This window comes from Aquarana catesbeiana, linkage group LG01 (genome assembly GCF_042186555.1).
Source record: "Aquarana catesbeiana isolate 2022-GZ linkage group LG01, ASM4218655v1, whole genome shotgun sequence".
Taxonomy (NCBI): Eukaryota; Metazoa; Chordata; class Amphibia; order Anura; family Ranidae; genus Aquarana; species Aquarana catesbeiana.
The window spans coordinates 259,293,905-259,582,262 of NC_133324.1; positions in this window are offsets into that span (position 1 = coordinate 259,293,905).

The following is a 288,358-nucleotide window of genomic DNA, read 5'->3' on the forward strand; positions in this document are numbered from 1 at the left end:
ATTGTCAACTGACTGATGTTCAGTAGTATACGTTGTATATGAATGTAATCTTGAGCATACTCTCAGGTATTTTTTTCCCCTTCTCTATTTTGTACTACTGATGTACCCTTTGTTGTGAAAACTCAATAAACTTTATTAGAAAATATACAGTAGAGAGAGGTAGGGGGGCTGCCAGTGCTAGACTGCTCCCCTAAAATGCTTGTTGTTTGGCTGTGTTTGGCCTCAATACTTTTTGGGTCTCAGACCTTAAACAAGCATGCTATATATAAATCTCCCACTGGTACAACCTGTGTTGCAGGCCATCCCTGCTGCTGCTCCAATCTCTGTGCAGGCACCCGCCTCGAGTATTACCTCTATAAGAGGGATGTCTGGTTCCACTTCGCTTCCCCAGCGATTTGGGGGTGATCCAAACCAATGCAGAGGGTTTTGTTATATCTATGCTTTCTGAGAGAGCCTTGGCCTGGGCAAACCCTCTATGGGAGACGCAAACACCTGCTGTCTTGAGTTACCCTGAGTTTGTGGCTTCCTTTAACCTCCCTGGTGATATGATTATTTCATATTTTTGATGCTGAATGTGGTACAATTATTTTGCATGGAAATTTGGTGTTTTATATTATAGGCCTGTAATTCTTAGGAATAACTCACTTAAATCTGTCCAAACCAGAGTCTAGTAGACATCTCGGGTATGATAAAGTTTGAAACACGAAATCATAAATTATAATATAATAAATAACTATAAATAATTATACCAAATAATTATATAATGTTAATAAAAAATATTCAATAATGTAATCAAATCAAAAATATTAAAATTTCCTCAGTTGCAGAATTGTCACTGTCATTACTTTTCAGTGTTTGATGACGGATTTCCCACAAATCACTATCGCTCAATTCTGCAAGTGATTCTAATTTATTATCGCTGTTTTCTAGCTGGTCTAAAACCCCTTTGTATGTAAAGGGACGGTTTTGGTTGCTATGGACAATCTCCAGTTTCCAGGCAGAAAGAACAGTTTTTATAATATAAAGCTGCATGCAGGGCACTGGAGAAACCAAAAGGGACAAAAGGGAGGTGAAATAATTTCATACAGCAATGTAATCTGTAAGATTACAGTGTACTGTATGTATTGTGTGTGTTTCACTTTTTAAATTTGGCGTGCATTCTCCATCCCCGTGCATTGCAACGCTCGCAGGGAACGGAGCCCAGCTCCATGATGAATTGAGCGGAGGACGAGCCACTCACAATGCGGGGAGACATCGCAGGATCCAGGGGACAAGGTAAGTAAGCTCTTTCTGGATCCTGCGATGCAATCCAGAGTCTAGCTCGGGGTTACCGCTTTTGGTTCTGAAATTCCACCCCGAGCCAGACTCGGGAATACCGCCAGGGAGGTTAAAAGGGTATTTGATGTTCCTGCACTCTCCGCTTCTGCTGCCAAGTGCCTCATGTCCATCAAACAGAGTACGAGAACTGTTGCTGATTATACCATTGAATTCTGTACTCTGGTAGCAGAGGTTGCTTGGAACAATGAGGCTCTCGTGGCTGTTTTTTCTCATGGTCTCTCGGATACCATCAAGGATGAGATAGCAGCCCGAGATATACCCAATGAGCTGGAGAAGTTGATGACGTTTGCCATCCTTATTGATTCCAGACTCAAAACATAAAAAAATACAGTATTCAATATAACTTTGCAATGTATACACATTTCCCAATGTTTTATCCAATGATTTATCCCTTTAACCAGTTACCAACCGGCCCATAGCCGAATGACGGCTGCAGGGCGGTTGGATAACTCTGGGAGGACGTGCTATGACGTCCTCCCAGAATTTCCCTCTCGCGCGCCCCCTGGGGCGCGCACCCGAACACATCCGTGACCGCCGGGTCCAGAGGACCCGGCGCATCACGGATCCCGGTAAATGGCCGCTTATCGTGGCCGTTTACCATGTGATCACGCCGTCAAATGACGGCACAATCACATGTAAACAGACCGGCGTCATCTGATGACGCCGGTTCCTCTCCTCCCCTCCTGTGTACCGATCGGTACACAGTGAGCGGGGAGGGGGATGGATGGATGTCTGCAGCGCTGTGGGCTGTATGTATAGTGCCCACAGCGCTGCACAGAGACATCCATCCATCCATCCATCCATGCTCAGCCATCCCTCACTACTATGCAATGCTGTGCAATACTCTGCAATACCCCCACAATACTCTGCAATACCCCACAATACTCTGCAATGCTGTGCAATACTCTGCAATACCCCCACAATACTCTGCAATACCCCCACAATACTCTGCAATACCCCCACAATACTCTGCAATGCTGTGCAATACTCTGCAATGCCCCCACAATACTCTGCAATGCTGTGCAATACTCTGCAATGCTGTGCAATACTCTGCAATGCTGTGCAATACTCTGCAATACCCCCACAATACTCTGCAATGCTGTGCAATACTCTGCAATGCTGTGCAATACTCTGCAATGCCCCCACAATACTCTGCAATGCTGTGCAATACTCTGCAATGCCCCCACAATACTCTGCAATGCTGTGCAATACTCTGCAATGCCCCCACAATACTCTGCAATGCTGTGCAATACTCTGCAATGCCCCCACAATACTCTGCAATGCCCCCACCATACTCTGCAATGCCCCCCGCCATACTCTGCAATGCCCCCCGCCATAATCTGCCATGCCCCCGCCATACCCCGCCATACTCCGCAATACCCCGCCATACTCCGCCATACCCCGCCATACCCCGCAATACCCCGCAATACTTTGCCATACCCCGCCCTACTCCGCAATACCCCGCCATACCCCGCCATACCCTGCCATGCTGAGCCATGCTCAGCTGTACTCGCCCTCTGTATGTGGCCAGGCTGTGGAAGTCTCACACATGTGGTATCGCCGTACTCAGGAGGAGCAGGAGAATCTATTTTGGGGTGTCATTTTTGGAATGTACATGTTATGTGGTAGAAATATTGTATAAATGGACAACTTTGTGTTAAAAAAAAAAAAAAAGCGTTTTAACCACTTCCCGCCCGCCGGCCGTCATACAACATCCTTGACTTTGTGCGGGGATATCTGAATGATGGTTGCAGCTACAGGCATCATTCAGATATCAGCTTTTTCAGCCGGTGATTCCCTACACCATGAGAATGATCATAGCAGCTGTTCCACTGCTTGATCGTTCTTACGGGAGGCGAGAGGGGATGTCCCCCCCTCCCGCGCTTCTACCGACTCACCGATACGATCGAAGCCAGGATCTTTTTTTTTTTTTTTTTTTTAATTTCAGGCTTCCCAGCCTAGAGGTGAGATGTGGGGTCTTATTGACCCCATATCTCACTGTAAAGAGGACCTGTCATGCCATATTCCTATTACAAGGATGTTTATATTCCTTGTAATAGGAATAAAAGTGGTCAAAATTTTTTTTTTTTTTGGAAAAAAGCATCAAACTAAAATAAATAAAGTAAAATGAACAATAAAAAAAAAAAAAAATTTTTAAAGCGCCCCTGTCCCTGTGTGCTCGCATGCAGAAGCGAACGCATACGTAAGTCCCGCCCACATATGAAAACGGTGTTCAAACCACACATGTGAGGTATCGCTGCGATCGGTAGAGCAAGAGCAATAATTTTGGCCCTAGACCTCCTCTGTAACTCAAAACATGTAACCAGTAAAAAATTTTAAAGCGTCGCCTATGGGGATTTTTGAGTAGCAAAGTTTGGTGCCATTCCACAAGCGCGTGCAATTTTGAAAGGTGACATGTTGGGTATCTATTTACTCGGCGTAACTTCATCTTTCACATTATGCAAAAACATTAGGCTAACTTTACTGTTTTGGTTTTTGTAAAGCACAAAACAGTTTTTTTTCCAAAAAAAACACGTTAAAAAAATTGCTGCGCAAATACCGTGCGAGATAAAAAGTTGCAACAACAGCCATTGTATTCTCTAGGGTCTTTGCTAAAAAAACATATATAATGTTTTGGGGTTCTATGTAATTTTCTAGCTAATAAATGATGATTTTTACATGTAGGAGAGAAATGTCAGAATTGGCCTGGGTGCTCCAGAACGCCTGAAGGTGCTCCCCTGCATGTTGGGCCTCTGTATGTGGCCACGCTGTGTAAAAGTCTCACACATGTGGTATCGCCGTACTCGGGAGTAATAGTAGAATGTGTTTTGGGGTGTAATTTGTGGTATGCATATGCGGTGTGTGAGAAATAACCTGCTAATATGACAATTTTGTGGGAAAAAAAAAAAGTAAAAAAAAAACCTTGATTTTGCAAAGAATTGTGGGAAAAAAATGACAACTTCAAAAAACTCACCATGCATCTTTCTAAATACCTTGGAATGTCTTCTTTCCAAAAAGGGGTCATTTGGGGGGTATTTGTACTTTTCTGGAATGTTAGGGTCTCAAGAAATTCAGGTGTGATCAATTTTCATATATTCGCACCATAGCTTTTGGACTCCATAACTTTCACAAAGACCAAATAATATCCACCGATTTGGGTTAATTTTACCAAAGATATGTAGCGGTATAAATTTTGGCCAAAATATATGAAGAAAAATTACTAATTTGCAAAATATTATAACAGAAATGAAGAAAAATGTATTTTTTTACAGATTTTTCTGTCTTTTTTCTTTTACGGCGCAAAAAATAAAGAACCCAGCGGTGATTAAATACCACCAAAAGAAAGCTCCATTTGTGTGAAAAAAAGGACAAAAATTTCATATAGATACAGTGTTGCATGACTGAGTAATTGTCATTCAAAATGTGCGAGCACCAAAAGCTGAAAATTGGTCTGGTTAGGAAGGGGGTTTAAGTGCCCAGTTGTCAAGTGGTTAAAATTGCTCCAAAGTACAGAGACATGCAGTGGTGGCCCCACTCATTAGGGGCGCCGCCTCCCTAATCCATGCACCCGGCCCCTGATCTCCATGCAGGGTGTAGGACACATGGATTTCAATGGGGTTTTGTTTCTTTTTTGAAGCACGTGATTAGAGCCTGAGGCTCTAATTGGCTTAAAATTAATTAGCAAATTAAATTAGCAAATTAATATTCGCTACTGTCTTCCTGCATCTCCTCCCAGCCAATAGGGAAGCAGGTCCTGAGACCCAATTGGCCGGGAGTCGGGTCGGAGCTTGGCCACGAGTCAGTATGGCTGCTTGACCAGGGAGCTCCAGCGGGGATCAGCGACCAGCAACTGTGCCAGTAGAGAGCAGACAGCCCGCACTGTGTGCTCTAAGGGCTGAGATGACAGGGAGCTCAACTTCCTGCCATTCAGCTAACTCTGTACAGCCCAAACGGCTCACAGGAGCCGGCAGCACGGTGGCCTCAGAAGTAGAGGCCAAACGGGACATGGAGAACACTCCCTCTCCACAGCAGGGGCCAGTGAGTAAAAAAAACAAATGCCTGATGCTGGGGACTCAGAGGCAGACTTTCCCCTGGAACTACACGAGCAGGGGGGGGGAGTTTGCTGCCCACTAAAAAAATGGAGCACTAGATGCCATGGAAGACATGCCTACTTAGCTGTCAAAAATCCAGTGTGCCCCTAGCTTCCTGTAATGAGCTGACAACATTGGGCATCTGCTGCACTGAAATCTGTCAATGTAATCAGTTTTGCCTGCTGAACTACAGAACTCTCCCTATCCCCCGCCCCTCTCTGTCCCATTCAACATTTATACATTGGTTTAAGTGATATTAAAGGCTTTATTTTTATTTTTTAAATAACAAACATATTATACTCACCTGCTCTGTGCAGTGGTTTTGCACAGAGCAGCCCTGATCCTCCTCAGGAACCTCCCATGGATGCGGATCGTCCGAAGAACGAAGCGGGGAAGAAGAAGCCGGAGGAAGATGCGGACGAGAAGATCGAAGGAAGAAGCAGAGGATCGGAGGAAGAAGAGGAAGAAGCGGGGGAAGAACAAGATGGAGGAAGAAAACCGAATGAAGACCAGAAGAAGATGGAAGAAGAAGCGGGGAAAGAAGAAGACATTAATAAAGGAATTGTCAAAACCGTTTCTTGTCTTTCTTAACATTTTTGACACTTTTTTTGTGAAATGGTAGGGTTTTGTACCCCATTACCATTTCACATGGGGGAGCGGGATCTGGGGGTCCCCTTGTTAAAGGGGGCTTTCAGATTCCAATAAGTCCCCGCCCGCAGACCCCCACAACCACCGGGCAAGGGTTATGGGGATGAGGCCCTTGTCCCCATCAACATGGGGACATCCTCCCCATGTTGAGGGCATGTGGCCTGGTACGGTTCAGGGGGGAGCTCTCTCGCCCCCCCTCTTTTCCTGCGGGCCGGCCAGGTTGCGTGCTCGGATAAGGGTCTGGTATGGATTTTTAGGGGGACCCCCACGCCATTTTTTTTAAAAATGTTGGCGCGGGGTTCCCCTTAATATCCATACCAGACCTGAAGGGCTTGGTATGGAATTTGGGGGGACCCCCACGCCATTTTTTTTTTTTACATTTTGGTTCGGGGTTCTCCTTAATATTCATACCAGACCCAAAGGGCCTGGTAATGCACTGTGGGGGAATCCCAAGCTGTTTTTTTCAATTACTTTTATGAGTATTGCAGAAACCCAACAATTCATTATAGCTGCCGACGCTACCGCTAGTACTTTTAAATGACTTTCTTTTCCTTTAGAAATGTAATTTTGCTCTCGAAATGTTGTAAACACGGGAAACATGCGCCACTTTACAGGCATACTATAGACACCTCCCAGGTACAAAATTTAAATGAATATTTCACTTTTATTGTTTCACTTTAAGCATTATTAAAATCACTGCTCCCGGAAAAACGGCTGTTTTTGAAACTTTTTTTTTGCATTGATACATGTCCCCTGGGGCAGGACCCAGGTCCCCAAACACTTTTTATGACAATAGCTTGCATATTAACCTTTAAAATTAGCACTTTTGATTTCTTTCATAGGTTCTTAAAGGGTGTTCCGTGGCTTTCGAATTTGCCGCGAACACCCCAAATTGTTCGCTTTTCGGGCGAACAGCCAATGTTCGAGTCAAACTCATGTTCGACCCGAACAGACAGCCCATCCCTACTGAAGACAAGGGACTTTCAGGGACATCCAAGTCATGGACAATGCCATAATGGATAAAACAATAATAGAAAACATGCTGGCAGGTATATAAACAGAAAAAAGCTGCTGGGAAAAAATAGTCAGGCAAACTATGAAACAATGTGGTAATTGTGTAAATTGCTGCGCTAAGATATGATTATATGCAGGGTGACTCAATTAAAGTGAAATATACCATATAAAATATGAAAAGAAAATGCATATGCATATGAAAGTGAAAAAAAAGTCCAGATTAGGTCTTCCAAAACACTGCAGTGACACTTTGCAGAAAGGCGGTGTTCAATCTACTTGACAATCACCATGTCAGCCTTCACCATCCACAAGCAATGGACTCTTACCAGAACACGAGCCAAATCAATCACAAAATTCCACATAATATCAAAATTGAAGAATCCACATAGAGTAAAACTGTCTAAAAGGTTTTTATTGCACTTCAAAGTATGACTACTACTCACATGGATAAAAATAATACATGCTTTGTATGCATGACGTTCCCAAGATGTATGATAGAGGTTCCAAAGAATGCTTTATAAAAATTACCGGTCCAAGTAGGCGTGGCGACGTCATGTGCGTTAGCTAATCCCAACGTCAAATGTGACATCATCTGGGCATAAACACCTTTTGTTCCAAATTCAATTGTTCAAAACTGTCCATTCTTGCCTGTTGTTAAGGAATAATTTCTGTAGTGGAATGTAAAGACATGACCTCCTCTGGGGCACACAATTAGCACAGCTCTGTGTACACTTTTCAGCTCTGTTCAGTTACCATGACGAGTCTTTATCAGAAGTGTCTGTAGATGCCCCACAGACATTAGATCAGTGGTGGTCAACTTACTTAAACTAGGGGACCTCAAATATGCTCCTCAACATCGCACAATTTCCACACCTAATATTCAGTGCTCCAGGAAGCTGTCAGAGACTACAGATATTCAGCATGAGAAGGTGATGGTTAGAGACAACAGACAAACTATTAAACATGAGATGGCTAGAGACCGAAAACATGTTATAAATGTTGTCTGTGATGGGGACATGGTTTGTTAGACATAGACTGGAGACAAATCTTTTTATGAAGAGGGCAGAGACAGTTAACCCTCAGCACCGCATCCCATATATAGAATACACAAAGAACGGGAATTGGGGCAAAATTACCCCAGGGACTTTAAAGGTGCTTGAAGTTAAAAGTAAATAGGGATAAAGAAATGTATGCAACGTCTTAACTACATAAAACAATCTTTTATTGATTCAATTTTAATACAAAATATCAAAAGGTTAAAAAACCAATCTCTCAATCTGAAAGATCCAATTTTGACAGAGGCAATGGAAAAAAACACTTAGTAAATACCACTTGACATGTTTCGCTCATTTGTGAGCTTCATCAGGAGTTTTGGTACATATGTGGTATACAAGCCAATTTAAGAAAAATGAAGATAGATAACGTATTGGTTGTAGATACAGGAACACAATAGATCGCATTCGCAAAACTGAATAGGTCTCCACTGTCTGGATTTCCCAGGCGTTATGGTCACAGAGGGGCTACGTGTAGAGTATATAGCCAAAGGCTTATGTTGAATCAAGAGTACATTGTTGGGGGCTAATAAAGCCTTGTAACAAAGATCAAATGAAGCAACTGCTTTAGGGTCTCCAACAGGTGACACTCAGCACTAGCCCATGAACTAAAAAGCGGAAGATCCGAAATAGTGCAACAAAAGTATGCTGGATTGGTGAATGGACGGGCATGCAGGGAAGGGGAGAGAGACACAGAGCCTCACCTTTACACCGAGAAGCCTTTGGCTATATACTCTACACGTAGCCCCTCTGTGACCATAACGCCTGGGAAATCCAGACAGTGGAGACCTATTCAGTTTTGCGAATGCAATCTATTGTGTTCCTGTATCTACAACCAATACGTTATCTATCTTAATTTTTCTGAAATTGGCTTGTATACCACATATGTACCAAAACTCCTGATGAAGCTCACAAATTACCGAAACATGTCGAGTGATATTTCCTAAGTTATTTTTTCCATTGCCTCTGTCAAAATTGGATCTTTCAGATCGAGAGATTGTTTTTTTAACCTTTTGATATTATGTATTAAAATTGAATCAATAAAAGATTGTTTTATGTAGTTAAGACGTTGCATACATTTCTTTATCCCTATTTACTTTTAACTTCAAGCACCTTTAAAGTCCCTGGGGTAATTTTGCCCCAATTCCCGTTCTTTGTATAGACTGGAGACACATTACATGAGACTGCAAAAGATCACTGCTTTTTTTCTGCATAATCTGTTTTTATTATTTTCAAACATATATTTTACAGAGAAAAAAGGTGGGATGCAGCAATAAAAAAAGAGCCAGTGACATAAAATTGTATTCAAAAGTGTCTTGTAAACAATCATTTACACCATATGATGTCGTTTATACAGAGGTAATAAACAGTATATCATAGACCTTCAATCATATAGAATTTCTGTTAACTAAAGTGCCTAAGAGTCAGAAAAGACATCAGTGGATGTCCTCCTTATAGCAGTGTATAATATGCCATGGAAATCACATATCTAATGCCGGCGCTTTATCAGAAAGCAGAGAAAGAAAAAATAGGAAAAAATACAACAAAAATCAAAAAGAAAAAAAAAGGGCAAATAAAAACAAAGTCTGCAAAGAACCAGACAACATTATATTTTAATCCACATGACCTAAAATCTAGAATGACTAGGTATCTCAAGCTGCTTCTTTCAAGCATGTGCTTGGAAAGTAATTCTAATTTTAAACAGCATATGGGGACCTCAATGCCACCAAATCGTTGCTAGAGGAAGTGTGAGCCTCAGTGTCATTTACAAACTTGTAAATTTCAAAAGAATAGTACATCCACCCCGACCATATGTCCCCAAATTTGTACTGTTTTTCTATGACCCTATAAAGTCTCCATTATGTTATTAACCTCCTGTTTCCATTCTCTAATCATGAGACAACATTCCCTTTGCCAGAACTAGGGAATTAAACGTTTCGCTGCATTTAGGTGTGGTATGACACTGTTTTTGTAAGCTTTCATGGTTGAGGGTACAATGTGAAATAGGTAATGCAAGGGTGTGAACTGGATAGGCCTAAGCATAGTTTTTTTAATTCAAGGGGGAATAGCTTCCCAAAACCTTTGGATCTTTGGGCAACAGACCAACAGAGGTATAAAAAGGAACTGGCTTGGGGACATCTCAGCCGGATGGAGGAGCTCACGTCTAGGAAGATTTTTGACAGCTTCCCAGGGGTCCTAGACCAGTGGGACAAAAAATTATAACACATTTCCTGCATTTTGGAACAGCTTGAGAAGACGTGTGTCAACTGAAGGCTTCTCTGTACCTGAGCCTGGGGTGAATTCCAGTCCCAGTTCCACCTCCCACTCTCTCTCATGAAGTATGGGGTTTGTTGAGAGCATTGTGACAGTAAAAGCTTATAAATGGAGGATAAAGGTGGCACGACTGTTGATCCACCGCACACAAGGATTCAAATTTTATCATGGAAGTTACCAGACAGAGCCTTGGGGTCAATTTAGTTAAGAATCTGTTGGTGGCACCATTGGTCCATAGGAAAAGCCCCGAATTGCTGACATAGTTGGTCTAACAGAAGCAGATGACCAGAATGTCATCGCTATATGTGTGCCAGCCCAGGTCTTGAAAAAACCGATGTCTTCTCCATGCTGAAACAATGGGTATCCAGCCAAAGGAGCCAGAGGGGACATGCAATAAGATTAGTCATGTGATGTATTCATCCTGTCCCATATCTTAAGAGTAGCTAACACAAATGGTGACGTCCAGCTAGAGAAACTGTGTCGAGCCGCTGAAAGCCAGGATGCTCCAGCCAGGTTGTGGCCTGCTATGGTCTTTTCCAGAGATACCCAAACTTTATCCTTTGGATGGTGGCACCAACTGAGGATATGCACCAGTGTCATAGCCATATAAATTCATTTAGGGAGGCCTAGGCCACCATCAATTTTGTGTCTGCATAGGATGGAGTAAGCCAGACAAGGCTGTTTTCCCTGCCATATAAAGGTCATGATCAATCTGCGAAATTGTCTGAAAAAACTGGGGGACAGTTTGCGGCAAATATAAGATTTGTGGTAGAATATTCATTTTGATAACATTTATATGGCCCAATCACTAAACTTGCAGGTTGTTCCAACTCTCCAGGTTTTTCCCCACCCTATGCAGCAAGGGTTCATAATTACTAGAATACAGGAGCTTTGGGTCTGCTGAGATAAACGTTCCCAAGTATGAGAGTGTATGCACCTTCCACACAAATGGAAAAGTGAATTTTAGTCTGATCATCAGGTCGGGGGGATGATCACTGGAAGAATCTCTGATTTAGGGACATTAATGCGAAAATTGGAGAGGTAACCAAACTGCCGTAGTTCCGACATCAAAATTGTTAACATAATGGCTGGATTGTTTACGTAAAAAATTATTTCATCCACATATGCAGACAATTGTTCCCGAGAACCTGTGTGGACATTCTTGACATCAGCATTCACTCTAATTTTAGGTAGAATAGATTCCAGTACTAGTGCGAACAACAGGGGGATAAAGGAGTCCCCTGTCTGGTACCATTATGAATAGGGAAGGAACGAGAGAGAATGCCATTTACTTTAACCCTAGCTGTAAAGTGCTAGAATCCACCCTGGCATCTTCTGTTCCAATCCTAGCCTCCGCAGTGTCTCCTCTAGGAAAAGATAGTCCACCCTGTAAAAGGCCTTCTTAGCGTCGTCAAACAGAGGGACTTCTCTGGGCCTTAGCACGTCCAGTGCAAAATAATAAGAGCACGGTAGTGTTGTCTTTTGGTTCCCTGCCTAAGATAAAACTGATTTGATCAGGGTGGTTTATGGAGAGAATGTGCTCCTAAAATCTGGAGGCCAGAAGTTTAGAGAAGATTTTAACATTGGTATTTAGAAGTGATATGGGCCTGTAGCTCTGGCACTTGTGGTCTTTCCTTGGTTTGGGAAGTATTACAATATGTGCCATCAAAAAAAACACTGCTTTTACTGCCCCTTTACAAATCAATGCTTCCACCATTGTGCACCCTATAGTCCCTTTAAAATACTTGTGCCACAGTTGGTATTTTTTAAGACGATTCCGTACAAAAAAAAAGAGGAAAGGGATGACATCATATAAAGCTAGTGTGAAAGAATAAATTAAATAGTTTAAGTATTTTAATTAATGTGATACTTTTTTTTTTGTTATAAATAACAAGCATGTCATACTTACCTACCCTGTGCAGTGGATTTGCAGATCAGCCCGGATCCTCCTCTTCTCGGGTCCCTCTTCGGTGCTTCTGGCCCCTCCCTCCTGCCAAGTGCCCCCCCAGAAAGAAGTTTGCTATGGGGGCATCCCAGCCAAACCGCAGCTTGTGTCCATTCAGACATGAAGCCGTGGCATGGCCCAGCCCCCTCTCTCTCCTAATTGGCTCACTGACTTTGATTGACAGCAGCAGGAGCCAATAGCACTTCGCTGCTCTCTTAGCCAGTGAGGAGGGAGAGTCCCAGACAGCCAAGTCTCTCATGCAATATTGATGGATTGAGGGGGACTCAGGTAAATATTGGGGGGCTGAAGGGGGCTGCTGCACACAGAAGGCTTTTTATCTTAATGCATATAATGCATTAAGATAAAAAGCCTTCTGCCTTTATAACCACTTTAAGTCTCAAGTCTTTCACTTGAGTATCTACTTAGGTAATGAAGATATAGGGGCCCTGAGAGATACACAGTAAACTCCTAAGGGCAGCATGTGGCACGTTGAGTACCAAGGCAATAGATCATTAGCCGATCTTGCTGAAAATGTCCACTATTTGAAACTGTCATCTAATGTAAAGTGAATCTGACGGGTCCATCATTCAAACATTGCTGGTGAAGTCCGAGAACTTTGTAGTGCTTCCAAGTACCTGAGCTTGTTGTCTAATCAGTTCCACTGTTTTTGGGGAGGACCCTGGGTGCAAGGCCCAGGCTAACAAAATGCTTAACTGATCAGGAAATTGAGAATAATTCCCACCCATTCCTATAGGTAGCCCAGCTGCCAACTAAAGGAGTTCTGCTGACCTTACTGCCGCTAAATAACAGGCAGTGGCTTTGTATCGTCAGCTTGCAACAGGAAGGGATGCTGCTGGTAGGATCTTCTGATAAGAAACTTTGCAGAAGATTTACAAAAAAAAATTGCCTGACAAACTATAAGGTAAGGATGCTAACCATACTAGATTTAGGCTTTACATAAACTTTGGACTGGGAATGCATCCTTTACCGTTATCCACAAAGGATTGGTGAATGCGACGGTCCAAGGAAACGGCTACAAAATAGCATTACTGTCAGGAACATGGTACCAGCCAGCTGGGTAGGATTTGCTGATTGGCTAATGTGCATGTGCATGGGCATAAGCATAGAAGACAGATTGCTTGTTTGCCCCCACGTATGAACGCACGCAAGTGTGCACAACTGACAGGTGGACTATTTAAACCTTAATTTTGCCTCTGGTCTTGTCCTGTATGGTCTTCAGCTTTGTCCCCGTGATCCATTTTTGATGTGCATCCATGATCCTGTTACCGGCCCGGCTTATGCTCTGACCTTGCTCTTGGATTATCCTTACCTACTCATGTTTGCCGTCTGCCTCCACTATCGACTCCAGCCTGGACTACTCAACGCACTTCTGCCTAATGATTCTGTACCTCCCTGCATGATTGTTGCCGACCTCTGCTTGTTCCTGACTCAAATTCTGTGTACATACCAGTGCTACCACAGTACATCACCAGTTGTACCTCTGCTCATCAGATATCAGTGCTCTCAAGTTACTGCTTATAGCGACTACACCTTGGCATTTGTGCCTTTCTTTGACCCCTACAGTCCCTGTCTCATTATCCAGGGGTGCTCATACTGAAACTGTTCAAGAGACCACCATCATCATCTCAGGCTCTGAATACATGCATGTGACAATTGTGGTGGTATAGAACCCCAAATACATATACATAATTTGACACCCACCACTTTCAACCTATTCTGGAGATGTGGTTCAAATTTAGGTACCTGCCTTCATGTGTGGTGGACTTGTCTGAATCTCCAGCCTTTCTGGTCAGAAGTTTACAGAATTATTTCTTAAGTTAAAACTTATACCTTAAACTTCACTCCTACCCAATTTCTCTTGCATCATGCCACTCTTACCCCAAAAAAACTTACTTGAAGTCTTTAGTGATGCACTTAGTGAACACTGCTACGTTCTGTGTCCACGTACACTGGGGCTTACACCAAGCAAGCACCCACCATTCAGAAATGGTTTGGCAGATTCCACAAAATTGCAGAAATGGAAGAGCTGATTGCGATTTCACGTGACGCTCCCTTGAAATACATGAAAACCTAGCATTGTTGACTAGAATATACCTGACTTATTGTAAATCCTTCTAAATCGTCTTCTTCCTTTGAGCTTTCCTATTTAAATTGTATCGTGATACATTTTGATTGTTGGTGATGCTGTGTAAGTACAGCATATTTCTGTACTCCTTTCAAAAACTAAATAAAGCCCTTAAGGACCAAAAAAACCCTAAAAAAACTTTAGGCCCCACACACACCTTATTTTTATTGAAAATGGTCTTATTAGAGACATCTGAACTGTTACTTCATTGTTCCTTTTTTAAAGCCTATGTAAAGGCTGAACTATCTAATTTTAAGGTATTATTGATTTAAAGAAAGATGCAGGTGTTTGAAGTTATAACAAGGAATCTACATTAGTACTGTCAGTTCATATGTCTTATTGTTCCTCATTGGTTAATTTTAATCTGCCTGCTCCCCCCAGCTAGCGGTTGGATTGGGAAAAGTCATTCAATGCCTACAGATATCTCTAGATTTCAGCTGTCTGGTCTACAAAGCTCTAATTTCCAAATGGTTGCACATTATAGCTATCAGCCAAAATTTCAAAGATATAGCATTTGCAGTGTTCAGTGCTGAATTCCTTCTTAGTCAACATAGGCCATAGCCTAGGGCAGCAGAGCTCTCAGGAGCAGCACACAGACACCCACAGGCCCACGCACCATGTCTTGTGTATAATAGGTTTCAAACCACCTCCCTAACTTTCCTCCAGGTGCAGGGGTTTGCGATGGGGACTTCCTGTGCCCCATCGTATGCCAACCTGTACCTGGGGGAATGGGAGGCCATGCTGGAGCAGTCTGAATTCACACGACCGTACATGGATAATATAGTCCTGTGGCGTCGCTACATTGACCACATGCTGATTGTTTGGGATGGGACCCCAGATGAACTTCAGAGATTTCTGCAGGAACTCAATAAGAATTCCTTTAATCTGACCTTTACTATGACGTTCCAGGAATGTGACATTACCTTTCTGGACGTTACAATTCATAAACAACATGATGGCTCACTCCTCAGTTCATTATTCCGGAAACCAACTTCCGGCAATTCCATTTTGCACGCCTCCAGCTTCCACCCCAAACCCCTTATTCAATCAATTCCCTACAGTCAGTACCTGCGTGTCAGACGCAACTGCACCAGTGATGAAGTCTTTAAATGGGAGGCCGATTCGCTGATGGAGAGGCTGCTGACGCGCGGGTACTCTAAAAAATGCCTGAAGAGGGCGTACAAACGTGCTTGTCTGAAGACAAGACATGAACTTGTCTTCAGTACTGAAACAAATAGGAAAAAAACTAATCCTATTCGGATAATCACTAAGTTTTCAAACCAACATAAAACTGTCAAAAACATCATTGAACGTTATTGGCACGTCTTAAAATTAGACCCTACCATTGGTCCTTTCATACAAGACAAACCGTCCTTAACTTTCAAACGTGCCAGGTCCATTAAAGACAATCTAGTATCTAGCGAATATGTGGGGGGCGGGGTAGGAAAACGGGACCCTTGTAAACGCTTGGGAACCTTCCGATGCGGAGGGTGCTCATATTGCCAATTTATGAACACCAAATCAGACATCAAACTACCTGATGGTAGCAAATACACACCGAAACACTTTGCTAACTGCAAAACAATCGGTGTAGTGTATCTACTTATGTGCGACTGCGCATGCTATTACGTTGGCAAAACGAACCAGGAGTTTTGGCGGAGAGCTTACCGCCATATAATCTCTATGAAAACGTGCAATCCCAGTTTACCACTGGGCAGACACGTCTCCACTTTCCATTCTGGGATATTCCCCAAACTGTCTTTCCTGATTTTGGACCGCGTCCACCCAGGCTTACGTGGGGGGGACTGGAACAAAGTCCTGCTTCAAAAAGAACAAAAGTGGATTTTTCGTCTCCAGGCCACTAAGGCACCAGGCTTAAATGATACCACCTCTTTTAGACCCTTCCTTGAGGGTTTCACTTCAGGGGGGTCAGAGTGGGAACCCCCCGGTGCTAATACCCTCCTCTTTCTGTAGCATTAAAAGCATTTAGACTAATGGGACTAGTCATTAGCCATCTGCGGTCAAATAAGGACGGGGGCACTAGATATGAGCAAAGGACTTTTGTTGTTTCCCTTCCCCATTTATGGCTTTATAAGAATATATTGTTTATATGGATTGTTTTTGCCAACATGTCGGTATTTGTATCCACTTTTCAAAACATTTCTACCCTCTTCCCCTCCGCAGTAATACTTTTAGCCAACTTGTCTGCCTGTTTCCTCTTTTTGCCCTTTCTATTCTTTCCATATCCTTATATGACCATCTGTGGGCTAGACATCGTATGCATCAGTTTCATTTCAGGGGTTGAGTGTCTGTGCCGCCGGGGCTCGGGATCGGCGGCGTTATGATCTGGGGGAGTCGTGTGAGTAGGCGCTCGGATCCGACACTCGGCGCACGGGGGCCAGGCTGCCACTTTCAGTCTGGCAATGCTTGGCCACTCCCACACGATCGTCCATGACAGGGATATGTTTATCCTGTTGTCATGGCGATCCGCGCGCCGCGGGTGCCTGACGCGGACGTCAGTCCCCTCCCAGCACGGGTCCTCCTCCCCCTCCAGGATGCGATGCACTCCGCTCTTGGATTGGACCTGTGTGTGGGGCGGGGGGGCTGGTCTGCGCGCCGGGGACTCGGAGGGCGGCCCCTCCTGTCAGTGATGACGCTGCTCCCTGTGGAGTCAGCTGTCACTAATGTACTAATCATTAACAGCACTATTTAAGCTGCACACGAAGCTGCCAGCTCACTTGCTGGGGAGACACTGAATTGAATGTGCAGTTGCTGCTGATCGTGTAAGGTAAAGAAACTTAGTCCCTTCCATACTCACTTAAGATGTATTTTGAATGCTACTTGGAGCTGCAGGATGTATATACATCTTGAGCATAATCACTGTCCCTGTAGTTGTTTTTGTTTTTTTTTGACAAATCATGTGCTCTTTAATTTATGTGGGAGCCTGCATTTGTCACTTATGCTCTCCCTTTTCTTACTGTAGCCGCTTACCATAGGAGCTTCACTGTTATCTCCTCTTGGATTACGGCTCACTAGCTACCATAGACAACACTATAGGTATGCTCATTGGATTTTTGCAGACATTTGCATACTAAGTGACTAACACCTAACTTAGCAATACTCTTCATCATGCTGCTCTTTTTTCTCTCTGTCTTCAGTCCCATAACATCTTTATAACTTCAATTACCCGGGTTGCTATCAGCTGATGGTTATCCATCCGTTGGAGCCAGAGTAGAGAACTCTATTCTTCATACAACAATAGGTATGTATTAGTAAACACCCACCAGAGCCCTTTTGTTTTAAATTTTAATTTTTAATTTCACCATTAGAGGGGATGCCCAATAAACTATGAGGACATATCCCACTGGGACAATCCTTCTTTATACACATCATGTTTAACTTATAGCTAATAAGATGATTTACTATTTAGCTGACGGACGTGACGCCCTTTGTGTCCGGTCTCGATCTGCTGACGATCTCTGTCTCGTGGTGGTGGCGCCGATATTCGGTTCTGGACCCCGGTGGCTAACTATTTTATCCTTCCCCCTCTCCTGAATCGGATGCCATGTGATGTTGACCCTATAACATTATGGTTAGAATTCGTGTTTGTCATCATTTCACAATATCTTTATTACGTAAATAGTTGTATATATGCATTATTTTTGATATATAACATGTTCTGTTGTGTGTCTCTTTTTGTTTCTTTTCTTTTTTACAAAAATGTTCCTCAGACGGATATACACCTCACCCCCAGCCCCTGAAGAAGAGGTTGCAATCATTATAAAATACCTCGAAACGCGTTGGGCCTGCACTGTCAATAGCTCCTTGCTCAAACAGCCTCCAAGGGTTAAGTGTAGTTCCGTCAATCTGTTTTGTATACCTTTGGTTGTATTATTGTTATTTGTACATTCTGGCATCCGCAATATTTGTCGGTATCTGTGATCCCTATTTAGTATGTGCTATGCTTTTAATCTTTTGATATAATAAAAATTGGACATTTTTTTATATACTTTTTGTCATACTTCTTGGAGACCTCACCCCTTTTAAAATCCCAACTAAGAGGAAAAAACTTTTTCTATTTGTATATGAACACAGGGATGTGGGGGTTGGGTGTCTCCTTCCACCAAGTCCGTGTCACCACCCATTGTTCTATGTAATTTCTGGGTAGAAGATACCCCTTCCTCGCCTTCGGTGACAAGTACTTCTTGGAAATAAACTATTGTACTGTTTAATACTTTTTTGAACACTATAGATAAGGTCTGTTGATTTTTATTTAATTCTCAATCATGACAAACTATGCTAGCTCCAATTGGGACTCTACGATGTCAGGACTCTATAGGAACTTTGTACAAAAAGAACAGAGAGACACTGAATTGTCATCTGTGTTCTCGAATCTCAGAAAGGTCTTAGAGAAAAAATCTTCTTATCATTGGCATATCCATTCTTTCAAGCAATATATTAGGAATGAGATGAACCCTCTTGGTTTACGCGTTCAAATTTTTCCCACCCTTGAAGACATGAGTGTCAACTTCAAACAAGAATGGGAAAAAAATCTTTCAAAATGCTCAGCAGGTATGATGTCTCTATTAATAGATGAATACCAATGTAAATTGATCGATATAGAGAAAGAATTGGAACGTTTGAACAAACAACTAACAGGTTTCAAGGATCATGCCTTGTTCGAACAATATGACAAAAACCTGAATGAGCATCTTGAACATTACAATAAAGAGATCCTAATTAAGAAGGACAAAAAGTTTTTTAGAGACAGCATGGCCTTTTAGGAGCCCAAGGCATATAACTGGAAAACTGCAACCAGTAATAGAAATACAAACCGTCATGTTAATAATGCTGATATGCTCTCTGAAACTTCGTCCATGTCTTCCTTTTCATCCAAGGGCTCCTTCAGGCGGAAATTATCGCGAAAAACCAAGAGGAACTCTCAAGGCAATGGGTCACATGAAAAGAAACCCAAAAAACGCATCACTGATCCCAATACGAGCACCGGTATTCCTATCTCGCACGTGGTGTCAGGTAAAACAGGTGGTGATGGGTTTTCTGCACCGATATCTACAGAGACGAATATTCCTCAGACTGATCGGTCAGCCAGGGGAATCCAACAACCGCGTACACTACAGGATAATTTTTTAGTCAATCCAACAGACAATACAGTAATGTGAATTCCCCTATCTCTCAGACGGGGGTATTCTCATCGACTGAAAGCCATGACCTCAACGTAGTAAATCTCTCTTCAAATATGTTGAATGAGGCCGAACTATCTGTCCTGACCCGTGGTCTAAGTTTTTGCCCGGACCAGGATCTGGATAAATTTGAGGTGACAAAAGATATCCAACTATTTGCACGTAAACTTATCCTGAAACAATTATATTCGAAGGAAGCACCAAAGGAACCCGTCTTTAAATCACAAGAGTTGACTGCACTAGACAATTTAATATCACTGCTAGAAGAGAACGAGCCACCCGATCTGATTGACCAGATTGACCTGGAGCATCTGCTTGGCCGATTCGATCAATCCGATCTTCCTCAATCTTCCACTAAGTCATTTAAGAAAAAATCAGACAAATTCCCTGCTCTCAGCACTAACTCTAATGTACTGGCCTTCGTAAAACTAACATGTAATGAAATTCGGAAGATTAAAATTTGTTCCAAAAAACAACCCAATCTCAGTACAGATGAACGCAGGGCCCTTAAAGAACTAGCCTCCAACCCAAATATTACTATAAAACCTTCGGACAAGGGGGGCAACATAGTCATTTTGGATAACGAGCAATATGTTGCAATTTGCAACAAAATACTTTCCAATCAACAATGGTACTCCAAAATTTCATCCAATAAAATTGATAAATTCAATAAAAAATTCTATAGATTGGTAGATGAAGCGTATGCCGCCGGCATACTCAACAAATCTGAACATGACTTTGTTAGAATCAATCAGCCCCGCACTCCAACATTTTATGCCCTTCCAAAACTTCATAAAGACCTACGCAAACCATCGGGACGACCAATTATTTCCGGTAACGGTTCTCTAACCGAGAATTTAAGCCAATTGATAGATGGTCATCTACGACCATATGTATTAAATATACCCAGTTATACTAGGGATACTTTGCATCTCTTGCAAACTATAGATAACATTCGGGTCCCACCCAAGTCATTATTGGTAGCGCTAGACGTGGAAGCTCTTTATAATTCGATTCCCCACGACAAGGGGCTTGCGTGCATTCGGCATGTGCTTTCACATGATAGCCAGATTGACATGAGGAAGAAGCATTTTTTGATTGATGCCCTGGACTTTGTCTTAAACCACAACTATTTTGCGTTCAACGGCAGTTTTTTCCTCCAGGTGCAGGGGGTTGCGATGGGGACTTCCTGTGCCCCATCGTATGCCAACCTGTACCTGGGGGAATGGGAGGCCATGCTGGAGCAGTCTGAATTCACACGACCGTACATGGATAATATAGTCCTGTGGCGTCGCTACATTGACGACTTGCTGATTGTTTGGGATGGGACCCCAGATGAACTTCAGAGATTTCTGCAGGAACTCAATAAGAATTCCTTTAATCTGACCTTTACTATGACGTTCCAGGAATGTGACATTACCTTTCTGGACGTTACAATTCATAAACAACATGATGGCTCACTCCTCAGTTCATTATTCTGGAAACCAACTTCCGGCAAATTCCATTTTGCACGCCTCCAGCTTCCACCCCAAACCCCTTATTCAATCAATTCCCTACAGTCAGTACCTGCGTGTCAGACGCAACTGCACCAGTGATGAAGTCTTTAAATGGGAGGCCGATTCGCTGATGGAGAGGCTGCTGACGCGCGGGTACTCTAAAAAATGCCTGAAGAGGGCGTACAAACGTGCTTGTCTGAAGACAAGACATGAACTTGTCTTCAGTACTGAAACAAATAGGAAAAAAACTAATCCTATTCGGATAATCACTACGTTTTCAAACCAACATAAAACTGTCAAAAACATCATTGAACGTTATTGGCACGTCTTAAAATTAGACCCTACCATTGGTCCTTTCATACAAGACAAACCATCCTTCACTTTCAAACGTGCCAGGTCCATTAAAGACCATCTAGTATCTAGCGAATATGTGGGGGGCGGGGTAGGAAAACGGGACCCTTGTAAACGCTTGGGAACCTTCCGATGCGGAGGGTGCTCATATTGCCAATTTATGAACACCAAATCAGACATCAAACTACCTGATGGCAGCAAATACACGCCGAAACACTTTGCTAACTGCAAAACAATCGGTGTAGTGTATCTACTTATGTGCGACTGCGCATGCTATTACGTTGGCAAAACGAACCAGGAGTTTTGGCGGAGAGCTTACCGCCATATAATCTCTATGAAAACGTGCAATCCCAGTTTACCACTGGGCAGACACGTCTCCACTTTCCATTCTGGGATATTCCCCAAACTGTCTTTCCTGATTTTGGTCCGCGTCCACCCAGGCTTACGTGGGGGGGACTGGAACAAAGTCCTGCTTCAAAAAGAACAAAAGTGGATTTTTCGTCTCCAGGCCACTAAGGCACCAGGCTTAAATGATACCACCTCTTTTAGACCCTTCCTTGAGGGTTTCACTTCAGGGGGGTCAGAGTGGGAACCCCCCGGTGCTAATACCCTCCTCTTTCTGTAGCATTAAAAGCATTTAGACTAATGGGACTAGTCATTAGCCATCTGCGGTCAAATAAGGACGGGGGCACTAGATATGAGCAAAGGACTTTTGTTGTTTCCCTTCCCCATTTATGGCTTTATAAGAATATATTGTTTATATGGATTGTTTTTGCCAACATGTCGGTATTTGTATCCACTTTTCAAAACATTTCTACCCTCTTCCCCTCCGCAGTAATACTTTTAGCCAACTTGTCTGCCTGTTTCCTCTTTTTGCCCTTTCTATTCTTTCCATATCCTTATATGACCATCTGTGGGCTAGACATCGTATGCATCAGTTTCATTTCAGGGGTTGAGTGTCTGTGCCGCCGGGGCTCGGGATCGGCGGCGTTATGATCCGGGGGAGCCGTGTGAGTAGGCGCTCGGATCCGACACTCGGCGCACGGGGGCCAGGCTGCCACTTTCAGTCTGGCAATGCTTGGCCACTCCCACACGATCGTCCATGACAGGGATATGTTTATCCTGTTGTCATGGCGATCCGCACGCCGCGGGTGCCTGACGCGGACGTCAGTCCCCTCCCAGCACGGGTCCTCCTCTCCCTCCAGGATGCGATGCACTCCGCTCTTGAATTGGACCCGTGTGTGGGGCGGGGGGGCTGGTCTGCGCGCCGGGGACTCGGAGGGCGGCCCCTCCTGTCAGTGATGACGCTGCTCCCTGTGGAGTCAGCTGTCACTAATGTACTAATCATTAACAGCACTATTTAAGCTGCACACGAAGCTGCCAGCTCACTTGCTGGGGAGACACTGAATTGAATGTGCAGTTGCTGCTGATCGTGTAAGGTAAAGAAACTTAGTCCCTTCCATACTCACTTAAGATGTATTTTGAATGCTACTTGGAGCTGCAGGATGTATATACATCTTGAGCATAATCACTGTCCCTGTAGTTGTTTTTTTTTTTTTTTTTTTTTTTTTGACAAATCATGTGCTATTTAATTTATGTGGGAGCCTGCATTTGTCACTTATGCTCTCCCTTTTCTTACTGTAGCCGCTTACCATAGGAGCTCCACTGTTATCTCCTCTTGGATTACGGCTCACTAGCTACCATAGACAACACTATAGGTATGCTCATTGGATTTTTGCAGACATTTGCATACTAAGTGACTAACACCTAACTTAGCAATACTCTTCATCATGCTGCTCTTTTTTCTCTCTGTCTTCAGTCCCATAACATCTTTATAACTTCAATTACCCGGGTTGCTATCAGCTGATGGTTATCCATCCGTTGGAGCCAGAGTAGAGAACTCTATTCTTCATACAACAATAGGTATGTATTAGTAAACACCCACCAGAGCCCTTTTGTTTTAAATTTTAATTTTTAATTTCACCATTAGAGGGGATGCCCAATAAACTATGAGGACATATCCCCCTGGGACAATCCTTCTTTATACACATCATGTTTAACTTATAGCTAATAAGATGATTTACTATTCAGCTGACGGACGTGACGCCCTTTGTGTCCGGTCTCGATCTGCTGACGATCTCGGTCTCGTGGTGGTGGCGCCGATATTCGGTTCTGGACCCCGGTGGCTAACTATTTTATCCTTCCCCCTCTCCTGAATCGGATGCCATGTGATGTTGACCCTATAACATTATGGTTAGAATTCGTGTTTGTCATCATTTCACAATATCTTTATTACGTAAATAGTTGTATATATGCATTATTTTTGATATATAACATGTTCTGTTGTGTGTCTCTTTTTGTTTCTTTTCTTTTTTTACAAAAATGTTCCTCAGACGGATATACACCTCACCCCCAGCCCCTGAAGAAGAGGTTGCAATCATTATAAAATACCTCGAAACGCGTTGGGCCTGCACTGTCAATAGCTCCTTGCTCAAACAGCCTCCAAGGGTTAAGTGTAGTTCCGTCAATCTGTTTTGTATACCTTTGGTTGTATTATTGTTATTTGTACATTCTGGCATCCACAATATTTGTCGGTATCTGTGATCCCTATTTAGTATATGCTATGCTTTTAATCTTTTGATATAATAAAAATTGGACATTTTTTTATATACTTTTTGTCATACTTCTTGGAGACCTCACCCCTTTTAAAATCCCAACTAACAGGAAAAAACTTTTTCTATTTGTATATGAACACAGGGATGTGGGGGTTGGGTGTCTCCTTCCACCAAGTCCGTGTCACCACCCATTGTTCTATAACTGCCAGAGCAATGCAGCTGGGTCCTAAATAGTTTGTATATCTGTATTGGTGTACTTCTACTCTATGTACTTACATGTTATCCTCACTGAAATTATATTCCTATGTCCAAATTACTAGCAATGTAGGGTGGCAGTTTGTCCTACTCTTTCATTGATTCTAAGGAGTTGATTTACTAAAGGCAGTTGCGCTCTGTAAGAGCTTGTCCCAAATCTGTGTTCATTATCATACAATGTAAGAAGCCTTACCTTTAAACCCTTTGTTAGGACCAGGGCTTTTTTTCAGCCGAAACTCTGGCAGCCTGCCATTTCCCGGTAGGCTGCCTGCCCTGGGGCCACTTTAATCTATGCTGTGGCTGCAGCGCTTCTCCTGCCTACTTGTAACACACAGACCGGCGAGAGACCGCTGTGTCACGGAGCTCAGTGTTAAATGTTTGGCCGTGCTATGACAAAAGTCCCGCCCCCCGCCCACCTCCTAGACCAGCTCGTGTGATAGATGCAGTGTTCTGTCTATCACTCAAGCTGGTATAGGAGGAGGGCGGGACTTTTGTCACAGTTCGGCCGAACATTTAACACTGAGCTCCGTGACACAGTAGGAGCAGGAGAGGCCCACTGTGCGTAATGCACACACTGACTGGTGAGGCTACATTGTTTGGCACAGTAAGGCGGCAACGATGGTGAGGGAGGCTGCAATGATGGGAGGGAGGCTGAAATGAGGGCACAGTAAGGTGGCAATGATGGTGAGGGAGGCTGAAATGAGGGCACAGTAAGGCGGCAATGATGGTGAGGCTGCAATGAGTGCACGGTAAGGCTGCAATGAGGGCACGGTAAGGCTGCAATGATGGGCATGGTGAGGCGGCAATGATGGGCAAGGTGAGGTGGCAATGATGGGCACGATGAGGATGCAATGATGGGCACGGTGAGGCTACAATGATGGGCATGTGAGGCTGCAATGATGGGCATGGTGAGGCTGCAATGATGGGCACAGTGAGGCGGCAATGATGGGCACAGTAAGGCTGCAATGATGGTGAGGCTGCAATGAGGGCACAGTGAGGCTGCAATGAGGGCACGGTAAGGCAGCACTAATGGGCACAGTAAGGCAGCAATGATGGGCACAATGAGGCGGCAATGATGGGTAAGGTGAGGCTGCAATGATAGGCACGGTGAGGCTGCAATGATGGGCATGTGAGGCTTCAATGATGGGCACAGTGAGGCTGCAATGATGGGCACAGTGAGGCTGCATGGATGGGCACAGTGAGGCTACATGGATGGGCACAGTGAGGCTGCATTTGATGGGCACTGGTGAGGCTACATTGATCTCTTGAATCATGTCCCCATCTCCTAAATCATGTCTACATTCTCTTAACATCTTTAGTATCATGTCCTCAGTCTCTTACCATCTCCTGTACCATGCCCGCAGCCTCTGACATCTCCTGTACCATTCCCGCAGCCTCTGACATCTTGACATCTCCTGTATTATGCCCACAGCCTCTGACCATCTCCTGTAATATGCCCGCAGCCTCTAACCATCTCTTGTATCATGTCCGCAACCTCTGACCATCTCTTGTCTTATATCATGTCTGCAGTCTCTGATGGAGTCTGGAGAGGAGTTAAGAATGCGTTCACCGCCAGGAAGGGGGTCATGGGAAAAGGCAGACATGTGTGGATTGTGGAGAGGAGACTATAGGAAAACCAGAACCACCAAGCTGGAGCCAACTGACTGATCCCTGCAAGGTGCACCAGAGAGGAGGTCAGTGACAGCGCTGCCATGCCAGTCTGAGGGAAGGGGCATTGATGTAAGGGGGCACTGATATAAAGGTTTCCCTCCTATATCAGTAACCCACCCCACCTAACCTTAGTGTATTTTTTCTGTGGAAGGTGGTCTCTGGTCACCAGAGTCCCCCCCCCCCCCCCCCCCACATTCCCAGAGTCCCAGGTGTCCCCCTTGATGATGGCTCCACTTATACAACTTTTAGCTGAAATTTGCTGTTTTATATATATATCCCTAGCCCTATGTGCTTTCATATCTGTCTTATCTTATCTGTCCTTTTTATGAACAAGAAAATAATGATGTTATGCTATTGGGCTGGTATAATAATGCTATGGGGCTGGTATGAAATTATTTCCAGGGCTGGTTTTTATTCCCAGTCCGGTCCTGCCAGCCTGTCATTTGATACTGAAGCCAGTAGAGGAAGTTTTCTGCACAGCGCACTTCTTCTACTGGCTTCTCTGTGCTAGTGCTGCACAATTAGGGCTGCTGCCCTCGATCACTGTGAGGTCCCATGTCCCATCCTTCAGCTGCTGCAGTGATCTGTGCATTGTGGAGGTTCAAGAGAGACAATATGCCTTAACCAGGAGGCTATGTCACTCTTTGGCCCTCCACAATCGCCAGCAGCTCCGTCACTATGTGGCTCTGGAGAGGTACTAACGTAGCCTTAGGAGGCAACTGGAGGCTACTCGGTACCTTGGTGACCAGATGGCTGGCATTAATATGTCCCTACAGCGACTGGTTACCAGGTTGGGGGAGAATATATTTTTATAATTTTTTTTTTTATTTTATGTTTTGTTTATGGTAAAAATAAAAAAAAATTTGTTCAGAAATAATTGTTTTGAGTTTTGCTTTCCTTGTTGGACTAGTTCATTTTAAACATCACATGAATCTATTCTATTTATTGTTACTAAGTTACTAGAGGCCTTATAATTGTAGTTTTTCTACATTTAACCATCAGGCTGAATTTAGAAAATTTAAGAGATTTCTCTCTACACTATTTCAATGTGCAAAGGTTAATCCCATGTATTGTGTCCAGTCACGCCGTTCAGCTTTCCCACCACCAGAATACACAGCAGATAGTTACAGCAGGGGTTAACCATAACCACCATACAGTCCTCAACAGTTCACAGGACATAGGTTGCAGGCTTGCTTGCAATCATGAGGGCAACAGTTAACCGGACAGAGGTTCACAGGTTAAGGCAATCACAACGGGCAACAGTTCAAAGGGCAGTCATCATTTCCAGGGCTTGAGTAACATGGCAGCAGGGTAGATTACTCACACTGGTGACTTCGGACAATTGCAGATGTTCATGAAACAGGCGGAGGATCAGAGAGGGCCCTGGTGTCCCCAGGGTCAGAGATGGCAAATGGGAGGGGTCCTGGGCATCTGGATGCAGCTCAGCAGTGCCAGTGACCAACTAATCTATCTTGCATAGAATCACGTTTCCAACTGTATGCTTCTTTGTGCTATGTTGTGTTGGTAACATATTCTGATCCTTGAGTTGACAGTCTCTCCATCAAGAGGAACTGTCATGCTATTGAGGTCATCTTTAATCATTGTCTCTTATTTCCAGACCATTATACAAAAATGGTTAAATTAGCACATGTTGCTATTTGTATTTACAAAGACAGCAACATGTGAGCAGTAGTGCCACGTCAAGGCTTTAACCCTTGCTACTGTCCATTCACACAACATTCATTCATGCAATCACGCATACTCTAGTCACTCTACACAACATTCATTACAAAAAAGGGTGATGGAAGGAATAAAGGGAAACATTTGAATTGTTTAAAACAATATAATTCTATTTAAATCTTGGGGTCACACAAAAGACAAGTAGACAACTGCTATTGTGTCAAGTGGTAAGAAAATTAAAAAAAAATATTTTTCTCAACATTTGGATGGTTCCTCTGAGTCCCATCTATCTTCACATGGTAACAATGATTCAGGTCTCACAAGTTAAGGGTAGGGTAACCCAGCTTGGGGAGGTTAAATTTGAGGAAAGTTATTTGTTCCATCAAATGGGGTGTTAGTTGTGCACGTTGTGGATTAAGGATATTCCCAGTAATAGAGAAAACTCTCTCACTTTGCACAGTGGTTGGAGGACAGGATAGTAGTTGCTGGGCAACCAGGCAAAGACCAGGCCACAAACTTTTCTTACCATCCCAATAGGTCAAAGGGTCCTCTGTAGGAAGCAAAGGTCACTCGGTTGTTTTTGAGTGATGGTGCCAGGCCTTGGAATAGCAGACATGGCAGGTGAATCTTCCAAACCAGCCTCATCCGGCATACATCTCTGTTGCTGCAAATTACACGCCCTTTCAATCAGTTTTTCTTTCCAGTAGGAGAGGCTGTTGTTTCTGAGTGTCAGTTTACCTTTGATCCTGGGATCACACAGGCAAGCCAGCATGAGTTCAGGGCTTTTAGCCAATCTTTTAAGTTATCTTGTAGCTTTCTGATGAAAGACGCTACATCAGCATGAAGTGGGCTGCCACAAACAGGCTCACTGTTTTCTAGGAACGATTCCATCTTATCTATGAGATAGGTAAACAAGGGTATGACCTGTCCTAGGCTGGCATTGCTCTGACTCAAGTTTTCCGTCACATTCCGAAAGGGTTTTAAAACATAAACGAGCTGCCCAATTATACACCAGTCATCACGTCCCAGTGTGGAATCAATCCCAATGCTGTGGTGGGATGATAGATTGTGGATGGCTGTCTTTTGCTCCAAAATGCATTCCAGCATTTCCAGGGTATAGTTCCACCGAGTGCTGACATCTTGTTTCAGGCGATGTATGGGGAGCCCTGATTGTTCTTGCTCCTCCCTCAACAGTTGACTAGCCCCTACACTGCGGTGGAAATGCCCTGCAATCTTTCTGCAAAGGTCCAAGATTTGAGCAATCTTGTTGTTTTTCTCCAGTGGGATTCACCCTTGACCACTAAATGCAGTGTGTGTGCAGAACAGCGCACACCGACAAAAGATCCATCTTGGAACTCTTTAACCATGTTTGAACCTCTGTCTGTCACAATGAACCCAACAGAGACATTGGTGACTGCCCGCTCTCCAAACCAATTGGCCAACATCGATCTAATTGCTTGCAATATGTTGGCAGAGCTGTGTTTATCATCACGGACTTCTGTGTGGAGCAGGAAAGCTTGATAACCCTGCTGGTCTTGCGCTGCAGACCTGCTTCCTGATGAAGTTTGAACTCTTATGCCCCGTACACACGGTCGGACTTTGTTCGGACATTCCGACAACAAAATCCTCGGATTTTTTCCGACGGATGTTGGCTCAAACTTGTTTTGCCTACACACGGTCGCACAAAGTTGTCGGAATTTCCGATCGCCAAGAACGCGGTGACGTCAAGCACGTACGACGAGACTAGAAAAGGCCAGTTCAGAACCAAGCGCGGCACCCTTTGGGCTCCTTTTGCTAATCTCGTGTTAGTAAAAGTTTGGTGAGAGACGATTCGTGCTTTTTCAGACTCGTGGCTTTCAGATCGTTTTCTGACGTTCAGTTTGTGCTTGTGGGTTTGTATCTGCTCTTCAGTGCGTGCAGTCAGTTCGTATTGGAGTTTTCTGTGCGATCTTGTCCGCTCGTTGCTGTTTTTCAGGTCGCTCTTCACAGGCCTTGCTGTTCTTCAGTGCGTTCTGTTACTTCGTTCTGAGCAGCCGACCGTTTTGTAGCCATGTTTCGTATGCGTACTCCTCGTAGAGTTCGTGCTGTGCGGGGGCTTGGTGTTGGGGTCCTGACCTTGACACAAGTCCAGTCCATGAACAGGGTGGGGAGGAGTTCATGGACCAAGAATTGGTTGCTTCAGCGTGACCAGTTCTGTCATATGCCTTTGCTCCGTGAGATCCGTGAGAATAATCCTGATGATTTCAGGAACTTTCTCAGGATGATGGACCCCGTATTTCACCGTTTGTTGGCTTCGCTGACCCCCTATATCAGCAGGCAGGATACCTGCATGAGGCAAGCCATCACTCCGGAGCAGAGGCTGGTCGCTACCTTGCGGTATTTGGCCACAGGGAGAAGTCTGCAGGACTTGAAGTTCTCGACAGGCATCTCCCCCCAGGCTCTGGGGATCATTATCCCAGAGACCTGTTCTGCCATCATACAGGTCCTACAGAAGGAGTATATGAAGGTAAGATTTTTATCCTTTTAGATCACATTTTATTGTATTGAATGTTTGATAATATATTGTATTTCTTTCCTCATTCCATAATTACCATGATTGTAATATGCTGTGAATGTCCCCTTTGTTCTCATGCATGCTGGATTTTTATGTAATTATTATTTTAGGTCCTTCATACATATTTGCCCTTCAATAACCTCCCCAGCATGGTGTCTCCTGCCCTATATTCACCTCATGTAGTCACTTAACAATGTATTTTAGCAGCTCCATAGTAGTGCTTTACCCCAAACACCCCCTAAAATGTTTTGAAATGTTATTTTTGATTTAAATTCAGGCAGAGTGGCAGAGGCTTTTTTTTGTGGTGTCCCCAAATTTTTTGTAACCCTCCCTCCCCCAACTGCTAAGTCAGCTGATCCCAATTCTCTATCTTCAATCATCTATCTGCTGACTTTGCCAAACCCATACACACTATACCCATCTCTTTAGTGCTCAGATTTATGGATGAATTCCACAAAGCATGTAGTGCAAGGGCCTGCCTGTATACTTTCCAATGGTACTGTTTAAAGTTCTTGTATCCTATTATGATCTTGATAGGTAATAGCAGAATGTCCAAATGTGCTCAAATGTGTACAGTGTGTATTTATATCTTTGTATTATGACACTTCTTACCTGTCCAGTGGGCTGCCAATAGTGTAACTAAGGAGGGGCTGTTCCAAGTAATACCCTGTATTTAGGCATTCATCTCTCAATGAAGTGAAGAGGGTTACCTGTCCAAGAGTTCCCCCCCCTATAATGTTAGAAATGGCCCATGAGAGGGGGGGAGGGGGAATATGATAGGTGTACCTTATACTTTGTTGTTGTTAAATTCCCCTTAATAAATGCTATCTGGAGGTTGACCCATAATGTTTGTGTCTAATCTGCTTGCCAGGTTTCTGTGAAAAAATAGTAATGTTTATTGTTTTTTCCTCAACAGTTTCCTTCCACGCCACAGGAATGGCAGACTGTGGCCTCCCACTTTGCCCAGCGGTGGGACTTTCCTAACTGCGGAGGGGCAATTGATGGGAAACACGTCCACATCGTCCCACCACCCAACTCGGGGTCGTACTATTATAATTACAAGGGGTTTAATAGTATAGTGATGTTGGCGGTGGTGTCGGCTAATTACGACTTCTTGTATGTGGACGTGGGGAAGAATGGCCGGATGTCCGATGGTGGAGTCATCGCCCAGACGGAGTTCTACAGGCGTCTCCAGAATGGCAGCTTGGACTTGCCACCTCCAGAGGACAATGTTGAAGGTCTCCCATTTGTGTTCGTTGCTGATGAAGCATTTGCGCTGGGGGACCACCTGATGCGGCCATTCCCGATGAGGACCCTCACCCCGGAACAGAGGGTTTTTAATTACCGGCTGGCCAGAGCCCGAAGAGTGGTGGAGTACACATTTGGAATCCTGGCCAGCCGGTTCCGATTATTTATGACACCCATCCATATGGCGGAGTATAAACTGAACCATATAATACTTGCCTGCTGTGTTCTCCATAATTTTCTACAAAAACATTCAGCCAACTATGCTGGCTCAGTTGGGCCTGAGGCCGGAATCCCAAATACATCAACAATGACGGCACTTGAAAGCGGCCGTCCTGGCTTGCCCTCCCTGAATGCCCGTGATGTCCGGTTACGATACCTGGAGTTCTTTGCGGGTAGGGGGGCTATCAATATGCCAGACAATCTGTGACACCTTTTTCAAATAAACAACCAAAAGAAATTCTTGGTGGACATTTACTGCTTGTGTTTGTTTTAGCTGACCCTGACAGAAATGTGTTGAGTGCAGAAAATGTCGTGATTGGGTAACCTTATAAAAAACAGTGTTGGCTGGTACTTCCTAAATGCAAAAACACATTTCACTACAAGTGCACTTGCAACTGCACTGAACCTGCACTTGTAGTGCAAAGAGGATTTGCCCTTAGGAAATAACCCCCATTTGTGCATAAAACAACAATTACATCACCCCAAAAGTGTGGTAGTGTTGAGACAATAATCCACACATTCTTGAGTAAGGCACTTTTTTATAGCTGCACAATCACATGCGCATTTACCAAAGGTTTTTAAAACAAACCAACATGTTTGTTGTATAACAATGTTTGCAGTAGCATTATGAAAAATCAAAATATCCATTTCAGATAAAACAGGCCTGTGTAAAACCAACAAGAAAGCCAAAAAACTTGAACTTACAAAGTTCACATTAGGTAAAACCTGAAGGCTAGATCAGACATCAGTATTTAGGAACTGGGTTTGATCTAGCGTTCAGATGGGGGGAAATCACCCCTGGAAAAGCCAAATTTGGAAGATGCACACCAATTTACGAATGGCAACATGTGCTATCTGCCATCAGGGGGGATCAAGGGACGTGTTTTGGGGGAGAAAGCCCTTCCTCAATGCGACTTTATAATTGAGGAAGGTGTTGCACCCCCAAAACGCGTCCATTGATCTCCCGTGATGGCAGATAGCACATGTTGGCACACTGTGTGCATCCTCCAAATTTGGCTTTTCTAAACCTTTTAAACATTTTTTGAAGATTGGACCACATTAATAAAACAGGTGATTTTGTGGGGTTTAAATTCGCCCCAAAACATCAATGATGTTATTATTTTTTTTAATAACATCACTGATTTGGTTCTGGATGTTTTGCAATTGGAGATTACACCCCATGATCTCCCCGATAAGTATCTGGGCACTTTCTGAAGTAAAGCGTTCAGGATCCCTCACATCACGATCACCTAAAAAGAGATAAAGAACAAAAAAAAGGTCTCAAAAATCTGCCACCATCCATCTCTTTTACCTGAGCCTGTGGTCGCAGACACTCACCTGTTGTGGTGCCAATCTCCACCACGTCTTCTTCTTCCTCCTGCTCTTCTTCTTCGTTTGGGGGTATTTCACCTTCTTCCATAGGTGGGGGGTCTGTGGTCTCCTCGGATGAGGGGTGTCCTCCGAGTCTTTTCTCCCCTATGTAAAACAAAAATGGTATAATTAGCACACAGATATTTGAGGTCAGAACTATAAAGATGAAACATTGCTTGGAAGTGGGGTACAATTGTCTATTTTAGCAGAGTTCCAAGATGTATATTTTTTTTATTGCCCTTTGTCAAGCTGCAATACTTTACCTGTTTAGTACAAGCTTCACAGATGTAGCCCCCCCCTATAGTATACACTGGAGCACCTGTGTGCCCCCCCTAATAAAAATGGTGTTCTTGTGTCCCACACTAGTGCTCCAGTGTCCAGATGTGAAAACAGCTGCTCAGTGTCCTCTCTTTACACACAATCTAGTTGTCATTTCATTCTAGTAACAAACCCATCTACACAAACAAATCTTTGTCATCCAAGTAGGCCCCAAAAAATGTGTGAAAATGCATATGGCCTAAACAATGGTGTTCTAGAGGCCGAAATAAAAATGTTTGATACGAACGAATAATGGGCCCATGAACATTAAAGTTGCCCTTTTAAACGTTACAATTAATAAAAGCATATGGAGCAGAACGAACGTAATAAAGACAGAAAGAATAGGAACACAGCACAACTACTTACTTTTTTGCAGCACTCTCCGGATCTTTCGGTACTGCTCTGGCTCTCTCAACTTCAGGTCCGACCACCGCTTCCTGAGCTGATCTTTAGACCTTCGTACCCCGAAATTCCGCTCTAGACTCCTGACCACTTTACCAATGATTTTTGCCTTTCGGATGTTGGGGTGGGGGTAAGGCCCATATTTTCCGTCATAGTCGGACTTCCTCATGATGTGTACCATCTCCAACATCTCCCCAAACGACATATTTGTGGCCTTAAAACGTCTCCTTCTGGATCGGGACGTGCCTGGATCCGGCCTTTCCTCCTCCTCCTCCTCGTTGCTATAATTAGCCCGCACCTGCTGTAACTCTGCCATCATGCTCTTCACCCACTGCGCCGAACGAAAAGGGGCGGGGAATACACTAGAAAGAACGTCAGGGGCGGGCGGAGTTACACGCATGCGCAGTGTGTATAAAGCATAACACGCGTGCGTATTACGTACGATCTGTGAGCGGAGGAAGGAGCATTGGACGCGCCGATCGTAAGAACGAAGGTAAGAGACAAACTTGTGCCTATACTGCTTCTAGATTGAGGCCTATATTGTAACAAGATTAGGAGAGTTTTGTCTGACATTAGGCTTTGTCTTGTGTTGTGTCTTGCAGTGAACATGGATATCTTAATGAGAGATACTGACTTCATGTCACTATTCATTGATATGCTAAGTGAGCTGCCCTGTCTGTGGGAGATTACCCACCCCCATTTCAAGAACCAAGCAAAGAGGAAGGCAGCACTGGAGCAATTGTGTGAAATTGTGAAGCAGGTGATCCCCACGGCAGACATCACTTATTTAAAGATTTTCATTGGTGGCCTGAGGAGCACATATCTGAGGGAGCGCAATAAAGTCCTGGATTCACAGAGATCCGGAGCAGCAGGTGACATCTATGTCCCCAGGATGTTGTACTACGACAGGCTGCACTTTCTGGCAGGCCAGACTGAACCCAGGTCATCCCTCTCCAGTCTTCCTTCCACGCTTCCTTCCCCCCTGGCTGAGGCTTCTGACGCCCAACCTGGGCCTTCCAGGCCGCATGTGGAGGAGCCCAGATTGAGCCAGGTATAGCATTTCTCTAAATATTTCTGCTTGTCCAATCAATGATGTTAACTAGATGTTAGTTGGGAGTACTAATTTAGGATTGTGATTGATGAGGCAAAACATTACAACTATGTCCCTTTTTCATACACAGGGAAGTCTCAGCCAGGAGGTGGCCGGGCCGAGCCGGCTGGCTGATATCAAGGTCGCTCCACCCCCTCTGAAAAAAAAAAAGTGGCAGTAGGACGAGTGCCCTAGAGGAGGCGGCTATCAGATTCTTTTGGAGGGCTACAGAGATCCTGGGAGCACCCCACACCAGGCAGGAGAATATTGTTGCCTTCATAGCATATAAAATGCAGAGGATGGAGGAGGGCCAAAAAGCCATGTGTGAGGCCCTCATATCAGAGGCTCTGGAGAAAGGTATGAGGGGCCAAATTACACCTCACACACAGCTTTGGGATGGTCCTCCTCCTCCTCCCTCTCCTCCAGGTCCTCCCAGTCCTCCTCCAGGTCCTCCCAGTCCTCCTCCAGGTCCCCCCAGTCCTCCTCCTCCTCCAGGTCCTACTCCTCCTCCTGCCACATCTCCAACTGCACAGCCACAGCCCGGAAGGAAGTGTGAAAGGAAGACCAGACAGTGAGGACCCTGGATCCAGTCTGGTCGGCCAAAAAATGCAGCCTCTTGTGGTACCACAGCCTGGGGACACAGATGTCATCTGCTGCTATCCAAGTCTCTGTGAATCCCGGACCAGACTGCCCTCCCTTACATATGGACTCCTCAGGCCACCAGTTTTGATGTTTAAGAATTGATGTCTGCCGTGGGGGTCCCAGGCTTCGCTAATTTCTCCTGTTGATCCAGTGTTGCCTTCCTCTTTGTTTGGTTCTGATCCCTTAATAAAGGATTTTTGTTTTGAATTATACTCTCCTATGTGTTTTACTTCAAAAAGGACAGTTTGTTTGTGAGGATTCAGGTACATTTCTAATATACAATGTGAAATGAACAAGGGACACCAACAACAAACAATCTCCTTGAGGTTAAATAATAAAAGATATCAATGGTGTTGGGGTAACTTGCCACACAAAACACACACAAAAATATTCTTGAGTAAAAATAAAAATAACATTGAACAAAGATCAGCCTTGGAAAAAATCCAAACATTAAAGAAAAAAAAAGGCTTAAAAACAAAATAAAAAAAACATAAAAAATATAAAACTGTCAGATGTGACAACTAATAACAATATATTGAGGGAATCCCACTAAAAAAACACAAATAAAAGTTTGTGAGAAGTGTGTGTGAATATGAGCAGCAAAACTACTTAATTCTTGTCACATTATAAAGAAGAAGAGAGTGCGCTGTATTAAACCATTTTTTACATTGCAGCGTGACGAAAGTGCTGTATCCATTGCGAACGCTAAGTTTACCAGAACGAGCTGTCCCGTCTTGGAATTTCTTCTGAGCATGCGTGGCACTTTGTGCGTCGGAACAGGCCACACACGGTCGGAATTGACGCGATCGGATTTTGTTGTCGGAAAATTTTATCTCCTGCTGTCCAACTTTGTGTGTCGGAAAATCCGATGGAAAATGTCCGATGGCGCCCACACACGGTCGGAATTTCCGACAACACGCTCCGATCGGACATTGTCCATCGGAAAATCCGACTGTGTGTACGGGGCATTACACTAGTGCCCTAGTGCCACCACCAACAGGCACAGTGGCCTGCCACCAGTGTGCAGTCAAAGACAGAAAAGTGTGTTGACTGCTGGGAGCTGTCCACAAATCAGTGGTCAAATGAATTGTCTGACCCTCGGCTTTGGCCATTTTTTCCTTCAATGATGCAATGCACGAATAGTATAGTGCTGGAATAATCTTTCTGCTGAAAGTTGTTCGTGCAGGAACAACGTATCGTGGAGTAAGGGCATGCATGAGCTGTTTAAACAGCTCCCCTTCAATCATGCAAAAAGAGGCTCCTCCAACAGCAATAAATTGGCCAGTGAGGCGGGTGATCTTGTTGGCCTGCTGTTTTGACATGCCCTTGGAACTAAAGCCAACAAAACTATCTAGGGTAGGCTGATGATGTCCTTGGGAGGATGAGGAGCCTGATTGGGCCTGCAGTGGAACTACTGCACGTGGACTGTTTGTCTTAATTGAACCCTCTCTATTGCCTCCTGTGCTCTGAGTAAGTGGTGTGGTTGAGGAGGTAGCACCAGTACAGTCAGAGTCCGTTATGCTACTTCCTGCGCTACCATCTTCTTTTTATGCCTCTGCCCACAGTAAAGTATAGTGGTGGTAATTTTTAAGGTGTAGGTTCATACCAGCATTGGTTAAATGACCTAACTTTTTACCCCTAATCACTTGCTTACCACACAATTTACACTTTGCAAAGAACCCGCCTTCCAATGTTTGAAAGTATTTCCAAACATTGCTGCGGCGGGATGCAGCCCCTTGACCCTGTTGATCTCTATTTAGGGTTGATATAGCTGCAGCAGGTAGCACACCAGTGGTGGAAGCTGTTGCCACTACAGTTACACTTGGTGAACTAGAACTAGTGCTGCTAATGGCAGGGGTGCTGGGGACTGGGAGGTCGGTGATATCATCACAGGATTCTTCCTCCATAATAACAGAGGGAGAAGGGGTGTTAGCAGCAGATGAAAAAAGTGGACTGCTACCTGTCCTACTCCTCACAGAATATCCCTCTTGCACTTTCTCTAGGTCAAACTGTAAGTCCTGTGGGCTAAGAGTGTATAAAACGTCTGCAGTGGTTGGGGAAAGAGGAGCATCACATTCAAAATAATTTTCTTCTTGGGCCAATGAAAAAAAGCCTCACACTCTGTCCCTGCTGCTGTCTCCCTCAATTGCTTCTTTGGGGAGCTGGGCAGTGGCACTGGCAGTGTGATTGGTGGTGGTGAGTGTTAAGGCAACTCCACTTTACTAGGTTTCTTGCCTATTCCATAAAAATAAGCAGCCATGACACCTGTAGAAGTAGAAGGAGTCGCTGCACTGGCAGTGGAAGCGGCAGCAGATATTGGTGGTCTGGCAGGAAAACAAACATTAGAACTGGTGATGGTGGAACTAGCTTTGCTGGTGGCACTGGTGGTGACACCCACTGTTGTGGACAGCATGTTTGTGGTGGCAGAAGTGTCAGAGGCACTAGAAGCAGAGACCTTGCCACTTTTTTTAGCAAGGCGTCCACTGCGACCGCGACCACGACCACTACCTACCTCTACCTGCCTTCACGTTTCCGTTAGAATGGTACATTGCTGACTTGCTGTTGCTGTATAGTTCAGAAAATTGGACTGGTGATAGTCACTGATCAGACAGGTAACAAGATAGGTTATATAGAATCTCAATCTATAATATAGAATCTATATAAACCCCTCCCCCTCCACAACACGGGCAGCCTCTGAGGCTATCACAACACTAGCAGCAACACTAGTATCACTAGTATCTATCTATCAAGTTCACAACACTAACACAATAGCAGCAGATTATTGTGAAAAAGTTAAGTTGAACTGTAGCTTGCTTCACTATTGTTCTGCTGCTGTGCTTATGCTCAATTGACAAATAACAAAGTGTGACTGACAAAGTGACAAACAGACCAGCTAAGATTGACTGTCTTCTGAAATGATTCAGCGTGTGTGTGTGTCTCTCTCTGCTAGCAAATCGTAAGTGAAAGTAAGTTGGCTGTACGTGCGTGGTTCTAGCTATTTTACTGCCCCTCCTCTTTGGTTACAATCGGCTAATAACATTCATCATCATCATTATTCCTATTTTACTTCCCCCACCCAATTCCAGCAGCAATCTTTTCTCTCTATGTCGAATCTTTTCTCTCTATGTCGAATCTTTTCTCTCTATGTCGAATCTTTTAGAATAATCTTGGACTAGTATGGATGGACTATAGAGTTAAGGTTAGGTGCATTCGACCACAGGTTCGATAGACACAGATTGTTATTGTTAGCGTCATGTCGAATCTCCTATCTATATCAAACTGTTGTCGCAACGAAAACAGTCGGATCTTTCGTTTTTCGAATTCTGCGCTTTCGTTATCGTTTGTTAAAACGATAACGAAAATACCTGAAATTAGGACAAAAAATGCATTCGAACGAAAACGAATGCACATGTCTAGTGAGCCATAGTAACCTTCCCTATGCAATAGTTTGGGTTCATTGAATCCCATGGGCATTCAGGCAGGGCATGGGCGGCTTTTGATTGCAAGTACATGTAGACTGAATTTCCATCTTTGACGCTATAATCTGTTTAAAATTTCTTTTTTTTTCTGTGAAACTGCAGAGATATTACAGGAAGGGAAGATGGAATCTATGTAAATAGATTCAAACACTCCACATGAAATGACTTGTTTAATATTGATTTGTTACTTGTTTTAGAATACTTTTGCTATTACCATGACAATGAAGATGAATTTTGAAGTGGTCTGCAATTCTGATCATTCAATCCGTTACTGAGAAGGGAAAAAAAAAAAAAATCACTGAATACATTATGACATTTTCAGACAGCCTTTAGCTATACCCAATGCAACTACTTGTATATACTTTAGAATGTTGATTATCATTAAATATAAGCTGAGAATATCTCACATGAAAGGATGGATAAAGAATGCCTGAGTGTATATTGTAAGGCTTACTTTACCATACAGTTTCTTCTAATCAGCAGTACGTAATTAATGGCAGAAGTGTAATCTTGTGCCATAAGTGAAGAGCTCAGTCAATTCACCATATTTACACTAAATGTAAAGGCATACTGTTGTTCCTGCTGTGCCAAGCACAATCGTTTAGAACTGGTATTCCTAATCAGGGTTCCGCCAGAGGTTCTAGGGGTTCCTTGACCTGTGGCTGATTGACCTCCCATCTAGTGTTACGAGCATAATTCCAGGACCAACGCCACTTGGCAGAGCACCATGGCACCAATGATCTTATTAGCTGTCTATATAATGGACATCCTTCCCACTGGCCCCCAATGAAGGGACATTCTTCACACTGACCAGTTGAATTCAATTTAGCTGGTGTTCCCTGAGGGCTATGTCAAGGGTACCTCTGGGGTTAAAAGCTTGAGAAAGGCTGATCTAGAAGAGGTCATCAAAGAAATCTGGTTTGTGGTTGTCCTGTGTTAGATTGCAATTTAAGTGTCTCTGGACACAAAATTTCATAAAGTTTTGGGGAGCTTTTGTGACTGTCTGATTGAAAAAGTACATTCCACATTGTGGCTGCAGTGCAGCACAAGAAAAATCCTGAAGGCATAAGTGAGAAATGTCAAGTAGTGCTACAGGGATAAAGCAGAATTGGAATTGGTCAGAGGGAATAAACAGAAGGAGGAAGATATAAAAATATATTATTAAACCATGCAACAGAAATGATAAAAACAAACAAACAAAAAAATAGTTATACTTGCAACATTAGCAATTACACTGTATATGTTAGATAAATATTTTATATATTATGTCATTTTTAATAACATGCTAGCAAAGGCTTTCATGCAAGGATGTGTTTTTTACCCTATAGATGCAAACTATATTCTACTAGCATTGCTTTTTTCATGCTCTGGAGGATTCTAGAGAATGCGCTGGGAGTAGCTTAATCAATACAGCAATACAGAATGAATTTAACTCCTATGGTTCCTGAAAGCCTGGCATAGTTAGTACATAGTTGAAAATTATAGTGGTTAAAAGTTGCTACAAGTTTCTTTGGAACACAATCCAAAAATAATCACAAAATGTTTCATTATTTTCATTACTACTACTATTCTGCTCCCATTTCTGCTCCAATAGTCTAGATTGGAGCAGAAGTTCAACCCCCCCCCCCACCACCACCACCCGTCACAGGTCCTAGAAGACTGCAAAACCATTCACATTGCACAGCATGGTTCGTGCATGCGCAGTGGGCACCCAGCTGTGACAGCTTGTGGGTGCCCACAGTTAAGATGCCGGCGCCGGGGACAGAAGACTGGAGGTGAAAACGGTTGGGATGAGCACAGAGCAGCATCATAGCAGAGGTGAGTGTCTGTTTATTAAAAGTCAGCAGTTACAGTTTTTGTAGCTGATGGCTTTTAATTTTTACACAGGAGACTGGAGCTCCTCTTTAAATCAATCCCTTTGTCTCTTTTGAGCCCCTTGGATCCGAGGCCCAGGCTGTGCAGGTGCTTTGGCTCATTTGGATTATTTGATAGTGTAGGAAAATACAATGTCGAGGGTAATGAATATTTATTTTCCGCTGGCCAATCAATGAGCGATTTATGCCAGTGATGTTGGCTGGGGAAGGATTTAAAGCATGACTAAAGGTGTATGTGTTGCACAGAGTGGAAAGGAATTAAAGCACCTGTCAGGTTTTATTGCTGTTTGTGTCCCCATTAGAGAGATTCACCCTCTCTGTTTGCCCTGTTTATTGTTATCATTATCAGCGACAGTCCCCAGAACAGTAATAGAGGGGAATCTACCAATGGTAACACTAGTTCTAGTGACTAGTGGCGGCAGGTGCTCACAATTTTTAGGGGGGCGCAAACAAACTGAAAAATTCTGAAAAAAAACATCAATTGCAGCCTCACTGTGCCAATCAAACGCAGCCACTGTGCCATCAAACGCAGCCACTATGCCATACGCCATCAAACGCAGCCACCGTGCCATCAAACACAGCCACTGTGCCCATCAAACGCTGCCACTTTGCCCATCAAACGCTTTCACTGTGCCATCAAATGCTGCCACTGTCCCATCAAATGCTCCCACTGTGCCATCAAATGCTGCCAGTGTGCCCATCAAATGCTCCCACTGTGCCCATTGAATGCTACCACTGCCCCCCCCCCGCCCGCCGTCTGCCTGGCACTTACCCTGTCTCGGTGAGGCAGCGGGTGACGGTGGCTGGTGGGGTCCTCCATGCTCCTTCATGTCCTCAATGTCTTCTCCTGTTCTCTCCTACAATTGGACACCTGATAGGCGTCCAATCACAGCGCCTGTTGTTTCAGCCAATCGGGTGACGGGTAACAGACCTGAGCACCTGATTGGCGGAGAGGCAGTTCAGTGTTAGGAAAACAAATATTCATTTGCTTTTCTAACACAGCTGGGTGAACTGTGAGCGCCAAGCATGGTGCTCGCTGTTTAACTTTTTTGACGCCTATTATGGCTCTAATCAGGTGCTTCAAAAACACCCCCCACCACTGTAATTCAGGTGCCCGGCACCCGAAAGAGGTTGGGCGCCTGAATATCGGGTAGCAGCGGCGGCCATGGATAGATTCATGCAATGCATGAATCTATCTATTGGTGATAGAGGGGGTGGCTGGAGAGAGGGGGTGGCCCTTATGGACGCACCGCCACTGCTAGTGACCCTGGTGACAACCAGGGATTCCCTCACCTTGGAGGGATTTTTTTCACTTCCTGTTTTGGCTACAGGATGAGAAGTAAAGAGGAATTTCCCCAGTGGGGCACAGATGTCAAAAAAGAAGACTAACAAGAGTTAGAACTATTCCTTAAGCCGCATACACACAATCGGATTTTCCGACAGGAAATGTGTGATGACAAGCTGTTGGCGGAAAATCCGACCATTTGTATGCTCCATCGGACAATTGTTGTCGGATTTTCCGTGGACAAATGTTGGATGGTAGGCTTTAAAATTTTCCGCAGACAAATGTCTGTTGTCAGATTTTCTGAGTGTGTGTACACAAGTCTGTCGGACAAAAGTCCAAAGTACAAACACGCATGCTCAGAAGCAAGGACAAGCCAAAAGCAGTCAGTCTTGTAAACTAGTGTTTGTAATGGAGAATTAACATTCGTGATGTGGCAAATTATGAAATCTCGAAATGCAGCGCATATTCTCTTCTTCTTTAATGGGACAGTAATGAAGCTGCCTTGCTGGTGATACTGAACTGATGGAGTTATTGCAACCGAAATTTTAAAGGCTTTTTTTTCTAGTGATATCAAGAATAATATTCCTTTTTTTTTTTTTTTGGTGCAAGTTACCACAACACCATTATCCCGTAGTTTGTAAGATCAAAGATACAACTATGTTTGTGTCCCTTGTTAATTTTACATTGTATTTTTTAAAATGTAACTGCCTACTCCAAAACTGTCAAATGAAGTAAAACACATAGCCAAGTATTATTCTCCACAATTTTTTTATTGTGCTTTAAAAAAATAAAACAACTAAAATAAGACATGCTATCTGCCAATAGAAATTAACCAAAAAGTGCATTCTATGCATCCAAAAATATAGATAATATAACAAATCAAATCATTATTATTCAACCAAAAAATACAATAAAAGCCTCATGCATGTGTCCTGCTTCTTAATAAAGGGGATCAACAATGCCAAGAGTTGGTGAAAGCAGGGGTCCGTCATCCAGCAATAATTCCGAAAATCATCTGGATTATTCTCCTGGAGCTCCCGCAGCAAAGGCATATGACATATTTGGTCACGATTAATAAAGCAACCAATTTTTGGTCCAAGAGCTTCTCCTCCTCCTGTTCCTGGACTGGACTTGGGTCAAAGCAATAACTCCAAGGCTAATAATAAATAACACATTATCTCCTCATTCCGCAACATGTCTGGCTGACTAACGGCCGTTTAGAAATTAACTGAAAAGCACAAAATGAAAAGCGCAAACTGAAAATCGCAAAATGAAAAGCTTGAATCAACACTCACCAAACTTCTACTAACATGAAATTAGCAGAATGAGCCCAAAGGGTGGCGCTAAAGATCTGAAAAACCACAACGTACGTCACTACATTTGTGTTTGTTGGCCAACAATTCCTTGCTGTTTGTATGCAAGACAAAATCCAGGCACATGCCTTCAGACAAAAGTCCAAGGTTTTGTTTGCGGAAAATCCGATCGTGTGTACGAGGCTTTACTCTATCCAAAATGAAATCTACTAAAATAGATCTACTTGGGGAGACCTTCTAGAAACTCTTGCCTGGCTAAGCAAGCTGAAGAAGAGTTTTGTCTATTTATTTGCCAATCTTGGCTTAAAATGTGGGGTTCAACTTAAAGGTCCACTCCTAGCTTGTGAGAGGAGCTGAAGATACTTAAAGGAGCTGTACCCCCATCTCTGGAAGGGTGAGGATGGGCCCCTATGGAGCATATGGCTGCTACGTCCCTAATCGTGTATAAGACAAAAGTTTTTCTTTAGCGCAGCAACAAGATTTTTGTCATAAAATCACATATTTTTTGTACAAATGTAAAAACATATACAGTGCTGTGAAAAGTACTTACCCCTTTCCTATATTTTTTAGTTTTTTTGCATATTTCGCATACTTAAATGATTCAGATCAGCAAACTAATTTTAATAATACACAAAGTTAATCCGAGTAAATCCAAGATGCAGTTTTTAAATTATTATTTCATTTATTAAGGGAAATAAGCTGTTCAAACCTAGCTAGCCCTATGTTGAATGAAGACCTGTTGAATGAAGAAATCACATAAATAGAAGCTGTCTGACAAAGTAAAGCACGCTAACAGATCACAAAAGGCCACACATCATGCCACAATCTAAAAAAAACATGAACAGATTAGAAACAAACATGTATCTGTCTAGGAAGAGTTTCAAAGCCATTTCTAAGGCTTTGGAACTCCAGTGAAACCATCATTTAAAAACTGCATTTTGTGTTTTCTTGGGTTATCTTTGTGTAATAATAAAATTTGTTTGATGATCTGAGTGCTAAAATTTCCCCACTCGATTGAAAATATGTTTTTGGTTGTGTCACCCTTGTACAGATTTGCCATTAACTCTTGTTCATGCAGGAAGTGAGGAGAACTCTCCCTAAAAGGGTTACAAACAGCAATAAAACTTGATCGAGACTCTAACCCTTTTCCACAGTATCCAGAAAAGAACAAAAACATTTGCCTGATGTCAGGCTTTTAAACGCAGGCTGAATGTTTTTTTACCTTCGTGTATTCTATGTATAAAGGTAAAAAAACCTGGGCTGCTCCCCCTACAGCCCTCCCTTATACTCACTTGAGCCCACACTCGATCCAGTGATGTACACAGTAGCCTCTGCTGTCCCAGGTCTCTCTCTCCTCATTGGCTGAGATAGAGCAGCAGGAGCCATGGGCCATTGTCAATCACAGCCAGTAAGCCAATGAGGAGAGAGCAGGGGGGCAGGGCCAAGCCATGGTTCTGTGAGATTGATTTACCAAAAGCAAAATAGGTTGTGCTCTTTGCAAAGTGCAGTTGCCCCAGAGCTTAATAAATGATATTAATTTATAAATAATAAATGGTAAATAAATAATAAATAATAAGAAGAAGCTCTGCTGACTTCCATCATCCAATTAATGTGCAAGCAAAAATGCTTCTTTTTTTTTTTTTTTCCTTGCATGTGATTGTGTATTCTTTGCAAAGTTAAGCTTTACCTCATTTTGTAAGCTCTGAAGCAACTGCACTTGCAGAGTGCAAGTGCAATTTGCAAAGTGCACAGCCTATTTGCCTTTGGAAATCAAGCCCTATGTGTCTTATGGACTCATAGAGAGGGGCTCGGGAGCAAGCACGCACTAGTGCCCCCATAGCAAGCAGCTTGCTATTTTGGGCACTGGTCAAGGGGAGGAGCCAGGAGCTCCAGCAGGGGACCGGCAGGGCTTTTTTCTCAAACAATAGGTGGTGGAACGTAACCACGGCCCCACAAAACCCCTCCCCCTACACACACCCTCCAAATCACATCAAATAGTGTGTGTGTGTTTAGTCAAATTTCATGAAAACAGTAGGAGGGTCTTAAAGGGGCATTAAATACTAGGATTGCATTACATATAGAGTGCAGAGCTGTCACTTGTAAACACAGAAACCAGACTTCTGTGTTTACAAGTGATTGTGGTGAGCAGGCACCAAAGGGTCTAAGCCAGAGGTGGTGGAACTGAGTTCCACCAAGTTCCCCCTGAAAAAAAGCCATGGGGACCGGATAAGAAGATGATTGGGGCTTCCCTGTGCAAAGCCATTACACAGAGCAGGTAAGAACAGTATAACATGTTCGTTATTAAAAAAAAATAAAAATAACTTTTAGAATCACTTAATTGCCTGTTTTGTTTCATTTACTGACTTTTGTGTTAGGCTTTCTATATTTCCTGGTACTTCTTCCCTGGTTGTCCTGTTTTTGTTGTTGCATCCTTCATTTTCTTCTGCTCTTTTCATGTTTTGTAATCTCATACAGTCCATCACCTTTCCCACGGGGTTCCTGATGGACAGTCAAAAGTAAGAAAACAACAAGCCAAGTAGATTTGAGAGGTCTGTGGCATATTAAAGCATGGGTTGCATGCTCTGTCGTGCATTAGAGTGTTGCCAAATATGACACTTTTAAACAAATTTCAGAAACAAGAGAACACCTTGATGCCTTAGGTGTGGTAACTTAAACAAATGACTCATACAGTTAGGAAAAACATTTTCTTTGGTGGTAGCAGAAATATATTTTACATATTACAACAGTGGCTGTATGTCCATAAGGGCGCACGGGAGCAGCCCCCTCTCTCCTGCCACCCCCTCCAGCACCAATAGATAGATTCATGCATTGCATGAATCTATCTATGGCTGCTGCTGCCACCCCCTATTCAGGTGCCTGAATTACAGCGGCGGGGGGGGGGGGTGTTGTTTTTGAAGCACCTGATTCGAGCCATATTCACTAATAGGCGTCAAGAAAGGACCTGCGAGCGCCATGCTGGGCGCTCGCAGGTCACTCAGCTGTGTTAGAAAAGCCAATCAGGTGCTCGGATCTGTTACCCGTCATCTGATTAGCTGAAACGACAGGCGCTGTGATTGGATGCCTATCAGGCGTCCAATCATAGCAGAGGATGGTAAGAGAGGATGGGAGAAGACATCGAGGAGCATCGAGGAGCTGTCCCACCGAGACAGGGTACAGTAAGTGCAGATGGCGAGCAGGGGGCACACTGGCAGCATTTGATATGGCACAGTGGGAGCATTTGATGGGGTACAGTGGGAGCATTTGATGGGGCATAGTGGGAGCATTTGATGGGGCATAGTGGGAGCATTTGATGGGGCATAGTGGGGGCATTTGATATGGCACAGTGGGAGCATTTGATATGGCACAGTGGGAGCATTTGATGGGGCATAGTGGGAGCATTTGATATGGCACAGTGGGAGCATTTGATATGGCACAGTGGGAGCATTTGATGGGGCATAGTGGGAGCATTTGATGGGGCACAGTGGGAGCATTTGATGGGGCACAGTGGGAGCATTTGATATGGCACAGTGGGAGCATTTCATATGGCACAGTGGGAGCATTTCATATGGCACAGTGGCTGCGTTTGATGGCACAGTGGTGACAATTGATGGGCACAGTGGCTGCGTTTTGATAGGCACAGTGGTGGCAACTGATAGGCACAGTGGCTGCGTTTGATGGCACAGTGGCTGCGATTGATGGGCACAGTGGTTTTGCTTGATGGCACAGTGGTGGCAATTGATGGCACAGTGGCTGCGATTGATGGTACAGTGAGGCAATTGATGGGTTTTTTTTCAGAATTTTTCAGTTTGTTTGCGCCCCCCCCAAAAAATTTTGAGCACCAGCCGCCACTGTATTACAATCTTACAACAGAAATGTGTTGCAGTAAAATCACAATTACAGCTTTAAGAACTGCCAGGTCAGGATCACTTGTTAGCAGACTTATGCAACAATCTGAATATTCAGTCTTTAAATTTCCCCTGAAAATGAACTGTTGGCAGGTTCAGTTTTTAGGCATAAGAGACTTGAAGTCTATTCTGGTAAAAACTGCTTTAACTGACTAATAGCATTTATTTATTTATTTATTTTGTACACTGCCAGAGTGATGGGACAGTGTACACCAACAGGCATTCACAAGAGTTACTTCAATTTCTTCCTGTCTGGAATAAGCAGTGGAGAAGGTAGCAGAAGTACTAATGAAGCTATGGCAGGAAGCAGGGACCTGTGCCAAGAAGAAGGTCAAACTACGAGATAACATTGCTTTAATCTTCAAGTGTGCTATGCATACTTGCACATATGGCACGTGCATAGCTCTCAACTGTCCCTGATGTTGAGGGACTGTCGCTAATTTGGAACAGAGTCCCTCTGTCCCTCTTTCCTCCTTTGTCCCTCATTTTGGTCTGATCTATATAGTTGTATATAAAATGCACTTTTTAATCTTTCAAAAAGTGTTTCCCAGTGCTAAACCTTTCATCCAATTTATAAATTGCTGCATTTGTAAATTTCAAAAGCCAGAATAAAGGAATAGTAGTGGTGGAAAAAAAAAAAGCACTTGTGGGTTTAAAGTGGAGTTCCACCCACTTTTACAACTCTTCAGCATCCCTCACTAAACTGTGCACTGTAAACAAATTGGATATTTTTTTATTTTTTTTCTCAGCACCTACTGTATATCTGCTGTGTTCATTTTTCACTTCCTCCTCCCTGGCCGCGGCCCATCACATCATTTCCTGTTTGCAATGCCTTCTGGGAAGGGGTGGCAACTTCCTCTGAAACTGCCATTGCTATGGAAACCTGACCTGAAACCTATTACACTGCTTGTACTGCACTGAGCATGTAGGGCGGCAACTTCCTCTGAAACTGCCGTTGCTATGGAACCCTGACCTGAAACCTATTACACTGCTTGTGCTGCACTGAGCATGTGCGAGATCTGCAAGGATGAGATCCAGGAAGAAATACAGTCTGGCTTCAGATGCCCACACTTAAGATGGCCACGGCCTGCTGTAAGTTTATAAAATAACAAACTACTGCTATAAACTAACAAAACGGCCCTTAATTTACAGACTAACTTTACTAGAATACATTAAGCTTGTATATTATAGGGGTATTTTTATTTAAAAAGTATAATTTCGGCCGGAACACCACTTTAACTAATCATTTTTTTAATAACAATTCTCCTTTAAGGGGGCGTGACAGGGGGGATGTCCTATGCCTACATACTTATGCTAATATGTGTCTCAAAAAGTTGGGAGGTATGCAAGTGCATCTGGGGATCCATGGTGTCTCAGTTCCACTTTAAATTTGCAGAAATGTAGGGCTTATTTATGAAAAATGTATATTTCCCCATCTTTGATCATTCTTGGGGTTTTGTACTGTGTTCTCAGTAGGGAAATATGGAAATAGAGTCAGAACTTTCCCGGCCCTTTCAGCTCCATGCACTTTCTTATTGGTCAGTGAAGCATCCCATCATAGCAATAGGGCAATAGGTATGTGTAGAAGGTGAGACTACCTGTTGTAGCTTTTCTTGATTAGAACATCTCAGAAGTCTGGCTTTTTTCACAAGCAACAAGGGGGTTGTAAAAACAGGCAGCTGAGCCACAGAGCCATATCTAAATTCTAATATTACTATTAAATCTAATATTACACCTGGGCAGGGACTGTACAAGTATCATGCCCATTATGCTTTGTTTCGCTGCCATAGCAATTTTAACTTGGCTGGCAAACTTTGACAGGTGGCACTGCCTGTCAAACTCTCCCATTGAAGTCAAGGAGAATGCACTGCAACCACAAGTCAAATGCTTTACTCATGGTTACCGTGCATTTTTTTTCAAACAAGACATTGAGGAGATGGTAGGATTGCCTCCTAAACACCTGTTAGCCACTACTATACTGTCCCCTGAAAAGTGTAGCATGGGGACTGTAGACTGCTGCGAGTATGTTACCATTCACCATTTCGGATGGATGTCATATGACACTGTGGCACAATCTGTCACCTGCTGCGTCCACCGGACATAGCAGATGACTGATCGGTGTATCGATGTGACTAATCACAGCAGATCACATGGCAATTGTGTACTATTGCCATCACATGCCATCTATTGTGTACTATTGTGTTTATCTCTGTGATTCAACAAAAGATTACAGCGCACACATACAAAAATGACATTTAACTCTTTAAATCTTTGTTTGTTTGGATTCTGTCCAAATCCCTTTGGGCTGGAGCACCCCATCCCCCCCATCATTGCCCCTTAATAGTGTCCAACTGTGGTATAGGAGGAGTCCTTTAGTTCTCCCATGTAGAGGAGTGTATTTCTCCCATGGTTCAGAGAAACAGGATCTTCCATTCTGTGGATAGCGTAGGACGCACTGATAATGGGGTCTGCCCCAGATTACCTCATTTTAGGACAAAACACGTTGGGTGGACAGGACGTGCTGACGTAATCGCGTTTGATCCTCTGAGCGAACGGGCGTTCACAAGCTGGCCGGCTATCCATGCTGTTTTAAATTCCATTTGTTGTAAGTGGTTTTTCTACTTTTTTATTGAATGTATATATCAGTATTACACTATGGGAAGCTCCCTTTCTTTTACTTTTGGGTGATACCTGATGTCCGTTCGTGAGCTTTCTCTAGTACACCATCATTGGTTAATTGGCTGCCCCTTGCTCCTGTGTCTGACGCCTTTTGAGCTGCTGCCCCGGATTCCTTTGGACAGAGGCCCTGGCTGGGTGTATAGCCGTAAGCTCTTGTTACTTGCCTTCCGGTTAGCGCGCAATGTATTCTATGTTTGACACTTATTGGTGGTGGAAGACTGCACATCTTTATTCATCAACCCATTCAAGTTGTTTGTTCATTATTTAGGAATATATGGCCATTTTTTGACACACGCATATTATAGTCACACTTTTATTGTTGGGACTTTTTATTTCACGTCTTGGGACATTCATCAGTATTTTTGTTTCTTAGTTTTTTAATTGCCATATGTGTGTTCACATGTGTACTTAGCAATATTTCTATACAGTATCTGTATTTTTTATTCTTCTCATGGAGTAGAATTTGGCTTTGAGTTAAGATTTAATTGGATATTGTATAGCCAAATCATGCAAGGAAGTGCTAATCTGTAATTATGCATATATAATGCAAAGATGGTGCAATACCAAGTCACTACGCACACTGTATGTTTCTTCCTTGAGGTGTACAATGTAAAGGAATGTATTTGGAAAATCAATTTTCACCATAGTTAAAATTTACTTTACTAACCAACTGTTTAAAAAAGCTATTTACTTGATTAGTTCTACTTTTTCAATTGCTTACGTATCGGCTTTAGTCAATGATTGCTTACATTATGCTAGAGTTTCATCCATGTTGCCAAAAAAGACGTCAGCAGATTTTTACATTATCTAAAGTCTGATGTCTTTTGAAAGTGCATGCCAAGTGAGCAACTTCAAAAGTTATCATAGGCTTCCATCTAGTGGCAAACTAATATATTGCATCTTTGTTCATTCCATCATTCCATGCAATGTATAAAATAAGTTACTGCTCACAAAATGAATTTTTTTAAAGTAAATTATTTTGGAAGAAATAACCACAGGAACCTCTATAGGACATTCTATAATAATACACTTGAAAATACAGCATGGCTAACTAAGTGATGCTGGTCATGTCAAACAGCAGAGACCATATTTTCCCTATTACTTTACTAGTGTACAGTCCATATCAAGTTTAACTGCAGAAAAATAACCTTTAAAAAACAACACTTACTATTTCTGTGGTCAATATATCTTTATTGGAGAGGAATGAATGGCATTTCAAAAATAGCATGGAGATCATTCCATCTCTGATTGCCAAGTTCCAGTTTGAGTAGAAAAAAATAGCTCTGCTCTCACAATGTAGCAAGAACTCCCTGCAGGAGATGGATGGGAATGCAGTGATCCCCCCCCCCCACACACACACACGCGGGACGGGAATGATCTGAGGCCCCCTTACCATAGGAAGGAGGCAGATCAGGCAGACATGGATCCAGGCTGCAGCTCCTCATTCCAGGGCCATTGCTTCTCCTCCAATCAGGAAGACTCCCTGGCCAATTGGGTCTCAGGAACTGCTTCCTGATTGGCTGGGAGGAGAAGACAATAGCAAATATTACTTTGCTATTGTCACAAGTGGCTGAATGCATTGATTTCAATTTTTTTTGTTTGTTTTTTAATCACATGATTAGAGCCGGAGGCCTTAATTGGCTTCAAAAATGGGTGGGCTCGGGGCGCCCCGAGCCCACCCTTTTTTGAAGCGAATTAGAGCCTCAGGCTCTAATCATGTGCTTAAAAAAAACATTGAAATCCATGCATCCAGCGCCCCGCATGTAGATTAGGGGGCTGGACCATAGGCATCCACAAGGGGGGCAAGTGCCCCCTTGGAAGCAGGTGCACTGCACCCAGGTGCCGCAAGCTGAGGCAGAGGAGGGGCACCTAAGCTGTCAGTGCTGCCCCTTGGGGTGAAATGATTGTACCGGGGGGGGGCAGACTGCTGTTTCCTCCCATGTCATGTGCAGTGCAGTGACCACCAAGTGCATTGAAGTGACCACCATGTGATGTATTGTGCCCACCATGTGCAATGCAGTGCCCACCATGTGATGTACTGTAACTGTGCCCACCATGAGATATACTGTGCCCACCATGTGATGTATTGTGCCCACCATGTGATGCACTGTAACTGTGCCCACCATGTGATGTACTGTGCCCACTATGTGATCTACTGTATCTGTGCCCACCATGTGATGTACTACTCCGCCATGCACCTTGATAGAGATATAGAGTAATATTCCCCTCCTCTTCCCTGTGTATATTCTATATAATGGCTCCGTATGGTCCCTTCAGTGTAGTCTGCTTGAGAAAGGAGCATGGCTTCTTGCCGTAATACCCGCAGCACGCATGCTCACGAAATGTGTCGCATAGCGTCTGACGTCATCCTCAATTGCCATCCTTCTTATTGCACCTCACACCTCACTTTGAGTCTCCCCACCGCAGCTGGCTTTCCTACATCTGCGGTGGCTTCAGTGAAGACAGCGTTCACCTGTGAAGGACCTAGGAAGCAGGATCGTCACCATTTGGACTTACCCTTTGCTGGGACTGATGTGCTTTTTACTTACCACTCAACTGTGAGTTGCCAATCAAATGTATTATTAAAAGTTTTTTTAAAAACGTCTACACTTAGAGGCGCCTCTTTCTTTGTTTTTTGCAGTTTGTTTGGAACCTGGTTTCTGTTCCTATGTGACTGCTTTGGACTTTTTACTCCCCATTCACTACTAAATACTTACATGGACTAACACAGACTGTGTGCTCTACAACATCAGATTTTAAATTGTATTTGGGATATTGATGGTTCTAAGCTTTTGCGCCTTTACTTGTATTGATGTACTGTGCCCACATGTGGTGTAGTGTGCCCACTGTGTAATGTGCTGTGCCCACCATATAATGCGGAGTGGTGTGCCTCTGTGTAATGTGCTGTCTCCACCATGTCATCTGCTGTGCTGTACAGTGAGCACCATGTAATGTGGAGTAGTGTGCCCTCTGTGTAATGTGCTGTGCCCATCATGTCATCTGCTGTGCTGTACAGTGCCCACCATGTAATGCGGAGTAGTGTGCCCACTGAGTAATGTGCTGTACCCACCATAGCATCTGCTGTGCCCACCGTGTCATCTGCTGTGCTGTACAGTGCCACCATGTAATGCGGAGTAGTGTGCCCCTTGTGTAATGTGCTGTGCTCACCATGTCATGTGGTGTGGTGTACCCATAGTGTGGCGTGCCCACATGTGATGTGGTGTGCCCACTGTGTAATGTACAGTGCCCACTGTGTAATGTGCTGTACCCACCATGTAATGCGGAGTGGTGAAAAAAAGGTAAGAGTAAGAAGACTAAGTAAAGGGGGATCTATTCTATGGGGAACCTGCCCTGGCCTGCTCTAAAGCAGGATCTATATGGGGGACCCTGGCCTGGCCTGCGCTTTATGTGATGACTAAGCCCCTCCCCTTCATGAAATTGTCGAAAAGGGGCGGAGAATGGGTGACCTTAAAATGATGCCCCCCAGAAAAAAGTTCTGCGGACGCCTATGGGCCTGACGCATGGACGGGGGGGGGGGGGGGGGTGCGGCGCCCGTCGTACGCTCCCTATGGACGGGCTGGCACTGGTTATCACTATGTAATCCAGGAAAATACGCTTTTTCTGAACATGATAAACATTCTGCGCTAAAATCTAACTAACAAATAACTAACTAACTAGGTGAACTACAGCTGTTGAGTTATAGCATAACTAGATATAAAACCACCTGTTGCCAAGGGAAATGGCTAATTTGTAATTGTTAAAGAATATGTTACCTCAACATTTCATATTCCTGATATGTGTCTGTTATACCATTTACTTTTGTTAAAAGGTATCCTGTTCTTTGTATTGCTTTCTTTGTGCGAAATACCTGGTGTTCCTACTAGTCCCTCTGCTTTGCTATTTCAAACTGACTACACTAAGGCAGAGAAGCCCATCCATCCATGTGGTCAGTTTTCTGGCTGTGCTGAGAGAACAGTCTCCCTGTCTTCTAATGATCAGACCTGTGCTGGCTCCTTCCCCCGTACAGCCATTTACTAGTAGGATCAATGTGTAGCGGGCACCTACTAGGTGACCTTTCCTCTAGCTTACAGTTTCAGGTAAAATTTAGGCAGACTTGTACTATCATATCAGGCCTGGCTGTTTATTTTGGGAACTGGGAGTGTCAGTATAGTGTAGGGTGTGGCCACCTGTGCTTGGACCCAGAGATGCCTCCTCTTGCTTCCAATGAAATGATGTTTGGAAGAGAGATTGGACTTGGGATCTGAGTGACAGGCAGCTTGTAGGTGAGTTCTGGCCAATCATTAATTTGTTTGGAAGGAGGCGGGACTCTCATAAAAGCTGGGGTCACATGTCAGGGCTGGAGTTCCGGACAGGGGAGAGATCAGAGAGAGAGCCCCTTGCGGGGAGCAAAGCAGAGCCCCCCTACGGGGAAGGGGGGGACCAGGCCACCTGGAGGAGAGGAGTTAGAGACACCGCACAACATGTAGTTGCTGGTGTCGCTGGACGCCCCCTGCAGGGAGGGGAGAGTACCAGACCGGAGAGGAGGGATGGAGGAACTATCAGGAAGAAGTAGCAACTAAGCGGAAGAAACCTGGGCGATCGACCGTTTGTGAGTGGCACATGGACTGTTGATCAAGTGAGTGAAAGCCCAGGGGAACGGTACTACCAGAGGCTGAGGGATGTTGGTACGCAAGTCAGTGAGACAGGTGGTGATGGCCTGTGACTTTGGGTTCAACAATGCCCCGGGATTCCAATCAGTCAGGCGGGAGGAATTATTCAGATTAATCTCTTCCTTAGCTCAACTTGGAAGTACTGTACATACGGGAAATAGTGGTCAAAAGGCGGCGGTAGAGCTCCGAGCACAAACAGAGATACAGATTGCTTTAAAAAGGTCTACCGGTGAAGAGGTTATTCAGAGTGACTCTTTATCACAACAGCCTATGTATTCTCTAGTAAATCTACCAAAGTCTAAATGTAAAGAATTATTCAGAGTGGCTCTTTGCTATTCGTTTTCATTGTTCTCAAAGACCAGACTACTCCAGTCTTCCCAAAGAGAAGTTATTTAGGGTAACTCTTCATTATCGGCGTTGTTCTAAGACTTTGCATAAGAAGGCAAAGGAAAGATCATGAAGCCGTAGAAGAGCATCTCAGAAAACCCCTTCTCCTATCCCAGTTCATGTTGTGTTAATAAAAGCAAGAGAAAAAGTATTTCTATGGACTGTTTCTATTTCTATGGGCTGCGATGTGCTAGCTTCAACTCTTCTGGGAAGGCCCACCTATAACAGTTTCTCTCTTCTGGGAAGGCTCTCCACAAGGTTTAGGAGTGTGTCTATGGGAATATTTGACCATTCTTCCAGAAGCGCAGTCCAAATCATTTGGTGGAGGGGGGATTATGGTGTGGGGTTGTTTTTCAGGGGTTGGGCTTGGCCCCTTAGTTCCAGTGAAAGAAACTCTTAAGGCATCAGCATACCAAGACATTTTGGACAATTTCATGTTCCCAACTTTGTGGGAACAGTTTGGGGATGGTTCCTTCCTGTTCCAACATGACTGCGCACCAGTGCACAAACAAGGTCCATAAAGACAGTTTATTGAAAAGTAGGAGAAAAAAATATATACAAATATCTAGTGGTTTCATAACAACAGTTTTGAGCTATAATCGTTCATGCCCTTCCTCAGGTAGGAACATATATAAATGGCAAACCATTCTCATTCACAACATATAATCATTTTAAACTGTTAACTAATTAGGCATTTAATCATCAATTATACAAAAAAGAACCGTCTAATTCTAATATGCTTGGTCTCAAAGCGAGGGCTGAGTAAGCTGTATTCACTCTCCACGATCTTAACCACCTCAATACAGGGCACTTTCACCCCCTTCCTGCCCAGGCCATTTTTTACTTTCAATAAGTTTTTATTGTTTTGTACAAGAAATAAAATATCATAAACAGAAAGTCGATCAAGGCAGGGAAGTTACAATGGCATAACAGACAACAGAGGCCTATATAATGCAAAGAGATCATCCACAGAAAAGAGACGGTAAATTTTAACACTCGCAGAGGAACCAATCTAACTAAAGATTATAATGTAGAGATTCTATATGGCTTATAAATGATGTAGTAGTGTGTCTGACTCAATGACAGATTATCCAAGCTCGTGTTATCTTGAGCCAATGATCCTGACTGCCCAATGCCTCTGGGTATCTGGTCCCTGAAAACTATATTAAAGGTGCAGAACTACATGCACTAGAAGATAGTGCACAACTATATATCCAAGAAAGAGAAGTCAGAAGAAATAAAGAGAAGGGAAAGGAAAGGAAAATAGTTATATCAGCCAACCCCACATGACCCCCCCACCCACCACCCCACGACCATGCATGATAAATCAATAAATATCCATAAAGGATGCCCAGGGTTACCAGGTCGCCTCAAACTTTGTAGCAGAGTCCACCAGGGAGCTAACCATTTTTTCTTGTGTCATTATCCAGGAGATGTTTTGTTTGGCAGTGGCCACAGAAAAGTTTGGTTGTTTCCAAGCTCATGCTACGGTCAGTTTTGCTTCCAAAAGAATAAAGGAAATTAGATTCTGGGTAGCTTTATTGGTTTTAGGAGCCCTGCCATTGAGAAGCACTGTTGTGGGGTCTTTGGGGACCTGGCATCCCGTAACTTTGCATATTATGTGTAATATTCTATTCCAGAACCCCCTAATTCTCGGGCAGTCCCACCATTTATGAATTATGGACCCTGAGAGATTACAGCCTCTGAATCATTGGGGAGAGGAGGATGGGAACATTTTGGATAACCTGGTACGTACCAGGTACCACCTTGTTAACACTTTTAAGTTCACTTCCATAAGGACCGGACCCACGCCAGCATATATGATAACTTGGAGCTGTTTGAGGCTAGTGACAGGTATATTGTGGATATGCCCCCCCTCTGCTCTGTGGCTTGACCACACCATAGCTCATAGGCTGTCAACCTCGGGGGTGCAGGTCTGTTTTTCCATTGAGAGTGTAAGAAGTGAGATATTTGCATGAATCTGAACCTCTCAGAGGCAGGCAGTTCCAATTTGCTTTTACAATAGCTGAGTGAGAGTGGGCCCAGGGGGGTAAGGAAATGTCCAATGCGGTATAACCCCTTATCCAACCACCATCTGAAGGCCTTAATGTTCATTCCTGGTGTGAATTTGGGTTATGAAAGATATGTGCTAATGGTTGCATGTCCGAGGTTAAGGGTGGGAGGCCTTTCAAACCCTCCCAGAGGGATATAGAATGAGACAACACGGGGGAAAAAATGGGTGGCCGATCTTTATGAGGGCACCAGAGTAGGAAATCCAGTGTATGTGTGGGGACTGCTTGCCTTTCTATATGCACCCAATCAGGTTTTTCCCGGCGTGTGTAGATTATTGATAATTGTGCTAAGCGTGCCGCTTGGCAGTACCACAATAAATTGGGAACCCCTAACCCTCCCTGTGGTCTCGGTCTGTAAAGTATTCACCTCAAGAGGCAGTGTCCTGAGGAGCCCCATATGAATTTTATTATTTTGCTTTGAAAGATCCGCAGATGTTCTTTTTTGATGGGAATAGGAAGGGCACAAAATAGATAGAGTAGTTTGGGGAGTAGCGTCTTCTTAATTGCGTTGATCCTCCCTAGCTAAGATATGTCATTGAGAGCCCAGCCCTCGAGAACCGCTTCGAGATTTTTATAGAGAGGGGAGAAATTAACCATATAGAGTTGTTCGACTTTTGGGGAGAGGTCCACTCCTAGATTTCTGATGGTAGAGTCACTCCACCCAAATTGAAAAGAGGTTTTAGGATTCTCAGCAATCCTATGTGGGACTGTTTATATTTAAGATTTGGGATTTAGAGAGGTTGACCCGTAACCCTGAAGCCTTGGCAAAATCTGTTAACAGCGCACAAATGTTTGGGAGAGAAGTCGTCGGTGAAGTGACAAATAATAGTAGGTTGTTTGCAAATAGGGCACATTTATGGGTCTGCGGACCACAACTAACCCCTTGAATGTCCTGGTGAGTACGTATGGCTATTGCCAAGGTTTCTATTGCAATTGCAAATATTAAAGGGGACAAGGGACAGCCCTGCCTAGTTCCTCTAGCTATTTTAATAGGCTCCGAGTAATACCCTTGAAGGCAAACTCGGGCTTCCAGAAAGGAGTATAGTGCTGATAAAAGACCCATGAATCTCTGACCAAAGCCCCAGTGACCCATGACATCGAACAGGTATGGCCAGGACACCGAATCAAAAGCTTTTTGGAGATCAGTCGAGAGGAGCAAACCCTCCTGATGTCTCCCTTTGTCCCATTCCATCTGTAGGAGAGAAATTATATCTATCACTCTCCTGATCTGATCCAGGCCCTGTCTACCTGGGATAAAACCTACTTGGTCCTTATGGGCATACAGGCCAATGGACGAAGCCATGCGGTTCGCTAAGATCTTGGTCAGGATTTTCATGTCATTATTGTTTAGAGATATGGGCCTATAGTTCTCCACCTCTCCTCGGTCTTTGTTCGGTTTGGGTATTACCGAGATAAAAGCTGAGTTAAGGTGTTTATCAAAAGGGTGTGAGGTGTGGAGCTAAAATCTGCGCAAACATTTTATAAAACGGCATTGAGAAACCATCCGGGCCGGGGGCAGACCCCTCCTAAGGTTCTTAATGACTAGTAGAACTTCTTCCTCTGATATCGGGGCCTCCATTTTATCTCCGTGTCTAGTTTCCAGGGTTGAAATTGGGAGAGGATCCAAGAACAAAGTCATGTGGGTCATATTACTGTTACCCTCTGCTCTATATAGTTTCTTATAAAAAAGTGTTAAACGTTGCCATAATGCGTTGTGGATTCAAGTATAAGTCCCCCCTGGTAATCAAATCTTAGGTAAAGCTCGCATGCGATGGTGGGGAGATAGTTTAGTGGCTAGCATTGGGCCAATTTTATCCCTTTGGTGATAGAATTTAGCCATGGCCGTGAGAGCCAGGTTGAGGGAGAGGCAATCTGCGTCCAGTTTATCTCTGGGGACTGTTTTGGGATTTCGTTTATGAAGGCGACACAGTAGAAGAAATTATATTTCCAGCCTATCATTGTCAACCATTCTCTCCCTTTTGATCTGTCTGGACATCTGAATTCATTTGCCCCTTATGGTAGCCTTGTGGACGGCCCAGAGCATTTCTGCTGACACCTCCGCCACATTATTAAGAAGGAAATATTCCTTTATAGCTTTCTCAATTTCCAAAACCTTAACTGGGTCTCTGAGGGTAGATTTGTTTATTCTCCAGTGAGGGAGGTTTGGATGATTAAAACTCTTTTTTAGCGTGAGAAGAACTATAGAATGGTCCGACCAAACTGTGTCTCTAATGGACAACTTTACTATGTTTGGGATTATGTATGTGACTAGAAAAATATGGTGGATCCTTGCGTAGGACTGGTGTGGGCACGAAAAGTGTGTGTGTAATCCCTCTTGGTTGGGTTCATCTCTCTCCAAGCATCAGCTAATACATATTGGAATAGTCATTTGGCTATTTTGAGGCTCCATTTAGGAGGATGTGTGAGTTGGGAACCAGGTGGTCTAGACTTATCCAACCCCTGGTCCAGGGCAGTATTCAAGTCCCCCCATATATGACAGTCCCCTCCACCATAGGATCTAGCGTTTTAAGCCTAGCTTGGAAGAAGTCAGCCTGGCCCTGATTGGAAGCATAATATGAGATAAAGGAATACAGTTGATCATCTATTGTCCCCTTCACGAGCACATAATCTGCCCTTGAGGTCTCTGTGTTCTAACTGAGGTGTGAATTTGCAATTATTAGAAATTAGAATAGCTACCCCCTTGGTCTTGTCTTCAGCGTTTGCAAGGAAGAGCATAGTGAATTTGGCATTCAGGAAGATGGGGTTATACCGCTTCAGAAAAGTGTGTCTCCTGAAGGAGAACAATGTCAATTTTTTCGACTGCTAAATATTCCGTTGTCTCACTGGGGAATTCATCCCCTGCGTGTTGTGCGAAGCAACCCTCAGTGGAGGAGGAGAGGGAGTAGTATCGTTCGCCATCGAGCAGAGGGGTAAGGATTTCACCTGATATGCTGTCACTTACTTTTTGGAAGAGCGTGGATCCTAGTTGAAGTCCAATCCAGAAAGGTCTGAAGACCCAATGCGAGATGGCAGGGAAAGGGGGATCCTGGAGGTCGGCCAAAGAAAAAAGAAGGATAGTGCTAGCAAAGTAAAAAGAAAGAGAACAGGTTGGAAAAGACCCCTCGGGGAGCTCCAGTAGGCGGGAAAGGAATATTGTCTCTCCACCCACAAAATCAACAATTGTCTCAGGTCCCACCTAGTGAGTATGGATATTCCATATCCACCAGGTAAGGGGGGCACACAAGCAGGCCACCCTGGCCGCTACCCACCTAGACATATAAACTATTAAAATACTTAGAAATATCTCACACTATTACTGAAAGAGGGAAAGGACGCCACATCAGTATCTAATTATAGGCCGATATCTCTACTGAATGTGGATGTAAAATTATTTGCAAAAAAAAAAAGGGCAAACCATCTTTTACCTTACCTACCCACTCTAATTCAAAAATACCAAGTAGGATTTGTCCCCTGTCAAGCATCTCCGACAGTCTATGGAACAAATCAGTTGTATTTATCACTGTGTCTGAGCTGGAGTGCCCTTGCTGGTGTGGGGAGGCCGAGTAGGCTTCAGCAGATCCCATGGGGGAAAGCATGTAGTCCTCCATAGTGTGCCCTATAAACAGCTCAGTTGAGGCTGGGGAGGATGCCACAGTGTGGCGATTACTCACATTAGGTCCCGGAGAAGCCTGCAAGGGGTCCGTGGTTGCGGGCATAGTGCTTTCCTCCTCCATCTCAGCACATGTTTGTGCCGCCATCTTGGATCTGAGTGGGTTCAAATCTGGGCTGAATCTCGGCCGCAGAACCCTTCTGGCCATGCCCTTGTACATGAAATGTCTCCCGGGGGATTCTCCCAGAGGAATATGTGGCCGTTTACCGTCCCGCGAATCCCAGGCAGCTGTGAGGTGAGCCAATCAGCTGGGATGGTGCAGAGCTCCAGGCTTAGGCGGCCATCTTGGAGTCCTCTGCACATGCACCTCGCCCAGGCCATTTTTTAGCTTTCAGTGCTGTCGCACTTTGAATGACAATTATGCGGTCATGCAACACTGTACCCAAATTCATTTTTTAATGTTTTTCTTCACACAAATAAAGCTTTCTTTTGGTGGTATTTAATCACTGCTGGGATTTTTATTTTTTCCTAAAAAAAAGAAAAAGTCTGAAATTTTTTTCTTATTTTCTGTCAGTAAATTTTGTAAATAAGTAATTTTTCTCCTTCACTGATGTGCTCTGATGAGGCTGCACTGATGGGCACTGATGAGGTGGCTTTTCTGGGCACTAATGAGGCGGCACTGATGAGGATGCACTAATATGCCGCACTGATGGGCACTGATAGGTGGCACTAATATGCGGCATGGATGAGCACTGATAGGTGGCAGTGGTGGGCACTGATGGGCACTGATAGGTGGCACGGATAGGCAGCACTGATGGGTACTAATGGGTGTCGCTGATGGGCACTGATGGGAGGCACTGATGGGCATTGGTGGGCAGCACTGATAACAAGGCATTGGTGGGAGGCACTGACTGGCATCACTTATGGGCACTGATTGGTGGCACTTATGGGCACTGATTGGTGGCACTGATGAGCACTGGTTGGTGGCACTGATGGGGATTTCCTGTAATCAGGGCACTGATGATCAGTGCCCTGATTACCTGTCCAAGTCTTCTCTGCGAGGAGATGCCGCTGATCAGCACTCCTTGCCACACAATCTGTCAGTGGAGGAGAGCCGATTCACGGCACTTCCGTAATTACATGTGACTGGCTGTGTTAGGACACAGCCGATCACATGGTTAAAGAGGTTGGGGTCGCGTCATGTCCAAGCAACACGGCGCAGCCACTATCACCTCAATGCGTGACCCTGCGGGCACGCGATAGCGGCCGTTCTGGGGTGACGTCATATGACGTCCTCCCAGAGCAAGAGCCGCACCATCCCTCCGTCATTTGACGGTGGACTGGAGGAATGCGGTTAAAGAGGTTATTCTGTTTCAAACCCATCGTCAAAAAATATATACATTTGGTTAAAAATCTAATAACCATTTTAATAAATACAGGTACAAAAAAATACATATCTAATAAAAATCTCTATAAAAATTTTGCACAAGAATTGTCATTGAGTTGTCAATCTGAAAAGGATCAAAATTAAATAGTTACAAGCAAATACAGATTTTTTTAATTAAAAAAAGGTGTAAATCAAAGTCGGAATTTAACCCCCCCCCCCCCCCGGGCTGTAATTTGTCCAGACGATGTAATCACTGGACCGCACGTTTCCGTAAATTTAGTTCTCGATTGTGCCCCCTCCTCCCCCACACACACACACAAATTTTAAGAGGGTGAATAGCACCAATAGGTAAAACTAGTTTTCTATGTAAGTAAGCAGGTGGATCCCAAAATAACCACCAAAATCAATATATAATACGAAGGGGTTCCAGCACAGTAATGCCCCGTACACACGGTCAGACATTGATCGGACATTCCGACAACAAAATCCTAGGATTTTTTCCGACAGATGTTGGCTCAAACTTGTCTTACATACACACGGCCACACAAAGTTGTCGGAAAATCCGATCGTTCTGAACGCGGTGACGTAAAACACGTATGTCGGGACTCTAAATGGGGCAGTAGCCAATAGCTTTCATCTCTTTATTTATTCTGAGCATGCGTGGCACTTTGTGCGTCGGATTTGTGTACACACAATCGGAAATTCCGAAAACGGATTTTGTTGTCGGAAAATTTTTTAGCCTGCTCTCAAACTTTGTGTGTCGGAAAATCCGATGGAAAATGTGTGATGGAGCCTACACACGGTCGGAATTTCCGACAACAAGGTCCTATCACACATTTTCCGTCGGAAAATCCAACCGTGTGTACGGGGCATAAGTATACACTTATAGCCAGTAAATTAGCAAGTTACCAACCTGCACCATGCAGTGGAAATAGGAAAGGTCCAAATGGCTTTGTATATACAACACATGAGAAACTGAGTAGGTCTTGCCACTTGTTAACCCTTTTCTTATAGTAAACTATTGCCTTACATGCAGCTGGCTCAGCCTTTCAGCACACCATTGAGAGCCTGAAGCAACCGCTCCTGCTCCATCTCCTGTCCAGTCGGTTCCAGTGAGTGCTGGAGGGGCAGAGCAGCGAGCGATAACTGACAGTCACCGCTCTCTGCAGACAGAGAACTGAGTGACCAGCGTTTGTGTGAATGCTCAGTTCTCAGACTTAGAGCCAACAGCGGACAGCTTGCAGCATTGGTTTGATGCTGCAGCAGGTAGCTAAGTATGTATGGGGTTTTTTTTTCTATATTTTTGCAGCCATTTTGGAATAACATCTACTTTATATTTGTTACAATGCTCTGCCATTGTTCACACAACCTAACAGTCAACCATGACGCCCCCTTATGAGAAACATCTAAAAGGGTAAGGAATCATTTTTAAAAAACATGTTTAGGCATGTTACGTGTGTGAGCATGGTGTTTTCTCAAATTAGACTGTAAAAGTGGAAACTCACTGTAATAACTGTAACTGTAACCCTGTATTGTTTACCTAAACATTAACGCTAAATTAATTCCTAAAGAACCCTAATTTCTTTGTTTTCTGCTGGAACTATTGATAATAAAATAAAGTGCAAAAGTGCTATAAAGTGCATAAATCAATATAATCAAAATATTCAAATGGGAAATATCCAACTAAAGTCCACAGAAAGAAGTCCTATAAAAAATCCAAAGATCCGTTGAGGATAAAGGATTCGTGTAGTATTATTCATGGAGTATTAAACAGAAGAGTCACCAGCGTGTCACTCTCCACACAAAAACAGTTGAAGGCTTACCAGAGAGCCAGCGACCATCCTTACTCAGGGGATCAGACAGCGCTCAATTAGATCTCAGATTGGAGCCTATGCATCCTGTGCATGCTCTCAGCCACAAATGGTGTACAATAGAGAAATCCCAAACAAGCCAGGAAGCAACTTCCAGAAACAGTCTGTAAAACTCAATATCTGTAGTGCATGAAAAACATAAAACATAAAAATACTGTAGAAGCTTCACATTTAATAAAATCATAGTGTACTTACATGAAAACGGCATAAAAAGGCATGTATATACACCTTATCCAGGGTTGATCAGTTTCCCTTGTGTAAGCTGTCCGAACTCCGGTCGCGCATGCGCAGTAGCATGTGTACCTAACTCCTCCCAACACATTTCATCATATGTGACGTCATCAAGGGACTTTAGTTGGATATTTCCCATTTGAATATTTTGGTTATATTGATTTATACACTTTATAGCATTTTTGCACTTTATGGCATCACTAGTGCTGGGAACCCAGGTGTTGCCCCACTGCGATTGCCGGCCCCTGCAGCATTTCTCCCCACCGGCTGGACTCTCACACTAAAGAGCAGGGGAAACTTCCCCTAGGTGCCTCCTTGGCTCTGACATGTCTTATTACAGACCATGAAAGAAGAGCTCCCGCCCTGCATCAAGCCTCGCTGCATCTGAGGTCTGTGTTGGGAGGGGAGATTTGGGGAGATGAGAAATAAAAGGATTTTTGGTGGCTTTGTACAGCTAGGGGACTGGGGAGTGGGGGGGTTGTGCTGGCAGGGAAAAAGGATTTATACTGGAAGGGGGGATGGGGGGCTTGTACTGGAAGGGGAATGTCAGTCCTATCAAGGCTGGAGATTTGATTTGGGTTGGGAGGCGATTTAGGAGGAAAGGGGGAGTCATTTTTGGGCTAAAGTGACCAGTAAAATATACAATTCTGAACTCTGCTTTCTGCACACAACTTAACTCTGCACTCTGTACACTGCACTTCTAAACCCTGCACTCTGTATACTGTGAACTCCTGAACACGGTATGCTGCATACTTCTGAACTCTGCACTCTGTGCACTGAGTACCCCTGAACTGCACACACTGGGCACTTCTGAACCCTGCACTCTATACGTAGTGCACTCCTTAACCCTGCGCTCTGTATGTAGCGCACTTCTGAACCCTGTATTCTGTATGTAGCACACTCCTGACCCCTGTACTTTGTATGTAGCACACTCCTGAACACCCTGCACTCTGTACGTAGCCCTTTTCTGAACCCTGTACTCTGTGCATAGCTCACTCCTGAACCCTGCACTCTGTGTGTAGTGCACTCTTGAACCCTGCTCTCTGTACATAGGGCACTCCTGAACCCTGTGCCCTGTACATATCGCATTTCTGAAACCTGCAGTCTGTATGTACCACATTCCTGGTATATAATGCACCATTTCCTGCCTGCCCAACGTCATATGACGTTGTCGACTTTGAGCAGTGATATCTGAATGATTCCTGCCGCTACAGGCATCATTCAGATATCTTCTTTTTTCAGCCAGCGATTCCCTTTACCATAAGAACAATCATAGTGGCTGTTCAGCCGCTTGATCATTCTTACAAGCAGTGGGAGGGGATGTCCCCCTCCAGCCACCCTCCGGTGCTTCTCCTGGCTCCCCCCTGCGAGCCAGGCTTCCCAGCCTAGAGGTGAGATCTGGGGACTTATTGACCCCAGATCTCACTGTAAAGAGGACCTGTCACGCACTATTCCTATTACAAGGTATGTTTACATTCCTTGTAACAGGAATAAAAGTGATCAAAAAAGGGGGCATGGTTTGACCTCGCAGGAAGATGGCCGCTTGAGACAGGATCTCCCGCCGCTGCAGCTCTTCTCCGCTCTACAGGAAGCCCATATACGCTCAGTCAGCCTTCGAAGTATGGGGACAGCAACTTCTCCGCCTCACGATCCCGCTCTCCCCGCATACAGCAGCGGAGATTGAGCCAAAATATACCAGAGCTGTTCCGGACCCAGAGGCACAACATGGTGGCTTCCTGCCAGGGTCCAACACAGGCCTCAGCCCCACCGCTTTCTGGAGCACCCGGAGCTGCCCTCTCCACACCAGAGCCAGGGGAAAATGCTACCCACCACCAACAGCACCCCAGCCTCTACGATCTTCGAGCGGTGGCGGCAGACATAAAGGACACTCTGTCGGCAGCCATAGCTGACCTGCGCTTATACATCCGCACCATAGCTGACAGAGTGCAGGAAGTGGAGAGGACTTCGGCTCAACATGACACAGTCCTCCGTCGAGTGACCCATAAGGTAGACACGCATACCCTACAACTAAGAGATCTCCAGCGCCACATGGAGGACTTAGATAACAGGGGCAGACGCCACAACCTGCGTGTCTGCGGGCTGCCTGAATCAGTAGAAGCAGAGCAGCTTATAGCAACCATCTCTGGCCTGTTTAACAACCTCCTGGACAGACCGGTGCAAACAGTTGTGGAGATGGAGCTAATCCATCGTGCTCTCAGGCCCAAAGGGAGAAAAACTGACCCCCCCAGAGATGTGGTATGCTGCCTGGTAGACTACAAGTTAAAGAAGGAAATACTCCGCAGAGCGAGAAACAGAATCCACCTTTCACATGGGGGCTCAGACATTCACATATACCAAGACCTCTCCAGTATCACCCTGCAACACAGGAGAGATATACACCAATCCTAAAGCGCCCCTGCCCATTGAATTCAATTGGCATTGCCACCGAAGCGCCTAGGCAGCAGTGCTTTATGGGCGCTTTTAACCCTTTATTCAGCCGCTGGCGGAGGTTAAAAGCGCCCCGCTAGCACCCGAAAAGCGCAGCAAAAACTACGGTAAAGTGCCGCTAAAACTAGCGGCGCTTTACCGCCGACACCCGGGCACTGGTAGTGTGAAAGGGCTCTTAATAGCCATTCAAACTGCTTTGTGTCAACTTGTGTGCATGTTATCAGTCCAAAATCGCCAGGTTATGTAAACTTTCTGTCATGAAGCAAACTTTCTGTGTGAAAAGGCTTCAGTAGAAGAAATTAACAATTTTGCTGTCTAACCTGGAACTAAAACATGGAATATGCAATTGGAAATTGCCCCAAGCGCCTTCTTGGTTGCATTGTATTACCTCTACAGCTAAACAAAAATTGTCTTTTAGTTAGTAAATAGACCAATTCATACTTGGTGCTTTAGGTAAATTACTTTCAGATTTGATAATTATTCGCAAACTAAAGACAAAAGAATCAGGTTTGAAGGCTTTATTGAATCTCTGGGATTATGTTTGACAAGAAAGCAGCTGCTAGCAGAAGCCTACAATCAGATAATATTTGTTTTGTGAAGTGAGGGTGCATATGTTAAATATATTACTTTAATGCTGAACAACACAATAATGATTTTTTTATTTGTTTGTTTATCCATGTTAGGTCAGATTTTCAAAGTTTTTAAGTGAAGACATCACTACTGAGATTTCACAAAGTTTTTAAATGACCAAATCCGATACAGTAAAAGCACCAGAAAACTATGGAAAGGTATAGAACAGGCAGTGCAATGCAAAGCACCAAGTGGTGTCTGTACATACATAAAGGTGATCCCTTTAGCACCCCAAAATCAGGGTCACTGTAATACACTAGTTTCAACACATCCTGATAGTGTCAGAGGCTGGCCCACCAATGGGTTGAACAAAAAAAAAATGATGGATCACCATATCAACACAAAAGATGTGTGATGCAGGGATCTCTCCTGTTGCACTATTTTGACAGTGGGGACTCGCCCCCCCACCCCCATCACAATACATGCAGCCATTGTCTGCACACACTGATTAAATGCTGGTTTTCCAGCATGACTGCTTAACAGAATTCAGTCGTTGACCACTTCAGCTTCGGAAGGTTCACCCCCCTTCCTAACCAGGCCATTTTTGCAATGCGGCACTGCATTGTTTTAACTGACAATTGTGCAGTTGTATGACGTTGTACCCAAATAAAATTGATGTCCTTTTTTTCCCACAAATAGAGCTTTCTTTTGGTGGTATTTGATCACCTCTGCGGTTTTTATTTTTTGCACTAGAAACAAAAAAAGACTGACAATTTTGAAAAAAAAACTTTTTTTTACTTTCTCCTATAAAACATACCCAATAATTAAATGTAAAAAATCTAATATCTTCATCAATTAAGGCTAATATATATTCTGCTACATGTTTTTGGTAAAAAAATCCCAATAAGGGTATATTGATTGGTTTGCGCAAAAGTTATAGCGACTACAAACTATGGGATAGATTTATGGACTTTTTTTTACTAGTAATGGCGGCGATCAGCGATTTTTAGCGGGACTGCGCCATTGCGGCGGACAAATCAGAAACCTGACACTTTTTGGGGACCAGTGACACAATACAGTGATTAGTGCAAAAAAAAAATCCACTGTTACTGTACTAACACTGGCAGGGAAGGAGTTAACATCAGGGGTGATCAAAGGGTTAATGTGTTCCCTGGGAGTGCTTTCTTACTGTGTGGGGGATAGTTTAACTGTAGGAAGACAGATCTGTGTTTCTGCTTAGCAGAAACACAATATCTGTCTTCCTTGCTAGCAGAATGGTGATCTGCCTTGTTTACAAAGGCAGACCGCTGTTCTGCCTTCCTCGGAACATTCACCGGGTTCCGCTAATTGGCTCCCGCTGTGTCTATTTACAGTGGGAGCGGGGCTCCAGTGGCATGCACGTGTGCCCCAGAGTCATACAGTCATGTGATTTTGCGCTTAAGGGCCACCCTGCCGCAGTACATGTATGTGGGGCGGTCTTTATGCGGTTAAACTGGTTTCTGTTAAACAGACAGCAGTGCACATGGACCGAAAGTCGTCCAGTTTGTGCTGAATCAGCCAATTTGTGGTCAGTGTATAGCCTGTTTAAGGCTGATCAAGTTTGCGCTTGCCACTTCAGGTTACACTCCCCTGGTATTTTCTACGCTTTATAAATTGCACTCTTAGGTTTCCGAATTAAATACCCGTCTAGTATATTATGAGTTTAATTTGGCTTTACCTAATTGCCTGCAGCTAGGCAGCAATCACACCCACTTTACAGGCTAAGATTTTAATGCACAGATTTGGAGGCTGCTTTCAGGACACTTTACTTGAAAAAAAACGTTAGTTGCAAACACATGGCACACAGCCCCAGAGTCGTACTTGCACTTTAGAGCAGAGGTGCCAGTCTGGTGCTATGTAGGACAAGGCTAGTAATTCTTATATTGGGGTGGGTATATGCCATTGCCAAACATTTTTATTGATTATACAGCTGTGTTTTTTTTTTAAATCAGATTGTATTTGATAATAAATTATTTCAAAAGTAGAATGCAAAGAAAGTACATAATGAGTATCAAGTAGAGTACTATCTAAATAAAAGTTTAGACAAGGAGAGGGCACATCATATCCATCCACTGGGACCATAAGAATCAAATCTGTGCATAGCATTTTGTAAAACTATGTATGCATCTCGAATTATACATCTGTTATGCTCAGATATATATTCCTCTACAGAGGGTGGATTTGCTGATATCCATTTTAAGGCCTCATTCCCACAGGGTGTTTTTACAGCTGCTTTTACCGGCTTCAGATCGTTTTTTTTGCAGCTTAAAAACACCTCTCTATGTTATTCTACGGCCTTATGCGCATACAGGCTTTTAGAAGCTGTAAGTGGCAAAGGCATTTTCAAGTTGCAAGAAAAAAAACAGGGTCAGCTCTTTCTGAGGACCGGCGTTACAGCTATAAAAACTTCTGACGCTGCTAAAGGCTGCTAAACGTGGCTTAACGCTGGATACAGCGTTAGGCTTTTTTTATTTGACATGTCAAAATCAATGGTTCCCTATGAGAGCCAATGGATTTGATTATAAGTCGCATCCAAGTCGGATCATGATGATCCGACTTGTGGTGCGACTTGTGCTCTGCAGACCTTGAAGGGGAATCCCATGCCAAAATTAAGATCAAGATCCATGCCAGGCCCTTTGAGTCTAGTACGGCTCTTGAAACAACCCAGCACCAAAATGAGTGCCCTAACAAGACCAGACCTGGTATGGATTTTGAGGGGAACCACCGTGCCAAACAAAAAAAAAGGCGTGGTCCACCACCCCCACCCCCAAAATCCATAGCAGACCCTTATCCGAGCATGCAGCCCAGAAGGTCAGGAAAGGGGCCTCTTCCCCACAACACTGGGCAGTGGTTGTGGGGGTCTGCGGGCAGGGGGCTTATCGGAATCCGGAAGCCCCTTTTAACAAGGGGGCCCCCAGATCCCGGCCCCCCACCCTATGTGAATGAGTATGGGGTACATTGTACCCCTACTCATTTACCCAAAAAAGTATAAAAAATAAATAAAAATAATATACAGGTTTTTGACAGACCTTTATTAAAGTAGCTCCAATGTGTCTTCTCCCTCTGGCCTTCTCTCTCTACGTGATGTCTTCATCCTCCGGTTCTACTCCTTCCTCCACTGATGTCTTCTCCCTTGGGTTTCAAGAGCCATACTAGACCCTTATCCGAGCATGCAGCCCGGCAGGTCAGGAAAGGGGGGAGGACTTGCAAGCAACCCCCCCTCCTGGACCATACCAGGCCACACACTCTCAACGTGGGGGGGGACCCCACGCCTTTTTTTTTATTTTGGTGTGGGGTTTCCCTTCAAGATCCTCAGAGTACAAGTTGCACCACAAGTCAAGTCATCATGATCTGACTGAGATGCAACTTCTATTCAAATCAATGGACTGAAAGTCAGATTAGTTAAGACAGCTCTCATAGGGAACCACTGATTTTAAATAGAGGCAGAGAAACGCTGCTAAAAGCTAACACGTCTAAACGCACATTAACGCCAATGCAAAAAGCTATTATAAGCACGTTTTTACAGGCGCTTTTTCCTGACGTTGGTAGTGGCTTTGCAGCTCCTTTTTTCTAACACCCTGTGTACATGAGGTCTTAAATTAGCACCCTGCAAGCAATGAAGAGTAAACTAGAAACTACAGAGATAACAGGTCATACATAACAGAGGAGTCATAATACCCCAGAATACAGGTAAGTGGTTCTACAATTAAAACAGTGCCAAGGAAGCTATTAAGGTTAGAAATCACCCCAACTCAAAACCTTCTCAGATTTGTGGAAGGCCAGAGGAGGTGTGTAAGGTTCCCCTATAGATGACTAAACAAACTACTGCAGGATTCCACGTAGACTTGTGGAGAAATGTGGGAGTGCTATGAACTCTATGGAGGATAATAAGCTTGTGTGTGGCTGATAATGATACCAGCTGGGTAGACTGAAGAATATCATTCCAAATGTCACCTGAAATGGGCCCAGGTCCACCTACAAAGTGATAAAAGCCCAAGTAGGAACTTATTAAGTAGCTGAAAAAACATTTTTTTAGTGTTGTCCACCTCAAACATAGCATTGAAAAATAAAAAAGCTATTTGACCAGAGATGTGTGAACTTGTATACCCAGTGATCCCCAATAGGCTCTTTGCAGCCTCCCAAACCTTGCCTATTAACAGCAATGTGGGTAATTGTGGATGCAGCTTGAAATCGTGTCAGGACCTAGATCATCTGCTGGTGGCACTGTTGTTCTCAGAGTGGAAGGTTGTGGTTCTGATGTCTGACCAGTGGGTGTCTCCCGGCAGCCAGCAGATCCCAGTAATTTGTCATCACCTGATGTTGGCTACTGGAAGGGTATTTAGTCCCTCCTCCGACTTTCCTTCTAGCTTCAGTGTTTTGCCTGATAGCCAGCAGAGGCGGCTCTCTAATTAGGCAAATAAGGCGGTCGCCTAAGGCCTCGCACTCACAGGGGCCTTGCGACTGCCTAATTGAAGAGCCGCCTCTGCTGACAACAATGCCGCTGTGGTGTTAAGCTCTGGCCAGCAGCGGTTAAACATTGCCTGTGAGCTCCATGACCAGGTAGTGGAGAGAGGGGATGAGGCGGGGCCAGCACTGTGTTGTCCGGGGGAGGAGAAGGGGAGGAGATTTCAGCAGCTGGAGCAAAATGTTAGCACAATTCCTGCTGCTCCGGAGAACTAGATCGCACCCCCAGCCATCACCCCCCACCACTGGAGTGCTCAGCAGATCGGTCCCCGCACACCCGGAGGAGGCATCTAGCATGCAGTGGCGAGGAGGGGAAGAGGAGGGTCCAGCAGAGGAGGCCTCATGAGCGCTGTATGGAGCCGATGGAAGGGGAGGTAGGAAAGAAGAGATGTCTGGACAGCCACTCTCTGGGGCTGTCAATCAGTGCAGGGGGGAACCAGGGCTCCAGCTGCAGGGAGAGGCACAGTTACCATGCCACAACCCTTTTCTGCAGCCAGCTACCACCAGCATGAGAGAGCCAGCCCCCCCCCCCCCCAGCATCCCTCAGCCACAGACTGAACTTTATATCCACCCCCTGTCCCAGACCTTCCACTCCACCTCACTCCCTTCCTCCTGATCATCAGCGTCACTAACAATAAGGATGGCTCAGTCCTGTGCTAGTGTGCCCACCTGTGATTGGCAGCCCCTGACCCCTCCCTCCGCCCTGCCCTTACCCCCGCCTATGTAGGGCTCCACTGCGGGGGGGGGGTTGGGAGGTCCCAGTCCAGTGCTGATCCTCAGCCATGGTGGGCCGTGTGCACCGCATCCTGCGCTGGCACTGCCTGCTGATTGGCTTCTCTGCTGCTGCTATCTCCTTCACTGACACAAGCACCGAGATAGAGAGTGCTGACACCAGCACTAAGATAGAGAGAAGTGACACCAGCACCGAGATAGAAAGCACTGACACCAGCACTTTAACCACTTCAATACAGATCACTTACATACCCTTCCTGCCCAGACCAATTTTCAGCTGCCAATTACTCAGTCATGCAACACTGTACCCAAACAAAATTTTTATCATTTTTTTCATACAAATAGAGCTTTCTTTTGGTGGTATTTAACCACTTCAAATGTGTAAAGAGAAAACTAAAGCGCTGATGTGGATACTCTATATATTAGTGAGAAATCACCAAAATGGTGTGAGTTGCAACCAACCTAATAGTGCTGTGACACCGTTACTAAAAGCCAATATCAAATATATATGTATATATATGCGATGCCGTCATATGGGAGGCGGAGTCAGTGACGGCATCGCAAGTGTTCGTCAGCACAGTGGATGCTGTATGAGCGGTGTCTAAGCTCTGACCATTGTATCACAAGCGCTCTAGCTACGATCTAAAATTTGAGTGGAATATATTGATTGTACAGACCCTTATTATTTGAATCATTGCGCAATTATGTTTTTTCTCTGATTTTTACATGTGAATCATCATTTTAACATGTGAATCATCATTTAATTGTGAATCTGAATGGCGTAACAAGCAAGTTTAAAAGGCATTGGATTGGACATTTTGTCGCAGGACTGACCTTGATTAGTATTAGTAGGCAATTAATTATTGCATATTCACTTGTCACTATTTATTTTTAGGGGATATGCGATCCCCATTCTTTGGTGTATTATTTTACATATATTCACTATAGTGATTGTGTAACTTTTATCACCGCATTGTATATTTATTTATCATGTTTTAGGTTTATTATATGCACCAATTCTAATAGGGTGGGAGGTTGAAACGAGCGCACTAACATATATATATATTTGATATTGATTTAACCACTTCAGCCCCAAAAGAATTTACCCCCTTCCTGACCAGAGCACTTTTTGCGATTCGGCACTGCGTTGCTTTAACTGACAATTGCGCAGTCGTGCAATGTGGCTCCCAAACAAAATTGATGTCCTTTTTTTCCCATAAATAGAGCTTTCTTTTGGTGGTATTTGATCACCTCTGCGTTTTTTATTTTTTGCGCTATAAACAAAAAAAGTGACAATTTTGAAAAAAAACGCATTATTTTTTACTTTTTGCTATAATAAATATCCCCCAAAAATATATAAAAATATTTTTTTTTTCCTCAGTTTAGGCCGATACGTATATTTCCACATATTTTTGGTAAAAAAAAATGCAATAAGTGGTTATTGATTGGTTTGTGCAAAAGTTATAGCGTCTACAAAATAGGGGATAGTTTTATGGCATTTTTATTGATATTTTTTTTTTTTTACTAGTAATGGCGGCGATCAGCGATTTTTATGGTGACTGCGACATTATGGCGGACACATCGGACAATTTTGACACATTTTTGGGACCATTGGCATTAATACAGCGATCAATGCTAAAAAATTACATTGATTACTGTAAAAATGTCACCGGCAGTGAAGGGGTTAACCACTAGGTGGTGCTGTAGGGGTTAAGTGTGTCTTAGGGAGTGATTCTAGTGATTCTAACTGTGGGGGGGACGTCTGTGGGTGACACGTCACTGATCACCACTCCCGGTTATAGGGAGCTGTGATCAGTGACAGTGTCATTAGGCAGAATGGGGAGATGCTTGTTTACATTAGCAACTCCCTGTTCTTCCTCACCGTGAGACGATCAGGGGTATCCCCGCGGACATCGAGATCATGGTCATGGAGCTCCCGGCGGGCAGGCGCCCACGAACCGCCTCTTAAAGGGCAACGTACAGGTACGTTAATCTGCCTGTACGTGCCCTTCTGCTGCAGTATATCTGCGTAAGGCAGTCGGTTAATCACCACTGGGTTTTTTATTTTTTGCAACATTGAAAAAAGAGCGAAATTTTTGAAGAAAAAACACTTTGTTTTAGTTTCTATGATAACATTTTGCAAATAAGTCATTTTTGCTCATAAATCTAGGCCAAAATTTATACTGCTACATTGCTTTGGTAAAAAATAACCCAAATTAGTGGATATTATTTAGTCTCTGTGAAAGTTATAGAGTCTACAAGCTATGGTGCAAATCACTTGAAATTGATCAAACCTGATGCACTGATCTCATTTCTTGAGGCCCTGAAATGTCAAGAAAGTACATATACCCCCCAAGTGACCCCTTTTTGAAAAGTAGTCAGTCAAAGTTATTTAGTAAGAGGCATGGTGAGTTTTTTTAGGTTGTAATTTTTTCCCACAATTCTTGAGAAAATTAAGAATTTTTTTTCCACAAAATTGTCATAATAACAAGTTATTTCTCACACACAGCATATGCATACTTCCAATTACACCCCAAAATACATTCTGCTACTCCTTCTGAGTATGGCGATACTGCACGTGTGAGACTTTTACACAGCCAGTCCACATACAGAGGTCAGACATGCAGGGAGCACCGTCAGGCGTTCTAGGAGCATAAATTACACCTCTAATTTCCTAACGACCTATTACACTTTTGAAGGCCCTGGAGCACCAGAACAATGGAATTACCCACAAAATGACCCCATTTTGGAAAACAAACACCCCAACGTCTATTCTTTGAAGCATTATGAGTTTTTTGAACGGTTAATTTTTTTGCACAGGTCTTCAGAAAACATGGAAAGAAAATTCAATTTTTTTTTTACACAAAGTTGTCAATTTATAAGATATTTCTAACTCATAGTATGTATATAGCAAAAATTACACCCCAAAACACATTTTGCTACTCATCCTGAGTATGGCGATACTACATGTGTGAGACTTTTTCACAGCCAGTCCACATACAGAGGCCCAACATTGAAATAGTACCTTCAGGCGTTTCTAGGAGCATAAATTACACATCTCATTTCATTCCTACCTATTACACTTTTGAAGGTCCTTGAGTACCAAGACAGTAGAATTACCCACAAAATGACCCCATTTTGGAAAGCAAAAACCCCAATGTATATTCTATGAGGTATGGGCTGCAGATAGGTACTCGGGTACTCTGATGGGCTGCAGATAGGTACTCGGGTACTCTGATGGACTGGAGACAGGTGCTCGGGTACTCTGATGGGCTGGTGACAGGTACTCGGGTACTCTGATGGCCTGGTGACAGGTACTTGGGTACTCTGATGGCCTGGTGACAGGTACTCGAGTACTATGATGGGCGGTGACAGGTACTCAGATGAACTGTGACAGGTACTCAGGTACTCGGGTACTCAGATGAACTGTGACAGATACTCAGGTATTTGGGTACTCAGATGTACTGTGACAGGTACTCGGGTACTCAGATGAACTGTGACAGGTACTCGGGTACTCAGATGAACTGTGACAGGTACGCGGGTACTCAGATGAACTGTGATAGATGCTCAGATGGGCTGTGACAGGTACTCAGATGGGCTGTGACAGCTACTCAGATGGGCTGTGACAGCTACTCAGATGAACTGTGACAGGTGCTCAGGTACTCGGGTACTCAGATGAACTGTGACAGGTACTCGGGTACTCAGATGAACTGTGACAGGTACTCAGATGGACTTTGACAGGTACTCAGGTGAACTGTGACAGATACTCAGATGGGCTGTGGCAGGTGCTCAGGTACTCAGATTGAACTGTGACAGGTACTCGGGTACTCAGATGAACTGTGTCAGGTACTCGGGGACTCAGATGGACTGTGACAGGTACTCAGGTACTCAGATGAACTGTAACAGGTACTCATTTACTCAGATGGACTGTGACAGGTACTCGGGTACTAAAATGAACTGTGACAGGTACTCAGGTACTCAGATGAACTGTGAAAGGTACTCGGGCACTCATATGGACTGTGACAGGTACTTGGGTACTCATATGGACTGTGACAGGTACTCGGGTACTCATATGGACTGTGACAGGTACTCGGGTACTTTGATGGGTGGTGACAGGTACTTTGATGGCTGGTGACAGGTACATTGATGGGTGGTGACAGGTCCTCTTTATTGGGGGGGCAATCAGTGTGATTGGTGTGCGCTGTAAGCGGTAACGAGATGTTACAGCAATCTCCTTCTCACACACGATCGGTGTGTGAGGAGGAGAACCTGGTAACATCCTGTTACCGCGGTTTGTTGACATTCTGTGACCGGCTGTGATTGAACACAGCCGGTTACGTGGTAAAGAGCCAATTTCATTGGCTCTTTACTGCGATCGGAGTTGGGCTGTGTAAGGGTGAAAAGCCTCATCCCAGATCTAAGCTCTAGGGGCAGGCACGAGCACCGTGCACGTGGACAGTACATGTGACCGGCTGTGATTGGACACAGCCGCTCACGTGGTAAAGAGCCATTTTTTTGGCTCTTTACACGGATCTGGGATGGGCTGTGTCCGAGTGACACGACTCATCCTCGATCGCCGCACTGCGGGCCCCCGGGGGCCCGCAGGAGCAGCGAGAAGACAAGGACGCCATATGACGTCATTTGACGTCATTTGACTATGGCCCGGTATCCCAGTATTGAAGTTGTTAAAGCTCTTACTATATGTAATTTATACAGTTAATTTTTTATCGCTTAAATTATTTTTCCCATTATGGGCATGAGTGGGGCCTCATGTCCAGGTTTTGCCTAAGGCCTCACAAAGTCTAGAGCCGCCTCTGATAGCCAGATTATACTTGCTGACTTTTGCGTGAACCTTGATCCTGGTCCAGATCCTACCCTGTATCTTTGTACCCTGCTGCCTTGTATCTGCTCCCCTTGTTCCCCTTGTTCCTGTGTCTGTATACATTGTATTATAGTTAGTCTGTTACTTCTATTTTTGGTCACTTAGGTTGCTAGTTACTTGGTTTATGGTTCACTTATATCTTCTTGTTTGCTGTGTATTCTGTTTGCTGGTGTTTGAATGTGTTTTGTTTCACTGTTAATAAAATATAGTTTGGTTTAATTTTCCTGAGTGCAGCTACACAGACCTGGTCATCCATGCTGCTAGATACATGCTCTCTGTATCCCTGACAAGTAGGCACGGGTGTCTAGAGCTTGTAGCGGGTTTCTACCTTGGAATAAATGATGAAAAGTTGGAGTTGAGCAGCAATAAAGTAAACCCTTAGGTCCAGGGCTGAAAGACCTCTGGGGGCTACTTTAATCCTCTTTTTCCAAATCAGATCTCTATAGACAGTTTTCAATTTCTTAGAGCAGGGAGAAGTATGGTATTCGGTAAAAAGGTGGAGTTACATATTAGCAATCTCTATAAACTGTGAACAAATTAACAAAGTCAGCTATACAGGTCTAGAAACTATTTTAAGCTGCTGTGCTAAGCAATATTTCCTAATAATTAACATTCTCAACCCTTCAATCTAAATAAAAGCTGTTTGTATTAAATCATTTCCTGACTTGTTAAGCAACAGGAGGTTTGTAGTTTTGCATTTACACTTAGGAAAAAACAATGGAGCATTGAACTAGTGATGTTTTTCATACCTCTCCGCTAGTGGGCAGGAATATAACCACACAGAATCTGTTTATGTTCCTTTACCAGCCACATTCCTTCCTGTGTTAATTAGTTAATAAAATATTTAACTCTTTTAAATGGTATCTTAACTTCATAAATTTGCATTGTTTTGTGTTTGGGGTATCTGTGGCGGTGGCTTGCTTAAAGAAAAGATATGGATTTCACAGCAATTCATTACAATAACCGGTACGTGGGCAGGGGAAACTGGGAACATTTGGCCTGAGAGGCAGACACAGTCAAATATGTCTTTTATGGCAGATATAGATTTCTGTGAGTTAGCTAAATAAAGAGTACTGTGCAAAATTTGTCTTGGATGCAGTGATTGGTGGGCACAGTGAAAGATCATTGTTTACAGTATATAGGACCTAATTTATTGTGACCCACTTTATCACACCTTCCAGCATTAGCTTCCTTTGCAGCTTTCAGCATTTGGTTACATTACATCTCAGATCTAAAAAAGGGAAGTCGGTACTGAAAGGCTTGCTGTGATGTCAGGTCTGAACTAGGAACAGGTAGCTTTATGCCAACAAATGTCGCTCGCTGGAGGTACTGATCTGATCAATATCAGAGCCAGTAGCCCATCATATCTTATTCACCCTGGAGGTGGATGGGGATTAAATGCCCAATTCTTTCCAGTATGTAGGTGTCTGGAGAATCTACCGTGTGCAACTTCCCAAGGTATGTTCCATCTATGAATGGGTTGCCTCAAAGCAAGTAAGGAAACTGAAATTGGCAACATACTAAGACCTCTGACATGCCGAAAGCAGTTAGTGTTGTGTCAAAAAGTCCTGTTTTTAAATATATCTCCTGCTTTTAGTTAAATCATACAATCAGCAAAGATCCATCCACAAACTTACTTCTCTAGGGTGACAACATTTACTTGGTTCAGCTGCAGTGTTGTCACCTGTCCTGTGCGTTCCTGATTTGAACTAAAAGCAGCTACCCTGATGCACAGAGTATTGGCACCTTCTGCTGGGGTCAGTACAACTGCTGCTACAGAGCACACATATCCACAAAAGTTCATAGAAAGAACCTATAGGATATGCACAGCACAGGGACAGAAACATGAGCAAAGTAAGGACACAACTGTATATTTGTAACAAAAATAGAGCAATCCTGTTTTACCTTTTTGGATTTTTAATGAAGGAATACTTTGCCTGCATATTTTTCTAAAAAGAGCATTATTGTTGTATCTATGATATGGCTGTCACAGACATACAGAGATAGTTCTTCTTTCTTTAGCCCGGGTTCACACCACAACGGGCTGCGGATCGCACAGGAGCGCTGTGCGTCCCTGTTCACCGTTTCAGGGACGAATCAGGGCAGATTCTATGCCTGAATTCGGCCCTGAAACGCAGCCAAAGACGCACAGCGTTTTTGTGCAGTGCGCACCGCAGCCGCCCCGGAGATATGTGAACTGGCTCCATAGGGAGCCAGTCACATTCTCCTGCTATGCGAATTAGAGGTGCGGAAACGCACCTCTAATTCGCATAGGTGTGAACCCGGGCTAAATGTTCTACACCATAGCTCTTTTCACACTGGCCATGTCTGTCCCATCATCAGAGGATTCATGAATAGATCCCCTCCTGATTGGAGCAGAATGTACATAGGGTGAGTACATGGATTGAAAACTGGCTACAAGGGCGTGTTCAGAGGGTGGTGATAAATGGGGAGTACTCAGAATGGTCAGGGGTGGGTAGTGGGGTTCCCCAGGGTTCTGTGCTGGGACCAATCCTATTTAATTTGTTCATAAACGACCTAGAGGATGGGATAAACAGTTCAATCTCTGTATTTGCAGACGATACTAAGCTAAGCAGGGCAATAACTTCTCCGCAGGATGTGGAAATCTTGCAAAAAGACCTGAACAAATTAATGGGGTGGGCGACTACATGGCAAATGAGGTTCAATGTAGAAAAATGTAAAATAATGCATTTGGGTGGCAAAAATATGAATGCAATCTATACACTGGGGGGAGAACCTCTGGGGGAATCTAGGATGGAAAAGGACCTGGGGGTCCTAGTGGATGATAGGCTCAGCAATGGCATGCAATGCCAAGCTGCTGCTAATAAAGCAAACAGAATATTGGCATGCATTAAAAGGGGGATCAACTGCAGAGATAAAACAATAATTCTCCCGCTCTACAAGACTCTGGTCCGCCCGCACCTGGAGTATGCTGTCCAGTTCTGGGCACCAGTCCTCAGGAGGGACGTACTGGAAATGGAGCGAGTACAAAGAAGGGCAACAAAGCTAATAAAGGGTCTGGAGGATCTTAGTTATGAGGAAAGGTTGCGAGCACTGAACTTATTCTCTCTGGAGAAGAGACGCTTGAGAGGGGATATGATTTCAATTTACAAATACTGTACTGGTGACCCCACAATAGGGATAAAACTTTTTCGCAGAAGAGAGTTTAATAAGACTCGTGGCCACTCATTACAATTAGAAGAAAAGAGGTTTAACCTTAAACTACGTAGAGGGTTCATTACTGTAAGAGCGGCAAGGATGTGGAATTCCCTTCCACAGGCGGTGGTCTCAGCGGGGAGCATTGATAGCTTCAAGAAACTATTAGATAATCACCTGAATGACCGCAATATACAGGGATATGTAATGTAATACTGACATATAATCACACACACATAGGTTGGACTTGATGGACTTGTGTCTTTTTTCAACCTCACCTACTATGTAACTATGTAACTATGTAATGGAATCCATTTTTGTGACATCCATGCCCTTTTAATTTTTGCTGGAGGAGTTTTGCCTGATCCACATTGGACTATTGGGCAGTCAGATGGAAATAAATTTACCTCTAAATTAGAATACCTCCATTTCATCACGTTTATGTCAGAAGAGTTGGAAATGAATGCTGACCTTTGCCACTTTTTTTTCTGAAGCTCATGGATGATCAGCTCTAGGCCCTATTCAGGCAAAACTGATTGGAAGCTCCTTGTAAGTCTATAGACAGGTGGATGTAAATGGATGCATGTGTGTCCCTTTACACAGAGGCGGCTCTCTAATTAGGCAAATAAGGCGGTCGCCTAAGGCCTCGCACTCACAGGGGCCTTGCGACTGCCTAATTGAAGAGCCGCCTCTGCTGACAACAATGCCGCTGTGGTGTTAAGCTCTGGCCAGCAGCGGTTTAACATTGCCTGTGAGCTCCATGACCAGGTAGTGGAGAGAGGGGATGAGGCGGGGCCAGCACTGTGTTGTCCGGGGGAGGAGAAGGGGAGGAGATTTCAGCAGCTGGAGCAAAATGTTAGCACAATTCCTGCTGCTCCGGAGATCTAGATCGCACCCCCAGCCATCACCCCCCACCACTGGAGTGCTCAGCAGATCGGTCCCCGCACACCCGGAGGAGGCATCTAGCATGCAGTGGCGAGGAGGGGAAGAGGAGGGTCCAGCAGAGGAGGCCTCATGAGCGCTGTATGGAGCCGATGGAAGGGGAGGTAGGAAAGAAGAGATGTCTGGACAGCCACTCTCTGGGGCTGTCAATCAGTGCAGGGGGGAACCAGGGCTCCAGCTGCAGGGAGAGGCACAGTTACCATGCCACAACCCTTTTCTGCAGCCAGCTACCACCAGCATGAGAGAGCCAGCCCCCCCCCCCAGCATCCCTCAGCCACAGACTGAACTTTATATCCACCCCCTGTCCCAGACCTTCCACTCCACCTCACTCCCTTCCTCCTGATCATCAGCGTCACTAACAATAAGGATGGCTCAGTCCTGTGCTAGTGTGCCCACCTGTGATTGGCAGCCCCTGACCCCTCCCTCCGCCCTGCCCTTACCCCCGCCTATGTAGGGCTCCACTGCGGGGGGGGGGGGGGTTGGGAGGTCCCAGTCCAGTGCTGATCCTCAGCCATGGTGGGCCGTGTGCACCGCATCCTGCGCTGGCACTGCCTGCTGATTGGCTTCTCTGCTGCTGCTATCTCCTTCACTGACACAAGCACCGAGATAGAGAGTGCTGACACCAGCACTAAGATAGAGAGAAGTGACACCAGCACCGAGATAGAAAGCACTGACACCAGCACTTTAACCACTTCAATACAGATCACTTACATACCCTTCCTGCCCAGACCAATTTTCAGCTGCCAATTACTCAGTCATGCAGCACTGTACCCAAACAAAATTTTTATCATTTTTTTCATACAAATAGAGCTTTCTTTTGGTGGTATTTAACCACTTCAAATGTGTAAAGAGAAAACTAAAGCGTTGATGTGGATACTCTATATATTAGTGAGAAATCACCAAAATGGTGTGAGTTGCAACCAACCTAATAGTGCTGTGACACCGTTACTAAAAGCCAATATCAAATATATATGTATATATATGCGATGCCGTCATATGGGAGGCGGAGTCAGTGACGGCATCGCAAGTGTTCGTCAGCACAGTGGATGCTGTATGAGCGGTGTCTAAGCTCTGACCATTGTATCACAAGCGCTCTAGCTACGATCTAAAATTTGAGTGGAATATATTGATTGATTGTACAGACCCTTATTATTTGAATCATTGCGCAATTATGTTTCTCTGATTTTTACATGTGAATCATCATTTTAACATGTGAATCATCATTTAATTGTGAATCTGAATGGCGTAACAAGCAAGTTTAAAAGGCATTGGATTGGACATTTTGTCGCAGGACTGACCTTGATTAGTATTAGTAGGCAATTAATTATTGCATATTCACTTGTCACTATTTATTTTTAGGGGATATGCGATCCCCATTCTTTGGTGTATTATTTTACATATATTCACTATAGTGATTGTGTAACTTTTATCACCGCATTGTATATTTATTTATCATGTTTTAGGTTTATTATATGCACCAATTCTAATAGGGTGGGAGGTTGAAACGAGCGCACTAACATATATATATATTTGATATTGATTTAACCACTTCAGCCCCAAAAGAATTTACCCCCTTCCTGACCAGAGCACTTTTTGCGATTCGGCACTGCGTTGCTTTAACTGACAATTGCGCAGTCGTGCAATGTGGCTCCCAAACAAAATTGATGTCGTTTTTTCCCATAAATAGAGCTTTCTTTTGGTGGTATTTGATCACCTCTGCGTTTTTTATTTTTTGCGCTATAAACAAAAAAATAGCGACAATTTTGAAAAAAATGCATTATTTTTTACTTTTTGCTATAATAAATATCCCCCAAAAATATATAAAAACATTTTTTTTTTCCTCAGTTTAGGCCGATACGTATATTTCCACGTATTTTTGGTAAAAAAAAAATGCAATAAGTGGTTATTGATTGGTTTGTGCAAAAGTTATAGCGTCTACAAAATAGGGGATAGTTTTATGGCATTTTTATTGATATTTTTTTTTTTTACTAGTAATGGCGGCGATCAGCGATTTTTATGGTGACTGCGACATTATGGCGGACACATCGGACAATTTTGACACATTTTTGGGACCATTGGCATTAATACAGCGATCAATGCTAAAAAATTACATTGATTACTGTAAAAATGTCACCGGCAGTGAAGGGGTTAACCACTAGGTGGTGCTGTAGGGGTTAAGTGTGTCTTAGGGAGTGATTCTAGTGATTCTAACTGTGGGGGGGACGTCTGTGGGTGACACGTCACTGATCACCGCTCCCGGTTATAGGGAGCTGTGATCAGTGACAGTGTCATTAGGCAGAATGGGGAGATGCTTGTTTACATTAGCAACTCCCTGTTCTTCCTCACCGTGAGACGATCAGGGGTATCCCCGCGGACATCGAGATCATGGTCATGGAGCTCCCGGCGGGCAGGCGCCCACGAACCGCCTCTTAAAGGGCAACGTACAGGTACGTTAATCTGCCTGTACGTGCCCTTCTGCTGCAGTATATCTGCGTAAGGCAGTCGGTTAATCACCACTGGGTTTTTTATTTTTTGCAACATTGAAAAAAGAGCGAAATTTTTGAAGAAAAAACACTTTGTTTTAGTTTCTATGATAACATTTTGCAAATAAGTAATTTTTGCCCATAAATCTAGGCCAAAATTTATACTGCTACATTGCTTTGGTAAAAAATAACCCAAATTAGTGGATATTATTTAGTCTCTGTGAAAGTTATAGAGTCTACAAGCTATGGTGCAAATCACTTGAAATTGATCAAACCTGATGCACTGATCTCATTTCTTGAGGCCCTGAAATGTCAAGAAAGTACATATACACCCCAAATGACCCCTTTTTGAAAAGTAGCCAGTCAAAGTTATTTAGTAAGAGGCATGGTGAGTTTTTTTAGGTTGTAATTTTTTCCCACAATTCTTGAGAAAATTAAGAATTTTTTTTCCACAAAATTGTCATAAGTTATTTCTCACACACAGCATATGCATACTTCCAATTACACCCCAAAATACATTCTGCTACTCCTTCTGAGTATGGCGATACTGCACGTGTGAGACTTTTACACAGCCAGTCCACATACAGAGGTCAGACATGCAGGGACCACCGTCAGGCGTTCTAGGAGCATAAATTACACCTCTAATTTCCTAACGACCTATTACACTTTTGAAGGCCCTTTAGCACCAGAACAATGGAATTACCCACAAAATGACCCCATTTTGGAAAACAAACACCCCAACGTCTATTCTTTGAAGCATTATGAGTTTTTTGAATGGTTAATTTTTTTGCACAGGTCTTCAGAAAACATGGAAAGAAAATTCAATTTTTTTTTTACACAAAGTTGTCAATTTATAAGATATTTCTAACTCATAGTATGTATATAGCAAAAATTACACCCCAAAACACATTTTACTACTCATCCTGAGTATGGCGATACTACATGTGTGAGACTTTTCACAGCCAGTCCACATACAGAGGCCCAACATTGAAATAGTACCTTCAGGCGTTTCTAGGAGCATAAATTACACATCTCATTTCATTCCTACCTATTACACTTTTGAAGGTCCTTGAGTACCAAGACAGTAGAATTACCCACAAAATGACCCCATTTTGGAAAGCAAAAACCCCAATGTATATTCTATGAGGTATGGGCTGCAGATAGGTACTCGGGTACTCTGATGGGCTGCAGATAGGTACTCGGGTACTCTGATGGACTGGAGACAGGTGCTCGGGTACTCTGATGGGCTGGTGACAGGTACTCGGGTACTCTGATGGGCTGGTGACAGGTACTCGGGTACTCTGATGGCCTGGTGACAGGTACTTGGGTACTCTGATGGCCTGGTGACAGGTACTCGAGTACTATGATGGGCGGTGACAGGTACTCAGATGAACTGTGACAGGTACTCAGGTACTCGGGTACTCAGATGAACTGTGACAGATACTCAGGTATTTGGGTACTCAGATGAACTGTGACAGGTACTCGGGTACTCAGATGAACTGTGACAGGTACTCGGGTACTCAGATGAACTGTGACAGGTACTCGGGTACTCAGATGAACTGTGACAGGTACGCGGGTACTCAGATGAACTGTGACAGGTACTCAGATGAACTGTGATAGATGCTCAGATGGGCTGTGACAGGTACTCAGATGGGCTGTGACAGCTACTCAGATGGGCTGTGACAGCTACTCAGATGAACTGTGACAGGTGCTCAGGTACTCGGGTACTCAGATGAACTGTGACAGGTACTCGGGTACTCAGATGAACTGTGACAGGTACTCAGATGGACTGTGACAGGTACTCAGATGGACTTTGACAGGTACTCAGGTGAACTGTGACAGATACTCAGATGGGCTGTGGCAGGTGCTCAGGTACTCAGATTGAACTGTGACAGGTACTCGGGTACTCAGATGAACTGTGACAGGTACTCGGGGACTCAGATGGACTGTGACAGGTACTCGGGGACTCAGATGAACTGTGACAGGTACTCATTTACTCAGATGGACTGTGACAGGTACTCGGGTACTAAAATGAACTGTGACAGGTACTCAGGTACTCAGATGGACTGTGAAAGGTACTCGGGCACTCATATGGACTGTGACAGGTACTTGGGTACTCATATGGACTGTGACAGGTACTCAGGTACTCAGATGAACTGTGACAGGTACTCATTTACTCAGATGGACTGTGACAGGTACTCGGGTACTAAAATGAACTGTGACATGTACTCAGGTACTCAGATGGACTGTGAAAGGTACTCGGGCACTCATATGGACTGTGACAGGTACTTGGGTACTCATATGGACTGTGACAGGTACTCGGGTACTCATATGGACTGTGACAGGTACTCGGGTACTTTGATGGGTGGTGACAGGTACTTTGATGGCTGGTGACAGGTACATTGATGGGTGGTGACAGGTCCTCTTTATTGGGGGGGCAATCAGTGTGATTGGTGTGCGCTGTAAGCGGTAACGAGATGTTACAGCAATCTCCTTCTCACACACGATCGGTGTGTGAGGAGGAGAACCTGGTAACATCCTGTTACCGCGGTTTGTTGACATTCTGTGACCGGCTGTGATTGAACACAGCCGGTTACGTGGTAAAGAGCCAATTTCATTGGCTCTTTACTGCGATCGAAGTTGGGCTGTGTAAGGGTGAAAAGCCTCATCCCAGATCTAAGCTCTACACGTGCTCTAGGGGCAGGCACGAGCACCGTGCACGTGGACAGTACATGTGACCGGCTGTGATTGGACACAGCCGCTCACGTGGTAAAGAGCCATTTTTTTGGCTCTTTACACGGATCTGGGATGGGCTGTGTCCGAGTGACTCGACTCATCCTCGATCGCCGCGCAGCGAGAAGACAAGGGCGCCATATGACGTAATTTGACGTCATTTGACTATGGCCCGGTATCCCAGTATTGAAGTTGTTAAAGCTCTTACTATATGTAATTTATACAGTTAATTTTTTATCGCTTAAATTATTTTTCCCATTATGGGCATGAGTGGGGCCTCATGTCCAGGTTTTGCCTAAGGCCTCACAAAGCCTAGAGCCGCCTCTGCCTTTACATCAACCTGCCTATAGACTTACATGGAGCTTCCAATCAGTTCTGCCTGAAAAGGGCATAAAGCTGATCATCCATGAGCATAGATTGACCTGAAGTGCAATTATAACTGAATCATAAGACAGCTTCTTAGGGACGTGTAATGAACAACCACTTTAGGAGAGCTCCGACAACATGCATCACCATGGAAAGGACTCTATCCTACTGAAATCTTTTCAGTTGAGATCATAATGGGACCTAACTAATATCATCCCATAGACGGTATTGGAGACTTCATCTGACATGCACTGTAGTATAAGGTTACCTAAAACATAAGAAAGTTCTTTTCATCCTTGCGTCCAATTTTTTGGACAAACTTTCCCTTTGACAGGGGAGTAGTTAAAGGGAAGAAGTGGGGGTCCAACCCCATGAGGCTGTAGGAGGATCCAGATTCTGGATCATGCCTGGTCCTTTTTTCTACATGGGCGCCATCACCCTGAGACTTCTGCTGGATGACGCCTCTTATATAGCAGGGCAAAGCTGAATGGGAGAGCCTGGGCACAGTACAGCGTGAGGCTCAGGTGAGCAGGGGGTTGGAAACAAGACCTATGCATAGGGCTGTGCATAGGGCTTGTCCATTGGACTGTTGTATAGGGCTGAGCATATGGTTGTTGCATAGGGGTGAACTATATAAACAAATATACCACACTGTCTAAACACACACAAGCAGCCAGCACAACAGTGTAAAAATAGACAAAAAGAAATATATAGAATGTGCAGCGCTAACAAATGACCAATATCAAAAAGCAAGAAATTGACATGTGAAAAGATATTGATGTTTACAAAAATATTAATATAAATATATTTTGACATATATTCAATAGAAAATAGTGTCCATATATGAGTATAAGGGACCACAGAGAGGTCCTATTGTGTTCCAAAATGTGTAATACAGTCACTAAAATCTTGAGTGTGCATCAAAAAGTAATGTGCATGACGTAAAGAGTCCACCACCAGAACCACCAGTCGCTTACCGGAGAGATTGAACTCATACAGGTGTTACAGGTGTTACCACTGCACAAATACCATGTGACATAAAAAATTGCAATAATCGCCATTTTATTCTTTAGGGCCTCTGCTAAAATATATATATATATATATATATATATATATATATATATATATATATATAATGTTTGGGGGTTCTAAGTAATTGTCTACAGATTTTTACTCGTAAACAAAAATTGTCAGAATAGTCCTGGTCCTTAAGTGGTTAATTTTTCCTGTGTTCAGATATTTTTGTGAGTGACATTTCCATTATTTTTATTTTATTTTCACAACTTTGTCGCTTAGTGCAGGATTATTATAATTTTTTTTAATTGAGGTTTCTTTTATTAATTTTGAAGTCAATAAAAGAAGTTTATTTAAAATGTATGTATTTATGTATATATTACATTTTTTATAATGTACTGTATATTTAGAATCATATTTATATATATATATACATTAAGGAGTTGATTTTCTAAAGGCAAACAGGCTGTTCACTTTGTAAGCAAATTTGCACCAGAGCTTGGTGAATGAGGTGAAGCTCTAACTTCCATCATCTAATCACAATCAAGCAAAAATGCAAATGTTTATTTTCCTTGTACATGAAAGTTCCCCACGAAAGTTCTAATTCCTAGCATAGGTACATTACAATAGGTATGATATTTCCTGACTGAGGGTCACATTAACAGTTTGAATTTAATTTGTTTAGGTAAGAAATGTAAAAAAATTTCTACCCTTTGCCATACCTCCCAACTTTTTGAAATGGGAACGAGGGACACCTATTAGACATAGGACTTACCCCCTGCCACACCCCCTTAACCACCTCCCGCCCTCCATATTGACAAATGATGGGCGCGCAGCGGTCTATTGTTCTGGGATGACGTCATATGTCGTCGTCCCACTTTCACCGCGTTTGCGGGGGTTAGCAGCGCATCGATCGGTGGTGCGCTCTGTTCCTGGCACACGGCTCTCCCTGATCTTGGTAAAGAGCCGATGATGAGGCTCTTTACCCTTGTGATGAGCTGTGTCCAATCACAGCTGATCACATGTAAACAAGGAAATGCAAGTTATCTGCATTCCTTTCCTCACACGATCAGCGGCATTTACTCACATGGGAGATCTGCACAGATAATCAGGTCACTGATTATCAGTGCCGTGATTATCAGTGCAGCCCCAACAGTGCTCAGCTGCGATGCCAGTCGGTGCCCATCAGTGATGCCAGTCAGTGTTGCCTTTAAGTGCTCATCAGTGCCTGCCCATCAGTGCCATCCATCAGTGCCACCAATCAGTGCCCATCAGTGTCACCTATCAGTGACCATCAGTGCTGCATATCTGTGTTGCCTATTAGTGCCTGTCAGTGCTGCATATTAGTGCCTCCTCATCAGTGCCCATCGGTGCAGCCTATCAGTGCCCATCAGTGCAGCCTCATCAGTGCCCATCAGTGCAGCCCCATCAGTGCAGCCTCATCAGTGCCGCCTCATTAGTGCACATCAGTGAAGGAGAAAAATTTTTTATTTACAAGATTTTATAACAGAAACTAAGAAAAATGTTTTGGAGTTTTCAAAAATGTTTGACCCAGTGGTGATTAAATGCCACCAAAAGAAAACTCTATTCTGTCTCAAAAAAATGCCAAAACTTTGTTTGGGTACAGCGTTGCATGACCACGCAATTGTAATGAGAGTGTAACAGCTGAGAATTGGCATGGAAGGGGATAAAAGTGCCCAGTAGGCAAGTAGTTAAATGAGAATTATACAAAAAAGACTAGTTAAACCCACAGGTGTTTTTTTTTTTTTTTTTTTACCACTACCATTCCTTTATACTGGCTTTTGAAATTTACAAGTGCAGCAATTTAGTAATTTGATGAAAGGTTTAGCACTGGAAAACACATTTTGAAAGATAAAAAGTGCATTTTATATACAGCTATATAGATAAGACCAAAATGAGGGACAAATGAGGAGGAAAGAGGGACAGAGGGACTTTGTTCCAAATCAGGGATAGTTGGGAGCTATGCCTTTGCCTTCAATTCTTTTTGTCACTACGGTCAAAAACGATTGTTGTTTTGTCTCCATTAGGAAATTGAACAAATGTTTAAAAAATAAACAAGTTCTAACTGCGTACGGCCAACTTGAGAAGTTATTTCATAGCGCAGGAAAGGAAGTAAGGTGGTTTGCAAAGCTGTAGCCGGTACGACTTCATGTGCTTTAAAGTGATCTGGTTATACTTCCATAACTTCTCTCACTGAATTTGTCACCCAGCCTTTCATCAGCACAGATGGCTGAATATAAAAGTTCAATGTACTGATCCTTTGCTGCCATGAGTAACACACTTTCAGTGCATGTCTAGGCGTCACCTCACTGTTTGCCCTTCTGTAAGCCTTTGATGAGTGACCCTGTTTATGTTCTGCTAAGAGTTCTGAGGATAAGAGACCTGCTATATAAATCAGTCAATAATACTACATCAAAGAACGTACCCGACTAAGGAAAGATGTGGTGTGTGCATGTTGACCCTAGAAGGTTCACAACCATTTTGGTTTCCTACAAATAGAAACAATGTATTTATACATCAACATAAACATTTCTGAGATTTTTGAGGCCAGGAAAGATGAATTCAAATATAATAATTGTTTATTTAGAGGACTCATCTTTGCTTGTTGGGTGACTGTGATTTGAATGCTGCCATTCATCTTCTTTAGCTGCCTGTTATACCTATTATAGCCCCAAGGCTGTTAATATCCTCTTTTCTCAAGGCCTTGAACGTGAACCAGACAATGTTACACCCAGGCACACCTTCTTTTGAGCACTGGCCACTGGTTTTCATTAAGAGAGGGTTGTACTTTAAAGATAAATCAACGTGCACTAGCCCGACAGAGGATTTTTAGGCATCCTATCCCCATGAAACCAAGGAGAAAAATGTATATAGAGACTCAATGCGGCTTTTTAGGTTTCAAGAAAATTTATACAGACTTAAATGGCTAATATATTAGTTGTTTTTTATTTACAACATTTGTTAAAAATATGTTAAAATATTATTATTATTATTATACAGGATTTATATAGCGACGACAGTTTACGCAGCTCACTTACAGTACATTAAACCATATACAAAAAAAATTGCCATTCCTTCCTTGAACAGACTCTGCCCATGTATTACCCATTCCTTCACTTTTAATATTTCAACCAATCCAGAGGGTAGTTTTCATTGGCATTAGAGGGGTAATCTTTTTCTCAATACATTTCGCACTTCTGTTTCTCCAGGAGATCAGGGAAAGACAATTTATTTGAATAATATCCACTATGTTCAATGCAGTGGCGGTGCGTCCATAACGGTGCACGGGCGCCGCCGCCTCTCTCCAGCCACCCCCTCTATCACTAATAGATAGATTCATGCATTGCATGAATCTATCCATGGCCGCCGCTGCCACCCTCTATTCAGGCATCGGTCCCTTTTCGGGCACCAGGCGCCTGAATTACAGAGGCAGGGGGTGTTTTTGAAACACCTGATTAGAGCCATAGGCTTCAATAGGTGTCAAAAAAGGTAAACAGCGAGCTGTGTTAGAAAAGTGAATGAATATTCGCTTTTCTAACACTGAACAGCCTCTCCGCCAATCAGCTGCTCAGGTCTGTTACCCGTCACCTAATTGGCTGAAACGACAGGTGCTGTGAATGGACGCCTATCAGGCATCCAATCATAGGAGAGGACGGGAGGAGAGGACAGGAAAAGATTTTGAGGACATGGAGGAGCATGGAGGACTTCGCCCGCCACTGTCACCCCATAAAGACAGGTTAAGTCCAGGGCAGACGGCGGGCGGGGGGGCCCAGTGGCAGCATTCGATGGGCACAGTGGGAGCATTTGATGGCACAGTGACTGCGTTTGATGGGCACAGTGGCTGTGTTTGATGGGCACAGTGGGGCTGCAATTGATGGGGTTTTTTTTTCAGAATTTTTCAGTTTGTTTGCGCCCCCCAAAAAATTTTGAGCACCAGCTGCCACTGGTTCAGTGGTAGTATAGGCAAACAGAGGCTGACTTTGTGCCCCCAACATGGAAAATAAGCCCACTGGGTGTATTTTCTTAGCATTAGCTGTCCACATGCTTGTTGGCAGGAGCTGCTTTTCAAAAGGAATTCAAATTTATTTTATTTTAGGTAGTTATTTAGCGCTGTCAATTTACGCAGCGCTTTACATATACATTGTACATTCACATCAGTCCCTACCCTCAAGGAGCTTACACTCTAAGGTCCCTAACACACCTTCATACATACTAGGGACAATTTAGACAGGATCCAATTAACCTACCAGCATGTCTTTGGAGTGTGGGAGGAAACCGGAGTACCCGGAGGAAGCCCACACAGGCACAGGGAGAACATGCAAACGCCAGGCAGGTAGTGTTGAGGTTGGGATTCGAACCAGCGACCCTTCTTTCTGCTAGGTGAAAGTGCTACCCACTAAACCACTGTGCCACCAAATTGATTTTTCAATTAATTTCCTTTATGTTTTATACTGCTGGGCTTGTAAATTAAATCACCATCTAACCATAAAGAGAGAGCTGAATGCATCAGTGGAAAGATGCAACCTATTCCCATCTGCAAATCATACATTTTTAAATAAATCTGACCAACACTTTTTTTTTTTTTTTTTTTTTTTTTTTAGTTCTTCTACAAAGCAAACCTAGCCACCAGGTCCAGACAACTGACTATATAAGCTATGTGCACATACCACAGAAAATGGTATTAAACCCAAAAACAAAGATTTATAATATTGCAGCTTACCAATTCTTAGATGTGATGGCTGTGTAATGCCGTGTACACACAAGCAGAATTTCAGACAGAAAGAGTCTGATGGGAGCTTTTCATCGACCGTGTGTATGCCCCATCGGACTTTTTCTGTCGAAAATTCAGACGGACTTAGATAGAGAACATGTTCTATATTTTTCCGACGGAACAGATTACTGTCGGAAAAAACGCTCGTCTGTATGCTGTCCCGACGCACCAAAAACATTGGATGCTCTGAAGCAAGTAAGAGACAGAAGCTATTGGCTACTGGCTATTGAACTTCCATTTTCTAGTCCCGTCATACGTGTTGTACGTCACCGTGTTCTGGACGGTCGGAATTTGGTGTGACTGTGTGTATGCAAGACAGCTTGAGCAGAATTCCGTCAGAACTCCGTTGTAAAAACCTTCAGATTTTATTCCGACGGCAAAACAGGTCGTGTGTACAGGGCATTATTTTTCTTTTTGAGGCTGTTTCCCCTTATATTCACTTGGTGATCCAGCCAGTAGGTCTGTTTTTTTTCAACTTCTATCAACAGACCAGGCTGTCCAGACAAAGTTGCAGATAAAAGGGGGGTGGATTTCACTGGTATAAGCAACCATTTTTTATGAATGAAGTTGTATGTTGTGAGAGAGGCTGCGGATGTCTGTCCTTTTCCATAATTTTCTCCTTGCTAGACATCTTCATGACCCAACAACAACAGCACCCAGTGCTCACCAATTTCTCTCATGCAACATGTCAAAGCCATAGCCCTACTGTGTTATTTTGCAACCTGAATAACAAAAATGTCACATGGAGGCTGAACTGTTGGCTTGGTTCCACCAGAAAATTGGTTGTTCGTATTTCCCTCACCATCTCCAAGTAAGCAACATAGTTGAGGAGAAAGGTGTTTGGGGAGACCCCTGCAAACAGTCTACTTTACTCATGTCTCATATTTAGGAAATGTTAAATATGCTTTATAGTGCCTTCTTCCACTTTGATAGATCACACATCACAAATGGTGGTCGGTACTATGCAAAGAAAGCATGGCCTACCTTTCCAGAGGAAGATTAGGAACTTTACCACCCAAAGAAATGTCACTGTGTACATAACCTGTAGAAGTAATAAAACGTGATCAGTGACTACCAGATGCCTTATCACAACAAAGCAGGGTTCGCAGGCAATGGAACTTTGTCAACAAGTCCCTTTAAAGCCAGCATAAAAAAATGTAGCATCAACAATATCCTATATACTTTTTCATTTTTATGTTATCATCAGCCCTCACCATCCTGGAACAGAAGGGTGAAGAAGCCTGAGCACCTAGACTGAAATGTTGTAGTGATTATAGCAGACCATAATAAAAATTGGTAAGAGTGTCTCCTAGCCCCCAGGTCATTCCTTTCTCTTTGCCGTTTTCACTTTTTTTGGTCTCTTTACCCTTTCTTGTATTTTTGTAGAACTGATAGGTTAGTCCCTTTGCTAGAAGCTGTCCTAGGCCAAAAAGGCAAAACACTCAAAATGATAACAAAACTTTTGTAGCATCGCTGTAGCCATCACCTCTTGTATTGCATTTTTCCAATTAAACCATACAAAAATGTTTTTCTGTGGTATTAAAACAATACTTTTGGAACTATATCTTGGCTTTAAGCTTATACTTTTTTAATGACTTGGCATGAAGCAGTTTTAACATTTATTGCTCAAATATGATGACATGAATGAAATGGAATTAAGATGACTCATTATTGCTTACAACAAGTACAAGAATTTATAAGTAGACAAATGACATAAAGTCTATTTAAAGCATATTGTGTATTGTATGCACCTACTTATTGTTAATCGATGAGCATTAATCTATTACAGAAAGTATAAAATTAATATATTACCAAGGCAGCGCTAAAAATACCAGTATAAATAACATCAAATGAGTGAACATGTAAAACAAAATAAAAATTAAAATCTAATATAATGTCCATTTCAACGTCCATAAAAAATTCTAACAAAAATTCCCACTAATGTGCTTGAATAATTAAATAAACCACTCGATGCTTCACTCCAAATAGGAAATTCAATTTTGCTCCAGACAGAAAAAGTTAGAAAAGTTCCTAAGCACGCTCCTTTGGATGGTACAAACACACCAGAACATAGATGTAATTCGCTTAATCACATAAATTGGATTCCTCCAATCCCCTGGACCCACCAAGCTCCACAGAATACGGGTGTAATGTACTCAATTGCAGGTATTATTCCTCCAATCCTCTGAACACGCCAATCTCCACTCATAGGATTAAAGGAATTATTTGCGTAAAACTACCAAAAATGTTTATTATTAAAAAAAAGATAAAACATAAGAAACGCACTCAAATTGTTTGGTGTCTTGATATTGTCGGCACTAACATACACAGCTTTACAATGTATTGGAATCTTGGATGCTCTGCTTGTCATCTGAGCCAGCCTGTGTTCCATTTCTATGGATGGTGAAATAGACATTATATTTGTCTTATTTTTTTTATTTTGTTTTACATGCTATTTTTAGATTCACTCATTTGATGTTATTTATATTTTTACTGTTTGTTTTTTTTTTTTTATTTTTACACCTAATTCTTTTTGTTTAAGGTAGCAGCTGAAAATGTGTTCACTAAAAGGTTATCACAATTTTTTTGGAGTTTAGCACTGCCTGTTTTAAAAGAATTATAGAAAGTATGTTTTGTAAAGCAAGATAAACATACACAAAGTAAGCAATAAAAATGATGTTGATTCTCTAACTCCATAGGTCATCCGAACATAATTATAAGGCATTACGAGGGAAAGGGGCAGTAATTAGTGATGCCTGTTGAAGTGTGAGAATGTTCCAGTTACCAAACCAAAGTTCAGCAAAGTATGGTTGTCACACTTGGGATAATGGCAACAAGTACTGCACTGGAGAGCGAAAATATATGTTCTGGGTGTCCGTGTCTAAAAACACCTATCTCATAGGGTTGCATGGAGAGAAAAGTAAACAAGAGGATGTCCAGGTCAGCATTATCATCTTTGTGTTATCATCTATGTGTTAACAAGCTGTGCCAGCATGTATATCATTGGTTGCTTGGTACAGCTTGGCTTGCATGTCATGCCACTTGCTTGTTTGCATATTGTGGCCATAAAACAGAGAAAAAAAATTAAAAATGTAGCACATTTTTGAACACTTGGTGTTAACAGTGGAGTGTTTTTTTTGTTCTGAAAATCTAAATAAGGGATTTTAAAGCAACATTCTGCAATATACCTGTGTCAGCTTTCACAAAGCAGAGCGCTACCATTTGCTAAATCCCTGTCCTCTCTCCATCTAGCAATGCTTCATTGTTAATCCTCCTCTGCCAGAACCATCAAAAGCAGTCCCAGAAGCCTTCTTGATATAATGGCCAATATTTTTTAGCTATAGTGCCAGATTGCGTTGTCAAACAAAAGCCATAGCCAGTGATTGGAAAGGATAGTGACAGCTTCTAGCATCTTTGCGTCACTTCCGGTCTGAAGCCGTGGCACGTAAATCGACTTCCTGATTTTAAATGTTTTAAGCACACAGAGAGGATGTGAGTATGTTTACAACCGTGCACATTCAATAAAACTTTTGAAAATTGTATCATGCTATGGGAGCATCTTTTCTCTGCGTGTGGATGAGATGGAGGGGATGAATTTTTAGGAGCAAAGAAAGGAAAGGTATCTAAAAGCGTGGGATCTGAGATTTGCTGCACAGTGGCATACACTGTGAATGTGGAATACCCCTTCGAGGGGTGAATATTTCTGGTGCGTGCAACACCTATAGGGGAGCACCATAAGAAGCACCAGCACAAAGACATACATGCTTTAAGAGCACCTGTCACTTTTTCCAAAAGCCTTTGTGTTTATGTTTTTTTTTTTTTTTTTGTTTTTTCCATCAGAGCACTAGTCACTTTATTTAAGATTGCACAAATGTCACCATATGAATTTAGAAAACTTTATTATTAATTGCTAGCTCACTAGCCAGATTTAAAGCACCAGTCACTTTACATATTTATATATTTTGTACCAAGGAAGGTTTATTTATTTATATACCAGGCAACATTTGGGTTTAAAGCCACTGGTTAGAGTGTGATATTGGAGCACTCAGATTCTTGGTTAAAGGATTGTTTCACTAATAAGAATAGTGCCACACCTACTGCCTTAACTCATTATTTACCATATACTCCACTCTGGTGGTTGTATCAGTAGGAGCAGCAGTTCCATTTACTAACCTACAGTCATATGCGCGGGACCACCTATAACTTCTTTTCCATTATTTGGACTGGCCCATGGTTTCAGTAAATGTAACCAACAACTCCATATCCTTCTTTTTTTTTCTCTGCACTATGGATCATTGGCTTGGACTGTCCTGCCATGTACAAACGATTGGATTTTCCGACGGGAAATGTTGGATGTTAGCTTGTTGGCTGAAAGTCCGATCGTGTGTATGCTCCATCAGACATTTGTTGTTGGACTTTCCGCCAACAAATGTTGGCTAACAGGTTCTCAAATTTTCCGCCAACAAAACTTGTTGGACTTTCTGATCACGTGTACACAAGTCCGTCGCACAAAAGTCCACGCATGCTCGGAATCAAGTATGAGCCGGAAGGGCTCAGTCTTGTAAAATTGGCATTCCTAATGGAGATATCACGTACATCTTGTACATCACTACGTTCATAATTGTTGGCCAACATGTGTGTGACCATTTGTATGCAGGACAAGTTGGAGCCAACACCCTTCGAACAAAAATCCACGGGTTTGTTTCGGAAAGTTCGATCGTGTGTACGGGGCATCCCAGTTTACACTCCTGGATCTCACATGGCCATACTCCTGTGTCGGTAGAAGAAAGAAAATGTTCATAGCGCATGGCAACTTTAACAGAAACAGAGACAGATTTCTGTATAGCTAAAATAGATTGTAGCCTAGAGTAGCAGGGATGTCAGGACCATCACAAAGTCAACCCCATAATGATGCTTATTGTTAGTAACATTCTGGTAAATATTAGAAAGTTACAGATTGGAGCCCTGACAGTCAGTGCTGTCCAATTAATTCCCAATTGTGGCTGTCTCTGCAAAAGTTTTGCATTTTAATTGGTGCGATATTTACCACTAGTACATGGTACCTCATATTACCTCTAGTAATAGTGTTCACCTGCTCTGGATTTGTACACCTAGAACCAAACTGCTAGCAGAATAGGATGATAGATTGACAATTTAGCTAGAACTAGGTGTACCAATTAAAGAAGATTTTTATCCATATGCAAGCACATTCACCCTTCTAAAACTCCTCAAAAATATAAAAATTACTAATCAAAAAAACAAAAACCTTCAAAGCTTAGTCTATGTTGGCTTGGAGTCGCATTCACACACACAGTATACAGTAAAACCTTGGATCATGAGCATAATTCGTTACGGAAAGCATGCTTGTAATCCAAAGAACTTGTATATCAAAGCGAATTTCCCCATAAAAAATAATGGAAACTCAAATGATTCATTCCACAACCATTTATTCAGAAGTCCTTCAGTTTATAGTCCATATAAAAAGATTATAGCAGTGTGATAGGTTGTGTTACCATAAAATGTCCATCCACAAATGGCAGCCTCCACAAGGGAATTAGAAGCAAAATCCAAAAGGAGCTACAGAGGATGGTCTATATGGACAGCTTTACCCCAGAGGCCTGCATACTTACAGTAGATGTGCCTATTTTAATCATCAATAATGTGAGTTGCTAAATGTTGTACATGCATTAAATGTAACCATATTGTGTAACCATATTGCTACAGCGCCTCTCGTCTCTTTTAGGCCCCTTTCACACGGACAGATAGAATGGTGCTTTTAGCTGCGGATTTTCTAATTTTCTACCGCAGCTAAAAGCACACAATGCTTTCCTATTGCCCCATTCACACACTGCGTTTAGCTGCGATTTAGTTACATGCGGTTTGGTGCAGATAGAAAAAATAGAATTGACTGCGTCCAGGAGCAATTTAGCACAGCTATCCGCACATAACTGCAGGTAATTGCAGTGCACTGTGTCAGCTGCAGATAACAGCGCAGAGCTGCTCATCAGGAAAGGAAAAATGTTTTTTCCTTTCCGAATGAGCGACAAGCACGGGGATCCGTCTTGGATCCCCGCCAATGTCCGGCACTGTTTGGTATGAATCTTGAGGGGGAACTCCACGCCAAATTTTAAATAAAAAAACGGCATGGGTTCCCCCTCCAAGAGCATACCAGGCCCTTCGGTCTGGTATGGATTTTAAGGGGAACCCCCTATGCCGAAAAAACGGCATGGGGTCCCCCCCAAAATCCATACCAGACCCTTATCCGAGCACGCAGCCCGGTCGGTCAAGAAAGGGGGTGGGGACGGGCGAGTGCCCCCCCTCCTGAACCATACCAGGCTGCATGCCCTCAACATGGGGGGGTTGGTGCTTTGGGGCAAGGGGGGAGCCCTGCGGGCCCCCCCACCCCAAAGCACCTCGTCCCCATGTTGATGAGGACAAGGGCCTCTTCCCGACAACCCTGGCTGTTGGTTGTCGGGGTCTGCGGGCGGGGGGCTTATCGGAATCCAGGAGCCCCTTTTAATAAGGGGGCCACCAGATCCCGGCCCCCCCCACCCTATGTGAATGAGTATGGGGTACATGGTACCCCTACCCATTCACCTAGGAAAAAAAGCATCAATTAAAAAAAACACAGTAGACAGGTTTTTAAAGTGATTTATTAGGCAGCTCCGGGGTCTTCTTCCGACTTCGGTGGTCTTCTTCCGACTTCGGGGGTCTTCTTCCGACTTCAGTGGTCTTCTCCCTCTCTCCGGTGTCATCTCCGCGCTCTCTGGTTCTTCTCCGGTGCCTTCTTCAGTCTCCCGAGAGGTCTTCTTTCCTCTTCTCTTCCTGAGATGTTGACACGACGCTCCCTCTCGCTGTAATGCCGTGAGCAAGGTCCGCTACCAATTATATAGGCATGGGGCGTGGCCACCGAGTGATGTCACTTATGTCGTCACAGTCCCGGGGCATGATGGCAAGAGGCCCTTGTCCTCATCAACATGGGGACGAGGTGCTTTGGGGTGGGGGGGTGGGGGGGCCCGCAGGGCACCCCCCTTGCCCCAAAGCACCAACCCCCCATGTTAAGGGCTCGGATGAGGGTCTTTTATGGATTTTGGGGGGGGACCCCACACCATAGGGCCTGGTATGCTCTTGGAGGGGAACCCATGCCAGTTTTTTATTTAAAATTTGTCATGGAGTTCCCCCTCAAGATTCATACCAAACAGTGCCGGGCATTGGTGGGGATCCAAGTCGGATCCCCGTTCAATACGAGTCGGTACCCTGTCGGGTTGCTATGGAAATGGCAAACCGCAGCTAAACGCAACCGCAGCTAATCGCACTGTACAAATGCAGTACAAATGCAGCTGATCGCAGTGCCTGGAGTCTTGAATTTCACAGAAAAATAAACATGCTTTTAACTGCGGCAGAATAGCCGTCCGTGTGAAAGGCGCCTTATACTCAGTTGTGACGTGAAGCTAATTGTATATCAAGACATCACTTGTATATCAATTCAAAATTTATGTAAAAACTTTGCTTGTCTTGCAAAACACTCTCAAACCAAGTTACTCTCAAACCAAGGTTTTACTGTATATATTTAACGTTACTAAAGATATATACAGAAAATTGTATTAAAACAACCTGCACAAAACTGTGAAAGATGATTTTAATGCGACAAACTGCTAACAGACATGTAACTAAACTGCTAAATAAACTAACAAATGAAAGTTTCAATTAGTTTTGTCATGAGGAAGAAGGAAAAAAAAAACATTTGAAATGCTAATATATGAAAGGCAATCATTGCATAGTGCAGGAAAAATGATTTTGTGGCACAAAGATTTCATGGGACAAATCTTTAAAACCTGGAGCTGTTCTAGGAAGACAGGGACATTTGGCCAACATTTGGTAGCAAAGGTAAAATTCAAAAACTAGTTGTTTGGAAAATTGTAGCAATAATAAGAGACAAAGAGAGAAAGCTCTGCTCTGTATAAACAACCTAAACAAAAGAGCAGCTGTCAAATCCAAATGTAAAGTATATTTTTTCCAATAATATCCTAAAAACAATTTTGGAAAACAGATATTTGTTTTGGCAATGGAACATAGAGCACGATTTTCCCCTTCTGTCTTTGGTGCCATGGGCCTTTTCCTGATATTCTGGGTAACCAACTACAATAAAATATTGTGTAATGTAACATATTGCAGTTTACTCTTGCACCACTAGGTGGAACTGTATTAAATGATAATTTTGTGCAAAGAAAATATAACATATTAGAGCACAATACATAGCAAATATGACATTGCTTTGTGTTATAACCTTTCATACAGTATGTTTCATGGACAATCCTTAGGTTTATCTTAATTAAATACAGGTAGGTGTAAGTTAGACTTTATTGTCAAGTACAACTGCCCAGGGTATTCTTTTAGCATTTTGCCGAAGTTGCAAATTTAGAACTTTGTCTATTGACACGTCATACATTATGCAATATTTACACAAATGATTTTTATTACATAGTAGATACATTTTATAGGAAATAAAAACCAAGGCATGCATAGAATGGAACGTTGTGGCATATGATGAAACCAGTAGTGCCAGAAGTAAAAGCAATGACATGTTGCTTTGAAGGAAGGCAGATTTCATAAATTACCTATGAGATCTGATAGTGACAAGCTTAGCCCAAGCTCTGACTGGCATATTAAACTGTATCTAAACCCTAAGAGCAAAAAAAAAAAAAAAAAAACACCTCCTTAAGTCTTTAGGAGCAAAGGAGAATACTATAGAGCGGTGATGGCGAACCTTGGCGCCCCAGATGTTTTGGAACTACATTTCCAATGATGCTCATCTATACTGCAGAGTGCATGAGCATTATGGGAGATGTAGTTCCAAAACATCGGATGTTTTGGAACTACATCTCCCATGATGCTCATGCACTCTGCAGTATAGTGCCAAGGTTCGCCGTCACTTGAGCAATAGCTCTGAATTTGCTGGAGTTGCTGACATCACATCCAAGATGGCAGTGCCCAGAAGCAGTCTCAGGCCTTTTGGATGCCTAAGCAAGGAAGACTTTACAGGTAACCACTTCAGCCCCGGAAAGATTTGCCCCCTTCATGACCAGGCCATTTTTTGCGATACGGCACTGCATCAGTTTAACTGACAATTGCGCGATCGTGCAACAATTTACCCAAACAAAATTGACTTCCTTTTTATCCCAGAAATAGAGCTTTCTTTTGGTGGTATTTGATCACCTCTGCGGGTTTTATTTTTTGCGCTATAAACAAACAAAGAGCGTCAATTTTGAAAAAAAAAATGTTTTTTTACTTTTTGTCATAATGCATACCCAAAAAAAATATATACATAAAAAAAAATGTATTCATCAGTTTAGGCCGACATGTATTCTTCTACATATTTTTGGTAAAAAAAATCACAATAGGCGTATATTGATTGGTTTGTGCAAAAGTTATCGCGTCTACAACTATGGGTAAAATGTAGGGACTTTTTTTTTTTAAATTGTTTTTACTAGTACGCCGATTCGTGCAGGAGAGCCGACCTGCCGCAGTATATCTGCGTGAGCTGGTCGGCTAGTGGTTCATTTACATACCTCCCAACTTTTTGAGATGGGGACGAAGCACACCTATAAGCAAAAGTATATAGGCATAGGACACACCCCCTTAAAGGAGAATTAAACAAAAAAAGATTAGTTAAACTTACAAGTGCTTTTTTTTTTTTTTTTTACCACTACTATTTCTTTATATTGGCTTTTGAAATTTACACAGTAAGTTAGAAATTGGATGAAAAGTTTAGCACTGGGAAACACTTTTTGTAAGATAAATAGTGCATTTTATATACAGCTATATAGATAAGACCAAAATGAGGGACAAATGAGGAGAAAAAAGGGACAGAGGTTCCAAATCAGGGACAGTTCCTTGAAATCAGGGACAGTTGGGATCTATGGGTAAATAGCATGCATAAAATGTCCAATGCACATTGTGTAAAATGAATGGTCTGAAGAAAAGGTCCCTTTAAGCCACTCTCTGAAGACATATTTTAAAAAGGTCTATTTGCCATTCTAAAATGTTAATTTTTTCATATACTGTGTAGGCGTTATAAAATTGGAGGTCTGTTTTCATAATACGTTTAGTGTTACCTATGAATCAACACGGGTCATGCTCTGTAACAATCATGACTAACCCCCTCCAGGCGTTGTTTTCAACACACATTGATATGACTCATTTTGTGTCTTTAAAAATGTGTTTTAAGTAGATTGCATCTGTTCAGTATACAGTCTACATTATCTGTACAAACGCTGCACATTTGATAGTTTGCCTGAAAACAGGCAGGCAAAGAACCATCCAACTTTGTCTGTTCAGCTGTTTGTTCTACAGAAGCCGGTCTTATGACCAACTTCTGACGAATGAGCATGATGGAAAACCAGCATCCAACCAGGATCCGACAAGTGCCGGCAGCCAATGGCTGTGAGTGTTGATCAGTGTGTTCAGCCCCCTGTCAGAACGCAAAGGGGAGGGGGGGGGGATCGGCACACGAACATTGCTTGTGTTATTACTGCAATCCCTCAGGTTTTTTTTCTCTTTTTCGGTCAGCCTGCTGAGTTGAACGAATAAAAATTCTAATGTGTGCCCCGCTTAACCCTCCCGCCGTTAAATGACGGCGGGCAGTGCGGCTCTTGTTCTGGGACAACGTCATATGACGCTATCACAGAACAGCCCCTCTTGCATGCCAGCGGGGGTGCGCAGCGCAGCGATCAATTGCTAGGACAAGGCGCGACCCCGATCTCTGTAAAGAGCCGAAGACACGGCTCTTTAACCATGTGATTGACTGTGTAAACACGGAAGTGCCAGTAATCAGCTCTCATCGCCTCACACTGACAGAGTGTGTGGCAAGCAGAGCCGATCAGTGGCATCTCATCGCAGGCGACAGCAAGACAGGTTATCAGGACACTGATCATCAGTGCCCTGATTACAATAAAGCACACCAGTGCCAGCAATCAGTGCCCACCAGTGCCAGCAATCAGTGCCCACCAGTGCCAGCAATCAGTGCCCATTAGTGATACCAGTCGGTGCTGGCTTTCAGTGCCCATCAGTGTCGCTTATCAGTGCTGCCCATCAATGCCCATCAGTGATGTCCATCAATGCCCATCAGTGCCACCCATGAATGCCCATCAGTGCCCACCAGTGCCGCCTATCAGTGCTCATCAGTGCCACCTATCAGTGCCCATAAGTGTAGCATATTAGTGCCTCCTCATCAGTGCTACCTAATCAGTGCCCATAAGTGCCGCCTCATCAGTACCCATAAGTGCCACCTCATCAATGCAGCCTATCAGTGCCCATCAGTGCAGCCTCATCAACGCACATCAGTGAAGGAGAAAAATTACTTAGTTTCTGTCAGTAAATTTTGTAAATAAGAAAAAACATTTTTTTTTCTCAAATTGTCAGGCTTTTTTTTGTAAAAAATAAAAAAAACTGTGGTGATTAAGTACCACCAAAAGAAAGCTCTTATTGTGTGAAGAATAAGATAAAAATGTCATGTGGGTACAGTGTTGCATGACCGCGCAATTGTCATCCAAAAATGGCATGGACAGGAAGGGGTGAAAGTGTCCAGTATTGAGGTAGTTAAAAAGGGACTCTGATCTAAAGGGGGACTTTTATGCCTGATGTATGGAGGGACTCCAATTATTCTGACTCCAATTGTTGTGATAGTGACTATCCCTTCTGAGACTTCTATGTCTGGCCTGAATATAGCAAAGACAATCGCTACCGACAGTCTTTGTCAGATAGGTGAACTCCTCAAACACTTGGCATCTGCAAATGCAATATGGTATGCAGAACATTGAGACATTACAAGATGTGATACAATTGATATTCAAGCATTTAAGGTGGTCAAAATGAGTATTTCCTGGCCCCAACGTGGGTGTCTTGAGGGAGGATTACAGAAACTTACACACAAGGAAAAGGAAATGACTTTTTAAGAAGGTGAAGGAAACAATGAAAATAACATGCAATACAAACAATGGTCACCAGGTGGCAGCATAATCAAAACAATTAACCACCTCAAGGTGGCACTTATACCCCCTTCCTGCCCAGGCCATTTTTCAGCTTTCAGCGCTGTCACACTTTGAATGACAATTGCGCGGTCATGCAACACTGTAACCATGTGAAATTGTTATCATTTTCTTCACACAAATGGAGCTTTCTTTTGGTGGTATTTAATCACTCCCGGGTTTTTTATTTCCCCCCCCCCCCCAAAAAAAAAACAATTTTTCTTAGTTTCTGTGAGTAAATTTTGTAAATAAGTAATTTTTCTCCTTCACTGATGGGCGCTGATGAGGTGGCACTGATGGGCACTGATAGGCTGCACTGATGGTCACTGATGAGGTGGCACTGATGGGCACTGATGAGGTGGCACTGATGGGCACTGATAGGCTGCACTGATGGGCACTGATGAGGTGGCACTTATGGGCACTGATTAGGTGGCACTGATGAGGATGCACGAATATGCCGCACTTATGGGCACTGATAGGTGGCACTGATATGTGGCCTTGATGAGCACAGATAGGCGGCACTGGTGGGCACAGATAGGCGGCACTGGTGGGCACAAATAGGCAGGACTGGTGGGCAGAGATAGGCGGCACGGATAGTCGTCACTGATGGGCACTAATGGGCATTGATGGATGGCATTGATGGGCAGCAGTGATGAGCATTGATGGGCAGCAGTGATGAGCATTGATGGGCAGCAGTGATGGGCATTGATGGGCAGCACTGATAGCCAGCATTGACTGGCATCACTAATGGCCACTGATTGCTGGCACTTGTGGGAACAGATTGGTGGCAATTGTGGGCACTGATTGGCATTGATTGCTGGCAGTGGTGGGCAATCATTGCTGGCACTGGTGGGCACTTAATTGTGCATACCTAGCTGTCCCCTGTGAGGAGATGCCACTGATCGGCTCTCCTCTACTCACACTCTGTCAGTGTGAGGTGAGGAGCGCCGATTACCGGCATCTCCATGTTTACATGTGACACAGCCGATCACATGGTTAAAGAGCCGCGGTCGCTCTTTATCGGCGTCGCGCCATGTCCAAGCAACAGGGCGCATCCGCGATAGTGGTCGTTCCGGGAGGCCATCATATGACTTCCACCCAGAACGAGAGCCGCAAAGCCCAGCTGTCATTTGACGGTGGGCGGGCGGCAAGTGGTTAACCAGAGTACAGCATAGGCTGTATACAAAAAATTATACTGATGGAGGACTCTAATGTAAAAGGAGCCTCTCATACAAGGGGGGTCTCCTCATATGAATGGGGATGTAAAGGTAGCTAACGTATCACTGCCTTGCCGCCTGAAAAGCATATTTAATGGAAAAGCTTAATTTCCTGTAAATAATTGTGCTGAGTATTGTACATGTCTGTTGGACTCGTGCAGGTCATATTTAAAAGTTTAAACAAGTATTTTTTTCTAGAAAATTAATAAATTTGTATTTTTTGCTAGAAAATTATTTAGAACCCCCCAAACATTATACAATTTTTTTTTAGCAGAGACCCTAGAGAATAAAATGGCGATCGTTGTAATATTTTATGTCACACTGTATTTGCGCAGCTGTCTTTCGAAAGCAATTTTTTTGGAATAAATACACTTTTTTAAATAAAAAAAAACAAAACAGTAAAGTTAGCCCAATTTTTTTGTATAATGTAGAATATGATGTTATGCTGAGTAAATAGATACCAAACGTGTCATGCTTTAAAATTGCGCACGCTCGTGTAATTGTGACAAACTATGGTACTTCCAAAATCTCCATAGGTGACGCTTTAAAATTTTAGCAGGTTTTTTTTACAGGTTACCTGTTACAGAGCAGGTCTAGTGCTAGAATTATTGCTCTCACTCTAACGATTGCGGTGATACCTCACATGTGTGGTTAGAACACCATTTACAAATGTGGGTGCGACTTATGTATGCGTTCGCTTCTGTGCGTGAGCATGGAGGGATGGGGCGCTTTATATATTTTTTTTTTCCTTATTTTTTTTACTTTTTATTTTTTTTCTACACTGTCCCTTTATTTTTATTTTTATCACTTTTATTCCTATTACAAGGAATGTAAACATCCCTTGTAATAGAAATAAGCATGGCAGGTCCTCTTTATTGAAAGATCTGGGGTCAAAAAGACCCCAAATCTCTCATTTACCTTTAAAAGCAAAAAAAATTAAGGCCGTGAGGTGGAAGTGACGTTCAACGTCACTCTGGTCCTCCAAGAGTATAGAGTCGAGTGGGGGCCACCTTGCCCTAACTCGACTGCCCATCCCTCCAGCAGATTGGATCATTTCTGCCTTTACCGATCTCTCCGGTAAGTGGGGAAATGACAGGGAAGCGGCGGGGGGGGGGGGGACCTCTCTCGACGCCTCTAAATGTGATCTTGCAGTGAATGCGCCACTGAGACCACTTTTGTTTTGTAGACAATCGCCAACAGAACAAGGGGATACCGGGGTTATGGCAGCTAATTTAGCGTCAAAGTTATGACGTAAATGTACTGTGTGTGGTCGTCAAGTGGTTAAGACCCTTCCACTGTTGGCACAATCTGGCCACACCCAGCAATCTGCACAGTGCATGTTTAGCTTTATGAAGTTAGAAGAAAAGAAGTTTAACCTTAAACTTCGTAGAGGGTTCTTTACGGCGAGGATGTGGAATTCCCTTCCATAGGCGGTGGTCTCAGCGGGGGGGCATTGATAGTTTAAAGAAACTATTAGATAAGCACCTGAACGACCGCAACATACAGGGATATACAATGTAATACTGACATATAATTACACATAGATTGGACTTGATGGACTTGTGTCTTTTTTTAACCTCACCTACTATGTAACTATTTAAGATTTTTTTGTTGGTATGGTGGGGTGTTAAATGATGACCATGTGTAGGTGGCTGCAGTGTGTAGCATGGCTTTCCTTTGTTGCATGTTTACACTGGGGCCAAACTAAAGCCTTGTACACACGATCGGATTTTCCGACAGGAAATGTTCGATGTCAGGCTTTTGGTGGAAAATCTGACCGTGTGTATGCTCCATCGGACAATTGTTGTCGGATTTTCCGAGGACAAATGTTGGATAGCAGGTTTTAACATTTTCAGCGAACAAATGTCTGTTGTCGGATTTTCCGAGCGTGTGTACACAAGTCCGTTGGACAAAAGTCTAAAGTACAAACACGCATGCTAGGAAGCAAGGACGAGCTGGAAGCGGTCGGTCTTGTAAACTAGCATTCGTAATGGAGAATTAACATTCATGACGTGGCAAATTATGAAATCTCCAAATGCAGTGCACATTCTTTTTTTCTTTAATGGGATAATAATGAAGCTGCTTTGCTGGTGATACTGATGGAGTTATTGCAAACAAATGTTCAAAGGCTTTTTTATATTTAGAATAATAATATTATGCTTTTTTTTTTTTGCAAGTTACCACAACACCATTATCCCCTAGTTTTTAAGATCAAAGATACAACTATATTGGTGTCCCTTGTTAATTTTACATTGTATTTTTTAAAGTAACTGCCTACTCCCAAACTTTGAAGTAAAACACAGAGCCAAGTATTATTCTACAAATTTTTTTTATTGTGCATAGAAAAAAGAAAACAAATAAAATTAGACATGCTACCTGCCAATAGAACTTAACCAAAAAGTGCATTCTATGCATCCAAAAATATAGAAAATATCATGTCAAAGCAATAACTCTAAGACCAATTACTTAATAACACGTTATCCCCTCTGATTCGGCAGCATGTCTGGTTGACGAACGGAAACGAAATGAAAAGCACGAAATGAAAAGCGCGAAATGAAAAGCGCCAATCAACACTCACCAAACTTCTACTAACACGAATTTAGCAGAAGGAGCCCAAAGGGTGGTGCTAAAGAGCTGAAAAACATCGTAGTACGTCACTACGTTCGGGATTGTTGGCCAACAATTGTGTGGCCGTGTGTATGCAAGACAAGTTTGGGCCAACGCCCTTTGGACAAAAGTCTGCGGTTTTGTTGGCCAACAATCCGATCGTGTGTACGGGGCTTTACAGTAAGTTCCCTGTGCATAGGTCCACTGCATTCAGAAAATGCCATAGAATAATTTGAAAATATTAAAAAAAAAGCAGCATACCTTTCTTTTAGATGTTCTATTCTGAATCCTCAAGGTAAGATCCTCCAAACTCTCCTTGTTAATGTAAATGAGAGGGCTGAGCAGTTGTGTTTGCCAGGTAGATCTTCATTTTCAGTTGTAACTAGATTTAAAGATCATCTGTTCCTTTTTTTTTTTTTTTTTTTTTAAATTACCGTCAAAGTAAAAGGAGGACCCTCTCCCCCTAAAACAGTATTTTGTAATTATTATTTATTTTTAGTTGTTTGCATTGCTATATGTCCCCCAGGGCAGTGCCCAGCTCTCCCATGCCCTTTGTTTTACAATCCCCTGATTATTAGCCTTAAAAATGTCCAGAACTGATTTTCCAGATTCATCCTCTATAGACTTTGATAGGTTTGGATTTAAGTTTGCAGTTTTTGAGATTTACAATGGGTTCAATGAGCAGTCTAGGAACCGAACTCGAACACATTCTCTCATTCCTAGTAAGAAATTATGTTCCATAGGTGTGCATTTATCCCCTTGTTTTCATTTACGGTGTACCTATTTTAATATCATTTCTGTCCCATTTCAGCAATGTTCCATCCCTTTTTTGTACATGTTGCGTTGAATAAGGTACACCACATCACCGGAGGTGCAGATGTATGATCCTGTATTTTGAGGGTTCCTTTTTGCGTGTGTGTGTGTGACACCTATTAATGGATTGATGTGGCTGCATTTGTTATCCCAGGGTTTTGTTTGCATCTCTGTGTGTGAATGACGTTTCCTGCTGATTAATTTATGTCTGATGTTGGGTGGTTGCCTGAAGGCCAGCTTTTATTTCTGGCTTTTATTAACCCTGGATACAGTATGTGTTGTTTTCCCCAGAGATTGTTGTCTTTGCAGATTCGTTCTTAACATTTTGCTAAACCTTTCCGTATCAATACTGCTTGGATCAAGAAGAAGGAGACACCACAAAAAGCTTGCTCTGAAAACATAACTGTTAGTACAAATTTTGTATTATATTATTTTGTAATATTTAACCACTTAAGGACCGAGCATCTTTTTGAGATGTGTTGTTTACAAGTTAAAAACAGTTTTTTTTGCTATATGGTAAATATCTCCTAAACCGTGCATGTTTAGGAGATGTTTCCAGTACCTACAGATAAGCCTTAATGTAGGCTTACCTGTAGGTAAAAGTGGTGTTTAACCACTTAAGGACGGGGCCTCTTTTTTAGATGTGTTGTTTACATGTTAAAAATATTTTTTTGCTAGAAAATTACTTAGAACCCCCAAACATTATACATTTTTTTTCTAACACCCTAGAGAATAAAATGGCAGTTGTTGCAATACTTTCTGTTGCGCAACGGTCTTACAAGCGAAAAAAAAATACACTTTTTTGAATTAAAAAATAAGACAACATTAAAGTTAGCCCAATTTTTTTTTTTATATTGTGAAAGATAATGTTACGCCGTGTAAATTGATACCCAACATGTCATGCTTCAAAATTGCGCCCGCTCGTGGAATGGGAACAAACTTTTACCCTTAAAAATCTTCATAGGCGACGTTTAAAAAATTCTGCAGGTTACATGTTTTAGGTTACAGAGGAGATCTAGGGCTAGAATTATTGCTCTCACTCTACTGATCGTGGCGATACCTCACATGTGTGGTTTGAACACCGTTTTCATATGCGGGAGCTACTCACGTATGCATTCGCTTCTGCATGGGAGCTCGGCGGGACGGGGAGCGTTTAAAAACATTTTGCTTATTTATTTTACATTTTTTTTTTTTTTTACACTGTTTTAAAAAAAAAAAAAAATGGTGTCACTTTTATTCCTATTACAAAGAACATCCCTTGTAATAGAAAAAAAAGCATGACAGGACCTCTTAAATATGAGATCTGTGGTCAAAAAGACCTCAGATCTCATATTTACACTTAAATGCAATAAAAAAATTGTCATTTAAAAAAATGGGCCTTTAAGAGCTGTGGGCGGAAGTGACATTTTGACGCCCAGACAGGGTGAAGATCCGATTGCCTCCACCGCTGCCGACGAATCAGGTAAGCGGTGGAGGGCACCGGAGAGTGGCGAGAGGGAGAGCCCCTCTCCCGCCGCCAATAAAAGTGATCTCGCAGGGAATGCGCCGCAGAGATCACTCTTATCAGAAACTGGACCGTCGGCTGAGTGCGAGGATACCAGGTTATGGCAGCTAGCTGCTGCCATAACAACGATATCCCCCATCAAAGTTAGGGCGTATATCCGCGTGTGGCAGTCCGGAAGTGGTTAAAAAAATAATAAAAATGTTGTAAAAAAAATAATAAATATCGCGGACAGTTTTTAAAACTATTGCCGACCATCCACAGTTTATATATACCTCATTACTTGTGAGGGCAAGATGGCACCCGCTCCCTTGGAGGAGCGACCTCCGATGTCACTTCTGGTTCCTGAGCTTGAAGAGATGATTTTTTTTATAATAATAATAATAAATATATATATATATATATATATATTTTTTAAATCGCCTCATCCCTCTGTGCTCACGTGCCGAAACAAGCTTCACCCACTGGCCTGCTCGGTCCCTGGCTTGACACACAAGGCTGCTCTGCAAGCGTCACCTCCGCTGTCTGGGTCCCTGGCTTGATACCCACTGAAGTTTCCTGATTCTTCACCATCCCGGTTGGTGAGAATTCTGCTCCAGAACTTTCTTCAGCTACTCACTGTGGTCCCTGGTAATAAGGTGGTTGGTCCCTTAGTGGCGACAGTTTCCCCTCTACCTCCCACCACAGGAAAACCATCAATTCTTGTTGGACTGCAAGCCGCAATCCCAACCCTGCGCTGCTCTCTTGCTTCTGGATAGGCCCTCAGACAGCCTAGTAGCCAGATGTGCCCGGGATAGGCCCAAACTCCAGCCTAGCAGCCCGGGCTATACAACACACATCAACCTAGACAGCACAGAACACTGATCACCTGACTCCACCCAAATATATAGGTTCTCCCAGCACCTAATCTGTCTTTGCTTTGCCCTTCTCTTATCTAATGTCACCAGTAGGGATGAGCTTCGAGTTCGAGTCGAACATGAGTCGAACATCGGCTGTTCGCCAGTTCGCCCAACAGCGAACAATTTGGGGTGTTCGCGGCAAATTCAAATGCTGCGGAACACCCTTTAAAAGTCTATGGGAGAAATCAAAAGTGCTAATTTTAAAGGCTTATATGCATGGTATTGTCATAAAAAGTGTTTGGGGACCTGGGTCCTGCCCCAAGGGACATGGATCAATGCAAAAAAAAGTTTTAAAAACGGGAGCAGTGATTTTAATAATGCTTAAAGTGAAACAATAAAAGTGTAATATCCCTTTAAATTTTGTACCTGGGGGGTGTCTATAGTATGCCTGTAAAGGGGCGCATGTTTCCCGTGTTTAGAACAGTCTGACAGCAAAATGACATTTCAAAGGAAAAAAAGTCATTTAAAACTACTCGCGGCTATTAATGAATTGCCGGTCCGGCAATACACATAAAAGTTCATTGATAAAAACGGCATGGGAATTCCCCACAGGGGAACCCTGAACCAAAATTAAAAAAAAAAAAATGACATGGGGGTCCCCCTAAATTCCATACCAGGGAACCCCGGCCAAATCTAAAAAAAAAAAATGTCGTGGGGTCCCCCTCAAAATCTATACCAGACCCTTCAGGTCTGGTATGGATTTTAAGGGGAACCCCGCGCCAAAATTAAAAAAAAAAAATGGCGTGGGGTCCCCCCAAAAATCCATAGCACGCAACCTGGCAGGCCGCAGGAAAAGAGGGGGGGACGAGACCGTACCGTACCAGGCCACATGCCCTCAACATTGGGAGGGTGCTTTGGGATAGCCCCCCAAAACACCTTGTCCCCATGTTGATGGGGACAAGGGCCTCATCCCCACAACCCTTGCCCGGTGGTTGTGGGGGTCTGCGGATGGGGGCTTATCGGAATCTGGAAGCCCCCTTTAACAAGGGGACCCCCAGATCCCGGCCCTCCCCCCTGCGTGAAATGGCAAGGGGGTACAAAAGTACCCCTACCATTTCACAAAAAAACTGTCAATAATGTTAAAAATGACAAGAGACAGTTTTTGACAATTCCTTTATTTAAAAGCTTCTTCTTTCTTCTATCTTCTTTCTTCTATCTTCCTTCGGTTTCTTCCTCCATCTTCTTCTGGTTCTTCCTCCGTTGTTCTCGTCCAGCATCTTCCTCCGTGGCATCTTCTTATCTTCTTCTCCTCGGCCGCTCCGCATCCATGATGGCATGGAGGGAGGCTCCCACTGTGTGACGCTTCTCTCTTCATCTTCTTCGCTTCATCTTCTTCTCTTCATCTTCTTCTCGGGCCACTCCGCATCCATGATGGCATGGAGGGAGGCTCCTGCTGTGTGACGCTTCTCCTCTTCTGACGGTTCTTAAGTAACGGGGGATGGGGCCACTCAGTGACCCCGCCCCCCTCTGACGCACAGGGACTTGACAGGGACTTCCCTGTGGCATTCCCCGTGACGTCAGAAGGGGACGGGGTTACGTAACGGGTGACCCCGCCCCATCTGACGTCACGGGGAATGCCACAGGGAAGTCCCTGTCAAGTCCCCGTGTGTCAGAGGGGGCAGGGCCTGCCCCCCGTTATTTAAGAACCGTCAGAAGAGGAGAAGCGTCACACAGCGGGAACCTCCCTCCATGCCATCATGGATGCGGAGCAGCCCGAAAAGAAGATGAAGAGAAGAAGATGAAGAGAAGAAGATGAAGAGAAGAAGATGAAGAGAAGAAGATGAAGAGAAAAAGATGAAGAGAGAAGCGTCACACAGCGGAAGCCTCCCTCCATGCCATCATGGATGCGGAGCGGCCCGAGGAGAAAAAGATAAGAAGACGCCGCAGAGGAAGATGCCGGACAAGAACACCGGAGGAAGAACCAGAAGAACCAGAAGAACCAGAAGAAGATGGAGGAAGAAACTGAAGAAAGATAGAAGATAGAAGAAAGAAGATAGAAGAAGGAAGAAGCATTTAAATAAAGGAATTGTCAAAAACTGTCTCTTGTCATTTTTAACATTTTTGACAGTTTTTTTGTGAAATGGTAGGGGTACTTTTGTACCCCCTTGTCATTTCACACAGGGGGGAGAGCTGGGATCTGGGGGTCCCCTTGTTAAAGGGGGCTTCCAGATTACGATAAGCCCCCCCACCCGCAGACCCCCACAACCACTGGGCAAGGGTTGTGGGGACGAGACCCCAAAGCACCCTCCAAATGTTGAGGGCATGTGGCCTGGTACGGTTCAGGAGGGGGGGCCGCTCTCTCGTCCCCCCCCTCTTTTCCTGCGGCCTGCCAGGTTGCGTGCTCGGATAAGGGTCTGGTATGCATTTTTGGGGGGACCCCACTCCTTTTTTTTTTTATTGTGGCGCGGGGTTCCCCTTAAAATCCATACCAGACCTGAAGGGTCTGGTATAGATTTTGAGAGGGACCCCACGCCATTTTTTTTTTATTTTGGCGCGGGGTTCTCCTTAAAATCCATACCAGACCTGCAGGGTCTGGTATAGATTTTGAGGGGGACCCCACGCCATTTTTTTTTTTTTAATTTTGGCCGGGGTTCACCTTAATATCCATACCAGACCTGAAGGGCCTGATATGGAATTTAGGGGGACCCCCCACGTCATTTTTTTTTTTAAATTTTGGTTTGGGGTTCTCCTGTGGGGAATTCCCATGCCGTTTTTATCAATGAACTTTTATGTGTATTGTCGGACTGGCAAATCATTAATAGCCGCGAGTAGTTTTAAATGACTTTTTTTCCTTTGAAATGTCATTTTGCTATCAGACTGTTCTAAACACGGGAAACATGCGCCCCTTTACAGGCATACTATAGACACCCCCCAGGTACAAAATTTAAAGGGATATTACACTTTTATTGTTTCACTTTAAGCATTATTAAAATCACTGCTCCCCCAAAAAACTGCTATTTTTAAAACTTTTTTTTGCATTGATCCATGTCCCCTGGGGCAGGACCCAGGTCCCCAAACACTTTTTATGATAATAACTTGCATATAAGCCTTTAAAATTAGCACTTTTGATTATTCATGTTCGTGTCCCATAGACTTTAATGGTCGAACAAATTTTTTGCCTGTTCGCAAGTTCTGGTGCGAACCGAACAGGGGGGTGCTCGGCTCATCCTTAGTCACCAGGTACCTGGCCACCCAGTGGCAGAAGAGAGAAGTGCAACAATTCTAGACTTAGGGTGAACTCAATTGATCCTTAACAATTAGCCAAGGTAGCTATACCTGGCAGGTAAATTTAGGAGCAACCCTGCCTAAACACCAGGGTGCTACATCTACATTCCTTGTATTAGGAATAAAAGTGATCCAAATTTTTATTTAAAAGGGACAGTGTAAAAATAAAAAGTAAAATAAATAAGAATTTTTCTTTTTAAAGAGCCCGTCCCTCTGTGCTCGTGCGCAAAAGCAAACACATATGTAAGTCATGCTCACATATGTAAACGGTGTTCAAACCACACATGTGAGTTATCAACGCGATCATTAAAGTGAGACCATTAATTATTTTCCAAGACCTCCTTTGTAGCTCAAAACTGGTAACCTGTAGAAATTTTTAAACGTCGCCTATGGAGATTTTTAAGTGCCAAAGTTTGTCGCCATTCCATGAGCGGGCGCAATTTTGAAGCATGACATGTTGGGTATCAATTTACTCAGCATAACATTATCTTTCACAATATAGAAAAAATTGGGCTAACTTTATTGTTTTCTTATGTTTTAATTAAAAAAAGTGTATTTTCTTTTTCCAAACAAATTGCGTTTGTAAGACATCTGCGCAAATACTGTGTGACATAAAGTATTGCAACGTTCTCCATTTTATTCTCTAGGGTGTCTGAAAAAAATATATATAATGTTTGGGGTTCTAAGTAATTTTCTAGCAAAAAAAATGATTTTAACTTGTAAACAATAAGTGTGAAAAGGCACGGTCCTTAAGTGGTTAAACTTGTAAACAAAAAGTTCCACAAAAGGCTTGGTCATCAACTGGTTAACTGTAAGTGCATTAATACAACTACAATCACCTTATTCATGTGGTGAAACAATCTGTACTGTAACCACCAATGGGTCACAGTCCATGTTCTCTCACACACCAAGTATAATTCCAGTTTATTGATTATAACATATCAGTAGAGCACATCTGCTTGTATGAAGTATGCTAACAAGTGCACTTCATTCATCACAGATGTCACATTTCCTTTGATGGTGTGCCGATAGGGCATTAGATGAGTGCTGCTAAGCACAATGTTTTCAAACCTCTTTGTATTCTAAGAACTCCAACTAGCCAAACATTTGTCATGCTAGGTGTTGGACCACATTATTACTTCCTTGCCATGTGTTTTTTTTTTTCCTGTCCTGCTATTAGGGCCGCAGACTGGCTGGTATCTTTTATCAAAGGACTTCTAAACTGAGACAACCGGTTTAAGGGCTTCAATGAGCAACCAGCATCCACCTAATCCTTTTAATTCCCAAGGGAGCCCAACAGATTCCTTTTACAAGTTTGTCTCTGAATTTAATCCAGGTAAACAGCTTAAAACAGCAGGGGTGTCTTTCCTAGTGCAGGTTTATTACTATAAAGCCAGAACAGTACCACCTATAACTGTAGGCTGCAAAGTGCCATTTTCACATCCTTTATTGTAATTTAAACCACACTCTACAGTTATGGAAGAAAAAAAAGAAAAAGAAAAACCCCACATATATATTTTATGATCAATCATGTCAAATTTCAGTAAAGAGCAGTCTATAGTGTTATTTTATATGGCATATGTTTCTAAATGGTGTTACTAAACGGTCATTTAGTCACAGTTTTTAAAGTAAGCCTTCATGGGATATAACATTGGGGAGGACAACGTCGTAAATAAGGCTAATCTGGTGATTTGATTATGTAATCTTTTCATTTGAATCACAATTTGTTTGTGAATGTGGAGACACATTTTTGGATATTCAAAGTCAAGTAATTTAAAGTGATTGTAAGGGTTCCTTTTTTTATTTTTTTAAATAACAAACATGTCATACTTACCTCCACTGTGCAACTCGTTTTGGCCCCAAACCTCGTCTTCTAGGGTCCCCCGGCGGCTCTCGTGGCTCCTCCCCACATCAAATAACCCCCTAGGAGAAGCGCTCTCCCAAGGGGGTTACCTTGCGGGCAGGCTCCTGAGTCCAGCATTGTATGACTCAGCCCCACCCCTCATCATTGCATTTAATTGACAGCAGCGGGAACCAATGGCTGCGCTCAGGGCCGGACTTTCCATTGGGTTTGACGGGGCTCAAGCTCATGGGCCCCGGCCAATAGGGGGCCCCGCCAGCCCCACCCATTCCGAAAGGCACCGAGAGGCCCTGAAAGCTGCCGGGGGCGGCCGAGAGCGGACGAAAACCGGCGAAAGCCGCCGAGAGTGGCCGAAAGCCGGCTCTGTATCTTGGCGCTGCCATTTTTAAACTGAAAGGCTGCAATGACACTGGAGCAAGGCTACACTGACAAGTCTGCAAATGACACTGGGGCAAGGCTACACTGACACTGACAAGGCTACACTGACACTGGGTAAGGCTGCAGATGGACACTGATAAGGCTGCATTGATGGGCATTTAAACGTAAGTTTTTTTCCTTAAACTTCCTGTCTAAAAGTTTTTTTCCCTAAAATTCCCTTCTAAACTTAGGCTGCGTGTTATACGCCGGAACGTGTTATACGCCGATAAATACGGTAATTATCATTTTATCCATTTTTATTGATTTTATTAATCGTGGACCCAGGACGAATACCAGTACAGTATCCCCCACTTATACACTTATATATTATCTTCTTTTGTGAGTAGCCATTTGGCTGTTTTGTCTTGTCCAATTAAACAGAAGTTCTTTAATACTGCACTGAGTCTGGCGCACCTTGTCCTTTTCTGTTTCTGTTATAGAGCTGTGCATATGTATAGAAGGGTAGGGCCCGAAAGTGACTCAAGCCCAGGGGCCCTCACCACCCTAAGTCCTGCCCTGGCTGCACTGCTATCAATCTATCCAATCAAGAGCCAAAAACCCCCGGCAGAGAGACGGTGCGCCCCCGCTGGGTCAAGTTCCAGGGCTCAGGTAAGTAAAATGGGGGGGCTGGGGGGGGCGGTTACTGCCAGGTGTTTTTTCACCTTAATGCTTAGGATGCATTAAGGTGAAAAAACACAAAGGTTTACAACCCCTTTTAAGAATTGAGGCAAGACTGAGCAAGGCTGCACACACACAAATGTAAATTTGAAAAATACAATGCGCTGATAGAGAAATGATTCACAGATGTCTTTAAATGTGTCCGTTTTGTGAATCAGTGCACACAGCTGGGGCTGCGGCTGCGTTAGCGCTAAGGTGGTGCCCGGTTTTGCGGCACTTTAGCGCTGTTTGCGCGGCGCTTTTTGGCCGCTCGTGGGGTTCCTTTAACCTTGAAGAAGGGGTTAAAAATGCCCGTGTTGCGGTGCTTCTGAAGCGCTTTTCAGGCGCTTTGGAATTGCTGCCTATTCTTTTTAATAGGCGGGGCGTTTTGGGGGCACTAAATACAGCGCTCATGAACTGCCCCAAAGATGCTGCTTGCAAGACTTTTCCTAACGTCCCGCAAGCGCACCGCCCCAGTGTGAAAAGACACGCTGAAATGAATGGGAGGCGGTTTTCAGGCACTATTTAGAGGCTATGTCTAGCGCTAAAATGCCTGAAAACCGCCTCAGTGCGAAAGGGGTCTAAAGTAAAATTAATCTCTCACAAAAGAATGCTTAAAGGCTCATTTATAGCAGAAAGTGGACATTGTTGTTATCTCTTTGCTATAAACTGCTAGTTTACTCAAAGTGATTGTAAATGCTCACTTTTTTAAAATTGGGTCACTCGGCGGGGGGGGGGGGGGGACGGGAGCACCAGCGGGGGACCTGAGAAGAGCCCCCTGCTTACTCTGGGGGCACTTGTGCATGCTCACTCCCAAGCAGGTTCTGTGTGTCAATGGACACACAGAGCGCAGCTCAGCCCCATCCTCATTCTCTCCTCACTGGCTATGATTGACAGCAGCACGAGCCAATGGCAAATTATTTTAAATTGGATGTTGAATCACTATATAAATAAATAAAAGCTGATTATTGTAAGTACCCCTTCAAGTAGTAGATGGTTTGTCTCAACCCTGTAACTGCTACAAAACAACAGTCTTACTGGCTAGATCACCAGATGAAGATAAAGGAAAGAAAGCTTAAAAAATAGAAAACAAATGCAGCCATCACATCTAAGAATTGTTAAGCTGCTGTAAAATAAACGTTTGCTTTGGGGTGTAATACTGCTTTACGTGTTTTGGTTTTAGTATTGATAACCTTTAAAGTGGTTGTAAAAGCAGAAGATTTTTCATCTTAAAACCTTTCTATGCATTAAGATAAAAAAACCTTTTGTGTGCAGTAGCCCCACTAATACTTACCTGAGCCCCGTCTCGATCCATCGATGTTGCACAAGAGACTCGGCTGTCTGGGACTCTCCCTCCTGATTGGCTGAGACACACAGCGGGCGCCATTGGCTCCCGCTGCTGTCAATCTAAGTTAATGAGCAAATCAGAGGAGAGAGGGGGCTGCTCTGTGCAAAACCATTGCACAGAGAAGGTAAGTATACCATGTTTGTTATTTTTAAATTAAAAAAAAAAAAAAAAAAAAAAAACAAGATTTTAGTATCACTTTAATCTCACAGTTTATTAACAAGTCCATTTGCACTAGGAGCACAACCCACATCTATTCAGCTTTTTTAAAGTGGGGTCGACTTAACATTGAATAAACATTTGTTCTTCTATGCAAAGTCCAAGCATTGCGGTAATGCAATGTTTAACTTTTTTCTATATTATTATATTATATAAAGGATGTGGTTAATCTTGAGTGTGCATCTGGGTGCAAAGAGCAATAAACCGGGCACAAACACCACTTACCTCCAGGTACAGCTGTTTAAGCAGACCAGGATCAAGGCTACCACTGGTAAGAACTCTGCTGCCTATTCTGATGTCACTCAGTGCCTAAGAAACCCACTGAAAGCAAAGGTGTCTCAGTTAAAGGGGTTGTAAACCTTTGTGTTTTTTCACCTTAATGCATCCTACGCTTTAAGGTAAAAAAACACCTGGCAGTGACCGGCCCCCAGCCCCCCGTTTTACTTACCTGAGCCCTGGAACTTGACCCGGCGGGAACGCACTGTCTCTCTGCCTGGTGTCCTCGGCTCTTGATTGGATAGATTGATAGCAGTGCAGACTTTGGCTCCTGCTACTGTCAATCAAATCCAATGATGCAGGCGCCGGGGGGCGAGGCCGAGTCATACATTTGGCGGCTATGGACGCCAAAAGCTGGACACGGGAGCACGCCCGCAAGATAACCCCATTGGGAGAGCTTCTCCTAGGGGGTTATCTGATGTGGGGAGGAGCTGCAAGAGCCACCGGGGGACCCCAGAGGACGAGGTTCGGGGCCACTCTGTGCAAAACGAGCTGCACAGTGGAGGTATGTATGATATGTTTGTTATTTTAAAAAAACATAAATTAAAATTATTATTTATTTTTATTTATTATGCAGGATTTATATAACGCCGACAGTAAGTGTAAGTGTAAACACAGGCAGGGGAAGTGATGTTATCTCCCCTCATGGAACTCTTTTCGTTCCAGAAAGGAGAGGAGACATCTCACAGTAAGTTTCACCAACACTAAACTAACACCAATACATGTACGTACACTTGTCACCCCCCCCCCCCGATCGCCCCCAGTTAACCCCTTCACTCCCTGTCACGGTGTCACCCAGTTCAGTTGTCAGATTTTTCACTGATCACTGTACTGGTGTCATTTGTGACACTAATCTGTGTTAGGGAAGTTAGTGGTAGGGTACCCCCCTAACAGCCCCTAGACCCCCTAATAAAGGCTTAACCCCTCGGTCACTAGTGATCACTGTATTAGTGTTATGAGTAACGCTGTTAGTTAGTTATTTTTTTTTTTTCGTCAGGGCACCTGCCGTATATTACCTAAATAAAGGTTTATCCCCCTGATCACCCAGTGGGCAGATTTTAGCGTCATTTAGGGTCTGTGTCGCGTCAGATTAGTGCCAGTAGCGCTAACACCCACGCCCGCACCATACACCTCTCTTAGTAGTATAGTGTCTGAACGGACCAGTATCTTTGATCTGATCAGATCTATACTAGCATCCCCGGTAGTTTAGGGTTCCCAAAAACACAGTGTTAGCGAGATCAGCCAAGAAACCTGTGAACGCTAACAAGTTTTTTGGTAGCATTTGAAGCAGTCGCTGACAGTCACATGCTCTTTTTTCCTGTGATTCTCACTAGTTGTAACAGTAAATTTAGAGGCCAAAATGTCCAATTGAAGGTACACTAGTGAAGAGGCCTACACATTTCTGAGCATGACAGATGATAGTGAAGAGGAAGTCACCCATCTGTCAGATTCAGGCTCAGAATATGATCCTGTTGACAGCGGTGGCACCCTGACAGATAGCTCTGACGATGGAGTAGTGGTCCCTGCAAAGGTCAGGAGTACCCAACCCCATTCTTCTGCTGTTTTTGAGGTGGAAGAACCACAGGGCTCTCATATGGAGCAGAGAGCCAGTACTAGTGCCGCTCATCCTTCTGGTGAACTGGCAAGCACCAGCGGCCTAGTACATCCTGGTCGTACATCCAGCACTGCAGTAACACTTGATAATGTGGCAAGTCCCATAAGTGCAGATCAAGCTGGTGAGGTGGCTAGCACAAGTAGTGTCCCACAGCCACCAAGAAGACAAAGACAGGCCCATCAAGCCAATAGTGCCCTTCCTGCTGCATTTGCCAATCCAAATTGGGAGCCCACCACTTCTGCAGTACCCATACTTCCCCCATTCACTGGCCAACCCAGAATTCAGTTGGAAACAGTTGATTTTACTTCCCCTGATTTTTATTCGCTGTTTTTCACGGAAGATTTGTCAGGAACCATGAAATCAGACCGAAGTACAGTTAAATTACACTTGTTTAAAAATAAAAGTAAAAAGAACAAACATAGTCAAAACATAGCCAAAGTTCAGTAACTGGAACAGATAGTCAGCCAAGCCAGAAGTCAGGGATCAAAGTAGTGGAACCGCAAGCAGGATCAAGGGATGTCAGCAAAGCCAGTCTTTAAACAGGAATGCAGAAGATGTTGCTTGTGATGTTGACTAAGGCGAAGGCAGAGCTCCTCTGGACTGGACGGCTTAAGTAGGCAGGACTGACGAGCAGGATATTAACAACAGCTGAGTAACTGTGGAGAGAGATGGGAGCTGGCAATTAGCCGACAGCTGAGCGGCCAGCTCAGAGAAGGAAGGGCTGAGCCCAGCCCTGACAGTACCCCCTCCTCGATGATCCCCCCCCTCGGAGGACCACCAGGCTTGAGGGGAAAACATCTATGGAAACCATGGAGGAGGACAGGGGCATGTACGTCCGAGGATGAGACCCAAGAGCGTTCCTCTGGACTGTACACTTTCCAATAAACCGAGGTGCGAACTTCAGTGAGGGAACACAAAGTCAGAGATTGCGAGATGACAGCCAGACCCTGTCCCCAACCTGGTAGAAAGGCGCAGACAAGCGTCTGTGGTCAGCATGAAGTCTGTGCCTATAATTAGCTTGACGCAAAGCCTCCTGGACTTGCGCTCAAGTGGAACGAAGGCCACGGAGATGCTCCTTTAACGCAGGAATACTCTGCGGAACAAACGAGTAAGGCAACATGGAAGGTTGGAAACCATAGTTCGCCATAAACGGGGACAATCGGGAAGCAGAATTCAAGGCACTGTTGTGAGAAAAATAGGTCTGACTAGTTGTTATGATGATCAGAAATATAGCAATGTAGGAATTGCTCCAAGGATTGATTGGCTCGTTCTGCGGCCCCATTAGACTGCGGGTGATCCGCAGAGGAAAAAGCAAGCTGAATTCACAACTGTGCACAAAAGGCTCACCAGAACCGGGCCACAAACTGACTACCCCTGTCTGAGACAATCACCTTGGGTAGCCCATGTAAGCGAAAGATCTCCCGAGCAAAAGAAGTAGGAAACTTCTTAAGTGGAATACAATGACACATCTTTGAGAACCGGTCAACCACCATAAGGATAACTGTGTTTCCCTGGGAGTTGGGTAACTCCACAATGAAATCCATAGACAGGTGGGTCCAGGGCCTCTCTCCATTGGGTATGGGTTGTAGGAGGCCCACTGGAAGGTGTCACGGAGTCTTACTCTGAGCACACACGGAACAGGTAGCTACGAAGACAGTTACATCAGCATGTAGACTAGGCCACCAGAATTGTTGGGAAATGGCCCAAACGAGTTGATTCTTCCCAGGGTGGCCAGCTGCTTTGGGAGAATGGTAAGTCTGGAGCACGGCAGCAAGGAGACTCCCTGGGACAAAGCAGCATGCACAAGGTTTCTCAGGAGGAGCATGGACCTGAGCAGCAAGAATTTTGTCACCCAAAGGAGAAGTGAGACTGGTGCGAACCGTAGCCAGAATACGATCAAGAGGAATCACAGGAACCAGAACCGACTCCAACATGGAAGTGGAGGAAAATTGTCGTGACAAGGCGTCAGCCCTTACATTCTTAGTACCGGGTAAGAATGAGACAGGGCGTGGCCTACACGACGCCGGAAGTGACGCTTGCGCTCCACCACAGCCTGTACTGCAACCAGGAAGTCAGAGATCGCTGCCTGGAAAGCTGAACCGGCTGAAGCTGACTATGGTGAAGTGCTGTGTCTAATGCTTCCTTTTGATGTGCTCTTTTGATTGCAACAACAATGTACGTATAATGTTTGAAGGGGGGTTTTTGTGTGATGTGAAGGATTTTTAATCAAATAAGCAGGATTACGCTATGTGCGCTTTTCTTTTGTTGTTTGGTGATTTGTAAGCCCTGACCGTCTTGGATTCCTCCGGAGGGTTGCTGACAGTGGCCGGTGGCTTGGATTTCTCCTTTCTTGGATGCTTATTGTTATTAGGCTTTTGGTGAGTTTAACCCCCTGAGGGGAGTGTGTTCTCACAGGGTGGAAATGGATGGATCGGTGGAAGGTGCACACTGAACTTCTACACTTTGATCACCTATGAACACTTTCTGAACCACTGCGCTTACTGCCCTTCTCTCTCAAAGGACTTTTTTTGCATGTGAAGTTGGCCACATTATCCTTTTTAGCTCAACACTAGCGCTGTTTTTAGTGTGTTTTAATGATCATTTTGCTGATTATGGTATGCCACTATTTATGATAAGAATGAGACAATGTAATTGAAACTTGACAAGAAAAGAGCACATCGTGCCCTTCTGGGAGAGAGGCGTTTAGCCTGAGACAAGAATGTGAGATTCTTATGGTCAGTAAGAATGAGAACTGGCACAGTGGTACCTTCGAGGAAATGTCTCCATTCTTTCAGGGAACAGCTCTCTGTCACCATCTCGTAATTGCACTCCGCAGGTGACAATTTCTTGGAAAAGTAGCCACAAGGATGCAGGTAGGACGTTGAGACAGAAGGGCGCTAACACCAGTCTTAGAAGCATCAACTTCAAGGATAAACGGTAACGTAGGATCAGGATGTGCCAACACAGGAGCAGAAACAAAGGCAGCCTTGAGACTCTCAAAGGCCTTAATGGACTCCAGAGACTAACTCTGTGGGTTACCATCCTTTCTGGTCATATCAGAGGCTTGACCAGAGACGAGAAGTTACCAATAAACTTCCGATAATAGTTGGCAAAGCCCAGGAAACACTGCAGAGGACGTAAACCCACGGGTCGGGGCCACTGCAGGACTGCCGAAAGTTTCTCTGGGTCCATCGAAAAACCAGCAGTGGAAATGACATAGCCCAGGAATTTAACCTGTTCACGATGAAACTCGCACTTCTCCAGTTTACAATAGAGGTGGTCTCTCTTCGTTTCTGAAGCACACGACAGACATCTGTGTGGTGGCTCTCCAGGGACTTGGCAAATATGAGGATATCATTGAGATAAACCACCACACATACCTGCAACAAATCTCAGAGGACATCGTTAATAAATTCCTAGAAAACTGCCAGGGCGTTACAAAGGCCAAAAGGCATTACGAGGTACCCATAATGGCCTGTTCTGGTATTAAATGCAGTTTTACACTCATCGCCCTCCTTAATCCTCACGAGATTGTATGCCCCTCTCAAATCAAGCTTCATGAAAATCGTTGCTCCCTTGAGGCGGTCAAATAACTCCGTAATCAACGGAATCGGATAGGCATTCTTAATGGTGAAACAATTGAGACCCCTATAATCAATACAAGGTCTCAGTTCACTACTCTTCTTCTTCACAAAGAAGAAACCAGCACCAGCAGGAGATGAGGATTTGCGAATGAAACCTTGAGGAAGTGCGTCTGCAACATACTCTTCCATGGCCTTATCCTCTAAGACCGACAAAAGGTAAACCCGGTGACGAGGGGATATGGCACCAGGTTGAATGTCAATTGCGCAGTCATATGGCCGGTGTGGAGGCAAACTACCGGCTTGACATTTGTCAAAGACATCACTAAAATCGTGGTACTCCTCTGGCAGGGAGGAGGGTGAGAGGTACGCAGGACCTTGGCTACCTTCTGGAAGTATGTCTCACTGCATTGTGGTGACCAGGAGAGAATCTCAGCACTGAGCCAATCAAAAGAGGGGTTGTGCTTCTGTAACCAAGGATAACCAATAACCAGCGGAAACTTAGGTGAGGAAATAATCCAATTCCAAGTTATCTCATGATGAAGAGCCCCTATGGCCATGGATAATGGAACTGTCTCATGAGTCACATGGGCAGGCAGTAGAGGTCTCCCGTCAAGAGCCTCAATGGCAAGTGGAGTGTCACGCAGCTGCAGTGGAATCAAGTGTTTCGATACAAAGGCAGCATCAATGAACAGGCCTGTAGCTCCAGAGTTGATTAGAGCCTGTATCTCAACGGACAACTCAAGAAAGGGTGACCGAAACCAGGGGCTTATCCTTCTGGATAACTGGGGATGAAACAACGCCACCTAAGGTCTGTCGGTGACAGGACCTCAAGGTTCGGGCGTTCCCTGGATGGGTGGGAGAAGACTTCAAAAAGTGACCTGCCTGGCCACAAAAAAGGCACAATCTCTCCCTCCTCCTAAAGGTTCTCTCATCGCAGAGAGACGCGTGAAACCCAAGTGCATGGGTTCCCCTTCACTGCCCGACTCTGTACCAGGAGGCATAGGAGGTGAGGGAGGCACGGGTGGGACTGCAAAGCTCGGAGACAAACGTACAGGAGGCTTGCGCAAGCACTCCTTAAAAGAGAGTCTTTTTTATCTGAGTCTGGAGTTGAGAATGGCAAACATGATCAACTTCTCCAGCTCAGTGGGTATATCTCGGGCTGCTATCTCATCCTTGATGGTATCCGAGAGATCATGAGAAAAAGCAACCTCTGCTGCCAGAGTACAGAATTCAAGTGCCTTTCGATGGACGTGAGGCACTTGGCAGCAAAAGCGGAGCATGCAGGAACGTCAAATACCCTTTTAAACAAAGCCACAAACTCAGGGTAACTCAAGACAACAGTTTTTTGCATCTCCCATAGAGGGTTTACCCAGGCCAAGGCTCTCTCAGAAAGCAAAGATATCACAAAACCTACTTTGCTTCTGTCCGTGGGAAACACCTGGGGCAGCATCTCAAAGTATATCTCAACCTGGCTGAGAAACCCTCTGCATTGGACTTGATCACCCTCAAATCACTGGGGAAGCAGAGCAGAACAAGATATACCTCTTATAGAGGTAAAACTCGAGGCAGGTGCCTGCACAGAGACTGGAGCAGCAGCAGGGTCGGCCTGCAACATAGGTTGTATCTGGGCGGCCACAGTGGGAGATTTCAGGTGAGCCGTGCAACTCAGTGTTTGTAACGCCATGGCGAACTGATCCATGCGGTGATCCAGTTCATCCAATCTGGAAAAAATATTACCAACAAGTGGATTGACTGCATCTTCTGAATTCATGGCCTTCGCCTACTGTCAGAAACCATGAAATCAGACCGAGACAGAAGTACAGTTGAATCAAACTTGTTTAATAATAAAAGTAAAAAGAACAAACGTAGTCAAAACTTAGCCAAAGTTCAGTAACCGGAACGGATAGTCAGCCAAGCCAGAAGTCAGGGATCAAAGTAGTAGAACAGCAAGCAGGATCCGGAGCCACAAGGGATGTCAGCAAAGCCAGTCTTTAAACAGGAAACAGTCTTTAACCACTTGCATACTGGGCACTTAAACCCCCATCCTGCCCAGACCAATTTTCAGCTTTCAGTGCTCTCACAATTTGAATGACCATTACTCAGTCATGCAACACTGTACCCAAATGATTTTTTTGTCCTTTTTTCATACAAATAGAGCTTTCATTTGGTGGTATTTGATCCCTCTAGGTTTTTTATTTTATGCGCTATAAATGAAAAAAGACCGAAAATTTTGAGAAAAAATGCATTTTTCTTCGTTTCTGTGATAAAATTTTGCAAATTAGCAATTTTTCTTCATAAATGTTGGCCACAGTTTATACTGCTACATATCTGTAAAAAATAACCAAATTAGTGGATATTATGTGGTCTGTGTGAAAGTTATAGAGTCTGCAAGCTATGGTGCAAATCATAAAAAATTGATCACATCTGATGTACTGGCGGCCTATCTCATTTCTTGAGACCCTAACAAGTCAGGAAAGTACAAATGCCCCCCAAATGACCACTTTTTGGAAAGTAGACATTCCAGGGTATTTAGTAAGAGGCATGGTGAGTCATTTTTTTCCCACAATTCTTTGCAAAATTAAGATTTTATTAGATTTTTTATTTTTCTTCACAAAATTGTCATTGTAATAGCTTATTTCTCTCACCTGGAATGTGCATACCAGAAATGACACCCGAAAATACATTCTGCTACTCATCCTGAGTATTACAATACCACATGTGTGGGACTTTTTCACTACCTGGCCACATACAGAGGCCCAACATGCCTTGAGCACCATCAGGTGTTCAAGGAGCATAAATCCCACATCTAATTTGTTGACTACACTACACTACTACACTTTTGAAGGCCCTAGAGCACCAGGACAGTGGAAACGCCAACAAAATTACCCCATTTTGGGAAGCTAGCACCCCAACTTATAATCTTTGAGGCATAATAAGTCCTTTGAACGGTTCATTTTTTTTCCAGAAGTTTTTGGAAAATGTGGGGAAAAAATGAAACCGCATTTTTTTACACAAAGTTGTCCATTTATAAGATATTTCCAACACATAGCATTTACATAGCAAAAATAACACCCCAAAATACATTCTGCTACTCCTCCTGAGTACAACGATACCACATGTTACATGTTACCACTTTTACACAGCCTGGCCACATACAGAGGCCCAACATTGAAGTAGCACCTTCAGGCATTCTAGGAGCATAAATTACACATTTCATTTCTCAACCACCTATTACACTTTTGAAGGCCCTGGAGCACCAGGACAATGGAAACACCCACAAAATTACCCCATTTTGGAAAGATAACACCCCAACGTATAATCTATGAGGCATAATGAGTCTTTTGAACGGTTCTTTTTTTTTTCCAGAAGTTTTTGGAAAATGTGGGGAAAAAATGAAAACGCATTTTTTTTACACAAAGTTGTCCATTTTTAAGATAATTCCAACACATAGCATTTACATAGCAAAAATGACACCCCAAAATACAATCTGCCACTCCTGAGTATAGCGATATCAAACGTGTGAGACTTTTACACAGCCTGGTCACATACAGAGATCCAACATGCAAGGAACACCGTAAGGTGTTCCAGGAACACATAGCATGCACATACCATGAATTACACCCCAAAATACATTATGCTGAGCAAAGGGTAAACAAAAGATTACCTGTGGTTTTAGTAGCGCAGTTGTGCACAGGAGGTTAGCACTGGTCCAGGCAGCAGGCAGGGACTTGGTCAGCAACAGCGAACACAGTTGTTCAGGCAGCAGGCAGGGATACTGTCCATATATAGTACAGGGTCAGTGCAGGCAGAAATATTGTCAGCAGTGCCAAAAATATTGGTCCTGGTAGTAGGCAGGAACATGGTCCATGTGCTGTGGTCAGTGCGACAGGCAGAGGCATGATGGCAGTAAATCCTACAAGCAGCAGGCAGAAGTAGGGCCTCGTTCAGGACAGAATGGGGACAGGGGTAAAGGCTTCTCCCACCCAAGTCTGTTTGAAGCCTCTGTGTCTCCAGACCCTACTCTAGAAATGAGAAAACAAAAAAATTGTTTTCTTCATCCAGAGAAACTATTCTGGAGCCCCTAACATATGTTGAATCCCACTAGTCCAGTTGCAGGGTAGAAGATCAGTCCAAGAGGCAGGCAAATAAAATGGTCAAACAGTCCAAGGTCAGTTCCAGAACAGGCAGAGGTATGTACAGAATCGTTAGGCAGAAGTATGGTTGAATAACAGTCCAGGGTCAGTTCCAGATGAGGCACAGGTATGTACAGAATCAGTAGGCAGGAACATGGTCGAATAACAGTCCAGGGTCAGTTCCAGATCAGGCAGAGGTATGTACAGAATCGGCAGGCAGAAGCGTGGTCGAATAACAAGCCAGGGTCAGATACAGTGCAGGCAGTGGCATAAGGGGTGTGAGGATAAAATGGCATGAACTGAGGTTTACGTTTACCATACGTCACTAATAATTTACTGAAGTATGGTAATGGCGAAAACAGTCACCTATGCAGAGGCCTGGTTGGGAAGGACAATGGGGACAATAATAAGATGTGTCTCTATTGACTCCTCTACTGGTACACCCCCTGAATCTTTTTTGGCGTCTTTGGCCTGTTGGTTTGGGAGGGATTCTATCCAGAAAGTGGCGTTCGGAGAGTCGACTAAGAACATCTGATCGGATGTTTTCTGGTGGGCCGTTCGGGAATATAAGGGTAGTGTAAATTTCCTCCTGGTAGCCAAGGAAGGGTTGGGGGCTTTGGGTGGAGTTGCGGTAAATGATATAGGAATTGTATATGGCCAGTTGAAAAAAATGAATTGCTACTTTTTTATACCAATGGTATGTCCGTCTTGTGGCAAGGTATGGTTCGAGCATTTGGTCGTTGAAGTCAACTCCCCCTATAAACAATTTGTATTCATGGATGCATGTTGGTTTTTGGATGGGGCCAGTCAGTCCTTCTGGGGATTTCCATGTAGGTGTTATTGTGGATCGAAGACAACATGTAGACATCTCTTCTGTCCCTCCACTTCACTGCCAGAATCTCCTTGTTTCACAGACTTATCATCTCTCTTCATCTCAACTTCATATTGACAAGTCTTTGAGGAAAGCCCTTCCGGTTCTTTCTTACTGTGCCACATGCTGGCGTCTTCTTCCGGTGAAGGTTGTGGAGCAGGAGCAGACTTGTTTGGAAGTTGTCTACGTACAACTGGTATCCTTTGTCGAGTAGGGGGTATATGAGGTCCCAAACAACTTTCCCGTTGGATCCCAAGTAGTCGGGGCAATTAGGGGGCTGCAGCTGGGTGTCCTTCCCTTTGTACACTATGAAGGCATATGTGTACCCTGTGGCTCGGTCACATAATTTGTACACCTTCACCCCATAGCAGGCCCATTTGCTGGGGATAAATTGCTTAATTTTAAGCCTACCGCTAAATTTAACAAGGGACTCATCTACACACATGTGTTGGTCCGGGTGAAAACAGCTTGGGGGAATATTTCTAAAAAATAATTTAGTATTGGCCGAATTTTGTAAAGCCTGTCATAATTTGGGTAATTTCGGGGAGGGCACTGGGTATTATCACTGAAATGTAGGAACCTAATGATCATCAGATATCTGGTTCTGGGCATTACCGCGGAGAAGATTAGAATGTGGTGGATAAGGTGGTTTGACCAATAGGAAGGCAATTAATTTTTTTTGGTGAGTCCCATACAAAATGTGAGGCCCAAAAAACCTTCAAATCCTCCAAAGTTAGGTCTCTCCACTCGTAGGGACGGGCATAATAGGATGTTGAATCTTTCAAAATAAATTGCTGTGCATACAGGTTGCACTGGGCTACAATTGACGCTAACGTGTCCTCTGTAAAAATGAAATTAAAAAAATTGACTGGGGAAAAATTCTCCGTGTCCACCTGGACCCTGGCTGGGCAGTGAAAGAGGGAACGTTAGCTTCTCCTGAATTAGGAGGAAGCCACAAGAGGTTCTGAAGGGCATAGGGAAGGCTGGCATGGGTCCTAACCCTTTGGGGCTGAGGTGACACCCCACTGGTACTCGGCCTTTCTTGCCGAGGTACTGCGGTGCTGGTGGATGGCACTACGGTGCTGGTGGATGGCACTGCGGTGCTGGTGGATGCCACTGCCTCCTCACCAGAACGCCTTCGTTTGGCGGGCAGAATATCTTCCTCCTCTGAGTCTGTCAGTGTTCCACTACTGAGGACTGGCTCATAATTTACGTCAGACTAAGAATCCGAATTTGAAAGGGAATCCAAAAAAGAGAGCTCCTCGTTGCTCTCGTCAGCCGTGGAAAGTATTTGGTATGCCTCCTTGGCAGAAAAGCATCTTTTGTACATGGTTGCTGGTGGTGATGAGACTGCACAGGTGTGTGCTAAGCCTGCACTGATGGGCACTAATGAGGCGGCACTAATGAGCACAGATGTGCACTAATGTGCACTGATTGATGGCACAGATGTGCACTGATGAGGCGGCACAGATGGGCACTGATCACACAGATGTGCACTGATGAGGCAGCACAGATGTGCACTGAGGAGGCGGCACAGATCTGCACTGATTGATTGCACAGATGTGCACTAATGGGGAGACACAGATGGACACTGATGAGGTGGCACAGATATGCACTGATAAGGTGGCACAGATGGGCACTGATGAGGCAGCACAAATGGGCACTGATGAAGTAGCACAGATGTGCACCGATTGATTGCACAGATGTGCACTAATGAGGCAGCACAGATTGTCACAGATATGCACTAATGAGGTGGCACTGAGGTGGCACAGATGGGCACTGATGAGGTGGCACAGATGTGCACTGATTGATTGCACAGATGTGCACTAATAAGGCAGCATAGATGGGCACTGATGAGGTGGCGCAGATATGCACTGATGAGGTGGCACAGATGGGCACTGATGAGGCGGCACAGATGGTCACTGATGAGGCAGCACAGATGGGCACTGATGAAGCAGCACAGATGTGCACTGATTGATTGCACAGATGTGCACTAATGAGGTGGCACAGATGAGCACAGATATGCACTGATAAGGTGGCACTGAGGTGGCACAGATGGACACTGATGAGGCGGCACAGATGTGCACTGATTGATTGCACAGATGTGCACTGATGAGGCGGCACAGATGGGCACTGATGAGGTGGCACAGATGGACACTAATGAGGCGGCACAGATGTGCACTGATTGCACAGATGTGCACTGATAAGGCGGCACAGATGGTCACTGATGGCACAGGTGGGCACTGATGGGCACAGGTGGGCACAGCTGGCACAGATGGGCACTAGCCATATATGCTAATTGTCACAGATGGGCACTGATGAGGTGGCACAGATGGGCACCGATGACCCGGCACAGATGGGCACTGATGAGGCTGCACAGATTTGCACTGATTGATTGCACAGATGTGCACTGATGAGGCGGCACAGATGTGCACTGATTGATTGCACAGATGTGCACTGATGAGGTGGCACAGATGGGCACTGATGGCACAGATGGGCACTGATGGCCACAGGTGGGCACAGATGGCACAGATGGGCACTAGCTATAGATGCTAATTGTCACTGTGGTACTCATTGGGCACCGATTGGGCACTGTTTGGGCACACTGTGGTTTTTTTTTACTGTAAAATCACTCACCAATCTTCACAGAAGCTCTCCCTCCTCACCCTTTGTTTCCGTGTGAGGAGGGAGAGCCAGCAATGACAGATGATCTCATATGTTTACATATGAGATCATCTCTCATTGGCCACGCCGATCGAGGCTGTAAACGCCCCTTGTAAACCACTTCAACCAACAGTTTGCAGCCTTTTTTAATCCCAATCAAGTTGTCTGCGTTGATGAGTCCCTGATTAAGTTTTCTGGCCGCTTGTCATTCAAACAGTATCTTCCCAGCAATTGTGCCAGTTATGGGGTCAAGATGTATAAGCTCTGTGACAGGGCAACAGGATATACATATAGTTTTATGGTTTACGAGGGAAGAGATAGTTAAGTAGAGCTGGAGAACTGCCCAGACTACATAGGAAGCGCTAGTAAGATTGTGTGGGACTTGGTGTCACCCTTATTCGGAAAGGGGTACCACTTGTATGTGGACAATTATTACACAAGTGGGCCACTTTTAATCACTTGTTCGATCATGGGATTGGCACATGTGGCACTGTGCGATCTAATCGCCGGGGCTTACCCCAGCAGTTTGTAGATTCCTGTCTTACACTGGGGGAGAGAGCCTGCTTGAGATGTAATAATCTGCTCGCTTTGTGGAGGGATAATAAGAATGTTTTCGTTCTGTCCTCCCTTCACGCAGACCAGACGGTCCAAATTCAAACGGTGACTGGTGTTCTGGAGAAACCCCTCTGTGTCCACGAATACAACCTTAATATGGGTGAGGTGGACCTCAATGACCAGTTGATGGTGCCCTACTTAATTGCCCGTAAGACCAGATGCTTGTACAAAAAAGTGTCTGTATACTTATTCCTATTGGCTCGCCGGAACACTTATGTGCTATACAAAGCTTCAGGACGAACTGGATCCTTCCTTAAATTCCAGGAAGAGATCATCACAGCCCTTCTGTTTCCAGACGGTGCTGTGGCCCAATTTCCCAATGCAAATGCAGTGAGCCGGCTGCATGGGAGGCATTTTCCGTATGTCCTCCCTGGAACCCCTACCAATCGATCACCCCAAAGAAGATGTCGTATTTGTAGCAAGCGCAGATTTAGGCGTGACACCCACTATTGTTGTCCCTCCTGTCCTGACCAACCTGGTCTCTGCATCGGTGAATGTTTCGAATGCTACCACACACTAGTGGAAAATTTGAGTAGGGTACAGCAATGCACAGACTAGGATACACTTTTACAGGGTCTCCAAAGATGCCATTGCATTTTTAGAGACCCAAACCTGGAACCGTTACAGTTACAGTTACAAATAAAAGTGTAAAAAAAAAAAAAAAAAAAAAAGAAAGGAAAAAAATATATAGATATATAAAATAAAAAAGCCAAAAATAGTTGTCGCTTTATTCTTTCTCTATTCTCTCTCTATCGTTCTCTCTCTATTGTTATGCTCTGTTTTACTGTATTTTTTAACTACAATGTTGTATTGTTACTATGTTTTATCATGTTTGCTTTTCAGGTATGTAATTATTTTATACTTTACTTTTTAATGTGTTTTATTGTTAACCATTGTTTTATTTTCAGGTACGCCATTCAGCTGCAGCACTGATTTGTTTATCTTGACAGCAACAACGTTTGCTCTCACGGTACATAAATCAGCGATTCCAACGCTGTAGGAGGTGATTTCACCACTACAGTTAAAAAAAAAAAAAAAAAGAGCATATATGCCAAAGCATGGGGGCAGGGGTGGAGGAGCGATTTGCCCCTAACATTAATGATGGTTTGCCCCCATGCTTCGGCATATATTTTTTACTCTTTTTTTTTGGGCACAGATTGTTGTTTTATTGAATTAATGTTTTATTGTTACCATTGTTTGCTTTTCAGGTACGCCATTCAGCTGCGGCACTGATTTATTTATCTTGACAGCAACAGCGTTTGCTCTCACGATAGGTAAATCAGCGACTCCAGCGCTCTAGGAGGTGATTTCACAACCACAGTTAAAAAAAAAAAAAAAAACGGTGCATGTATGCCCATCATTAGAAGTGGGTGGATGCAGGGTGGTATTCTAATGGTGGGCATACCCACAGATTAATCTCTTTTTTCATGCAGCCCACAGGCTGCATGAAAAAAAATAACATTACAATATATGCCCAACAAGGACTAGCAAAGTATTGGTACGTTGCGGGACTTTGAGTGATTATACCAGAATGATGCCTGCAGGTTGGTTTAGGTATCATCTTGGTATCGTTCTTTTCAGCCAGCAGTCAGCTTTCGTGTAAAAGCAATCCTAGTGGCTAATTAGCCGCTAGATTGCTTTTACAAGCAGTGGCAGGGAATGCCCCCCGCCGTCTTCCATGGTTTTCTCTGGCTCTCCTGTCCCACGGGGGAACCTGAGAATGCAGCCGGTGGTTCTGCCAGCTGACCATAGAGCTGATTGAAGACCAGAACAGCTCCAATCATCTCTATGGCCTAAGAAACCAGAAGCTACAAGCATTTTATGACTTTGGTTTCGCCAGGTATAAACAGCGCCACTGGGAAATTAGGAAAGTATCTTATCACACCGATCTTGATGTGGTTAGATGCTTTGAGGGCAGAAGAAAGATCTAGAGTCTAATAGACCCCAATAAAAAGAGTACCTGTCACTACCTATTGCTATCATAGGGGATATTTACATTCCCTGTGATAACCATTAAAATGATTTAAAAAAAAAATGAAAGGAACAGCGTAAAAATAAAATAAAAAAGCAAAAGACCAATGGGACAGCGGCCTGCATTCTTGGTTCGGCCGCTGTAACATACTTAAAATGATTATACTACCCAAGTTCCTCTATCTATTACAGGCTCTTCCTATACACATACCCGCAATATATTTCAAACAAGTGCACTCAACATTTATAACATTCCTTTGGGCGGGGAAAAAACACAGATTACACAAAAAAACATTATCACTCCCAAAACAACACAGAGGCCTGGCAATGCCAGACATCCGCACCTATTACAACGCGGTACACTTAAGTAGACTTATTGATTGGTGCCGACATAGAGATACCAAAGTTTGGACACAGATAGAACAAACACAAAGTGAAATTCCTCTATATAGGGCACCATGGTGACATGCAGACATGCCATTGGACGTTTAGCGTCAACCACTGATAGGCTGCACCATCAAACTTTGTGCGCAACTCAAGCCTTCCTATCCTCCCGTAATTCGCCTCTACGCCCAATTCTAGGTAACCCTCGATTCATCCCGGGCATGAGAGATATGAAATTCCATGCTCTGAACGAATCGGGATTATACTAAGCCTCTCATTTAAGCACCGCGGGATGCTGAAAAACATTAGCAGAACTTCTAGACTCTACAGGCCAATACAGACTTGACTTCTTGAGAGCCCTACAACTAAACCATTTTCTTAATACCATGACTCCCCCTAGGATTACCGACCAGCCCCTCACGACTCTGGAAGAGCTTTGTACGGAAACGGGAACAATCTTACACACACTTTCCCTCACATACAACTTGCTGATCGCACCACCTGAAGACTATCAGCTCCCATGCCTCGACAAATGGGAAAGGGACCTGAATTGCCATTTTACCAAAACCAAGAAACAACATATTATGACATTCACACACAAATCATCTATTTGCACCAAAATACAAGAGACCAACTATAAAATCCTCACACGTTGGTATAGAACCCCGACTATACTTAACAAATTTTTCCCGACGACATCAGACTTATGCTGGAGATGCCAAGCGGAAAGAGGGACCCTGATACATATCTTCTGGTCCTGCCCACGGATTCAAAACTTCTGACGAGAAGTCCGCCGGATAACACAAAAATTCACAGATCGTACAGTCCCGAATGACCCAGCATATTTCCTCTTACATGCAACTGACACCCCTGCACGCATCTATAAAAAATCGGTAGTGCGTCACTTATTAGTATCCCCCTTAACTGGAAGTCAACCCACCCACCATCTATAGACTTATGGCTTAAAAAAATAGAAGAGATCAACTAAATGGAAGACCTTATTCTAACAAACCAAAATAGACAGGAGACGTATTCCAAGACATGGCAACTATGGAATATGTTCAAATACTCAGAAGAAGGACAAGCACTCAGAGAAACTACTCATAATTCGACCACATAATCCCCCCAATACCAGGTAAATAGTACATTATAGACTGAAGAAATAATATACAATGAATAAATCCTTGTTCTTGAGCCCCCCCCACCCCCTTTCCTTCCCCATTCTCCCCCCTCCCTACTCATATACATAACCCCCCCTCCCCCTTATCTTTCTCTACTTCCTTCTCACTACCCCTTTTTACCACTCTAGGACACTGCTCGCTTTCCACTATGTCTACCCTACTACACTTTTATTCACCCAGAAAAAGAATGGGAGACGGCTCCACCGGGATATAGCACTCTATGCAACCACAATCAGATACAGGAGACAACCCTGTAGAAGTTAAAACATCCTCATCAGAAAGCAGACAGGGAAACCATGCATAGATATAGACAGGAGTCTCATCAATTTTGTCTATTCCAACAGCTTACTGTATAAGAATTTGTTATCATGTAATCAACACCATTTATATGTTGCACCCTGTTACCACATAACCTTTTTTGTGTCTGTAACACTGTCATGTTGACTATATTGTTGTGGCCCTTGTGGACACGTTTCCCGGAATAAATAAACAATTTAAAAAAAAAAAAAAGCAAAAGAAAAAATAATACAAGAAAAAAAAGCACCCCTGAGCCCCCCCCCCGTGCTTGTGCGCAATGGCAAACGCAAGCGTCGTGTCATGTCATATGTAAACAGCAATTGCACCATGCATGTGAGGTATCACCACGAATGTCAGATCGAAGGCAGTAATTTTAGCAGTAGACCTCCCCTGTAAATCTAAAGTGGTAACCTATAAAGGCTTTTAAAGGCTTTTAAAAATGTAGTTTGTCGCTGCTGCACAGTTGTGCGCAATTTTAAAGCATGTCGTGTTTGGTATCTATGTACTCGGCATAAGATCATCTTTTATATTCTACCAAATATTTGGGCAATATAGTGTGTTTTAGTGCATTAGAATTCAAAAAGGTGTTTTTTTTTCCCCAAAAAAATGCATTTGAAAAATCGCTGTGCAAATACTGTGTGAAAAAAAAAAAATTGCAACACCCACCATTTTAATCTTTAGGGCCTTTGCTTTAAATAAAATATATAATGTTTGGGGGTTCAAAGTAATTTTCTAGAAAAAGTATTTTTTCACGTAAATAAAAAGTGTCAGAAAGGGCTTTGACTTCAAGTGGCTAGAAGAGTGGGTGATGTGTGGCATAAGCTTCTAATGTTGTGCATAAAATACCAGCATTTCTAATGGTGTAAAATGGTGATTTCATTTCTCATTAGATATCACAGTCACGGAGGCCCTGAAATGTCAAGATAGCACAAACCCTCCCCCCCAAATGACCCTATTTTGGAAAGTAGACACCCCAAGCTATTTGCTGAGAGGCATGTTGAGTATTTTGCAGCTCTCATTTGTTTTTGAAAATTAACAAAGAAAAGGAAAATATTTTTTATTTTTATTTTTTCAATTTTCAAAACTTTGTGACAAAAAGCGGGATGTGAAAAATACTCAACCTCTCAGCAAATAGCTTGGGGTGTCTACTTTCCAAAATGGGGGGGGGCTGTGCTATCTGGGCATTTCATGGTCTTCGAAACTGTGATAGGTAGTGAGGAGTGAATCAAAAATTTACGCCCTTAGAAAGCCTGAAGGCGGTGATTGGTTTTCGGGGTACTTTACCCGGCTAGACTGCCAAAAAGTCTCACACATGTGCTATCCCCATACTCAGGAGAGAAGCAGCAGAATGTATTTTGGGGTGTAATTTCACATATGCCCATGGCATGTCTGAGCAATATATCATTTTAGTGACAACTTTGTGTAATTTTTTTTTTTTTTTTGCGTCATTTTTCAATCACTTATGAAAAAAAAAAAATATTTAATGTGCTCAACAAGCCTCTCAGCAAATTCCTTGGGGTGTCTACTTTCCAAAATGGTGTCATTTGGGGGGGAGGGGTTGCACTGTCCTGCCATTTTAACACCTCAAGAAATGAGATAGGCAGTCATAAACTAAAAGCTGTGTAAATTCCAGAAAATGTACCCTAGTTTGTAGACCCTATAACTTTTGCGCATAAAAGCCATAAATATACGCTTATTGATTTTTTTTTTTTTACCTGAGACATGTGGCTGAATGCTTTTTGGCCTAAATGTATGACTAAAATTGAATTTATTGGGGGTTTTTTATAACAGAAAGTAGAAAATATCTTTCCTGGTGCCTCCATGGCAGCATACTAGTGATAGAGCTCCGCCTCGACTCCTCCCTTAGGACCAGTGAATAGCATAAATTAAAGACGTAGTCCCTCCCAACATTCTCCTTTTTTTCCTCATACCTCTTGTGCTGGTGAAGAGTAGCAGTATGTCCATACCTCTGCATTCGGCAGCGTCCGCCGGGTTTAGCCTTTCCCGTGCGCAGTCCCTGTTCTTGGGCCGCTCACAGCGCTGATAAGACTGGGAACCCCTCTGTGGATCTGTTGGGGTCTTCTTGCAAAGTTTCCTCACTGGAATGCAGTCTGCCACCATATCCTATGATGAAGGCAAAGGAGTCGCAAAAGGATCAGCTCCATTCTGCCAGGCTTGTGATTTTTCATTTTTGTTTCCATTTTAAAAAAAAAAAAAAAAAAAAGAAAGAGAGTTGCATTTGTATCCCCCCCCCCCCTCTTTCCCTTCTGCATCATTCCTTTTCCTCCCTTTGAAAGAAAATATAAACATAAGAGGCTGTAAGATATTTGTTAATACCTGTAGGTTTGCAGTCTGCTGCTTTAGGAGCGACATCCATTGCCCTGTTACTGTGGGGGCCGTGTTGTGTTTTGTTTTTCTTTTCTTGTAGGCAGCGTGGCTCGGCGTCCCCTTCGTCCTACTGCGCATGCGCAATCCGGGAAGCTAAAACAGCCGTCGCTTGACGAGTGTTTTCTCGGCTTCCCGGCGTCGGCTCTACTGCGCATGCGCGGGCGCATGCGCGGTCTCTCGATGCCGCGGTGGCCATCTTTGTTTCTGGAAAAAGGGCCAATTTTGGCCCTTTTTCCGCTAAAAATTTTTTTAAAAAAAAGGGGGCAGAGTGTCTGGGGGTTCATGGGTCTACCCCACCCACCCTTAGGCTATTTAAGATCGGCCTTGGGGGCTGGTAGTTAGAGTTTCCTCAACTGTGCCCTGCTAAGGTCTCTCTAAGCTGCTCTGTGGTAAGCATTCCAAAAAAAAAAAAAAGTAACAAAGTGGATTATGTGCCTCTTAAAAAAAAAACAAAAAACTTCCTTTTCTTTCCTTACCTCTCCTGCTTTTTTTTTCCGCAGCTGATCCTTATGCCCAACTCCGAAATGAGCCATTTATCTCGCAACAAAGATCCTCACACCTCCGTTAGGTATGGGACCACCTATACGTGAGTATAAAAAAAAAAAAGTGCGCTCGCTGGCCTGACATGATTTTTCCTTAAAATCATAGCCCTGCCCACTCCAAGAGGACCGAAAAATCCTCAAGGCACCGCGATGACGACAGCCCAAGTCACAGATCTCGGTCTTCATGCCACCGGTCCCGCTCGTCAAGACGTGAGTCCCATTCTTCTCGACATAGATCAAGATCCAGAAGACGGGATCGGTCCCCCTCTCCTAGATCCTATAAGAAGAAGAAGTGCTGGACCTGTGGGGCTAGTCCGCTGCCGAACAAAGTAGTCTGCAAGGACTGTTTCGCGGACTATGCGTCCAGCCGCGAGTTAGAAAACCAACAGGTGGTGGACCTGCTCAAAAGAACTATGAAGGATTCCTTCTCTGAGCTTGCGGCCTTGGTTCCTGCCCAGCCAGTCCCGCAGACGTCCCAGGCTCAGGATGTTGAACTTAATCTTCCTGGTCCTTCCGCAGCCAGTACACCTCTACCTCCATCAGGCCCACCGGCCAGAGATTTCCCCACCTGAAGACCTCTCGGGGGATTCGTCAGATGAGTCAGATCCTTCTGGCTTCAGCCATTCATTGGTAAAACCATTTATCCAGGCAGTTAGAGCTGCAATAGCTTGGGAGGATACTGAAGAACCTCCCCAGGAAGCAAAAAGCTACTTCCCATTCCTTAAAAGGAAACAGGCTTTCTTCCCTTTGATGGGAGAAATTAGTCAAGTCATTCAAAGCGAGTGGTCAAGAACTGATAAAAAGCTGTCATTGGGCCGTTTCAATAAATTGTATCCCCTACCGGAGTCGGGAACACAGTCACTGAACTCCATGCCGGTGGTAGACGCATCAGTGGTGCGACTCGCAAAGAATATTACCCTGCCTATGGAAGATTCCGCTTCTTTCAAGGATCCTCTTGACAGAAGAATCGATCTGGACCTCAAGAGGAGCTATTTAGCTGCAGGAGCGGCATGTAAGCCAGCGATCGCCCTCACCTCCATGTCTAATTCCATTAGAGCTTGGACGGATAACATTGAAACAGCTCTACGCCAGGATGTCCCCAAGGAAGACATAATTAAAGCCTTGGAAGAAATTAGATTGTCAGCAGACTTCATTGGACTAGCAGCTATAGACACGATTAGGTGTTCAGCAAGATCTATGCTGCACTCAGTAATGGCGAAAAGGGCCTTTTGGTTAAAACCCTGGACGGCGGATTTGGCTTCCAAGCAAAATTGGTGCAAAATCCCGTTCGACGGGAAGGCATTATTTGGAGACAAGATGGATAAAGCCATATCTAGGTTGTCAGGAGGAAAGTCAGGTATGCTTCCAAAAGACAGAAGGAGGCGAAGATCCAGAGGGGGTTCTTCCAGGTTCCACCTGTCAGACCCTAGAGATTTCAGACACTCAAGACAGTTCAGAGACGGCAGAAGACCCTGGAGGGGCACTCAGGCATCCTTCTTGGGCAGAAAGTCGAAGGCCCCTCCGACTCCACATGAGCAGAAGCAATCCTTTTGACGCCAGATTAGCCCAGACACTCCCGGTGGGATCCAGACTAAAATTCTTTCTTCCAGTCTGGGCCAGCAAATGCCAGGATCCCTGGGTTCTGTCAACAATCCAATGGGGACACTTTTGGAGTTTCTCTCATCCTCCACCTCAAAATTCGTTCACGAGAACGGAAATTCCATCCTCTCCGCTGAAGGCTCAAGCCCTAAGGCACTTCGTATCATCACTCCAACTTCAGGGAGCAGCTGTGCCAGTTCCTTTGGCAGAGCACTTCGCAGGCTTCTATTCCACTCTATTTCTGGTCCCAAAGAGAACGGGTGGATGGAGGCCTGTGATAGATCTAAAAAGGCTCAACAGGCACATACACCCAGAAAGCTTCAAGATGGAGTCTCTACAAACACTTATTCAGGCAGTGCAGCCAACAGATTGGATGATCTCAGTCGACCTGCAGGATGCGTACTTACACGTGCCAATTCTACCTGCCTTTCAGAAGTATCTCAGATTTGCAGTAGGACGGATCCACCTGCAGTTTCAAGCCCTGCCCTTCGGTCTGTGCACCTCCCCCAGGGTATTCACCAAGATTCTAATATCCGCTCTGGTTCCCCTGCAGGAGAGGGGTTTGAGGATATACCCCTATTTGGACGACATCCTCCTCCTAGCATGCAGTCCGGGTCAGTTGGTGTATCACCGAGACATTCTTCTCCAGTCCCTGAGAGAACTAGGATGGTTAATAAACTCAGAGAAGAGTCAGCTCGCGCCTACACAGCGGATGATCTATCTGGGTGCGATGTTCAACACCCGGGAGGGGAAAGTGTCATTACCATCCCTGAAGATGAGGATTATTATCCAGAAGATGGTCAAAACCATTGCGAGCCGGTACCTAACGGCATCGCAATGCCTGAGCTTCATTGGCACAATGTCTGCCTGTATACCGATGATTCCTTGGGCCCATTGGCATTTGAGGTATTTTCAGATGGGTTTCTTGGCGCAGTGGAAGAAACAGCGACTCTCTCAGACAATTCTGCTGACGGGAGCAATGCGCAGGAGCCTTCATTGGTGGACTCTTCCGGAAAACCTCTCCAAAACTCGTCATCTGGGTTCCCTCTCCTGGATCACAGTTACGTCCGACGCAAGTGGACAGGGCTGGGGAGCCCATTGCGGGGAAACCAGGATACAGGGAAGATGGTCCTGTTCCACCCAGGGGGTAGTATCCAACATACTGGAGATGAGAGCAGCGTTCTTGGCACTAACTTCACTGGCTTCTCAGATCAGAGGCCAGAGAGTACTTTTACGCCTGGACAACAGGGCAGCTGTCGCGTACCTGCAGAGGCAGGGGGGCACTCGCAGCACATCACTCCTCACGGAAGTAGAGCCGATTATGCTCTAGGCAGAGAAGAACATCCTAGACCTCAGGGCGATGTATCTCCCGGGAAGGTTGAACACGGATGCAGACACGCTGTCGAGGAACTTCTTGGACAATAACGAGTGGGCTCTTCATCCCCAGGTTTTCCGTCAGATTGCCAACCTCTGGGATCCTCTTCAGGTAGACCTATTTGCCACTCCGGAGAATGCCAAACTGACTAGATTCTTCTCTCGCCTGCCGTATACGCAAGCCGAGGAAGTAGATGCCCTGTCATGCCCCTGGAGGTTCACCACCGCATATGCCTTTCCCCCCCGGCCATTAATATTCAAGTTCCTCCTGAGACTTCTCAGAGAGACAGTCCAGGTATTAGCAGTACTCCCATATTGGCCGAAGAGACCCTGGTTTCCTCTAGCTATGCGCCTCAGTGTGAACCCTCCAGTCAGGATCCCTCCTTTCCCTCAACTTCTGACGCAGGGCAGTTTAGTTCATCCAAACCCTCAGAAGCTGAATCTTTGAATCTGGAGGTTGAGAGGCGAAGGTTCGAGGCCCTAGGATGTTCCCCAGGGGTCATAACAACCCTCCTAGGAGCTAGGAAGCCGGCAACCAATGCTATATATTCCAAAATATGGGACAAGTTCTTGTCATTTGCTACCTCAAAGGAGTTTGATCCAATCTGTCCTTCTACATCAGATGTTCTCGGTTTCCTCCAGACAGGACTTGATCTGGGTCTTGGCCTAAGTTCCCTCAAAGTGCAAGTAGCAGCAATTTCTGCCGCAACAAATAAAAGATGGGCAGAAGAGCCCTTAGTAGTCACTTTCCTCAGAGGAGTGTTAAAGATTCGTCCACCTGTCAGACGGTCTTTTCCCAAGTGGGATTTATCCCTGGTCCTTGAAGTCCTCTCTGACCATCCATTTGCCCCAGTGGAACAACTGGCAATATGGAACATAACACTAAAGACGGTTTTTCTGCTAGCCATTACATCTGGTAGAAGGATCTCAGAACTCCACTCTTTAGGAATAGGTGATGACCACATCTCTTTCTTCCACGACAGAGTGGAACTTCGTCCACTTCGGGGGTTCACACCTAAGGTCACTACTCCAAGCCACCTTTTGGAGCCCTGGGCACTACCAGTATTTACTGAAGCAGATTCGGAATCTTGTCACGAGCTGGACATATCCAGAGTGCTCAGAGTCTACCTAGAGGCCACCAGATCCTTCAGGAGCTCAGAAAGACTCTTTATTGTACCATTCGGTAAATACAGGGGCAAAGAAGCCTCCATCAGAACTCTGGCATCTTGTGTGGTAAAGCTAATCCAGAAGGCATACAGGATGAAGAATATGGAACCTCCATCCCGAGTGAATGCTCATTCTACAAGGGCAGTCTCAACCTCCTGGGCAGCAAGGGCTAACGTGTCATTAGAGAGGGTGTGCAGGGCCGCCACCTGGTCTTCTCGCAATACTTTCCTCAGACACTACCATATCGACCCAGGAGCTCTCACAACGGTTGAGTTCGGGAGAAGGGCAGTCCGGGCTGCAATGTCTCATTCTAATTAAACATTTATTGTTAAGCATTATCCCACCCGTGTCAGCTAGTTATTTATCACTAGTATGCTGCCAAGGAGGCACCAAGAAAACGGAAAATTGTATCATACTTACCATAATTTTCCTTTCCTGGTTCCTATCCATGGCAGCATACGTTCCCACCCTCGGTATTCTATTTGACGGAGAATGTTGGGAGGGACTACGTCTTTAATTTATGCTATTCACTGGTCCTGAGGGAGGAGTCGAGGCGGAGCTCTATCACTAGTATGCTGCCATGGATAGGCACCAGGAAAGGAAAATTACGGTAAGTATGATACAATTTTCCGTTTTTTTTTTCAAAATTTTCAGTCTTTTTTTTCTGTTTATATCGCAAAAAATAAAAACCGCAGAGGTGATCAAATGCCACCAAAAGAAAGCTCTATTTGTGGAGAAAAAAGGATGCAATTTTTGTTTGGTTACAGCATTGCATGACTGCACAATTACCGGTTAAAGCAGCGCAGTGCCAAATTGTAAAAGGTGCTCTGGTAAGGAAGGGGGTAAAACCTTTCAGGGCTGAAGTGGTTAAGGAGAGCAGTTTCCATGGAGTGTTGAGGGTGAAATCCAGACTTAAGGGGATCAAGAAGTTTGTTCATAGTTGTATGATTGCTCAGTCGGTTGTAGACCAGTCTTTCAGGAGTTTGGAGGAGAAGGGGAGAAAGGAGATGGAGCATAGGTTGTTAACCACTTGCCGACTGCCGCACGACGATGTACGTCGGCAGAATGGCACGGGCAGGCAAAAGGACTTACAGGTACGTCCTTGCCTGCCCGCGGGTGGGGGGTCCGATCGGACCCCCCCCCGGTGCCAGCGGCGGTCGGATTCAGGTCAGGGTCGATCGAAGGTGAGGGGGAGGCCACTCATTCGTGGCTCCCCCCTCGCGATCGCTCCTGGCCAATGATGGGCTTCCTCGGCTTCTGTGAATGTAAACAGAAGCGGAGGAAGTGATGTCATCTCTCCTCGAGCCGGTCTTTTTGATCCGGCGCCGAGGAGAGAAGACATCCAAGTAAGTGCACCAACACTACACTAACAGTAGAACACGCAGGCACACTTGTCACCCCCCTGTCACCCCCCCAGTCACCCCCTGATCACCCCCCTGTACCCCCACACATACTGACACCAATAGCAGGTTTTTTTTTTTTCTGATTATTGCATTGGTGTCAGTTTGTGTCAGTTATAAGTGTTAGGGCAGTTAGGTTAGCCCCCTTTAGGTCTAGGGTACCCCCCCTTAGGTCCAGGGTACCCCCCTAACCCCCCCTAATAAAGTTTTAACCCCGTGATCACCCCCCGTCGCCAGTGTCACTAAGCGATCGTTTTTCTGATCGCTGTATTAGTGACACAGGTGACGCTAGTTAGGGAGGTAAGTATATAGGTTCGCCGTCAGTGTTTTATAGCGACAGGGACCCCCATATACTACCTTCTAAAGGTTTTAACCCCTTGATTGCCCCCTAGTTAACCCTTTCACCAGTGATCACCATATAATTGTTACGGGTGACGCTGGTTAGTTGGTTTGTTTTTTGTAGTTTTTTATAGTTTATTATAGTTTTAGGGCACCCGCCGTTTATTACCTTATAAAAGTTTAACCCCCTAATTGCCCGGCGGTGATATAAGTTAAGTTTTTAGGGTCAGATAAGGTCTGCGTCGCCCCAGGCAGCGTCAGGTTAGCGCCAGTACCGCTAACACCCACGCACGCAGCATACACCTCCCTTAGTGCTATAGTATCTGAACGGATCGATATCTGATCCGATCAGATCTATACTCCCCAGCAGTTTAGGGTCCCCCAAAAAAACGCAGTGTTAGCGGGATCAGCCCAGATACCTGCTAGCACCTGCGTTTTGCTCCTCGGCCCAGCCCTGCCCAGCCCACCCAAGTGCAGTATCGATCGATAACTGTCACAAAACACTAAGCACACATAACTGCAGCGTTCACAGAGTCAGGCCTGATCCCTGCGATCGCTAACAGTTTTTTGGTAGCGTTTTGAATCAGTCGCTGACAGTCAGGAGCTTTTTTGCCTGTGAGTCTCACTAGTGTACCCCTAAATTTAGAGCCCAAAATGGCAAATCAAAGGTACACTAGTGAAGAGGCCTACACGTTTCTGAGCATGACAGATAGTGAAGAGGAAGTCACTCATCTGTCAAGTTCAGGCTCAGAATACGATCCTGTAGAGGACAGCGGCTCCATGACAGATAGCTCTGACGACGGAGTTGTGGTCCCTGCTAGGGTCAGGCGTACCAGACCCCGAACTTCTTCTTCTGTCCTTGAAGTGCAAGAACCGCAGGTCCCTCGTATGGAGCAGAGCAGTACTAGTGCCGCTATTCCTTCTGGTGAACTGGCAAGCACCAGCGGCCTAGTACACCCTGGTCGTACATCCAGCACTGCAGTATCACGTGGTGACCTGGCGAGTCCCATAAGTGCAGTTCAAGCTGGTGAGGTGGCAAGCACTAGTAGGGTCCCGCTGCCACCAAGAAGACGAACACAGGCCCGTCGTGCCCATAGTGCCCTTCCTGCTGCATTCGCCAATCCGAATTGGGTACCCACCACTTCTGCAACACCTGTATTGCCCCCATTCACTGGCCAACCCGGAATTCAGGTGGAAACAGTTGATTTTACGCCACTGGATTTTTATTCACTGTTTTTCACCGAAGATCTCTATAGATCTATTGTGGACCAAAGCAATTTATACGCTGGTCAACACATCGCCACTATTCCCCAGTCCTCCCTTGCCAGAGATTGGAGACCAATTACGGTCTCCGAATTTAAGATCTTTCTGGGCCTTTCCCTCAACATGGGCATAACCAAAAAGAGTGGGTTGCGGTCATATTGGTCCACTGACCCAATTCACCATATGCCCGTGTTCTCTGCTTCCATGGCCAGGGCACGATACGAGCAGATTTTGCGGTTCATGCACTTCAACGACAATGAACTCTGTCGTCCTCGTGGAGACCCTGGATACGATCGGCTCTACAAAATTCGGCCCCTCGTAAACCACTTCAACCAACGTTTTGCAGACTTGTTTACTCCCCATCAAGTTGTCTGCGTTGATGAGTCCCTGATTAAATTTTCTGGCCGCTTGTCATTCAAACAGTACCTTCCCAGCAAGCGTGCCAGATACGGGGTCAAGATGTATAAGCTTTGTGACAGGGCCACAGGCTATACATTTAGATTTATGGTTTACGAGGGCAAAGATAGTCACGTAGAGCCGACAAACTGCCCTGACTACATAGGAAGCGCCGGCAAGATAGTGTGGGACTTGGTGTCACCCTTATTCGGAAAGGGGTACCACTTGTACGTGGACAATTATTACACGAGCGTGCCACTTTTTAGTCACCTTTTTGATCATCAAATTGGAGCATGTGGCACCGTGCGACCTAATCGCCGGGGCTTTCCTCAGCGGCTTGTAGATTCCCGTCTTAGGCTGGGGGAGAGAGCCTGCTTGCAGTGTAATAACTTGCTCGCTATGAAGTGGAGGGACAATAAGAATGTTTTCGTTCTTACCTCCCTTCATGCAGACACGACGACCCAAATTACTACGGTGGGGTGTTGTGGAGAAACCCCTCTGTGTCCACGAATATAACCAAAATATGGGAGGGGTGGACCTTAACGACCAGTTGTTGGCGCTGTACCTAATTGCCCGTAAGGCCAGACGCTGGTACAAAAAAGTGTCTGTATACTTATTTCAATTGGCTTTGCTGAACGCTCATGTGCTATACAGAGCTTCAGGACGGACTGGATCCTTCCTTAAATTCCAGGAAGAGATCGTCAGAGCCCTTCTGTTTCCAGACGGTGCTCCACCTCACCTTCCCCAACCAAATGCAGTAGGCCGGCTGCATGAGAGGCATTTTCCTTATGTCCTCCAGAGTACCCCTACCCAACGAGCCCCCCAAAGAAAATGTCGTGTCTGCAGCAAGCGCGGATTTAGGCGTGACACCCGGTATTATTGTCCCTCCTGTCCTGGCAATCCTGGTCTTTGCATTGGTGAATGTTTTCACTAGTTGAGTATTAGCGTAGGGTACAGCACTGCACAGACTAGGACACACTTTCACAGGGTCTCCCAAGATGACATCGCATTTTGAGAGACCCAAACCTGGAACCGTTACAGTTTTAAAAGTTACAGTTATAAAAAAAAAATGTAAAAAAAAAAAAAAAAATACACAAAAAAAATATAAAATAAAAAAACCAAAAATAGTTGTCGTTTTATTGTTCTCTCTCTCTCTATTTTCTCTCTATTGTTCTGCTCTTTTTTACTGTATTCTATTCTGCAATGTTTTATTGTTATGTTTTATCATGTTTGCTTTTCAGGTATGTAATTTTTTTATAGTTTAATGTGTTTTAACCATTTTTTTGTTTTCAGGTACGCCATTCAGCTGCAGCGCGGATTTATTTATCTTGACAGCAACAGCGTTTGCTCCCACGATACATAAAGCCGTGACTCCAGCGCTGTCGGAGGTGATTTCACCACCACAGTTACATACTTCAGCATATATGCCGAAGCGTGGGGGCAGCAGTGGGTGGAGGAGCGATTTGCTCCTGCCTTTTGTGGGAGGATGCCCCCATGCTTCGGCATATATATATTTTAGGTAGGCACAGGTTGCGTTAAATGTTCTATTTTTTACTATGTTTTTTTTTTGTATTTGCTTTGCAGGTATGGTAAGTATTACTGTTATACTGTAATGTTACTTTGTTTTTTGTTAACCATCATTTGCTTAGCAGGTACGCCATTCAGTTGCAGCGCGGATTTATTTATCTTGACAGCAACAGCGTTTGCTCCCACGATACATAAAGCCGTGACTCCAGCGCTGTCGGAGGTGATTTCACCACCACAGTTACATACTTCAGCATATATGCCGAAGCGTGGGGGCAGCAGTGGGTGGAGGAGCGATTTGCTCCTGCCTTTTGTGGGAGGATGCCCCCATGCTTCGGCATATATATATTTTAGGTAGGCACAGGTTGCGTTAAATGTTTTATTTTTTACTATGTTTTTTTTTTGTATTTGCTTTGCAGGTATGGTAAGTATTACTGTTATACTGTAATGTTACTTTGTTTACCATCATTTGCTTAGCAGGTACGCCATTCAGTTGCAGCGCAGATTTATTTATCTTGAGAGCAACAGCGTTTGCTCCCACGATACATAAAGCCGTGACTCCAGCGCTGTCGGAGGTGATTTCACCACCACAGTTACATACTTCAGCATATATGCCGAAGCGTGGGGGCAGCAGTGGGTGGAGGAGCGATTTGCTCCTGCCTTTTGTGGGAGGATGCCTCCATGCTTCGGCATATATAAAACGGTGCATGTATGCCCATCATTAGAAGTGGGTGGATGAAGGGAGGTATTCTAATGGTGGGCATACCCACCGATCAAGATCTTTTTTTCGTTCAGCCCACAGGCTGCATGAAAAAAAAGTTTACAATGTATGCCCAACAAGGACCAGCAATGTACTGGTATGTTGCTGGACTTTGAGTGGTTATACCAGAATGATGCCTGCAGGTTTAGGTATCATCTTGGTATCATTCTTTTCAGCCAGCGGTCGGCTTTCATGTAAAAGCAATCCTAGCGGCTAATTAGCCTCTAGACTGCTTTTACAAGCAGTGGGAGGGAATGCCCCCCCCCCACCGTCTTCCATGTTTTTCTCTGGCTCTCCTGTCAGACAGGGAACCTGAGAATGCAGCCGGTGATTCAGCCAGCTGACCATAGAGCTGATCAGAGACCAGAATGGCTCCAAACATCTCTATGGCCTAAGAAACCGGAAGCTACGAGCATTTCATGACTTAGATTTCGCCGGATGTAAACAGCGCCATTGGGAAATTGGGAAAGCATTTTATCACACCGATCTTGGTGTGGTCAGATGCTTTGAGGGCAGAGGAGAGATCTAGGGTCTAATAGACCCCAATTTTTTCAAAAAAGAGTACCTGTCACTACCTATTGCTATCATAGGGGATATTTACATTCCCTGAGATAACAATAAAAATGATTAAAAAAAAAAAACGAAAGGAATAGTTTAAAAATAAGATAAAAAAGCAAAAAAATAATAATGGAAAAAAAAAAAAAAAAAAAAAAAAAGCACCCCTGTCCCCCCCTGTTCTCGCACAAAGGCGAACGCAAGCGTCGGTCTGGCGTCAAATGTAAACAGCAATTGCACCATGCATGTGAGGTATCACCGCGAAGGTCAGATCGAGGGCAGTAATTTTAGCAGTAGACCTCCTCTGTAAATCTAAAGTGGTAACCTGTAAAGGCTTTTAAAGACTTTTAAAAATGTATTTAGTTTGTCGCCACTGCACGTTTGTGCGCAATTTTAAAGCATGTCATGTTTGGTATCCATGTACTCGGCCTAAGATCATCTTTTTTATTTCATTAAAACATTTGGGCAATATAGTGTGTTTTAGTGCATTAAAATGTTAAAAAGTGTGTTTTTTCCCCAAAAAATGCGTTTGAAAAATCGCTGCGCAAATACTGTGTGAAAAAAAAAAATGAAACACCCACCATTTTAATCTGTAGGGCATTTGCTTTAAAAAAATATATAATGTTTGGGGGTTCAAAGTAATTTTCTTGCAAAAAAAAATAATTTTTTCATGTAAACAAAAAGTGTCAGAAAGGGCTTTGTCTTCAAGTGGTTAGAAGAGTGGGTGATGTGTGACATAAGCTTCTAAATGTTGTGCATAAAATGCCAGGACAGTTCAAAACCCCCCCAAATGACCCCATTTTGAAAAGTAGACACCCCAAGCTATTTGCTGAGAGGCATGTCGAGTCCATGGAATATTTTATATTGTGACACAAGTTGCGGGAAAAAGACAAATTTTTTTTTTTTTTTTGCACAAAGTTGTCACTAAATGATATATTGCTCAAACATGCCATGGGAATATGTGAAATTACACCCCAAAATACATTCTGTTGCTTCTCCTGAATACAGGGATATATACAGGGATACCCCATGTGTGAGACTTTTTGGGAGCCTAGCCGCGTACGGGACCAAGCACCGCCTTCAGGCTTTCTAAGGGCGTAAATTTTTGATTTCACTCTTCACTGCCTATCACAGTTTCGGAGGCCATGGAATGCCCAGATGGCACAAACCCCCCCCAAATGACCCCATTTTGGAAAATAGACACCCAAAGCTATTTGCTGAGAGGTATAGTGAGTATTTTGCAGACCTCACTTTTTGTCACAAACTTTTGAAAATTGAAAAAAGAAAAAAAAAATATGTTTTTCTTGTCTTTCTTCATTTTCAAAAACAAATGAGAGCTGCAAAATACTCGCCATGCCTCTCAGCAAATGTCTACTTTCCAAAATGGGGTCATTTTGGGGGGTTTTGTGCTATCTTGGCATTTCATGGCCTTCGAAACTGTGATGGGTAGTGAGGAGTGAAATCAAAAATTAACGCCCTTAGAAATCCTGAAGGCGGTGATTGGATTTCAGGCCCCGTATGAAGCTAGGCTCCCAAAAAGGGCCACTCATGTGGTATCCCCATACTCAGGAGAAGCAGCAGAATGTATTTTGGGGTGTAATTCCACATATGCCCATGGCCTGTGTGAGCAATATATCATTTAGTGACAACTTTGTGCAAAAAAAAAAAAAAAAAAATTGTCACTTTCCCGCAACTTGTGTCAAAATATAAAATATTCCATGGACTCAACATGCCTCTCAGCAAATAGCTTGGGGTGTCTACTTTCCAAAATGGGGTCATTTGGGGGGGTTTTGTGCCATCTTGGCATTTTATGGCCTTCAAAACTGTGATAGGTAGTGAGTAGTGAAATCAAAAATTTATGCCCTTAGAAATCCTGAAGGCGGTGCTTGGTTTTCGGGGCCCCGTACGCGGCTAGGCTCCCAAAAAGTCCCACACATGTGGTATCCCCATACTCAGGAGAAGCAGCTAAATGTATTTTGGGGTGCAATTTTTGTCATTATTCAATCACTTGGGACAAAAAAAATAAATATTCAATGAGTTCAACATGCCTCTCAGCAATTTCCTTGGGGTGTCTACTTTCCAAAATGGGGTCATTTGGGGGGGTTTTGTACTGCCCTGCCATTTTAGCACCTCATGAAATGACATAGGCAGTCATAAACTAAAAGCTGTGTAAATTCCAGAAAATGTACCCTAGTTTGTAGACGCTATAACTTTTGCGCAAACCAATAAATATACGCTTATTGACATTTTTTTTACCAAAGACATGTGGCCGAATACATTTTGGCCTAAATGTATGACTAAAATTGAGTTTATTGGATTTTTTTTATAACAAAAAGTAGAAAATATCATTTTTTTTCAAAATTTTCGGTCTTTTTCCGTTTATAGCGCAAAAAATAAAAACAGCAGAGGTGATCAAATACCATCAAAAGAAAGCTCTATTTGTGGGAAGAAAAGGACGCAAATTTCGTTTGGGTACAGCATTGCATGACCGCGCAATTAGCAGTTAAAGCGACGCAGTGCCAAATTGTAAAAAGTGCTCTGGTCAGGAAGGGGGTAAATCCTTCCGGGGCTGAAGTGGTTAAAGCGGTGTTTCCACTAAAAAAAAAAAAAAAGGGTCCAGCGATGCGGGGGATCGAAGTTCCGCACATCTCCGCCTCTGCTCAGCGGCGCCGGCATTTTAACTGTGGGCGCTCGTCTGTGGCTTCATAGCCGGGCACCCACTGCGCATGTGCGAGCCACGCCGCACGCCGTGACTGGCCGCGCGATCACCTTGGATCTGTCACGTGTCCCAGATGATCGCCTAGAGGGAGGGCCCTTCCTACGCCGAGGGAAGTGACGTCAGGAGCCCAGGCTCTGAAGGAGGCAGACTACGAGGGACCCCCTAGCAACAGGCATTTAGAGGTGAGTAAATAAAAATTTTTCTCCACGTGTTTTTTTAATTTTTTTTTTAAGCACATTAATACATTTTTTTTTTGGGGGGTGGAACACCACTTTAAGATTGGTGGGGTCCAGTGAGGGCTTTTTAAAGTGGTCGATACCCTTTTGTTACATTTTTACCTACAGGTATGCCTATAATAAGGCTTAACTGTAGGTAAAATGAATATAAAATGAAAGACCCCCACTGTCTTTAATTTTACAGTTTTAGTAGTCAATAATCACAAGCAGAAAAAAAAGGTTGATGCTTGTAAATGCATCTAGACAAGTTCAGGCAATAATTGATTTCATTGGAACTTATTCTGTCCATTGAAATTATTTATCGCTGAAGCGCTTGACATGCCTAGCGTTAATGTGCATTTAGACTCGTGCCATTCCTTCAAAGCTCTGTGCAGCCGAGACTCCCGTGCACATGTGCAAGAGTGATGTCATCACGGCTCGGCCATTCAAGCGGCCAAAGCCCGTAAACCCGGAAGGAAGACCGGGAGAAGAAGGAAGCCCTATCAAGGTAAATATTTCATAATGTACTGGTATGTAGTGCATGCTAGCACATTATGACATTACCTTGCAGGGAGAAGATTTTTTTTTTTTTTTTTTTAGTAAAGTTTACTACCTCTTTAAACCTACACAGGGTAGCCTAACTAAAGGGAGATCCTATGGGTGGTTACCACAGCAACAGTCAGCAATTAGTAGTATGCATATACCAAACCTTCTGCTGGCCAGCTCTTTGGGGCCCAAAACCTTGAACTGGAGCTCCCGGGGTAGTGCACCTTAAGGAGTTTGTGCATGCAATTGTAAATGTAAATAAGCGTATATTGACTGGTTTGTGAAAAAGTTATAGTGTCTACAAAATAGGGGATATATTTATGTCATTTTTATTATTGTAGCAAGGTCTCACTGACAAGGATTCACTGACTCTGAATCCCTCAAACTCCTAAAGCTTTGCGGTGGTATCTCCCTCAAGTGTCACCCTCGCCTCCCTGCTGGATCCCTAGCTTGGCACTCCAGATACTTTTCAAGCTTCACCCCTTGCTAGGCGGTTCGGTCCCTGGCTTGACTCACAAGGCTGCTCTGCAAGCGTCACCTCCGCTAGTCGGGTCCCTGGCTTGATCACCGCCTGAAGTTTCCAGCTTCTCCACCGTGCCCTACCTCTGACCACTGACAGGTTCTCTGGCCGGCAGAACCATCAGTTCTGGTTGAACTGCAAGCTGCAGTCCCAACCCTGCACTACCTTCTTACTGCTGGATAGGCCCTCACATGACCTGGCAGCCAGATGCCCCCGGGATAGGCCAAGTCTCTGGCCTAGCAGCCCGTGGTGTATGACACACGTCCACTCAGACAGCTGTCCAGGTGGCACAGAACACAAATCACCTGACTCTACCCGAATATATAGGTGCTCCCAGCAGGCCAATGGATTCAAGAAAACCCCCACCCATTGACTGAGATACCCCATATACCAATAACCTGACCTTGAGTTGTCCTCCTCAATCTAGTATCATCAAGTGCCCGGCCACCTAGTGGCAGAAGAGAAGAGTACAACAAGGCAAAACTTAAGGAGAAAATCAGTGGATCTCTAATAACTGTCTAAGGTAGCTATTCCTGTCCAGTAAGTTTGTGAGGAGCTCCCTGACTAAACCCCAGGGCACTACATTATAAATTATTTTTTTTACTAGTAATGGCATTGATCAGTGAGTTTTAGCGGGACTGCGACATTGCAGCAGACAGATCGGACACTTTTGTCACTTTTGGGACCAGTGACATTATTACAGTGATCAGAGCAAAAATAGCCACTGATCACAATATAAGTTGTACTGGCAGGGAAGGGGTTAACACTAGGGGGCAATCAAGGAGTTAAGTGTTACCTAGGAGGTGTTTCTAAATGTGGGGGGAATGTAGTGACTGGAGGAGGAGAGAGGTCACTGTTCCTGATCACTAGGAACAGACGACTCCTCTCTCCTTCCATGTCAGAACAGGGATCTGTTTCTTTACATTGATTCTGGCTCTCTGTGGCGCGATCGTGGGTGGCCGGCAGACATCGTGGCCGCCGGCCACATGCATCTGCTCCGGTGTCGTGCCGCGCACGTGTCCTATATCTGTTAAAGGGTTGCCACCTTATCCCTTTAAACCCAAGCACATATGAATTACACAGGTTCTGAGGCTAATTTAATGCAGATAAGGCACCAAGTGAGTTTAATTACCTTAATCAGCCATAGAACCTGTATAATATATATGTGTTTGGTTTTTAAGGGATGAGGTGGCAATCCTAGGCCCGACGTACAGCCACGGCGCAGCCGAGCCAACCTGCCGCAGTATGATGACTGCGGCAGGTCGGCAAGTGGTTAAAGTATACCTAAAAGCAAAACTTTTTTTTCTGTTTTGGACAGAGTGGAGATGGATTAGACCCCCGTGTCAGTTTTTATTGTGGTCTGTGTTCCCATATGGGAGATTAACTCTCTCAAGTTATCCTGTTTGCTCAGGGGCGTAACTTCCACCATAGCGACCCATGCGGGCGCTATGGGGCCCGCAGCCGAGTGGGACCCAGTGAGGATGAGAGCACCGCCTGCACAGTCTCCCAGGCAGGGGAAGAGAGAGGAAAGGAAGAGGCGAGCTGTCCGTATCAGCAGAAAGCTGAATTGCCCGATGTAATAGCTTTCATTAGAACTTCCAGTATTCCCGGGGCTCACGTCACATAGCTCCACCTCTTGGCCCGGCGCCTTTGATAGACAGAACGCCGATCCAATGCGGGACATGTGACGTCATCAAAGGCGTTGGGCCAAGAGGTGGGGCTATATGACGATGAGCCCCGGGAAGACGGGAAATTCAAATAAAAGCTATTACAGTGGGCAATCCCGCTCTCTGCTGATCCAGGTGGCTTGCCTCTTCCTCTGCATAGGTGAGGCTGTATGGGGCACAGGCAGACCAGGCTGTATGGGGCACAGGTCACGCTGTATGGGGCACAGGTCACGCTGCATGGGGCACAGGTCACGCTGTATGTGGCACAGCTCACGCTGCATTGACACTAAGGCAGCTGTGGGGGGGGGGCTGTTTGCAGGGGGGCCCCATACAACATTTTGCTATGGGGCCCTGCTATTTCTAGTTACGCCCCTGTGTTTGCTGTTATCATTTAAGTGTATAAGTAAAAAAAAATCCCCTAGAGTAGGGATGAGCTTCGAGTTCGAGTCGAACCCATGTTCGAATCGAACATCGCATGTTCGACCGTTCGTCTAATTTCGAACGTTATGGGCCGTTTGCACCGAATTCGAGTGGTGCGTCACAGCCCATAATTCACTGCATTGCTGGCTGATGATTGGCCAAGCATGCACTATGACCAGTCACAGTGCCGTCTGTACAGAGAGCAGTAATTGGCCAAAGCCAGAGTGGCTATGGCCAATTATGGCTCAGGGGGTTTAGTACACGCCCACGCTATATAAGGCCTCGTGTAGTATGTTCTAGCGGCGGCGGAGAGATAGACAGAGAGACAGTGTCATTTGATTTAAGTTAGATAGAGTAGGCAGGAGAGTCAGTTAGCTGCACTTACAGTGTATTGTGTATATATATATATATATATATATATATATATATATATATATGCATCCTAGGTGTTGTGTGTGTGTGTATATATATATATATATATATATATATACACTGTATTCAGTTTAGCTAGATCCGTTCCTGTTATTCTCTTCCTACTGACAGGCAGGCAGGTGTTTTTACAGTATTTACAGCTTCCTGAAGAGAATTGCTGGTGTTTTTCTGATTCTATTAGTCTTATTAGCTACAGTATTTACAGTTAGTGTAGTGCGTCCTCTGCACAGTGTGCACCTAAAGCTACCTGAAGAAAATTGGTGGTGTTCTTCTGATCCTATTAGTACCACAGGCAGCTGCAGTATTTACAGTTAGTGTAGTGCGTCCTCTGCACAGTGTGCACCTAAACCTACCTGAAGACAATTGCTGTTGTTCTGATCCTATTAATACCACAGGCAGGCAGCTGCAGTATTTACAGTTAGTGTAGTGTGTCCTCTGCACAGTGTGCACCTAAAGCTACCTGAAGAAAATTGGTGGTGTTCTTCTGATCCTATTAGTACCACAGGCAGGCAGCTACAGTATTTACTGTTAATGTACTGTGTCCTCTGCACAGTGTGCACCTAAAGCTACCAGAAGAAAATTGGTGGTGTTCTTCTGATCCTATTAGTACCACAGGCAGGCAGCTGCAGTGTTTACAGTTAGTGTACTGCATCCTCTGCACAGTGTGCACCTAAAGCTACCTGAAGACAATTGCTGTGGTTCTGATCCTAGTAGTACCACAGGCAGGCAGCTACAGTATTTACAGTTAGTGTACTGTGTCCTCTGCACAGTGTGCACCTAAAGCTACCTGAAGAAAATTGGTGGTGTTCTTCTTATCCTATTAGTACCACAGGCAGGCAGCTGCAGTATTTACAGTTAGTGTACTGCGTTCTCTGCAAAGAGCGCATAAAGCTACCAGAAGACAATTTCTGTTGTTCTGATCCTATTAATACCAAAGGCAGGCAGCTACAGTATTTACAGTTAGTGTACTGTGTTCTCTGCACAGTGTGCACCTAAAGCTACCTGAAGAAAATTGGTGGTGTTCTTCTGATCCTATTAGTACCACGGGCAGGCAGCTACAGTATTTACAGTTAGTGTACTGTGTCCTCTGCACAGTGTGCACCTAAAGCTACCTGAAGAAAATTGGTGGTGTTCTTCTGACCCTATTAGTACCACAGACAGGCAGCTGCAGTATTTACAGTTAGTGTACTGCGTCCTCTGCACAGTGTGCACCTAAAGCTACTTGAAGACAATTGCTGTTGTTCTGATCCTATTAGTACCACAGGCAGGCAGCTACAGTAGTTACAGTTAGTATACTGTGTCCTCTGCACAGTGTGCACCTAAAGCTACCTGAAGAAAATTGGTGGTGTTCTTCTGATCCTTTTAGTACCACAGACAGGCAGCTGCAGTATTTACAGTTAGTGTAGTGCATCCTCTGCACAGTGTGCACCTAAAGCTACCTGAAGAAAATTGGTGGTGTTCTTCTGATCCTATTAGTACCGCAGGCAGCTGCAGTATTTACAGTTAGTGTAGTGCGTCCTCTGCACAGTGTGCACCTAAAGCTACCTGAAGACAATTGCTGTTGTTCTGATCCTATTAATACCACAGGCAGGCAGCTGCAGTATTTACAGTTAGTGTACTGTGTCCTCTGCACAGTATGCACCTAAAGCTAGCTGAAGACAATTGCTGGTGTTCTCATACTAATAATACTACAGGCAGGCAGTTGATTCTGCTAGCCACAGTATCAGTATATATATACATCCCAGCTTTGTTCAGCTACATCTCACTGCAGGCCATTAGTATGTCTGGAAGGCTAACAAGGAGAGGCAGACAGTCACAGGCCAATAAAAGAGGGCAAGCAGGCTCTGTGTCTAGAGGCAACAGTGCTGGTCGTGGAGATGGTGCATTCTCATCAGCACGTGGCCGTGGGACACGCTTGTCCTTTTTTTCAGCAGCTGGCCTTGTTGAGCTGCAACATGCGGAAAACTTGGTAGAGTGGATGACCAAGCCGTCCTCATCCTCCTCATCCTCTCTCACCCAGGCTCAGGGTACTTTGTCTGGCAAAGCAGCTACCAACGTGGCCTCTTCCCTCGGCTCAATGGCATCAGTCACTCCTTCCATGTCCTCCTGAGGAGTCCCCCAAACTGTTTGACCACAGTGTTGGGTACGTGCTCCAGGAGGATGCCCAGAGTTTTGAAGGCTCCGATGATGGTACCCAGCTAGAGGAAGGCAGTAACATGAGCCCAGAGAGACGGGGTGCCCAAGAAGGACAGCAATCTGGCAGTCATGTTCCCCCAGCTGCAGCATACTGCCAGCTTTGCTCCAGTGATGAGGAGGAAGGGGATGATGAGGTTACTGACTTCACGTGGGTGCCTGATAGGAGAGAGGAGGAGGTGGCACATCTCCAACAAGGCAGGATGCCCTCCAGGGGCCAGCTTAAGGACAGCACACCGACTGCATCACACCACAGAGCTCCACATGTGCAGGGAGCTGCTGTCTCTGTACGTTATTCCAAAAGATCTTTGGTGTGGGCCTTTTTTGAAACCAGTGCATCGGATCCCATGCTGCTATTTGCAACATATGTCTCAAGCGTATCTCACATGACCAAAACATCACCCGCTTGGGCACCACATGCTTGACCAGACATATGTCGACCTGCCATGCAGTTCGTTGGCAAGCCTACCTAATAGACCCACACCAAAGAACAAAGCAGACCTCTCCTGGCTCCTCATCAGCTGGGAACTACACCCCCACTATACCTTCAATCCTCTCTGAAACCTGCACTGAGAGGAATGAAGGTGTAAAATTAGGTGTGTCACAGCCAAGTACTTGCGGACAATCTGCTATTGGTACACCGACGTCAGATTGTACCAGGCAAATTTCCCTGCCCCAGCTGCTGCACCGCCGAAAGAAGTTCACTCCTAGCCATCCACATGCCCAGTAGTTGAATGCTAGCTTGGCTAAATTGCTAGCACTTCAACTGCTGCCTTTTCAGTTAGTAGACTCTGTCCCCTTCCGTGAGTTTGTGGAATGTGCGGTTCCTCAGTGGCAGGTTCCCAAACGCCACTTTTTCTCACGGAAGGCGATTCTAGCTCTCTACCAGCATGTGGAAGGCAATGTCTTGGCCTTGCTGGACAGGGCGGTCAGCGGTAAGGTGCATATTGCCGCTGACTCATGGTCCAGCAGGCATGGACAGGGATGTTACCTATCTTTCACCGCGCACTCTTCTGGCAGCTGGGAAGGATGCAGGACAGGGTGCAGTAGTGTTGGAGGTTGTTCTGCCACCATGCCTCCAAAATTCTACCACACCTCTCTCCTCCACCCCCTCTTCTTCTTCTTCCTCCATGGCCTCTTCCCGTGCTGATTTGTCCTCGGAACCAGCGGTGCTCCGTAGGCGTTCAAGGGGCTACGCAAGCACGCAGGCAAAAAGATGCCATGCGGTGCTTGAGCTGGTGTGCTTGGGGGACAGGAGCCACACTGGGGCAGAGATTCTGTCCGCTCTGCAGGGGCAGGTTCAGAGGTGGTTGACGCCATGCCAGCTTAAGCCAGGTAAGGTGGTTTGCGACAATGGCACCAGCCTCCTCTCCGTCCTCCGACAGGGACAACTGACCCATGTTCCCTGTTTGGCTTACATCCTTAACTTGGTGGTGCAGCGGTTCTTGGACAGGTACCTGGGCTTACAGGATGTCCTGAGGCAGGCCAGGAAAGTCTGTTTGCATTTCCGCAGGTCATATAATGCCAGTGCTCGGCTGGCTGACCTCCAAAAGGAATTTAACCTGCCCAGGAACCGCCTAATCTGTGACGTGCCCACCAGGTGGAACTCAACTTTGGCCATGTTGTAGCGGCTGCACACACAGCAGAGGGCCATCAATGAGTACCTATGCGACTATGGCACCAGGACAGGGTCAGGGGTCCTTGTTTTTTTTCCCCACGCCAGTGGGCTATGATCAGGGATGCATGCACTGTCCTGTCACCATTTGAGGAAGCCACAAGGATGGTGAGCAGTGACAGTGCATGCATCAGTGACACTGTCCCTCTTGTCCACCTGTTGGAGCACACGCTGCGTGGAATAATGGACAGGGCACTTGACACAGAACAGAGGGAGGAAGAGGAGGACTTCCTTACCTCTCAAGGCCCCCTTTATCCAGACAGTGTTCCTGCGTGCCCACCGATCACACAGGAAGAGGAGGAGGATTGTGTCAGCATGGAGGTGGAGCCTGGCACTCAGCATCAGCAGCAGTCTTCAAGGGATCATTTACAGTCCAAAGAAACCCATGGACTTGTACGTGGCTGGGAGGAGGTGGCTGCGGATCATGTTGACCTTATTGACCCAGGGGACTCTGGACCGAATGCCTCAGAAAACCTACACTGCATGGCCTCCCTGATCCTGCAAAGCCTGCGGAAGGATCCTTGTATTCGTGGTATCAAGGGGAGGGATTCCAGGGAAACACTGGGGGAGCACCTGGAGTCACCAGTTTTTATGAACACAGAAGTCACCGGTCTTTTATTATTAATTTTTTTGGATTGCACATGTTGGGAGGACACCCTTGGTATCCCGGCTTGGACTGTTTAATATACTTTCTATGGATTAATCAGTGCTTTAATTATACAATTGTATACTCACACGCAATTTTTGGCACAAGTTAATTTATAATTAACCTCACCAGGAGCAAAGCGAGTTGGACTTAGTACATACACTGATCACACACTCAAATATTTTCCAATATAATTTAATCTCTGTGGTGATTTATTGTTTTATTGTTTCGCTGTGATAGAGCGTTTTTTGTGTTTTAGCTATCTTGTGAGCTAGCGTTTTTTATTTTTCACGTACTTATATACGTTTTACTTCATAATTGCACCGTAGAGTGTGTATATTTATATAAGGTGTGCACTAGTTGTTTACCCACCAATTTTATCATAATTTACACTAATTATAATTTGCGTTACTACAGGGTAGCGCCATATCCCCATCTTTCCTCTTTTTATTTTAATAGGTCCCTATGGGAACTAATTAGGGGGAGGCTGCAACCCTTTAATCTCATTAGCGTGGCAACCCTCCTTGATGCACGTTACAAGGGTAAGGTTGCAGACCTTATATATAGACCAGATATCCTTATCTTGCCGTCACAGAGGGAGCAGAGGATGAAACATCTTTGGGAGGCCATGCAGAAAGGTTTGTGCAACGCGTTTCCAGAGCCTGGGAGGTTACAATTTCCTGGTCCTCCTGGACGTGTTGCTGAGGCTTCGGTCAGTCACAGAAGGAACGGTGGAGAAAGTGGCCGTCTGACCGATGCTTTCAGACAATTTTTTAGTCTGCAGCCCCAAGGTCTGATCGATTCCAGCAACCATCACCAGCGTCTGATTCACATGGTGCAGGATTACCTAGGGGCAAGATCAGACTTGGACACCTTTCCCACCGAAAATCCTCTGGGCTACTGGGTCTTGAGGATGGATCACTGGCCAGAGCTTGCACAGTATGCAATTGAGCTACAGGCCTGTCCTGCATCCAGCATTCTTTCGGAACGCACATTCAGTGCTGCTGGAGGCTTTGTAACCGATTACAGGGTGCGCCTGTCCACCGAATCGGTCGATCGGCTGACCTTCATAAAAATGAATCAGTCTTGGATCACCAACTACCAAGCACCTGATGCTGATGTAACCGATTGATTTTTTTTTTTAATGTGAGATCCCTTCAAGACTGCCTATGCTGATGCTGAGTGACTATCCTGTTATGCTGAGTCACAATCCTCTTCCTCCTCAATTTTCATGCTGATAGCTTGTAAGAACATTTTTGGTTCTGGGCACCGCCACCAGTGGCCAAGGCCCAATTTTTCTGCCCCTGTTTAACAAGGGCATGTAATTACAATTTTTGATGCAATACTTTGCAGCAGGGCTCATTCCTGCGCTCCAACTATAGTATCTGTGAGGGGTTGCAGTTTTGTGGCACCAGCACCAGTGCCCAAGGCCCAATTTTGCAGCCCCTGTTTAACAGGGACGTATAATTACAATTTTTGATGCAATACTTTGCAGCAGGGCTCATTCCTGTGCTCTGACTATAGCATCTGTGAGGGGTTGCAGTGTTGTGGCAATTTTTCTGCCCTGTTTAACAGGGGCGTGTAATTACAATTTTTGATGCAATACTTTGCAGCAGGGCTCATTCCTGCGCTCCAATTATAGCATCTGTGAGGGGTTGCAGTGTTGTGGCAATTTTTCTGCCCCTGTTTAACAGGGGCATGTAATTATAATTTTTGATGCAATACTTTGCAGCAGGGCTCATTCCTGCGCTCAAACTAGAGTATCTGTGAGGGGTTGCAGTGTTGTGGGACCAGTGCCTAAGGCCCAATTTTTCTGCCCCTGTTCAACAGGTGCATGTAATTACAATTCTTGATATAATATTTCACAGCAGGGCCCGTTCCAGCGCCCTCCAAGAGTAACTGTGAGGACTTACAGTGTTGTGGCAACACCAACACCTAAGGCCCCAAGGAAGGGAAATTCTCTCCTGTAAAAATTAATATGGGAAAAATGTGTCTCCTCTTCACTGATGCTTTATCATCAATACTTGTTTCACTAAAAACCCCACATTTTCAAAAAACATTTGTCATTGGGACAGAAAGTGAGGTGAAATCTTCTGAAGAGGTGTACAGACAGCAAAACAAATGTTACAGGGGTGATAACCCTTCCCTATGTTTTTCAAAAAGCTTAAAGGGGTTGTAAAGGTAAAAATTTTTTCACCTTAATGCATTCTATGCATTAAGGTGAAAAAACTTTTGACAGTACCGCCGCCCCCAGCCCCCCCGTTTTACTTACCTGACGCCTCGAATCTTCGCTGCTCGTGCTCGTCATCTTCATTGCAGCTCAGCCTGGTCGCTGATTGGCTGCAGTGGATGGATTGAAAGCAGCGCAGCCATTGGCTCGCGCTGTTGTCAATCACATCCGATGACGCGGCGCGCCGGGGGGCGGGGCCGAGTGATACAGCGAGCGGCTATAGCCGCCGGCTGTATCACGGGAGCGCGCCCGCAAGCACTCACCACCGTGCGAGGGAGCTCGCATGAAGGTGGTAAATGCTTGCGGGGAGGAGCTGAAGGGACCCCAGAAGACCAGAGCCGCCGAGGGACCCCAGAAGACCAGGTTCGGGGCCACTCTGTGCAGAACGAGCTGCACAGTAAAGGTAAGTATAACATGTTTGTTATTTAAAAAAAAAAAAAAAAAATAACTTTACAACCCCTTTAAAAATAGAGCTACACTTTAAAAATGTACCAGTTCAAAATTACAAACAGATTCTACTTAACAACAAGCCTACAGTCCCTGTCTTGTTTGCACTTTCCTTTTTTTAATTTGGGTGCGGGGTTCCCCTTAATATCAATACAAGATCCAAAGGGCCTGGTAATGGACTGGGGGGTGGGGGGGTACCCATGCCGTTTGTCTCACTGATTTTCATCCATATTGCCGGGACCCGACATTACATTAAAGCCATAAGCAGTTTTAAATGACTTTTATTCCTTTACAAATGTCATTTTGTGCAGGGACTGTTCTAAGTGCAGGAAACACACGTCACTTTACAGTCATACTATAGACACCCCCCAGGTACGATATTTAAAGAAATATTTCACTTTTTTTTTTCACTTTAAGCATCATTAAAATCACTGCTCCCGAAAAAACGTCCGTCTTTAAAAGGTTTTTTTGCATTGATATATGTCCCCTGGGGCAGGACCCGGGTCCCCAAACCCCTTTTAGGACAATAACTTGCATATTAGCCTTTAAAATTAGCACTTTTGATTTTGAACATCGAGTCCCATAGACTTTAATGGGGTTCTAAAGTTTGCGCGAACTTTCGGTCCGTTCGCAGGTTCTGGTGTGAACGGAACCGGGGGGGGGGTGTTCGGCTCATCCCTACCTAAGAGATGTTTTTAACCAGGTGGACAGAGCCTCTACTAAAGCCTCTAGCCTCTACTAAATACATTTTAGGGATATTTTAGGGATATTTACACTGTCCTGGTGTTTTCAGGCCTCAAGAAATTAGAACCGTCAGTACATCAGGACTGATCGATTTTGAGTTTATGGACTGGTATATATAGCTTTCCTACAGACTAATGAATATACACTGATTTGGGTTATTTTCACCCAAAAAAGTAGCAGAATAAATTTTGGCCTAAATTATTAAGAAAGATTATTTCTTTGCAAAAGTTTATAACTGAAACAAAGAAAATGAGTTTTTTAAAACTTTTTAACAAAATATAAAAAACCCAGTGGTGATTAAATACCACTAAAAGAAAGCTCTATTTGTGTAAAAAATTTCATGAGGGTACAGTGTTGCATGACCGCACAATTGCCATTCAAAATGCGACAGCGCTGAAAGCTGAAAATTGGCCTGGGCAGGAAGGGGGTAAATGTGTCTGGTAGTGAAGTGATTAATTTGTAGAGATTTCCTCTCACTTCTTGTTTTTCTCTTTAAAATTTGAGGTAAAATAGCTCATAACGTTTTTCAAAAAATTTATTGAAATTCACAAAAAACGCTACTAAAATAAGGCATGAGTTATGTCTGTGTCTTTAGGCCTCTCATGATTCTGACTGGTGCTGATCCTGTTTGGTGGAATATTGGGGGGAAAAATCCATCTCTGCCGGTCATGAGACGACCGACACCTGCTGAGCTCTCCTTATACATACACACAACAAACAAATTGATCTTTGGTTATAAAGATCACTGGACAGCTGAACTGTATATGCTACCATCGGATGTGTTTAAATGAGAAGTGTGGCTTTTAATGAAAAACAAACATTATACTCGCCTAGGTGGATGCAGCATCGATACGATGCTATATCTGTCCCTTGCCATCTCTGTAGTGAGAACTGAGTGATCAAACACTGCTGTTTCTTCCCTCCACTCTGAACAGAGACCTGTGACAGTCAGTCATCAGCTCTCTGCTCTCCTGTACAGCACCCACTGGAGCACTGGGCTGTGGAGGTGGTGGGACGGGCTGGCTCAGGCCCTTCAGCGGATCACTGAAAGGCTGAGCCATGTGCTAGTCCAGGGTCCTAGGTGGATCCTGACCATTTCAGAGCCTGAGCTGACTCTGCGACATCTGCCGACAGTGGGCTTTAACCTGCTGCTGGCTGAAAAGAGGTCTGGTGATTCCCAGGAGTATAGCCAAAAAAGATTTGGCTATACTTCTCTTTTAAGGATCTTCATCCATTTACTAGGTCCCCATAGATCCTTAGAACCAAAAATGAGGATGCTTAGCATGTGTTCTCAACACTCATGAGTGCTTCGCAAGCATCCAAATCTGAAAGTTGTACTGATGTTGTGGCACTTATCCTTTCCAGCTGTTGGAAATGTGAAAGATAAGCTCTTAAGCTGGTAAATTTATGTATACGGAAAGTAGCATACCTTCCATTATCTGAGCCCTGCTCTGAAAGGATGTCAATAGGGAGAAGATTCTGCAAATGCAGGTGCATGTGATGTTGTGAGATGTATCCAGTTACTCAGATCACATTGCAGGCATCATGGTAATAAAAAAAGGAAAACATCCAGTTCAGATGTGGTGATGTCGTTAGACATCACCCAGGATGCCTCAGAAGGCTCCACTTTTGTTTCTACAATAATGAACCCCCAGGTTCACAAATGTGGCAAACCTGATCAGGGCTGATGCAAGGATTTTTGACACCCTAGGCAAAACCTAATTTTGCTGCCTCCTCTTGGCTCCACCCATAACTCCACCCCCTTTGCCCTGCCCATGTATACCCCATAATGAAGCACCCATCAAATGCAGCCTACCAGCGCCCATCAAATGCAGCCCACCAACGCCCATCAATGCAGCCCACCAGCGCCCATCAAATGCAACCTCATCCAGTGCCCATCAATGCAGCCCATCAATGAATGTTTGCTTGCTTCCATTTATTCGGGAGTCATGACACAGTCCTCCGCCGCCGCTGCTGTGCCACTGACACTATGTGTGAACAGAGCGGAGGCTGATGCTGAGACTTAGTTGCTTGCTGCAGAGAGAAGAGAGTAGGAACACCAGTGGCCGGGCGTCCCCCTAGGCAGCAGTGCGCCCTAGGCGGCTGCCTAGTTTGCCTAGTGGTAGTACCTGCCCTGAACCTGATAGGTGACTTCCCTGAGCTTAGTCTAATGTACATGAAAAGGTAACCCATATGTATCCTGCCCCTTTTTTACCCCCCCTCACCATTTGTATGCCCCCATATTGTAACCCCCTGCTATTGCTACTAAACATAGTCTGACACCAAGGTTGGGATTGAACTGGCCATTTAACGGCCCCTTTATTAAAGTAACAAATAATTAACAATATAAACAAAAACAAGGCATAATCTTTTTGGTTGTCGATTCTTGGAGGCACTATTCAACTCTTTACCTTATATCTGCTTAAACACTTTCCCTGGTCCCTGCTGCATTGCACCGACCTTCAGCAGATACACCATTCACTCCCAGTTAAACTACCATAACTGGCATTCCCCGGGGACCCATACCTCAGATGTGTCCCAATCCTCTAAATCCAGCAGTTTATTTACAAATGCCTCCAAAGACCCAACCGCCACAGCGCAAAGTCTGAAGCCTCACACCTTTGTGCCCCGCCAAAAACGTACCGCTCGTTGTATCTCATCCTGTAGTCCTAGTGACCACAGGTCCATGCCCACCGCATTTAGATGGTCTCCATCCTCGCGAAGATATCTCCACATCTCAACCTCAAGCTCCTTATGCCTGACTACAAGACCCCCGTTTCTTATAATGAACCTCCCAACCTCCTTGTTGGCCTTAACTCGGGCCCCATTGAGCTTTGCCACAGACCTGGCAAGACGCCAGGTGGTGCGGGCCACCATCTCCGACCACACTACAACCGTATGCGGGAATGCCGCTTGCAGTCGCAGCACGTCAAACTCGACGTCCCGTATGAAGTGTCTAGTGGACCGGACCCCCAGGTCATTACCACCTGCGTGTATAACCAAGACATCAGGGGGCCTATCCCATCTAGTGACCCTGCTGACCTCAGGGACCACCCTGCTCCATAACAGCCCCGGAACTCCTATCCACCGAATACTGGCCTCTGCTCTAGGGAAGCCCATTAGGCCTGACTTCAGCTCTCTTAGCCCCACAATGTACAAAAGAATGGCCCAATATCCAAACGAGGCAAGTATGATCTGAAAGAAAAAGTGAAATATAGCACACAACACCCCATCACCATCTTACCACAGCAACTACACAGTAGAGTAGTAGGAAATTAGACAAAAACACAGGACGCCGCCCCTTTCCAGAAAACCCACATGTATTAAATCAAATGGGGGCAGACGTAAAGTTTGAATCTATCAGACTCCCACCTGCCAATACGCTTGACCACCGCGCTGTCCAATCCCCACCGGGCCGCCTCAGTGGCCGCCCTGATCCGAAAAGAATGTGAGGAAAAACTACAGGCCTTGATACCGGCAGCTGAGAGGCAGCGCCTCAGTACCGATACAAATTGAAAATTGGATAAAGCCGCACCATCCGAATGGACCAGAAAAGAACCGGCCACTGCTGGGCGAAGCCACTACCGCCGCCACCAGGCATATGAGTGAGCCCGGGATCCACCGCAATTCAACGTGAGCCCCTCTGCCGGCCTGATCCATCTTGAAACGACAGATGAAAAGCCTAACCGACTTGCCAATCCTCCGCTGACATGCTCCCGAGAGCCGCCTTGGAAGGGCTAACTAATTTCCCCACCCTGAGGGCTCCATAGAACGACAAAGCAAAGGCCACCCGGAATAGCAATGTCTCGAACTCAGATGAACAAACTGCGGCCGTGTGCAAGAACAAAGAGTGCAAAATATCAAAAGTGATAGGCCGCCGGGCACCCTTTCGATAACCTTTCACATTTTGAACCAAAAGGCCAGGCTGGCCAATTTTCGTTGCACAGCGAAATCGATACCCTATCCGCAAAACACGTACATACGAAATAGATAACCAGCTGGCTGATTTCCCCACTATTGCATTCACAACCTGCCCGCTGTGTCAGACTCCCAGAGTTTCAAATCAGACCGGAGGCGATTCCAACGCAACCTGCCATAGGTGAGGAGGACAAGGGGTTCCATGCTGCTCTGCACCCAGCACCAACTCCCCAAACCTGTCCAACTGAAAACGGGAAAGAGCATCAGCCACCGTATTCTCCACCCCAGGAATATGTACAGCGTACAAGAAAACGTTTTGCCGAAGACAACACAAAGCCAAGAATTGCAACAGACGTATGACCGGAGGGGAGGACACTGACAGCGAGTTGAGAACCTGCACTACCCCCAGGTTGTCACAATGTAACCGTGCCTTTTTGTTGCTGAAAACTTTGCCCCATAGCGCAAAGGCAACCACCACTGGAAAAAGTTCCAGCAGCACCAAATTTTTCAAGTATCCCGCCTCCCGCCATTCATTGGGCCAGCACTCCGCACTCCACCGACCCCCCCAAAAATGCCCCATACCCGGTAGATCCAGCTGCATCCGTAAAAAGTTCCAAGTCATAATTGCTGACCGGCCCCTCGATCCAGATGGACCGCTCATTGAATTTGTCTAAAAATGCACGCCAAACCTGCAGGTCAGCCCTATGTTCCCTATTCAGCCTGATGAAATGCCTGGTTGAAGTGACCCCAGTCGTGGCAGCCGACAGCCGTTGACAAAAAATCCTGCCCATAGGCATAATACGGCATGCGAAATTGAGTTTACCAAGTAGAGACTGCAGGTCCCGTAGCTGGATCTTATTTTCCTGCAGTTAAATGGACCTCTTCCTGCAGGGCATGAAACTTATCGTCCGGCAGATGACATACCATTGCCCTGGAGTCAATCTCTATACCCAGAAATTTGATCACCTCCGCGGGGCCCCCCCGTCTTGTTCGCCGCGAGAGGTATACCAAAACGCTCCATTATGTGCTGCACTGTAGCCAGCAGTACACCGCATAAATTAGAGGATGGAGGGCCAACACAGAGAACGTCTCACACCACCCACTTCAGAAAGGAACTAAAGGTCTCGAAGAAGGCACACGAGATGGGACAGCCCATAGGCAGGCATCAATCCAAGTAAAAGGCCCCTAACCATTTGCAACCCAAGAGATGAAAACTGCGTGGGTGAACCGGAAGTAAACGAAAAGCTGCCTCTAGGTCTGTTTTGGCCATAAGGGCCCCTTTGCATTATCGCTGAACCCAAAACACGGCAGCATTGAACGAAGTATAAGACACTGCACATGCCTCGGGGTCGATGGCATCATTGACAGGGCCGCACTTTGAAAACGAAAGATGGTGGATCAGCCGGAACTTATTGGGCTCCTTCTTTGGAACAACGCCCAATGGTGACACCACCAAATCCTCCAATGGGGGAAACGGAAAAGGGGCCGCACATGCGGCCCAACAACACTTCCTTAGCAAGCTTTTCAGAAACCACTTCGGAGTGTAACATGGCGGACCTAAGGTTGTCCGCCGCAGGGGGAATCTGAGTAACGGAGCAAGGAATCAAATAACCCTCCGTGAAACCCACTTGTAACAGACAGGCTCGTGGAGAGGACATAAGTTTCATCCGCAAACATGTCCTTATGATCCCAGCGCAGTGAAGGGCGTATCGCTTTGTGTTGTCGGAATTGTTCGTCATACCGCAGCCAAGCCACGCCACCATAAACTCGCTGGGCCTCGCCAATGGAGTCCACATAGCAAAACAGTGGGGAACAATTCTCCAGGGCTTTTTCGCCGATGACGCTTGCCAAAATGGCGAATGCCTGTAACCAATTGCTAAACGTGCGCAGAATCAACCACTTCTCCTCATCTTCCTTCTTCTTAGATTCCTCCGGCTTTACCCTGTCCAAGTTAAATTTTTCTAGAGGGAGTAATGTGAAAATATCCACATACTGCCCCATCCAAATCTTTTCCCATACTTCTGCTTTAAGATGAGCCCCCAGGGGACCCTCAAAGCAAACGTACACTTCACACTTGGCCGAATCGGCCAGGCAAACCAACTCTGTATTCTTACTAACCTCTTTCGCAGAAACCACCGGGGAAGGGGCGCTTGCTTCCTGAACCACCGTATCCCCCCGGTGACACCACCACCTCTTCTGAAACCCAGGCAGACACTGGCGGGAGCCCGCCGATGCGCCTGCGTCAAAATGCTGTACCAACGACCACAGCCTTACCAACAGGTCTTGCACGGCCATGGCATCACCTGTCGTGGCCGGCCCCACACCTGTCTACCGAGGGGGGGAGGGGCCCCACCCCCTATGGCTGAAGGGACATTAACCCCCGGGGCCCGCCTACCCCTAGAACAGGAGGAAGCTGAAAGGAAGAAACAACAGTCAATCCGGAATCCACCAAAGCTGACCTCCGCGGGGCGAACTCCTCCTCTTCGCTGGACATATCCCCTTCCGAGCAGGGCAAATCTTGGAGATCGCCTGGAGTCTGTACTGGTGAGGATGTGCCGGCCGCAGAAGGCCCCGGCAGCTCATCGTCCATTCTGCGCCTCTGACCCACAGGACTGTTGAGCCTGGCCACAGCGTGGGACCTCTTTACCCCTCCAGAGGTGAGAGGGGCCTTGCTTCTCCTCTCCACAGCTGTGGCCCTTGCATCCCGGCTGGATCCAGGTGTAATCGGGTCACCGGCCGCACTGGTGGGTTGGCCCAGCCCCATGTGACTCCTCCCCCGCTGAGCCACCATGCCCAGCGAAACACCAGGGATAGGGCCGCACTCACCCTCGTCTTCATGCGTTCCGGGACCGGGGGTAGGGTAATGCTCTATCCTGCCAAGCCCCTCCCCCAACGGGGAGTCCTCCCGGAACTTCCACCTGCTGAGCCTGAGCGTCTGAAACCGGGCCCCCTGAGCTGCGCAGTATCTCACAAAAGTGAGTATACCCCTCACATTTTGGTAAATATTTTATTATATCTTTTCATGTGACAACACTGAAGAAATGATACTTTGCTACAATGTAATGTAGTGAGTGTACAGCTTGTATAACAGTGTAAATTTGCTGTCCCCTCAAAATAACTCAACACACAGCCATTAATGTCTAAACCGCTGGCAACATAAGGGAGTACACCCCTAAATGAAACTGTCCAAATTTGGCCCAAAGTGTCAATATTTTGTGTGGCCACCATTATTTTCCAGCACTGCCTTAACCCTCTTGAGCATGGAGTTCACCAGAGCTTCACAGGTTGCCACTGGAGTCCTCTTCCACTCCTCCATGACGACATCACAGAGCTAGTGGATGTTAGAGACCTTGCACTCCTCCACTTTCCGTTTGAGGATGCCCCACAGATGCTCAATAGGGTTTAGGTCTGGAGACATGCTTGGCCAGTCCTTTACCTTTACCCTCAGCTTCTTTAGCAAAGCACTGGTCGTCTTGGAGGTGTGTTTGGGGTAGTTATCATTTTGGAATACTGCCCTGCGGCCCAGTCTCCGTAGGGAGGGGATCGTGCTTTGCTTCAGTATGTCACAGTACATGTTGGCATTCATGGTTCCCTCAATGAATTGTAGATCTCCATCGCCAGTAGCACTCATGCAGCTCCAGACCATGACACTCGCACCACCATGCTTGACTGTAGGCAAGACACACTTGTCTTTGTACTCCTCACCTGGTTGCCGTCACACACGCTTGAGACCATCTGAACCAAATAAGTTTATCTTGTTCTCATTAGACCACAGGACATGGTTCCAGTAATCCATGTCTTAGTCTGCTTGTCTTCAGCAAACTGTTTGGGGGCTTTCTTGTGCATCAACTTTAGAAGAGGCTTCCTTCTGGGATGACAGCCATGCAGAAAAATTTGATGCTGTGTGCGGTGTATGGTCTGAGAACTGACAGGCTGATCCCCCACCCCTTCAACCTCTGCAGCAATGCTGGCAGCACTTATACGTCTATTTCCCAAAGACATCCTCTGGATATGATGCTGAGCATGTGCACTCAACCTCTTTGGTTGACTATGGCGAAGCCCAGGGGCGTTGCTAGGTCTACAAAAGATCTAGGGCTAGAGCCCATAGCAGCGTAGTATAGAAAGTCATATGCTTGGGCTGGCATACACATGTATATACAGTAATATACATGTGTGTATATATCCCCAGAGAGCCCCCCACTTACATCAGGGTCCCCGGAGAGACCCCCTTACATCAGGGTCCCCAGAGAGCGCCTCCTTACATCAGAGTCCCCAGAGAGCCCCCCCTTGCATCAGGGTCTCCAGAGAGCCCCTCCTTACATCAGAGAGCCTCCCCCTTGCATCAAGGTCCCCAGAGAGCCCCCCCTTAAATCAGGGTCCCCAGAGAGCCTCCCCCTTAAATCAGGCTCCCCAGAGAGCCTCCCCCTTACATCAGGCTCCCCAGAGAGCCTCCCACTTACATCAGGGTCCCCAGAGAGCCTCCCCTTCCCTTGGGGACCCCTGCAGAGACTCGGGGCTATGGGCCCCAGATTCAGGGCTATAGCCCTAAAAGCCACCCCCTAGCGACGCCACTGGCAAAGCCTGTTCTGAATGGAACCTGCCCTGTTAAACCGCTGTATGGCCTTGGCCACCTTGCTGGAGCATAGTTTCAGAGTCTTGGCAATCTTCTTATAGCCTAGGCCATCTTCATGTAAAGCAACAATTCTTTTTTTCAGATACCCAGAGAGTTCTTTGCCATGAGGTGCCATGTTGAACTTCCAGTGACCAGTATGAGAGAGTGAAAGCCATAACGCCAAATTCAACACACCTGCTCCCTTTCACATTTGAGACCTTGTAACACTAACGAGTCACATGACACCGGGAAAGGGAAAATGGCTTATTGGACCCAATTGGGACATTTTCACTTAGGGGTGTACTCACTTTTGTTGCCAGCGGTTTAGACATTTAATGGCTGTGTGTTGAGTTATTTTGAGGGGACAGAAAATTTACACTGCTGTACAAGCTGTACACTCACTACTTTACATTGTAGCAAAGTGTCATTTCTTCAGTGTTGTCACATGAAAAGATATAATAAAATATTTACAAAAATGTGAGGGGTGTACTCACTTTTGTAAAATACTGTATATTAGATCATTTAGTTACTCATTTTTTAATTTCAGATACTTCACGTGCTTTCTCCTGAAGAGTGGCTCCAAGCCATGAAACGCGTAGAGCTAACATATGCCGTGTTTTTATATATTTTATATTCCCCTTATGTGTTTATTATTAACTATGCCTTTACCAATCTATATCAACATTGATGAATTGTGAAATTATAACCTTGTGATATTAATTTTTACCCATGTTAGTATCATGTTAACCGTTTTTAAACTAGACATTGAGATTATGTTTGTACACCCATGTATATAAATTAATAAATATTCTTTATATTCATCAAGTTATTCATTTGCAACCACATGCTTCATATAAAGTCCCGGCTCTTCTGTTCTGTTTTTCTCATATTGACAGGGATGGAGGCACATGGCCTTATTAGGCTATGGCTTCATATAATGTCCCAAAAAAAATCCTTTCCCTTTTTTTAGTGTTGAGCCAGAAGTTCGCCCCCCCCCCCCACCGCCTCTTTTCCCCACAGCCAGCCCATTCACAAGGTGCAGCGAGCTTCACACATGCGCAGTAGGAAAATGGCTGTGAAGGTGCAAGGCTTCACTGATGGTTTTTCTTAGTCAAGATGGCGACGCCAGCACCGGATAGCTGATTGAAAAAGCTGGATTCCTGGACAGGTAAGTGCCCTAATATTAAAAGTCAGCAGCTATAGTATTTGTAGCTGGAATTAAATTTTTTGGGGGGGGAGCCTGCAGCTCCTCTTTAAGCTGGTTATTCAATGAGTAGATCAATGTTGTCCTAAAGTACTTCAAAATTTTGTTTGCTTTTAACATTCAATTTTGGAATGAGTGTAAGTTCCCAACTGAAAACCACATACACAATTAGAAATTAATTTGTTCGAGAAAAATGTTTACTCCTGCTCTTTCAAATGTTCTCATTACTGTGGTCGAAAAACAAATGTTGATGGCATGCCGCTATTTAGATTAGATTAGGAAATCAAATGTTCTTAAAACAAAAAATTCTGAACGTAATTCTACTAGTGCATAGCAAACTTTAGGTATTGCTACCTCTGATTTTTCCGATATATTTTCATTATCACAAATGAGTAGTCAGTACTGCTTTTTCATGGGTCACTTTCATTGAGCCCCAAGGAGAAATAACCAGTCCTCCACTGATTACCAAGGGGTCTCTGTGACAAGCAGGTTATCAGAATGGAAATACCTGTTAGCAATTTACCAGGCAAAGCAAATAAATGGAAAACAGGAACCTGTGATGTTAAAGCTCTTCCATTAATAAAAGGGTTAAGAAGAAAGAAAATGACCAGCTTCCGGAAAACCTTTATTCCCTGCAGACACCAAACAGTGATATGCATTCCTTCCCCCCAAACTTAAGCTTTATTTTCCAGCTTTGAAATGTCAAAATGCCACAGGGGTAAATTGTTACCACACCTATTAAAAGTACAAAGCTTGACTTTAAAGTCAAAGAAAAAAAAAACTCATTCCTATCAGGCTGAATCTGTCTCTTCTGAATTCTAGCATTCAGTGCACACTTGACCTCTGAGCGTGAGTACCTGGTTTCTCTTTCAGCCCTTTCATGGCTCTACTTGTATAGTTAACTGTGATTGTTCTAAGGCTGCTCTAATAGCCTGAGGATATTATTGCTCCCAAAATATGCCTGTAATACTCCTGACAAATTTATCTCTTTATTTTGACCCTTGCAATAATTTACACAATACTACCTCTGGCTATTCAACCTCTCAGGTAAGGATCAAGTTCTGCTTACCAACAAACCACATTACAAATGAACTGTAAACCCTTTGCTCCATGCAGCTGGATTGCAATAGATATATGCCAATGATATATATATATATATATATATATATATATATATATATATATATATATATATATATATATATATATATATATATATATATATATATATATATACACTATATTACCTAAAGTATTGGGACACCTGCCTTTACACGCACATGAACTTAAATGGCATCCCAGTCTTAGTCTGTAGTGTTCAATATTGAGTTGGCCCTCCCTTTGCAGCTATAACAGCTTCAACTCTTCTGGCAAGGCTGTCCACAAGGTTTGGAGTGTGTCTATGGGAACGTTTGACCATTCTTCCAGAAGGGCATTTGTGAGGTCAGGCACTGTTGCTGGACTAGAAGACCTGACTCGCAGTCTCTACTCTAATTCATCCCAAAGGTGTTCTACCAGGTTGAAGTCAGGACTCTGTGCAGGCCAGTCGAGTTCCTCCACCCTAAACTCACTCATCAATGTCTTTATGAACCTTGCTTTGTGCACTTGTCCAAATCATTTGGTGGAGGGGGGATTATGGTGTGGGGTTGTTTTTCAGGGGTGGACTTGGCCTCTCAGTTCCAGTGAAGGGAACTCTTAAGGCATCAGCATACCCAGACATCTTGGACAATTTAATGCTCCCAACTTTGTGGATACAGTTTGGGGATGGCCCCTTCCTGTTCCAACATGACTGCTCACCAGTGCATAAAGCAAGGTCCATAAAGACATCGATGAGCGGGTTTGGGGTGGATGAACTTAACTGGCCTGCACGAAGTCCTGACTTCAACCCAATAGAACACCTTTAGGAAAAATTAGAGCGCAGACTGTGAGCCAGGCCTTCTCTCCAACATCAGTGCCTGACCTCACGAATGCGCTTCTGGTAGAATGGTCAAACATTCCCATAGACACGCTCCTAAATCTTGTGGACAACCTTCCCAGAAGAGCTGAAGCTGTTATAACTGTAAAGAGTGGGTCAACTCAATATTGAACCCTATGGAATAAGACTGTGATGCCATTAAAGTTCACATGCATGCAAAGGCAGGCATCCCAATACTTTTGGTAATATAGTGTATATGTCAATGACAATGATTTAAACAGTTCATCTACAGCAGACTAATAAAGTAAATGTCCAGAGTCTTACTGTTAGTTTATCTGGTAAAGCAGCCACAGCCATTTTGATGTGATGCATGGACATTGGACAACAAAAGAATATTGTGACCACACTGGTGTCATAATAATATACAGTACATCAACCATAGAATCAAATATATCTGTGTATGGTACATAAAATTCAATGTGGCCCTGCTTAATTTGTAGCAAAATTATTAACCTATTTAATGTAATGTTCATATAAATAAAAATAATGTTAGAAAATTTCATAAACTGCATATAAAATTGCCTATAAAGTTAATCAAATATCAAATAAAATGAATTTGTAAAAATACATCCAAAAGTGTCTCACTTTGCCTCACTTTCTCACACTTGTCCAGTGCACTACAATGTAGTTGCAGCAACTATTGCACATCGAAAAGGGGGCGGTAATGTGCCCTCTGTACACTAGGCAGCTCTCCAAGCAGCACACACAGCCAATACTCCAGCCACAGTGCTGGTAATTTATAATCTTCCTTGCCCTGTTGTTGATGGGGGGAGCAAGGCCAGAAGGGGAGCAACAATCTGCGGCTGACTGTGGCATCATGCTGAGCAGCTTAAAGGGGCTCCTGCCAGCGCTTGAAGTACATTTCTGCACTACATTCACTTTTCCAATTTTATGCCTTCAGAATCCTGCAAGTACAGAAAAATACTTGTTCATCTGCAAGAAAGCTCTGAAGTTCTGCATGATCACGCCTAATTTCTTTAATTCTTACAGCAGCCAGAATAATGATCACAAGATCTTGGAAATCCCCGATGTTATCTTTTGACCTCCTAAAGAACAAATTGTCCTGGATAACATTAAACAAATGCCTCTCTGCCATTCTGCAGGACAAGCTTCCCTGATTCTAAAAAACCTGGGACCCATGCCTGGATCACTTACCTGATGGGGACAGCCTCGTCAGATCTGAGGCTGACCTCTTAGTGCCCTAGGAGAGGCTCGCTATCTCTCTTCCCTTTCTTCCTTCTTCATCCCTTTCTTCTTTCTCTTCTTCCCCTTTTCTCATCTTTCTACTTATTAAACCCTTTTGTAGTTTGGGGAGCAATGTAGGACCGCTGGTCGACTTCCATTGATCCCACTCCCTGTTTACGGACTGTGTATTCAAACTCAAAGACTAGTGATCAATTCATGGCTGAGATGACCCCTCGTCTTAGATGAGAGCGTCCCCCGGTCATGCAGTTCCTCTTCAGAGGATGCATCTTCTGTTCTTAAATATTATAGTCATAGCCCAAAATTGCGTTATACTGGTTTCTTAGCGACCAATGGTGTATGTCACTAATATTATCATGTACCGGTACTTTTCTATACTGTATTGTATGTATATCTGTATGGTTTACAACCTTAATAAAAAATGATTGGAAAAGAAAAACTTTCAGTGGTATATTTTCACACCAAAAAGATAGAAAAAAAATTAATTGTAAGGTTTACTTACACTTTAATACAATGACAAAATATGGAAGACCAAGTTTGTAAAATTGGAAACGTCATGTTAAAAGTTAATTAAAGTGCTGCAAAAATTACTCCAAACATGCACTTACTAAAATACATTATCCTTTTTTTTTTTTGTAAAACAGCATACCACAACACATACTGTATGTTCTGTTTTTTTCTTTAATTTCTGGCGGTGTTGCAAGAACAAAGAACAAAGCTACAGAAATAAGTACCAACGTTTTCTTTCTCAGTGATAATTACACTAAATAGCAACTCTTTTTTATGAAAATAGCTTCAACGTAATAACAGTTTACAATGAAAAATGTAAAGTGCAGAAGGTTATTTGAAATTAACTGTAAGCACGTCAAAGAATCAGCTGTCGCCTCTGGCAAAAAAGTAGTCCTATAATTTAACATGCCTGGGGAGGATATGTGTACTGTCCTGCAAGAGTTCAGGTGTCCATGAAAATGTACACACGTAAGAGAGTTTCTTTATTGTTAGCGTAGCATGCAGAATTCTAGTAAATGAGTGTGTAAATGATCCATAAAGCAGCGCCAATAACACACAATGGCAATCCAATGTACAACATAAAGCACTTCACCCTTCACTGTCACTTGTAGCTAATTTGTTCAGGCTGTTGTTCCTGTGAAGCGGATCCTCTCTTGTCATCTGATTGTAACAATTTATTTTCCTTTGCAAGGTCAACTGTACGTGTGCAGTTTCTGTGAAGCTAGTAGGATGACAGGATAACAATGCTGACTGAATGCAGGCAATGTAGGAAGGTGAACTGTGGTTTATTTAAAGCACATGTCAAGGCAAAATAAAAAAAAAACAACACCATAGATTACATGCACATTTTCCTGTGCCTTTTCACTTTAAAGACCCTGGAAGTAAATAAAAAATACCTGTTTGATCATTCAGAAATGCTCTGAAAGCGTCACTAAACCTAAAAAAAAAAAAATAAATAATACATTATATATATATATATATATATATATATATATATATATATATATATATATATATATATACACACACACACAGTTTTCCTTACCTTCTGCAATGTGCATATAAATTTGCTCATTCGCTATGGATGCTTCTGGTTCAATTGTTTTTAAAATAAATTGGGCCATTGACAAAAATGTACAATGATTGTTTTGGCATTTTTATGAAATTGTTTTATAGGATTTACGTCATTGGAGTATTTCTCTTTATGTTTGGGGGAATATTTGGAAATGATTTGGTTTCATAATCTAGAGAGAGGCAGTACACATGGATCTGGATTGCCCAGTATTGGAATGTACTATACTAAGTGCATATTGACCTCTGGTATCTGGGGGTTCATCCTTTCTGATGAGCTTTCATTGTGCAAGCAGTGGTGATGGTGGATATTCACATTCGGAGTCTAAAATCTGTTCGACAATTATGCAAACATAGACGCACTGGGGCAATTTAAGCTTAAAATTTGATTTGGAAGAAAAGCAGGAACCCAAAGGCAAGTCATACAAACAAAGGAAAAGTATACATTTTTGACCATATAGAGTTCACAATGGGAACTAAACTCAACATTTCTAAACACGTAAATTGTTAAAGCGGAACTAAACACATTGAATTGATGATTTCAAAAACAGTTACATTCCTGGCATGCCGGGTAACTGTCACATGTGCTCTCAACCAAACTTTCAAACCATCAAATAGCTGGTGTCATAACTGATCACATGTGCACAACCATGGCAGTTTCAGATTAAGCAGAAGCAAAGATGGCAGCTTCCTTGGCTTAAAAGGATAGGAGTGTTTAGTTCCGCAATACACAATGATGTTTGCCATGACTATATTAAAACATAGTCTTCTATACAGGTCCAAAAACCTCTATGACCTCCCCTCCTCAGAGACTAAAGGATCATTGCATAGCACACACCCTAAGTAACCTGCTCGGACCTATGTCTGAGGTCTGAGTTCTTTTTTACTTAGCATGTGGTCAAGTGTGTGCCAGTCTGTTATTTTGGCAATAATTCTCTTAAAAATACAATACGCTGCAAAACACACCAATATATTGCTGCTAATGGACAAGTCAGATTACTCAATAGTGACTCATTTGTATTGTATGCATGTATCAGTTGCTATAATGTTAATAGATAATGGGCTGCATCCAAAATGTTTTCCCACTGCTCCCAAGCCAGGTCAATTGGAGTAACACAGAGATGAAGACAGAATTGTCAGAATTGTAACCCTAAAAACTAACACATTTACCATCTGCCTACACTACCATTAGTAGTCATATATTATATTCTGTAGCGCTGACAACTTTTGTTTATAGTCATATGTGTGTTGTAAAGGTAAAAAGTTGATATAGCACCATCTAGTGGCCAACTATAAAGATACAAGACTTTTATTATTCATCATTTTGAGAAGTTACATGGAAGTGATTGATTGTTTACTTCTGGACATTAACCATGACCTACCCGCAATCCCGCAATGCTCCTGGACCAGAGGAGAACTGAACTGCATTGTGGGGAGGATATAAAAGGGCTGGGAGCGGCCATCTTAAGTCTCTGGTTCCTGGGACGCGTGGCCTGCCAGCAGAACTCTGTGAGTGTGTGTGTCCCACAGGGTTGCGGCCAACCTTGTGAAGGAGCAGAGCGGCAGCAAGGATCCTGCCATCGATCACAGTGTGCTGGAGCAGCAGAAGTGATCGTAACGGAGACCCATGGAGGAGGTAACCGAGGACTCGTTAGTAAACGGAACAGCGTGACAGTGTGGTTGTGGCTCCACACAGACTGAGAACTGCTGAAATGGCGACACCCATCTGTCCGGATCCGGTGTGGTGAGAGGGTTAACTCCCAGAAGTTTGTTTAACACTACACACATTTAGAGCTGTTACAGAGTGTTGCTGGGACTGATAGTCCCACGGAACAATTGAGTTGGAAAGCATTACATTTACACAGACTTCAATATCCAGAAACTGATACTGGATGTCTGTCTCCTTCAAGTAAGAACACTCAATCAATTTGCCTGATTATAATTACTTTTGTGTATCAACTTGCACTGCGCAACACTCCAGAAGAACTCTCTTGTGGATTACAAATATTAATTTGTGGCTAGCTGAAGATTGAAGACTACAGGACTATCTCTTTTATTGCAGGGCCCTACATTTAGTTATAAGGGATAGTGACTTTACTGTTTAAAGCAGGGGGAGCTCCCTAGTACCTATATTGTGGGATATTTGCCTTCCTGTGTCTTTGCGCTTGCTACAGTGTGCTGGAGGTGGGAAGGTGTCCAGAGTTAAGACGATTTCACTTTGAACACTGGTCCCACCCAGAGACTCACCAATAAGGGGATATTGATGTATATTTGTGTACATGTACAAAGATTGTTGTAAATATTTACTGTACTATAACACTACGTTGGTGTGATAGTATAGTCACTGTAATAACTTTTATATATACATAATGTTCCAGTAAAAAAACCTTTGGTTATCACAGAAGTTTATGTGCAGTGTTGTTTTTCTCCTGCAGGTGGAGTCACAAGCACCCAGGTAGAGGTATATATATATATATATATATATATATATATATATATATATATATATATATATATATATATATATATATATATATATATATATATATATATATATATATATATATATATAAGTGTTAGATATATGTATGTATATATTGTGAGCTATAATTGGTATTAGTGTCACTACAACACTGCACTACAGTTGTGTCAAGGGGATTGAGCAAGTTAAGAGGAGTGAAGAGATCAGAGAACAGGCCCGCTTTAAATCAGCAGCTCCACCGTGAGTTATTGCTACATTCTGTTTCAAATAATTGTTTCACAGGAACTATTACAAATATCATTCAGGTGTGTACCATAAGTCATATACATTATTTCATACACAATGGGAAAAATATATTGAATTGTAGCTCTAGCCAAAACTTTTTTAGGCTCCATGCACACTGGCTTAAAAATCGCTGCTTCTACAGGAGTTTTGTGTTCTGCCTGTAGGACCACCTCCATGTTATCCTATGTGTCCATGCACATTAGGACGATTACATGAATTTTTGGGCTCAGCGTTTAGAGGCAGGGAAAAAAAAACTTCTGGTTTGCATTTCTGATTGGAGCTTTCTGGCAGACAAAAACACTAAACACTCCTAAACTTGCCTAAACTATGTACAAAAACGCTGTATATGAACGCTTTTTTCTGCCAAGGGAACTGACGTTTTTTTTAAGCCTGGTGTACATGAAGCCTAAGTCTTGGATAGAGCCAAAAACTTTGATTTTTTTTTAAATTTTGCTTTCTGTGTCTTACCTGTGTCCCCACTGAAGAGATGTGTTATTTTGTCCCAGGGACAAAATAGAAAGTCAAGGAAATCTCACCAAAGTCAGGGGAAATTCCCCTCTTCGATAGTTGACACAGGAAGGTTTCTTTCACCTCCTGTTCCAGTGACAACTATAAAGTTCTGGAAGTTCTATCACTATCTTTCTTTTTTTTTTTTTTTTTTTTTTTTTTTAATAAAAACAATTGAGGTTTATTGAGAAAGAAAAGAGAAATAACATATTCACAAAGAATACAAATAGGCAAAATGCAATCAATAATATGTAATATGTATGTAGCACCCCGGTGTTTAGGTGGGGTTGCTAAAAAATTTACGGTAGTTTGTCAGCTATTAATCATCCTGGCTGATTGTTAGAAGATCCACTGATTCCTCTCTAACTTTGGATTATTGTACCTTTTCTGTTCTGCCACTACGTGGCACTTGCTGGTGGCATTAGATTGACAAAGGTATAGCAAGGTCAGACTATGGATGGATGGGGTGTCTCAGTCAATTGGCAGGGGTTTCTTTGGTCCCTTGGCCTGCTGGGAGAGCCTATTTATTTGGGTGGAGTCAGGTGACTGGGGTTCTGTGCCACCTGGAAGGCTGTCTGGGTGGACGTGTGTTATGTCGCTAGGCCAGAAGCCTGAGGCCTATCCCAGGGACACCTGGCTGCTAGGCTGCCTGAGGCCTATCCTGGAGCAAGAGAAGCAGCAGAGAATTGGGGCTGCAGGATTGGAGTCCAACTGAGTTGTGAAGGTTCAGCCGGACAGGGAACCAATTGTGGTCGGAGATAGAGGGGAAGCTGTCACCACTAAGGGACCATCCACCTTGTTACCAGAGACTACAGTGAGTAAGCTGGAGCCAGTACCAGAGCAGTCTTCTAACCAAGCGGGGACGGTGAAGAAGGAGGAAAGCTTCAGCAGGTGCCAAGCCAGGGACCCAGCAGGACACCAGGGGTGACGCTAGAGAAGTATACAGTGTGCTAGCTGTGGAAGAGTTCAGAAGATTCAGTGGCGATTAGATCTGGAGGTCTAGTGAGAGACTGGGAGCTCAGTGAGTAAAGATCTACAATGAAAGACTGTAATGTAAGAGAAGATAGCAGTCCTACCTATACAGAAGTGTTATCCGGCTGGAGGCCTTCCACTGTATAGCTGTCTACCTATAGAGTCTGCCAATTATCATTACAGCTACTTAATGATGTCCTGGCCCTAACCCTCTCTCCCACAGTTCTAAGAGACAATAAATCTCTTTTGCATCCAAAAAGTGTCTGGAACCCATCACTCCATCTTGCATCACACCCACCATGCCTGGTAACACACTCTACATCTTTGTAGGTGGTGCAGGAGCAGTGTACACACCCATTGAAATCAATGGGCAGCGCTACCGAAGCGCCTGCAAAGCGGGGGTTAAAGGCGCCCTGCTAGCGGGTGAAAAGTGCCGCTAAAACTAGCGGTGCTTTGCCACCAACGCTGCCAGCACCTCAGTGTGAAGTTGGCCTAAGTCTTCCCAGCAGGGACAAAGACAGCTTTAAAAACTTGACAGAGGGTCTAAATGTCCTATAATGTATTCAAAACTAAAGAGAAAAGGATACAGATACAGTCAGGGGAATATTTTTAAGGAAATTAATTTGGGGGGCGTGGCCGGGATGTGAGCCGGAGAGGACGTGTGTCTGAAGAGCTCCGTGCAAATCCTGCAAATTCGCCCTGTATAACTACCCGTTTTCCTCTGGGTGGACACCCCTCAACCTCCCCACACAACCTGGACCCCTCGGCGGCAGCAATTATGTCCGCAAAGGGTCATGGAAAGGCACAAACGCTGCAAAGACACAGAGACTGGGTAAGGGGCAGGCCGCAGGCTCTTTGGGCATCATTTTAGGCTCTGCCTCCAGAGCGCAGCATGGAGGGAGAAAGGAGCAGAGCCCAGCAAGTTCTCCTGTGGCAATGTCGGCCCTGGTGGAGGAGATTGAAGCTCCCCTGTCCCCTGCATTAGTGGAGGCAACTCCAGAGGCGATCACAAAGCCCATCCTGGCAGCCATAGAGGGCTTTAAATCCATGCTAAGGGTTAAGGTGGAACACCTGGCATCTGAATGCACCCTCATCCGCCATGACTTGGATAAAATCAGAGGGAGACTTACTGAGGCTGAGGGTCGCATAAGCACTGTGGAAGACCAGCAGGGATCTCACTCCTCCCAGATCACTGAATTGCAGTCCCTCGTGAACACGTTAGTCCACAAAGTGGACGACATCGAGAACAGACAAAGGCGAAATAATATACACGTGGTGGGACTATCAGAAGGTGAGGAGGGCTCCCGCCCAGTAATTTTTGCTGAATCACTGTTTAAAAATTTGCTAAACCGGCCAGATATGCCTCCCACATATGTGGTAGAGAGAGCCCACAGGGTTCCTACGGGCCGCCGTCCGTAAGGGGCACCACCGCGGCCATTCTTAGTCTGGTTCCTTAATTACCGTGATAGGGATATGATTTTGGCCGAAGCAAGGAAACAACCAGAATTGCCTTATGAAAATACTAAAGTGATGTTTTTCACGGATTTCTCAGGGGAGGTACAGAAGTGACGGAGATTGTTCAATGACGTGAAACGCCGGCTGAGAGAAAAGGACATCAAATACAGTATGTTATACCCCAGCAGATTGAGAATCCCATACAAAGGCACCGTGCGATTCTTCGACACGCTAATGGAAGCCAGCAACTGGATCGACAGTTTGTGAGTAAAGGGCCACGAGCCGGAGGCTGAAGTTGTTTGGTTTATTATCACTGGTTAACACTGTTCTGGATTTTCCTGTTCAGGGTGGGGAGGGGGAGATGGGGGGTTTTGCCATGCCTTTTTTCAGCATAAGCATCTGCAACCGTGCAGGCCTCGCCAAGGTTTGGCCTCTGTTTAGGCCATGTATAACTCCTCTTATGGGAACATCACAAATCCTGGAGGAAGGGAAGGGGCACATATCTATCTATTTCAGAAACTGACGGGTATCCTTTGCGGAGCCATGGAGCACTACAGACACAGACACTATGTCTTCAGAGTGATGGACTCCAGGACAGTTCTTTTGTACTCTTTTTAGCACTTTTTTCTTTTTTTTTCACTGTTTCATTTTGAACTTTTCTATGGTCACGCATTCCAGGACTTTTTTTGGACAAGTTTTGGGAAAAAGCTGCGTGTACTTTTTGTTTTGGTTTGTTACACAGCAGTAGGGAGTTACTGGGATTGTGGGACTTTTCTACTTAGCAGGTGCAGCTTTTCACTCTAGACCCTCTGTCATACAAATGCTATGGTGCACACATAATTCGCATAGTCTACCTTGTTACTTTTCTATGATACGGGTACATTATGTAATGTATGTTAAGCTGAAATGTGATTATGACAGGATTAACGGTTAATGTGGTATCTTGGAACGTCTGAGGCTGAAACGACAAATTTCATCGAGCTTTAATGTACCAATACTTAAAGACGATCACACCGCACGTGGTGTTTTTACAGGAGACACATCTGGATGGGAGCAGGGTACTGGAATTGCGTAGAGCCTGGATACAGTGGGCGATTCACGCAACATACTCCACCTATGCTAGAGGAGTGTCAATCCTGATTAGCAAGGCAGTACCCTGCAACATACATCATGTCATCTCAAACCCTGGTGGCCGTCTCCTAATTGTTATAGCTGATATTAGCACGTGCAAGATGGTTTTAGTAAATTTCTATAAAGCACCTCCTTTTCAGGTTCAGGTCCTGTATGACCTCAGCCCTCTGGGGGGGCGTGGAGATTGAACCCTGGCTGGTTGGTGGTGGAAGAGGTGTCCTCCGAGGTGGCACCGCATTTTGCTGGCAACTGGAGGTACAACCTTGGCTTGGCTGACCCAACTACAGTATGGGATGCGTTCAAGGCTTATATGCGCGGACACTACATTTCAGCCATTAAGCAGACACGTAGGGCTCACAATAGGAAGTAACAAGAATTGCAAGACAAGGAAAGGACTTGTGAACTTACTCATGCTAATGATCAATCTGATACAACAGATGAAGATTTATTGGAGGCACACCGTACGTTGGCACTGCACTTCACTGAACTTACGCATACTTCCAGAGCAAAAAGCGCAGAATTCATTTTTGAGCAGGGGACAAAAATGGCAAACTGCTAGCTATGCTAGTGGCAGAGCAGAGAATACAGACCAATATACCATGTATTAAAAATGTTCAGGGAGACATTCTCACAAACCCAACGGATGTCATGGACACGTTTGTGGAGTACTACAAGGATTTGTATGCTCCTATCCCAGTCTATGATAATCAAAATTTAGATGCATTGTTGTTGTCATTGAATGTCCCGGTTCTGTCTGAGCCAGATATGGACATTTTGGAGGCTGAGATAACGGACAAAGAAATCAAAGCAGCTATCAGGGCCTTCCCTCCTCATAAATCACCTAGCCCGGATGGCTTCTGTATAGAATGGTATAGGTTACCTATAGAGGACTTGGTTCCCAGATTGAGAGCACTGTTCTGCCACTGTCTGAAACATAAATGTCTCCCGGACTCTTTGTTAGAGGCCAAGGTGATTCTCTTGCCGAAAAAAGGCAAGGATCCATTGGCCTGCTCCTCATACAGACCCATAGCACTCTTAAATCAGGACCTCAAAATTCTGACAAAGACACTAGCCACAAGACTCCCGCAAGTTATCACTACCTACGTAGACTGTTTGTGGACTTACAAATCAACCATAACAAATCAGGGACTAGGGTGGTAGTGTCTCTGGACATGGCTAAAGCCTTTAATTCCATAGATTGGAATTATATGTTGGCGGTGCTGAGCCATATGGAGTTTGGGGACGTTTTAATGACCTGGATCTCACTACTATACAGTAAACCCCAGGCAGCCATAAAGTTGGACACCTCGGTTTCCCCCCAGTTCCCAGTGAGTAGAGGTACACATCAGGGATGCCCAATATCACCATCCCTATTTGCATTAGCGATAGAACCTCTGGCTATAGCTCTGAGGAAATCTACTGATGTGAGAGCACTAGAGGTGGGAGGTAAACAGGAATGCATTGTACTCTATGCAGATAACATGCTTCTCACTAGAGGCAGTGGTCACTAGAGGCAGTCACTAGAGGCAGTGGTCGAGATATTAGATAAATTTGGCACTTTCTCAGGGCTACGAGTGAACTGGGAGAAGTCCAGTGTGATGGCTATTGACCCTGGCGCTCAGGCTTTGGCAACCAAAAGGGTTCCCATTTCCTGGGTGTCGGAGTTCAAGTATCTGGGCATACGCATATCGCCCAGAGTGGGGGATTTCATGTCTCTAAATTTACTCCCTTTGCTGTTTAAGATCAAATTAAAGCTAGATCCATGGAAACATCTGCCATTGTCCTTGATCGGAAGGGTTAATCTACTAAAAATGAACATTCTGCCAGTCTTCTTATGCTCTGTACACACGGTCGGACATTGATTGGACATTCCGACAACGAAATCCTAGGATTTATTCCAACGGATGTTGGCTCAAACTTGTCTTGCATACACATGGTCACACAAAGTTGTCGGAAAATCCGATCGTTCTAAACGCGGTGACGTAAAACACGTACGTCGGGACTATAAACGGGGCAGTAGCCAATAGCTTTCGTCTCTTAATTTATTCTGCGCATGCGTGGCACTTTGTGCGTCGGATTTGTGTACACACGATCGGAATTTCCCGACAACGGATTTTGTTGTCGGAAAATTTTATAGCAAGCTCTCAAACTTTGTGTGTCGGAAATTCCTATGGAAAATGTGTAATGGAGCCCACACACGGAGGGAATTTCCGACAACAAGGACCTATCACACATTTTCCATTGGAAAATCCCATCGTGTGTACTTCTTGCGGAACCCACCAATATGGATCCCCTGTTCCTTTTTTAGATGGGTAAATAGCTTATTTGGCTCCTTCTTATGGTCCACGGCACACCCTAGAATTAGCCTCCAGACCCTGCAGGAGCCTTGGGGTCAGGGTGGACTAGCGCTACCTGACTTGTTTAAATACTTTATAGCCGGACAAATGGTGATTGCTAGACGCTTGGTGACAAGAGACGATGGGGATGCAGCAACAGTATTAGAGGCGGCCCTCATGGGATCGTATGAACGTCTATTCTACCTAATATATAGGGGACCCCAGGCCTCTCTGTCTTTGACTGGCTCGATGCGTGTTACAATACGCGCATGGGACAGGGCACAGATGTTAATGAAATCTGCAGACGGGGGCTGGTCACAGGACACACCTCTTTGGTTTAACCCTAGATTGCCCCATTCCAGTGCAATCCCTGACCCAATAATATGGGCCAGGGTTGGCATTAAAAAACTGAAACACGTAGTGGATGGGAAAAAGTTACTTACCTTTGATCAACTCAAAGATAAATACAGTTTGCCCAGTTGGTATCTATTTCGATACATCCAGCTACGACACACGTTCCTGACTCAGTTCAGTTCAGACACGCTGGAGCTGGGAGCATACCCATTAGAGAACATGCTCGGTAAGGAAGACTTACAAAAACCGTTATCGGCGGTTTATAAAGAATTATTTGTGGAAAGGCCCAAAATGCTCAGCAAATGCAGGGATACATGGAGTGCACTGGTGACAGATTTTGGGGGGGAGGACTGGGATGATGTGTGGGATCACCCATTCCGGACTCTGGTGTCGGCCAGAGATAGGCTCATTCAATTTAAAATATTACACGTGGTTTATTATACCCCAGCGAGGATAGCTGGTATATATGGTACCGGTGCAGCAGAGTGCTGCCGCTGCACGACTAGCCCTGCTGACTTTGACCACATATTCTGGCAGTGCCAGCCGATAAGGGAGTTCTGGATGGGGGTAACACGTACTATACAGAAATTGCTCTCTGTGCCGATTCCTGCAACGGTCTCAGTCTGTCTGTTGGGCCTGGTGGAGGACTTGGCCCCATGAAGGGCGCAGAGAACCGTGATCTCCCTTTCCCTCTTTTATGCACGTAAAGCTATTTTATTTTGTTGGAAAAAACCTGAACCACCCACAGTTTCTACTGGAAAGACATAATCAATAAAGCATTACCATTCTATAAAGCAATATACCTAAGTAGGGGTTGTCCATAAAAATTTGAGAAAGTATGGCAATGCTGGCTTGATGCCAAAGATACCTTGATTTGACCTGCTACGGTGGGGAAATGCTTTAAAAACAGCACTCTCCGTACTTGGGTAAAATGACCATGTTAACCTGACTAAATACTTATCTGACTGTGTGATGATTGGGGGCACTACCAACTCCTGGGTTTAAAAAAATAGCTGCTTGAAAAGTTATGAGTATAGACTGTGATCCTGTGATTGTTGAAATGCTGCACAGGGCACAGGGAGGGGAGGGGGAGGGAGAGGGGGGTTGAGGGGGTTTTTCATGCTGGACAAACACTAGTCACCACTCGAGCACATAGAAAACTATTGTTTTCTATGTGCTCTGTTAGCACTGCAACGCGGCCTGATGGCGCTGAGCAGTAACTTGCAGTAAAATGCAAACACTTTACTGCAGCGCACAGGAGAGTACCACATGTCACCGCACAGCAGTGCAAAGCACCATGTTATTGTTGTGCGGAAACTTGAATGAAGTTAAAAAAAAAGTAGTGTCATGTGCTGAAACACCCTCTCACCGCAGCTCACTGCAGCCAAATGTTGATAGGTGCTCGCATGATAAAGCGCGTTACTGCTTTATTTAGAAAACCGCATGACTTTTAAATGTCTTTTTTTGTTGTTGTTTATTACAGGCATTAATAAAATGCTGACAATTTATACAGCTCTTTAAAAAAATACTCTTCATTTACATTAGTTCCTGCACTCAAGGGGCTTACAATCTAGGATCCCAATCTCAAACACATACTAGGGCCAATTTAGACAGAAGCCATTTAACCTACCAGCATGTCTTTGGAGTGTAGGGGAAACTTACACAAGAATAGGGAGAACATGCAAACTTCAAGTGAGACCCATAGGAGAGAATGGACGCAGGGGCTGCATGACTATGGGAGGAACAGGGGTCAAGTAACGGTCAGTCAGGTCAGTGGTGGGGGCAAGAAGTCATCTCTTACCTGATTGGAGGTAGAAAGCAGATGGGGCAGGGCCAGAGGCTTGGGGTCCGGTGTAGGGGGTGGATTCTTCATCATTCAGAGAAGTTGGAGAGGAGACATCTTCCCACCCTCCCGCCCTTGTGTTAGGGGTTAACATGCTGGACAGGTTGAGGGAGTGTTGGTATTTAAGGATGGGGTACATGTTGTTGTTGTTACATGTTTTGCTTTTCAAAAAAAAAAAAAAAAAAAAAAGAAGAAAAAAAAAAAAAAAAAAGAGAAGGAACACATAAAAAAAAAAAAAAACAAAAAAAAAACAACTATATTTATGGTTATGGTATAATTTCATGTTAAGGTGTACTGTTCAATTTTGTTGCAGCAGTCGGCGGTTCAAGGGGTCTTTGGGGGGTCAGTGAAAATTTTGCATGGTCACAGGATTAGTGGGGCCCATCTAAGGATGGCGCTTTCCTTTGGTTAGCGGTGGTTCTCCCAGGAGATAAGTCCCCTGGGGGAAGGAAATATGGAAGTTGGTGTGATGTCCGAGCGTCCTCGAGCCAGTTGGGGCACAGCTGAGGATATAGACCATTAAAGTCATTAAAGTGTGCCTTTTTAATACACCCAAAGACCTCTTGCTGTTGGATATTATTTTTGTTCTTACGGGTATGTGTTACGTGTTTTCACGTTATGTTATTTATTATTTGGTTAATAAATGGGGCTGCTGTGGCCTTTTAAAACCCATGTCACGCGGTCTGTGTCTTTAATCTAATGGTAAGGACCCAAGGTTGACGAATCCTTTAGTCATGAAGTTAGCATCCGGGATTGGATGTCAAAATGTAATTTTTATGACAGAGACTGATATGTCAGACATGGTTTGAAACTGCAGATTACATTGATTATGTTGATTGGTATCACTTTCCTAATGTTTGTGTGCATTGAGCTGTTTGACTCAATACATTTTATTTTATCTTTACATCAGGACCACCTGCAGACCCCCTTATCTAGATGTACAGCTATGTAGTTCATAGTTTACTTTATAGTTAAAACTCAGGGGTGCAGAGTATACTTGGGACAAAGAGGACTCCTCCGGCCATCAGTGCATGGCCACAACTCCCCCCATACTTACCTGCTGTGTGTAAAATACATTGCATTCAGTACAGGACAAGGTAGCATTTTGATCTCATTCATATCTTTTCTTTTACCTGCTATTTGAGCTTTAAGTAGAATTGTTTAGCAAATAGCAAGGTATACTCTTTGTGTTAAAGTGTATGTAAAGCAGGGGTTTCAAACTCAAATTCATCAGGGGCCGCATCAGCAATATGGTTGTCCTCAAGGGGCCAGTTGTATATCAAAGACTATGTATCTACTTTTTATCATATTAAATAATTGCCTCTGCATTTATTATAACTGGTTTTTAATTTAAGTAATAATTAGCTCAGACTTTAGGGGTGTGATGTGTACATAATGAGTTCAAGAGTGCACTACGTAGAAAGCACAGGGTTCAGGGGTTGCGCTGTGGACAGAGTGCAGGGTTCGGGGTTTAGGGGTGCTACAGACAGAGTGCAGGGTTCAGGGGTTGCGCTGTGGACAGAGTGCATGCTTCAGGGGTTGCGCTGTGGACAGAGTGCAGGGTTCAGGGGTTGCGTTGTGGACAGAGTGCAGGGTTCAGGGGTTGCACTGTGGACAGAGTTCAGGGGTGCTACAGACAGAGTGCAGGGCTCAGGAGTGCGCTACACACAGAGTGCAGAGTTCGGGAGTTGCGCTATGTACAGAATGCAGGGTTCAAAAGTGCCCTGTGAACAAAGCGCAGGATCCATGGGTGAGCTACATGCAGGGTTCAGGGGGGTTCAGCTCACCCCACCAACTAATGCACCTCCACTACCAGATCCCTCACCCCCAACTACTGCCCTGCCACTCACCACTGACAACCCCCCCCACTGACAAATCACCACCCCCCAACTAATGCCCCCCCCACTACCAGACCACCACCCCGTGAAATCCTTGGTGGTAAGCACTCAACTTTTAGCATTCAAGTGGTTCATACAGCCTGTGTGTCCTCCATTCCATCCTGTGCCCTTTTGTACAGCCGACCGCTCGGCACGTAAGGAGTTCATTTTTGTAAGCTGCCTGTTCGGCTGCAGCATCTCTGCGCTCGGCTTGTATAGTCTGAAACCGACGCATGTGCAGTAAGAGGAGCCAGGACTCGCCGAGACCATAGCTGTCACTGCAAACACAGAAGTTCCTGTGTTTACAAGTGACAGAAGGAAGAGTGGGTGAGAGCCGGAGGTGGTGGCTGAAGGCCGCTGAGGGCCACATGACAAGGCTCGGTGGGCTGGATTCAGCCCGTGGGCCTTGTGTTTGACACCTGTGATGTAAAGGGTTAGAACCCCTGTCAGTTTTCTTTGTGTCCTCTGTTTCCCATTTGTGAGATTTCCATACAATTCCTGTCCTATACACAAAACAGGAAGTAAATATATCAACGGATCCTCGCTCGTGGACTGACTCACACCTGCAGCCCCCCTAGATAGGAAGGGAACACCTAAGTGATCCCCCAAGAAATATAAATCAAAGGATAGGGAGTGGCGCTGTGTTAGGAGTGTAAATAAAAATTAACAAGAAATAAAAATGTGTAAATAAAAGTGTAAAGATGAAACGTGTGAAATTCTTTGGTGTGATCCAAAAAATTACTTCCAATAAACTTTTTTTATATATATATATATACCCTTGTGTTAGTGCAAAAACACCTTGATCCGGTGGAAATTAATATTATATGTGCAAAGAGTCGCAAATGTCAAGCAGCATCTCTAAATACCATAAATACATGAACAACGTCATTTCCGCGGATCGTGGTTCCGGAACTCGGACCGGTGGAACGCAAGCGGCGGTTCACGCTGACGCTGCGGCCCCGGACTACAGGGAGAGCATAGGAGACTGTGTACTCCCCCTCCTAGCTTTGTTACACTTTTTAAATACTTTTCAACACTTTTTATCGCTAGTGTGTCTCCAGCTTATAGCGACTGGACTGTTTTTTATGCAAATAAATAGATATTTTTTGGAAAACAGAATCACGCTATGTGGATATTTTTCCTCTAAAACATTTTTTTCAAGCGGATATCGAGTGGGGTCTTCTAATACCAAGGGACAGGAAGTCCCCACCTCTCAGTGTATACAGCTGCGTTTTAAGAATGGGATGCGTGGAAGGAAACTGACATCTTTTGGACTGGAGTGAGAGGACCAGCATTACACACTCGTACCCCTGCAGGGGTGGAGCGCTCTGGTGAGTGCAGCCACATTGGGGGGACCACTGGTTGTCAAAGCACGGCACTTTATCATTTAAGAAGATTTTTTTTGCACAATTGTTATGAACTTTTCTTGCACCAAACAACATATGGCTTTGCGATTTTTAGCTGCGATTTGGACACATTATTAATGATTTTTTATGCTTATAAATTAGTGCACGTTTATACAGTGTTGGTTATGAACCTTTCTCTTACCAAACAGCATATGGTTTTGCGATTTTTTTAGCTGCGATTTGGACACATTATCAATGAATTTTTATTGCTTATAATTATTGCACATTTACACACTATTGGTGGACAATTATTGTTCTTGGACATTTATTGTTTTTGGCACTTTATCACTTTATATTTATTCATGTATTTATGGTATTTAGAGATGCTGCTTGACATTTGCGACTCTTTGCACATATAATATTAATTTCCACCGGATCAAGGTGTTTTTGCACTAACACAAGGGTATATATATATATAAAAAAAGTTTATTGGAAGTAATTTTTTGGATCACACCAAAGAATTTCACACGTTTCATCTTTACACTTTTATTTACACATTTTTATTTCTTGTTAATTTTTATTTACACTCCTAACACAGCGCCACTCCCTATCCTTTGATTTACAAAACAGGAAGTGAGAGGAAATCTCTTCACACTGGGATTGAAGGTGGCAATACACTGTTAGATTTTTGTATGAATGTTTGAACGAAGATCGTTGCTCAAAATATTTAATAATATCATCAGTGACTATATAAACTTTGCATGAAAGTCTTGAAAATTTGTGCTCAACTGACATGACAATTTTGCAAATTTTAACATTAGATTTCAGGATGGATGGAAGTGAATGTGATTTCAGAATAGGAATCACATTCACTGTTGGAATTTCATTAGATCAGATAAGAAGTGAGAAAAACTTTCTATTATTCTACTTCTACTTTCCACATCACTGTGATCAAAAGCTATTGTCGATTTCACCACACTAACTATTAGAAAATTCATATGAGATTCTAGAAGTGTATGGCTAGCTTTAGATGGTTGTCGCCACAACAACTGCCCCCAGTGAAAACCATCCCTCTATTACTGTTCCAGTAATAATTCATTTTGGATTTCCATGGTTTCTGTCTCTGTGACATTGGTCACCAGGATAAATAGAGAGGGTTAATCTCTTCAGCTTTACATGCTCTTTAGAAATGTAGAAGCCCAATAGTTGAATGGGCCATTTAAAGGTTGTTGTGTGAGATATAACTAGAGACCACTTACAGACTTTTCATCAAGGCCGTCACTTTTATATACTCCTCTATAGTAAATAAAGTATAAAGTTTATAGAAATGCGACCCTTGTTTGATAAAGAAATGTGTTAAAAAAGGCCGTTTTTATCATTTTACTAAAATACTTGGTTTTACCCCTTTTCATCTTTTATTGCATCTCAGCACTGCCGATCTCCTGCAGCCTTTTTGCAGCTGCCTCCTGTCTACATTGCTTGTATTTCAAACATAGCAGTATGGCATTTATCAGGGCATGTTTCCTGATGGTGACATCTGTGGACCATGTCTGTGTCATGTGTGTCGCAATGACCATTCATAGCTGCCATTGGAAGCTGTATCTGATAGAGTGACAAGGAGCACAGTTTGGAGAAGGGTCAGAGCGTTGTCACCTTATAACAGGAAGTGCCTTCCTGGAAAGATCACCAGGTATTATTTTAATGAATGCTGCAGAATTAAAGAGAATGAAAATTGCTTTTAAAATGACATTAACATGTTAAAGCTTATCTGATATTTTAGGCCGCACTTGGGCAGCAGATGGATGGTGAAAACATGTGCTTGATTAATGTTTTTATCACCCCCCTGACCGCCTACCATCATTTTAACATTGCCAGCAGACATGTTTGTGCACAACACCACAGATGCACATGTTTTATACAGTATGTCACTTTTGTCAGGTGTCACTGTTGCTAAACCTGCCATATTTAAATGAACCTGACCTGCAACAACTACAATGCAACCGCATCTAATGCACTTGGTTGCTGTGTTATGAAGTGAGATTTCGCCTGATAAAAAAAAAAGGTGTTTTAATTTGGAGTCTTTTAAAACAAAAAAGTATCCATAGACCCAGTCTGTCTGGACAGAAAGATCACCTGTTGCCTTGGTACCATCCACAGGCAGCTTAACTCTTCAATAAGACACCAATCCAACACAATTTTAATTCAGAAAAGTGGCATACAGAAACTGTTGTTATAGTATTTTGAACTCTAATGCCCTGTACACACGATAGGATTTTCCGACGGAAAATGTTCGATGGGAGCTTGTTGTCGAAAATTCCATCCGTGTGTAGGCTCCATCGGACATTTTCCATCTGAATTTCCGTCACACAAAATTTGAGAGCTGGTTCTCAAATTTTCTGACAACAAAATCCGTTGTCGTAAATTCCGATCGTGTGTACACAATTCCGACGCACAAAGTTCCATGCATGCTCCGAATCAAGCAGAAGAGGCGCACTGCCTATTGAACTTCATTTTTCTCGGCTCGTCGTACGTGTTGTACGTCACCGCGTTCTTGACGTTCGGAATTTCCGACAAGATTTGTGTGACCGTGTGTATGCAAGACAAGTTTGAGACAACATCCGTTGGAAAAAAAACATGGATTTTGTTGTCGGAAAATCCTATTGTGTGTACAGGGCATTAGAAGATAATGACTTTATTAAGACCTGTCTCTGCAAAGCATTAACACTGAGTAAGATAACATAGAAGAAACAATGAGAGTTTAGCAGAAGGCAATTCCAAATTACAATGGTCTTTAACCACCATTAGAAGGCAGCATACTGGGGAGCAGTTCATTACAACACAGAAAAAAAATGTATTTATCTGGGACAGAACAGTTTTCAAATGAGGGCTCTTGTATAACCTTCCCAATCAAAGTTCCAGTATTTCCTGGTCTATTGGCCTACTTCTCATCTCGACAGCTAAGGTAACAGCTAGTTTTGCATCTATTAACACTGTCATGCCTTTATATATGCTATATAAATATACTATCTAAAAGGCCTTTGTCAGAAAATGTGTTAGAAATAAAATCTCCAAGACAAAATACATTGCCATGGACTCATATAGTGAGTAATGCTGTACCAAAGCCCAGAGTTAAAATTTTTTACATGAAGGACCTACTGTATATAGGTATACTGCACATTTTTGTTTGTGTGGAACACAGGGTGAGTGCATATAACAAGTCATGATGTATCTACGAGTTATGTATGATGGGAGGTACACGCACACCTGTATTATGCAGACTGACATGATTTCTATAAATAGGAGGCATCACATATCACATTGTGCATGTATGCCGTACATCAACACATTAATTAAACTGAATGTGGGCACAATGCCAGTAGTAGCCTGCAGGAAAATACTGGGAGGGGTCCTCTGCTTCATGGAACTCTTTGCAATGTAGATTCAAGTGCAAATGATTGAAATATTCCCAGTGGGTAAGTAAAGAGGTTTCATAGGATCTCTCCTCTCTAATCTGTAGTAGTTTATAATAGCTGCTGAACTAACTGGACGATGTAAGCAAGTTGTAATAACACCATGACTCTCCCTTCTTGTACAAGAATAAAGGGCTTTCTGGCTGTTTTTAGAGTATGGTAATCAGACATTCCCGGGGACAGTCCCCAGAGCCAGTCTGTCCCCGGATTGCAGGGGTGGCGCCAGGTGCAGGGCCGATCTTGAGCGGGTGCTGAGGCAGAGGGGGGGTACCACACACTGGGGGGTGTCAGGCCAAGCACTGGTGAGGCTGCATTGTATGGGCACTGGTGAGGCTATATTGCTGGACACTGGTGAGGCTGCATAGATGGGCACTGGTGAGGCTGCATAGATGGGCACAGCTGAGCCCTGCATTCTTTATATAGTGCACTCCTGAGCCCCGCATTCTTTATGTAGTGCACTCCTGAGCCCTATCTTATCTTCATAACATTTGGTAGTCATATCTCAAATAATAAGTATCTTTTCTTTGTCTTATGGATGAAATGTGAGAAATAACGTATATATCATACAGTAGTTGAATAAACACATACCACATACACTGCATATATAATTTGAGGAAAATATGCTTATAAAATAGTTCACCATTTGCCAATAAAAAAAAAAAAAATGTCCCCGGATTTCATTTTGAAAATCTGGTCACCTTACTTTAGAGGGTACTTTAGTGGCACAATCCAACAGCTTTCAGATCTCCCCTTCCCCACCTACCTACTTTCTGTTGCAGTGACAAAGGTTTGCCAGTTTTACTAGAGAGGAACTATTGTCCATCCTGTCTGTGTCAATCATGCACACTGATAGCAATACAAATGTGACAATAACTCTCCTTTACTCCATTAAAAAAAGTGTTATATTTATGTCTATGTTGCTTATGGAAAATTGCAGAGAGATGGGGCTTACCAAGTATACCCAATAATTGGGAGGAATTAGTGTGTTTCAAATATGGCTTTATGCATTGACATACCTCCATAGACCCAGTCTATCCAGACATGGTCATCTATTGACTTGGCATCATCCACAAGCAACTTATGCCGCCAGCAAAAGACCGATGTGAGCTTGTGGTCGGAAAATGCGACCATGTGTATGCTCCATCGGACTTCACTAGCTAGCGGAATTCCAGCCAGCAAAAGATTGAGAGCAGGTTCTCTATTTTTCGGTCGGAAAAAGTTCCTTTTCGAAAATGCGATGGTCTGTATGCAATTCGGACGCGCAAAAAATCACGCATGCTCGGAAACTCAGAAGCATTGAACCTAATTTTCTCGGCTCGTCATAGTGTTGTACGTCACCGCGTTCTTGACGGTCGAAAGTTCAGAGAACTTTTGTGTGACCGTGTGTATGCAAGGCAAGCTTGAGCGGAATTCCGTCGGAAAAACCATCCAAGTTTTTTCTGACGGAATTTCTGATCGTGTGTATGGGGCATTACAGTAAGTCTTAGTAAGAGTAGTGAATTTGAATCCAACACAAATTTACTTCAGACAAATGCAATACAAATGTTTTTCCAGTCTTTTGAAATGTTAGAAGACAATGACTTTTCTATGCCCTGTCTCCTCAAAGAACTAACACTGACTGAAGGTCTAGCTAAGACTGAACTAACTAGCAAAACAGAAGGGGAGAACAGAGGGAGATATCAAATCACAAAAATAAACAAGTTGTAGTGGCTGTAGACCACCACTATATCACAACATACATAAAATCATTGTAACCTTATATAGTTCAACACAACAGAAAAAATACAATTTGGTGAGACAGAACAGGAGTTAACGCCACGCAAATGCTTAAAGGTTGCTTTATGATATAGGTATATATACCCTTTCCCACTTATTGCGAAACTAAGAAAAAGGGTTTAAGCCGATCATACACTTGTACCTGTAACCTGTTACACTTGTAACCTGTAGTCTAGAGTTTGATAAGCATACAATGAGAAATGGAGAGGGAAAGAAGGAGTAGACCTCTGGTGCCAGCTTATAATAGAACTTCACTCTCTCAATCAACATTAACTAGCATTAACATTAACATTGCTAGCATTTGTTAATAGGAAAGTATATCATAACTACTTGTTTTTTTTTGTTTTGTTTTTTAACTTTTTACATTTCTTCAGTTAGGCCCCTTTCACATGTGCGGACCGTTCAGATCTGCCTGTCAGTTTTTCAGGCGAATCTGAACGGTTGCTCCATACATCTCTATAGAGCGACAGATGTCAGCGGTGACATGTTCGCTGACATCTGATCCACCCTGATCCGATCCGCTCTGCAAAATCCAGACGGATGGATGTCCTATTTTCCATACGTCCGTAATCATCCATATGTTCCTATTGTCCGTAATCATCCGATCCACACATAGAGGAGAGCAATCTCTCTGACAGGTCCGTCCCTGCACAGTGTGCAGAGACGGACTTGTCATCCACCGGTTCAGCAGGGATCTACGGAGCGATCCCCGCTGAGCAAGCGGATGGCTAAATATGGATCTGCAGGTCTGAAAGGGGCCTTACTGGATTTTGCTAAAGCATTTGACACAGTTCCCCATAAACGTTTACTGTACAAAATAAGGTCTGTTGGCATGGACCGTAGGGTGAGTACATGGATTAAAAACTGGCTACAAGGGTGAGTTCATAGGGTGGTGATAAACGGGGAGTACTCGAAATGGTTAGGGGTGGGTAGTGGGGTCCTCCAGGGTTCTGTGCTGGGGCCAATCCTACTTAATTTGTTCATAAATGAACTGGAGGATGGGGTAAACAGTTCAATCTCTGTATTTGTGGACGATACTAAGCTAAGCAGGGAAAAAACGTCTCTGCAGGATGTGGAAACCTTGCAAAAAGATCTGAACAAATTCATGGGGTGGGGAACTACATTGCAAATGAGGTTTAATGTAGAAAAATGTAAAATAATGCATTTGGATATCAAAAATATGAATGCAATCTATCCACTGGGGGGAGAACCTCTGGGGAATCTAGGATGGAAAAGGACCTGGGGGTCCTAGTAGATGATTGGCTCAGTAATAGCATGCAATGCCACGCTGCTGCTAACAAAGCAAACAGAATATTGGCATGCATTAAAAAGGGGATCAACTCCAGAGATAAAATAATATTTCTCCCGCTCTACAAGACTCTGGTCCGGCCGCACCTGGAGTATGCTGTCCAGTTCTGGGCACCAGTCCTCAGGAAGGATGTACTGGAAATGAAGCGAGTACAAAGAAGGGCAACAAAGCTAATAAAGGGTCTGGAGTATATTAGTTATGAGGAAAGGTTGCGAGCACTGAACTTATTCTCTCTGGAGAAGAGACGCTTGAGAGGGGATATGATTTCAGTTTACAAATACCATACTGGTGACCCTACAATAGGGATAAAACTTTTTCGCGGAAGGGTGTTTAACAAGACACGTGGCCACTTAAAATTAGAAGAAAAGATGTTTAAACTTAAACTACGTAGAGGGTTTTTTACTGTAAGAGTGGCAAGGATGTGGAATTCCCTTCCACAGGCGGTGGTCTCAGCGGGGTGCATCAATAGTTTCAAAAAAAGATTAGATAAGCACCTGAACGACCACAACATACAGGGATATACTATGTGATACTGACATATAATCACACACATAGGTTGGACTTGATGGACTTGTGTCTTTTTTCAACCTCACCTACTATGTAACTATGTAAATGTAGCACCTTCTACCAATAGGTAGGTGCTAGCATAGGATTTTTGCTAGGGAAACTGTCAGCACAGGTACATTTCGGCAGGCCTATGCTTTAAGCTAGGCCTGTCTGTTTTGATCTGTGGGGCAGGGAGTGGTAAGAGTAGCAGTGGGTGTGATCACCTGTGCTCTAGTTCTGAGGTACCTCCCCTGCTTCCAGGAAGAATGTTCTGGAAGAGGGGCAGGGCCTGGAACTGGAGTGGCAGGCAGCTCATGTGGGAGCTCTGACCAATCCCCAACTGGTATTGGCAGGGGGCGGGCCTCCTATATAAGCTGAGGTAACATGCCACTGGGGAGAATTTTCGGCTGAGAGAAGTGGAGAATGGAGTACTAGACAGCAGCAGGAGGCCATCCCCATCTGGGGGGGGGGGGGGCGCCGATCGCAGGAGCAGGCCCGGGAGAGCTGTGAGGGAACTTCACCTTTACACAGTCATTGGTAAAGTCCGCATCATTACACGGCCATTGATGAGGAATCCCTGGAGCAGAGGGGCAGGTGAAGCTGTCGGAACGTACGGTCCGGTTAAGTTCTCCATCATGGACTCAGGGCAGAGAAAGGTCGGTGAGTGTACCACAGTAGAGGGCTGGATGTGGAGACATGCCAGGAAGTCTGTGAGGTAACTTCGCCTTTACACAGTCATTGTCAAAGTCCTTATCATTAAACGGTCATTGATAAGGAGTCCTGGATCAGAGAAGAGACTGTGGGGAGTTGTGTCAAATTGATGTGGCCTGAGGGCACAGGATTTGCAAGTTGGGCTAGCTGGGAACAGTAGTCCACCGTTCGGGAACATGCTCTTAAACTACTAGGCCTCCGGGGAGAGTTACTGCAGGCCTCTGGCCTAGTAGCAGCAAGCAACCAGAGTCAGCATGAGAAACGATTCAGAGTGGGTTCTTTTGCTTACAGAAGAAGATGTGACAAGAAGTTAATATGCTACAGTATAAGTTTGTGCAGGAGGAAAGGATTTCTGGGAACATCTCCCTTACACGGTCAAGGGTGATGTCCTCATCTTTACACGGTCATAGATGAGGAAGTTCTGAAAGCAATATTCTGCAGGAGTCACACAGAGGAGCAATGGTCTGCATGGTGATGCAAGAAAAAGACTGTAGGTGCATCATTCCTTCAGGCTCAAATTATGTGCTAATCTATGAAATTTCTAAATATGATGGCAAAGTGATCTATTCTATGGGAATCCCATATACCCCTTTCCCCAACCAAGTTGTACCCCCCAATAAACAAAATATAAAACCAAAACACAGCAAATTACTTTTCATTGTCTCTGCAAGTGATATGTGGGAGTCTGGCAGTGGGGTGATATGGTGGATGTTTGTTACTAGTGGCAACTACACGCTACATAACTATGTAACTTCCTGGTTTCCAAGATTAGGCAAATTATGTCATACATCCCAGGAGTCCTCAGAAGAGGAGTGGTTTTTGGATTCTAGGAAGTAAATGCTACATGAATCATCTGCCCATACTCAAGATGCTCATAGCTCGAAATGCTAGAGAGTGTTTTTTAAAGTGATTTGTTAACAAAACAAAGCATGGAGACATGGATGAATGGGCGCGTTTGCTTTAAATATTATAAATAAATTAAAGTGGTTGTAAACCCTTACATATACCCAGTGAAGTGAACAGCTTCAGATGATATACAGAGATGAAACAAATCCTCCTACATAGGTTTTACTTCTATATCTGCCGTCCTCTCTTCCCTACATCCCTTCAAAAGGGCAGATAGTGTTAAAAATCTTTCTTCATCTGATAGGAGCAGAAAGGAGGGGATAGAGAGGGTGCAGTTACAGTGTTTGAGAGCTGATTGGAAGAAAGGAACACCCCCCCCCCCCAAACAGCACAAGAGCTAGAACTAGACTATCTCCGCTCTGAGCCCCCCTTCCCTCCCGGCACAAATTTATCTCATGTGTCGGGAAAACTTCTCAGAAGTGACTCATGCTGATAACAGAGGAACGGAGCACCAGAGAGAAATTACAGTTTTGGAGAAAGATAAGTAACCGCTACAGATATATGTGCTTTGCTCAGATTCTATGACTGAGGTTTACAACCACTTTAAATAGCGTTTGTGGTGCTCAGTTACAATGTAGATCTTCTTTAAAAAGGAGAAACTGTAGCAATTGAGATAAGTTGTTTTTTTCCTACTAAGCAGGCAACAGGCCAGCTCACAAGAAAACTATAAACATTAGATTGATACCAGATCTTAAGACACATAACAGCTGCTTTGGGCGCTTGTTATCCCATATCTGTGGGCACCCTTAGATTGGAACCACCTGGGGTGAACTAAACTCAGGCACATAGTGCTTGTTTAACTACTGCAGTGCATCTCTCAGGCTAAGAACATTTTTAAGGAAGTTTAAAAAATACCTGTGAATATTGCCAGAAATGCAGTGTTCTTATCACTTCCTGTGGGCTGAACTGGTAATAATAACAATGTTATTTTTCTCCTGTAAACTACTACCATCACCACCCACCTGACATCCTCATGTAATGGATATGAAAAAAAGCCAGATAAGATTTAATTCTAATTACCAACACACAGCAGCGATTACCCTAACACCTCTAAAAAGAAAGGCTATTAAACCTCCACCTCCCAGTGACAGAAGTATGCAGCATAATAATAAGAAATTATAAAGTCCTCATTTGAATTATAAAAAGTCCATAAAACATTGCTTGTTGTCCACTTGAGTAGTTAAATTCCCCACTGTGCATTAGGGATGAGCCCGCGATTCAAGTCGAATGTAAGTTCGACTCGAACATCGGGTGTTTGGTATGGGTCCCGATATGGATACTAGTATCGGTATTGGGACAACCCTACTTTCAATGTTAGCACATCTAAAGCTGGCCATACACAGAGAAATTTGCTTGATTCCCCAATCAAGGGGCTGACATATATACAGGTGTGAGGGGGGGCTGACATATATACAGGTGTGAGGGGGGCTGACATATATACATTTGTGAGGGGGGCTGACATATATACAGGTGTGAGGGGGGCTGACATATATACATGTGTGAGGGGGGCTGACATATATACATGTGTGAGGGGGCTGACATATATACAGGCGCAAGGGGAGCTGACATATATACAGGTGTGAAGAGGGCTGACATATATACATGTGTGGTGGGCAGACATATATACATGTGTGAGAGGGCTGACATATATACATGTGTGAGGGGGGCTGACATATAGACATGTGTGAGGGGGCTGACATATATACAGACTCAAGGGGAGCTGACGTATATACAGGTGTGAAGAGGGCTGACATATATACATGTGTGGTGGGCAGACATATATACATGTGTGAGGGGGCTGACATATATACAGGTGCAAGGGGAGCTGACATATATACATGTGTGAGGGGGGCTGACATATATACAGGTGTGAGGGGGAGCTGAAAATATTGGAGAGAGTGTGGGACTTTATATGAATCATGCAGCCAAGGAGATAACACAACAGGGTGTGTCTGGTGGGTAATAGATAATTAAGAACCACATATGTTACATAATAGCACAATGCATGACAAATAGATAAATATAATACATGTAATTTATTGCATTCAAAATGATGACATGATAATAACATAGCATAATAATGTGTAAGTTCATATTATAAGCCTTGATAAAAAACACCAAACTCATTAACATGATATATAGATAAAAATAATCTTGGTTGAATTGGTACACTCCAATAGGCCTAGCATATGTAATGTTGATGGTAATCTTGAAATATAATCAAGAGGGGCATCTAATAGCTTGAAGTGTTTCGTGGCTAACACCACTCATCAGGAGCAGAGTTAAGCAGGAGTCTATAAAAATATAAAAAATTACTGTATATAATATTGTTATTAAAAAAAATATTAAAATATTTTTTTAGACTCCTGCTTTACCTCTGCTCCTGATCAGAGGCTTTACTTGACCTCTAGGGGTCTTTGTCTAAGATGAGAGGTTGGGGCAAACCACTGGCGCACTACAGATGGTGGAAGCACTTGGATAAATTGGATCCTCTTTTTGCACAAGCACTTTGTTTATTATGAACTTTAAGAATAGGCATGTTTATCACGTTTATTGTCATTTTGGAATTTTTGCACTTTACTATTTATGAAGAAAACTTTACTTCATATATATTTGTTGTTATATTTGCACATTCAGGGTCATCACTATTTGTCACTTTGGATTATTTAACATTATTGCTTATGAAGGATAATTAATATGTATTTATTTATTGTTGTTGCACATTGTAAGCATAATTTTTAGCTGATACACAACTTGATACATCACGTTATAATTTGAATAAGCGCAACATTATTCATTACATTATTAGTACTGTGTGAGAACACCATTTATGTTGGCAGCTACTTATTTATTTAGGTTTACGCATTAGTACCTATATTTCATATTGTTCTACCCTGTTCAAAGCCTCATACAAAGTCCCATCCCCTTCCTTTTTCTTAATTGATGTATATACAGGTGTTGGGGGGACTGACATATATACATGTGTGAAGGGGGCTGACATATATACAGGTGTGAGGGGGGCTGACATATATACATGTGTGAGGGGGGCTGAAATATATACATGTGTGAGGGGGGCTGAAATATATACATGTGTGAGGGGGCTGGCATATATACATGTGTGAGGGGGGGGCGGACATATGTACATATGCGAGGGGGGCTGACATATATACAGGTGTGAGGGGGCTGACAAATATACATGTGTGAGGGGGGCTGACAAATATACATGTGTGAGGGGGGCTGACATATATACATGTGTGAGGAGGAGGCTGACATATATACAGATGTTAGGGGGGATGACATATAAACATGTGTGAGGGGGATGACATATAAACATGCGTGAGGGGGCTGACATATATACATGTGAGAGGGGGGCTGAAATATTTACAGATGTGAGGGGGGCTGACAAATATAGAGGTATGAGAGGGGGCTGATATATATACACATCTGTGAGGGGGGCTAACATACATACATGTGTGAGGGGGGCTGACATACAAACATGTGTGAGGGGGGCTGACAAATATACATGTGTGAGGGGGGCTGACATATATACATGTGTGAGGAGGAGGCTGACATATATACAGATGTTAGGGGGGATGACATATAAACATGTGTGAGGGGGATGACATATAAACATGCGTGAGGGGGGCTGACATATATACATGTGAGAGGGGGGCTGAAATATTTACAGATGTGAGGGGGGCTGACAAATATAGAGGTATGAGAGGGGGCTGATATATATACACATCTGTGAGGGGGGCTAACATACATACATGTGTGAGGGGGGCTGACATACAAACATGTGTGAGGGGGGCTGACATATAAACACGTGTAAGGGGTGCTGGCATATATACAGGTGAGAGGGGGCTGACATCCAGTATCTCACAAAAGTGGGTACACCCCTCACATTTTTGTAAATATTTTATTATATCTTTTCATGTGACAACACTGAAGAAATTACACTTTGCTACAACGTAAATTAGTGAGTGTACAGCTTGTATAGCAGTGTAAATTTGCTGTCCCTTCAAAATACTTCAACACACAGTCATTAATGTTTAAACCACTGGCAAGAAAAGTACATCTCTAAGTGAGTGAATTAACCATTTCCCTCCCTGGTGTCATGTGACTCATTAGTGTTACAAGGTATCATGTGTGAATGGGGAGCAGGTGTGTTAAATGTGGTGTTATTGCTCTCACTCTCTCATACTGGTCACTGGAAGTTCAACATGACACCTCATGGCAAGGAACTCTCTGAGGATCTGAAAAAAAGAATTGCTCCAGATAAAGATGGCCTAGGCTATAAGAAGATTGCCAAGACCCTGAAACTGAGCTGCAGCATGGTGGCCAATCCCATACAATGGTTTAACAGGACAGGTTCCACTAAGAACAGGTTAAAACAGAACAAGTTGAGTGCACGTGCTCAGCGTCATATCCAGAGGTTGTCTTTGGGAAATAGACGAGTGCTGCCAGCATTGCTGTAGAGGTTGAAGGTGAAGGAGTGGGAGGTCAGCCCGTCAGTGCTCAAACCATATGCTGCACACTGCATCAAATTGGTCTGCATGGCTATTGTTCCAGAAGGAAGCCTCTTCTAAAGATGATGCACAAGAAGCCCGCAAACAGTTTGCTGAAGAAAAGCAGACTAAGGACATGGATTACTGAAACCATCCAAAATAAACCTATTTGGTTCAGATGGTGTCAAGTGTGTGTGGCAGCAACCAGGTGAGGAGTAGGGATGAACCGAACGCCAGCCAGCCCCCCCCCCCCCCCCCCCCCCCCGTTCGGTTTGCACCAGAACTTGCAAACAGACAAAAAATCCATGCGTACATCGTTAAAGTCACAGGGGCACGAACGTGAAAAGTCAAAAGTGCTCATTTTAAAGGCTTATATGCATGTTATTGCCACACAAAGTGTTTGGGGACCTGGGTCCTGCCCCAGGAGATATGTATCAATGCAAAAAAGTTTTTAAAATGGCTGTTTTTTCAGGAGCAGTGATTTTAATAATGTTTAAAGTGAAACAATAAAAATGAAATATTCCTTTAAATAGCGCATCTTTCCCATGTTCATAACAGTACCACAGCAAAATGACATTTCTAAAGGAAAAAATGTCATTTAAAACTGCTTGCTGTAATGTATTGTCGGATCTCGGCAATATAGATAAAAATCATTGAAAGAAAACGGCGTGGGTTCCTCCGAGTCCATTACCAGGCCCTTTGGTTCTGGTATGAATATTAAGAGGAACCCCACGCCAAAAATACAAAAAAAAATGGTGTGTATGCCCCCCCAAAATCCATACCAGGCCCTTCAGGTCTGGTATTGATATTAAGAGGAACCCCGCACCAAAATTATATACTCTGCCACTATATACTCTAAACAGCAGTATATATACTATACGGCCTGCCCTATATACTCTGTAGAAAATTTGGGCCTTAGGTGTTGATGGTGCCAGAACACTGTAACCCCTCACAGTTACTGTCATGTACCAGATAAGACCAGAACTGTGTGGACTGCAACAGAGGAAACCCAGATGTGTTTAAGTGAAAATATAAATGATTTATTAAAGATAAATGAATAAATATAACACAACCACCTCCAATATCACTCAGTGCACCACAACCAATACAAAACAGAACCCCACAAATAATAATAATAACAGAACAAATATATACAAGTAAGGGAAATACCGAGATCATAAACAGAGCCAGGCCAGGGTCGTCAACGGGAGGTCAGCAGCTGGGGAAAGGAAACAAACAGGACAAGAGAGGATGGATGGATCACAGGGGGGACGGGTCAGATACAAGGCTCAGGGTCCAGAGCAAGGAAACAGACAGGGGACAGGATCAACAGGCTCCAGGAATCAGGTCTCAGGTACAGGAATCAGGTTTCAGGAATCAGGTAAACAGGATGCAGGCTGCAGGTCAGGGCTCAAGGACAATACCAAGGCAAGATGAGTGTGCACCTGCCAGGTATTTATACTGCAGCTTCTAATTAAAGTCAGGTGACACCTGTCTGCAGAGGGGAATACCTGCTCCATACTGCCAGGATCCATCTGCTGGTGGACGCCAGTACTGCGGCCCAAAGGTGACAAAATACCAGCAGGGAAAAGCTCTTCTGACAGCTCCAAACTGCCAGGAGACACCTGCTGGTGGACCTCAGTACTGCACGCCAAATGATCGATATTACCAGCGGAGGAGACCTTTCCTGACAGTTACTCTTGTTGGGTGCAGGAACAGGCCCTGCTGTTAAATATTATATCAAAAATTGTAATTACATGGCCCTGTTAAACAGGGGCAGAAAAATTGGGCTTTTGGTTCTGGAGGTGCCAGAACACTGTAATCCCTCACAGTTACTCTTGGGTGCAGGAATGGGCCCTGCTGTTAAATATTATATCAAAAATTGAAATTACATGCCCCTGTTAAACAGGGGCAGAAAAATTTGGCCTTGGGTGGTGGTGGTGGTGCCCTAAACCAAAAATATTGTTAGAAGCTAGCATCATTAAGTTTGAGGAGGAATAGGATAGTCAGAATAGGCAGTCTTCAAGGGATCCCAGATCCATAGCAAATTCAATCAGTTACATCAGCATCAGGTGCTTGATAGCTGCTGACCCAAGACTGATTCAATTTTATGAATGTGAGCCTATCAACAGAGCCTGTGGACAGGCGCACTCCAGCAGCACAGAATGTGCGTTCAGAAAGCATGCTGGATGCAGGACAGGCCAGTAGCTCGACTGCATATTGAGCAAGTTCTGGCCAGTGGTCCATCCTCAAGACCCAATAACCCAGTGGATGCTCTGTTGGAAAGGTCTCCAAGTCGGCTCTTGCTCCTAGATATTCCTAGATATTCCTTCCATATAATGCAGACGCTGGCGATGGTTGCTTGAACCGATCAGACCTTGGCGATGAAGACTGAAAAATTGTTTAAAGGCATTGGTCAGCCAGTCACCTTCTCCACCGCTCTTCCTCTGACTGAACGAAGCATCAACAACACATTGTCCAGCACCAGGAAATGGTAACCTCCCAGGGTCTGGAAATGCATTACACAAACCTTTCTTCAAGGCCTCCTGAAGATGTTTCATCCTCTGCTCCCTCTGCAAAGGCAGGATGAGTTCTGCAACTTTACCCTTGTAATGTGAATCAAGAATGTTTGCCAGCCAATAATGATCCCTCTCCTCGATACCACGAATCCTAGGGTCCTTTTGCAGGCTTTGCAGAATAAGGGAGGCCATGCAGCGTAAGTTTGCAGAAGCATTCGATTCTGAGTCCTCTGGGTCACTAAGGATCACATTATCTGTAACTACCTCCTCCCAGCCACATACAACTCCTAGGGTTTCTGGGGACTGAAAACCATCCCTTGAAGACTGCTGCTGAGTGTTATCCTCTACATCCACGCTGACACAATCCTCCTCCTTCTCCTCCTCTTTTTCCTGTCTGTTTAGCAGGCCCACAGGAATTCTATCTGGATAAAGGGGGCCTTCAGAGGAAAGAAAGTCCTCCTCTTCCTCCCACTGTTCTGCCTCAAGTGCCCTGTCCATGATTACATGAAGTGTGTGCTCCAGCAGGAAGACTAGAGGGACATTGTCACTAATGCATGCATTGTCGCTACTCACCATCCTTGTGGCCTCCTCAAATGGTGACAGGACAGTGCATGCATCCTTGATCAATAGCCACTGGCGTGGTGAAAAGAAGCCAAGCTCCCCTGACCCTGTCCTGGTGCCATACTCGCACAGGTACTCATTGATGGCTCTCTCCTGTGTGTGCAGCTGCTTCAGCATTGCCAACGTTGAGTTCCACCTGGTGGGCATGTCACAAATGAGGCGGTTGGTGGGCAGGTTGCATTCCCTTTGAATGTCAGCCAGCCGAGCACTGGCATTGTATCACCGGAAATGACCACAGACTTTTCTGGCCTGCCTCTGGAGATCTTGCCTGGGTACCTGGTCAAGAACTGCTGCACCACCAAATTCATGACATGTGCCAAACATGGAACAAGGGTCAAGTGTCCCTGTCGGAGGGCAGAGAGAAGGTTGGTGCCATTGTTGCATACAACCATTCCTGGCTGAAGATGGCATGGCATCAACCACCTCTGAGCCTGCCCCCACAGAGGTGACAGAATCTTTACCCCAGTGTGGTTCCTGTCCCCTAGGCAGACCAACTCAAGCACCACATGCCACCTTTTGGCCTGACTGCTTGCGTAGCCCCTTGAACGCTTACGGAGCACTGCTGGTTCAGAGGACAAATCTGCAGAAAAGGCCATAGAGGAAGAAGAAGAGGAGGGGGTGGAGGAGAGATCTATGGCAGAATCACCTCTAGCATTTTGGAGCTCCAACAACAGTGAACCCTGTCCTGCATCCTTCCCAGCTGCCAGCAGAGTTACCCAGTGCGCCATGAAGGAAAGGTAATGTCCCTGCCCATGCCTAATGGACCATGAGTCAGCGGTAATATGAACCTTACTGCTGACCGCCCTGTCCAGCGAGGCCAAAACATTGCCTTCCACATGCCAGTAGAGAGCCGGAATGGCCTTCCGTGAAAAGAAATGGCGTTTTGGAACCTGCCACTGAGGTACAGCACATTCCACAAATTCACAAAAGGGGGCAGAGTCTACCAGATGAAAAGACAGCAGTTGCAGTGCTAGCAATTTGGCCAAGCTAGCATTTATACGCTGAGCATGTGGATGGCTGGGGCCAAATTTCTTTTTACGGTTCAGCAACTGGGTTTGGAAAATTTGCCTGCTAAAATCAATTGGTGGTGTACTGCTAGCAGATTGGCTGCAAGTACTTGGGACACCTATTGCTATACCTTCATTCCTCTCAGTGAGGTTTTTGAGAAGACTGGAGGTATAGTAGGGTTGGAGATCAAAGATGAGGAGCAAGGAGAAGTCCACCTTTTTCTATGATGTGGGTCTTTCAAGTGCTGTTGCCAATGGACTGCATGGCAGGTCGTCATATGTCTGGTCAAGCATGTGGTGCCCAAGCGGCTTCTGTTCAGGCCATGCTTGATCCGCTTCAGACATAGGTTGCAAACAGCAATCTGCGATCTGCTCCACAAGTGTAGAAAAGTAACTTTTAAAAGTCAGCGGGGAGTCAGCAGCGCCCTGCACCTGCAGAGCTCTGCGGTGTGATGCAATAGGGTGGCTGCCCTTAAGCTGCCCCCTAAAGGACATCCTGCCTTGTTGGAGCTATGCCTCCTCCTCCTCACTTTCCTCCTCTCTTCTCTCAGGCACCCAAGTACAGTCAGTGACCTCATCATCCCCTCCCTCCCCATCACTGGAGTAAACTTGGCAGTATGCTGCAGCTGGGGGAACATGACTGCCAGTTTCTTGTCCTTCTGTGGCACCCCCTCTCTCTAGGCTCACGTTGCTCCCTCAACCTGTAAACCAACATTGGAGCCTTCAAATCGCTGCAATCCTCCGGCAGCATATAACCGACAGTGTGGTTGAATAATTCTGGGGACTCCGTGCATGATGGTGGAGCTACAGAAGGAGTGACTGTGGACAAGGAGCCAGGGAAATAGGCCTCTTTGGCAGCTACATTGGAAGGCAAACTACTCTTAGCCTAGGTGACAGAAGAGAAGGAGGATGAGGACGGCTTCATTATCCACTCCAAAAACTCTTCTGCATGTTGTAGCTCAATAACACGGCCAGCACCAGCAAAAAAGAACAAGCGTGCCCCGCGGCCACCTGCAGAGGATGCACCAAGTCCATGACCACCACTGTTGACTGTAGACACAGAGGCTGCTTGCCCTCTTTTAGTGGCCTGTGAGTGTCTGCCTCTCCTTGGTGGCTTTCCGGACATGATGTATTTTTTGTTTTGCAACACCACACTACACTGTATTAGATACTGTGTACACCGCCTGCACTGTATTGTAAACTGTGTACACCACCAGAAGAGTATTAGAAACTGTACACACTGTATTAGATACTGTGTACATCGCCTGCACTGTATTAGAAACTGTACAACGGCTGCACTGTATTGTATACTGTGTACACCACCAGAAGTGTAGTAGAAACAAAACACACTGTATTAGATACTGTGTACACACCGCCTGAAGTGTATTAGAAACTGTAAACACAGTATTAGATACTGTATAGACCGCCTGAACTGTATTAGAATCTGTACAACGGCTGCACTGTATTTTATACTGTGTATACCACCAGAAGTGTAGTAGAAACTGTACACACTGTATTAGATACTGTGTACACTGCCTGTACTGTATTAGAAAGTGTACAATGGCTGCACTGTATTATATACTGTGTGCACCACCAGACGTGTAGTAGAAACTGTACACACTGTATTAGATACTGTGTACACCGCCTGAAGTGTATTAGAAACTGTACACACTGTATTAGATAATATATATATATATATATATATATATATATATATATATATCAAATACACTGGCACTAACTTGGCAAATTATGGCTCTCTCAGCAGAGCACTCTGTGATTGGCCAAAGCATGCAGGGCAGGTGCATGCTTTGGCCAGTCATCATACAACAATGCACTGTGATTTCGCAGTGAATTATAGGGCGTTCCGCGGCGCTCAAATTTTCCGCGCTTGCCCCATAATGTTCGCTGTTCGGTGAACGGGTGAACACCCGATGTTCGAGTCTAAGTTATGTTCGGCCCGAACATCGAGCTCATCCCTAGTGAGGAGTACAAAGACAAGTGTGTCTTTCCTACAGTCAAGCATGTGGTGGGAGTGTCATGGTCTGGGGCAGCATGAGTGCTGCTGGCACTGGGGAGCTACAGTTCATTGAGGGAACCATGAATGCCAATATTGTACTTTGACATACTGAAGCAGAGCATGATCACTTCCCTTCAGAGACTGGGCTGCAGGGCAGTATTCCAACATGATAGCGACCCCAAACACACCTCCAAGATGACCACTGCCTTGCTAAAGAATCTGAGGGTAAGGCCTCATGCACACAGACGTTTTTACAGCCGCTTTTTTGAGCGTTTTTTGCAGCTTAAAAACGCCTGTCTATGTTAGTCTATGGCTTCATGCCCACCTAGGCGTTTTTGAGCTGCAAATGGCATAGGCGTTTTTAAGCTATGAAAAAAACCCAGGACCAGTGGGTTCTGAGAGACATTTTTTCAGCTGTAAAAATGCTCTAACGCTGATAAACTCTCAAAAACATGCAAAAACATTGCTCACCAACGTTTTGTAATGTTTTTGATCCATTGAAAAAAAAAAAACGCTAAAAAACGCTAAAAGACGCTAACGCGGAAAAACGCTAAAAAACACTAATAAAAAACGCTATTGCAAAAACGTTGAAAAAAGTTTTAAAAACTCACTGCAAAGCTACTGGCGTTTTCATAACGTTATTTTAACGTCCCGTGTGCATGAGGCCTAAAGGTGATGGACTGGCCAAGCATGTCTCCAGACCTAAACTCTACTTAGCATCTGTGGGACATCTTCAAACAGAAGGTGGAGGAGCGCAAGGTCTCTAAAATCCATCAGCTCTGTAATGTCGTCTTGGAGGAGTGGAAGAGAACTCCAGTGGCAACCTGTGAAGCTCTGGTGAACTCCATGCCCAAGAGGGTTAAGGCAGTGCTGGAAAATAATGGTGGCCCCACAAAATATTGACACTTTGGGCCCAATTGGACACTTTCACTTAGGGGTGTACTCACTTTTGTTACCAGAGGTTTAGACATTAATGGCTGTGTGTTGAGTTATTTTGTGAGGACAGCAAATTTACACTGTTATACAAGCTGTACACTCACTACTTTACATTGTAGCAAAGTGTCATTTCTTCAGTGTTGTCACATTAAAAGATATAAAATATTTACAAAAATGTGAGGGGTGTACTCACTTTTGTGAGATACTGTATATACATGTGTGAAGGGGGCTGACATATAGTATATACTGGTGTGTGTGGGGGGGGGGGCTGACATATATACAATATCTCACAAAAGTGAGTACACCCCTCACATTTATGTAAATATTTTATTATATCTTTTCATGTGACAACACTGAAGATATACTTTGCTACACTGTAAAGTAGTGAGTGTACAGCTTGTATAAGGCCCCTTTTACACGGGCGGACCGTATGTCCGTCTTTCATCCATCCGTTTTTGGATGAAAAACGGACATACATGTATCCCTATGGGATAGCGGATGTCAGCGGATGAGCATCCGCTGACATCCGATGACATCAGTCTCCGCTATGCTCCGTTTCTGATGATGGAGAAAAACCCTACTTTTCCATCCGTCATCAGATCGGATGAAAACGGACTCTACGATCCATTTTCATCTGATCCCCCATAGAGGAGAGCCGCGCCCTGACAGGTCGGTCCCTGCACAGTGTCACAGGGACCGACCTGTCATCTGCCTGCTCAGCAGGGATCGACGGAGTGATCCCCCGCTGAGCAAAGCGGAGCTCATACACAGACACGTCCGTGTGAAAGGGCCCTAACAGGGTAAATTTGCTGTCCCTTAAAAATACCTCACCACACAGCCATTAATGTCTAAACCGCTGGAAACAAAAGTGAGTACACTCCTAAGTGAAAATTGTCTAAATTGGGCCCAAAGTGTCAATATTTTGTGTGACCACTATTATTTTCCAGCACGGCCTTAACCCTCTTGGGCATGGAGTTCACCAGAGCTTCACAGGTTGCCACTGGAGTCCTCTTCCACTCCTCCATGACATCACAGAGCTGGTGGATATTAGAGACCTTGCGCTCCTCCACCTTCCATTTGAGGATGTCCCACAGATGCTAAATAGGGTTTAGGCCCGAGACATGCTTGGCCAGTCCATCACCTTTACCCTCAATTTCTGGGTGTGTTCGGTGTCGTTATCATGTTGGAATACTGCTCTGCGGCCCAGTCTCCGAAGGGAGGGGATCATGCTCTCCTTCAGTATGTCACAGTACATGTTGGCATTCATGGTTCCCTCAATGAACTGTAGCTCCCCAGGGCCGGCAGCACTCATGCAGCTCCAGACCATGACACTCCTACCACCATGCTTGACTGTCGGCAAGACACACTTGTCTTTGTACTCCTCACCTGGTTGCCGCCACACATGCTTGACATCATTTGAACCAAATAAGTTTATCTTGGTCTCATCAGACCACAGGATATGGTTCGAGTAATCCATGTCCTTAGTCTGCTTATCTTCATTATCTTCAGCAAACTGTTTGCAGGCTTTCTTGTGCATCATCTTTAGAAGAGGCTTCCTTCTGGAACGACAGCCATGCAGACCAATTTCATGCAGTGTGCGGCATATGGTCTGAGCACTGACAGGCTGATCCCCCACCCCTTCAATCTCTGCAGCAATGCTGGCAGCACTCATACGTCTATTTCCCAAAGACAACCTCTGGATATGACGCTGAGCACAAGCACTCAACTTCTTTGGTCAACCATGGTGAGGCCTGTTCTGAGTGGAACCTGTCCTGTTAAGTCGCTGTATGGTCTTGGCCACCGTGCTGCAGCTCAGTTTTAGGGTCTTGGCAATCTTCTTATAGCCTAGGCCATCTTTATCTGGAGCAACAATTATTTTTTTGAAAGCTCAGAGAGTTCTTAGCCATGAGGTGCCATCACTACTTTACAATGTAGCAAAGTGGCATTTCTTCAGTGTTGTCAAAGTGGCATTTCTTCCATGTTGATATAATAAAATATTTACAAAAATGTGAGGGGTGTACTCACCTTTGTAAGATACTGTACATGTGTGTGTGTGTGTGTGTGTGTGTGTGTAGGGGAGGGCTGACATATATACAGGAGTGAGGGGGGGGCTGACGTACATACAGGTGTGAGGGGGGCTGACATATATAGAGGAGTGAGGGGGGCTGACATATATACAGGTTTTTAGGGTAAAAACGACTGTATCAGGACTGTCATCTAACGTCTGTGCACACCTTTAGGTACCAGAATCAGGCAGTAGATCCATAAACAGGAGCTATCTTCCTGGCTTTATTTTTTGTCCATGTCAATAGACAGGGAGAAGACAGGTGGCCCAGGCAAATGCTGCTAGCGCTTCTTATCTTGGGGCAAGGGGTAGCGATTGGGGACAGTTTTTCAGCCTGACAAGTCTATTGTTTTTCCAAACAGCAGCAACCCAGCAGGTGACTCTCGTGGACATAACATCATTTCCCTATCCAGTTTCACCATCAAATGCTGTCCTTTCATGGTTATGGATAAATTAAGGTTGACCATCTATTAGCAAGCTGGAAGACATCTGACCATCATTGGATCCTGAGCATTAGGATCCATTCTGTCAACAACATGTGTGTGGTATTTTGGATCCTCTTATTTTTCTCCACCGAAGAATTAAGCATCAGCCCCAGTTTGAGTGCTTTCATATTTTAGAACAGGGGTGTCAAACTCAATTTCATTGTGGGCCACATTAGCATTATGGTTGCCCCCAAAGGGCCAGTTGTATCTGTAAGACTATTGTAGTGCTCATCCCCGGAGGAGCCGCTGGTGATCGGATTCCCCACTCCTGCGCAGCCAGGCAACAAGTATTCTCCACACTTTCTCCAGACACATGGAACATTCTTTGAGTTTGGTACTAACTTAGATGGGGAATAGGAATTTTGGGATGCCCAACTTGATGGCCACAAAACCAGGGACAATTTCCTCCCTATGTACAACTCCGATTTTTCTCCTGTTCTTCTCTATGTACAACTCTGATTGATCTCACTCCTGGCAGCCTCTAATAGAAAAGCAAAAGCCCCTTAAGAATTAGATACTTTCCGTTCCCTTTGAAAGTAGCACAAAAGTGTTGTAGGTTGCATACAGGAGTGATTCAAACTCCACTGTAGACACTGATCCCAGTTTCACTGACCCCAGGAACACCTGCTTGCTTCCTCACTAGCCCACATGGCTGCTACTGAGAATCTTCCCTCTGGGCAAAGTAAAGGAAACATTTAAGCCCAACACTGTCTTCCAGAAAGACTTGCTACTTTTGACAGTCTTTCCCCTTCCAAGTACCTGACTGTACTGCTGCACTCCATTTTCAACTCGACTCCCTGCCAGTATGACTCATCCATATATAAAGGCTGGCTTAGCCACCATGCCAGGCCCACTGCCTAGGAATTGGCCAAACTCCTCTAAGTATGCAGCTCAACCCTCCTGGTCCCCTCCCTCCAGTTTCCAGAAGGTTCTCGAACTTTCCAGAACCAGGAGAGGCACCAGAGACCTGCCTGTATGAGTCATCCAGCCCAGACCCAGATTCAAAAACTCATTTTACCATGAGCCAAAAAACATAAATTTGCCTGCACTGCACTGCCACTAATAGCACACTAGAGGGTGATACACTATATAAATACTCTTTGTTATAATAAATAATCCCCTCTGCATTTGATTATTACTGCTTTTAGTAATATCTTAAGACTTAAGCTGTGAAGGGCAGGTGCCAACAGGCACTCACACTCCTGCAAGTCTGAAAAGGAGGGTTGCACCCCGCTGGTATCATCCACAAGAAACTTTATTGGAGACTCCTCAGACAGACTATGGTTCTGTCCCAGTGTTCTGTCCGAGCAGTCTCCAAAAAGTTTTTTGTGGATGATACCAGCGGTGTGCGACCCTCCTTTTCAACTGGCATGGAGTTGTATTATTCTTATAATAATTATAAGAAGTTGTACAGAGCACCCCCCCCCCCACCATCAGATGTCAAGAGTCCTCCACTCTCCCTTACATCACAGTGCACTCCCCTTACCTTGTGCTGCTGCCGAGCAGAAGCAAGAGGCGGAGATGGGAAGCAGAAAGTGCAAGGTCTGGAGGAGGACCAGAGGAGGGCTTGAGTCAGCTGCCAGAGTCTGCTGAATGCTGAAATCAGGGAGGTGGAAACAAGGTGGTACTGCACCTGCATAGAAAGGCTCAGGATCCGTAGGAGGAATTCTGCCCTCTTTTCCACTGTCAACTGCTGATACAGGGGGAGGGGAGGCAGAGCTGAGCCTCTCCGCAGCTGCATGGAGAAGCGCAGGATCTTCTGGAGGAGTTCTGTCCTCCTCTCTGCTGCCGACTGCTGAGACAAGATAGCGGCAGAGATGAGCGGGATGCCGCAGCTGCAGGAGATTTGCAAGGACCGCATGAAATGGCCTGGCGGGCCGGATTCAGCTCACAGGCCTTGTGTTTGACACATGGGTTTTAGGTCAGAAACAGCTTGATAATTCCTAGCAATCCCCTAAAGTGCATTTTTGAGTAGCCTAGACTGATAAACAGATGAATAGAATCACGTACCCCCAATTTCCGAGCAATGCTTACAATTATCAGGTTGCAATGCACTTTTCATTGTATGCTGAAATTTCTCATCTTATCAAAACATCTCCCTTTAAGCAGGTCTGATCTTTCCTCTGATGTGAGTAGGAAATGATAAAAGTAACAGGCATTCAGAGACCTTACCCACAAGCAGGGATTACAGTGATTCCTGGCAATATTGCACCTTTCCCAAGAAGGGACCGATATCTTCTACCTATAGTTAATAGAGAGATATCCCCCCCCCCTTTTTTTTTGCCAGTCTTAAGCCTGGTACACACTAATGCCCCGCACACACGGTCGGATTTTCCCATGGAAAATGTCCGATCGGAGCGTGTTGTCGGAAATTCCGACCGTGTGTGGGCTCCATCAGACATTTTCCATCGGATTTTCCGACACACAAAGTTTGAGAGCAGGCTATAAAATTTTCCGACAACAAAATCCGATCGCGTCAATTCCGATCGTGCGTGGCCTGTTCCGACGCACAAAGTGCCACGCATGCTCAGAAGAAATTCCGAGACGGAACAGCTCGGTCGGGTAAAATTAGCGTTCGCAATGGATACAACACTTTCGTCACGGTGCAGTGTTAAAAATGGTTTAATACAGCGCACTCTCTTCTTCTTTATAATGTGAGAAGAGTGAAGTAGTTTTGCTGCTCATATTCACACAGACTTCTCACAAACTTATTTCTTTATTATTTATCGGGGTTCCCTTAATATATTTTGATTTGTCACATCTGACAAAAATATTTTTATTATGTATTTTTTGTTTTTTAAAGGCAGTTTTTTTTTATATTTTAGGTTTGTATTTTTTCCAAGGCAGATCTTTGTTTTATTATTTTTTTTAGTTTTACTCCAGAATATTTTTGTGTGTGTTTTGTGTGTCAAGTTACCACAACACCATTATTATCTTGTATTATTTAATCTCAAGGAGATTGCTTGGTGTTGGTGTCCCTTGTTAATTATACATAGTATTTTTGAAATGTACCTGAATCCTCACAAACAAACTGTCCTTTTTGAAGGAAAACACACATAGGCAAGTATAATTGAAACCAAAAATCCTTTATTAAGGGCTCGGAACCAAACAAAGAGGGAGGCAATGCTGGATAAACAGCAGAAATTACCGAAGCCTTGGACCCCCAGGGCAGACATCAATTCTTGAACATCAAAATTGGTGGCCTGAGGAGTCCTTATCTAAGGGAGTGCAGTCTGGTCCAGAAGTCCCAGAGATCCGGAAAGCAGCAGATGACATCTGTGTCCCCAGGCTGTGGTACCACAAGGGGCTGCATCTTTTGCCAGACCAGACTGGATCCAGGGTCATCACTTTCTGGTCTTCCTTCCACGCTTCATTCCCGGCTGTGGCTATGCTGTTGGAGATGTGGCAGGAGGAGGAGTAGGACCTGGAGGAGGAGGAGGACTAGTAGGACCTGGAGGAGGAGGAGAAGGAGGAGAAGTAGAAGGACCTGGAGGAGGAGGAGGACCATGTGTGAGGTCACAAATGTGGGTATCAGATGTTATTTGGTCCCTCAACCCCTTATTGAGAGCTTCCAAAATTAATGACTCACACATGAGTTGTTGGCCCTCCTCCATCCGCTGCATTTTACAGGCAATTATGCCAGCAAAGTCCTCCTCCACAGTGTGTGGTGCTCCCAGGGCCTCTGTAGCCTTCCAAAAGAGGCCCATGGCAGCCTCCTCTAGGGTACTCCTCTTCTTGCCACTTTCTCTTTGCAGGTGTAGGGGAGGGACCTGCATATCAGGCAGCCTGCTCGGCCTGGCCACCTCCTGGCTGCGACTTCCCTGTGTATGAAAAAGGGACATGGAGAGTGATGACCTGGGTTCAGTCTGACCTGCCAGAAAATGCAGCCTGTCATAGTACCACATCCTGGGGACATAGATGTCATCTGCTGCTCCGGATCTCTGCGAATCCTGGACTTTCTTGCGCTCCCTTAGATATGTGCTCCTCAGGCCACCAATTAGGATCTTCAAATAGGTGATGTCTGCCGTGGGGATCACCTGCTTCACAATTTCCAGCAATTGATCCAGCGCTGCCTTCCTCTTTGTTTGGTTTTTATAATGTGGGTGGTTGATCTCCCACAGACAAGGCAGCTCCCTGAACATGTCAGTGAAGATTGCCATGAAGTCGGTATCGTTCAAGATATCCATTTTCACTGCAAGACACAACACAAGACAAACCCTAATGTCAGCCAAAACTCTCCTAATCTTGTTACAATATAGGCCTCAATCTAGAAGCAGTATAGGTCCAAGTTTGGCTCTTACCTTCGTTATCACGATCGGCGCTTCCCATACTTCTTCGTCCGCTCACAGATCGTACATACTACGCACGCGTGTTACGCTTTATACACACTGCGCATGCGTGTAACTCCGCCCGCCCCTTACGTTCTTTCTAGTCTATTCCTCGCCCCTTTTCGTTCGGCGCAGTGGGTGAAGAGCACATGGCGGAGTCAGAGCAGGTGCGTGCTAATTATAGCAACAAGGAGGAGGAAAGCCCGGATCTGGAAACGTCCCGATCCAGAAGGAGTCGATTTAAGGCCACAAATATGTCCTTTGGGGAGATGTTGGAGATGGTCGACATCCTGAAGAAGGCCGACTATGATGGAAATTATGGACCTTACCCCAACCCCAATATCAGAAAGACCAAGATCATGGCGAAAGTGGTCAAAAGTCTGCACCGGAATTTCGGGGTACGACGATCGAAAGATCAGCTCAGGAAGAGGTGGTCAGACCTGAAATTAAGAGAGCCCGAGCAGTACCGAAAGATCCGGAGAGTGCTGCAAAAAAGTAAGTAGTTGTGTTGTGTTCCTATTCTTTTTGTCTTTATTACGTTCGTGCTGCTCCATGTGCTTTTCTTAAGTGTTGTACAGTTTAAAATGGCAACTTTCATGTTCATGGGCCCATTATTCGTTCGTATCAAACATTTTTCTTTCGGCCTATAAAACACCATTGTTTAGGCCATATGCATTTGCCAACATTTTTTAGGGCCTACTTGTATGAAAAATATTTGGTTGTGTAGATGGGTTTGTTTTACTAGAAGGAAATGCAAACTAGATTCTGTGTAAGGAGAGGACACTCAGCAGCTGTTTTCACATCTGGACGCTGGAGCACTAGTGTGAGACACAAGAACACCCTTTTTATTAGGGGGCCCACACAGGTGCTCCAGTGTATACTATAGGGGGGTCTCCATCTGTGAAGCTTGTACTAAACAGATAAAGTATTGAAGCTTGACAACGGACAATAAAAATGATACATCTTGGAACTCTGCCAAAATAGACAATTGTACCCTCCAAGCAATGTTTCATCTTTATATTTCGGCCATCAAATATCTGTGTGCTAAGTATACCATTTTTGTTTTACATAGGGGAGAAAAGACTCGGAGGACACCCCTCATCCGAGGAGACCACAGACCCCCCACCTCGGGAAGAAGGGGAAATACCCCCAACCCAAGCTGAGCAGGAGGAGGAAGAAGACGTGGTGGAAGTTGGCACCACAACAGGTGAGTGTCTGTGACCACAGACTCAGGTAAGAGATGGATGCCGGCAGATTTTTGATACCTGTTTTTGTTTGGTTTCTCTCTTTTTAGGTGATCGTGATGTTGTGGATCCAGATCCTTTCACATCAGAAAGTGTCCAGATCCTGATCGGGGAGATCATGGGGTGTAATTTAGAATCGGAAAACCTCAAGAAAAAAATCAATGATGTTATTCAAAAAAATAATAACATCATTGATGTTTTGGGGCGAGTTTAAAACTCCTCCAAATCACTTTGTTTTTTTTGTGCTACAATCTTAAAAATGTTTTAGCGATGTTTAGAAAAGCCAAATTTTGAGGATGCACACAGTGTGCCAACATGAGCTATCTGCCATCACGGGAGATCAATGGACGCGTTTTGTGGGTGCAACCCCTTCCTCAATAATAAAGTAGCTGAGAGGAAGGGGTTGCTCCCCCAAAACACGTCCCTTGATCCCCCGTAATGGCAGCTAGCACATGTTGACATTCGTAAATTGGTGTGCATCTTCAAAATTTGGCTTTTCCAGGGGTGACTTCACCCCATCTAAAGGCAATATCAAACACAGTTCCTAAATACTCAGGTCTGATATTGCCTTCAAGTTTTACCATATGTGAACTTTGTAAGTTCAAGATTTGTGTCTTTCTTGTTGGTTTTACACATGCCTGTTTTATCTTAAATGGACATTTCTATTTTTGATAATGCCACCCCAAAAATTGTTATACAACAAACATGTTGGTTTGTTTTAAAAACCTTTTCTAAATGCACATGTGATTGTGCAGGTATTAAAAAGATTGTTATCAAGAATGTGTGGATTATTGTCTCAACGCTACAACACTTTTGTGGTGATGTAATTGCTGCTTTCTGTGAAAATGGGGGTTATTTCCTAAGGGCAAATCCTCTTTGCACTACAAGTGCAGTTTCAGTGCATTTTCAAGTGCACTTGTAGTGCAAAGTGTCTACGCCTTTAGTAAATAACACCCAACAGTGCTTTGAATAAGGTTACACAATCACGCCATTTTCAGGACTCCCCACATTGCTGTCAGGGTCAGCTAAAACAAACACAAGCAGTAAATGTCACCAAAGATTAGCTTTTTTTTTATTTGATAAAGGCTTCACAAATTGTCTGGCATATTGATGGCCCCCCTACCCGCAAAGAACTCAAGGTATCTTAACCGGACATCACGGGCACTCAGGGAGGGCAAGCCAGGACGGCCACTTTCAAGAGCTGTCAGGGTTGTTTCATGTAAAATTCCGGCCTCAGGCCCAACTGAGCCAGCATAGTTGGCAGAATGTTGGCGTAAAAAGTTATGGAGAACACAACACGCCAGGATTATATGATTAAGTTTATACTCCGCCATATGGATGGGTGTCAGAAATAGGCGGAACTGGCTGGCCATGATTCCAAATGTGTTCTCCACCACTCTTCTGGCTCTGGCCAGCCGGTAATTAAAAACCCTCTGTTCCGGGGTGAGGGTCCTCATCGGGAATGGCCGCATAAGATGGTCCCCCAGCGCAAATGCTTCATCCGCAACGAAGACGAATGGGAGTCCTTCCACATTGTCTTCTGGAGGTGGCAAGTCCAAGCTGCCATTCTGGAGACGCCTGTAAAACTCCGTCTGGGCAATGACTCCACCATCGGACATCTGGCCATTCTTCCCCATGTCCACATACAGGAAGTCGTAATTAGCCAACACCACCGCCAACATCACAATACTATTGAACCCTTTGTAATTATAATAGTATGACCCCGAGTTGGGTGGTGGGACGATGTGGACATGTTTCCCATCAATTGCCCCTCCGCAGTTAGGAAAGTCCCACCGCTGGGCAAAGTGGGAGGCCACAGTCTGCCATTCCTGTGGAGTGGAAGGAAACTGTTGAGGAAAACAAAAAAAAAATAGTATTTTTGCACATAAACATGGAAAGCAGATTAGACACAAACATTCTTGGGCAACATCCAGATAACATTTATTATTAAGGGGAATTTTACAACACCAAAGTATAAGGTACACCTATCATATTCCCCCTCACCCCCTCTCATGGGCCATTTCTAACATTATAGGGGGGGGGGGGAATCTTGGACAGGTAACCCTCTCCACTTCATTGAGAGATGAATGCATAATGGGTATTACTTGGAACAGCCCCTCCTTAGTTACACTATTGGCAGCCCACTGGACAGGTAAGAAGTGTCATAATACAAAGATATAAATACACACTGTACACATTTGAGCACATTTGGACATTCTGCTATTACCTATCAAGATCATAATAGGATACAAGAACTTTAAACAGTACCATTGGAAAGTATACAGGCAGGCCCTTGCACTACATGCTTTGGGGAATTCATCCATACATCTGAGCACAAAAGAGATGGGTATAGTGTGTATGGGTTTGGCAAAGTCAGCAGATAGATGATTGATGATAGATAGAGAATTGGGATCAGCTGACTTAGCAGTTGGGGGGAGGGAGGGTTAATAATACTGATTTGGGGACACCACAAAAAAAAGCCTCTGGCACTCTCCCTGAATTTAAAGCACAAATCACAGTTCTAAACATTTTAGGGGTTGTTTGGGGTAAAACACTACTATGGAGCTGATAAAATACATTGTTAAGTGACTACATGAGGTGAATATAGGGGCAGGAGAGCATGCTGGGGAGGTAAGTGAAGGCAAATATGTATGAAGGACAAAAAAATAATTACATAAAAATCCAGCATGCATGAGGACAAAGGGGACATTCACAGCATATTACAATCATGGTAATTAGGGAATGAGGAAAGAAATACAATATATTAGCAAACATTCAATACAATGAAATGTGATATTAAAGGATAAAAATCTTACCTTCATATACTCCTTCTGTAGATGATGGCAGATGATGGCAGAACAGGTCTCTGGGATAATGATACCCAGAGCCTGGGGGGAGATGCCTGTCGAGAACTTGAGGTCCTGCAGGCTTCTCCCTGTCGCCAAGTACAGCAGGGTAGCGACGAGCCTCTGCTCCGCAGTGATGGCTTGCCTCATGCAGGTATCATGCCTGCTGATATAGGGGGTCAGCAAAGCCAGCAGACGGTGAAATACGGGGTCCATCATCCTGAGAAAGTTCCTGAAATCATCAGGATTATTCTCACGGATCTCACGGAGCAAAGGCATATGAGAGAACTGGTCACGCTGAAGCAACCAATTCTTTGTCCATGAACTCCTCCCCACCCTGTTCATGGACTGGACTTTTCTCAAGGTCAGGATCCCAACACCAAGCCCCCGCACAGCACGAACTGTACGAGGAGTACGTATACGCAACATGGCTAGAAAACGTTTGGCTGCTCAGAACGAAGTAACAGAACGCACTGAAGAACAGCAAGGCCTGTGAAGAGCGACCTGAAAAACAGTAACGAACGAACATGAACACAATGACAAGTCAATTGTACTCGCTGCACGCACTGAAGAGCAGATACAAACCCACAAGCACAAACTGAACTGCAGAAAATGATCTGAAAGCCACGAGTCTGAAAAAGCGCAAATCGTCTCTCACCAAACTTTTATTAACACGAGATTAGCAAAAGGAGCCCAAAGGGTGCCGCGCTTGGTTCTGAACTGGCCTTTTCTAGTCTCGTCGGACGTGGTTGACGTCACCGCGTTGTTGGCGATCGTAAATTCCGACAACTTTGTGCGACCGTGTGTACACAAAACAAGTTTCAGCCAACATCCGTCGGAAAAAATCCTAGGATTTTGTTGTCGGAATGTCCGATCAATGTCCGACCGTGTGTACGGGGCATAAGAGTTTTTTCCATTCAACCCTGCGGGTTGAATGAAAAAACTGTCAGCTCCAGACGGAGCCACTGTACTAATGATCCAACATTAGTACAGCAATCTGCCCCTTGAGCTGTTGTGTTCTGACAGGGGGACGGCCAAACGGCTGGCTTCTGTCGGACCGGCTGCTATAAACACTGGCCGAATGTTGGCTGATTTTTATTGTATCGGCCAACATTGCCTGGCATTCGGCCCTGTGTAGGGGGCTTTAGATCTTCTGTATAGAACTCTTATCCTTCTTCCGTAACTTATCAATCCCTGCTGGGCAGAGCTGAGAATCTCATACACATGAATATTGGATGCAGGAGCACTTCCAGAACATATGTGGTTTTAGGCTACATTCTGTCCGGCATGTCAATATTAGAACAACTGAACCATAATACCCAGTTGCATCTCAAGGGTGAAAGGATGAAATCAGAAATTGTATGTAGCATCCTCTAGTGTGTGCTACTAGTAGTTTAGTGTAGGAAAATCTAACTCCTAACTCTGACTCATGCTGTAAACCTGTGAGTCTTAATTGGATCAGGGCTATTAGAGTTCAGGGCTGGATGACTCATCCTGGTAGCTCTCTGGTGCCTCCCCTTGTTTCCAGAGTATTGGAGAATGTTCTGGAACTAGTGGACGGGGGTGAGTAGTAGCTGCCTTGAATATTCATGGGACCTCAGCCAATCCCTAAGAATGGGCTGGCAGGGGGCTGAGAAATCCCCATAAGTAGACATGGGTCATGCCAGCAGGGGAGTCAGGTGGAAGATGGAGAGGCTGTTGGTGGCCCTTGAGGCACCCCTTATTGGGGGGGGGGGGATTTTACCTTGGGCTGGAGGCTCAGGATAGCTGGCCTGGAAGGATCCCATCAAAGGAGGCAGTTGGAGGAGAACCTTCAGGAGAGAGCAAGCAAGGACCGTGAGTAAAGCTTAGCACGTGCAGGGACAAAATAAGGGGAGAGACTGTCAGCTGTAACAGTGCTCTCTGAAGACAGCAGTGTGCTTGAAGGAGTTGTAAAGGAAGAAGATTTTTTATCTTAATGCATTCTATGTGCAGCAGCCCCCTTGGCTCCCCTAATACTTACCTGAGCCCCATCTCTGTCCAGCAATGTCCATGAGTGTCTCATCCATCCGGGACACTCCCTCCTGATTGGCTGAGACACAGCAGCGGCGCTATTGGCTCCCGTTGCTGTCAATCAAAGTCAGTTAGCCAATCAGGAGAGAGAGTGGAGCAGAACCGAACCACAGCTCCATGTCTGAATGGATATAGGGAGCTGTGACTTGACTCGGGTGCCCTCATAGCAAGCTGTTTGCTGTGGGGGGCACTTTTTATAGAAAAAAAATTAGACTTTACAATCACTTTAAGTCTTCTTCCTTGCCCTGGGGAATCTCCATGGTGGTGCCAGTCAGGAGGACTGGGGAACTGTGCCAGTCAGAAGGACCGGGGAAGTAAACAGCCATGTGGGCTAGTATCTTCTGCAGAGGTAGAACTGGGCTCAGGATCTACAGGAAGGCGGAAGGAGATGCTGATCACTCCATAGTTTGCTACTTTTATCCACAAAGGGATGGGATGTTCCTAGCCTGTAATGGGTTGATGCTGAATTAACATTAAAGTGATTGTAAAGTCTATTTTTTTTGTTTTGTTTTTTTTAAAATAACAAACATGTTAGGGCTCCTTCACGCGGACGTGTCCGTGTACGGAGCCTGCTCTGCTCAGCGGATGATCACTCTGTCAATCTCCCCGCTGAGCAGGCAGATGACAGGTCCGTCGCTGCACACTGTGCAGCGACGGACCTGTCAGAGCACCGCTCTCCCCTATGGGGGATCGGATGATGATGGACGGTAGAGTCTGTCGTCAACTGATCCGATCCGAAAACGGATGGAAAAGTAGGTTTTTCCTCCGTTACACTTTTTCGGATCGGAGTGGATGGGATGTCAGCGGACATGTCATCGCTGACATCCGACGCTCCATAGAGATCTATGGAGGGTCCATTCAGGTCCGCCTAAAAAACTGACAGGCGGACCTGAACGGATCGTCAGTGTGAAAGAGGCCTTATACTTACATCCTCTGTGCAGTTGGTTTTGCACAGAGCAGCCAGGATCCTCCTCTTCTCGGGTCCTTCTTTGCTGCTCCTGGTCCCTCCCTCCTATTGAGTGCCCCCTCAGCCAGCAGCTTTTTATGGGGGCACCCGAGCTGAGTCAGAGCTCCATGTATCCATTCAGACATGGAGCCAAACCTGGCCCTGCCCCCTTTCTCCCCTGCTTGGTTGACTGACTTTGATTGGCAGCCGCAGGAGCCAATGGCACCACTGCTGTGTCTCAGCCAATCAGGAGGAGTGTCCCTCATGGCTTAGACATTAGTGGACATCGCTGGAGAGAGAAGGGGCTCAGGTAAGTAATTAGGAGGTGCTGGAGAGGCTGCTACACACAGAAGGTTTTTTTTATCTTAATGCATAGAATGCATTAAGATAAAAAACCTTCTGCCTTTACAACTCTGTTAACCACTTGACGACTGCCTCACGCTGATGTACGTCAGCAGAATGGCACAGGCAGGCAAAATCACGTACCTGGTACGTGATTGCCTTCCCGCGGGTGGGGGGTCCGATCGGACCCCCCCCCCCCGGTGCCGGAGGCGGTCGCCGTTGATCTGGCAGCGAACAGAGATGAGGGGGAGGCCATCCGATCGTGGCCCCCCCTCGCTCCCAGCCAATGAGAATCCTCCCCTGCCTGTGTGTAGTACACACAGGCAGAGGATGTGATGTCATCTCTCCTCGGCTCGGCAGTTTCCGTTCCGGCGCCGAGGAGAGAAGACTGTAATGTAAGTGCACAAACACAAACACACACAGTAGAACATGCCAGGCACACTTTACACCCCCGATCCCCCCCCCCGATCGCCCCCCGATCACCCCCCAATCACTCCTCCCCCCTCCCTGTCACACTGACACCAAGCAGTTTTTTTTTTTTTTCTGATTACTGCATGGTGTCAGTTTGTGACAGTTACTGTTTTAGGGCAGTTAGTATTAGCCCCCTTTAGGTCTAGGGTACCCCCTAACACCCCCTAATAAAGTTTTAACCCCTTGATCACCCCCTGTCGCCAGTGTCGCTAAGCGATCATTTTTCTGATCACTGTATTAGTGTCGCTGGTGACGCTAGTTAGGGACGTAAATATTTAGGTTCGCCGTCAGCGTTTTATAGCGACAGGGACCCCCATATACTATCTAATAAATGTTTTAACCCCTTGATTGCCCCCTAGTTAACCCTTTCACCACTGATCACCATATAACCGTTACGGGTGACGCTGGTTAGTTCGTTTATTTTTTATAGTGTCAGGACACCCGCCGTTTATTACCTAATAAAGGTTTAGCCCCCTGATCGCCCGGCGGTGATATGCGTCGCCCCAGGCAGCGTCAGATTAGCGCCAGTACCGCTAACACCCACGCACGCAGCATACGCCTCCCTTAGTGGTATAGTATCTGAACGGATTGATATCTGATCCGATCAGATCTATACTAGCGTCCCCAGCAGTTTAGGGTTCCCAAAAACATAGTGTTAGCGGGATCAGCCCAGATACCTGCTAGCACCTGCGTTTTGCCCCTCCGCCCAGCCCAGCCCAGCCCACCCAAGTGCAGTATCGATCGATCACTGTCACTTACAAAACACTAAACGCATAACTGCAGCGTTCGCAGAGTCAGGCCTGATCACTGCGATCGCTAACAGTTTTTTTGGTAGCGTTTTGGTGAACTGGCAAGCATCAGCCTCAAGCAGCGTCAGGTTAGCGCCAGTACCGCTAACACCCACGCACGCAGCATACGCCTCCCTTAGTGGTATAGTATCTGATCGGATCAATATCTGATCCGATCAGACCTATACTAGTGTCCCCAGCAGTTTAGGGTTCCCAAAAACGCAGTGTTAGCGGGATCAGCCCAGATACCTGCTAGGACCTGCGTTTTGCCCCTCCGCCCAGCCCAGCCCACCCCACCCAAGTACAGTATCGATCGATCACTGTCACTTACAAAACACTAAACGCATAACTGCAGCGTTCGCAGAGTCAGGCCTGATCCCTGCGATCGCTAACAGTTTTTTTGGTAGCGTTTTGGTGAACTGGCAAGCACCAGTGGCCTAGTACACCCCGGTTGTAGTCAAACCAGCACTGCAGTAACACTTGGTGACTTGGCGAGTCCCATAAGTGCAGTTCAAGCTGGTGAGGTGGCAAGCACAAGTAGTGTCCCGCTGCCACCAAGAAGACAAACACAGGCCCGTGGTGCCCTTCCTGCTGCATTCGCCAATCCTAATTGGGAACCCACCACTTCTGCAGCACCCGTACTTCCCCCATTCACATCCCCAACCAAATGCAGTCGGCTGCATGAGAGGCATTTTCTTTATGTCCTCCCGAGTACCCCTACCCAACGAACCCCCCTAAAAAAGATGTTGTGTCTGCAGCAAGCACGGATATAGGCGTGACACCCACTATTATTGTGCCTCCTGTCCTGACAATCCTGGTCTTTGCATTGGTGAATGTTTTGAACGCTACCATACACTAGTTGAGTATTAGCGTAGGGTACAGCATTGCACAGACTAGGCACACTTTCACAGGATCTCCCAAGATGCCATCGCATTTTGAGAGACCCGAACCTGGAACTGGTTACCGTTATAAAAGTTACAGTTACAAAAACAGTGTTAAAAAAAAAAAAAAAAAATATATAAAATAAAAAAAAATAGTTGTAGTTTTATTGTTCTCTCTCTCTCTATTCTCTCTCTATTGTTCTGCTCTTTTTTACTGTATTCTATTTTGCAATGTTTTATTGTTATTATGTTTTATCATGTTTGCTTTTCAGGTATGCAATTTTTTATACTTTACTGTTTACTGTGCTTTATTGTTAACCATTTTTTTGTGTTCAGGTACGCCATTCACGACTTTGAGTGGTTATACCAGAATGATGCCTGCAGGTTTAGGTATCATCTTGGTATCATTCTTTTCAGCCAGCGGTCGGCTTTCATGTAAAAGCAATCCTAGCGGCTAATTAGCCTCTAGACAGTGGGAGGGAATGCCCCCCCCCCCATCGTCTTCCGTGTTTTTCTCTGGCTCTCCTGTCTCAACAGGGAACCTGAGAATGCAGCCGGTGATTCAGCCAGCTGACCATAGAGCTGATCAGAGACCAGAGTGGCTCCAAACATCTCTATGGCCTAAGAAACCGGAAGCTACGAGCATTTTATGACTTAGATTTCGCCGGATGTAAACAGCGCCATTGGGAAATTGGGAAAGCATTTTATCACACTGATCTTGGTGTTGTCAGATGCTTTGAGGGCAGAGGAGAGATCTAGGGTCTAATAGACCCCATTTTTTTTCAAAAAAGAGTACCTGTCACTACCTATTGCTATCATAGGGGATATTTACATTCCCTGAGATAACAATAAAAATGATTTAAAAAAAATGAAAGGAACAGTTTAAAAATAAGATAAAAAAGCAAAAAAATAATAAAGAAAAAAAAAAAAAAAAAAGCATGTCATGTTTGGTATCCATGTACTCGGCAATATAGTGTGTTTTAGTGCATTAAAATTTTAAAAAGTGTGTTTTTTCCCCAAAAAATGCGTTTGAAAAATCGCTGCGCAAATACTGTGTGAAAAAAAAAAAATGAAACACCCACCATTTTAATCTGTAGGGCATTTGCTTTAAAAAAATATATAATGTTTGGGGGTTCAAAGTAATTTTCTTGCAAAAAAAAAAATTTTTTTCATGTAAACGAAAAGTGTCAGAAAGGGCTTTGTCTTCAAGTGGTTAGAAGAGTGGGTGATGTGTGACATAAGCTTCTAAATGTTGTGCATAAAATGCCAGGACAGTTCAAAACCCCCCCAAATGACCCCATTTTGGAAAGTAGACACCCCAAGCTATTTGCTGAGAGGCATGTCGAGTCCATGGAATATTTTATATTGTGACACAAGTTGCGGGAAAGAGACAAATTTTTTTTTTTTTTTTTGCACAAAGTTGTCACTAAATGATATATTGCTCAAGCATGCCATGGGAATATGTGAAATTACACCCCAAAATCCATTCTGTTGCTTCTCCTGAGTACGGGGATACCACATGTGTGAGACTTTTTGGGAACCTAGCCGCGTACGGGACCCCAAAAACCAAGCACCGCCTTCAGGCTTTCTAAGTGCGTCAATTTTTGATTTCAGTCTTTACTGCCTATCACAGTTTCGGAGGCCATGGAATGCCCAGGTGGCACAAACCCCCCCCAAATGACCCCATTTTGGAAAGTAGACACTCCAAGCTATTTGCTGAGAGGTATAGTGAGTATTTTGCAGACCCCACTTTTTGTCACAAAGTTTTGAAAATTGAAAAAAGAAAAAAAAATTTTTTTCTTGTCTTTCTTCATTTTCAAAAACAAATGAGAGCTGCAAAATACTCACCATGCCTCTCAGCAAATAGCTTGGGGTGTCTACTTTCCAAAATGGGGTCATTTGGGGGGGTTTTGTGCCATCTGGGCATTCCATGGCCTCCGAAACTGTGATAGGCAGTGAAGAGTGAAATCAAAAATTTACACCCTTAGAAATCCTGAAGGCGGTGATTGGTTTTCGGGGCCCCGTACGCGGCTATGCTCCCAAAAAGTCCCACAAATGTGGTATCCCCATACTCAGGAGAAGCAGCTAAACGTATTTTGGGGTGCAATTCCACATATGCCCATGGCCTGTGTGAGCAATATATCATTTAGTGACAACTTTGTGCAAAAAAAAAAAAAAAATTGTCACTTTCCCGCAACTTGTGTCAAAATATAAAATATTCCATGAACTCAACATGCCTCAAAGCAAATAGCTTGGGGTGTCTACTTTTCAAAATGGGATCATTTGGGGGGGTTTTGTGCAATCTGGGCATTTTATGGCCTTCAAAACTGTGATAGGTAGAGAAGAGTAAAATCAAAAATGTACGTCCTTAGAAATCCTGAAGGCCGTGATTGGTTTTCGGGGCCCCGTACATGGCTAGGCTCCCAAAAAGTCCCACACATGTGGTATCCCCCTGAATATATTTTGGGGTGCAATTCCACATATGCCCATGGCCTGTGTGAGCAATATATCATTTAGTGACAACTTTTTGTAATTTTTTTTTTTTTTTGTCATTATTCAATCACTTGGGACAAAAAAATTAATATTCAATGGGCTCAACATGCCTCTCAGCAATTTCCTTGGGGTGTCTACTTTCCAAAATGGGGTCATTGGGGGGGTTTTGTACCGCCCTGCCATTTTAGCACCTCAAGAAATGACATAGGCAGTCATAAACTAAAAGCTGTGTAAATTCCAGAAAATGTACCCTAGTTTGTAGACGCTATAACTTTTGCGCAAACCAATAAATATACGCTTATTGACATTTTTTTTACTAAAGACATGTGGCCGAATACATTTTGGCCTAAATGTATGACTAAAATTGAGTTTATTAGCAGTTAAAGCGACGCAGTGCCAAATTGGAAAAAGTCCTCTGGTCCTTATGCAGCATAATGGTCCGGGGCTGAAGTGGTTAAAGACTGTTAGTTCCCCTGGAGTGATCAGCAGGTGCTGTGACTGTGAACCAAGTTTGTGCAGGAGGAGGGAAGAAGAGGATTTTTCAGTGTAAATAGTGAAGTTGTCTTCTTGTTCATAGTTCTGGACATTTTCAAGTTGGGCATCCCATAACTCCCTTAGCTATCCAAGTTACCATCCCCTAATAAAACATCAAAAATAAGCCAAGGACTGTTTTCTGTGTTGGAATGCATGAAGGAAATGTGTGCCTAGCCGTGGAGCAGTGTGGAATCCTAAAGGCCCTTATACACAATACGAAAATCGGATGGAAAAATTTGTACGACGAGCTGTCTGGTCATTAGTATGATGCTTACGACAGCCGATTTAGCTTTTTCCTCAGACAAAAGCTGGATGTGCAGACTATAGATTTTTTGTCGAATGTGAACTCAACGTCCGATTTTCGCTTCATTAGTATGGTTTTCGTCCGAAAAAAATCGTAAGAGCAAGACTACGCATGCTCAGAAATTAACGAATACATACAAAACAATTTAACACATTACGTCACTTTTGATGTTGTATTCTGTCGTATGAAAATTTTCGTATTGTGAGTAACCTCTTCAAGGGGTTGTAAACCCTCATGTTTTTTCACCTTAATGCATCCTATGCATTAAGATGAAAAAACTTCTGACACTGACCGGCCTCCCAGCCCCCCCCCCCCCATTTTACTCACTTGAGCCCTTCATTCCCTCGGCGGAAACGCGCTGTACCTCTCTGCCTGGGGTCCTCGGCTTTTGATTAGATAGATTGATAGCAGCGCAGCCATTGGCTCCCATTGGTGTCAATCAAATCCAATGATGCCGGGGGGCAGGACCGAGTTCGGTATTCTTTGTCTATAGACACAAGTGCTGTACCTGTGAGTGCGCCCGCAAGGTAACCCCCCGGGAGAGAGCTTCTCCCAGGGGGTTTACCGATGCGGGGAGGAGCCGCGAGAGCCACCGGGGGACCCCAGAAGACGATGATCGGGGCCACACTGTGGAAAACGAACTGCACAGTGGAGGTAAGTATGACATTTTTGTTATTTTTAAAAAAACAACAAAAATGAGGGTTTACAAACCCTTTCACTTTTGACATGAGACTAGCATGCCATAAAAAATGGACGTTTGGTCGTCCGAAAATCTAAGCGTGTGTATGAGGCTTAACTCTTGCAGCTCCTACATGGGGTGTAATACATGTACTTTCTAGTTTTGATCAAATTTAAATAGGGAATAACTGTAGATAAACTCCCTCCATGTTATAAAATACAGTAGATATAATATGCTATTCAATCCATCTACGTACTACAAGCACTCAGGTGTTTAGCTAATGGATTACGTGGATTAAGCATTCAGGTCCATATTCCATTTGTCCCTGGCATCTGGGAAGTACTCAGTGCTCATGAAAAATGCATGCTGAGACCCCCTATATATGGGCCATTGATGTATATCCATAATTTTAAGGTCTGCATTTGCAGCTAGTCATTTATCTGCAACTTTCCCATTCAGTCATATTAACATCCAGCTCAGTTTTCATTGGCTCTCATTTGCATTCCGCTTTGAAATCCTTATCATTTGGATTCATCCAATGTACTAATTACAGAGGAATTTGAGTATTTGCTCCAGTCTGTCCCCTGGACAGTTCCTTTGTTGTAGCTGTGATATGCAATCATTACAAGATTCACCTACTTTGCAGACCTGTCCTTTGTTGGGTGGAATTCTAGACCTGCTGAGCAGAACCAGTCAGGGAGCTAATTCAAAAGCAGGAACAAAATGAATTGCCTAGAATGGGTTCTAGTCAAAGCCTGGATGTAACAAAGAGGCACTATCTTCCTAACTCTGTTTCAGTATACGATTTAGGTCAGAGACACACACAAGTTCAGCAACACTTTCAAGTTAGCAAACTGCACATACAACTTTATTTAATCTAATGCAATAATAACCTCTATGAAATACAAAGGATATCATAATAAAAAGTTTTCAAGGGTGCATCATTATAAAAAAAAGTGTTAGCACTAAAGAAATGTAACTATATTGAAAGTGTATTGTGCAGAAGCAATATTTTAAAGTGAAAGGGCCAGTACTCCTGAAACATAGAACTAGCAAGGTTTGGGATTCTTAAAAGTGATTTGTATGTACTGTGAGATTTAAAGAGGAATTCCAGGTATGGATATTTTATACATAGTTACATTGGCCCAATGTAACTATTCATATACTATGCCTGGCTGATGCCCCTGGAAGATGGAAATCTCTAAAGTAAACACTGCTACAGTGATCTCCACTTGCTTCTAGGTCCCGCACTAAGCGGCTGCCCTGCTGCATTTTGAACACAGGGTCAGCCACTCGGCACAGACACCATTCAGGGAATCCAAAGTGTTTTCTGTTTGGACCAGGTGGAAAGGCAGGGCAGTGATGTCACATGGGACCAATGTAAATATGTATAAATTATCCATACAAGGATTTCCTCTTTAACTTAAAATGAACAGGTTTTCCAACGATTCAATCAATTCAGCAGAATGCATTTTAGGGTTTTTTTGCCCACTTTTTTTCACCCAAACATCAATGTAACACAGGGGTTGGTGGTTGTTTAGCATAACAAGGAACACAACATCTTTCAGCCTCCTGGCTATTTTGGAGCACAGCTTTCTCTACTCCTCCTTAGTAGTGAAGAGCTGCATGTATACAAGGGACATGTATATGTGCAGCTGTGGGGTGGAGAATGTCCCAGACACATTGATTGACCTGTACAGGTAACAGCTTTCTGGCAAGCTCGCACAGGTGGTTCCAGATCTTTGATTGAGCATTACTGCTCCTTAGGGATGAGCTGAACACCCCCCGGTTCGCAACTCTGTTAAAGTCTATGGAACATGAAAAATCCAAAGTGCTAATTTTAAAGGCTTATATGCAAGTTATTGCCATAAAAAGTTTTTGGGGACCCGGGTCCTGCCCCAGGGAACATGTATCAATGCAAAAAAAAGTTTTAAAAATGGCCGTTTTTTCAGGAGCAGTGATTTTAATAATGCTTAAAGTGAAACAATAAAAAATGAAATATTTCTTTAAATATCGTGCCTGAGGGGTCTCCTTAGTCTGCCTGTAAAGTAGCGCATCTTTCCCATGTCTATAACAGTACCACAGCAAAATGACATTTCTAAAGAAAAAATTGTAATTGCATGGCCCTGTTAAACAGGGGCAGAAAAATTGGGCCTTTGGTTTTGGTGGTGCCAGAACACTGTAACCCCTCACAGTTACTCTTGTTGGGCAAAAGAACGGGCCCCGCTGTGAAATATTATATCAAAAATTGTAATTACATGCCCCTGTTAAACAGGGGCAGAAAAATTGGGCCTCTGGTTTTGGTGGTGCCAAAACACTGTAACCCCTCACAGTTACTCTTGTTGGGTGCAGGAACAGGCCCTGCTATTAAATATTATATCAAAAATTGTAATTGCATGGCCCTGTTAAACAGGGGCAGAAAAATTGGGCCTTTGGTTTTGGTGGCGCCAGAACACTGTAACCCCTCACAGTTACTCTTGTTGGGCACAGGAACAGGCCCTGCTGTGAAATATTATATAAAAAATAGTATACAAAAAATATAGCAATTTGGCCAAGCTAGCATTTAGACGCTGAGCATGTGGATGGCTGAGACCGAATTTCTTTTTACGGTTCAGCAACTGGGGTAGGGAAATTTGCCTGCTAAAATCAATTGGTGGTGTACTGCTAGCAGATTGGCTGCAAGTACTTGGGACACCTATTGCTATACCTTCATTCCTCTCAGTGCAGGTTTTTGAGAGGACTGGATGTATAGTAGGGTTGGAGATCCCAGATGAGGAGCAAGGAGAAGTCCACCTTTTTCTATGATTTGGGTCTTTCAAGTGCTGTTGCCAACAGACTGCATGGCAGGTCGTCATATTACTGGTCAAGCATGTGGTGCCCAAGTGGCTGCTGTTCTGGCCACGCTTGATCCACTTCAGACATAGTTTGCAAACAGCAATGGTGCAATTTGCTGCACGTGTGTTAAAAAAGGCCCACACCAAGGAACTTTGCGGGGAGTCAGCAGCGCCCTGCCCCTGCGGAGCTCTGCAGTGTGATGCAATAGGGTGGCTGCCCTTAAGCTGCCCCCTAGAGGACACCCTGTCTCATTGGTGTTGTGCTTCCTCCTCTCTTCTCTCAGGCACCCAAATACAGTCAGTGACCTCATCATCCCCTCCCTCCTTGTCACTGGAGCAAACTTGGCAGTATGCTGCAGCTGGGGGAACATGACTGCCAGTTTCTTGTCCTTCTGTGGCACCCCCTCTCTTTAGGCTCATATTACTCCCTTCCTCAACCTGTGAACCAACATCGGAGCCTTCAAATCGCTGCGCATCCTCCAGCAGCATATAACCGACACTGTGGTCGAATAATTCTGGGGACTCCTCTGTGCATGATGGTGGGGCTACGGAAGGAGTGCCTATGGACAAAGAGCCGGTGAAATAGGCTGGTTTGCCAGTTGCGTTGGAAGGCAAACTACTCTGAGTCTGAGTGACAGAGGACAAGGAGGATGAGGATGGCTTCGTTATCCACTCCACCAACTCTTCTGCATGTTGTGGCTCAATAACACGGCCAGCAGCAGAAAAAAAGGACAAGCGTGCCCCATGGCCACCTGCAGAGGATACACCATGTCCACGACCACCACTGTTGACTTTAGACACAAAGGCTGTTTGCCCTCTTTTAGTGGCCTGTAAGCGTCTGCCTCTCATTGGTGGCCTACCGGACATGATGTATTTTTTGTTTTGCAACACCACACTACACTGTACTATATACTGTGTACACCACCTGAAGTGTATTATTAGAAACTATGCCCCACTGAATGCACTGTATATATAGGCTACACTGAATGCAGAGTAATATATATATATATATATATATATATATATATACACTAGAGCTACAGGCGGGGGACAGGGGGGAGGTCTGGTGTCTGCCCCATGCAGGTCGGGATGGTGCGAGTAGGTGCACCAGATCTAGCATCATGGGTCAGCAGGTTAGGCTCTGAGCAGCCCTCATGACATGTGGCACTTTTCCTGCAATCACAGCTCCTTCATGTTGAATATCAGGGTGCATGGCACTTGATGTCTTACAACGGGCAGCGAGAGGGGGTCAGGCTTGGTCACGCGGTCCACATCTCCTTGTCTTCTCGCATTTATTCACGTATTTTCATTTTCAGTGCATACCTTGTTCAGCAGTCATCTTGGGTAAATTCCTCATGTCTGTTGGTCACATGTCTGTCATATACTTTTTAGGACACTGGTCAAAGTGTACATACGTTCCGCCAGTCTGTGTTCAGTTCTGAAGTGCTCAGTAAGTGTCATGTGTTTCAGTTTGGGTTACTATTTCCGATCATATTGGTGAACACAGGTTCCCTTGGTGACGGTCGCAAGGTGAGACTGGGTTGGTAGTAAGGCATGGTAGGTGGGTTGGGGTTCATGTCTGTTAATCTGTTAAGCCTCATTTTGTTCAGGGCCACATGAGGAGGGGGGACTGCTTCGGCTGCAGGTTACACTGGTCAGGTCATCAGCGCAAGGCTCACTGCCCCCAGTCATAAGGTAGTTTTCTTTAGCTGGGACGCTGAAGCAGTGCAGTTTCCACCTTCTTTCCATCGGTTTGGCTGTATCCCACCACGTCACGTTGGGTTGGCCAGTGGAAGGCACCTGCCAGGGGTTTCCTAGGCATCTCACGGATCAGTAGCCTGGTCAATCATCACGCCCTGCCTGGCCCTCCTTCATTCTGAGGTCACTCACCATGGATATATCGTAGTCATGCAATTGTGGTCGCTATGATGTTTTATTTCCTACCTGAGTTTATTCAGCCATGCGTCATTTCAAGAATTAGCTTTAGTATGTTTTGTTTCATTTTGTTTTCCTGTAGTTGTTGTTTCGTCTTAACAAACAAGGGCACAAAGTATCTTTCTTCCAGGTTTCAGGCCAGCTCAGGTTGGTGTTTGTTGGTTATCTTTCATAGGCTACCATACACACACAGGAGTCATGGTCCATTGTAGGCCTGGCAGTTAATACCACTGCAGGGTCACCCATCACGTTTATGGGTGTCATCAGATTGAGATGTTTCATTTTTAATTGACTTGTGCAGTGGCAAGTCTCCTCATCCGTTTCATATTCATTCATGTCACGGTTATGCATCATGTTGTCGCAAGTCGTATCGGTTGCCTGACACGTTTTTTCAGGTTTTCGTGGGTGAGGTCATGTTAAATTGTCTGCTTTGCTTCAGGTTAATCGATTTCTGTTTCAGGGGTCTGACACGTTTTCAGTCCCGCTCATACATTATATTTCAGGGTGGGCATCTGTCGTCAGGCGCAGACCTTGTACGTTTAGTAAGAAGTATTCTCGGTCGAAGTTAAGTCATGATTGCTTATGCGTTGTTCACTTCATCGTACTTAGCCTACACGATTCAAATCACGTTTTAACACTACAGTATTTACCTATCACGTTTTAGGTTTCAGCGGGTTGAGACGATCATTTTTAATTGGCTTGTGCAGTGGCAAGTCTCCTCACCCATTTCTCAGTCAGCTTACGTTAAACTATTTAATTCGTCATGATTCGTTACACTACTAGTCATGTTGAACCTGACACATTTTCAGGTTTTTGGTAGGCCTGAGTGAACATTTTAATTGACCTGTTGCACCGCAGGTTACTCGGCCTCCAAATATTTGGTATGATGTACGCTTTCTTAGACACACAAGGGTTTATTTCTGAATAAAATGGGAGACAGCTGGAGGGGTTAAAGAGGGTTGGTTAGGCTTGGGTCAGTTAATATATGGTGTGTGCTTATGATGGTTTATTTTGGTTATTTAGGTCATGTCTCAAGCGGCGCACATTGAGGACTTTGCCTCCATCACCCCTTCTCCAGCTAGGGGTTCGGAACATGACAGCACGCCTTCCCTGAGGTCCCGGACTGTCCCAAGACTGATGGCGGAGTTACGTCTTAGGAGTATTTCATACCCAGCATCAGCCCGCAAGGCGGAATTTTTTAGACTATTATTTCCTAGCTCTTCAGGTTCCAGTGCTAAGCAGGTCACCCTGCGTACGGTCGCTACATCTCTCACGTAGATTCACTCCACCCTAAGCTCTCTGGCAAACTAATTTCAGGAGTTACGGGCCAGGGTGGAGGTTTTGGAGAGTCGTCCGAGTCCAGCCCTGGTGGATCTTGCAGTTTCTGGGATTGCAGCAGGGTCTGGTGTCCCCATGGTTTCAATCCCTATGCCATTGGCTTCAGGTACAGGCGCTGGTGTCCCCTCTTCTACCCCGGCTCTTTTTATCCCCAGGAATATCAGGAAAGACATTTTAGAAGGCAAGGATGTCAACTTGGCATCTTTGTTGATTGCCACCCATGATTTGACTGACAATAAGTCTTATGCCTGTGGTAATGTGTGGTAATGTGTCAGTAATTGTCAAGACCAGGGACCACAGGCTGAACCGCAAGCTCCCTATCCCAGAATTTGTCTTGGCTTTCAGCATGTTCATGGATATTGTATGCTCAGTGAGCCCTTATAGGAGGGAGGAGCTGGACCATTATCTGTATGCAGTGGTGGAGTTGGGACATAAGTTTGGGGGTACGGTGTTCTACGATTATCATTAATCGTTTTCCGCCAAAGCCACTGCCATGTTTGCTCAACATCAGGTAGTCACAGTTTGGAGTGGGTAGATACTGAGCTTTTTTGCTGACATTTTGCTGGGCTGAGGCCTGGCATGTTGCAGTTTGTGCAACATGCCAGTCATCCTCGCATACTGCATGCTGGTGCCCTAATACTGTTCTTCCAGGTACGTCCAGGGCTTTCCCTAGTTCCCTACCCCGGCTCAGGCGGCTGCTTTTGACAAGTTAGGTCGACCTATTCGGTATCTGGGGAAATCTCAGGTTTGTAATAATTTCAGTCATAAAGTGTGCAATTATTGTCAGTGCCGTCTGTTGCACGTATGCACCAGCTGTTTTAAGGCCCCCCTAAAGTCATCCTGTTCTCTGAAACAAGGCAAGAGCATTTGACTAAGCCGCATCAACATGGCATATTTACAGGCTTGTTTGACCTCGCACCCTTCTTCCAGTTTGTGTCTGTTTCTGGTGGAGGGTTTTACAAGGGGCTTCCACATGGGTTTCATCACTTTGCCTTAAGGTACATTTGAAAGTCCGAATCTAAGATCATCAGCGGCAGATACAGAGGCAGTAGACGCACTGCTCCAGTCTGAACTGAATAAAGGGTTTGTTATCGGTCCATTTTGTACACCATCTTTCCGATATTGGAGGGTCAATCCTCTTGGGTTGGTCAAAGGGAAGTTTTCAAATAAACTATGTTTAATTTATGATTTGTCTGCCCCTCATTGCTCTAAGGTACCTAGCTTAAATTCCTTAATTCCGTCGGAAGAATTGTCTTTAACATATGCATCTGTGGATCAGGCAATCCAACGTATCCTCAGGGTTGGGGAGGGCGCTTGGCTGTCCAAAGCAGATATAGCGGATGCGTTTAAGCTTCTTCCACTCTTACCGTCACTCTGGCAGTGGCATGGGGTAAAATGGAGGGGGGTTGTATTATTTTGCCACCAAGCTCACCTTTGGTTCCAAAAGCTGCCACTGGTTGTTTGATACCTTTGAGCAGTCGCTCAGTTGGATTCTTACTTATGTGGAAAGTTGTCATGAAGTAATTTATTATTTGGATGATTTGCTTCTCATAGAGAGTTTCAAACAGGCCCCTGCTGATCTACGGAAATTATTGTCAGTTTTTGCAGCACTTAATGTCCCGCTGGAGGTGAGGAAGATGGAAGGTCCGGTGACGGCGCTTACCTTTTTGGGGATCATTCTGGATATGCAGGCCATGCAGGCTAGTCTACCTGCAGACAAGCTTGTTAGAATCAGAGATTGTATTCATTCTTTTACTATCTCTCAAGCTTGTTCTGGAGTGGAGTTGCAATCTTTGTTGGGCATGTTAAACTTTGCCATTAGAATCATTCCACAGGGTAGGTCTTTTATTTCAAGGTTATTGGCTTTGTCTGCCATCAGCCCCTGACTCTGACTCTCGGGTCAAGCTGGATTCTGCAGCTTTGGCTGACCTGCGCATGTGGGACGAATTCGTTGGAACGGGATTGCCATGTTCATCCCCACGGAGTCCATATCCTCTCCTTTAGGTTGTGACGGATGCAACGGCCACTGCCGGTTATGCTGCCATTTTTGGTACTCATTGGCTTGCAGGGCCATGGCCGGAGGAGATCTTGGCCATCCCAGGGTTCACAGAGTCTTCAGCATTGTTTGAAATCTATCCGATAGTGTCAGTGGCCCAGGAGTGGGGTAGGTTGTGGTCAAGGCAAACGGTTGTCTTCTCAAAGGACAATCAAGCTGCCATGGAGATTATCATCATGTCCTTCATACGCAGGCTGATTTGGTTATCCCTGCAGTTTCATTCTCACGTGCATTGTAGATTTATCAGTGGGGCAGAAAATGTAGTAGCAGATGCTCTGTCGCGGCTTAATTACCCGTTGATTTCCGACAGATCCCAGAAGCAAATGTCTGCGCCACACCATCCCCGCAGTCCTCGCTACTGATGATGGATTAGTTCCACATTGGGTTAACGCAGCGGCGTTGATTGATAAATCTTTATCGGTCAACACTTGGAAGGCTTATGTCACGGCCTGGAAACCTTCCAAGTTTTCCAGTCCCGGTATCCTTGGTTCATTGGTCATGACGTTCGGTACCTGCTGGCTTTTGTTGCTTTTTTCCACTTGCAATTGAAGCTGTCATATGGCACGATCAAAACATATTTGGCAGGGGTTGAGCATTTTTTTCCCTTACAGGACCCGAATAGACTATCCATCTTTTCAGCCCATTTCGTCAAGGCCATTCTGAGGGGGATTCGGAGGAGTAGTTCTCATTCTTCTATCAGCAGACTCCCTATCTTAGGACACATCTTTCGAGGCATGTCGGATTTGCGGTCTTTGCTTACAGGTCACCTTTCGGGAGGCTGCTCAGCGTGGTCCTCAAAGCAGCCATGTACTTGGCGTTCTATGGGTTCCTTAGGCCAGGCGAGTTCACTCGCACCGGCTCAAGTTCCTGTGTGCTCACAATTAGCCAGTTGGTTGGACATCCAGATAATTTCCAGTTACATTTGGTTGCGTGCAAGACGCAGCAGTTTGGGGCCGGTACAGACATTAGGTTTTTCAAGACTGGCAGTGCTTGGTGCCCTGTTGCAGTGTTGGACCAGCCGATGGCGCTGGTCATAGACAAACCTAGGGATAGTCCCTTGCTACCCTTCCCTCATGCCCCCCATCACCGCAGTACAGTTTACCAAGCATTGCCGCACATTATTAACCAACCTGGGGTTAAACCCGGCAGTTTTTTCTGGTCATTCCTTCAGGATAGGGGCGGCTTCCGCAGCTTCTCGTCAGGGGGTCCCGGCTCACATTATCGAGAAATTGGGTAGATGGAACTCAGCATGTCTCTCCAGATATGTCCCGGTAGGGTAAGAATGTGTTACGCAGGTAACCGGAGGAGGGCCAGAAATGCTGGCAGTTCGGTCGTTATGGACACATATCCAAAAACTGATTGTGGCCTGGAGTCAGAAAGCTATCTAGGCCATCATTAAACTACTGACTTCCGGAGCAGAGGGACCATCCCCGGAGCAGGCAACAGACGAATCGGAACAAGTTTGAAGGTATGGTTGCTCTAAGCACAGGGTTTTTGGTCATAGTCAATGGGCAAGAAGTTCCATGTTTGGGTGACACCGGGTCAGAGGTGACCCTCATGGAATATGATTTCTATGTACAGAGATTTGGAGCACAGAAACAACTGGACCCCTGCTGACTGTTCTTCACCAAACATGCCAGAGGAAGCATGTTGAAGCCCAAGTGGGAAAGCACCCCACACCCAGTGGTGGGGAGCCTTTCCCACCTACCTTGGTCTGTTATCTGATCTACATCAAAACATACTGAAACCTTGTGTGCTATCTGGTGACCCAGGAGGCCTACCGATGACTGGGAGGCATTAGACGCCGTAGATCTTCTCCCAGTACATGAAGCTCCAACTGACTGGTTCCTACCACCCCTCATAGTCTAGTCTCTGGCCTCCCAAAATCTAGCACCATATGACTTTGCTGACGGCAGCCCACAGGGCCCATTCAGTACCACAGACTGTACTGACCTATCTTAGGATTTGACTGTGGGCTCAGGTGAAGAGAACGTAGAAGACATATCTGGTCCCTTGCCACCTGAGGCCCCCGAGTCACTACCTACTGCTAAACCTTTAACAAGTTACTCCATCAAGAATCAAGAGAACCATCGCCCTTTGTGGTTTAACTGCAGCCAGCTCCCTGGAAGATACTCTGACTATGTTGTTTAAATTTACTTATTATTCTGCCTTAATCTGGCTGTATTTTTTATTATAGTTGTTGTTACCTTGTTGTGATGCCTAGGACAACATCTGTTAAAGAGGAGGAGAGTGTAGGCAGGTGCAGTCTACTTTCTCCACTGCAAGTGGGGCTCATTTGCAGCAGAGGAAGCAAGAGGAACTGGGTTCTTCTATGGTTTCCTGGGTCACTGGGGAAGCTATCCAGTTGTATGCTGCTGCCTCATGTGACCCTGGCAGCCATCTTGGGTCAGGCAGAGCTTATTGAAGGCCCTGGCTCCCAGGTTTGGCACACTTTATGTGAGCTGGTAGTGTAGGAAAAGGTACCCCGCCTGTTAGGGATAGTGCTAGCAGTAGGGAAAGGTTCCTGATGAGGAGGGAAAGTGTAGGGTCGCAACCAGTGGCGTCTCCAGATTTCATATTTAGGGGGGGCACATGGGGGGACAATGACAAAAGTAGGGGGGCAACTATAAAATACATATATATATATATCCTGGGGCCCTTTACTACGACCCCACAACGGCTCTTTCACATGTTCTGCAGTGAGCTCCCTTCCTTCTGTATTGGGGCCCCCCAGGGTGGCAGAAAACAAGATATATATGTCACCAGCATACCAAGAAAATATAAGGATCCAAAGCAGTGGGAGAACTATCAGGGTTGCAAAGGTTGTCTTGCCTCTGGGCCCTGGTGTTCTGCCACTGTGGGGTTCCCCAGCCTCCTCTTGCTGTTCTGCTCCTGCTATTGACTGCTCTGGTCTGGTATCTCTTGGAATTTACAGGCTGGTTCTCCTGTCCTAAGGATGGGAGAAATCAGTCTGTTTTTTCAGTAACTGAGAGTCCTGGTGGAGTCCTTCCTGAAACTCGCTCTTCTCCCTGCCAATGAGGATGCAGGGGAAGGAGCAGATCGGGAGGCCGTGGTTGTGTGAGCGCTCGCATTATGCAGTGTCAGCGAGCAGAGGGAGGGGGGAGGAATCACCCGCAGGAGCTGACTGGGGACTCTCTCCCTCTTAGACATTGATTTTTTGTAAAAAAAATAAATAAAAAATTTTTTTTTTTAATAGGGGGGGGACATGGTGGGGCACAGCATAATGTTGGGGGGGTCAGGGCCCCCTCTGGCTCCCCCCCGGGACGCCATTGGTCGCAACTCCTCTGGGCTTTGACACGTTTGGGCACGAGATGGCCAGGGCACATTCTGCTCTCTTAACAGATGCTGACTGAAACCGGCTGATACCTGCACTTCACTGTTGGAAACTGTGAGTGCTTCCAGTTAGATAGTCATCCCGCTGGGTTTGTTGTGAATTTTTGCTGCATCACTTCAATAGAAGTTTTTCATCGCACCTGACTGTGTGAATTCTTGCTGCCACACTACACACTAGAGAACACTCTCTTTTGGGACAGAGACACCTGTCTCCAGTCAGTTTTACAAGTGTTCAGGGACCCTTTCCTTGCTGAAATTGACACTATCTGCAGCTTTATACAGTGACAGACATCCAGTGTGACAATACTTTGACTACAATGCCTAGAATGACTTGAGTTGAGTAGAACAATGCACAAGGGATATTCTGTTAAACCTGATCAAACAGGCTTTATACATACTCGCACAACTGATTTCAATGTGGGGCACTTGTTCTCTAAGATATTTCTCACAGCATGATAACTTTGGTGATACAGTCAAAGCCTGTGTAGATACAATGCTTTTGACTCGATGAAAAGGGAGTATCTTTGGCTGGTCATGGAAGTGACTTCCAAAGAGTAATGTGTGAAATTATCATATTTATTCCTAACTGCTAAAATTAAAATTGAAGGAAGTGTATCCAATTCTATTTTCTAATTCCATACATTCTACTTGCGGGATTCCTAACACATACAGTGCCTTGCAAAAGTATTCACCCCCCTTGGCTTTTTACCTGTTTTGTTACATTACAGCCTTTAGTTCAATGTTTTTTTAATCTGAATTATATATGATGGATCAGAACACAAAAGTTTAAGTTGGAGAAGTAAAATTAGAATAATATATACATAAAACTATTTTTCAGAAATAAAAAACTGATAGCTGGCATGTGAGTATGTATTTACCCCCTTTGTTATGAAGCCCATAAAAAACTCTGGTGCAACCAATTACCTTCAGAAGTCACATAATTAGTGAAATGATGTCCACCTGTGTGCAATCTAAGTGTCACATGATCTGTCATTACATGTACACACCTTTTTGAAAGTCCCCAGAGGCTGCAACACCTAAGCAAGAGGCACCACTAACCAAACACTGCCATGAAGAACAAGGAACTCTCCAAACTAGTAAGGGACAATGGTGTTGAGAAGTACAAGTCAGAGTTAGGTTATAAAAAATATCCAAATATTTGATGATCCCTAGGAGCACCATCAAATCTATCATAACCAAATGGAAAGAACATGGCACAACAGCAAACCTGCCAAGAGACGGCAAGGAGGGCATTAATCAGAGAGGCAGCACAGAGACCTAAGGTAACCCAGGAGGAGCTGCAGAGTTCCACAGCAGAGAATGGAGTATCTGTACATAGGACGACAATAAGCCGTATGCTCCTAGGAGCACCATCAAATCTATCATAACCAAATGAAAAGAACATGGCACAACAGCAAACCTGCCAAGAGACGGCAAGGAGGGCATTAATCAGAGAGGCAGCACAGAGACCTAAGGTAACCCTGGAGGAGCTGCAGAGTTCCACAGCAGAGACTGGAGTATCTGTACATAGGACGACAATAAGCCGTACGCTCCATAATTGGGCTTTATAGCAGAGTGGCCAGAAGAAAGCCTTTACTTTCAGCAAAAAACAAAATGGCACGTTTTGAGTTTGCGAAAAGGCATGTGGGAGAGTCCCAAAATGTACGGAGGAAGGTGCTCTGGTCTGATGAGACTGAAATTGAACTTTTTGGCCATCAAAGAAACGCTATGTCTGGCGCAAACCCAACACATCACATCACCCAAAGAACACCATCCCCACAGTTAAACATGGTGGTAGCAGCATCATGCTGTGGGGATGTTTTTCAGCAGTCGGGATGGGGAAACTGGTCAGAGTTGGGGGAAAGATGGATGGTGTTAAATACAGGGATATTCTTGCGCAAAACCTGTACCACTCTGTGTGTGATTTGAGGCTAGGATGGAGGTTCACCTTCCAGCAGGACAATGACCCCAAACACACTGCTAAAGCAACACTTGAGTGGTTTAAGGGGAAACATGTAATGTGTTGGAATGGCCTAGTAACAGCCCAGACCTCAATCCAATATAAAATCTGTGGTCAGACTTAAATATTGCTGTTCACAAGCGCAAACCATCCAACTTGAAGGAGCTGGAGCAGTTTTGCAAGGAGGAATGGGCAAAGATCCCAGTGGAAAGATGTGGCAAGCTCATAGAGACTTATCCAAAGCGACTTGGAGCTGTGATAGCTGCAAAAGGTGGCTCTACAAAGTATTGACTTTAGGGGGGTGAATAGTTATGCACATTGACTTTTTCTGCTATTTTGTCCTATTTGTTGTGTGCTTCACAATAAAAAAAAAAAAAAAAAAAAAAAAATCTTCAAAGTTGTGAGCATGTTCTGTAAAATAAATGATGCAAATCCTCAAACAATCCCTGTTAATTCCAGGTTGTGAGGCAACAAAACACGAAAAATGCCAAGGGGGTGAATACTTTTGCAAGGTACTGTATCAGGGACATGTGTATGGAATGCTTTTAGGATGTTTAAAATTCTTTGTCCCATTTTTTTTAAACCAAGAAAGAGAAGTCTCTTATATTTCCTGTTGATATAGACGCACCACTACATACTAATACAACATTTTAGTTTCTTATTACTACAGTGTCTGTCAGTGTTAGAGAGGAACTCCAGGCAAAAAAAAATACTTTCACATGTGCATGCATGAAAAAAAAAAGTGGAGCCCCAGACAAAAATCATATCTCTGACTATATCTCAATTACGTGATCCTAACTTATTGTAGCACCCTGGAGTTTAGTCAGGGAGCTCCTCACAAATTTACTAGCCAAGAGTAGTTATCTTGGTCGATTGATAGGGATCTATTGATTTCTCCCTAAGCTTGGCCTTTTTCCACTTTTCTCTTCTACCACTAGGTGGCCGGGTACTTGGTGGTACTAGATACGAGAAGGGCAACCCAAGGTCAGGTTATGGGTATGTGCGTGTCCCAGCCAATGGGCAGGGGTTTTCTTTATTCCCTTGGCCTGCTGGGAGAGCCTATATATTCGGGTGAGGTCAGGTGATCTGTTTTCTGTGCCACTCGGACTGCCATCTGGGTGGACATGTGTTGTCTGCCCCGGGCTGCTAGGCTGGAGATTGGGCCTATCTCGGGGGCATTTGGCTGCCAGGCTGTGTGAGTGCCTATCCAGAAGTAAGAGGGCAGCGCAGGGTTGGGACTGCGGCTTGCAGTTCAACCAAAAGTGATGGTTCTGCAGGCCGGAGAACCTGTCAGTGGTCAGAGGTAGAAGGGAAGCTGTCGCTACGAAGGGACTGAAGTAACTGAAGCAAGTACCAGAAACCATATTCTCACCGAAGGGCACGGTGTAGAATCTGGAAACTTCAGGCGGTGATCAAGTCAGGGACCCAACCAGCGGAGGAGACGCTTGCAGAGCAGCCTTGTGTGTCAAGCCAGGGACCGAGCCGGTTAGCAGGGGTGAAGCTTGAGGAGTATCTGGAGTGCCAAGCTAGGGACCCAGCAGAGAAGCCGGGGTGATGCTTGAGGGATACCACCACAAACCTTGGAGGAACTCAAGAGATTCATAGTCAATGAAACAGAGGGTCTAGTGAGAGACCAGGAGCTCAGTACTGAAGAACTACAAGGAGCAGTTATAGCGGAGTTGAAAGAACTAATATGTCTGAGTTAGCAATAGGGATGAGCTTCGCGTTCGAGTCGAACCCATGTTCGACTCGAACATCGGCTGTTCGATCGTTCGCCGAATTGCGGCATCGCAGTGCATTGCTGGCTGATGATTGGCCAAGCATGCGCTATGACCCACATGCTTGGCCAATCACAGTGCCGTCAGTAGAGAGAGCTGTAATTGGCCAAAGCCAGGGTGGCTTTGGCCAATTATGGCTCAGGGGGTTTAGAACACGCCCCACACTATATAAGGCTGCCTACACGGCGGCCCTGTGTAGTGTGTTCCAGAGTGCTTAGAGAGAGAGACAGTGTCATTTCATTTGAGTTAGCTAGATTAGGCAGGACAGTCAGTGAGTTAGCTGCACTTACAGTGTATTGTGTATATATATGCATCCCAGGTGTTGTGTATATATATATATATATATATATATATATATATGCACTGTATTCAGGTTAGCTAGATCCGTTCCTGTTATCTTCCTACTGACAGGCAGGCTTGTCTTGTTACAGTATTTACAGCTACCTGAAGAAAATTGCTGGTGTTCTTTTGATCCTATTAGTACCACAGTCAGGCAGCTAGACTATTTAGAGTTAGTGTAGTGCGTCCTCCTCACAGTGTTCAGTTAAAGCTACAAGTTAGTTTAGTGTGACCTCTGCACAGTGTTCAGCTAAAGCTACAAGTTAGGGTAGTGCGTCCTCCTCACAGTGTTCAGCTAAAACTACAAGTTGGTGTAGTGCGACCTCTGCACAGTGTTCAGCTAAAGCTACAAGTTAGTGTAGTGCGTCCTCCTCACAGTGTTCAGCTAAAACTACAAGTTAGTGTAGTGCAACCTCTGCACAGTGTTCAGCTAAAGCTACAAGTTAGTGTAGTGCATCCTCCTCACAGTGTTCAGCTAAAACTACAAGTTAGTGTAGTGCGACCTCTGCACAGTGTTCAGCTAAAGCTACAAGTTAGTGTAGTGCGTCCTCCTCACAGTGTTCAGCTAAAACTACAAGTTAGTGTAGTGCGACCTCTGCACAGTGTTCAGCTAAAGCTACAAGTTAGTGTAGTGCGTCCTCCTCACAGTGTTCAGCTAAAACTACAAGTTAGTGTAGTGTGACCTCTGCACAGTGTTCAGCTAAAGCTACAAGTTAGTGTAGTGCATCCTCTGAACAGTGTTCAGCTAAAACTACAAGTTAGTGCAGTGCGACCTCTGCACAGTGTTCAGCTAAAGCTACAAGTTAGTGTAGTGCATCCTCTGAACAGTGTTCAGCTAAAGCTACAAGTTAGGGTAGTGCGTCCTCCTCACAGTGTTCAGCTAAAGCTACAAGTTAGTTTAGTGTGACCTCTGAACAGTGTTCAGCTAAAACTACAAGTTAGTGTAGAGCGTCCTCCTCACAGTGTTCAACTAAAACTACAAGTAAGTGTAGTGCGACCTCTGCACAGTGTTCAGCTAAAGCTACAAGTTAGTGTAGTGCGTCCTCCTCACAGTGTTCAGCTAAAACTACAAGTTAGTGTAGTGCGACCTCTGAACAGTGTTCAGCTAAAGCTACAAGTTAGTGTAGTGCGTCCTCCTCACAGTGTTCAGCTAAAACTACAAGTTAGTGTAGTGCGACCTCTGCACAGTGTTCAGCTAAAGCTACAAGTTAGTGTAGTGCATCCTCTGAACAGTGTTCAGCTAAAGCTACAAGTTAGGGTAGTGCGTCCTCCTCACAGTGTTCAGCTAAAGCTACAAGTTAGTTTAGTGTGACCTCTGAACAGTGTTCAGCTAAAACTACAAGTTAGTGTAGTGCGTCCTCCTCACAATGTTCAGCTAAAACTACAAGTTAGTGTAGTGCGACCTCTGCACAGTGTTCAGCTAAAGCTACAAGTTAGTGTAGTGCGTCCTCCTCACAGTGTTCAGCTAAAACTACAAGTTAGTGCAGTGCAACCTCTGCACAGTGTTCAGCTAAAGCTACAAGTTAGGGTAGTGCGTCCTCCTCACAGTGTTCAGCTAAAGCTACAAATTGATGTAGTGCGTCCTCTTCACAGTGTTCAGCTAAAACTACAAGTTAGTGTAGTGCGACCTCTGCACAGTGTTCAGCTAAAGCTACAAGCTAGTGTAGTGCGTCCTCTGAACAGTGTTCAGCTAAAACTACAAGTTAGTGTAGTGCGACCTCTGCACAGTGTTCAGCTAAAGCTACAAGTTAGTGTAGTGCGTCCTCTGAACAGTGTTCAGCTAAAACTACAAGTTAGTGTAGTGCGACCTCTGCACAGTGTTCAGCTAAAGCTACAAGTTAGTGTAGTGCGTCCTCTGAACAGTGTTCAGCTAAAGCTACAAGTTAGTGTAGTGCGTCCTCCTCACAGTGTTCAGCTAAAACTACAAGTTAGTGTAGTGTGAGCTCTGCACAGTGTTCAGCTAAAGCTACAAGTTAGTGTAGTGCGTCCTCCTCACAGTGTTCAGCTAAAACTACAAGTTATGCCGCGTACACACGGTCGGACTTTTCGTCTACAAAAGTCCAACGGACGCTGACGGACTAAAGCTGGCTGGTAATCCGATCGTGTGTGGGCTTCTCCGGACTTTCAACGGACTTTTTTAGCCTAAAATCCGACGGACTTTAGATTTGAAGCATGCTTCAAATCTTTACGTCGTAAGTACGACGGACCCCGAAGTCCGCTCGTCTGTATGCTAGTCCGACGGACAAAAACCCATGCTAGGGCAGCTATTGGCTACCGGCTATGAACTTCCTTATTTTAGTCCGGTGTACGTCATCACGTACGAATCCGTCGGACTTTTGTGTGGTCGTGTGTAGGCAAGTCCGTTCGTTAGAAAGTCTGCTGCAAGTCCGCTGAAAGTCCGCCGGAAGTCTGTCGGACAGGCTGTCGGACTTTTGTAGACGAAAAGTCCGACCGTGTGTACGCGGCATTAGTGTAGTGCAACCTCTGCACAGTGTTCAGCTAAAGCTACAAGTTAGGGTAGTGCGTCCTCCTCACAGTGTTCAGCTAAAGCTACAAATTGATGTAGTGCGTCCTCTTCACAGTGTTCAGCTAAAACTACAAGTTAGTGTAGTGCGACCTCTGCACAGTGTTCAGCTAAAGCTACAAGCTAGTGTAGTGCGTCCTCTGAACAGTGTTCAGCTAAAACTACAAGTTAGTGTAGTGCGACCTCTGCACAGTGTTCAGCTAAAGCTACAAGTTAGTGTAGTGCGTCCTCTGAACAGTGTTCAGCTAAAACTACAAGTTAGTGTAGTGCGACCTCTGCACAGTGTTCAGCTAAAGCTACAAGTTAGTGTAGTGCGTCCTCTGAACAGTGTTCAGCTAAAGCTACAAGTTAGTGTAGTGCGTCCTCCTCACAGTGTTCAGCTAAAACTACAAGTTAGTGTAGTGCGAGCTCTGCACAGTGTTCAGCTAAAGCTACCTGTAGAAGGTTGGTTGTGTTTTCCTGATCCTATCACTACCGCAGGCAGCTAAATAAGCTACAAATTAGTTTTTTGTGAGCTATGCACAGTGTTCACCTAAAGCTACCTGTCGAAGGTTGGTGGTGTTTTCCTGATCCTATTACTACCGCAGGCAGCTAAATAAGCTACAAGTTAGTTTTTTGCGAGCTCTGCACAGTGTTCACCTAAAGCTACCTGTAGAAGGTTGGTGGTGTTCTCATACTACAGGCAAGCAGTTGATTTTGCTAGCTGCAGTATCAGTATATATATATATATGTATATATATATATATATATATATATATATATATATATATATATATATATATATATATCCCAGCATAGTGCAGCTACAGGCCATTAGTATGTCTGGAAGGCCAACAAGGAGAGGCAGTCAGTCACAAACCAATAAAAGAGGGCAAGCAGGCTCTGTGTCTAGAGGCAACAGTGCTGGTCGTGGAGACGGTGCATCCTCATCAGCACGTGGCCATGGGACACGCTTGGCCTTTTTTTCGGCAGCTGGCCATGTGGAGCCGCAACATGCGGAAGACTTGGTCGAGTGGATTACCAAGCCGTCCTCATCCTCCTCATCCTCTCTCACCCATGCTCAGGGTACTTTGGCAAAGCAGCTGCCAACGCGGCCTCTTCCCTCGGCTCAATGGCATCAGTGACTCCTTCCCTAGCCCCACCATGTTCTCCTGAGGAGTCCCTCGAACTGTTTGACCACAGCGTTGGGTACATGCTCCAGGAGGATGCCCAGCGTTTAGAAGGCTCTGATGATGATACTGAGCTAGATGAAGGCAGTAACGTGAGCACAGACAGAGGGGGTGCCCAAGAAGGACAGCAATCTGGCAGTCATGCTCCCCCTGCTGCAGCATACTGCCATGTTTGCTCCAGTGATGAGGAGGGATGGGATGATGAGGTCACTGACTCAACGTGGGTGCCTGATAGGGGAGAGGAGGAGGAGGCACATCACCAACAAGGCAGGATGCCCTCCAGGGGCCAGCCTAAAGGGCAGCACACTGACTGCATCACATCCCAAAGCTCCGCATGTGCAGGGCGCTGCTGTCTCTGCGCGTTATTCCAAAAGTTCTTTGGTGTGGGCCTTTTTTGAGACGAGTGCATCAGATCGCACCGCTGCTATTTGCAACATATGTCTCAAGCGTCTCTCGCGTGGCCAAAACATCTCCCGCTTGGGCACCACATGCTTGACCAGACATACTGTATGTTGACCTGCCATGCAGTTCAATGGCAAGCGTATCTAAAAGACCCACACCAAAGAACAAAGAGGACCTCTCCTTGCTCCTCATCAGCTGAGATCTCCAACCCCACTATACCTTCAGTCCCCTCTGAGACCTGCACTGAGAGGAATGAAGGTGTAGAATTAGGTGTGTCACAGCCAAATACTTGTGGCAATCTGCTTTCGGTACACCGATGTCAGATTGTACCAGGCAAATTTCCCTGCCCCAGCTGCTGCACCGCTGAAAGAAGTTCACTCCCAGCTATCCACATGCCCAGCGGTTGAATGCCAGCTTGGCAAAATTGCTAGCACTTCAACTGCTGCCTTTTCAGTTGGTAGACTCTGCCCCCTTCCGTGAGTTTGTGGAATGTGCGGTTCCTCAGTGGCAGGTACCCAAACGCCACTTTTTCTCACGGAAGGCGATTCCGGGTCTCTACCGGCATGTGGAAGGCAATGTCTTGGCCTCGCTGGACAGGGCGGTCAACGGTAAGGTGCATATTACCGCTGACTCATGGGACGTTACCTAAGTTTCACCGTGCATTGGGTGACTCTGCTGGCAGCTTGGAAGGATGCAGGACAAGGTGCAGTAGTGTTGGAGGTTATTCCGCCACCACGCCTCCAAAATGCCACTACTAATGATTGTGACACACCTCTCTCCTCCACCCCCTCTTCTTCTTCTTCCTCCATGGCCTCTTCCTGTGCTTTGTCCTCGGAACCAGCGGTGCTCCGTAGCCGTTCAAGGGACTACGCAAGTATGCAGGCCAAAAGATGCCATGCGGTGCTTGAGCTGGTGTGCTTGGGGGACAGGAGCCACACTGGGGCAGAGGTTTTGTCAGCTCTGCAGGGGCAGGTTCAGAGGTGGTTGACGCCAACTTAAGGCAGGAATGGTGGTTTGCAACAATGGCACTAACCTCTTCTATGCCCTCCGACAGGGACAAATGACCCATGTGCCCTGTTTGGCTCACGTCCTTAACTTGTTGGTGCAGTGGTTCTTGGGCAGGTAGTCTGTGTGCATTTCTGCCAGTCATATAATGCCAGTGCTCGGCTGGCAGACCTCCAAAAGCAGTTTAACCTGCCCAAGAACCTCCTAATCTGTGACATGCCCACCAGGTGGAACTCAACGTTGGCCATGCTGCAGCGGCTGCACATGCAGTAGAGGGCCATCAATGAGTACCTGTGCGACTATGGCACCAGGACAGGGTCAGGGGAGCTTGTTTTTTTTTTCCCACGCCAGTGGGCCATGATCAGGGATGCATGCACTGTCCTGTCACCATTTGAGGAGGCCACGAGGATGGTGAGCAGTGACAGTGCATGCATCAGTGACACTGTCCCCCTTGTCCACCTGTTGGAGCACACGCTGCATGGAATAATGGACAGGGCACTTGAGGCAGAACAGAGGCAAGAAGAGGAGGACTTCCTTAGCTCTCAAGGCCCCCTTAATCCAGACAGTGTTCCTGCGTGCCCGCCGATCACACAGGAAGAAGACGAGGAGGAGGTGGAGGAGGATTGTGTCAGTATGGAGGTGAAGCCTGGCACTCAGCAGCAGTCTTTAAGGGATCAGTCCCAAGAAACACATGGACTTGTACGTGGCTGGGAGGAGGTGGCTGCGGACCATGTCGTCCTTAGTGACCCAGAGGACTCCGGACCAAATGCCTCAGCAAACCTACGCTGCATGGCCTCCCTGATCCTGCAAAGCCTGCGTAACGATCCTCGTATTTGTAGTATCAAGGAGAAGGACCAATACTGGCTGGCAACCCTCCTTGATCCACGTTACAAGGGTAAGGTTGCGGACCTTATCTTGCCATCGCAGAGGGAGCAGAGGATGAAACATCTTCGGGAGGCCTTGCAGAAAGGTCTGTGCAACGCGTTCCCAGAGACTGGGAGGTTACAAAGTCCTGTTTCTGGACAACGTGTTGCTGAGACTTCGGTCAGTCAAAGAAGCAGCGGTGGAGAAGGTGGCCGTCTAACCAATGTGTTCAGACAATTTTTTGGTCCGCAGCCCCAAGGTATGATCGGTTCCAGCAACCATCGCCAGCGTCTGTTTTACATGGTGCAGGAATACCTAGGGGCAAGATCTGACTTGGACACCTTTCCCACCAAAAATCCTCTGGGTTACTGGATCTTGAGGATGGATCACTGGCCAGAGCTTGCACAGTATGCAATTGAGCTACTGGCCTGTCCTGCATCCAACGTTCTTTCGGAACGCACATTCAGTGCTGCTGGAGGCTTTGTAACCGATCACAGGGTGCGTCTGTCCACCGACTCGGTCGATCGACTGACCTTCATAAAAATGAATCAGTCTTGGATCATCACCAGCTACCAAGCACCTGATGCTGATGTAACCGAATAATTTTTTTTGAAATCTCAGATCCCTTCAAAGACTGCCTATGCTGATGCTGAGTGACTATCCTGAGTAATTATCCTCTTCCTCCTCAATGATCACGCTGATAGCTTGTAAGAACATTTTTGGTTCTGGGCGCCACCACCAGTGCCTAAGGCCCAATTTTTCAGCCCCTGTTTAACAAGGGCGTGTAATTACAATTTTCGATGCAATACTTTGCAGCAGGGCTCGTTCCTGCGTTCCAACTAGAGTATCTGTGAGGGATTGCAGTGTTGTGGCACCAGCACTAGTGCCTAAGGCCTAATTTTACCAAGACAGTTTCTGTAGGAGATGGGAAGGTGGCAGACTCAGCTAGTGATTCTGAGAGGCCTTTGAGAAAGTTACTGCAGCAGCTCTGTAAACCAGTGGCTTGAGGGGTAAACAGTGGTGTCCCTACGCTTTCCCTCCTCAAACCAGAACCGGTCCCTAATGCCCTAAGTCTTTATCCCTAACAAGCAGGTTCCTGTCCCTACGCTGTCCACTTGTAAAAATGTGCCAAATCCTGGCAGAGTCCCCTACGTAAAAGGACTGCCCATCCAAGATGGCTGCAGAAGGTCACTGGGGATTGAGTCTCCTCTCCATCCACATAGCTGCAAGATGCCATCTACTGAATGGAATGAGAACTATACCTGTCTACAAGCTATAAAAACAAAACTCTCCTTTGGTACTGCACTGCTGGTACTTGCCAAGTAATGTACATGCCCGGCCCAGCAGATTACTCCACTAAGGCAGCAGATCTATCTACCTGTAACCTTGTTGTGTGGAACCTCACAGTTTACACTTTTTCATTAAAAGTGCTGTCCTCCACCATGTTGTCCAGGACAAAATATATGGTATATTTTGCCTGCAACTACATGGCACCAGACATCTCTTTTTACAGACGAATATACAATATGTCTGTATTTTTATGCTTCGCTACACACTGTTCGAAAATTCTCATGATACACATGGAACCCTAACCCTCTTAAACAAATTAAGTGAGGCATGGAATGGAAAGAAAAAAGAAGTAGTGCAGGGCCGGGCATGACAGTGAGCAAAGGGAGACAACAAAGGGTTAACAAAATGGTGAAACAGGAAAGTGTAAAATGAAGGGGTTGGAACGGTCTGAGAAAGACTGAGGGGGTGGAGCATTATTTAAGGGGGAGGCGGGGACTTCCAGGCAGCAGAGAAAGGGATAGAGAGGAGGAAGCAGTTTACACACGCTGCTGTCCTCAGACATTATGGTCAACATAAACCTCCTTCTAGCGCGGTTGCGGGCGGCTGCCGTGACTCGGGGACCAGAATGGCTGCATAGCCAGGTGTCCTCCCTCATTGAGGATCAGGCATCGGGGTCAGCGGCGGGAGGTGAGGTGTCCCCATGCGCTCGGAGGTCTAGGCCTCTGGAGCGTTTCTCGCCAGGGCCCTCCCCCAAAGCTGTGCGCCACACCAGGAGCACCCCACGGGACCCGTCGGGCCCCCCAGTGAAGCGACCATCTGCTTCCGCCAGTGTGGGGCTCGGCCGCAATCCTCTCCGCCGGTGGAGCACAGTGGGCGGGGCTACAGGCCGCCATCATGCCTCGTCCCCACCCGCGCGTCGCAGGGTCCAGAATTACGTGGTCTCCCCACCTCTTCACCTTCAAAGTCCTTCCGACCAATCCCTTTCTTTTTTCGAGGTGCACAGTATTCATCTGTTCTCCCCATTTCTCTAAGGATTGCAGCAATTTATCGGCCTCCTGGACCAGTATCACGCTTTTTTGATGACTTTGCTGCTTGGCTACCCTACTCCAAAATACCCACTATCATTCTTGGTGACTTCAAAATCCCTGTTAATGTCAAAAGCTCAGCTACAGTTCTACTTCTCAACTTAACCTCATCTTTTGACCTAACCCAATGGACACACACTTCCACTCACTCCAATGGTAATACACTCGACCTTGTTGTCTCCCATTTCTGCACTCCTGGCAACCTTACCAACACCCCCTTTCCTCTCTCTGATCACAACCTCCTCAGTTTTATAGTATCCTTGCCTCCAACCACCTATCCCTCGAAGCAGCAAATGATTACTTGTAGGAATCTTTGCCACTTTAACCCTTCTCTTCTCTATTTTGCTTCTGACCACCTCTATAATATAATCTCTCCCCTGTCCTGTCCTGACCTGGCCACCTCTTCCTACAACAGTTCACTGTCATCCTCACTGGATGCACTTGTTCCTCTAACTACATGCAGAACCAAGCCCTGACCATTACAACCCTGGCAAACTGACAACACTAGAAATCTCAAGAGACACTGCCGTGCTCTTGAATGACTGTGGCGTAAAACCAAATCACTGCAGGTCTTCACCCTATATAAATCTGCCCTCCTAAAATACAATTCCTGCCTCCATGCTACCAAACAAACCTACTTTGTCTCTCTTATTAATACCTTGTCATCTAGTCCCCGTTGGCCCTTCTCAACCTTTAACTCTCTGCTTCGTCCCCCACCCCCTCTACCCAGTAACTCACTCATTGCCCAAGAGATTGCCAAATATTTCAAAGATAGGATCGATGCAATATGTGAGGATACCTCCACTGTACACACATCTTCCCCACTTCACATACCTTGCCTAACACCACAGTCAACGCTCTCCTCTTTTGAACTGGCTACTACTGAAGAGGTTACAAAACTTTTCTCAGATGCCCACTTAACTAAATGTCCCCTGGAAATGATTCCCTCACAACTACTACGTTCAGCTTCTTCTTCTATCCTATGCTCCCTCACTCACATCTTCAATCTCTCCCTCTCTGGTGGCACCTTCCCCTCCCATCTAAAACATGCGCAGATCACTCCCATACTTAAAAAGCCCTCACTGGACCCTGCAAACCTTAGCAACTTAAGGCCCATCTCATCGCTCCCATTCACCAACTTCTATAATGCTTAGTCTACAACCATCTTAGTTTCTACCTCAGTGAAAATACCCTTCTTGACCCCTTATAGTCTGGATTTTGCTTGCAGCACTCCACAGAAAGTGCCACACTAAAACTCACTAACGATTTACTAACTGCTAAAACCAATGGCCACTACTACATACTCCTACTACTAGACCTTTCTGCAGCCTTTGATACTGTTGACCACTCGCTCCTTCTCAATAAATTCTGTTCCCTTGGCCTCCAAGATTCTGCTCTATCCTGGTTCTCCTCCTACCTATCACAACGCTCCTTCAGTATTACCTACAACTCTGTCTCCTCCTCTCCTTTCTGTGGGAGTCCCCCAAGGCTCTGTCCTCGGACCCCTTCTCTTCTCTATCTACACCTCCTCCCTTAGTCACTTGATAACCTTCCACAGCTTCCAATACCATCTCTACTCTGATGACACCCAAATCTATCTCTCTACTCCTCACCTCACTCCTTTAGTCTCCTCTCGCATTACTAACCTACTAACAGACATATCAGCATTGATGTTGCACCACTTCCTTAAACTAAATCTCTCTAAAACCGAGCTGATAATATTCCCCCCCACCCGTGCCCCCCTCCATGACTTTTCCATCAAAATCAATAATGTACCATCAATCCCTCCCCTCACGCCAGAGTACTAGGTGTAGTCCTAGACTCTGACCTGTCCTTTCAGCCCCAAATCCAATCGTTGTCAAAAGCTTGTAGACTTCACCTCCGTAACATCTCTAAAGTACGCCCCTTTTTAACTAATGAAACCACCAAGCTACTCATTCACCTCCTTGTTATCTCTAGCCTTGACTATTGCAACTCTCCCTTCATAGGCCTACCTCTCCATTGTCTATCCCCTCTTCAGTCTATCATGAATGCTGCTGCCAGACTAATCTACCTTACCAACCGCTCAGTGTCTGCCACCCCTCTCCGCCAATCCCTCCACTAGCTCCCAATCGCCCAGTGAATAAAATTCAAAATACTAACAATAACATACAAAGCCATCCACAACTCAGCCCCGAGTTACATCACCAATCTTGTCTCCAAATATCACCGAAATCATCATCCTCTCCGCTCCTTTCAAGACCTCCTGCTCTAAAGCTCCCTTGTCTCCTCCTCCCATGCTCATCTCCAGGATTTCTCCAGAGCCTCTCCCATCCTCTGGAACTCTCTACTTCAATATGTCCGGCTATCTCCTACTCTGGCTACCTTCAGGCGATCCCTAAAAACTCACCTCTTCAGGGAAGCCTATCATACCTCCAACTAATCTTTTACCACTTCCATCTGCTCATTCCCCACAGTACAAGCTTTTGCACCACCTGCTGCACTCTATTAGATTGTAAGCTCTTCAGAGCAGGGCCCTCTTAACCCTCTTGTATTTTATTGTACAAACAGATGAGTACTATAAAAAATGGTTCAATTGAACAAGTAAAAAGGCGCAGTAAAAGTGGCTTGGCAAGCCTTATTAGGCTTGCCAAGCCACTTTTACTGCGCCTTTTTACTTTTTCAATTGAACCATTTTTTGTAGTACTCATCTGTTTGGATGTTGAACTTTTTTCCTGTTAGTGTGTACATGATAATTTGCGAAATTTGCATCACATATGGTTTCATCACCTGTATTTATATATTCACTTTTTTCAGTTGTATATACCATATGAATTTTTTTTCACTAGTGTATGATACATCACTGTACTTACAGATCGTGCGGTCTCCAGACTATTATTTTGGTCAGGCATCCACGATCAAGTTATACCATTAGCGCTACACATTTATTCCACATATTTTATTGTATTGTAACTGTATTGTCTCCCCTGTTGGCGCTATATAAATCCTGTATATTAATAATAATAATAATAATAATTTATCTAATTATGACCATATTTCCATTACTATAACTGCACCAACAACTTAAATACTTGTTTAACATACAAATAGTTCAGCCATTAAAGCTCAAACTAAAATTCTAAACAAATAAACCAACTATCCCCTTTCAGCAGAAGGGACATGGCCACATGTTAAAGAAACATGACAAAGGGGGGAATATTTCTTCTCTTGCTGCTGCTGTTGATCTGACAACGGTTCCATTTCTTCTTCCTTCTCATAGGTTTTTCAAGTCGCCTGACCACCGCAGACGCTTCCAGAAGATTTGAATTAATTAACAGGTAAGTAACCATATTAACCATCATATTAACTGAAACTTACCTGCCCCTTTGTGTCAGTCCTTGGTCCCATAGGCAAGGGTCGCTATTGAGCTTTCCCTGCTTTTTATTCCCTGCATTAAAAGAGAGGTATGTGGGATTTTTCTTTCCCCTTTTATACTTACCTAGGTGGATGCAGCATGGGACCGATGCTCCATCTGTCCCCCCGGCGTCTCTACACTGAGAACCAAGCCATCGAACATCACCAATGGCTCAGATCTCACAGATCCCTGTGAGAAAAGCTGCTGACTGTCAATCAGCAGCTCTCCTCTCTGCTCCTACTCGCTCACTGGAGCGCTGAGCTGTGGAGGGGGCGGGGATCGGCCGTCTCAGTCTCTCAGCGGCTCGCTGAGAGGCTGAGACAGGCATCAGTCCAGGCACCTTGCGGATCCAGACTTCATTGTCGTGATGACGAGGTGCCTGGACTGATTCCTGTGACATCAGCAGAGAGCGGACTTCAGACCGATCTCTGCTGAAAAAAGGTCACAGGCATGCAAAACTAATTGCACTGCTGTGACCCTTAGGAGAAGCCCAGCCAAACAAGCTCAGACTGGACTTCTCCTTTAAGGTAAATTATGTCCCAGTAGCAGTACCACCTCAATTGATCCAGTGGTGTGCTCATCTGTAGCAGCTCTCTCCTCTCTCTGCATTCACAGAACAAAGAGACAGCAGTGGGAGCCAATGGCAGTCAAATTATGTGAACAGAGAGTGAAGGCGGGGCTGAGCCACGCTGTGTGTGTCTATGGATGCAGCAGCCCGCCAGCAGCTTGCTATGGGGGCAGGCATAGAAGAGGAGGAGCAGAGAGCACCGGCAGGGGACCCCAGAAAAGTTGGTTTTGGGCCACTCTGTTCATTACCATTGCACAAGTAAGTATTACATTTTTTTTTTTTTTAGATTAAAAGTATCCTTTAGAACCACTTTAGGTATAGCTTAGTTTGATGTGAGAGATAAGAGTATACCCTAGGAACAAATCATAGATTCATATGTTCGTATTCTGTCTTTCATGTCCAAGCCCCCATACACATTAGTGTAGCACCAGGCATCACGCTTTTGGGTGTATTTCACACATTAACACACTTCGCACATAGAGCAACACTATTGCCCGTTGCTCAACAAATGCAGCAATGAAGCTCATGTGCCTTATTGAGCTTTGAGCTTCTCATTTTTTTAACCACATTTGTCTGTATGTTCTTGCATGCATAACAAGCCTCTTCCTTGCCTTTGGGTTGCCTTTTACAATGAATGGCATGGCAAGTGGGACACGTGTTTTTTGAGCATTTCCTGAACATGCACAGGATTTTTCACGCTTTCACATGCTGCCCTAGTATGAATTCAGACTTAGATATAGAACATAAGTAAAAAAAAAACAAGGATTCAAATTATATTTATATGTATGGTATGTTAAAAGTAATTAAAATAGAAATAACAGATCATTACCTTATATTATTTAAAATAGGGTTGCCTAGATGAAATGTTGTTACAACAAACACACTTGTCTCAGTGTTACATTTCTCATAAGAACCAAGCTTTTATCTGGATAATCAGTGGGATTTCCAGCACGCTGTCTTAATGCAAGTCTCATCTTGTCTGCTTTGACAGCGCACAGACACAGTCATTTAGCAGTTCTGTTTCACAGGAAGATTGCAGACAGCTCACCATATGTCGTGAAACATCAGCTGTTTTCTTAAACATTGCTTTTTCCCACAAAGGTCCTGCAAATTGTGTTCTAGTAATTTTGTTTCATCATGGTTAGCACCATTGCATACCTTCTTTTACCACTACTATTCCTTTATACTGGCTTTTGGCATTTACAAATGCAGAATTTGGATGAAAAGTTTAGCACTGGGAGACACTTTTTGAAAGATAAAAATGTGCATTTTATATACAACTATATAGATCAGACCAAATGAGGGACATATGAGGAGGAAAGAGGAACAGAGGGACTTTTTTTTTTTCCAAATCAGGGACAGTCCCTCGAAATCATGGACAGTAGGGAGCTATGCCATTGCTTTGTAGTTTTTTGGTTCCTTTAACCGCTTGCTGACCAGCTCATGCCGATATACGTCAGCAGAATGGCACTCCTGCGCAAACTGACGTACCTGTACATCAGTCAGCAAAAGCAAGATAGTGGGTGCGCGTGTGTAGCTGCAGGTCCCGCGGACTCAATGTCCGCCGCCGACCCGCGATCTTGGTGAGGAGAGGCAGAACGAGGAATTGCCTATGTAAACAAGGCATTTTCTTGTTCTGCCTAGTGACATGACAGCAATCTTCTGTTCCCTGTCATCGGGAACAGTGATCTCTGTCATGTCAGTGGTAGCCCACCCCCCCTACAGTTAGAACACACTGAGGGAACACACTTAACCCCTTGATCGCCCCCTAGTGTTTAACCCCTTCCTTGCCAGTGACATTTATACAGTAATCAGTGGCTATTTTTAGCTCTGATCGCTGTATAAATGTCAATGGTCTCAAAATAGTGTCAAAGTGTTCTATGTGCCTGCCGCAATGTCGCAGTCCCGAAAAAAATCGCAGATCACAGCCATTAGTAATTAAAATAAATAATAAAAATGCCATAAATCTATCCCCTATTTTGTAGATGCTCTAACTTTTGCGCAAACCAATCAACATACACTTGTTGTGATTTTTTTTACCAAAAATATGTAGAAGAATACATATCGGCCTAAACTGAGGGAGAAATTAGTTTTTTTATATATTTTTGGGGTATATTTATTATAACAAAAAGTAAAAAGTATTGCTTTTTTTTCAAAATTGTTGGTCCTTTTTTGTTTATAGCGCAAAAAATAAAAACTGCAGAGGTGATCAAATACCATCAAAAGAAAGCTCTATTTGTGGGAAAAAGGACGTCAATTTTGTTTGAGTACAGCATCGCACGACCGCGCAATTGTCAGTTAAAGCAACGCAGTGCCGTATCGCAAAAAATGCTCTGGCTATTAAGGGGGTAAAATCTTCCGGGGCTGAAGTGGTTAAAGTGGGAGTAAACTCCCATACATGAATTTTACTTATAGGTAAGCCTATAATAAGGCTTACCTATAGGTACTGTAAATATCTCCTAAACATGCACCGTTCAGGAGATATTTCCTGTACATGAAGCCGTGGAGATCACCGCCGCATGCGACCTGAAGGAAAAGCCACCCAAACGTTCCTTCAGAATCCTGTGCCGTAAATGCACAGGAGTGACATCATTGTGGCACCAGCCATTTACACAGCCAGAGGCTGCAAACCTGGAAAGAAAATGGGTGAAGATGGAAGCCCTGTCAGCGATGACAGCTCACTAGCACATTACAACTTTGCCGTGCAGGTAAAAAAAAAAATTCCCGGCGATTTACTACCGCTTTAACACGTGATACAGTGCCTTAAAGGAATTTAAATATTTATACACTGGCAGTGCCTTGATTAACTTCCACAACCCATAAGGTTGTGGTAGATTATTGAACTAATTGCCAAAATGACCCCAGTTTGTGTAGGCTTGTATGGTGAACAAAGAACAGAAAAGTGTCTTCCTAAGAACGGGCCTGAAAACACCTGGTCATCACATCTAGAACTGACATATACAGCTTGCTAGACATGTGCAGGATGAAAAAATTTGTTGCATTTCTTACATTCGTTTTCAGGATTCGTATAGTTTCGTATTCGAATTTGAAAAAATTTGCCCGCATTCGAAAAAATTCAACCACATTCGAAAAAAACTATCAAATTCGAAAAAATTCTACCGCATTCGAAAAAATTCAACCGAATTTGAAAAAGTAAACTATATATAACCATTTTGCGAAATTCGAAATTCGTATAGAATGAAATTGAATTTGAATAGAAAAGATTAGAATAGAATCGAAAATACTAGAAAAGAATAGCATAAAAAAAAAATAGCACAGAACAGAAAAAAATATTATATATATGCGTATACGTGTATGTGTATATGTGTAAACATCTTCTGAAATTCGAACTTCGTATAGAATGAAATCGAATTCCATTAGAAACAATTAGAATAGAATAGAAAATAATATAAAAGAATAGTATAGAAAAACAATAGAACAGAATAGAAAAAAATATAATATATTCTATTCTAATCTTTTCTATTCAAATTTTTATTCATTCTGTACCAAATTCCAATTTCGGAAGATTGTTTTTTATACAGTGGGGATGGAAAGTATTCAGACCCCCTTAAATGTTTCACTCTTTGTTATATTGCAGCCATTTGCTAAAATCATTTAAGTTCATTTTTTTTCCTCATTAATGTACACATAGCACCCCATATTGACAGAAAAACACAGAATTGTTGACATTTTTGCAGATGTATTAAAAAAGAAAAACTGAAATATCACATGGTCCTAAGTATTCAGACCCTTTGCTCAGTGTTTAGTAAAAGCACCCTTTTGATCTAATACAGCCATGAGTCTTTTTGGGAAAGATGCAACAAGTTTTTCACACCTGGATTTGGGGATTCTCTGCCATTCCTCCTTGCAAATCCTCTCCAGTTCTGTCAGGTTGGATGGTAAACGTTGCTGGACAGCCATTTTTAGGTCTCTCCAGAGATGCTCAATTGGGTTTAAGTCAGGGCTCTGGCTGGGCCATTCAAGAACAGTCACGGAGTTGTTGTGAAGCCACTCCTTCATTATTTTAGCTGTGTGCTTAGGGTCATTGTCTTGTTGGAAGGTAAACCTTCAGCCCAGTCTGAGGTCCTGAGCACTCTGGAGAAGGTTTTCGTCCAGGATACCCCTGCAGTTGGCCGTATTCATCTTTCCCTCGATTGCAACCATCCCTGCAGCTGAAAAACACCCCCACAGCATGATGCTGCCACCACCATGCTTCACTGTTGTGACTGTATTGGACAGGTGATGAGTAGTGCCTGGTTTTCTCCACACATACCGCTTAGAATTAAGGCCAAAAAGTTCTATCTTGGTCTCATCAGACCAAAGAATCTTATTTCTCACCATCTTGGAGTCCTTCTGGTGTTTTTTAGCAAACTCCATGCAGGCTTTCATGTGTCTTGCACTGAGGAGAGGCTTCCGTCGGGCCACTCTGCCATAAAGCCTCGACTGGTGGAGGGCTGCAGTGATGGTTAACCTTCTACAACTTTCTCCCATCTCCCAACTGCATCTCTGGAGCTCAGCCACAGTGATCTTTGGGTTCTTCTTTACCTCTCTCACCAAGGCTCTTCTCCCCCGATAGCTCAGTTTGGACGGACGGACAGCTCTAGGAAGGGTTCTGGTCATCCCAAATGTCTTCCATTTAAGGATTATAGATGCCACTGTGCTCTTAGAAACCTTAAGTGCAGCAGAAATTTTTTGTAACCTTGGCCAGATATGTGCCTTGCCACAATTCTGTCTCTGAGCTCTCCAGGCAGTTCCTTTAACCTCATGATTCTCATTTGCTTTGATATGCACTGTGAGCTGTAAGGTCTTATATAGACAGGTGTGTGGCTTTCCTAATCAAGTCCAATCAGTATAATCAAACGCAACTGGACTCAAATGAAGGTGTAGAACCATCTCAAGGATGATTAGAAGAAATGGACAACACCTGAGTTAAATATATCAGTGTCACAGCAAAGGGTCTGAATACTTAGGACCATGTGATATTTCAGTTTTTCTTTTTTAATAAATCTGCAAAAATGTCAACAATTCTGTGTTTTTCTGGCAATAAGGGGGCTGTGTGTACATTATTGAGGAAAAAAATGAACTTAAATGATTTTAGCAAATGACTGCAATATAACAAAGAGTGAAAAATGTAAGGGGGTCTGAATACTTTCCATCCCTACTGTATATATATATATATATATATATATATATATATATATATATATATATAAAATTTCTATTCTGTTCTATTGTTTTTCCTATTCTAGTCTTTTCTATTAGAATTCGACGATTTAATTCTATTTCTATATAACCATTTTCCGAAATTCGAATTTCGTATAGAATGAATTTGCATTCAAATAGAAATGACTTGAATAAAATAGAACATAATAGAAAAGAATAGCATAGAAAACAATAGAACAGACTAAAAAAAATATTATATATATTCTATTGCTTTATTGTTTTATATTCTATTTTATTGTATTTTTTAGAAAATCGATTTCTATTTTTTTACTAATTTCTCTTTTTTCGGTAAAAAGAGATTTTGCAACAAATTGGAAATCTCATTGTGTAACAATTAAGGCTTGTAGGCAGGCTGCCTACTATATGGTATGTTTAGTTAGCTTCTTGGCTGCCCAGGTCAGGGAGAATGGGTTTTTATTTTTGCTGCCTTCCCTGATTATGTTTGCAGGCTTTTTTGAGGTCTGGCCTCCTTCCTGTATGTTATGAAAGAGGAGGTTCAGGTCCCAAGGGGGCTGGAGAGAGAGCAGGAACCTTGCAGGAGTGCCCACTCTTTGGGATACCCATTATCATGGACAGCTCTATGGGAGTTCTTCCAATATGAACTTTTCCCATAAGGACTTCACCTGTGCAGATACGTTGGGACAGCCACAGGTAGGTTTAGTTTGGAGAAGGACGTTTATTCATGTTAAACATACTCTGCTGAGTTCTCAGTAGGTGCATGTTGGGTCCTGGCGTATTCCTAAGGAACCTGGGTCTGTTAAAACACTATGGGGTATAGGTAACACCACTACAAAAGGTTCACTCATAAGGCTAAGAAGAGGAGGTAGTTGCCATGTGTAACTGAAGGAAGGACAGCTACTGCAACCATTCTTTTGGCGTGGAACCTGGTTAGGTGAGGGGTCCTCCTGTAACGAGGGGGTCGGTGCCCTGACTCCCTCTCTAGCTATCCATCTCCTCCAGTCCCCAGGAGCAGGTTGCATTACAATGATCTAAGACCTTATCACTATTTACAGGGAAGGTTAACGTTGGACACGTATGAGACCCACGCTATGTGTCTGGCAGGGTTTTGTTCCATTACTGGGAGTGAGGTAACAGAGGTACGCTGTACTGGTGGAGTTGGCAATAGCTCTGCATGTCCCTCTGAATACAGCACGTACATCAGTTACAAATATGTAGTTACTTTGAGACAAAACACCTTATGGATGAACTCTATATTCTGGGCACTCTGTACTCTCTAAAGAACTGGGATATTTGTGGAATTCGAGGCATGAATATCAGAAATATACTGTATATTTGAAGTGTGTACTTAAAGCATTTGTTAACCCCCCCCCCCCCAAAAAATTGGATCCTGTTCCCTTAAAGCATGTTATACAGCACAGTGGTTGTGCTGTGTAATTTGGGCCTCTCTGCCTGATCCTGCCAGTTTCTACCCTCCCCCCTGTATGCTGACCACTGAGCTGCAGAGCCCTGACACCATGGTCAGTTTACGTGCCTCTGTCATCCACAGCCCTGCTCTCCTGTGTCTGTGTCTCTGTCCTTCTCCCCCCTCCCCTCCCTGCCTGTCAGCTCCCCGATCCTCCCCTCCTACTCTAAAAATAACAATTTTTTTCTTCTATAGTTCCCTCTGATATATAACACTAAGCTCCCGAGTGGATGTCATTTATAAAATTATGCGGTATAATAGCTTACTTCAGAGCGCTGTTTGGCACTCACGTGACTGCCTGTCGGTCTCCTCCTCTCCTTGTCTCGGATGACGTCAGCTGGGGTTTCCCAGCACTCCCCTCTGCAGCTATCGCATCGGGACAGAAGACCAGCGGACAGTCAGCTGAGCGTTCACTGGGGAGCTTACTGTTCTATATGAGAGGGAACTATAGAAGAAAAAAAGTTATTTTTTTTTTACTTTTTACTATAATAAATATCGAAAAAAAAAGTAAAAAAAAAAATTCTTCATCAGTTTAGTTCAATGTATTCTTCTACATATTTTTGGTAAAAAAAATTGCAATAAGCGTATAAGGATTGGTTCGCATAAAAGTTACAGCGTCTACAAAATAGGGAATAGATTTATGCCATTTTTATTTATTTATTTAATTTTTACTAGTAATGGCGACGATCTGCAAATTTTTGGCCGGACTGCAACATTGCAGCAGACAGATCGGACACTTTTGACACTTTTTGGGACCACTGACATTTATACAGCAATCAGTGCTATAAAAATGCACTGATTACTGTATAAATGTCACTGGCAGGGAAGGTGTTAACACTAGGGGGCGATCAAGAGGTCAACTGTGTTCCCTAGGTGTGTTTCAAACTGTGAGGGGATGTGACTGACCAGAGGAGGAGCCAGATCGCTGTTTCTACTTAGTAGGAACACACGATCTGTCTCTCCAATCCTATCAAAACAGGGATTTGTGTGTGGGGGCACTTGTGCATGCTCGCTCCCAAGCTGGCTCTCTGCGTCCTTAAGACACAGAGAGTGTAGCTCAGCTCCCGCGCCCCTCTCCCACCTCACTGTCTGTGATTGACAGCAGCGATAGCCAATGGCTCCTGCTGCTTTACCTAAGCCAATCAGGAGGGAGAAACCTGGGAGTGCCTCGGGTCTTATGCACATCGCTGGATCAAGATCGGGCTTAGGTAAGTATTATGCCCCGTACACACGATCCGAAAATTGGATGACAGATCGTCCGACTTTTTTCACTTACTAGTCGCAAGTAGAAATTGAATAGGTTACTAAAGTCACGAAAATTCTCGTACAACAGAAAAAAAAATCAGAAGTGATGTCATATGTTGTAGTGTATTTCTATTGTATTTTCGGATGACAACTGTACTGACTAAATGAACATCGTACGATCTGGTATCATACAAGGAAAATTTTCGTGCTTGTCCGATCGAAGAATAATAGATGAACTGTGGTGATCGGCTCTCGAAAAGCTCTGTACTAACGATCTTGTCGAAAGCTGTATTTTTCATCAAATTTTCGGATCGTGTGTACAGGCCATTAGGGGGGGCCACTGCACAGAGCAGGTAAGTATGTTTGTTTTTTTGTTTTTTTGTTTTTTTATAAAAAATTTCCCTTTACAATCACTTTAAGTTTTTCTGAGGCACTGACAGAACAAGTATGCCGTATTCTGGCTTAGCTTGACTTCAGTTGTTGCATAATTATTCCACTTCAATTACTCAGAAAGAAACCAGAATGATAGGCTATTATCATTTTCAAAAAGAGGTCAACAACATTAGCAATATAAAGCAGTGGAAATAAAAATAAAAAATAAATGTAAAAGCTCCTGTGCTATTCTGTGCTTGCAGGTTGTCCATCTTGTAGACACTTTCAATGGGTTGTTTTCTGTGAATGTGAAATAATGAGTTTAACATTTTCAGTAAATGTGTGCAAGTATTACTGTATCTATATCCTGCATGCAAAAAAAAAAAAAAACTCATTATTCTTTTAGCCCCAACCAATAGCAGAAAAGTGTGTACCCCATCTCTAGTCCTTCTTTTAAGTTCCTCTACGGTTCCTTCTTCTTACACCCACTCTTGCTTCTAACCCCTCCTGCCTCCTTTTCTCTCTGCCGCACTTTGTGTGTAGCAAATTAAATTGGTTTAATTTGTTCTTTGAACTTCAAACCCTTTCTTCAGGATAATACCTGACATCCAGTAAATCAAAATTATGTTTGATCCAAGAAAAATAAGTGTGCTTTATTGCTACCATCTAGTTTAATGAGGATCAGATTTCACACAGGTTCAGGGCTAAGTCAGTGAAATGAGGAAAAGAGAATATACACACACACACATTCACCTACATACACAAACCACAATAAAAGAGGTGCCAAACTGCTTTGATAAAACATTTGGGAATCTGATGCATGTGTTCAGCTACAGAGAGTGAAATGGAAGAAATGGAAGTAAGAAACATCCTCTGTAGATGACATCGGGACTGTATATACCATTTAATTCATCTGCATTTCTAACGATTTTTTCTTAGATACGAAAAGTGACGTCCACCCAACCCACTCCTTTGCAGGCAAACATATTTTTCTTGTCACCCAATGCCTGTACATTTTAATGATAATATCAATTTTTATATATATATATATATATATATATATATATTTAAATCATTTTTATTTAAAGCATCTGTTTAACCACTTCAGCTCTGCAATGTTTACCCCCCTTCATGACCAGGCCATTTTTTGCAATACGGCACTGCATTACTTTAACTGACAATTGCACGGGCGTGTGACGCTGTACACAAAAAAAAATTGATGTCCTTTTTTTTCCAACAAATAGAGCTTTGTTTTGGTGGTATTTGATCACCTCTGTGGTTTTTATTTTTTTGCGCTATATACAAAAAAAGACCAACAATTTTGAAAAAAAAAAACTTATTTTTTTTACTTTCTGCTATAAAACATTCCCAATAAAAAAATTTTAAAAATCTAATTTCTTCATCAATTTAGGCCAATATGTATTGTGCTACATATTTTTGGTCAAAAAAATCCCAATATGTGTATATTGATTGGTTTGCGCAAAAGTTACAGTGTCTACGAACTATGGTATATTTTTATTCAGCGACTTATAGCGGGACTGCGATATTGCGGTGGACAAATCGAACACCTAATTGACACTTTTGACACTTTTTGAGGAACAATGACACCAATACAGTGATCATTGCTAAAAAATATGCACTGTTACTATACTAATGACACTGGCTGGGAAGGGATTAACATCAGGGGCGATCAAAGGGTTAACTGTGTTCCCTAGGAGCAATTGCTAACTGTGGGGGATGTGCTTTGGCTTGGGGGAATGTAAAGATCTGTGTTCCTACTTAGCAGTAACACATGATCAGCACATTCCCCTCTCACAGAACGGCGGTCTGCCTTGTTTACATAGGCAGACTACCATTCTGCCTTTCTCACGAACGATCAGCGGGTCCCGGCAGACATTGGGTCCATCGGATCCACTGATTGGCTTCCGCAGTGTCCAATAACAATGGGAGCGGGTTGCCGGTGGCACACGCATGCGCCCCAGACCCAGGACTGTCAGATCACGTATCAGGTGCACATCTGGCGCAGAGTGGCTGCCCTGGCACAGTAAATCTACGGTGGGCAATCGCTAGGCAATTAAAGGCTTAGTTTAACTTTTCAGAAAAAATAAAAAAGATGAACTAACAACCACTGCCCCCCTTGGTCCCCGCTGTACTTACCTCCATGGGTGATGAGCTGTCAGTGCACGGCTGCACGGGCACTGATGGCTCATCATCACAGGTAAGTACAGCGGGGATGGGGGGGGGTCTCCACTGTACTTACCTTTTCCTTTTTTCTGAAAAGGCTTACACTAGTTTTGTTTTGTTTGTGGAGTATGCTATAGGCCCCCTAACCTGAGGGAGGAAGTGGAGATGGATCTCCTATCACAAATTGGATTAGCAGCAAGGATGGGAAGTGTTATCATAATGGGGGATTTTAATTATCCAGACATAGACTGGGCGGAGGGAACCGCGCATTCATTTAAGGCTTGCCAGTTCCTTAATGTCTTGCAGGACAATTTTATGGGTCAGATGGTAGACGCACCAACTAGAAATAAAACATTACTGGATCTACTGATTACCAACAATACAGACCTGATCACGTATGTGGAAATACGGGGCAATTTAGGTAACAGCGATCACAGGTCAATTAGTTTCAGTATAAATCACACAAAATAGGAAACATAAAGGGAATACAAAGACACTGAATTTCAAAAGAGCCAACTTCCCTAAACTACAAACCCTGCTAAAAGGCATAAATTGGGATAAAATATTAGGAACAAAGAATACGGAGGAGAAATGGGTTTGCTTTAAGAGCATATTAAATAAGGACATTAGCCAATGTATCCCATTGGGTAATAAATTTAAAAGAGCGAACAAAAGTCCTGGATAGCTTAACTCCAATGTAAAAATGCATATAAAAGCAAAGGAGAAGGCCTTCAAAAAATACAAGGTTGAGGGATCATCCTCAGCATTCAGACTTTATAAAGAATGCAACAGGAAATGTAAGGGTGCAATTAGGACAGCTAAGAAAGAACATGAAAGACACATAGCGGAGGAGAGCAAAAAAAATCCCAAGAAATTTACAAAGTATGTAAACAGTAAAAAAGGGAGGACAGACCATATTGGCCCCATAAAGAATGAGGAAGGACATCTGGTTACAAAGGATGGGGAGATGGCAAAGGTATTGAATTTATTCTTCTCCTCAGTCTTCACAAATGAATCGGGGGCTTCAGTAACCAAAACTGCAGTGTTTATCCTCATGACATAACACAGGAAGCACCTCCATGGTTAACAGAGGACGGAATTAAAATTAGACTTGAGAAACTTACATTAATAAATCACCGGGACCAGATGGCTTGCATCCGAGGGTACTTAGGGAACTCAGTCAAGTGATTGCCAGACCGTTGTTCCTAATTTTTACAGATAGTCTACTGACTGGAATGGTACCAGCTGATTGGAGAAAAGCCAATGTAGCACCAATATTTAAAAAGGGCCCAAAATACATCCCTGGGAATTACAGACCAGTTAGCCTAACATCAATAGTATGTAAACTCTTGGAGGGGATGATAAGGGACTATATACAAGATTTTAGTAATAAGAACGGTATCATTAGCAGTAATCAGCATGGATTCATGAAGAATCGTTCTTGCCAAACCAATCTATTAACCTTCTATGAGGAGGTGAGTTGCCATCTAGATAAAGGAAGGCTCGTAGACGTGGTGTATCTGGATTTTGCAAAAGCATTTGACACAGTTCCCCATAAACGTTTACTGTACAAGATAAGGTCCCTTGGCATGGACCATAGGGTGAGTACATGGATTGAAAACTGGCTACAAGGGCGAGTTCAGAGGGTGGTGATAAATGGGGAGTACTCGGAATGGTCAGGGGTGGGTAGTGGGGTTCCCCAGGGTTCTGTGCTGGGACCAATCCTATTTAATTTGTTCATAAACGATCTGGAGGATGGGATAAACAGTTCAATCTCTGTATTTGCAGCTAAGCTAAGCTAAGCTAAGCAGGGCAATAACTTCTCCGCAGGACGTGGAAACCTTGCAAAAAGACCTGAACAAATTAATGGGGTGGGCGACTACATGGCAAATGAGGTTCAATGTAGAAAAATGTAAAATAATGCATTTGGGTGGCAAAAATATGAATGCAATCTATACACTGGGGGGAGAACCTCTGGGGGAATCTAGGATGGAAAAGGACCTGGGGGTCCTAGTAGATGATAGGCTCAGCAATGGCAGGCAATGCCAAGCTGCTGCTAACAAAGCAAACAGAATATTGGCATGCATTAAAAGGGGGATCAACTCCAGAGATAAAACAATAATTCTCCCGCTCTACAAGACTCTGGTCCGGCCGCACCTAGAGTATGTGGTCCAGTTCTGGGCACCAGTCCTCAGGAAGGATGTACTGGAAATGGAGCGAGTACAAAGAAGGGCAACAAAGCTAATAAAGGGTCTGGAGGATCTTAGTTATGAGGAAAGGTTGCGAGCACTGAACTTATTCTCTCTGGAGAAGAGACGCTTGAGAGGGGATATGATTTCAATTTACAAATACTGTACTGGTGACTAGGGATGAGCTTCGAGTTCGAGTCGAACTCATGTTCGACTCGAACATTGGCTGTTCGCAAGTTCGCCGAACAGCGAACAATTTGGGGTGTTCGCGGCAAATTTGAATGCCGCAGAACACCCTTTAAAAGTCTATGGGAGAAATCAAAAGTGCTAATTTTAAAGGCTTATATTCAAGTTATTGTCATAAAAAGTGTTTGGGGACCCGGGTCCTGCCCCAGGGGACATGGATCAATGCAAAAAAAAGTTTTCAAAACGGCCGTTTTTTCAGGAGCAGTGATTTTAATAATGCTTCAAGTCAAACAATAAAAGTGTAATATCCCTTTAAATTTCGTACCTGGGGGGTGTCTATAGTATGCCTGTAAAGGGGCGCATGTTTCCCGTGTTTAGAACAATCTGACAGCAAAATGACATTTCGAAGGAAAAAAAACATTTAAAACTACCTGCGTCTATTGCATTGCCGACAATACACATAGAAGTTCATTGATAAAAACGCCATGGGAATTCCCCACAGGGAAACCCCGAACCAAAATTAAAACAAAAAAATGATGTGGGAGTCCCCCTAAATTCCATACCAGGCCCTTCAGGTCTGGTATGGTTATTAAGGGGAACCCCGGCCAAAATTTTTTAAAAAAATGACGTGGGGTTCCCCCTATATTCCATACCAGACCCTTCAGGTCTGGTATGGATTTTAAGGGGAACCCCGCGCCAAAAAAAAAAAAAAAACGGCGTGGGGTCCCCCCAAAAATCCATAGCAGACCCTTATCCGAGCATGCAACCTGGCAGGCCGCAGGAAAAGAGGGGGGACGAGAGTGCGCCCCCCCCTCCTGAACCGTACCAGGCCACATGCCCTCAACATTGGGAGGGTGCTTTGGGGTAGCCCCCCAAAACACCTTGTCCCCATGTTGATGAGGACAAGGGCCTCATTCCCACAACCCTGGCCGGTGGTTGTGGGGGTCTGCGGGTGGGGGGCTTATCGGAATCTGGAAGCCCCCTTTAACAAGGGGACCCCCAGATCCCGGCCCCCCCCGTGTGAAATGGTAAGGGGGTACTTACCCCTACCATTTCACTAAAAAACTGTCAAAAATGTTAAAAATGACAAGAGACAGTTTTTGACAATTCCTTTATTTAAATGCTTCTTCTTTCTTCTATCTTCCTTCATCTTCTTCTTCTTCTGGTTCTTCTGGCTCTTCTGGTTCTTCCTCCGGCATTCTCGTCCAGCATCTCCTCTGTGGCGTCTTCTATCTTCTTCTCCTCGGGCCGCTCCGCACCTATGGCATGGGGGGAGGCTCCCGCTCTTCTCTTCATCTTCTTCTTCATACTCTTCTCTTCTTCCTTCTTCTCTTCTTCTCTTCTTCATTTTCTTCCCCGGCCCGCTCCGCATCCATGCTGGCATGGAGGGAGGCTCCCGCTGTGTGACGGCGTCTCCTCGTCTGACGGTTCTTAAATAACTGGGGGCGGGGCCACCCGGTGACCCCGCCCCCTCTGACGCACGGGACATGACGGGACTTCCCTGTGGCATTACCTGTGACGTCACAGGAAAGTCCCGTCAAGTCACCGTGCGTCAGAGGGGGCGGGGTCACCGGGTGGCCCCACCCCCCGTTGTTTAAGAACCGTCAGAGAGGAGTCGCTGTCACACAGCGGGAGCCTCCCTCCATGCCAGCATGGGTGCGGAGCGGCCCGGAGAAGAAAATGAAGAAGAGAAGAAGAGAAGAAGGAAGAAGAGAAGAGGAAGAAGAAGAAGATGAAGAGAAGAGCGGGAGCCTCCCCCCATGCCATGGGTGCGGCGTGGCCCGAGAAGAAGAAGATATTAGACGCAGCAGAGGAGATGCTGGACGAGAACGCCGGAGGAAGAACCAGAAGAGCCAGAAGAACCAGAAGAAGAAGAAGATGAAGGAAGATAGAAGAAGCATTTAAATAAAGGAATTGTCAAAAACTGTCTCTTGTCATTTTTAACATTTTTGACAGTTTTTTAGTGAAATGGTAGGGGTAAGTACCCCCTTACTATTTCACACGGGGGGGGGGCCCAGGATCTGGGGGTCCCCTTGTTCCGATAAGCCCCCCGCCCGCAGACCCCCACAACCCTAGCCGGTGGTCCTCATCAACATGGGGACAAGGTGTTTTGGGGGGCTACCCCAAAGCACCCTCCCAATGTTGAGGGCATGTGGCCTGGTACGGTTCAGGAGGGGGGGGCGCACTCTCGTCCCCCCTCTTTTCCTGTGGCCTGCCAGGTTGCGTGCTCGGATAAGGGTCTGGTATGGATTTTTGGGGAGACCCCACGCCGTTTTTTTTTTTTTTTTTTGGCGCAGGGTTCCCCTTAAAATCCACACCAGACCTGAAGGGTCTGGTATGGAATTTAGGGGGACTCCCACGTCATTTTTTTTTTTAATTTTGGTTCGGGGTTTCCCTGTGGGGAATTCCCATGCCGTTTTTATCAATGAACTTCTATGTGTATTGTCGGCAATTCAATAGCCGCGGGTAGTTTTAAATGTTTTTTTTCCTTCGAAATGTCATTTTGCTGTCAGACTGTTCTAAACACGGGAAACATGCGCCCCTTTACAGGCATACTATAGACACCCCCCAGGTACCAAATTTAAAGGGATATTACACTTTTATTGTTTGACTTTAAGCATTATTAAAATCACTGCTCCTGAAAAAACGGCCGTTTTGAAAACTTTTTTTTGCATTGATCCATGTCCCCTGGGACAGGACCCAGGTCCCCAAACACTTTTTATGACAATAACTTGCATATAAGCCTTTAAAATTAGCACTTTTGATTATTCATGTTCGTGTCCCATAGACTTTAACGGTGTTCGCGTGTTAGAGCGAACTTTTTTCTTGTTCGCATGTTCTGGTGCGAACCGAACAGGGGGGTGTTCGGCTCATCCCTACTGATGACCCCCCAATAGGGATAAAACTTTTTCGCAGAAGAGAGTTTAACAAGACTCGTGGCCACTCATTAAAATTAGAAGAAAAGAGGTTTAACCTTAAACTACGTAGAGGGTTCTTTACTGTAAGAGCTGCAAGGATGTGGAATTCCCTTCCACAGGCGGTGGTCTCAGCGGGGAGCATTGATAGCTTCAAGAAACTATTAGATAAGCACCTGAATGACCACAACATACAAGGATATACAATGTAATACTGACACATAATCACATACATAGGTTGGACTTGATGGACTTGTGTCTTTTTTCAACCTCACCTACTATGTAACATGTAACTATGTAACTATGTTTCAAGAATGCTTGTTTAATTTTCTAATTATTAATGTGGTCAAAGCTGCATTTATTTTTGACTGCAGTAATGGGGAAATTTGAAGGAACAGCACTGAAATTTTTCACCCAAAATCAAATGCTAAAGGCAAGTGTATTTTGAAGTACTTTTGAACGATTTTTGTCATGTCATCAAAGTACTGCTGAGAATTGCTGTCCTGTAGACACAACGGGAGAAAATCTCTCAAAAGGAGGTTACCCTACTGGAAAATTTCCCCTCTCTTCCTGTTTTGACCAAAATTCAAATAATATCCCCTGCACTACCAAAAAGTATATATGTATTAAAACTTAGCACCTTACTTATTGATGCTGTGCAGTGTCATGTGTTCTTACATCCACCCAGTGGTGTATTTTGGTCCCCCCCCCACATCTAAATTTGTCCCACCCCTTCCTGTTTAGAATCGACCCCTTCATCTGTAAACTCCACCCCTTCCTCTTTCCTGTCAGAACACAAAAGCTCAGCAGGGGAGATCGCTGTACTAACATTGGATTGTTAGCACAGCAGCTCCTCCCCAGCTCTTGAGTTTTTTAATGTTCAGCCCACTGGGTTGAACGATAAAAAATGAATAGCGCGTACTAAGCTTAACCTGTGGACTTTTAGCACCCCATGAGTCCCTTCCACTAGGGTCATGGTTTGGGGGAGGAGTCAGTGCCCAGGCTCCTCACCTTCCAGGGTCACTTCCTTCCCCGCCTTCTTCAGCATCTGTACTGCCTGGTCATGGGAGGCTTTCGGGAGGGGGAGGTAGGTGGTAGAGGGAAATAGGTAGGTGGGCCGGGGATGGTAAAGGTAGGGAGGTGGGTGAGGAAGAGAGGTAGGTGAGGGTAGAGGTAGGTAGGTTGGGGGAGTAGAGGGATGTATGTGGGCGGGAGGGGAGGAGGGAGGTAGTGGGAAGTGTGTTAGTAGGTATGTAGATAAGAAGGGTCTGTGCCTAGGCTCCTCACCTTCCACGGTCACCTCCTTCCCCTCTTTCTTCAGCACCTGCATCCCCTGGTCATAGGTGATGCTCCTCAGGTCAGTCCCATTGATAGACAGGATGGTGTCTCCCGCTCACAGAGCCCGGCTGTGGTCGACGGCCAGTCCCAGGAAGATCTTGGAGATGAAGACCGGAATCCTATTCTCCTGGTCGCCTTTTATACTGATTCCCAACCCGCCATTGCTTTAGGAGTATAAACAGAAAAGTCAGTGCTACTACCTATACACCATATAGATAGCAGAGCTCCCAGGTGCTCTATCCACAGCCTCTGGCTGAGTAGAGTAATGTAGAAAAAATGATTCGCACTCCATGTTGTTGCTCTTAAAATGTCTTCATTTTATTGAATAGCCACAGTGAACAAACGCAGATTACGTCAGTTGACACGAATCAGCCTATAAGGCCTTAGTTATGACTAAGGCCTTATAGGCTGAAACGCATCAACTGACTTAATCTGTGTTTGTTCACTGTGGCTTTCCAATAAAATGAAGACATTTTAAGAGCAACAACATGGAGTGCGGATCATTTTTTCTACATTGCCCTAGGAGCCCAGTCCGGGAGGTTCGAATCCACACTGACATGGTGTCACTAAGGGAACACTTCTTGCCAGGGGCTCCACTCTACCCCTGTCAGATCCACTCCTCCCCTAACCGGCCCCTCCTACTTCCCCACAGCCTGCATCTCCCGTAACCCACCAATCACAGCCCCCTCGCTCTCCTCCTTTAACCCACACTCACAGCTCCGCTGCTCCCCAACTCCTGGCCTCAAACACACCTGCCGGCTGCCCAGTGATGACAGGACTGGCGTCTGCTCCGTGACACATGGAGCTGCGCGTGCCACACCCCTGGAAAAATGCCGCTCAAGGCAAACGACTTGTTTGCCTTGTGGTAGATACACCCTTGCATCCATCTAAACTTGCTCCATTAAAGTGTGAATTCACACTGGAACAGAGAGCTGCTGCAGCGCTTTACCGCTCTAGTAGGCCTCTGCTCCTGGCTGCAGTAGGGGAAGTGTGGTGTGCGATTCAGCTCATCACACAGCTCCCTTTTCTTTTTTGTACAAAAACAGCCACTTCATTCATAGCAATGTACAGAAGCACAATGCAGTGCGGTGCTGTTCATTGTCATGCTATTCAGCGTGGGGCACTGCAATAAAATGCAACATGTCTGCATTTTATTACAGCATGCTGCAGCACAGCCCTGTGCAGTATGAATGGGACACATAGGAAACAATTGTTTCCTGGGTGCCTTTGAGGTGACAGACATTTTACAATGTAGCAAACATCTGTCACTGCACATAGTGTGAGTTCACCATTAAAGTGCAGTGCCATAACTATTCCCCCTCAGAGTGTACAAAAACAATACCAATATACCATGTGTTTGTAAAAGGTGCAGCTACTTGACATATACCGTACTCCTAATCACATAATATACCATAATCACAAATAAATATATATTCTCAAACAAATATGCATTCAATATTCATATAGTCCATATATTTACAGTCCCTAATATAGTGCTCAATAAAAAGTGCATTAATTTTAACCAAGTCCAAATTAAAAATGTTTTGTTGACAACTCAGAATTTTCAGTCCCAGTGACAACGGTCACTAGGACAAATCGAAATGGTGAATAAAAATCTAACAGGAGTTCCTACATTTAATCATCCTGCATACTAACTTTCTATGGAGGCTAATTTAGTCACCAGAGTGGAATATAATATGGGAGTCATCATTTATAAGATGCTCAGCTGTCATTTAAAACAAAATATTGTACACATGGGATCAGTGGCGGAATTACCAGGGTTGCAGTAGTCACACTTGCGACTGGGCCCTGGCATTCCGCCACTGTCAGAGGGCCCCAGCGGGGTTGCTAATCGCAGGTCTCTGAGCTGAGAGCATGTATCTCTCATACAGCTCAGAGCCCACACAGGAGAGGGGTTGGAGACGGAGCAGATCGGCTGTGTCCTTTCTCATCCCGTGCAAGAGAGGAGAAAGGGTGAACTGTCAATGATGGCTCTGATAAGAGGTTTACGCTCTCAACTCAGAGACCTGCTGGGGAAGAAGGCGGCATTGATTGATGAGCACTGATAGGAGGCACTAATGGGCACTGATAGGCAGCCTTGATGGGCACTTATAGGCGGCATTTATGGGCACTGATAGGTGGGATTGATAAACACTGATAGGCTGCACTGATGGGCACTGATAGACACCATGTATGGGCACTGATAGGCAGCATTGATGGGCACTGATAGGCTGCACTGATTGACATGGATAGACAGCATTGATGGGCACTGATAGGCAGGATTGATGGGCACTGATAGGCTGCACTGATTGACATGGATAGACAGCATTGATGGGCACTGATAGGCAGCATTGATGGGCACTGATAGGCAGGATTGATGGGCACTGATAGGCAGCATTGATGGGCACTGAAAGGTGGCATTGATGGGCACTGATAGGCGGCATTGATGGGTACTGATAGGCGGCATTGCTGGGCACTGATAGGTGGCATTGATGGGCACTGATAGGCGGCATTGATGGGCACTGATAGGCAGCATTGATGGGAACTGATAGGTGGCATTGATGGGCACTGATAGGCAGCATTGGTGGGCACTGATAGGCGGCATTGATGGGCACTGATAGGCAGCATTGCTGGGCACTGATAGGTGGGATTGATGGGCACTAATAGGTGGCATTGGTGGGCACTGATAGGCGGCATTGATGGGCACTTATAGGCAGCATTGATGAGCACTGATAGGCGGAACCAATGGGCACTCATAGGCGGTACTGAAATGCAGGACTGATAGGCGGCATTGATGAGCACTGAAAGGTGGCACTGATGGACGCTGATAGGCGGCATTGATGAGCACTGATAGGTGACACTGATGGGCACTGATAGGTGTGATTGATGCACTGATGCATTGCTGCACTGATGGACATGAATAGGCAGCATTGATGGTCAGTGAAAGGCAACATTGATGTGCACTATGCAGCATTGATTGGCATGGATAGACTGCACTGATGGGCACTGATAGGCAGCATGGATGGGCACTGATAGTCAGAATTAATGGGCACTGATAGGCGGTACTGATGAGCACTGATAGGTGGCACTGATAGGCAGAATTGATGGGCACTAATAGGCGGAACTAATGGGCACTGAGAGGTGGCACTGAAATGCAGGACTGATAGGCGGGATTGATGAGCACTGATTGGTGGCACTGATGGATGCTGATAGGCGGCATTGATGAGCACTGATAGGTGGCACTGATGGGCACTGATAGGTGGGATTGATAAACACTGATAGACTGCACTGATGGGCTCTGATAGGCAGCATGGATGGGCACTGATAGGCCGCATTGATGGGCACTGATAGGTGGCATTGATGGGCACTGATAAAAGGCACTGATAAGTGGCACTGATGGGCACAATTGATGGGCAATGATAGGCGGAATTAATGGGCACTGATCGGCGGCAATGAAATGCAAACTGAAGTATAGGAAACAGCCGGTAGTGCTGGGGGGGGGGGGGCAAACAGGGGGCCAAATTAACATACAGCTGCTACTTCATGCACCCCAAAACTGCTCCTGAAATCACCTCTGCCCTCATGCTTTACGCATGCAAGGGCAAGAGGTGTGCAGTGCCCAGGGCCCATTCAAAGATTTTTGTCCATACAGGTGAAGGTGCATTTTAACACCCTCCCCTTATCCTGGTGCTCTAAGACAGCTGCCTAAACAGTCCTGCTGGCTCTGCTTGCACCTGATAGCCTCTCACACCAGCTATAGTCCTAAGTTTATCTCCTTGCTTACCTTTCGCATTCATTTCCCACAATGACCCTGACATCAAGGAACATACTCTTCTCAGTGATACAACTTTTGCAGTAGGGTGGGACCTGACTTTAAATTAGCACCTGATCGCATCTCATCCTCCATGTCCTCCTCACCCACCTTGTTCATCTACCATAATGACCCTGAAACCAACAAGTACATTATTCCCAGTGGTACCCTATAGGGTGGCACCTGATTATAAAATGGCAACAGATCACATCTCACCCCCACTGCACTCACAAATGCGCTTCTGGAAGAATGGTCAAATATTCTCTTAGACACACTCCTAAACCTTGTGAACAGTCTTCCCAGAAGAGTTGAAGCTGTTATAGCTGCAACTCAATATTGAACCCTAGGACTTACACTGGGATGCCATTAAAATGAATGTTTGTGTAAAGCCAGGCATCCCAATACTTTTGGTAATATAGTGTATATCATATTTAGTTGTTTTAAACTTTTTATTTTACATTTCTTCAGTTACTTCCTGGTTTCTTGCCTAGGCAAATGATGTCATGTCCAAGGAGTCTTCAGAAGGGGAGGAGAGGAGGAGGGGTTTTCTCTGCTCAGCACACTCTCCTGCACGCATGCTTGAGCTAAGGGCAGATGGATTCCAGGAAGTAAATGCTACATGCATCATTTGCTCTTACTCAAGATGGCCGCAGCCAGAAATGCTAGGTTGTGTTTTTCATGGAGATTTTTCAACATATTAAAGCATGGAGACATGGATGGATGGATGGTGGAGTTTGCTTTAAATATAAAAAATAAATTAAATAGTGTTTTTGGTTTGTGGTTCTCAGATCCAGTAAAGATCCGCTTTAACCCTGTAATGCTGCAGCATACAGTACAAAGACATTTTATACAGTTGTGCACTTCTAACCTTATAACATAAGAATAAAGAGGTTGTAAACATTCATTTCAAGTTGTACCTATAGGTAAGCCTATAATAAGGCTTACCCATAGGTACAGTAAATATCTCCTAAATGTGCTCCCACTGCGTGGGAGTGACGTCACGCAACTCCGGCCAGTCACAGAGCCAGAGTCCGCGGCCCCTGGAAGGAAGAGGGGCAAACATGGATGCGGCTTCCAGCGGGGATAGCGCGTGCTTTGTTTGCAGGTAAGTGTCACATAATGCGCTAGTATGCAATGCATACTAGCGCATTATGCTTTTACTTTGCATGGAACAAAAAAGGAAATAAAACCCATCAGGGTTTACTTCCTCTTTAAGGAAGGCCCTTTCCTGTTCTGGAATAATTGTGCCCATGGTCACACAGTAAGCTCCCTAAAGGCAGGTTTGGTCAATAAAAATAAAAAAATTGACAATTTTGGTGTGAAGGAACTCAAGTGGCCTGTATAGAGCCCTGACCCCTATACGGAAGGGGTGACAAGCAAAACAGAATTACAGTTTTTTGGCAGCTGAAAAAGGCCATATACATGCACAGAATTTTCACTATGTCATTCGCTGTTTGCCTTGAATTAACTTTTTATCACTACATACAATTTTCCTTTACTTTTTCCTATTTACTGTATAGTACTACGCGCTATTTTCTGTTGATTTTTTTAGGTTTTGTTCCCCAGCTCTGGTACCACTCACACTTAAAAGCTCCCAGTAGAAGACTTTTTTTAATTCACTTTATTGGAAATACCTAGCTTAAATTAAATTGATACAGTGTGTGGTGACTTCTCCCTAATTATAACATCTAACAGCTGCATGAAGACAATGCACCCTCCCAGGCAAATTGTTAGAGGGAGAACCTTGATCAAGAGATCTGCTACTGAAATTAGTTATAGAAGGGAAATGCGGTCACTTTACAGCCAATTGCCAGGATTGCTTAATAAAAGCACAGTTTGTTAGATGAGGGCTTCAGATCAAAAGATGTATGTAAAACAGCAGCAAATTAAATTGGCATCCTTAATCTTTGAGTTAATACCATCCTTAGTGAGCTTTGTACTGAACCATTTAAGAAATGATAGCCAAATTACAGGTTTGGTACCTAAAGTAAAGCTATCCCTCCAGTAAAAAATACATACTATATTACTGAAGACACAAGCTATTCACTACAGTCAAAACTAAGTAACATTTGAAAATTAAATGTAATTGCAGTAAAGTCCCCACTCACTGAAATTAAAAGAGATAGAAGAGAGAATATCCCAATTTATCTGCTGCCCTTTTTTATTACTGTCTCAGTTGATTTTATGAAAGGACTCTGTTGAGCATGGCATTATCAGCTGTCCTCAGTACTTTGACAATATTAATATGGGCAAGAAAGAAGTGTTACCTTTGCATGCTTCTATATTATGGCTTAACTGAGGTCTGTATTGAGATACTGGATAAGCAGGATGACTCCAGGCACTCCAAGTAGTGTAAACAGCATATAGGGATCAACCATCACAGTACTACAAGATGTGAACCACATTATATCCTGGAGTTGGGCTTTAAACTGTTTAGTTGAGCTTTAATAAACAGGACATTAGATTTTTTAATAGTATAAGCAGATACCTACTGTAAAGAAAAAAGTTTGGTGTTTAAAGAAAAAACAAAAAACATTTATACTTAAAGTAGTGATGGTGGCGATCACTTAGTTTTCCCCCTCCGCTCTGAGCAGAGAGCCGTGACTGTCAGTCAGTGGCTCTCTGCTCTCCCCTCCAGGGCTCACTGGAGCGCTGAGCTGTGGAGGGGGCCGGAGGGACTGGCCCAGCCTCTCAGTGGATCACACCAGCTGTCAGAATACAATAGCAGGAAAGATCCCCTGCACCCACGTCGCTTGTGTGAATGCAGGGTCTGTCAGTCTGTCAGTTTTCTTTTTTTTTGTTCAATCTGCTGGTTGAATGAAAAAAAAACTGTGTGTTGAAGACCTTTAAATGCCAGACATGTTAAGGAAAGTCTTTCTCTGGTCTTGGGGTGATCATCATGAGAGTCGGGAGACTGGAAAGGCTCTCGAGTTGCACCCTGAAGTGCTGGAGCAGAAAGAATACCACACTCAGGTACTGAAGAATGCAGAGACCAAATCTGGATGCAACATATAGGGAGCATAGACTAGACTTCCCCCTCCATTCACCCTTGCTCAAATTGTGGCACAGAATGAGGCCCACAGGGAGCTAATCAAAAAAGCTCCTGATTCTTGTGTGCTGCCCAGAAAGGGAAAAATAGAGGAGCTTACCCCAGTACAGTGAAAAAAAAACAGGAAAACAAAAAGAAAAAAAAAACATCAGGAATGCATCTGGAAACACATCAATAACGCTCTGGAATGCATCAAAAACGTGCCAAAAATGTGCATGCAGAAACTCATCCAATGAATCTGGAGGACATTTTTTTGGTTGAACTAGCCCTCAATGTCTTTCCTTTTCTTCTCATGTTGTAGTCTCACAAGAATTGTCATTATTTTTTTTTTGTTGTTTTTTTAAATACATACCCAAATCAAAAAACAGTAAAGGCCTTGCCCCACGCCCAGTCACCCAGACATGTACAGCAACTGTCTAACAGCCACATTTCTGCCCCAAAGAAAGAAGCAATAAAGATAAGACAGAATGTTACCTAAAAGCCCTAAGGCAAGGCGTGAACTGAAAACAGCTACATTCCATGTTCAAACTGCTGCTGACAAAACTGTTTTACTGTTCATATTTTTCAAATGATAATGTATATAAATCATTATGCCGCATCTTGCTTTAAAACATTGCTCTAAGGCAGGGGTAGGCAACCTTTTGTTTTCAAAGAAATTGAGCGTGACGAATTTATAACCAAAAAATGTCAACTTCACACTCTCAATCATGTAACCCCCTGTGCATCTGCTCCACCACTGTACCCCCCTGTTTTTCTGCCCCACCACTGTAACCCCCTGCTCATTTGCCCCACCACTGTACCTCCCTGGATATCTGCTCTACCGCCGTACCCCCATGCTCTTCTGTCTCACTGCTGAACCATCTTCTCATCTGTCCTAACACTGAACTTATCTGCTCATCTGCCCCACCACTGTAACCCCCTTTCTCATCTGCCACACCACTGTACTTCCTGTACATCTGCCCCACCTCTGTTCCCCCTGCTCTTCTGCCCCACTACTGTAACCCCCTGCTCATGTGTTCCATCGATGTACCTCCTTTCTCCTCTGCACATCTGCCACCCCCTGCTCCTCTGCCCCACCGCTGTAACCCCATACTCATCAGTCCCACCAATGTACCTCCTTTCTCCTCTTCCTTGCCACTGTACCCCCCTGTACATCTGCCCCACCTCTGTACCCCCTGCTCTTCTGCCCAACCATTGTAACTCCCTGCTCATCTGTCCCACCAATGCACTTTCTTTCACATCTGCCCCACTGCTGTACCTCCTTGCTCTTCTGTCCCACCGCTGAACCCCCTTCTCATCTGCCCCAACAGTGAACCCCCCTGCTCATCTTTCCCACCACTTTAACCCCCTGCTCATCTGCCCCATCACTGTGCCCCCCTGCATTTCTGTCCCACAGCTAAAATCCCTTCTTATCCCTCCCACCACTGTACCTCCTGCACATCTGCCCCACCACTGTAACCCCCCTGCTCATCTGCCCCATCATTGTACCCTTTTC